The following is a 288,358-nucleotide window of genomic DNA, read 5'->3' as shown; positions in this document are numbered from 1 at the left end:
TGGTCCCTCTGCCAGGTATAAGCCTGTGCTGCCACGGCAACACTGTCTGGGCTATGACCCTCCCCATGCATGGCAACAAATATTTCCGAATAGAGTTTGTCATCAGAATTGATCACAGAGATAGGCCTGTAGGAGCCTGATTTGTCCAATTGCTTATCCTTTTTCCTGAAGATTACTATATCAGTGGCCCTCCACCCAAAGAGGCTGGTGGGATTCCCTTCCGCTGAACCTCCAAAAACATATCTAGCAGGACAGTAGCCAACTCTGTAGAGAATATCTTATAAAACCGTAAGGGCATTTTATCCGGGCCTGCCACTTAATCAGAAGCCAGAGATTTTAAAGCATTAGTGACCTCTTCCAACGTTATATCAGATTCTTATACCTTGATCTCATCAGCATCTACAGAAGCACTCACCACTTCTTCCAGTAAGCCTTCTACATGAGCTAGTGTAGGCACACTATCCTCCCAACATAGATCCCTATATTAATGCTCAAACACTGTAATAATACAAGCTGGCTCTGTGACACTAAAGTGCCACCCCCCTTTTCAGTGCTTTTGATGTTTCTATCTACATCCCTTTGCCTAGTTCGAAGGTCCAATAATCTACCTACCATATTCATAGCTTTCTGCCAGATTCCGAGCATAATAACTATTGATCATAGCTTATACCACAGCTATTTTTGTTGGATCTTTGACGCATCGTAGCCTAGTTTAATCCCATTGATATGTTGTATTTCCAGAGCAGTTAACTGCTCAAACAATCCATTAACCTCTTTAGCCATTTGTTGTTTACGAGCATATGAAACAAAGCTGATGGTCTCACTTCTTACTCCCGCTTTTAATGAATCCCAAATGGCCCCTGTTGAAGCATTATGCCTATTGATTTCCAAAAAATCTGTTATCCACGTTCTCAAGTGGCCAACATACTGGATGTAAAGAAGCAGCTTCTTATCAAATGTCCATTTGCCCTGGCGTCTGATTATCCCCATAGCAGATAGTTCTACAATTAAGAGATTGCAGTCTGAAAAAAGGTTTGGGGGAGTGTCCTAATGTCAGAACTGCTCAGTAACCCAGAAAATATAAAACAAATAGCCCAGTCAGACATTCTTTCTATATGGACACGAAAAATAAGTATACCTGGGGTTTGGAGTTTTAATTCTGTCTCATACACTCACCAACCCATAGCTCCTCATAGCCCTGTACACCTGAGGTATTCGCCCTTGGTACTTCATTTCTTGTTTTCTACTGACATCAAGGTGCAGGTTTAAGTCCCTGCAGAAAATCAGCGGGTTAGGCCAGGTAGCCAGCTCCACCTCCAGATCCTCCGGAAGAGTTGTTTCTTCCAAGTTGGACCCATATTTGGAGCAGATAGTAAATCCAGCCCCCGCTACCTGACATTCAACAATCACCCATTTGCCTACTTCGTCAACTAGCTAATGCTTCCCAAACATGACACTCCCTTTTGCCAGTATAGCCACCCCCTAGTGGAGGTTCTCTGAGCTTGAGCTGTACAGGCAAGGAAGTTATCCCCTGACACCTTCAACAGTTCCCTGTTCCCCCAGTGGATATGAATCTCCTGTTCACAAATACCTGGTTCCAGGGTTCTACGTACCTCTGCCAACCTTTGTCGCTTAGAATTATCATTTAGGCCACTGACATCCACTGAGCTGATACTGATTTCATCCACATGCATCATATTCCATTAAGATATTTGCCACCACAAAACCTCTCCCACCAACTAAATCCTTATGCCACTCAGGGAAAGTCAATCCCTGCCTTAAACTCATTTGGGTCACCTCTTGGTCCACGTTGTTCCTATATTGACCTTTGCCATTGTTTTTACTAACTATTTTGTTTTGTTTTTTGTAGTGCTCCCTACCCTGTCCCGCCAACCACCCTGACCCCTACCTGACTTGCCCCTCCCCCCAATGCATAGGTCTGTTGGGATGATTGCACACTCTCTGTCCAACCACCAGAGCATGTAATACCACTGTGAACTTTCCACTTTAGTGAGTAGATCAGCATAATCACAACTAAAACAATTACATCACATTCCTTGATTAAGCAACCATTTCTAGCACTTGGATCAAGCACATCTAGATAAGATAAACAAAATACACAATACAACTAAATTCACAGTAACCCAGACCTGTCAGGTTTAGACACTCTTCCCCTCAGAAAAATCCTTTGCTTCAATTTTGGATGTAAACATCCATTATCTTATTGTTCCAGACCACCGTAAGCCTCACAGAATTCAGCAAGAATGCCTGAGCCCCCTTGTCCTGGAAGGGTTTGATTCGTTGACAAAGCATCCAGTGTCTTTCAATGGTTATGTGACAAAAGTCAGGTAGAACAATTCCCCATCATGTGCTTAGCTTTTGGCCTTGCTTTTCATAAATTGCTTGTCTCAGGAGGAAATTCCCAATGTTGACCAAGATTGCCTGCAGCTTTCCCACTTTCCTGCTTAGTTTGCTTCAATACCAATGTAGTTCTGTGAATTCTTTGGATCTCTTTACCCCAGTTCCACCCCTCCAGTTCAGGAAAGGCCTTTTGAAACAGGTCCACAACAAATAATCACGCATCAGGTCCCTATTTGTCTTCTGCCACCCCTAACACATGTATGTTATTTTGTCGCTGGTGATTTTCCTGGTCTTCCTGAATATCAATCAGCTGGGCCTCGTGTGCCTCTGCCTGCCCTTGAGCACCTGCAACATGAGACGCAAGGGGCGAGGCCCTGGTTTCCAAGACAGCCATTCGTTCTACAATGGCCGCACATGTCTTGGCTACCTTACAGACTACTCATTGCAGTTTACATGCCACTGCTTGGACCCTGCAGCTGTCCATACGGATATCCTCCCTATGTGTCATAGTCTTGAGGGCCCTGTGCTGTGCCTCCAACTAATTACACAGTCAGAGAGTAGTCCTATTTTAGGGCCTTCTCTGCAGCTGCTTGCCACCCACCCTATCTGACAACCTTACATGCTGTTATTGATGCAGTGCCATCCAAGGTATCACTAAGCACACTCTGTGCACTGTCACTGAATTTACTGGTTGACTGCGATTCCTCCTTGTAGGAGGCTGGACTGGCTTGTAGTGAGTACCAAGGGGTACTTACACCTTGCACCAGGCCCAGGTATCCCTTATTAGTGTATAGGGTGTCTAGCAGCTCAGGCTGATAAATAATGGTAGCTTAGCAGAGCAGCTTAGGCTGAACTAGGAGACGAGTGAAGCTCCTACAGTACCACTAGTGTCATATGCACAATATCATAAGAAAACACAATACACAGATATACTAAAAATAAAGGTACTTTATTTTTATGACAATATGCCACAAGTATCTCAGTGAGTACCCTCAGTATGAGGATAGCAAATATACACAAGATATATGTACACAATACCAAAAATATGCAGTATAGTATTAGAAAACAGTGCAAACAATGTATAGTTACAATAGGATGCAATGGGGACACATAGGGATTGGGGCAACACAAACCATATACTCCAAAAGTGGAATGCGAATCACGAATGGACCCCAGACCTATGTGACCTTGTAGAGGGTCGCTGGGACTGTAAGAAAACAGTGAGGGTTAGAAAAATAGCCCACCCCAAGACCCTGAAAAGTGAGTGCAAAGTGCACTAAAGTTCCCCAAAGAGCACAGAAGTCGTGATAGGGGAATTCTGCAGGAAAGACCAACACCAGCAATGCAACAACAATGGATTTCCAGACGAGAGTACCTGTGGAACAAGGGGACCAAGTCCAAAAGTCACGATCAAGTCGAGAGTAGGCATATGCCCAGGAAATGCCAACTGTGGGTGCAAAGAAGCTGCTACTAGGAAGTAGAAGCTGAGGATTCTGCAGGAACGACAAGGGCTAGAGACTTCCTCTTTGGAGGATGGATGTCCCACGTTGTGAAGAGTCGTGCAGAAGTGTTTTCCTGAAGGAAGACCGCAAACAAGCCTTGCTAGCTGCAAGTCGTGCGGTTAGGGTTTTTGGATGCTGCTGTGGCCCAGGAGGGATCAGGATGTCGCCAATTGCGTCAGGGGACAGAGGGGGCGCCCAGCAAGACAAGGAGCCCTCTCAGAAGCAGGCAGCACCCGCAGAAGTGCCGGAACAGGCACTACGAAGTGGAGTGAAACGGTGCTCACCCGAAGTTGCACAAAGGAGTCCCACGCCGCCGGAGGACAACTTAGGAGGTCGTGCAATGCAGGTTAGAGTGCCGTGGACCCAAGCTTGGCTGTGCACAAAGGATTCCCTCGGAAAGTGCACAGGAGCTGGAGTAGCTGCAAAAGACGCGGTTCCCAGCAATGCAGTCAGGCGTGGGGAGGCAAGGACTTACCTCCACCAAATTTGGACTGAAGAGTCACTGGACTGTGGGAGTCACTTGGACAGAGTTGCTGGATTCAAGGGACCTCGCTCGTCGTGCTGAGAGGAGACCCAGGGGACCGGTGATGCAGTTCTTTGGTGCCTGCGGTTGCAGGGGGACGATTCCGTCGACCCACGGGAGATTTCTTCAGAGCTTCTAGTGCAGAGAGGAGGCAGACTACCCCCACAGCATGCACCACCAGGAAAACAGTCGAGAAGGCGGCAGGATCAGCGTTACAGAGTTGCAGTAGTCGTCTTCGCTACTTTGTTGCAGTTTTGCAGGCTTCCAGCGCGGTCAGCAGTCGATTCCTTGGCAGAAGGTGAAGAGAGAGATGCAGAGGAACTCGGATGAGCTCTTGCATTCGTTATCTAAGGAATTCCCCAAAGCAGAGTCCCTAAATAGCCGGAAAAAAGGGTTTGGCTACTTAGGAGAGAAGATAGGCTAGCAACACCTGAAGGAGCCTATCAGAAGGAGTCTCTGACGTCACCTGCTTGCCCTGGCCACTCAGAGCAGTCCAGTGTGACAGCAGCACCTCTGTTTCCAAGATGGCAGAGGTCTGGAGCACACTGGAGGAGCTCTGGGCACCTCCCAGGGGAGGTGCAGGTCTGGGGAGTGGTCACTCCCCTTTCCTTTGTCCAGTTTCGCGCCAGAGCAGGGCTGAGGGGTCCCTGAACCGGTGTAGACTGGCTTATGCAGAAATGGGCACCATCTGTGACCATGAAAGCATTTCCAGAGGCTGGGGAGGCTACTCCTCCCCAGCCCTGACACCTTTTTCCAAAGGGAAAGGGTGTAACACCCTCTCTCTGAGGAAGTCCTTTGTTCTGCCATCCTGGGCCAAGCCTGGCTGGACCCCAGGAGGGCAGAAACCTGTCTGAGAGGTTGGCAGCAGCAGCAGCTGCAGTGAAACCCCGGGAAAGGCAGTTTGGCAGTACCCGGGTCTGTGCTAGAGACCCGTGGGATCATGGGATTGTGCCAACTATGCCAGGATGGCATAGAGGGGGCAATTCCATGATCATAGACATGTTACATGGCCATATTCAGAGTTACCATTGTGAAGCTACACATAGGTAGTGACCTATATGTAGTGCACGCGTGTAATGGTGTCCCCGCACTCACAAAGTCCGGGGAATTGGCCCTGAACAATGTGGGGGCACCTTGGCTAGTGCCAGAGTGCCCACACACTAAGTAACTTAGCACCCAACCTTTACCAGGTAAAGGTTAGACATATAGGTGACTTATAAGTTACTTAAGTGCAGTGTAAAATGGCTGTGAAATAACGTGGACGTTATTTCACTCAGGCTGCAGTGGCAGGCCTGTGTAAGAATTGTCAGAGCTCCCTATGGGTGGCAAAAGAAATGCTGCAGCCCATAGGGATCTCCTGGAACCCCAATACCCTGGGTACCTCAGTACCATATTCTAGGGAATTATAAGGGTGTTCCAGTATGCCAATGTAAATTGGTAAAATTGGTCACTAGCCTGTTAGTGACAATTTGAAAGAAATGAGAGAGCATAACCACTGAGGTTCTGAATAGAAGAGCCTCAGTGAGACAGTTAGTCATAACACAGGTAACACATACAGGGCACACTTATGAGCACTGGTGCCCTGGCTGGCAGGGTCCCAGTGACACATACAACTAAAACAACATATATACAGTGAAATATGGGGGTAACATGCCAGGCAAGATGGTACTTTCCTACACCCCCCCCCCCCTCAAACGAAGGACAATAAGACTAGCCATGACCTGATGAGTCTTCATTGTCTAAGTGGAAATATCTGGAGAGTCCATCTGCATTGGAGTGGGTACTCCCAGGTCTATGTTCCACTGTATAGTCCATTCCCTGTAGGGATATGGACCACCTCAACAATTTAGGATTTTCACCTTTCATTTGTTTTAGCCAAAGTAGAGGTTTGTGGTCTGTCTGAACAATGAAGTGAGTGCCAAACAGGTATGGCCTCAACTTCTTAAGTGCCCAGACCACAGCGAAGGCCTCCCTCTCTATGGCATACCAACGCTTTTCTCCAGGGGTCAACCTCCTGCTGATAAAAGCAACAGGTTGATCCTGGCCCTCAGAATTAAGTTGTGAAAGGACTGCCCCTACCCCTAATTCAGATGCATCAGTTTGGACAATGAATTTCTTGGAGTAACAGGGGCTTTTCAGGACAGGTGCAGAGCACATGGCCTGCATCAGCTCCTCAAAAGCTTTCTGACAGCTAGCTGTCCACAATACCTTTTTAGGCATTGTCTTGGAGGTGAGGTCATTAAGAGGGGCTGCAATGGAGCCATAGTTCTTTATGAACCTCCTGTAATACCCAGTGAGGCCTAAGAAGGCTCTCACCTGGGTCTGAGTAGTAGGGGGAACCCAATCTATAATAGTTTGGATTTTCCCCTGTAGTGGAGCAATCTGTTCTCCACTAACCAGATGTCCCAGATAAACCACCTTCCCCTGCCCTATCTGGCACTTTGAAGCCTTGATAGTGAGGCCTGCCTTTTGCAGGGCCTCCAAAACTTTCCATAGGTGGACCAGGTGATCATCCCAGCTGGAGCTAAAGACAGCTATATCATCTAGATATGCTGCACTAAAAGCTTCCAGCCCTTGCAGGACTGTATTCACCAACCTCTGAAAAGTGGCAGGTGCATTTTTCAATCCAAAAGGCATTACTGTGAATTGGTAATGGCCTCCAATGGTTGAAAATGCAGTTTTTGCTTTTGCATCTTCTGATAATTTGATCTGCAAATACCCTGCAGTCAAGTCAAAAGTGCTTAGATACTTGGCAGATGCCAGTGTATCTATGAGCTCATCTGCCCTGGGTAGAGGGTGAGCATCAGTTTTGGTTACCTGGTTGAGACCTCTGTAGTCTACACAAAACCGCATTTCCTTCTTTCCATCCTTGGAATGAGGTTTTGGTACAAGTACCACAGGAGAGGCCCATGGACTTTCAGAGTGCTCAACCACTCCCAGTTCTAACATTTTCTGCACCTCTTGCTTTATGCAGTCTCTGACATGGTCAGGCTGCCTATAGATCTTACTTTTGACAGGAAAGCTGTCTCCAGTATCTATAGTGTGCTCACACCAATAAGTGGTACCTGGCACAGTAGAGAAGAGTTCAGAAAAATGACCCAGGAGATTTATGCAGTGGTCTTTCTGCTCAGCAGTGAGACAATCTGCCAAAACTACACCTTCCACTAGAGCATCTTGTTCTGTGGAAGAGAAGAGATCAGGGAGAGGGTCACTCTCTTCTTCCTGTCCTTCATCAGTTGCCATGAGCAGGGTGAGATCAGCCCTGTCATAGTAGGGTTTCAGGCGATTGACATGGAGCACCCTAAGGGGACTCCTGGCAGTGCCTAAGTCAACTAAGTAGGTGACTTCACCCTTCTTTTCAACAATTATGTGGGGTCTACTCCATTTATCTTGGAGTGCTCTTGGGGCCACAGGCTCCAAGACCCACACTTTCTGCCCTGGTTGGTACTGAACCAAAACAGCCTTCTGGTCATGCCATTGCTTTTGGAGCTCTTGGCTGGCCTGAAGGTTTTTACTGGCCTTTTCATGTACTCAGCGATCCTTGATCTGAGGCCAAGTACATAGTCCACTATGTCTTGCTTTGGAGCTTTTAAAGGTTGTTCCCAACCCTCCTTAACAAGTGTTAGAGGACCTCTCACAGGGTGACCAAATAGGAGTTCAAAGGGGCTGAAGCCCACTCCTTTCTGGGGTACCTCCCTGTAAGCAAAAAGGAGGCATGGTAAAAGGATATTCCATCTCCTGCGGAGTTTTTCAGGGAGTCCCATAATCATGCCTTTGAGAGTTTTGTTAAATCTCTCCACCAGTCCATTTGTTTGTGGATGATAGGGTGTAGTGAACTTGTATGTAACACCACACTCCTTCCACATGGCCTTTAAGTAAGCAGACATGAAATTGCTTCCCCTGTCTGATACCACCTCTTTTGGGAAGCCCACCGTGGAAAATATTCCCAGGAGGGCCTTTGCCACTGCAGGAGCTGTAGTGGTCCTTAGAGGAATTGCTTCAGGATATCAGGTGGCATGGTCCACTACCACCAAGATAAACCTATTGCCTGAAGCAGTAGGAGGGTCAAGGGGGCCAACTATGTCAACCCCTACCCTTTCAAAGGGAACCCCAACCACAGGCAGTGGAATAAGGGGTGCCTTTGGGGTGCCACCTGTTTTGCCACTGGCTTGACAGGTTTTACAGGACTTACAAAATTCCTTTGTGTCCTCTGACATTCTAGGCCAATGAAACAAGGGAACAAGCCTGTCCCAAGTTTTCATTTGCCCTAAATGTCCAGCTAAGGGAATGTCGTGGGCTAGAGTTAGGAGGAACTTTCTGTACTCCTGAGGAATCACCAATCTCCTGGCAGTTCCAGGTTTTGGATCCCTTGCTTCAGTGTACAAGAGGTTGTCCTCCCAGTAAACTCTGTGAGAGTCACTGACATCCCCATTTGCTTGTTTGACAGCTTGCTGCCTTAGACCCCCTAGTGTGGGACAGGTATGCTATGCCACACTCAGCTCCTCCCTGGCAGGCCCCCTTTCACCCAAAAGCTCAGCAGTGTCTGCTTCCAGCTCCTCTGGTGTAGGTTCTGCACAGGGTGGAAATTCTTCTTCCTCAGAAGTACAATCCACTGTAGAGGGAGGGATAGTAGGTAGTGCTTTACTTCTACTAGCCCTAGCTTTAGGGAGCACTTGGTCCATTGTTCCAGGATCCAAGTCACCCTGTCCTTTTTGCTTTTTGGCCTGAGCCCTGGTTAAAGCAAAAATATGCCCTGGAATGCCCAGCATTGCTGCATGGGCCTCCAACTCCACATCTGACCAAGCTGATGTCTCTAAATCATTTCCAAGTAGACAGTCTACAGGTAAATCTGAGGCAACCACAACTTTCTTTGGACCAGTAACCCCCCCCCAGTTGAGATTTACAACAGCCATGGGGTGGCTAAGTGTGTTGTTGTGAGCATCGGTTACTTGGTACTGGTGACCAAGTAGGTGTTGTTCAGGGTGGACCAGTTTCTCTATTACCATTGTAACACTGGCACCTGTGTCCCTGTAGGCCTGAACCTCAACACCATTTATTAGGGGTAGTTGCTTGTACTTATCCATGTTAAGGGGACAAGCAACTAAGGTGGCTAAATCAATAGCCCCCTCAGAGACTAACACAGCCTCTGTGGTCTCCCTAATCAGACCAACCCCAACTAAGTTACCAAAAGTGAGCCCAGCTACTCCCTTGGATTGGCTATTAGTAGGTTTGCTCCCACCACCACTGCTATTAGTAGGGACACTAGGTGTAGCAGTAGGGGTTGTAGTGGTAGGAGGCTTGGTGCTTTTCTTTGGACAACTGGGATCTGTTGTCCAATGGCCTTTTATTTTACATAAATAGCACCATGGTTTCTTTTCTTTGTTTTGATTTGAAGAGGATTTGGACCCACCACCCCCACCAGAGTGTTTTTGTGGGCCTGATGAAGACTCATTTTTAGATTTGTCCCCACCCTTGTCAGAAGACTTACTATCCTTCTTCTTGCCATCTTTGTCACCCCCTGTATGAACATTTCTGTTCACCCTTGTTCTGACCCATTTGTCTGCCTTCTTTCCCAATTATTGGGGAGAGGTCAGATCAGAGTCCACAAGGTACTGGTGCAACAAATCAGACACACAATTATTAAGAATATGCTCTCTCAGGATTAAGTTATACAGGCTTTCATAATCAGTAACTTTACTGCCATGTAACCACCCCTCCAAGGCCTTCACTGAATGGTCAACAAAGTCTACCCAGTCTTGTGAAGACTCCTTTTTGGTTTCTCTGAACTTCATCCTGTACTGTTCAGTGGTTAAGCCATAACCATCTAGGAGTGCATTCTTAAGAACTTTGAAATCATTGGCTTCACTTTCTTTCACAGTAAGGAGCCTATCCCTACCCTTTCCACTAAATGATAGCCATAGGATAGCAGCCCACTGCCTTTGAGGGACATCCTGTACAACACAGGCCCTCTCAAGTGCAGCAAACCACTTGTTAATGTCATCCCCCCCTTATAAGGGGGAACTATCTTGTGCAGATTCCTAGAATCATGCTCTTTTGCAGGATAACTATGGGGAATACTGCTGCTGCCACCATGGGTTTCTAAACCCAATTTCTGTCTTTCTCTTTCCACTTCTAAGGACTGTCTATCCAAATCCAGCTGTTGCTTTTTGACCTTCAGTCTGGTTTGTTCCACTCTCAATCTATTGAGCTCCCTTTCTAACACTCTGTCATCAGGGTGGGTGGGTGGGACATGCCTTGAAACAGAAGTATGGTGAGAATGAACAGAAGGAGACCTGTCCCTAACAGAAGGCACTCTAACAGCTTGGCTAACAGAAACATCAGTTCTACTATGGTGAGAAGGAATACTCTTACTGTGATGTGAGACAACACTATCAGTATGGTGTGACTCTACCTCAGTACCAACTATGCTAGGTTGTCTGATAATGGGCAGGCTAGGAAGTTTCCTTTCTAAATCTTTTGCTAGGGGTGCCCCAGGATCAGATTGGGAACTATCAGCTAACTTTTCAACAGAAGTGCCACCTCTGGCCTTATCCTGTTCAACAAGCATATTTACCAATAGTTCTCTAGAGGGATTCCTCCCCACACTTAAACCTCTTTCTATGCAGAGACTCCTTGCTCCTTTCCAGCTAAGGTGATCATAAGCAAGTTTGGACAGATCAACAGTTTGGCCTGTGCCAGACATTTTAGAAAGTGTTTAAGTGATAGAAAAAGTGAGAAAAAAGTTTTTAGAACTTTTTAAAGAACAGGAAAAAAAATAACTTTTAAAACTTTTTAACAACTTTTTAGAAAGTTTAGAGGTACTTTTCAGCACTTTAGAACAGGAGTGAGAAAAGAAAAGCAAAACTTTTTGGTTAGGTGTACATACACTGAACTTGTTTTGTATATTTTTCTCTTATGAAAAGTACAATGACAAAAGTGGTAAGTAGTTGCAAGTACTTATCCCACCGCTGCACAACCAATGTAGGAGGCTGGACTGGCTTGTAGTGAGTACCAAGGGGTACTTACACCTTGCACCAGGCCCAGGTATCCCTTATTAGTGTATAGGGTGTCTAGCAGCTCAGGCTGATAGATAATGGTAGCTTAGCAGAGCAGCTTAGGGTGAACTAGGAGACGAGTGAAGCTCCTACAGTACCACTAGTGTCATATGCACAATATCATAAGAAAACACAATACACAGATATACTAAAAATAAAGGTACTTTATTTTTATGACAATATGCCAAAAGTATCTCAGTGAGTACCCTCAGTATGAGGATAGCAAATATACACAAGATATATGTACACAATACCAAAAATATGCAGTATAGTATTAGAAAACAGTGCAAACAATGTATAGTTACAATAGGATGCAATGGGGACACATAGGGATAGGGGCAACACAAACCATATACTCCAAAAGTGGAATGCGAATCACGAATGGACCCCAAACCTATGTGACCTTGTAGAGGGTTGCTGGGACTGTAAGAAAACAGTGAGGGTTAGAAAAATAGCCCGCCCCAAGACCCTGAAAAATGAGTGCAAAGTGCACTAAAGTTCCCCAAAGAGCACAGAAGTCGTGATAGGGGAATTCTGCAGGAAAGACCAACACCAGCAATGCAACAACGATGGATTTCCAGACGAGAGTACCTGTGGAACAAGGGGACCAAGTCCAAAAGTCACGATCAAGTCGAGAGTGGGCAGATGCCCAGGAAATGCCAGCTGTGGGTGCAAAGAAGCTGCTACAAGGAAGTAGAAGCTGAGGATTCTGCAGGAACGACAAGGGCTAGAGACTTCTCCTTTGGAGGATGGATGTCCCACGTTGTGAAGAGTCGTGCAGAAGTGCTTTCCTGAAGGAATACCGCAAACAAGCCTTGCTAGCTGCAAATCGTGTGGTTAGGGTTTTTGGATGCTGCTGTGGCCCAGGAGGGACCAGGATGTCGCCAATTGCGTCAGGGGACAGAGGGGGCACCCAGCAAGACAAGGAGCCCTCTCAGAAGCAGGCAGCACCCGCAGAAGTGCCGGAACAGGCACTACGAAGTGGAGTGAAACGGTGCTCACCCGAAGTTGCACAAAGGAGTCCCACGCCGCCGGAGGACAACTTAGGAGGTCGTGCAATGCAGGTTAGAGTGCCGTGGACCCAGGCTTGGCTGTCCACAAAGGATTCCCTCGGAAAGTGCACAGGAGCCGGAGTAGCTGCAAAAGACACGGTTCCCAGCAATGCAGTCTGGCGGGGGGAGGCAAGGACTTACCTCCACCAAACTTGGACTGAAGAGTCACTGGACTGTGGGAGTCACTTGGACAGAGTTGCTGGATTCAAGGGACCTCGCTCGTCGTGCTGAGAGGAGACCCAGGGGACCGGTGATGCAGTTCTTTGGTGCCTGCGGTTGCAGGGGGACGATTCCATCGACCCACGGGAGATTTCTTCGGAGTCGAGAAGGTGGCAGGATCAGCGTTACAGAGTTGTAGTAGTCGTCTTCGCTACTTTGTTGCAGTTTTGCAGGCTTCCAGCTCGGTCAGCAGTCGATTCCTTGGCAGAAGGTGAAGAGAGAGATGCAGAGGAACTCGGATGAGCTCTTGCATTCGTTATCTAAGGAATTCCCCAAAGCAGAGACCCTAAATAGCCAGAAAAGAGGGTTTGGCTACTTAGGAGAGAAGATAGGCTAGCAACACCTGAAGGAGCCTATCAGAAGGAGTCTCTGACGTCACCTGCTGGCCCTGGCCACTCAGAGCAGTCCAGTGTGCCAGCAGCACCTCTGTTTCCAAGATGGCAGAGGTCTTGTCCAGTTTCGCGCCAGAGCAGGGCTGAGGGGTCCCTGAACCGGTGTAGACTGGCTTATGCAGAAATGGGCACCATCTGTGCCCATGAAAGCATTTCCAGAGGCTGGGGGAGGCTACTCCTCCCCAGCCCTGACACCTTTTTCCAAAGGGAGAGGGTGTAACACCCTCTCTCTGAGGAAGTCCTTTGTTCTGCCATCCTGGGCCAAGCCTGGCTGGACCCCAGGAGGGCAGAAACCTGTCTGAGGGGTTGGCAGCAGCAGCAGCTGCAGTGAAACCCCGGGAAAGGCAGTTTGGCAGTACCCAGGTCTGTGCTAGAGACCCGTGGGATCATGGGATTGTGCCAACTATGCCAGGATGGCATAGAGGGGGCAATTCCATGATCATAGACATGTTACATGGCCATATTCGGAGTTACCATTGTGAAGCTACAAATAGGTAGTGCCCTATATGTAGTGCACGCGTGTAATGGTGTCCCGCACTCACAAAGTCCGGGGAATTGGCCCTGAACAATGTGGGGGCACCTTAGCTAGTGCCAGAGTGCCCACACACTAAGTAACTTAGCACCCAACCTTTACCAGGTAAAGGTTAGACATATAGGTGATTTATAAGTTACTTAAGTGCAGTGTAAAATGGCTGTGAAATAACGTGGACGTTATTTCACTCAGGCTGCAGTGGCAGGCCTATGTAAGAATTGTCAGAGCTCCCTATGGGTGGCAAAAGAAATGCTGCAGCCCATAGGGATCTCCTGGAACCCCAATACCCTGGGTACCTCAGTACCATATACTAGAGAATTATAAGGGTGTTCCATTATGCCAATGTAAATTGGTAAAATTGGTCACTAGCCTGTTAGTGACAATTTGAAAGAAATGAGAGAGCATAACCACTGAGGTTCTGAATAGCAGAGCCTCAGTGAGACAGTTAGTCATAACACAGGTAACGCATACAGGGCACACTTATGAGCACTGGGGCCCTGGCTGGCAGGGTCCCAGTGACACATACAAGTAAAACAACATATATACAATGAAATATGGGGGTAACATGCCAGGCAAAATGGTACTTTCCTACACTCCTCAGACCACTCCGTTGTCCCACCAGATAATGAAAAAAGCACTTATTCCCATCCAAATCTGAGCCAACTTCTCTGGCCCCAATATACATCTTTTTATCATGCCTGCTTATCTTGTGGGGTTGGGATATTCTAAGGGGCTCTCCCTCACTAGACCCTGACCTGAGGGACTCCCAATCCCTCATAGGGTCCACTCTACTTAAGTCAATCTGGGGGCCCCCCTCTCCTTCAGCTGGTACCTCCCCCACCTTCAGTGTCTATGTCTGTGCATAACAAAGTGTCTGAGATCAAATGAGAAACTGTTGCCGTGTCATGACGGGCTACATCGTGCGATAGAGAAGGAGTGGGATGGTTTACCTCTGGCTCTGTAGCCTGTTGTCCTTGAGGGTGGCCCTCATTCACCAAGCCACCTCCTTCCTCTTTAGCACTAGCTAGCTCCATTGCTACCTGCCGCATTAGCTCCACTTGATATACCACACCACTTTCTTCAGATCTAGCCCCAGCCATTTGCCAGGAGTCCCCCACCAGTTTGCACAGCAATCCAATTATCATGATCCCAGACATTTGTGGGGCAGATGGGTCTCCTCTACCTCTTTTTTCTGACAGGTCTGTCTTCCCACCAGGAGGGGGCAGATGGCCACTCTAGCGACCCACGCTGCTCCTAAGATTATCACCAGTTCCTGGATCAGTCTGGATCCACGGTCCTCCTTATGTTGTTGGCACCCGCTCCAGCCCCATTCAGCCCTATTATGTTTGTTGTTCAAGTCCTGCAGCAACTGCAGCAACTATGGCACACTCCAGCCACGACAATGAATTGCTACCAAGCAGAGAGGAGCTTTTTTTCAAGAATCGTGTGGTCATACTTCCTACCACTGCACACCTCCAACTGGGTCACAGCACACCAAATACCAATCACAACCCCAGTGAGCATACTCTCTTGCCCAGCACCTATGGTATGTTAGTGGCTCTGGAAGCTAGACAGAGAACTGCGTTACAGCCGCCTCACACGTCTGTCATCTTGTTGCCCCTCACAACAATATCCAAAGTATTGTCTTTTTCAAAGGTGGGAGACATTTTTGGTGCAATTATCCCACCCGTAGGAGTGAGTTTAAAAGATAAAAAGACAAAAAGATTAAAAAGCTGTCAACAATATTAGACAAATTAGCAACTAGTACTTCTGGAGCTTTATTAGTGGTTAACAGAATTAGAAGCTGTTAGCCTTAGACATTTTACTTGAGGAAAAAGCGTGGAGTCTGCAAGATGATAAAAGATAAACATTGTTGTATTTATATATCCGAAGGGAGTAAGGAAACTCTAAAATACACCAAGAACATTTCAGATCTGAAACTTGAAATAGAATCATTAGAAACAACTAGTGTATCAGAAAGTTTTGGTAAAGTAGCTTCTGCAATTGGCAATAGGTTTACAACAGCAGGAGGAGGAATTCTCAAAGCAATACTAGTACCATATCAGTTTTTGTGTTTGTTTCTTGGCCTTACTAGGATTTTACAAAGGTAGCAAATGTTATCTTGAGAAGAAAAAGAACAGAGAGAGAAACAGACAAAGAGACCATATCAATAGAGAACATAAAAGGCAGAAGGAATCTGAGAGTTTGAAAAGAAAGAGAAAAGACCCAAGTGAAGATGAAAGTTATCTCTAATGATTAAATTGTGAATAATTTATGATGGTTAAAAACGTCAGAGGGGGAGGTAGATAGAGTGTGTTTAAAATATTGAAAATTAATGCAATAATGTATAGAATTAACATGTAGGCTTTAGAAGAAAGATAATGCTTTTAAATTCAACAAGATGCAGTAGACTGCCACGGTTACATATATTAGGCTTGTATAGCTAAAGCAACATTTTCAGGAAAGCTGACTTAGGTTAAGAATGTGAAATGTTTAATGTCTGACAAGATGACATGCTTGTAAAGTGATGATCTAAAGCAAGAAGTCTAGTTTTTGACCTTTCTATATGCATATCTTTCGTAGTATACAATAGTTGTATTAAAATGTTTTAGTTTAACTCTGAAAATGTTTCTAATAACACAAAGATCCTGTAGAACTAATGAATAAGTAGCTTGTGTTTTAGTGATGTAATGTAGAAGCTTGAATTTAAAATTGCAGTTCTTTAAAGAAAGTGAATGATGAGAACCCTTGTGGGTTTATACAAAGTAGTTGATAGAAATGCTTCACTTAAACATTGCTGACTGAGGACTTGTGTATTCCTGGTGAAAAGATGAGGAAGTGTTCCTGTTCCCATGAAGACATCGAAAGCTGATTGGCTGACTGCAGAAACAAGTAGAAACATGTTGTAAAGCTTAGATTTCTATGTCTATAAAAATGAGTGTCCCTTGAGTAGGTTACCTCAATGCTTTTCAATGCACTTTCTCTGCCCAAATCTATGCTGCTCTAAGACTCTACAGAATTTCTTGAACATCTCTTTCTGGGAGGTTCAGCTTGGTTGACAAATTATATTTGACTCTAAAGCATTATGCTTTGACCTCTCTATTTAGAGCTCTTTATGGGTTCTGACTGGTACCTTTTTCTCGCTCTCCCCAAAATCATACTTAATGTTAGAATAGAGGCTCTTTCCTGGAACACAATTAATGCACTTATTCTCATTTATTGTTTGCTTGTTTTTACTATTAACTAATGATTGAGATTGATGACATCATATGCTGATTTCAATAAAGATGTGCTAATAAAATGACTGCTAAATAGAGCGTTTGAACTTACATCAACTCTCAATATTCACTGAGAAATGATCATTACAATTGTGGTGATTATTTAATTGATGTATAACTTCTGGTTAATCTCATCTAAAGATAAAGATGCATACGGCCTAGAAACCGGGGATTTTTCCCTGATGAGTTGGTAAGCTTTACCTCGTAAACCGATATTTAACTGAGATCCCTGTTCCAGCATTGCCCCTGCGCAGAGACTGGGTGAGCATGCACCAACAGATTGAGGTGGCCCTGAGGGTAACTGGCAAAAGCCCTGATTCCCACTGAGAAGTGCTATGCTGATGGTGCCTACCTAACAAACACTGCTGCAAATTAAGCACTAACTACTTTATTTCTATAGTGTTGCTTCACCTAGTGGCTTTCCATGCAGCACACAATATCTGGCTTGTGCTCCTGTCAGCTGTGTTCCGTTACCCTTCACACATTTGTTTCTTTAAACATCTCTATTCCTCTGCTGTACATTGTGTTACATGGTACTTACAGCTTTCATACAGTATATTTTGTGACTCCAAAGTCGATATCCTCCTGCTGTACACCCTTTTGGTGCTCTGTCCCACCTAAGTTGCCATGGCAACAAAATAGCACCACAACAGTTGAATGCATGATGTTCTCTAGATTATTTTAGTCCAGTCACTGTACTTTTTACCAATTAAAAGATCAGGGTGATGTTCTGTGAAGCAGTATCTTCAGCAAATGCCATAGCACAGATTTCTGTACTCAACCATAACACTGTATATTAATTCCCAAAGAAGCAGTCGTGGTTACACACGCTGCACAGGTCAAGTTCCTCAAAATCAATAAATCTCAATGCCCACTCTTACGGTTGTGACTGCCTACAACCACTCAATACATAAGTGACAATAATGAAGGAGGGCGAATTGTATAAATAAGTCCAACCAAAATCCAAGTTACAAGTTCTGTTTTAAAATCACAACCAACCTGATGGCATAGAAGAAGCTGCTCAGTCAAAAAAATCTCTGATTCTCCAAGTCTGTTTTTCTTTCTTTTTATTTGGAAAACGTGTTTTTCTTTCTTTGTTTCTAACTCAGACAGACCCAGCCAACTTGTTTCATCAGGCCCTGTCTTCTAATAAATGAAGACATATACAACTGTTTTTCCTGCTCTTTCAACAAATCATTGTCCACGTCATTGAACGTTGGAAAAATGAAAATTCGTAATCCTCTAGGTATTCTCTTATTAGACAGATAACTTTTCTGTGCTATCCCATCCCAACATTTTGAAAGTTCATTCTTTTTAAATTTTTCCAAACAAATAGATGTATTCTTTAGACTGTCCTTTGATGTTTCCACAGTCTTGTATATCGCTTCCTCCATTTTTTGCACATCTGAATAAGTCTTTCGCACATTTTTCTTGATCGTCCTCCATTGTTACCATATCTTACAGTCTAGGGTGACAATGCTGGCAAACAACACATTATCAATAATTCCCAAAGAAGCATTCGTGGCTATACATGCTGTACATGTCAAGTTCCTCAAAATCAATAAATCTCAATGCCCACTCCTACGGTTGTGACTGCCTACAACCACTCAATACATAAGTGACTACCAATGAAGGACGGCAAATTGTATAAATAAGTCCAACCAAAATCCAAGTTCCAATTTCGGTTTTGAATCACATCCACTCTGATGGCATAGAAGAAGCTGCACAGTCAACAAATCTCCTACTCTCCAAGTCTGCTTTTCTTTCTTTTCATTTGCAAATAGTTTTTTTCTTTCTTTATTTCCAATTCAGATGGGCCCAGCCAACATGTTTCATTCCCTACAAAGGAACTTCATCAGGCCTGTCTTCTTTCTAGGGGAGGTGGCATGAGATGCTCAAAGTGGTGGAGAAACCTGTCCTTACATTTTATGCCTTCTAGGTCAACGTTTATTCAAACATTGGAAATTTGAATACATTAGACTGAGAAGGCATATAATGTAATGACTAATGTACACTGCCACAGATTCTTGGAAAAACACCATAGTACTTCCTGCAGGGTCACATGCAGAATGAGAAAAAACTATCAGTAAAACAAAAAACGTACCTGAAAGAAATCATTAATGTTAAAAGTGGGGCTCTGGCCTTTCACTTCTCCTAATAGAGAGTTAGAAGCAAGCACCATCACATTCACTGACATGTTCAATCATTTGTTGGTCTTCAAATATTAAATAATTATTTGAATTTGCTGTTAAAAGGGAACAGCTGTTTTCCAGTAGTGACAGACATTACTCACATACCCATTTGGATAGACTGAGTTTCCATTGTTTTTTTGTGATGGCATATTCAGGCAAATGAATACATCATACTATTTTCATAATAACTTGTGTTTAGCTATTCTTCTAAATCAATAATCAGATAGGTTTCTTTAAGTACTGTATTTTACCTGACTCTAGGATTTATTGCCATTGCCAACCCTTGGGAGAAAACAAGGGCACAAACACAAAGAATCAAGAAAAATACTTGACACAGGGCAAAAGTATACTATATTTCAAGTAATATACTGAAAAGCACACCCCAGCAGTACTTAATTGGTGGAGGTGGCTGCATGGAGGAAACAGCCATTACAACGCGGTCATAACCAAGCACGACTGTTACCACGAAGCCATTACCATTTCTATGGTTTTGTGTGTGTAAAATCTAATCCTAACTATAACGTTCCTGTAATCTTTAGTTTTTTTGTATTTCTAAGGTTTTTTTTAGTTCTATAATGCATGGTGGTGAGGTGAGTTGGACGCAGGGCCTGGCCTGGCATTTTACTACCCCCTCCCAAGCTTGCTGCTCCTTCCTCCACTTCTGCTTGCCATTCATTGTCCAAGTCCATGCCCCTGCTCCCTCATTGCAGCACTGTGTGGCCGTTTATCTGCCACTGCCCTTTCCACTTGCCCTGAATAGTAAGCTCACTACTCCATCCACCTCCTCCCTACCCTCTGTTGTCCAAGTCCATGCACCAGCCCCCTCGCTCCTGCCCTGCATGGTCCAATGTGCTGCACTACCCTCCATTTAGCTTGATGTCCCTGCCCACTCCTCCTGCCCTCTGTTGCCCAATTATATGCCACATCATTGCCCTTCTGCTTAGCCTCTGTGCTTAGCTTGCTGCCCCTTCCCTCCTCCCCCATCCTCTGATGTCTCTGTGCTTGCCCCCGCTCCCTTTTTGCTGACCGTGTTCCATGAACTTGCCACCGTTCTCCTATCTATTCTGATTGTTCTGTTTAGCTGCCACTGCCACTCCAACCTGCCTAGCATGGTCAGATGACGGTCGCCTGTCCCTGCCACCTCCACCCTGCCTGTATGAGTTCCATGCCTCTATCCCCTCCCTCCTGTCCTCTATGGTCCATTTTGCTGCCACTCCCTTCTGCCCTCCATGCACTGTTGTGCTGCAATTGCTCCTCCTGGTTACCCCATATGGTCTCTTGTGAAGCCCTTTCCCCTGCACTCTTATGCCTGTGTTCAGCCCCTACTCATCCCTTCCATCCTCCATGGTCCTTTGTGCATGTCCCAGCCCCTTCCCTGTTGCCCACCATGGCCAATCTGCAGCCACTAACCCCCTGCTTGTCATGCATGGCCTTCTTTGCTGCCACAGCCCCTCACACCTGCCCTGTCTGGTCAGCTTGCTGCTTCTGACTCCCCCCCCACCTTCCCCCCATTGTCTGTGTGTATGCCATTATAGTCTCACTGTTGCCCTCCATGGTGTGATGTGCTTCCAGTGCCCATCCTGCCTGCCCTCCATGGTCAGTGTGCTGCTCCAGCCCTGCCCCTTGCCCCCTGCTCCCTGTTTCCATTGGGAAGGCCCCTTTCCCATCCCTCCTGCCTTGTCTGGTCTTTTGTCATACTTCTGCCCTTCATGGTCCGTTATACTGCTACTGTCCCTCCTGTCTGTCCGGTATGATCAGCTTGCTGCCCTTGCCTCTTTAACCTCTGCTCTCTGTTGTCCATGTGCACGACCCTGGCTCCTCCCTATTGCTTTCTATGGTCCGTTGAGCTGCACTGTTGTCCCTCTTGCACTGTGTGGTGTATTGTGCTGATGCAACCCTTGATTCCTGCCCTGTAAGGTCTGTTTGGTGCCCCTTCTCATCTCCCTCCTGCCCTCTGTTATCTGAGTCCATGTCCCTACCCCATTCTTCCTGCCCTCAGTGATCTATTGTACCATAATTGCCAATATTTTTAACTTGGTAGGAGAAAGATTTTCAAAAACAAACCTGGTGAATTGATTTTCTCACATTGACTTACGCTGAAAAAGAAGCAGGTGACAGATAAAATAAGGCTTAAAAACATTGGGAGTCTCTTGCCTGAATCTGGTCTGTTGGCATGTATGGTTGTACTGATACTGCCTTTTCCTTCTGCCCTTAGTGGTCTGTTATATTGTCACAGTCTCTTTTCCCTGTCCTGCATGGTTGGTTTGTTGCCTCTGCCCCCTTTCCACTGCACTCCATGCTGCCACTGCCTCTCCCGCCTGCCCATTGTGGTCAACTAGTTGCCTCTGCACCCTCTTTTCTGCCCTCAATTATCTGAGTTTGTGCCCCTGACATCTGCCGGCCCACAGTACTCTAATGAACAACTAGATTGCTAACATTCAATATTTATTACAAAAGTGTGGAACACCTGACGTCATCTTGATGTAATCAAAACTGCAATACCTCAAGCATTTCCTTTGGAAATTATAAAAATGAGAGGGTCTTATTCCCATAGAAATTATGGTTAGAGCTCTAAAAAACTAAAATTAGGACACATTTTCTGACTTCTCAAATAGCATCAAGGCAGTTTTAAATTATTTGCTGTTGATTTTTTTTATCCAGTTGATAACTTGATTATATGTTGCACTTAAGAGAGAGAAAGTGGGTTTATGGCCAAAGCTGCAGAATTTGCAACTGGGAAACCAGGTTCAAGTTTCAGCGTCAGCTCAAAATCCTGGGATAAAGCCCAAAAAGAATGTGTCCTTCTGTAATATACCTGATCCACATGTAAAGCACTCCAATACCTTCGAATCAATTCTGCGCTACATAAAACTGCAAAACAACACTTCTGTCGTTGGGCTATTCTTGAGCTACATGTGGGTGATATTTGTACTACACTTGGGCTCTTTTCTTCTCTGGTGGACATCTTGGGATACTCCTTTGTTAACTTCTTCGCTACCAAGCCTTTTCACCCTCCTGTGTTAAGCCTTTTTTTGGCTATTTGGGATAGTTTACAGTTAGGCCCCTATAACTTTTTGTCCCCATAAGCTATCCACACCAAATTTGCGTCCCTTTTTTCCAAAATCCTGGGGATTCTAAAGGTACCAAGGGTTTGTGGATTTCCTTGGAGTGGACTGGGAAATTAGCCAAAATACAGGTATAATGTGCTTTTTCGGGAAAAAAGTACTGCAGAATAAAGCATCTGTTTTTTCCCTGCAAATGGCATCAACAAAGGGTTTGCGGTGCTAAAATCACAATCTTCCTAGCTTTTAGGAAAAGGCAGACTTGAATCAGAAAAACACATTTTTCAACACCGTTTTGCCATTTTACTGGACATGGCCCATTTTTCCTATTTTTTGTGCTTTCAACCTCCTTCCAGTTAGTGGTAGAAATGGGTGTGAAACCAATGGTGGGCCTTGGAAAGCTACACATTTCTGATTTCAGCAGAGGGTCATTTGTGTAGATCCTTAAAGGTTTTCCTATAGAAAGTAACACTTGAAATAAAAACAATACAGAAATTGAGTTGAAAAAAACAGCTATTTGTGTCTACGTTTTCATCTGTAACTTTTTTTAACTATGGAAGATTTTCAAAAGCAATATACAGTTGCGTCTGCTGTACCCTTCTGGTTGCGGGGATATATATGGCTTGTAGGTTCACCAAGAACCCTATGTTCCCAGAGCCAATAACTGAGCTGCACCTTGCAATGTTTTTTCATTGTGTATCAGGTATACATCACTTCATTTGGTATAATAGCAAGAGTGAAAAATAGGTATCAATGAAACCTATGTATTTCCGAAATGGGCACAAATTATCGAGTTTAGAGGCAGTGGTTATTTGCACATCTCTGAATTCTGGGGTACCCATACCAGCATGTGAATTAAAGGGCATTTCTAAAATTACTTCCTTCTTACACACTGGCTTACATTTGGAAGGCACAAATGCAGACAAAGACAATTGGCAATTACACTTGTTCTGCTGTTTTGTGTTCCGCCAAGTCTTCTGATAAAAATCATACCTTACTTGTGTGGGTATGCCTAGTGCCCATGACAGGAAAGACTCCAAAACGCAACATGGACACATCACATTTTTCCAAGGAAAACTGACTTGTTTTTTGCAAAGTGCCTAGCTATGGATTTTGGACTGTAGCTCAGCCAGCACATAGGAAAACCTAGCAAACCTGCATTTTTGAGAACTAGACACCTAGGGGTTTCCAGGATGGGGTGACTTGAGGGGCTCTCACCACATTCTGTCACCCAGAGTCCATTGCAAACCTCAACATTTGTCTAAAAAAACACTTTTCCTCACATTTCTGTGTTACAAAGTTATGGAATCTGAGGGGAGCCACAAACTTTCTTCTACACAGTATTTCCCCACGTGTCCCATTAAAAATGGTACCTCACTTGTGTGGGTAGGCCTAGTGCCAACGACAGGAAACGCCCCAAAACACAACGTGGATGCATGACATTTCTCCACTGAAAACAGACATGTTTTTTGCAAAGTGCCTAGCTACGGATTTTGAGCTCTAGCTCAGCCAGCACCTAGGGAAACCTAGCAAACCTATACATTGTTCAAAACTAGACACCTATGGGGGATCCTGTATGGGGTGAGTTATGGGGCTCTCATCAGGTTCTGTCACCAAGAATCCTTTGCAAACCTCAACATTTGTATAAAAACACATTTTCCTCAGATTTCTGTGATGCAAGTTCTGAAATCTGAGGGGAGCCACAAACGTTCTTCTACGTAGCATTTCCCCACGTGTCCCCATAAAAATGGTACCTTGTGTGGGTAGGCCTAGTGCCCACAACAGGAAACACCCCAAAACGCAATGTGGACACATCACAATTTTCAACTGAAAACTGACTTGTTTTTTGCAATGTGCCTAGCTGTAGATTTTGGGTTCTAGATCAGCCAGCACCTAGCGCAACCGAGCCAATTTGTACATTTTTCAAAACTAGATACGTAGGGGTATCCAGGGTGGGCTGACTTGCATGGCTCTACTCACATTTTTGTTTACCCAGAATCCCTTGTAAACCTCAAACAGTGAGAAAAAAATCAAATTTTCCTCACACTTCTGTGAAGAAAAGTTCTTGAAACTGTTGGGAGCCACAAAATTCCTTCCACCCGGCGTTTTCCCAAGTCTCCTGATAAAAATGGTGCCTCACTTGCATGGGTAGACCTAGAAACATTCCAAAACACAACATATATGCAGCACATTTTTCCACCAAAAACTGACCCTATTTTTCCAATGTGGGTAGCTCTAGATTTTGGACACTACCTCAGCCGGCATCTAGGGAAACCTGTCCAACCGGTGCATTTTTTAAAACTAGACACCTAGGGGAATCCAGGATGGTGTGGTCTGCATGGATCTCATTAAGTTTTCTTACCCACAATGCCCTGCAAACCTCACACTTTTCCAGAAATCACCCATCTTTCTTACATTTCTATGAAGGAGCCATCCAGAATCTGCAGGAATCAACAACATTTCTACCACCCAGCATTGCCCCACCTGTGCCAATAAAAACACTGCCCCAGTGGTGTGGCTGGGCCTAGTGTAGCAACAGGAACGGATCAAACCAAGGACAATAGGAGTGCTTGTGTGGAGACACCTGTCGACCTTGTTGGATCTGTTCCTGTCACTAGGCCCAGCCACACAAGTGGGCCAGAGTTTTTATCAACACAGGTGGGGCAATGCTGAGTGGTAGGAATTTTGGGGATTCTTTCACATTCCAGGACTTTCTATCATAGAAATTTAGGGAAAATGTAAGAGCTCAGGCAAAGTTGGAGTTTTGCAGGGCATTGTGGGTAAGAAAATGGTGTGTGGTACATTCAAAGGACACCACCCTGGACTCCCCCAGATGCCTAGTTTTTAGAACTGTCCGGGTCTGGTAGGTGTTTCCAGGTAGCTTCCTACCCAAGCCCAAAAAGTGCAGCTGCTCACCATTGCAAGTGGGATGATACTAGGAGTTAGACAAGCTCTGCCGCCCCATATGTGAAATCAACACCCAAAAGAGTTCAATCTCCCTTTCCTTGCCTTGGGATGAGATGCATTAGTCAGCAGGGTGGGCAGAAAGGCTACACCCAATATAGGGGGTTGGGGGCATTGCCATGCCCATTCTGGGCAGACCCCACGCCTAATAGTCCCTGGTGCCTAGTATGCTTTCTGACCCCTTGAGGGGGTGGGGGTGGCAGATCAGGGGCTATTGGCCCATCTGCCTCCCAAGGGGGGCTGAAAGACTGTGCCCCTTATTTTTTAGTAGAGGCATTGCCATACCCATACTGGGCAACCCCCACCCCTACACTAATTAAAAACAAATAATCCCTGGTACCTAGTTAGCTTTCTGCCCCTCTCCCCTGGGGGCAGATCAGAGGCTATAGTTTACAGTGGGGCCCCAATGTGGGGCACGAAGACTGTGCCCATTTTATCTTGTTGGGGGCATTGACAGGGCCATCATGGCCAGTCCCCACCACTACACAAATAATAACAAATAATTCCCTGGTGTGCTATTGGGCTTTCTTCCCCCGGGGGGGTCAGATCAGGGTCTATTGCCCTCATCTGCCAACCAGGGTGGGGCAGAAAGTCTGCACCCATTTTTTTTGGGGTGGAGGCATTGACAGGGCCAACATGGCCCACCCCCACCCCTATACTAATTTAATTTAAAAATCCCTGGTGTGCTAGTGGGCTTTCTGCCCCCAAGTGGGGGGGCAAAAAGTCTGTGCCCACTTGTTTTGGGGCGGGGCATTGACAAGGTCATCATGACCAGCCCCCACCCCTACACTAATAATCAAAAACAATATTCCCTGGTGTGCTAGTAGGGTTTCCACCCACCGCCCCCACCCCGCTGGGGCAGATCAGACACTATTGCCCCAACGGTCCCCCAAGGGCGGACAGAAAGACTGTGCCCATTTTTATTTGAGGTGGGGCCTTTGATAGAGCCATCACGTCCAGCCCCACCCCTACACTAATAATAAAAATAATTCCCTGGTGTGCTATTGGGCTTTCTTCCCCCGGGGGGGGCGGATCAGGGTCTATTGCCCCCATCTGCCAACCAGGGTGGGGCAGAAAGTCTGCACCCATTTTTTTTGGGGTGGGGGCATTGACACGGCCAACATGGCCCACCCCCACCCCTATACTAATTTAATTTAAAAATCCCTGGTGTGCTAGTGGGCTTTCTGCCCCCTAAGTGGGGGGGGCAAAAAGTCTGTGCCCACTTGTTTTGGGGTGGGGCATTGACAAGGTCATCATGACCAGCCCCCACCCCTACACTAATAATCAAAAACAATATTCCCTGGTGTGCTAGTAGGGTTTCCACCCACCGCCCCCACCCCGCTGGGGCAGATCAGACACTATTGCCCCAACGGTCCCCCAAGGGCGGACAGAAAGACTGTGCCCATTTTTATTTGAGGTGGGGCCTTTGATAGAGCCATCACGTCCAGCCCCCACCCCTACACTAATAATAAAAATTCCCTGATGTACTAGTGGGCTTTCTGCCCCCCCAAGGGACAGATCGGGGGCTATTGCCCCATCTTTCCCCTGAGGGGCAGAAAGAATGTACCCATTTGTTTGGAGGGTGGGTGATTTACAGGTCAATCATGGCCCACCCCTACACTAATTAAATAAAAAAATCCCTGGTGTCCTAGTGGGTTTTCTGATCCCCTGGGGGAGCAGATCAGGGGCCATTGCCTCCATCTTCCATCCAATGGGGGCAGAAAGACTGTGGCAACTTTATTTGGAGTGGGGGCATTGACAAGACCATCATGGCCAGCCACCACCCCTACACTAATAATAAAAATAAATTCCCTGGTGTGTTAGTGAACTTTCTGCCTCACAGTGGGGGTAGATTGGGGGCTGTTGCCCCCATCTGCCCCCCAGGGGAATAAAAAGACTGTAATAATTTATTTTGGGGTGGGAGCATTGATAGGGCCATCATGGCCCGCCTCCACCCTTACCCTAACTAGACAAAAAAAATCCTAGTGCTCTAGTGGGCTTTCTGTCCCCCCAGGGAGCAAAGTGGGGACTGAATATGCTCAAAATTATGAGGGGAGCAAACGCCTTTACCCCAGGGGCTGCTCCCCCCTCCCTGGTGCCTAGTGGGTGGATCTGTGCATTGGGATCACCCTCTTTGGGCGATCACCAAGTAGGGTTCCACTCAGGAGGGGTATCATTGGAAAGGGGAGATTCTCCCCTTTCCAGCTACACCACTCCTGCCTGCTTCGGTGCTCGGGGCTGAGATAGCCTTCTGAGTACCAAGGCAGGGAAAGTGAAATGAGCTGGCTTATTCACTTTCATTTTAATTGAACTGAAGTCAGCGTGCTGTGCACGCTGACCGTCATTTCAATGGAAACCAAGAACAGCCTTTGGAGGTAGGGAACTTGTTCCCCACCTCCTGAGGCTGTTTTTTGAAGCAGGGAATCCCTCTTGTGCCCGTACCAGAGAGATTTCCTGGCTAGTGTGAGAGGACGACAGAGGGCTGTCCTCAGCACATAAGCACCGTGGCTGAAGATGGCCACCGCCCATCTTCAAAATGGAAGGTGTTAAGAAGCTCCCTAATCTTCTCATTTACTGCAGAATCCTCAGCAGAAAATGCTTTCAGTTTTCCACTTCGATTCCATCAAGATGGCAGTCAGATGTGCCACACGTCTGCCATAAATTCAGAATGTTAGCATTCTAGTTGCTCATTAGAACACTGTAGTAAACTGCTGATCACAAGGGAGTTAAATGGCAGTCTGCTGCTGGTGTTGAAAGTGCATGTTTCAGATTACAGGTCAGAATGTTTTTGTTAGAAATGGCGCCTCTAGTTGGCAGCAGTCTGTACCCTGTCCAAGTAGGGACACTCACTCCACACAGCTAAGATAACCTCTGCTCAGCTTGGTACGAGCAGTCAGGCTTATCTCAGAGGCAATGTGATTCAAATAAGACCTAAACAACAAAAATCCAAGGTAGACAAGTAAAGATATCACTTTTTTAAGGTTTCAATGAGTTTTAATCCATAGGAATCAATGGTTGTATTTTTTTAGCACAAAGTACCTGTGATGCGTCAAAAATAAAGACGATGCGGATTGCAGGGGAGGTGAGGTAAGGTGATGTTCTGAAAAGCAAAGCAATGTGTTGGTTCCTTTCTGTGCCAGGGAGGTGATGTGTCGATTCTTTCCTCACAGAAGAGGCGATGAGTTGATTTCGGGATATATAGCCTCTGTTCCTTACTACGGTGAGGGGTCAATGAGGAATTGACGCCCCGGGGATGATGCGTGGAAAATCCAGATGCACTGTTTTGGTGGAGCCACAAGGAAACAGGTGCTGTGTTGATTCCAAACCGTCCAGAAAGGTGCTGCATCGATTCTCCAGCCGGGGGACAGGCAGTGCATTGATTTTTTTCTGCCACTGCATGTCAGTCCATGGATTTTCTCCTACAGGCCACCAGCTGACACTTCCAAGGGAACAAGACTGGAGTTGGCACCCCTTGGCTAGTCTGAGATTTCAGCAGAAGAGCCCAGGCACTGGCAGGTGAAGTCTTTGATGTCCATGAGACTTCTTAACAGGAGACAAGATCAGTTGAAGCCCTTGTAGAACCTTGGAAACCAGGATGTAGAAAAAAGTCCACACTTTTCACTCCCAGTACAGAAGCAGAAAGCAGCAGGCTAGCACAACAAAGCAACAGGAAGAGTGGGAGTCCCTCCTACAGCATCCAACTTTTCTTCCTGGCAGAATGTCCTCAGTCTAGAAGTGTTCTAACTTTGTGGGGTAAGAGGTCCAGTACTTACACCTATTCCTGCCTTTGAAGCAGGCAAACTTCAAAGAAAAGACCATGTAGTGCACAAGACTCTGCCTTCCCTGCCCTGACTCCAGACACACTCCAAGGGTTTGGAGACTTCTTTGTGTAAGGACAGGCAGAGCCCTATTCATGTGCAAGTGTTAGCTCCTCTCACCACTCTAGCTCAAGAAGACCCATCAGGATATGAAGGGAATAACTCTGCTCCCTTTGTGTGAATTCACAAACAGCCCAACTGTTATCCTGACCAAGACTTGTATTCCATAGACAGGCAGAGGCACAGAATGGTTAAGCAACCAAGGGGGTCATTCTGACCCTGGCGGTCATGGACCGCCAGGGCCAACGACCGCGGGAGCACCGCCAACAGGCTGGCGGTGCTCCCATGGGCATTCTGACCGCGGCGGTACAGCCGCGGTCAGAAACGGGAAACCGGCGGTGTCCCGCCGGTTTCCCGCTGCCCAAGGGAATCCTCCATGGATGGGGATTCCGACCCCCTTACCGCCAGCCTGGTTCTGGCGGTTTTGACCGCCAGAACCTGGCTGGCGGTAACGGGTGTCGTGGGGCCCCACCAACATTTTCAGTGTCTGCAACTGCACCCGTCGCACCCCTTCCACTCCGACGGCTCCATTCGGAGCCGGCATCCTCATGGAAGGGGGTTTCCCGCTGGGCTGGCGGGCGGCCTTCTGGCGGTCGCCCGCCAGCCCAGCGGGAAACTCAGAATTACCGCGGCGGTCTTTTGACCGCGCAGCGGTATTCTGCCGGTGGGACTTTGGCGGGCGGCCTCCGCCACCCGTCAAAGTCAGAATGACCCCCCAAATACCTACATTCTAAAAGTGGCATTTTCAAACTTACACTTTAAAAACCAACATCACCAAAAGATGTATTTTTAAATTGTGAGTTCTGAGATCCCAAACTCCACATCTCTATCTGATAAAAGATATTTCAAGGCAATCCCCTGTTGGAGTATGGGAGCGGTAGGTCTTGCAATAGTGAAAAACGAATTTAGCAGTATTTCACCATCACGGCTTGTAAACCACATCAGTATATGTCTGTGACCGGGGATGCGCGGAGGGATTAATCAGAACTCGCTTGTCCTATGTACAAGAGTTTTATTGTTTCAGTTTGGCAATTGGTGAGTTAAAGTACAGGTATGTTTTAAGCTTTTCTTCGTGGGTGGTGGGCAGGATGGCTGTTTCTCTGGTGGTTCGTTCTTCACTCTTCTCTCTCTTTGTCTCCTTTTCTCACAGGTTTCCCCGGGAAGAACATGTGGAGAGAACAGAAGAAATACGGTAAGTGGTCAGGGTCTCCTCTGTTTTAGTCTTATTTTGTTTCTCTTCCGTTCTTTCTCCTTTCTCTCTCTCAGAGTTTCGCTATCTGTTCCTTTTCTGTTTTTATATTTTTCTAGGTGCTGTCCTCTTTTATTCCGTTTTGCCTTGTTCTATTGTTTCATGCCTCTTTTCTTTATTTGGTGCCTGTACCGATCCTGTGTGCGGTGCCTTTGGTGTGAGATACGCTCAATATGGTGCTTTATTGTGCTTGATGGTGAATTTTTCCCCCCCTTCCTCCCTCTCAGTTCCCGTGCCGTTCCTTTTCAACCCCCTCCCCCTTTCTCTCTTTCAGTTCTCTCTCACTCGTTTCTCACAGGGACGTGGTCCCACGCACCTGGAACTGCCACGCTTCTCCATAAGCGTGGCGGGCTGTAACATTCCATCCTCCTGGTTGCCTGTCTCCGCCGATCATGTCAGGCGACTCCGGATGTCTTCTTGAGTGGGAGACCGGATTCGCTGTCCCCCTGTTCTTCTGCTGACACCGCTCTCCTTCTCCCTCGTCCGTCTGGTGTTCACTGTCTCCTCCTCCTGTAGTCGCTCGTCTTCCTCCTCCTGTGGTCATTCGTCTTCCTCCTCCTGTGGTCGTTCGTCTTCTTCCTCCGAACCTCCGACAACTGTATGTTCTGCCAGTGGCAGTTTTGACCTCCCGGCGGCCTGCCACCATCGACCGTCCCACCAATCACGGGAGGCTCGCAAGGTCGAGAGCGCCAGAGGCAGAGGCAGCACAAGACAGGGCCATGTGCGGGCGAGCAGGATCCAGCCCGTCACATACACTCCCCCTAGAAAGCGGCCAGTCGGGACGCTCAGAGGCCGGATACCGGGATAGAAAATCCACAGCCACCATCTGTTTTCCCGGGAGATGTTGAATCTGAAATGAAAAAGGCTGTAAGGAAAGGAACCAGAGAAGAACCCGGGAATTAGTGTCCTTATTGTGGGCTAGCCAGGTGAGAGGAGCGTGATCAGTAACCAGGGTAAAGGTCCTGCCAGACAGATAGTACCTGAGAGATTCAATAGCCCAATTAATTGCCAAACATTCCTTCCCTATAGCCGCATAATGCCTTTCACGTGGTAGAAGTTTCCGGCTGATGTACAATAGGGGGTGTAGGGTTCCATCCTCCTGCAGTTGGGATAGAACAGCCCCAAGGCCCACCTCAGAGGTGTCAGTCAGTAACACAAAGGGTTTACGGAAATCAGGGCAACACAACACTGGTTCAGAAGTGAGAGCGGTCTTTAGACTGTCAAAACTACATAATTCAGATATTGAAGGAGGACCAAGGGTATTGGGATACGTCTTCTGTAGCAAGTTAGAAAGGGGTTCTGCCATCGTGGAGAAATTGGGAATAAAGCGTCTATAATAGCCAACTAACCCCAAGAAAGCCCTGATATATTTTTTCTTCTTTGGGAATGTCATTTGGGAAATGGCTTCTAGTTTTTCCACTTGGGGGCTAATCTTACCACCCCCTACAATGTATCCCAGGTATTTAATACTAGTTTGCCCCAGTCGACATCTCTCGGGATTGGCGGTTAGCTGGGCCTTCCTCAGTGCACTTAAAATGGCCTCTAGGTGCGTCATATGTTCTGCCCATGTTTTGCTATATATAACAATGTCATCGAGATAGGCCTCAGCATACTGCCTGTACGGTCATAAGATCTCATCCATGAGTCTCTGGAAGGCGGGAGGGGCCCCGTGGAGCCCAAATGGCAGGATGGTGAAGTGGTACAATCCCGAAGGGGTGGCAAATGCTGTTTTTTCTTTATCCTCCCTTTTCAAGGGTATTTGCCAATAACCCTTCGTGAGATTCAGCATGGATAAGTATCTGGCTTGGCCCAATCTCTCAACCAGCTTGTCAATCCTAGGCATGGGATAGGCATCAAAGTAGGTTAAGTTATTGACCCCCCTATAGTCTACACAAAACCTGGTACTGCCGTCCGGCTTGGGAACCAATACAACTGGCGAGCACCATGGACTTGCTGATGGTTCTATAATACCGGCTGCTAACATGGCTTGGACTTCTTTTTCTATAATCTTCTGTTTGGCTTTTGGATGCGGTATGGCCTCTGTCGGGATACTGTATTTACTTTGAGTCGGATGGGATGCTGGACTAAGGTGGTTCTTCCCGGATATTTAGAAAACACGTCTTGGTTTAAGGTTACCAAGTGGGTTAACTGGCTAAGATGCGACCCGGTAAGAGCGGGGTTGATCCATGGTTTTGCCGGGTTGGATAACTCTTGGTTAGGGAGGAAAGGATAAGGGATGTCTTCATTAACTTCGGAGTTAATGTAGTGGATGGATTGCCCACCGGTGGGATCTAACCATTTTTTTAGAAGGTTGATATGGTATATCTGTTCCCGTCCGCCGCTGTGGGGTATGGCCAGTCTATAAGTGGTGGGGTTCATCTGGGCAATCACGTCAAATGGACCCTGCCATCAAGCCAATAATTTGTTCCCAGTGCTAGGGAGTAAGACCAGTGCTTTATCCCCTACAGCTAACGACCGAACAGCGCTTCTGGTGTCATATATTTGTTTCTGCTTGTTCTGAGCTTCACGTAAAGCAGTGTGGGCTTCCTCCCATACCGTATGAAGATTCTCTCTCCAATCTCGGGTATAAGTTAACAAGTCTTTTATCTCTTCCTCAGTGTCCTCCCACTGTTCTGCTAACATGTCCAGCAATGTACGAAGTTGTCGGCCAAACAACATCTCAAAGGGGCTATGACCTAAAGAGGCACAATAGGTACGGATATCGTATAGAACCAAAGGGAGTTTCTTTACCCAATCCTTACCCGCCTCAGATATGCTTTTTCTTAGGAGAGATTTAATGGTCTTATTGTATCTTTCCACTAGCCCATCTGTTTGGGGGTGATATACTGAGGTACGGATTTGTTTCACACCTAGCAATCGACATACTTCAGTCATCAGTCTGGACATGAAAGGAGTCCCTTGGTCAGTCAATATTTCTTTCGGGAAGCCCACCCTCGAAAAAAACTCTATCATTGCCTGTGAAATGGCTTTAGTATGCATACTAGGGAGGGCAATGGCTTCCGGATACGGTGTGGCATAATCCACCAGTACTAAGACATATTGTCTACCCCGAGTAGAAGGGGTGAGAGGACCAATGATATCCATCCCAACTCTGGTAAAGGGAATATCGATAACCGGAAGAGGTTGGAGGGGAACGGGTCTTTGTGGGGAGGGGTTGTATAGTTAGCATTTGGGACACTCAGAACAATGTTTGCGAATCTCTCCATAAACCCCAGGCCAGTAGAACCGTCTAAGCACTGCTTCCTCGGTTTTCTCCCTTCCCAAGTGTCCTTCCCCGTTATCCCCATGTGCTAACTGTAACACCTGTTGGCGGTGACTTCTAGGCACAACTAATTGTAGTTCATTTCCCCTTGAGGTGGTGGGTTTCCGGTACAATCGATTATTACGTATCAGGAATCTGGGTCCTACCCCTTGTGCTGCCCCGGATACTGCCTGTTGCCATGCGTGTTTCAGTGAGGGGTCCTCATTCTGACTCCGACGGAAATCACCTGTGACCGTGCAAACCTTCCTGGTGACTATAGGTTCATCTTGGGGGGGGTTATTCTGGGCATAAAAATGCTGTTGCTCCCTTTTTTGTCTCCTACTGAGGGCATTCCGTACTGGTCTGTGCTCCTCCATAACCACCCTACTGGGTGCCTCCTTCCACCAGTCCCTCAAAAGGTGCTCTTGCCCAGCTTTCTCTAATAATGAGGGAAAACCCTCATAATCTGTCCCTAGAATAATGTCCTCATCTAATTTGGAGAGTACCCCGACCTGTAGGCTCTCGGTTCGGTCTCTCCACTTCAACCTTATAGTGGCAAGGGGGTAATATCGTTGATCGCCATGTACACAGGCGATGAGAACTTGGGTTTCCGTATCTTTCTGGCCTGGCAGTACTAGATCCCCCCGATCACGCTCTGGCTACAACCTGAATCAATTAGAGCTATTCTTTCTACGTCATTGATGATGATTGGGAGGGTATATTTTGGTTTTTCTCCTCCGGTCCAGAACAATCTCCCCCTTGTCAGACCTATCTCCATGGGTTCTTCTGCGTCTTTCTTTTGAGGACAATACCTGGCAATATGTCCCCACTCTGAGCAGTTACAGCACTGTGGTCCGGTGCCTGGGTGCCCGGAAGCCACCGGGCCCATGGGTTGGGCACAGTCAGGGCCATGGATCACTACTGGCCGATTGGTGACATTCCTAGTTATGACCGGTCGGACAGGAGGGGGAGGGTCTTGCCTCACGGTAGCACTGAAGTCCGGACCCCTATGATAAGCACAGGCTAGACCACAGCCGTTTCATTAGTGAGACCGGGATGTTGACGTACCCAGTTGCGGGTGGTAGACGGTAAGGCATCCATGTATTGCTCTAAGACTATGACGTCAAACATTTCTTCCCTGGATTTTTCCGAGGGATGTAACCATCTTCCAGCTGCGTGTTGGACTCTGTATTATAAGGTGCGGGGGTTCTCCTGGTGCTGCCATTTCATTTGTCGGAATCTGGAGCGATAGCTTTCGCTATCTAAACCCACTCGTTCTAAAATGGTTTTCTTGATTTCTATGTAAGGAAGGGTACCACTTGGATTGATGGCTTGGTAAGTAGACTGCAGGTGACCAGTGAGAAGGGGGGCAATATATTGGCCCCATTTATCCTCAGGCCAATTAGCTGTACTTGCTACCCTCTCAAAGTTTGTGAAGAAAGAGCCGGGATCTTCCTGCTCCTGATAACGTAGCAACAAACTACTCGCTACATTGGGGTGTATTTTGGTATGGGCGATGGTGTCGGTAAGTTTTCCCAATGCTGTTTCATGTACCAACTGATTGTTGGCAATAATTGTTGCTTGGCTCTTAAGAGCAGTCTGCAACGCCTCACGTTCCTCTTTAGCTTCTTTCATTTGTTGTTCCCATATCAACTGGAGATGCCGTTGTCCTTCAGCTAATTGGGCTATTACGTCGGCCATGGTTGCCTTCTCTTCCATGGTGGCGGGTTTCCACAAGATCCCACTTCTGACTCCACTTGTGACCGGGGACGCGCAGAGGGATTACTCAGAACTCGCTTGTCCTATGTACAAGAGTTTTATTGTTTCAGTTTGGCAATTGGTGAGTTAAAGTGCAGGTATGTTTTAAGCTTTTCTTCGTGGGTGGTGGGCAGGATGGCTGTTTCTCTTGTGGTTGATTCTTCACTCTTCTCTCTCTTTGTCTCCTTTTCTCACAGGTTTCCCCGGGAAGAACATGTGGAGAGAACAGAAGAAATACGGTAAGTGGTCAGGGTCTCCTTTGTTTTAGTCTTATTTTGTTTCTCTTCCTGTCTTTCTCCTTTCTCTCTCTCAGAGTTTCGCTATCTGTCCCTTTTCTCTTTTTATATTTTTCTAGGTGCTGTCCTCTTTTATTCCGTTTTGCCTTGTTCTATTGTTTCATGCCTCTTTTCTTTATTTGGTGCCTGTACCGATCCTGTGCACGGTGCCTTTGGTGTGAGATACGCTCAATATGGTGCTTTATTGTGCTTGATGGTGAATTCCCCCCCTTCCTCCCTCTCAGTGCCCGTGCCCTTCCTTTTCAACCCCCTCCCCCTTCTCTCTTTCAGTTCTCTCTCACTCTCTCACTCGTTTCTCACAGGGACGTGGTCCCACGCACCTGGAACTGCCACGCTTCTCCAGAAGCGTGGCGGGCTGTAACGTTCTGTCCTCCAGGTTGCCTGTCTCCGCTGATCTCGTCAGGCGTCTCCGGATGTCTTCTTGAGTGGGAGACCGGATTCGCAGTCCCCCTGTTCTTCTGCTGACACCACTCTCCTTCTCCCTCGTCCGTCTGGTGTTCACTGTCTCCCTCCTCCTGTGGTAGTTCGTCTTCCTCCTCCTGTAGTCATTTGTCTTCCTCCTCCTGTGGTCGTTCGTCTTCCTCCTCCGAACCTCCAACAACTGTATGTTCTGCCAGTGGCAGTTTTGACCTCCCGGCGGCCCGCCACCATCGACCGTCCCACCAATCACAGGATGGGAGGCTCGCAAGGTCGAGAGCGCCAGAGGCAGAGTCAGCACAAGACAGGGCCATGTGCGGGCGAGCAGGATCCAGCCCGTCACAATGTCCTACCTTTTAAATGTACTACATCTTGCCCATGGGATTGTCTTTGGCCTACTTTAGGGGTGATTTACATGTAGTAAAAGGGAAGGTTTGGGCCTGGCAAGTGGGTGCACTTCCCGGGTGGTCGAAATGGCAGTTTAAAAACTGCACACAGCAGCACTGCAATAGCACCCCTGAGACATGTTTGCAGGGCTACTCTTGTGGGTGGCACAATCAGTGCTGCAGGCCCACTAGTAGCATTTGGTTTGCGGGGCCCTAGGCACACCTGGTGCACTATACTAGGGTCTTACTGGTAAATTAAATATGCCAATCATGGATAAACCAATCACCAATACCAGTTAGACAGGGAACACTTGCACTTTAGCACTGGTCAGCAGTGGTAAAGTGCCCAGAGTCCTAGAGCCAACAAAAACAAAATGCAGCACAGTCAACAATAGGAGGTCAGAGGCAAAACATTTGGGAAAAACCCTGTAAAAAGGGCAATTTCCAACAGTTTTAATGAAATAGAAGAGGAAGATATTTGAGATCTCATTTAAAACGTGTCCTAATTTTTCTTTCTAGAGCACTAACCTAATTTCTGTGACAAAATGAAACCCCTCATTTTGTTCCTTTCTAAAGTAAATGTTTTTAAGTACTACCAGTTTTATTCAATCAAGATGGCTTCAGGTGTGCCACACGTTTGCCATAAGTAAGACTGTTAGCACTCTAGTTGTTCATTAGAACACTTTGGGAGGCTGTAGTACAACACAAGGGAATAAACTGACAGGCTGGTCCTATTGAAGCACAAAAGGCAAATATTTGAGAACTCACTTAAAATATGTCCTATTTTTTCTTTCTACAGCACTAACCATAATTTCTATAACAAAATGTCCCTCCTCATTTTTTTCCTTTCTCAAGTAAATGTTTTATGTATTACCAGTTTGATTCAATTAAGACGGCTTCAGGTGTGCCACACTTTTGTCATAAGAAAGACTGTTACCGCTCTAGTTGTTCTTTAGAACTCTGTGGGAGGCTGCAGTAGAACACAAGGAAATCAATTGACAGGCTGCTCCTGTTCGAAGTACATGTTTTACTAAATATGTTAGACTTCATTTTTATATGGCTGAGAAAGATAGAATGAATTTACAGAAAATAAGCTCTCATTTTAGCTTCTGGAGCACCCTCCATAGCCTATATGGAAAAATCATGAGAAAATAGTTTTCTCTTAAACAAGAATAATGAAATCCCAGCAGAAGTCTTTTTCGCAGGGTAAAATCACCTTAGCAACAAATGATTTATAGGGGAACTAAAATCTGTTGTCATCCTTTATATGTTCATCCTTTTGTGACCCTCAAAACCTGCCATTCACTACAATGCATTACAATGGGGTGCTACCATGTATGTTCTTCCCAAGATGGCTGCCATCACTTTCTGGTTGAAGTGCTGACAGCCAATCAAATCTCCCCATGAGATCTGTGCTTAGGCTCCGCCTAGATATACAAATTTGGATCTACTTCAATATCTCGAAAACTACTGAATGTGAACGGATTTACACCAAATAACAAAAAGTGTGCTTTCTGGACCAAGAGCTACCTTCCTGCCAAATTTGATGTAATTCTGTTCAGCGGTTCGGGTTCAATTGTGTCTAAAATCTCTATGGGAATTATCACAGGAAACACATTTTTTTGACTCCACCTTTTCCTCTGCCCCTGCTTGACGGATCACCCCAAAAAGTTCAATGCACAACAAGACCCAACAAGACACTTTTTTTGGAAAATTTCATGACATTTCATCAAGATATAGCCAAGTCAAAAAAAGCTTTTCCTATGGAAACTAGGTCCTAGCTATAACTACCTACTGGCGACACCAAGTAGATAATATATGTATATATACATATATATATACATATATATGTACATAAACATATACTTACTATACTTTTGTTGTAAATGCATGTGTGGTAATTGCATTTGTGGTTCCGTCATACAACCATTGCATGGGCTGGGCACCAGCACTTATTTTTGTGGACCAGGTCTTATTTTTCTCCATCAGACTTTAACTCTGACCAAAAAAGAGAAAGGCAGTGAAGGAAGAAAGTAGGAGGAATATAACGATACAAAAACAGTGAGATAGCGAATAAACCTGAATGAAAAAGAGACTGCAAGCATGAGATAAATAGTCAGGAAGTGTAGTACAGTAGAAGAATGAGGCTTGAGGTTGAATCAAGGCTCGGCTGATCAGAGCACCAGCAGAGTCGGCAGCAGACTCCTATGAAAAACCTTTGGTCCCTGTACTTAATTTCTTTCCTTTTTTACAAATGGAGTACTGCAGAAAAAATGCTGCATTTCTGCATTTTTGTCATCTCAGTGTTCACTTTCAAGAGCTAAAAATGTGAATATAAAAGCATCATTTTAGAATCATTCCTTAACCTGCAACACAAAACCGAGCAACTAGAAGACTGTAATTGCATAAGGTTCAGTCATTCTCGGTTCCTGCAGGTGTTGAAGTATAGTCCATGATTATTAAACTACATAAAAACTATCAGGCTGAAATGGCTATCTGTTCTTATCTGTTATCTATTCTTATCTGACCAGGTAATGTAGAATCACTGAGGAACGTCGAGGGGTGACGTTTGGGTCAAGGGTAGTGCTCCTTGAGGAAGCCAAGCTCACTCCCAAGGCCCACTCAAGATCTAGTCTGCAAACATGCTTGAGACTTGTGGGCTCCGAGGTATTACCTGCAGTGCATTCGCATTTATTACAAGCTGCGCTTGTCTCTAGTAGGACGTTAGTGCTCCAGTCCCGCCTAGTTATGATAGGCCTGAAAATTACTCCTCTTCTAAATTTGGCCTGTGATGTAAATGTCTTCTTCTTCCCAGAATACTTTGACAGGAAGTGACAGCAGAGTCTCTCTTTTCTATAACTGTTGGAAAGGAAAAGTCCCTCACACGGTGACAGATGTGTACCGATGCCCTGAGTGCCCCAGCTGCAACGATATCTAGATCTCTGGTGAAGACTTTTATTGTCATGGGTGAATATAAATCATGCACTGTAACATAGGTCTGTGTCATGGATTGTGGTCTCATTGGACTGGAAAGGGCAAGATCCTGGAGAGTGGATCCCCATCACAGGGTGTGAGGAAGCTGCTACTGCACCTATCGGGCCATCCCGTGTGCAGATTCAAGTCGGCGACCTTGTATGCCAGATGGGGCCAGAGGGTGCCATCATGACCATTTCTGAACTGAGTGGGCTATCACCTGTGTGCAGATTAAAGTCAGTGACCCTTTATGACAGAGGCAGCTGCCTTGCAGATTGAATTATTGCTATGCCGATCAGGCCTTTACCCATGTGCTGAGTAAAATCGGCAACCTTGTATGCCTGAAGGGGCCACTGTGAAGAGCAAAGATCGTTGCCGGGTTTTGCCATGTCGAGAGGAAAGGACACTGTGGAGACCTGTGCGTGCCCGAGCCTCAACTAAAGTATTGGAACTCAAGCGAGCGTTCCCCTTCCAGTGAGAAGGATCAGAGGAACTTAGGGCCTGATTTAAGAAAAGTGGCAGCGCCACTTTTCTTCCGCCCCTTAGTGCCCCCTAATGCCACCATGTGTGCACCCTATCTAGGATGCGGCGCACCATGGCGGTAGTTAGGGGAACTAGCATCAAAAATGTTGACGCTAATCCTGCAAAGCCCATTGAGGCCCATTGTAATCAATGGTGTGCCTCCATTTAATGCCTGCTCCTAGCCGAAATCTCTAAGATTTCTTTGAGCCAGTTTTTCGGCCCCCATAATGGGGGAACGCCCCCTTTGCATACATTATGCCTGGCGCAGGCATAATGTAGCCCAAAGGGTTACAAACCGGTGCAACGCCACTTTGTAAATTTGGTGCAGCGATTTTGGCCTCGTTGGGCCACATCAGCATCAATAAAGATTACACTAATGTGGCGCAAGGAGGCGGTAGGGGCTCTTAAATCAGCCCCTTACTGTGTCATCAGAGAGCCCAGGGGAACTTGTTCTGCTTAAGATTGTTTTAGGAGTTGGAACACTTTTGACTTTGAAAGAGTCAGATTGGGACTCCTGAGACTCGGACTACTAGTGGGGCCTAACTTGAATGACGCTTATAGTGAATGGGGAATAACCACCACCATTGGAGAGAGGGAAGGGGAACTCAGGGATCTGCCTATTGAACACTAGAGCACTGGCTTCGGGGGACTGTGTGCATTATTTGTGTATGTCATATTTTACTTTGTGTTCGTACATGAACACTTCTTTTTCATAAAAAGAAGTATTTAACTGGGCAGGTAATTATTACTGCTATTAAATGTATTGTTAATTGTAAGCATGTATTAACCCAATGCATTTATCTCCCCCCAAAGAAGCAAAAGAAGTCTTGAACTGCTCAACCACACAACCACACAACCCCACATGCTTTGGACCCATAGTAAGTCGGGCCACGAGAAATCAGAAGTAAAAGTCCTCAAACCCACGCTTAGGCCCAATAGCTCCTGCTTGCCAAGTGGCCCTCCGAAAGGCAGTTCTAACAATAACCTATCCAAGATGGCCTATTAGTTCTTCCCAATCCAAAATGGCGATGGAGAGGATTCCTGGGGTAGCTCTCTTTCTGAGGAGTATTTAAGAAGCAGTGTCCAGGTAGGAAGTGCAACACAATTATTTCAGAGTATTATTCACCATGTTCATTGTCCATTCAGTTCTTTTTTTACCCGGACAATTTTTTGATTTTTTTTCTTCCAATATTCTTGTTTAGACCACCTCCCAGCCATTTCAGCTTGATGTCATTCACTAGCTCTAATTCCATCTGGAAGATTGTTTCTGCACATGTGGCTTTTTACTTCTTTGGAGGCTCATTCTTGAAGGCAATAGTGGTCAAGTGCAGTACACATACTGGATGGCACTGTGGCTATTGGAAACGATCATTCATATCTGAGACAGATGCACTGGAAAATGGAGGCTTTGAGAATCCAGCATCCCATCCAGCCATTGGCAGGAGGTGTGTCTTCATGTGTTTTTTTTTCAATTGCAGGAAAGTAGGTGCTGAAATGATGATAATTGAGGTGCTGTTAAAGATCCTAAGAACATGAACTGAGAAGTCTTGCCTTCTAAGTTTCGTTTAAGGGAGTTTCATGTCTGCAGATGACACACACATTCTCTTCAGCCTGAAAGGAAATCCCTGAACCCCAGTGTCAAATACTACATGAGCTCAGTAGACCACGCAGTTGCAAATGAGTGCTAAGTATTTAGAACTGAATCCTGAAAATCCTAGATCTTCTTGACTCAGACAAACAATGTTAACTAATACCCTAGAGTGTATTCCCCCTCTGTTGGTGTCGGCACCAAACCAATGACTCTTGTGAGCTAAGTTCCAGTTTTATCTGTAGGACCTTAAATTGCATCAGCACCTAGAACTTTCTTTTAACATCTTAAACTCATAAGAGTTGTGGAAATAAATACACTTTGTTCTAGATTTGACTTTTTGAATGGGGTTTACCTGGGATTACATATACTTTAAGTTCAAGGGATACAAAATATTAATATTCAAAATATAGCAGTCAAGAATGAAGACTTTTAAAAAATATGTCTGGCCAATTGTACACTGGATCCCTGTACTCAAAAGAATCTGATTCAAATCGTTGTTTTGCATAGGATCTATTACAACCAGGCGTCAAAGTATATGAGTGAATTATACCAGTTGTATACACTGTCCTATTGTTTGCAGTCATCTGAATAACATAAAAAGAGAATTATTCAATTCAGCTACGAGGTGTTTGTGGGATATATCTTTCACAGGACAATGTGCCAGCCCCTGGAACTCTACTAACCATGCTTAAAACTACAGCATTTCAAATCCTGCAAATAACTGTAGATCTGTTTTTGTGCCCATCCAGCCTTGTACAAAGAGGTCAGATTTGTTTTTGACCTTCTGAATGCTATCTCGATTCTCCTAAAGTGACAGGAAACTGTATCGAGGGTGCCAGTGTACTTCACAAATCTTTTGCAACATAACATATAAAATTAGATTTTTCTCATCCAGTATCACAGGAAGATATTTGCTTTCAGCGGCAGACAGAGGCTACTGGGCCCCAACTGTGGTGACTGAGATTGTTGGCGACCAGTGTCTTATGGTCAGCCCTACCATGACTCAGCATACTGGGCCAAGTAGACCCCTTCTGCAGTTGACTCTCTGCTTACCGAAGTCAAGCAATCAAAGGCTTCTCTGGGAGGTAGTGTGGTGGGGCAAAAGCTCAGAACTCATCAATCAGCCAACAGACACAATACGATACTGTTTGGCACAGTGCTTTTCTTGTAAAAAGAGAAATACTTCAATAACATGACAAAACATAATACTGCACATAGTAAGGATTTTCAAATACAGAGTCCCTTTACTCACTATGAGTGAGGTGTTGGTGCCTGCACCTGCCTGGGACTCTGATCAGGTGTAGATATCCCGAGCTGCAACATTCCATTATAGCTATAGCTGCCATTTGTCTATACGCAATATCTCCTAAAAAGAAATACCAGGCAAAATTCAGCTCAGGTGTAGTACTCTAGTTGGACTATGAAATCAATGGCCCAAGCCAGGGCCCATAGCTCCACTCAATCTTGCATCATCCTAAGAGTCTAGGTGGCCTACTGGTCAGGTTAAACTATTCAGTCTTATGCTAAGATAGGGCGTCACAGTTTTTAATGATGGCTCCTGTTACCTCTCTGGGTGAAGCGTATGGCGGTTGTCAGTGCTCCACACTACATGGCAAAGTCCTCTGGCAGCTGCAGCATGGTTGCAGAGGTGGTCCCACCTTTAGGCTCACGTCAGAGTTGCAATGCTGCAGGCTGGGACCAACAATCACCCCTTGCTCTTCATGGTCACTCAATCTTAATAAACCAGTGGGCGCAGGGTTGTAGAAATGGCCGTGCCTCTTGTGTCGTGTCAGAGTTGCGGCATGAAGGGCGTTAATAAGCAGTCATCATCTTGTGGGTAGTCACAATCTCTGGGACATCGGGGAAGTCTTGGGCTGCAGAGGCGGCGTGTGAGATCACACTATTCACAGTGAAGGCAGGTTGCCCTTCAGGTCATGGAGGAGATGCTGGATGGCTTACTGATAATGTCAACTGGTTGTCGCTCTACATAGTTTGTCAACTGAACCACACAGAGAGGTCGGAGCACCCTCATTTAGCTCAGGTCAGCACCAGGGCACTTCCACCACAACTCAACATTTTCTGGGTGTCCCACAGACGTGCATCACAGCTGGGTTTCTCCTCCTGGAAACTGTCTCTTCCTGTAGGGTCAGTCTCTCTGTTTCCCTCTCCGAGCAGGCAGGCAGGCCTCTAGGCCCTGGGTAGACACCCTTTATCCCTGGGAAATTCGTTTAGACTTCAGGCAATATCTCCTCACCGCTGGAAGACTGACTGTCAGGCAGATAATAGCCAGTTTGCACAATAGCTTTCTGGGTACTCTGAAGAATACTCACATCTTTGGTTTGGGCCCTACTTTCTTAGTAATTTCCAGACAGGAAATGTCAAATCCCTTTCTCATTTTCTGGAATAGGTTTGGGGTGGTCCCTTTCCAGTGCTATTTTCTGGCTGCCGTACAGACATAGCCATTGTGCAAGGTGAGATAATGCTGGCTCCAAGCAAAAGTATCCAGAAAAGGGCACCAAAACTGTGAGATCTGTACACCCGTCTGCCATCAGCCATTCTGAGGTGGCAATCATGGATGGACAACAAAACAGGCCAACTCCACAAACTTCCTCACCTTCTACAACGGAATCTGTTAACTCACCTTCTCTTCATTATCTCACACCAAATGGCTGTGGTCCGGAAAGTAATAGCAACCCCGTGCTAAAAGAACCTCGTGGAATTTCTAATATTAGCCCTACCTCCATCCTTCCTCAATTCACTGTCGGAGTCTCCGGTCACAGAAAAACAGGCAATACACTTCCACTCTCTGGAGAAGCTGCATCCATCCTCCATCTAGTGCAACGGCTAATTAAAATTAGTCTCACTAGTCTCACTGATTATATTCTCACTAAATACGGAGTCTTGCTATAATATTTGTGTCATACAATCCTTCCCCTACGCACACACACCCTCAGCACACACTTTCGTCACCATGTATGTCATTAACCTAAAACATGAACAGTAGGCCCATGTCGCTATAGAGAGTATGCTTGGTGCACCTTTCTAGGTCACAAAATAGGTTCCGGACACTGGCCTTGCCATAGACAGGTTTAGGCCTAGGCCTCAGCACACAATAGTTTAGCACGCTGGTGGGGCTAAGCAAAAAGTCAGGATACCAGATTCATAAACAGTCGGGTGCTCAGGGTAGCATACACATCTGTATACCATGAAGGGGATATTCCCGTCCCAACACATATTCAGTAGATGTATTGCTTATCAGTTTTTCACACGGGTAATAGCGTTATTAATAAAAATATTCTAGCCCATATGACTATAATTAAAAAAAAGTCGAGCAAATTAATATTGAAGTGTTTTAGCTATGTCCAACGGAAAAAAAAACTAAAAAAGTGAATTTGTGTTTTCTTAATTTCTTATGTTTGCTCGGCATTTTGCACTATTGCACAGTTTTGGTGGACAGCAAATACTACTTTCATGTTTCCTTACTACACATGCAGTAAAAAAAGAAGTGCAAATGTATATGTCCTTGTTGTTGTTTTTTTTGCATCAGTGCAAAGTTTCTGGACAAGGGCCCAATAAATGAACACAACAGTTATACCTTATTTCGAGTGCCTTGGAAATACCGATATGAGGGGAAACAGAAATTCTGAGAAAAGAGGTATTACCGCATTCGTTACTGCTGCATCCAATTTTCTCTGCAGACATGTTTCGCCTTGTGAAATCCGGCAGAATATATCCACAATCATCATGGAATGTGGTAATTACGGACGACATTCGGCCCTTTTCCTTGGTAATTCGCCACATCATATGGGACATTTCATAATGGTATTCCTGCATCTGAAAATTACCGCACCCCACAGAATCAGGGTAGTCAGATGCAGTATAACCTTATTAGGAAAAGCCCTGGGAGGGCTGTAGTGATAGCCAAAGTGGAAACACTTAATGTTTTTACTAGAGTGCTGCCCAAGATCATTTTCCATATTGGAAAGGTTAGTGTGGCCAAACACGGATATATAAGGTAACCCTGAAATACCGATTACTTTTTTCATGAGTCTTTATTAGTTCATTCTAGGTAATTCAGTTTTTTAAACAGAAACATCCCATGAATAGCACTGGACATTTTTTCAGTTTTGCAGCCCTCGCTGATCTCTTTTTGTACCCTGTCTCTGGTAAAAAGAAAAGAACAATTTTAGATCAATTTTAATACTTTTAAATCTTCCATAAACGATGAATGAGAAGATAATGAACAGGTGTTTAGCATCTCCCTACCCCTACAAAACATGTTTACGTGTTGGAACATCTGACAAGCACGGTAGCACAGCGTTGTGCCTTCTCAGTAATAAACCACAGCCCGGATTCCCAGAGTCCTAAAAATAAACGGGACTGTCATACGATTTCAAATGTGATTCGGTCTGCTGCCACGGCTCTACTGTACTCTTCCACATCGTGATCTTTCGTGGATCGAGTTAATCGAGGCACACCACGAGCATGAAACCCCACCTCATCTACAGATAAGTGATCCTCAAATTCGCAGGCAATCAGAACAAGTATTGATAAAGACAAGTTTTCACAATGTATGCAAACGGAGGCAAACAACATGAGGGCGCCGATGCACACAAATGCGTATCTACACCCATTCTCACAGTCCTACGGGCATCAGTGAGCTCAGGCCAAGTCATACGCAAAATTGTACACCGGGGGAACAGAATGATCTACATTATAGGAGTATCGTGTTCAGCAGGATGACATGACTACGTTATTTCACGCTTGTAAGAGCGCCTTCTACTATTAGAAACGTACCCAGTGTGTATATTTTTAATCTGATGCCACTTTGTTACAGTTGTGGGATTTTCATTGATCTTTTTTATGGTTTCTGGGTGTCTACTGACAGTACAGGTTTGTTAACGTTCTAGTTTAAGGATGGTTTCTGATGGTTATTGTGAAAGTATGCGCATGAATGGGTGTGCTAATGGAGTTTGCTGTTCTTTATTAAGATGGAGGTCGGTTGTCCATAGACTGGGCTAATCAGGTCGTTTTCTAGACAGCATCGTTAACCAGTTAAATAGTTACGGTGCAATGTTGTGCGAAATGTGCGACTTGAGATTGTTGTATGCTTAAAATTACTATTTCTGGCTTGCCCTACTAATGTGTGTTGGGTGGAGGAGAAGCGATGTTAAATTGACCAAGATTGTCAGCTTCATGGCTTTGGTGCCATGTTGTGTACATGAACTGTCAGGCTGGGGCGTAGCTATCATTACTGCAGCAAGTGCAATAAGAACAGGACCTGGGACGTTGAGGGGCTACGTGCACCCCAATTAGGACTGTCTTTGCTACCTAGCCGAGAGGCAGGTAAACCCAGTTTCTTTGCTTACATTAGGGCCCGTGGTATCTTTGCTACATCACTGGTGTCTGGGGGTTCTAGTAGGTTCTGTTTGAGTCAACTTATAAGTGTAATTGTGTCATGGGTATTTCCAGTGCTTTAAATGGGCCGGTACTCTCCGGTACTGAGTACCGGCACTTTTTTATTTTGAGAGGGAGAGTACCGGCATATCTCAGGAAAAACGTAATACTTTTAATTGGAGAGTACCAGCACTTCTCAGAAACAAGCAGGTACTCTATTACAGAGTACCTGCACTTCTATTTTTCCATTTAAAGCACTGGGTATTTCTTTGTTGAAGATACTGAAAATGTATTGTAAGTATCTGGAGAGCTCTGTCTATTGTGTACAGAGTGATTGACTGTGTGGTGCTTCTTTGATTTGAGTGATATTTGTAGCATGGTGAAAGCCATCCATATGTCAAAGTGATGTGCATGTGGCGAATACTAATTGCTCTGCAGCATTGTAATGCACAGTCAAGAGCATCACTGTTGCTTCTCTGTACAGCACTGTGTAAAGGACTAGAGAAGAAGCTGTGCCTCATGGAAGCACTGGACATCAGTGGCAGCCCGTAATTCAAGCAGGGGGCGGATGGGTGGTTCACACACGCACACACATACACTCACCCATCTACATGCTACATGGTGGGGGAGGGGGGCTGCAAGCGCTTTGCTGGACTGAAGAGGTCATGCCAACTGGGCTGTGAAAATTTCAGCCCAGATAAGTTCAGCTCAGGCACCTGACCTTTGCTCAGCCTGGCAGGCACCCTTCATATTTGCTAAACGGTGGGAAGGGGCGGGGGCCCTCTGGCTTTAAGGACAGGCCACTACTGCTGGGCATTTTGTCTTAGAGCAATGACTACTGTGCATCTGGAGAACAAGGGGTGTTGGACAAGCAAGATGGTCCACTAGGTGAAGTATAGGTTAGGGTTATAGGACTGTGTGCTTCATGTGGGCACAGAGTGATGTGCAGCAGAGGGCACAGGAGCGCAAGATTAATGTATGTATGAGGAGAACAGTCATATGAACCAGAAGAGCACTTCTTATGCACCCTAAAAAAGCAAATGATGATGCGCCTTAAAATAACACTTAGGGCCTGATTTGAGATAAAATGGGATTTAGATTTTGCGTACGGGATATCCATCACAATTGTCCATCACCCATCCGCGAAGATCGAAATCAGGCCGTTAGTGCTGTGGTTCTGTGGAATAATGGCTGCCATGCATCATAGAAGCACCAGAAGATAAACACTTTACAGTCTGTGTGCCTTCTAAGCCAAAGAGCGATAGGCATATTCTGGGATCTGTAGTATTTTTCCACTATAAATACTGTTGGACAAGTAAGAGAACATGAAGAGAAATGTGAAGAGACAAATACTGAGACTGGCCTGATATTTTGGAAACCAAAGAACAAGGTTTCCACTTTTCCTTCAAATGCATACAAGAGATTTGCTTAAATGAAGAGTGAGCAGGTAAGTGCTGTATTTAAAAAGGCTTGTTTTGTACAAGGGCGCACACAGATGCACACAATTCACTTACAGGCACACAGGCACAACCACGTAGCTGCAGGAGGCCCCATATCATCTGTAACTTGACATAACCATTATATGGTTTTTTTGTCAATAAGCATTTTTATGCGCCAGGATTTGTTAGCTAATAAACATAACAATGAAAACAATTAAAGCAAAACAAAAAGTCCTAGAACGCAATCTTTGGTTGGCTAGAAATTCAGAATTGGCTAAAGGTGCCCCGCATGACAAATGCCACTTGGCAGCCATCCACATGGAAATAAAAATACTTATACTTTCTATGAAAATATAACTTGTTTTGGTCTTCTGCTTTAAAGTGTTTTCTTATTTTGTTATGTCCCACATTCTGACTAACCAGTGTCTTACGTAATAACTCTATAATTCTGATTTACTGTGCTCCTCATAATCTTGGTAATGGAATGAGCAAAATATAAGAGAATCGCTTAATCTTTTTTACATTAGACAATACATTGCCTTACCGGAATGGTTTCTGTGAAAACTGAATTTGTTTCTAACACTGCATCACTTAAAACATCAGATGCAATATTAGAATGGCAAAAGAGGACTACCATATTCCTTAAGCATGATGCTTGCATACCTCTCTCCCACAACCGATGGCAAGGCCATCAATTCCGTGGTGGGCACCTGTGCTCTAGTTATGAAATGGATGAAATGCTTAACGTGAATGAGACATGAATTATAACCAGCTTTTGTCAATGCATATCTGAAACAGACTTGCTATGGGGTGGGTGTTCCTGTCTTCTGCTTTCTTATTCAAGTCGGTCAATAAAGGTTCCCACATAGTGGCGGGTCATGTGTTGCTAAGAGAAACACTGCACGCTATGTCCAGAAGCAACAATCTCTCATCTAACCAGGCACACGCGGATTGTGACAATTTCAACATCAAGGAGACCCTATATTTGCGCAACTCCCATAACAGGACTAGAAATGTGGATGTTTGGTTTTTCTTGCCAGTGAGAGTAAGCCCAATAATCAAACTTCAGGTGTACGCTGTACGTATTTCACATGTCAATTCAAGTTAGCGTGGTAGTGATTCTGGTTTAGAAACTTTGGAGTACCATGTGCATACAAATATGTGGAAAAGCCCTGGCTGAGCGCAGTGCCATATAGCGCATGAGTCTGAAGTGAAATTCTAAATCTCATGGTCTTTCTTGGCTTCCGATGGGTGAGGTGCAGGCAATTACAGTGCATTTATTTAAAATGAGCACTGCTAGTGAATTTCATTGGGTAGTTCATAACTCTTCTAAACGTCTCCGCCACAGGTTTTTTGCCAATGTTCCTCACTCACGTAGGTATTCAGCAGGCGCGGCTGGCAACTGGTAAAAGTGGCAGGACGGGGAAACAAAAATAATATATATATATATAAATATATATATATACATATATATATATATATATTTTTTAAACGTACCTTCTATGCAGGGCCGCACCTCCGCTCTGCCGCGCTGCAGCTCCCAGCCTGCCCAGCAGACAATCATGATGTTAGCGCGTCGGACCTTAATAAGTAAACTTACAAGGAGACGCGAATAGGTCGATGAACCTTTTGACTCGTTACGAGGTTTTCCCACCACATATCCCGTACATGCACATCAATAATCAATAACAATCAATAACATTAGTAATCAAATAGGAGTCAGTAATTGTCACACACCATGACCTTGCAGTCATGAATAACCACACTTTTATGTAAAAGTTAGAATGTTTATTTCCCTATTTTAACAATGCTAATGTCACGTAGGTTAGTCTCAAGATCAAATGAGAAACATACAAAACAACACTGGCTGACCAAAGCGGCGAAAGAATCGCAATCTAATCAAGGTTTGAGCTACTACACATTCTAAAGTTACAGTACAAATTAATAGCAAGAATAACTGTGCAAACGTATTAACATACATTTAGATTCAACAAAGAAAAGACATCAAATGTTATTCTAAATATTGAACTTCATTAGTGAGGACCCTAACTAACATCAGATTAAAATAGCATGTTTGGGCTTCATGCAAAACAATTTAGTAAACATCTAACTATGGCTCTATCAAAATAGCGGTTGGGTACCTAGAAACAAAAGCAAATAGACATGGCAAACACTATCATAGTCAATATACCTATCCTCAGTTTGGATCAGCAAACTGTGACAGTCTTCATCCTTAGGACATCAGTCTGGTCAGCAAGGCATCAGGACTCAGCATGAAAGTTCAGAAAAAGCAAAATCTCTTTAAAAAAATAAAGTTAAGCATGTCTCTTCTCAAGATGGTCAAGAAAATAATGGTCTTTCTGCAAGATAGAAAATGGGCAAATGCGCTGTCTTCCCCCAGTGCAGTCTGGCTAATTTAGATTCCCTAAAACTACTTCCCACATCCTAATTGGTCAGGGGATCGCATGTTCACACTTTGTCCAATAAAACTAAAACTTTAAATCTACATTTCTACTAGTACATGGTTCACTTGTCGATGATTGACTCCTCTTGTCCCACTCCCGTCATTCAGCTCATCAGGTAACAATATTGTTGCAGCTTATACTCCAGTCAGTATGGTCTTTGTCTTTTTCTGGGAAAGTTAGTCTCACACTCATTATATTAAACATTATTGCGCTAGCAAATACAGCATCTTCTAGCAAGCAGTTCTTATGAGAAAGACTTTTAGCTATGAGCACTTGGTGAGCACAGTGGAAAATCACAATTTAATTATCTAAGCAACCATTTTATAAAACGCCTAAGTAATGCAGCTTGACATAAGGCCGTGCAACTAGGCCAACACCTCGCTAAGTTAAGGCCTACGATTAATAAAGCTAAAACATAATCTTTAATATGACATATTACTACCATTAATCAAACATAAGCTCATCATTTCATATTAATAAGCCATTAATAAGTACACTTTGTGAATATTGGTGGCCACTCAGGTAGTCGCACCTTCAAATCCGTGCATTATTTTTCCCTACGTTATTACATTTTCTACGCAAATTCAACACTCAGGCTACATGAATAATCACTAGTAATATCATTAAAACTTCTGTGTTAACAATCCCTCCTCTGATGAATAAATGTGCCATCACAATGAACTTTTACTCAAATTTTTGCATCAGCCAAAATTCTGTCATCTCAATTCCTTCATAATTACGTTCCCTTCTCAAATTTTCCCTAAACAAATTTTCCCTTTTCTTTTCTTCCCTCCTCAGATTATTCTTTGTCTTCTTTAATTTGATCATTTTACACAATTTACATATTCCCCATGTTCCAATTTTGCAAATTACAATAATCAATATCCCTTGTATTATTTTCAATACTATCCCTTTCCCAATGTTGCTGAGCCAATTTCCCACTGAAACAATCCTTTGCCAACTTTCTCCGAAACAACTGGTTCTTTCAGATCAGCACTTTCATTAGTCAGATTAATAAGTAAGCTTCTAATTTTTTTACTATTATCAGGAATAAATGAGCAACAATGCCTAGAATTAAGCATTTTACAAACTCCACCATCTTTTGCTAAAAGAATATCAAATGCAAGGCGGTTCTGAAGAGTCATAGCTCTTTCAGCAGCTAATTCAGTATCTATCAGGAGTATGGCTCCTGAAAAATTTGTCAGCATGTTATCCACAATAGTAGACAACTTTCGAATCTTTATCAAATTCAAAACAACTCCCTCTGAAGGAATCATTGCTCCAAATATATCTTCCACTATACCAGAAGGAGAAGATTTAGGTCCATACACACAAAGCTTCCCTACATGTTACGCATCTAAAGCTAATTTCCCTTGTGTTTTTATTGCACTACAAGCATAATCATTCGTGTAAGTCCTTTTCTCTAAACCCTTTTCTAATTTCGCCTTCAACGCCTTTCTCCTGTCATCTATGTGATCTAAGAAGCTCTTCTCTAAAGGTGTAAGCAAGCATGTCAAGTTGTTACGGTGTGCATAAGCTGTGCCAAAAGTTAATGTAGGCTCAAAGAAACCGTCCACTAATAATATGTGATTGTCCTTAGCTATTCTACTTAGGTATCTAATTATGGGGACAAACGAAAACACCATGTCATGGTTGGAATAGAAATACTGGATATACTCCTGGTTATAGAATCGTTAGTAACAGACTACAACTTATCCAAAAAGTAAGAGGCAAACTATGATAGGTAACTCTTTCTTTGACTGATGAAGGAATTTCCGTACACACAGAACAATTCTTTGCATCCATCATCTCAACATACTCACTCAATAAGCTATAAAAGACATTAGAAGAAAGTTCCTTTTGTGCATTACTACCTATGTGCAGATACTTCTCATCTAACCTAAACTTCTCTATTGCTGTCAATGTAGTAGTTGTCTCTAAAGCGGAAGTATGGTTCGCTTTACTCTTCTCGAGAACAGTCAGACCCACAATCAATATCACAAACAATATCATACACACAATTGCCAAACCAATACTCATGTATTTACAGCACCTGTTCTTACTATCCTGCTGGCTAATGTTACTCATGATCTGTAAAGAATCAGAAAGCAGAAGAGAAAAATTTAGAAACTATGCAGCTAAATTTTTTACAAAAATCTTTCAGCAGTTCATTTCAGCTTTCAGTCTCCCTTCCAGGATCCTTTGTCAAAAATCAGTTTAGCAGCTTGTCAAATCAGGTTATTTTGTCAAAGTCAGGTTATCAAAGTATTTTGCGGTTACTTTCAACAGTCTCTTTTCTCTTTGCATTTTCACAGATTTGTCTCAACAGTTCAGTTCATTAGTTTCCTTCAAGTGCCAAAATATTGGCCTGGAATGCAGCAATCAAAACACAATGACAAAAACTCTTTCTGCCACTGACGTCTTGTTGCACATGCCCACTAAGGACCTGCATACCTTCGACTTGCTATTCTCTTTCTTTTCAACTTTCAATCTCCATTCAATTCTCCTTCACTTAGATCCTCTCTCCTTGTTGTATCTACTTCTTCCTTTATTGTTGTCACAACAATTGCTTCCTTTCTCTTTGCTTGTGACTTCGGCCACTAATCTCCTTTCAGTGGACCCTGGGTCAATGCTCTTTTCAATGTTGAACTTGAAAATTATTTTTGTTCTGCAGGATTTTCTCTTGACGGACCTGCAACTGGTTCAGGAGGAGTTAGATCACATTGGCTTTGATCCACCTCATCTCCTTCCCCCTCGGGGTCTGGCAATTGCTCTGTTTGCCTCTCAAAATCATCTACTTCTGGGAGAACCCTCCTCTTACTAGACTCTCCTGCTGACTCAATTGAGATTGGCTCACTGTCACCCTCCTGGAGGTCTTCTTCATCTCTCACAGGAGTGACTGAACTGTCCTCATCTTGCTCAGATCTGGCCTCAGTTCCCCTTTCTTCTCCTTCCGGTTCTGAGGCCTGTCTTGTTGGTACTCTCAACAACTCTTCTTCAGTGTCCAAAGGACATGCCACCTTTTTCATGTGGCTGGTGTGGATCCAGTTTGGACCTTCAACACACTTCACAGCTGTGGTAGTAACCAGAACTACCTGGAATGGGCCTTTCCAGCGACGCTCCAAACACGACTTCTGCACGTGTTCCCAGACCACAACCCAGTCACCAGCTCTCAGGTTGTGCCCTGGTTCATGGATCGGTGGCAGTGTGGTGACTTCCACCTGCTGAGAAAAAGAGCGAACCACATCAGCTAGACCTTTGCAGTAGTCCAACACCATATCATCTGTTATGTTCACAAGCTCAGTCGCAGGCACCGCCGGCAACCTCATTGCTCTGTCCATGAGGATTTTGTGTGGCAACAATCCTGTCTTCCTGTCGGGTGTGTTTCTCATTGTCATCAGAACTAAGGGCAGTGCGTCAGGCCATTTCAGATTCGTGGACGCACACATCTTTGCCACTCTTGATTTCAAAGTACCATTCATCTGTTTCACTAGTCCTGATGCTTCAGGGCGGTAACTAAAATGCAACTTCTGCTCAATGTTCAATGCTGCACACAGTAATGTAATTATTTCATTGTTGAAGTGAGTTCCCCTATCTGATTCTAAAGAGATTGGAAGCCCAAAATGAGGTATCACTTCCCTAAGCAGAAGTTTCACTACTTTGAGGCTGTCATTTCTTCGTGTAGGGTATGCTTCAATCCAATGACTAAAGATGCAAACAATCATCAACACTTATCTCAAACCTCCACACACAGGCATCTAAATGAAATACATTTGCATTCTGCTGAATGGACCTTCTGCTCTTCCTTTGTGGCTCAAATTAACCACTGTCCCTTTTCCCACGTTCATCTGCTGGCAAATGACGCAACAATGGCAAACTGCTTCAGCAACTTGTCTAATCCTTGGGTTGAATCAATTATGCTTAAAAAGACGAATCATGGCATCCCTCCCAACATGCACTTGACCATGATAGTATCTAGCCATTTGCGACAACAGACTATTTGGCAAAACCAATTGTCCCTCTTCTGAAACCCAAGGTTCATCCTGTCTCTGTACACATTTCATTTTGCTACATGAATGTTTTTCCTCCCTGTCAACATTATTCTGCAGTGTTTTCAGTTCTTCCAATATATCTATTACATGCAATGCAAAATTTGGACATGTTTCCTCTTCGTCAGATAACAATTCCCACTTATCCTTGAACGATATACAGTTCAATGCGCAAAACCTTGTAACTTGATCCACATGTTCATTTCCCATTGACGCAAAACTTTATGATTTCAGATGTTCACTGCATTTCACCACAGCAATCTTTTCAGGCATCTGGATAGCATGCAAAAATTATTTAATTCTCTCACCATTTCTCACTGGTGAACCAGAGGAGGTCATAAAACCTCTCTGTGACCACAACTGGCCAAAATCATGGACTATTCCAAATCCATACTGGCTATCCGTATAGATGGTAACTTTAGCTGAGCAGAAACATGGCACGCTCTAGTAAGGTCTACCAATTCCGCTACTTGTGCAGAGTATACTCCTCAAAGCCAATACGCTTCCAGTATACCAGAAATTGTTCACACAGCGTATCCTGCCCTCAGTGTCCCTGTATTGTCTCTTAGACAAGAACCATCAACAAAGATAATTTGGTCATTTTCTTCCAATCGGGTGTCTCTAATATTGGGTCTCAGTTTTGTGCACAAATCAGTTACTTCAAGACAATCATGCTCCATGTCTTCCAGTTTTTCAATTTCAACATTTTCATTTGGAATTAAGGTTGTCGGGTTCAGCACTGTACATCTTTTCAAAGGTACATTTGATGACCTGAGAATACTCGTCTCGTAGCGAGTCAATCTGGCACCCGTCAGGTATTGGGTCTTTGTAAGTAGTATTTAAATAGAATGGAGGACCATGATAGTTAGGGGTGTACCATCACAATGCCTTCACACTGTGTGAGGCTCTGTCCAGCCGCTGCAACTGCATGCAGACAACCTGGTAAAGCTGCTGCAACTGGGTCCAAAGTAGCTGAAAAATATGCTACTGGGTGGTTTACACCTCCATGGACCTGCGTCAAGACACACAAAGAACATGCATTCACACTCATGACAAAACAATGTGAAAGACTTTGTGTAATCAGGCATACCCAAAGCTGGAGCTTTGCACAGGCTCTCTCTCAATTAAAAAAATGCCTTCATACCAGCATGTTCTAACATTATGGGACTGGTGACCTCCTTGTGAGTCAGCTTTTGTAAGGGCTTGGAAATGACTGAAAAATTGGGAATCCATTGGCGAAAATAGCCTACCTTCCCTAAGAACATCCTGACATCTATCTGGGTGGCTGGGAGATTCATCTGCAATATAGTCGTGACTCTTTCTCTGGATATTTTCCTTGATCCTTTCTCAATCTGGTGATCCAAACATTTCACTTCTTTCTGACAGTATTGCAATTTCCAGATTCTTTTTCAAGATCTGATTGAATATGGAAGGTGACTCTGAAAACCCTTCAGGAATTCGATCTAAAAATTTGAAAGAAAAGAGAAATTGACTGTGCTCATGAAGAGGCACAGAAAAGAAGGCTTGTAACAAGGCTATGATGGTGAACCACTCAGCATCATATGGAATCTGAAACATTATCACAGCTGGATTTGACACCACGGGGCAACATGTGATCACTGTGTCATTTATTTTTCTCAAGTCCTGGACAATTCGAACTTTCCCACAGGGCTTTTTCAGTCCCATTATCAGTGAATTACATGGGCTGCTCAACACTTCTTTCAAAAACCATTGCTTAACAAATTCTGCAATTATCTGGGCAATCTTTATAAGGCTAGTCTGTGGCATGTGATTCTGGGGAATTTGAGGAAAAATTGCATTCGGCTTTACAGGAAATTCACTGGCTCAATTCCCTTTGTCAGACCTATTTCTTTTCCTGTCAGATCCCACACTTTCTCTTTAACTGTTCCCTGTAAATCAGGAGGAAGCTCCTTCACAGTGAACACTGGAAAGAAATCAATCAGGGGATATTCCTCATTCGTGGTCTCACATTCTCTCTCTGGAGTTGGGTCATCTTCATCATCACTATTCGTCTGTATCTCGATTCTGTCATTTGAACAAGTAATCGAGCACCTGTTTTTACACAGCTAGTCTCTTCCCAGTAGAGATACCGAACTTGAATCACAGACTACGAATTTGTGCAATCCCTGAAAGTAGCCAATTTTAACCTGAACTGGTTTGGTAATTGGGTTGGTCAAATACTGATTCACTACTCCTACAATCTGTGCTGTCTTTCCTGAAAGGGGCAAACTCTGAACTTCTGCTGTTCTTACTGTAGAGCGTGTAGCTCCCGTGCCAACCAAGAATGAAACCTTGTGACCCATTACCTTTCCCTTCATATAGGCCTTTCTGATCTACTTCTAAAGAAGCTGTAAGCACACATTCCTCTTCATTCAACCTCTTACTCACATAATCATCGTTTATTCCATTCTCACTGTGTAACAGGAAGTGATGAACTGTGTTATTACTTTGGTTGGGCCTTTGACCTGTTGAGGAAGCATCACCTGCTGCTGTTCCATTGGGGCTTGAGGTATTTGAATTTGCTGTCTAGGTTCGTTGGGAACCTGCTGTTGCATTGGCTGCAACTGTGTCATTTGTACACGTGGCATTTGTACCTGCTGCATGGGCTGAAAAATTTGCATTTGATTCATAATATTTCGAAAATTCGGATTATGACCTCTCATTCTCGGTCCTTTCATGTTTTGAAACAAATTGATGTCACCTGTTTGCTGAACGACACCTTCCTGCACACACATCGGACACTCCCGCTTCCAATGTCCGACCGCTCCATTAGCGTGACAAGGCAACAATTTCTTCATTCCCTGCACCTCATTCTGAACCACTACAGTACCCAAGTCTGGACCACGGTTTACATTAAATCTTCGACCTCTCGTCTGATTTTAAAATACCACATTTCCCTGCTGCTGCTGCGGTATGTTGGAAAATGGGTTATTGGTAAGGGCAGGTAAGTACCTACACTTAGCAATAGGCCACCAACCTCCACTTAGGTCCAGTTAGGTCTCAGTAAATTAAACCCAGCTCAACCCTTGGTAGCTTGGCAACGAGCGACAAGGCTTAACTTAGGAGACAGAGTGTAAAGCATTCAAATATCACAAAACAGCAATTAAATAAAACACAGGAAACAGTTTAAAAATCCAAAATCAATTTATGAAGATAGATTATATTTTTATCTTTAAAATGACACAAAAACGAATAAAATCAGATAAGGGGAACCGGAGATATGAATTTTTAAAGAATTATTGTTTTCTAGCGCCTAGAAACAAAAAGCGCCAATCTGGTCGCACCTCGACCGGGGCAAACTCAAAGTTTAATGCCGACCACGATGGAGCCCAGCTCGGCTACAGCCCGCAGGAGGCCTCGGTCAAATGTTTACCTTAGGACTTAGCCGTTTTTCTGAAGATTTTCTTTAGCACGACGAACCTGCCAGTCCAATCCAACCTCCTGGAACTCTTCCTCCGATACACGTCGGGGGAGCCCTCAGTAGAGATTTTTACCTTCGGACTTAGTTGTTTTTTTTAGGTGAAAATCCTTCGACCGGGACAAACCTGGATCTTGATCCGACGTCCTTGGAGCCCTCCTCGGATACGCTGGCTGGGGAGATCCCAGTCAACTTCCTACATTTGGACTTAGTCTCTTTTTTGGAGATTTTCTTCCCCGAGACAGACCTGCAAGTCAGGCCCTGTCGCGGTTGAGGCAAGCCGGCTTGAGTTGCCGCGGCGGGTCGGTCCCTCTATGGAGCTTTTTTTCAAAAGTTCTCCAAAGTTCTCCAAACTTCTGGATCTTCTTCCAGATGTTCCTTTAAGGTTCTTTTGGGGTCCACAGCTCACCCCAAGGTTCCAGAAGCTCTGAGATGCTCATTGAGGATGTGATCTACAACTCCCAAAATGCACCTGGCGCAAACTCCTTTTTGGCCACTGGACAGTAGTCAGCTGGTTGGTTTCTTCAGGAGTTGGTGCAGGGGACTCTGGTTAGCAAGTTTTCACCTGTAGCAAACAGGGAGTCCCTCCTTGAACCAGTTGAAGCCAGGCAAAGTACTTCTTGTGATGAAGCCCAAGTGTGCAGCTGATGCAGTCCTTCAGAGTGCAGGGTCCAGGTTCAGGCCAGGGGTCCAGCAGGGCAGTCCTTCTTCTCCTGTAGTTCTTCCTTTTTGGAATCTGTTGGGGATCTGAGGTGTGAGTGCAGGTCTGCCAGTTTTATCCCTGCTCCTGGGTGAAAAACAGGGGAGGATGGTTCTCCAATCAGGTGCAGGGTCCTTCCCCCTGTGATGACCACTTCCTGGGAAGTGTGGCAAAAATCAATCCCAGGGAGCAACATTCCTCAAAAATCCATCACGGCTGAAAGTGATTTTTGGAGGTTACATCTGGCTGAGCCCATCCACTGGTGTGGCAAAAAATCCTAAGCACACCCCTCTCCTGCCCTCTACTAATCTAATCAAGGGGGCACCTAATTGTCTGCGTTTGCTGGATGTGAGGGTGTTGCTGGGTTGCTCGAAATGTCCTTCTCTGCCTTTGAAGACCAGTTTGGCAGCCCTCCCCCTTCCTGCTTCACCATCTGCTGAGGAGAGATCTCCTCCAACAGGCACATCTCTTTGTGTGGAGCCAGGCCACTTCACACCTCATCAAGGCAGCCTGGCCAGGCTGACAGAGGCTGGCCAATCAGAGCACAGCAGCAAAAACACTGCAGGGATGAAGTTGGCAACTTTTCAGGTAAAGTTTAAAAATCTTTACCTGAACAAGTTATATTAAATCCAACAACTGGAAGCTGTGGGATTTATTATAACAATTAATTTGATACCAAACTTCTGGTATCTGTTACTTAAGGGGGACTTTTTAAAATTAAAATAAAGTCTCCCCATTCTAGCCTATGGAGGCCATTCACTACAATGAGGGGAAACAATTATGGCTATTTTACCTCACCAGAGCTTATAAAACTATTTGTATAAGGTCCCTGCTTATAGTTACATGGCACCCAGCCCTAGGGGCACATAGGGCACACCTTAGGGGTGACTTATATGTAAAAATAAGGTAGTTTAAAACTTTGGAACTACTTTTAATTCCAAAGTAGAATTTGCATGTAACTTTAATTTAAAAGCCTTTAAAATGACACCGGGCACCTCAGCAGTGCACCTATGGGGGCACTACCTATGCTGGGGTCCCTAAACCTCCATGCCCTACCATATACTAGGGACTTATAGGTAAGTTAACTTTGCCAGTTATCATTAGCCTAATTTGCATATCCACTTTACACAGAGCACTGGCCCTAGGACTGGTAAGCAGTACCCAGGGCACTGCCAAGAGCCAGTAACCACCAGTATCTGTCCAATAAGTTTGGGGTTGACCAGCGCAAAAAGGAAGACTTTCCTATACGGTAGCTGTTGTGGAAAATTCCCTGAATCCCTATTTTGTGCAGCTTTAATCTGCATCACCATTATCTTTTTTTCAGCTTTCTCTGCTTCAACTCAGTCTCGTCACTACAGTACTTTGCATATTGCAACACCTCATCGATCGGCTTTGCTTGCCAGCAAATCAAATGACGCTTAATCATCTGGCTAATTCCAGGTCTCAATCCTTCCACAAATCTGAACACAAAATGAATCATGTCTTTAGGCTCAATTGTCTCTGTACCACTGTAATGCTTAAACGCCTGCAACAATCTCTTGTAAAATGCATGTATTGACTCTTTGGTTTTCTGAGCTGTCCTGTCTATCCTCTACCAATCAATGTTCTTGGGCGAAATTCTCGTATTCAGGAATTCAATTACCTTGTAATAATATTTATTTACCTCAGGAGATGGCGCCCCATAACCTGATCTCTTTGCGGTTCTTTGTCGACCAATATACCCCTTTTGCACTCCATCCACAGGTCAGCTAGAACTACTATCTCTAATAGAGTGTTCAAGACTTTCCAAAGGCACTTTGCAAGTTTCATGACTCTGTCTGTCTGCTGATAACATTCTACTGGTTTCTCTCTCATCCTAGGATAATCATTTGTAAAAGATAGAATGTCACCTCTGCTCCAAGGGACATGAACAAAATTCCCTCCTAGAATCTTTGTCATTGGTAACATTTTCACCAGATCCTTACCCTGCTGCATATTTGCAGTCAGCTCAGCAGAATCCCTTTTCCTTTTATCTCTCTTCTTTACCCCTCTGCCTAAGGCTCCCTAGGTCTGGACATTCTGAAGTAACTCCTTAAGGTGTGCCTTCATCTCTGCAGATCTCATGTGTTCAAAATCTTTGGTCTCAAAATCTGACCTGTAACTCCTTTTCAAATGTTTTATTTTCTCTATTTCTATGCTGTACTTATCTGCCAGGTCTGCTAGCTTTTGATGCACATTGCTCACTTCCCTCGTAGTCTTCGGGCACAGATATCTCAACTCTGCTTCTGTGTAGGACTCTAAACTGTTCCTTCAAGGAGCTCACTCGCTTCTATTCCTAGTCTCATATTGTTCAAGTTCTCCTCTCCCTTCGGAGCACTATGCAGGGTATTCAGCTTGTCTAACTATTCGGTCAGTGGCTGGGCAGTCAAACCCTGCAATGAAATGTTGCTAGCCTGTGCATGTGGTGCCCGTTGCACTACTGTATTTGGAGTCTGCGGCGTCAGTAATTTCAGGCTCTGACTAACGGTCGACCCTATGACAGTATCCGGAGGAACGCCGAATGGGCTAAGGTCTAACAAAGATCTAGATCTGTCAAAATCTGTCCCACCTGGTGTAGTGCTTTCCTCTTATCTAGTTTCTAAGCACTAACATAACACAACAGAAATGCACTTCTGAGGTCAAAGAAGACTTTTATTGTTGTTAATTCTTCCCCAACCACAATATTTATGAATGACGAATTAGTAGCTTTCAAGTCCGCGTTAATCAAACAAAATATATCAGTTTGCAATATACACAGCAGGTTATATTTATAAGATATTGAATGCAAAGCAAAACAAATACTTCACCGTGTGGGAACTATCTACAGCTTCATCTTTCTAAGGTCTGCAAGCTGATGACCCCTGTCAGCCGCGAGAAAGAGAGATTCATCTACCCACACGGGATTGCTGGCAGCCTGCGCCAAGCTCCAGCACGAGGTCCGGCAGATTCGAATCTGACCCTCTGCAGCCTGTTACATTTGTTACAAAGGTGTGCCCCCTCCTCTCAGACCTGGGAAACTGAGCAAGCCTTTTGGAGACTGGCCAGGTCTCCAAGACTACTCCTGTTCCCAAGCTCAAGCGAAGAAAAAACAACACCCATGTACTCTCTCTTATCATGTCTAGTCTACTGTGAGAAAAACATCTTGGTTCTCTGGTGCAAAAACACAGCTTGGAAAAATACAGCTTGGATTCTCAACTGCAATGTCTAACTCCACGTTAAAGGCAATGGGCAGCTAACCTAAATATCAAATGCAATGTCATGTTAAAGGCAATAGGCAGCTAACCTAAATATCAAATGCAATGTCTAGTGTCATGTCAAAGCCAATAAGCATCTAAGCTGAATACAAAATGCAATGTCTTATATCATGTCAAAGCCCATAGGCAGCTGAGCTGAATACAAAATGCAATGTATAATATCATGTCAAAGCCAATAGGCAGCTGAGCTGAATATAAAATGCAATGTATAATACCATGTCAAAGCCAATAGGTAGCGGAGCTGAATACAAAATGTAATATATGGTATCATGTCAAAGCCAATAGGCAGCGGAGCTGAATACAAAATGTAATATATGATATCATGTCAAAGCCAATAGGCCGAATATCTAATAGCATGTCAAAGTCAATAGGCAGCTAAACTGAATACATCATGTCAAAGCCAATAGGAATGCAATGTCAAAGCCAATAGGCGGCTAGACTGGATATAGCATGTCAAAGCCAATAGGCAGAATACAGAATGTAATGACTAATGCAATGTCAAAGCCCATAGGCGGCTCAACTGAATACAGAAAGTAATGGCTAATGCCATGTCAAAGCCAATAGGCAGAATACAGAATGTAATGACTAATGCAATGTCAAAGCCCATAGGCGGCTAAACTGAACAAAACATACCATGTGCTACTGGTGAACATTGAGCAACTAATATGCGCAGTGGTGAAACACAAAGTCATTGGTCAAAACAAAATTTAACAAATGGCAGTACATTCCGCCCTTTGACCAATGAATTTTTGTTTCACATATCTCCTGTTTCAAACAAAAAACATCAGCACAAACAAAAAAAACATTATGATCAAAGCAATCCCTGTAAAGCAATAGAAGTGAATTAACACATTGATTTCATAACCTTTCACATCAGATACATCTACATAGAGAAGACTGGGCAATTTTTATACTCTGAATGAGTCTCTAATTCAACAGTGTTAGCAATTTGATGTGGCATGAGTTCTGCTCATGTAAAGGTGCACGGTCCACCTGAAAGGTTTGCTGGAAGGTAAGCAAAAGTCAGAGTTCCATACGAGAAGGGAAAAAAAAAACACAGCTTAGTTCCAGTGGAAGAATGCAATCAAACAAGTTGAACTTGAACTGAAGGCGCAGTTTGCGCAAAATGGATCCATGGTGCTGGCACTTTACTCAGCCAGGTTCAGGTTGGGGATTCGGTCCCTTCCCCGACCCCACACGCACACACCGGAAGGGGGACCACACAGCACACTCAGGGACAGTGGCGAAACGTGGTAGGATCTGCAAAAGAAACAAGTATGACTTTTCTTGCAAATAACATTTTTGATTTAAACTGCACCCTTCCTCTTTCTTTCCCTGTTTTATAATCAGCAGGACGTTTTTGAGGCCCTTTGTTATATTTTCTGCAGGTTCTGGAGGATCACTTGGGGCTTCAGCCCACACATCAGCACTGAGGTTTTTATCTGCTGCACCACAGCTTCCCTTTTCTTGCACTGTCAGAAGGGCTGGGGCAGACTCCTTCTTTACTAAACCTCCATTCACTGCACTTTTGTCAAGTTGGGCCATTCTGTCTCCAATTTGTATGAATGAATCAGATTCTTTTCTAGGTATCAGCATAATTTCGATTTTTCCTTGGTAATTTGCAGCAATCACTTTCCCTAAAACCTGATCAATTTGCCATTTCTGTCCTGGTAACTTTCCTCTCCCCAACTGCTCTGTGACTGCTTGCATGACAGATTGCCTTTGTGCGTGCTGCACAGTTTTTATCAAATCTAGGGGAATGTGCATCTCTCTCATCTCTGCCCACCTGTAAGTGGCTTTTTCTCTCAGCTGTTCACATTTCTGGGGCACCCACTTAGCCATCCCCACTAAGGCAGAATTCTGGGTGTACACTTCTCTCTCTGAATTTTTCTCATTAACATCTGCAAGGTAATTGAACCAGTTAGGTGCTAAAACATTAGCAATGAACCAAAAATCAGCGTAAAAATGACACATCTCACGTAGCTCTTGCTTTAAAATCTGACACACATTATACAACGCTGTTCCTTCTACTGTGCCAGAAAACAACATTTCAGTCAATGAATCATTAGTAAAACAAACATGCTTTTTATCTTCAGTAGACACGAATTCAAATGGTGCACACAATTTCATTGATAACTCTTTTACCTGTGGTACTCTAGCCCTGTCTTGCAAGTACCAGATCCATTGTATGATTCTAGCTAGGGGCACTATTTTCTTTCCTTGTTCTTGATTTACATGTACATAAGTATTTCCTTCTTGCACTGCGCAGAAACCTAAAGTCTGCATTATTTCATTTGCCAAATCACAAGCGCGCAACTGCATATTATTTTTCACAGTGACCATATACAAAAGTGTTAGGATTTCTCTCAAATGAGGGCTATTCGTTTTCCAAAAATCAAACAAGCTAATGAAACTCGGTGTCTCTTTCGTTTTACTTGTGCATTTTGCAACGGTAACTCGTAAATCACATTCTGGTCTCTCTCCGTGTTATCAGTTAAGGAATGCATTTTGTCTGCCAAAAACCCTGGCTCACACGAAAACTCAGTGCAGCTCGGAGCTGTCTTAACCCCCTCATTACTGGAATGGGAAAAGAAAGATTCTTCATAAACAGCCTTTTTATAACTTTCAGTTGGGCTAATTTGCTCACGTAAATTCCTATTTTCATGTTCCAACTTCCTACATTTCTCCTGCATTTCTCTGTAAGCAGATAAAGGTATCCAGACCTTTCTGTCATCATTACTTCCAAAACACACGTTTTCTACACATGCATTTTCTTCTGTAATTCCCCAAACAGAAAACAATTCACAGTTTTTCTTAGCACCATCAGGCAGTTCATTAACACATGTATTCTCAGACATGGTCTGCCGTGCTACTGTGATTCTCCAAACAGAACAATTTCTGTAATTCTCCAAACAACAAAAACAATTACACTTTTAAAGTGCGCACTTAGAAATCTACCAACTCGTCAAACCCCTTCTTAATCACCTCTTAATGACCGGCCCCACTTCTGGTACCAATTGTAGTGCTTTCCTCTTATCTAGTTTCTAAGCACTAACATAACACAACAGAAATGCACTTCTGAGGTCAAAGAAGACTTTTATTGTTGTTAATTCTTCCCCAACCACAATATTTATGAATGACGAATTAGTAGCTTTCAAGTCCGCGTTAATCAAACAAAATATATCAGTTTGCAATATACACAGCAGGTTATATTTATAAGATATTGAATGCAAAGCAAAACAAATACTTCACCGTGTGGGAACTATCTACAGCTTCATCTTTCTAAGGTCTGCAAGCTGATGACCCCTGTCAGCCGCGAGAAAGAGAGATTCATCTACCCACACGGGATTGCTGGCAGCCTGCGCCAAGCTCCACCACGAGGTCCGGCAGATTCGAATCTGACCCTCTGCAGCCTGTTACATTCGTTACAAAGGTGTGCCCCCTCCTCTCAGACCTGGGAAACTGAGCAAGCCTTTTGGAGACTGGCCAGGTCTCCAAGACTACTCCTGTTCCCAAGCTCAAGCGAAGAAAAAACAACACCCATGTACTCTCTCTTATCACGTCTAGTCTACTGTGAGAAAAACATCTTGGTTCTCTGGTGCAAAAACACAGCTTGGAAAAATACAGCTTGGATTCTCAACTGCAATGTCTAACTCCACGTTAAAGGCAATGGGCAGCTAACCTAAATATCAAATGCAATGTCATGTTAAAGGCAATAGGCAGCTAACCTAAATATCAAATGCAATGTCTAGTGTCATGTCAAAGCCAATAAGCATCTAAGCTGAATACAAAATGCAATGTCTTATATCATGTCAAAGCCCATAGGCAGCTGAGCTGAATACAAAATGCAATGTATAATATCATGTCAAAGCCAATAGGCAGCTGAGCTGAATATAAAATGCAATGTATAATACCATGTCAAAGCCAATAGGTAGCGGAGCTGAATACAAAATGTAATATATGGTATCATGTCAAAGCCAATAGGCAGCGGAGCTGAATACAAAATGTAATATATGATATCATGTCAAAGCCAATAGGCAGAATATCTAATAGCATGTCAAAGTCAATAGGCAGCTAAACTGAATACATCATGTCAAAGCCAATAGGAATGCAATGTCAAAGCCAATAGGCGGCTAGACTGGATACAGCATGTCAAAGCCAATAGGCAGAATACAGAATGTAATGACTAATGCAATGTCAAAGCCCATAGGCGGCTCAACTGAATACAGAAAGTAATGGCTAATGCCATGTCAAAGCCAATAGGCAGAATACAGAATGTAATGACTAATGCAATGTCAAAGCCCATAGGCGGCTAAACTGAACAAAACATACCATGTGCTACTGGTGAACATTGAGCAACTAATATGCGCAGTGGTGAAACACAAAGTCATTGGTCAAAACAAAATTTTACAAATGGCAGTACACCTGGGGGGATTACTCGATATATTCTCATTAAGTCATCCCCTCATTGCATTCTGACTCAGGACTCCCTGTTCATCTGCACTGAGTTTCTCTTGTGCAAACAAGAGCACAATCAGACCAATGGTGACAGGTACAGATACAGCATCTGGGCTTGGTCTAACATTCAGGTTCTGTTGGAGTGTAATTCCTGCATTCTGGTTCATCAGTATATACATATCTGACTGTGTCCCTGTTATCAGAGTGTATTTCGGCATTGTTTGAGACTGCGCTTGAGGCAGTAAAAGTGGAGTTGGCTCTGTCTGAACCAAGGTCGGTCTCGGGAAACCGTGTCCTGTAGTCACTATTTGGTTTGTGGCTATTTCCACAATGGGCACATCAGGGTAAATTCTCTGGATATTTGGCTGTGGCACCTCATTTTGGACTACTGTAGTAATAGGTGCATTAAGACTGCTCTGCATTGTGCTCTGTGTCGGGTTAGGATTAACCTGCACCGGACTCATTGTCACATTAACCTGTGTGGGAGCTGAAGGATTTACACTAGTGCTCAGACCACTCTCTTGGGCTGTATATGGTGGAGGACGATTTCTCAATAACTGCAAAATAAAGTCATCATCGTCTGACTCTTCCTCCAATGTCAAAGATTTTCTAGCCTCCCCACTCTCGGAAGGGCATCCGTTAGTCTTTCTAGTAGCTTTCCTTTCTTCTCTCTCGTTGTCTTGTGTAATCGCAGGAAACAACTTAATCCCCTGTAAGGTCTTGGTTCTCCAAAACTTCTGATCACTGTCCCATCTAGCCTCCGCTAGTGTCTTTTCTACCTTTTTCATTCACCTCTCAAATTTCTGTTGCTGTCTGGCTACTAACTCCCAGATCGCTAATGCCTCAAACTGTGCTGGTCTTGGAGGGGGTTTAAGATCACACAGCACTCTCCTCAGATTCGCTTAACTCCTTAAATTAAATGTTCCGTTGATAGGAAACGCTAAACTCCCATCCTTCTCTGTCACTTTGCACCATTGCTTTAGCCAAAGACATGGCGGAGTGCCTTTTTCTTCAATTACAATGTAAGCTGGTGTACCTTCTGGTATTGCAATATCCCCTATACTCGTTGTGATGTACGTATCTCCCCTTAAAGCACTCTTTAAAGCTTTTATTTCTGTGACCTTTATTGTGGAAAATCACAATTTGATTCTCTAAGCATCCATTTTATAAGACACCTAAGCAATGCAACTTGACATTAAGCAGTGCAACTAGGCCAAGACCTTGCTAAGTTAAGGCCTACGATTAATAAAGCTAATACATAATAGATAACCTCTAATTAGACATATTACTACATTAATCAAACATAAGCTCATCATTTCATATTATTAAGCTCTTAATAAGTACACTTCGTGAACACTGGTGGCCACTCAGGAAGTCGCACCTTCAAATGCGTGCAGTATTTTTCCCTACGTTACTACATTTTCTACGCAAATTCAACACTCAGGATACATAAATAATCATTAGTAATATCATTAAAACTTCTGCGTTAACAATGACGCTGCTCAGAGCAGTGCTATGTTTTGCTGTAGCGCCCTGGCTGGGTGCTCCAATGCACACTGGGAGCCTGGGCTTGCTCTCTCCAACTTGGCAATACAATGCCGGGTTGAAGAGAGCCCTTGTGCGCATGTGTGTTTAGCAGGCCCGAGACAGCCGGCCAAACATACATACGCACTGAGGGGAGTGCTCTGTGCACTCCCCTCACTGCTCGTCAACCCCATGGCCCTGCCCCTTTGAAAATAAAACGATAATAAACATAGTTTATTATCAACTTATTTTTAAAGAATTTGCTGCTCCTGCTGCTGGGTGGGGTTCCGCCCCTGTATTCAAGTTTGGTGCCTTCCACTGTTCTTAATGCCTGGTATAAGTATGTGATCATCTTACAATTTTGTAAATCAAATAGCGTTTGCAGAATTACATGTGTGCCTGCTTTCCTGGTGTCAGGTTCCCAGGAAAGTCTAGCAGCAAACATCACACACCCAGTATGCCCACACCGTAAAAGCTGCCCTGCTGTTTGCCAAAGCTCTTCCCCCTGTCTGACAAAACCCTTAACAAGTTCAAATTATATGGGTCACTCATGAGTGTACAACTAACATTCACTGGCAATGGGGACCCCACCATAATGATACCAATTTGTAAACTGACTCAACAGCTTCCTTTTAATACGTTGTCCCTCAGTGTGGTGTGTAGCTATAGTTAGGAGGGAAACATCCTGTACCATGCATCATTTACAATGCATGCCTTTACCATGCAAGGTAAATATATATTTCATATATATATATATATATATATATATATATATATATATATATATATATATATACATACACATATACATATATTACCCAGTGGTGGTGCCCACTGGGTACTTATAGTTAGGTCAGCATTTCCATAGGGAATGCCTTTTTTGTTTTGCTAATAACTTTGCCACTGTTTGACATATCTTCACAAAACTTTCCAAAACTGTGCACTATTGTATCTACTTTGTGCATGGAAGATTTTGGAGTAATGCATCAAATGAGGGGCTGAGAAAAAAGGGAGGTCCCAAAATACAAAATACCCATGTATTTTCCATAGGAATTGCACCAAATTTGGCAGGCAGCTAGATCTTGGTCCAGAAGTTGTGCTTTTTGTGACTTGGTGTAAATCTGGTCAGTAGTTTCTGAGAAATTAAGTTGCAAAAATATGGTTGCGTTCCCAATTTTAACAAATAGAGACCCATATTCATACTTCAAATGCGCCGGACTTGCGTCATTTTTGTACGCAAATTTGGCACAAACTTAACACCATATTTATATTTTGAGGAGTTTGCACCATTTCTTGGATGCATGCACCTATCTTGCGTCAATGAGATGCAAGGCAGGTGTTCCCGTCTAAAAAATGGTGCTATCTCCTTAGCCCTATATTTATTCCCCCGTGCTAAAATGACACACGGGTGGGAGGAGGGGCTAAATAATGGTGCAAAGCTTGCTTTGCACCACTATTTAACGCCTGGGTCAGACCAGGCGTTAGGGGACCTGTGGACCATTTCCATGGTTAAACACCATGGAATGGGTCCACAGATGCCTTCCCTAAGACCCAGAAACACACCCACCCTCACCAGAAGGACACTGCAGGATGGGGAACCGCATCCCGGGTAAGTCTGGTAAGTAGTCTTTAAAGTTTTTTTTTGCCATCGGGGGCCCTAAATTGGGGCCCCTGCATGGCGCAGGGTGCAATGGTCATTGGGTTGGTGGGCACGATTCCTGTCTTTCGTAAACAGGAGTCATGTTTTTGGTGGTTGTGTGCCAGGAAATGGCACTAGTCTGGTTAGAGGCATTTTTCTTTGCCTCTAACCAGGCTAACGTTATTTTCTGACGCACATCCCCCTCCTTCCCTACTGCCACACCCATCCAGCTAGCATCTTCTTATAAGATGCTAGCCCAAGTTTAGCGCTGCCTTGTGCCTTTCATTATAAATGGAGCCCGGCTGCTGTTGTTAAATGACGCAAACCGGCGCTAAACGTTTTGCCTCAAAACTGTGTTAGTGCAATTTTGTGGCAAAAAGCATAAATATGGCCCAGAGTGTTCTGATTGGCAGGGCCAGGATTCTTAATTAAGGGGGAGGGGCGTGTGGCCCCATTCCCCGAGGCGTATTAGGCTCCAGACAGCCCACACCGGATGCCAAATTCAAATAAAGGGGAGCAGAGCAGTGCGTCCCATCCCCATGGCTGAATTCAACAAAAAAGGGGAAACAGTCCCTCACCTGAGCCATTATAGGCCCAGGCACCCAATACCCTGAGCCCAACAAAAAAGAGGAAGGGGGGTACACGGGTCCCCTCCCTGAGCCTTCACAGGCCTCGTGACCACATACTGTGACCACATACCCCAGGACCATGTGTTATTTAAAAAGGGGAGAGGGTGCACAGGATCCCCTTTACCGAGCCTGAAAAGGCCCTGCGGACCCCATCTTCCAGGGCCGGCCCAATTACTCTGTGGTCAGGAAAATGTGTGGTTTAGGGTTTAGGGATGGGTAAGAGTATAGGGTGGTATGAATAATTTTAGAGTTTAGAGCAGGGGCGGCTCCTCCATGAGGGCGGAGGAGCGTCACCCCTCCCCCCGCCAGCCGCAGCAGCTGCAAACCTTTTCAAGAAAACAATAAAGGCTGTGACGAGCACTCGAGGGGAGTGCACAGAGCACTTCTCTCAGAGCGCATGTGTGTTTGGCCAGCCGTCTCGGGCCGGCCAAACACACATGCGCAGTGGGCTCTCTTCACCCCAGCAACAAAGTTGCTGGGCTGGAGAGAGCCTGCACAGGCTCCCAGTCTACCTGGGAGCACCCTGGCTGGGCATTCCCAGCCAATCCTGACGCTGATTTGAGCTGCGTCAGAATTAGCGCAGGGCAGGCTGGGAGCCTGTGCCTGCAGATGAGCGGATGGAGAGGCGGTGCGGTGTTTTTTTATTATTATTTTGTATTTAATTATTACATTTTTATTCCTGACCCCACCCTCCTCCTCCCCTGTTCACCGCCCCTTCAGCTGGTCGCGAGACGCTACTGGTTGAGGGGTGGGTAGGGGTACAGGGTGTTCAGGGTAATTGTAGGGTTTATGGGTGGGTAGGGTTATAGGGTGGTAAGGGTAATTTTATGGCTTAGGGGTGGGTAAGGATATAGGGTGGGAAAGGTATTTTTAGGGTTATGGGGTGGGTAGGGATATATGGTGGTACGGGTATTTTTGGAGTTTGGGGTGTGTAATGGGCCGCCAGGATCTGGGCCGACCTGAAGGTACCCGGGGGTACTTATCAACATGCCGGCATAGAGGTCAAATCTCTATGTCCGGCCGGCTCTGAAAAGCAGGGGGCAGGCCACAACAGGAAGAAAAACACAGGCAAGAAAACCGAACGGGAGATGTGGAGTAGGAGGAAAACGGAGACGCACAGCAGGAGGAAAACGGAGACGCAGAGCAGGAGGAAAGCAGGGACGCACAAGGGGAGGAAAGTGGAGGCACAGAGGAGGAGGACAGAGACGCGACCAAGAGGAAACTGGAGTTGGGCAGCCGGGAACAACGAATTGGAACCCGCACCCAGAAGACTGAGGGGGAGACTACGCGAAGGAGCGGAACGTGGCCTCACCAGGTACGGGGCATGAACTGGGGAAGGGGAGGGAAGGTCACAAAAGGGGCACAAAAAGGGGAGCACTACTTTTCTTTATATTTACGAAAAGGCTCATGAAAAATCACTGAAACAAACCAAAACATAAATAAGGAAAGGCACTGGGTGAGAGGAAACACAGTATTTTAGACGACAGTAAGATAGAAAGAAAGCACATCAACAACAGGAATAGTGGAGAACCCTCTAGAAACCAACAGCGACACAGAGATAAGGGCACATGAAAGAAGATAGAAAGAGGGAAAGAAAGCCAGAGAGGAAAAAGCAAATACCTACCATATAGACCAATGTACCTTCTAAAACGGGCTTCTTGTTTTTCTCTCCCTCTGGATGATCTTCTGGATCCTTGAGGCGCCAACCTGCAACTGGAAAGAAAAGAACATAAAGAAACCGGAAAGAACGAGAAGAAGAATTCCCGACAGACTTACAAATCAGTAGAGAGAAAACTAAGAAAAAAAGAAGAGACTAAATAAAAAGTAAAATCCGTACACCCAAACTGCGTACTCACGTATCCATTTGTACTTACCTGTCACAGGGTGAGTAGGGGTATTGGGTGGCAAGGGTATTTTTAGAGTCATGGGGTTGGTAGGGGCATAGGGTGGTAAGTGTAATTTAAAGGCTTAAGAGAGTGTCAGTGTATTGGGCGGTTATGGTATTTTTAATGTTTCGAAGTAGGTAGGGGCATAGAATGGTAAAGGTATTCTTAGGGTTTAGAGATGAGTAAGGGTGTAGGGTGGTAAGGGTAATTTTACAGTTTAGGGGTGGATAGGAGTATAGGGTGGTAAGGGTAATTTGAGATTGATAGCTGGATAGGGATATAGGGTGGCAAGGCTATTTTTAGGGTTTGGAGAGGGTAGCAATACAGGGCGGTGAGAATATTTTGCAGGTTTAGGGGTGGGTCGGTGTATTTTTAGGGTTTAGAAGTGTGTAGGGATATAGAGCAGCAGGGGTATTTTGGGATTTAGGGTTGGTTAGGGGTATAGGGTGGTAATGGTATTTTTAGAGTTTAGGGGTGGGTCAGTGTATTGGGTGGGAAGTGTATTTTTAGGGTTTGGTGTAGGTAGGGATTTAGGGTCATTAGGACATTTTAGAGTTTAGGGATATGTAAGGGTATAGGTTGGTAAGGGTAATTTCAGGGTTTATGATTGGGTAGGAAAATTGGGTAATAAGAATAATTTTAAAGTTGAGGGGTAGGTAGAGGCATAATGTGGTAAGGATATTTTTGTGTTTAAGGGTATGTAGGGATATACGATGGTAAGTGTAGTTTTAGGGTTTAGGTTTGGGTAGGGGTATAGGGTGGTAATTTTAGGGTTTAGGGGTAGAGGGGGTAAGGGCAATTTTAAGTTTATGGGTCGGTAGGGGTATCAGTGGTAAGGGTCATTTTAGTGATGAGGGGTAGGTAAGGGTATAGGGTGGTAAAGGTATTTTTAGAGTTTGGAGTGGATAAGGGTATAGGGTGGTAAGGGTACTTTTAGGGTTTAAAGGTGAGATGGGGTATTAGATGTAAGGGTATTTTTTAAGTTACAATCATTGTAATGAAACTCAACAGTTGGCGAATACAAACGCCAATAAAACAGTTTATTACACACAGCACACAACATGTCATTTATGTGCTTGAATGTCCATGACCAATGCACTATGTGGGGAGTACTGCATGTGCTTTAAAAAAACGGGTGTTAGAACACATGCGCACCATTGAGCATAGAGATCACACATACCCAGTAGCAAGGCATTTTAAAGAGTTTCATTACAATGATTGTTCAAAATTGTCTTTTAATGGCATCGAACAAATGAGTATAAATCCCAGAGGTGGAAATCAAGTTGCCTAACTAAGAAAAAGGAATGGTGAACTTATTTTAGATCTCCAGACTCTTACACCTAGTGGACTTAACCAGGTGAAGAGCTGAGTGTACATTTATGAAGGGATCGAGGGAAAACAGTAATACAGGTGCTTGATCTGCTAATCGAAAAAACAACAGTGGAGGGGCAGGAAAATGGGATATTCGGAGTCTAACTCCTGGTCCCGTGTGTAAAGTTCCCACTAGACAGTCATTCAGATAAAGATCACACACGGTTCCATATAGAAAAATGGGTTTCTTTCAGATAGAACGCTTGGTCCGTAGATGAGAATCAGAGCTGTTCGAAGCAAGAGCCCTCACTCACCATCCGGTGACATGCTTCATCATAGGGCCAGCTCCTCGTCAGGCCTGCGCTGCAATGCCAGACGGGCCCCACAAGGGGGCTCTTTGCCGGAGATCTTTTGTGAATCAAGTATAGCCGGTCAAAAACAGGTAAATGAAGGATTGGTAAATAAAGAGATTAAAAATGCCTAGAGGTAACTGCTAATAATTTTAATACTCGTGCTTATACCTCTGACAAGATTAAAAACCAGAATAGGGGGATAATGACCACAAACCCCATAAAAATACGCATCGGTATAGTACAAATAATGTCTCTTAGAGAACAATGGCATATAAGAGACGGAGCACACAGAGTCCCCTGTGTTACTCTATGTAATGGGTCAACATGTTTCTCGCTAGTGTCTGGAAAATTAACTTATGCGATTCATCAGGACCTAGTAACATACCTAATCCTATGGATGGTGGGAATTTCCACAGATATAAATCAAAACCCTCCAAAAATTAATGGTAGGGCCACATCGGGGGAGTCCAGGCTAAAAAATCAACTCTGATTTGGGGTCCAGACGGTCACTGCTGATAAACCTACGCCAAGACGATCACCCGGCAGTGACCGTCTGGACCCCAAATCAGAGTTGATTTTTTAGCCTGGACTCCCCCGATGTGGCCCTACCATTAATTTAATTAAGTTAAAATCGCTCACCCTCAATCCTACTACCCTTCCATATCACAAACAAATCATCATTATGGTGGTCATTCTGACCTCGGCGGTAAAAGGCGCTTACCGCTGGTCAGAAGACCACCATAACACTGCGGCGGTAAACCGCCACGGTCATTCTGACCCGCAACTGGCAAACCGCCAAAAACCCGACATCAACAAAAGTCCGCCACAGCAACGGCCAGCGAAAAACTGGCAATGACCAAACCTCCACCGTCACGCCAACAGAAATACGCCCATGCCATTCCGACCCACAAATCCCCACAGCGGTCTTTCAACCGCGGTATTCCATTGGCGGTACACACCGCCGCGGTCAAAATACACACACCTTTACAAAATACTACCACATTGGACAATTCAAAATACACACACCTGAGACACATACACACACCACTCCCACACACCCAATTAAATATAAAACACACACCCACATCACGCACAAACCCTTACGACCACAATTGCGACTGAAGGACAGAGAGAGACAGCACAGCATAGAGTAGACCATCACACAGAGGCAAATCACAACATCACCCACACATTTTCCACGCACAAAACACCATACACCACCATGGCCTCCCAACGTAGGAGGGGTGGCTCCCGTCAATTGACCCCCCTGATGTCCCGGATCCTGGCGGTGGCCTACCCCGATTTGGATGGGCGCGTGAGGACATCACAGCAGACACAAGGGGGTGAGTACCAGCACATTCTGCTATGTTAGCGCACAGTGGAGGTGTCTGGGTGGGGGAGGAGGGCTGTGGGTATCTCTAGGCCAGGGCGACTTCTGTAGGCTGGTCCCCTCCGTAAGGCATGGCCCTGTGCCCCTGCCCCCCACCTCTGTAGGGTGCTAAGTACAGCTATCCATGGCCCTGGGTCACCTATGTGTGCAGTTGTCGTCCATAGGCTTGTAGGCCTAAGTCACAATAATAGAGTAGTGTACACCGAGTGCGCGGCGTAGTGCAGGGGGCTTCTGTGTCTGTCCTCTCCGCCAACGGTGTCGCCAATGCATGCACTCAACATGTCATTTTTTCTCCCCCCCCCCCTTTTTTGTGGTCTTCCTGTTCATGTGTGTATTAGCATCATCAGGCGGAGGAGAAGTGGCATCGGAGCACGAGGGAGCTGCATCTCACATGGCCCCGGAGGGCCAGGCAACCGACTCCGAGTTCACCAGTGAGACGGAGGGCGAGGGGAGCTCCACAACGGGGACCCGTGGAGACGTCAGCGACACAGACACGTCCTCGGAAGGGAGCTCCCTTGTGGTGGCGGCAACATCCGTGCCCACCGCTACAACAGGTACAGCCGCCACCCCGCGCACCAGCTCCGCCCTCCAAGCAGCCCCTCAGCGTTCGCCCCGTGCCCGCTCGGCCAGGAAGGGGGGCATCTCCTTTGCCCCAGGCACCTCAGGCCCTGCCCCAGTTACCCCTGCTGCCCTCAGTGAGGAGATCATTGACCTCCTCCAGACGCTCATTGTTGGGCAGTCTACCCTTTTGAATGCCATCCAGAGTGTAGAAAGGGAGGTGCACCGTAGCAATGCATACCTGGAGGGCATTCATTCGGGTCAGGCTGCCCATCAGCGATCGTTCAACGCTCTGGCCTCAGCACTGACGGCAGCCATTGTCCCTGTCTCCTGCCTCCCCCCTCCAATTTCCTCATCCCAGTCCCACTCCCCTGTTCCTCTGCCTATCCCAGCCACACCTACAGACCAGCCTGCACACACATCAACACCCAAGGGCAGTTCATCCAGACATAAGCACCACAGATCACACAAGCATTCACACATGCAACATCCACGTGCAGACATGCCAACAGCCACTGCCTCCTCTGTGTCCCCCTCCTCCTCGTCTCCCTCCTCCCTCCCTGTGACGTCTCCACTCACACCTGCATGCACACCACCATCAGCCAGTACGTCCATCACCAGCACACCCACCAGAACACTCCGCACACATGCAGTCACCACCCCCACTGCCATTTACACGTCCCCTGTGTCCTCTCCCAGTGTGTCTGTCACCCCCTCTTCCAAACCACACAAACGCAGGCAGCCACCCACCCAACAGCCATCCACCTCAGGACAGCCTCCGTCACAAGCACCTGCACCCAAAGACAGCACACTTGATTCTCCTACAACCACATCCTCTTCCTCCACTCCCATACCCACTGCACCTACCCTTCCCACTGCTCCTAAAACGTTTTTCCTCTCCAAAATTAACCTCTTTGCATCACCTGACCCACCCCCTCCATCTTGTAAGAGTCCAAACGGCACCTCAGCCACCAAAAGCCCTGCACCTACAAGGACCATAGTCCAGGGCTATTGGAGTCCACCAGCTTCTAGGGCAGCAACATCGGCCAGCAGCAAGGGGACAGCCAGCCCACCCCCTGGGAAAAAAACTAAAAAAGGGAAGGGCCGGCGCGAGAGGCCAGAGACGGCAGCCCCCAAAGGCAATACCCTGGCACCGTCACCTGGCACATCCACAAAGGGAGGCAAGGGCCCCAGAGAATTGGCGAAGGAGGGCAAGGGCAGCAGGGCGGACATTTCCGGCAGCAGGCGAGCTGCCCAGGAATGCCCCACCAGCCCCATTTCGGGTGTGAAGGAGGACACCCACTGGCCCAGGACTCCAGCACAGGAGGGCCCCGCAAGCGAAAGGTCGGATGGCGACTGAGCGGAAAATATTGGCCCGATCTGGTTCCCTGGGAACACATGTCAAGCACCGCTGAACAGGGCCCCACCGTGGCAAGCACCGCCGAACTGGGCCCCGCCGTGACAAGCACCGCTGAACAGGGCCCCTCCATGGCAAGCACCGCTGAACAGGGCCCCGCCGTGGCAAGCACCGCCGAACTGGGCCCCGCCGTGACAAGCACCGCTGAACAGGGCCCCGCCGTGACAAGCACCGCTGAACAGGGCCCCGCCGTGGCAAGCACCGCCGAACTGGGCCCCGCCGTGACAAGCACTGCCGAACAGGGCCCCGCTGTGACAAGCACCGCTGAACAGGGCCCCGCCGTGACAAGCACCGCTGAACAGTGCCCCGCCGTGATAAGCACCGCTCCGCTGTACCCTTCCTGTCAAGCACCGCTCTGCTGGGCCCTTCCTGTCAAGCACCGCTCCGCTGGGCCCTTCCTGTCAAGCACCGCTCCGCTGGGCCCTTCATCTCAAGCACCGCTCCGCTGGGCCCTTCATCTCAAGCACCCCTCCGCTGGGCCCTTCCTGTCAAGCACCGCTCCGCTGCGCCCTTCATCTCAAGCACCGCTCCGCTGGGCCCTTCCTGTCAAGCACCGCTCCGCTGGGCCCTTCCTGTCAAGCACCGCTCCGCTGGGCCCATCCTGTCAAGCACCGCTCCGCTGGGCCCTTCCTGTCAAGCACCGCTGAACAGGGCCCCGCCGTGACAAGCACCGCTCCGCTGTGCCCTTCCTGTCAAGCACCGCTCCGCTGTGCCCTTCCTGTCAAGCACCGCTCCGCTGGGCCCTTCCTGTCAAGCACCGCTCCGCGGGGCCCTTCCTGTCAAGCACCGCTCCGCTGGGCCCTTCATCTCAAGCACCGCTCCGCTGGGCCCTTCCTGTCAAGCACCGCTCCGCTGGGCCCTTCCTGTCAAGCACCGCTCCGCTGGGCCCTTCCTGTCAAGCACCGCTCCGCTGGGCCCTTCATCTCAAGCACCGCTGGCCCATTGGCAGGGCCGGATCTGTGTCGGCCAGGGCTTCACGAAGCACTCTGGGCACCATGCCTCCTCCAGAACCAGTGGAGTCTGTAATCCACTTGATGGACTGTGGCTTTGCACTCCCCAGGATGGTACAGTGGGCAACCCACCCACTGTAGAGACTTGTGAGACTGTGGCTTTGCACTCCCCAGGATGGTACAGTGGCCATGGAGGCCCCTCGTGGATCTGGCGTCGTGGACTGAACTGGCTGAGGTGCCCCGCTTCCCTTCCCCCTGAGGTGCCTGTAGTTTTACTATCTGATGCCCCTGCAGTGTTCTCTCCAATGGAATCGGGTCTCGTGTGTGGGCTTTGCCCATGTGTTTAGGCCCATTGATGATAGCCAATATGGGCCGGACTTTTGACCTATGTATATATTGTTCATGATGTAATATATTTTATTTATATTTTCATATTTCACTTAACTTTAATTATGCTATAATATACTTCATTTTTAATGATCATTTTATTTTGTCTTTGCATTCTTCCGGGGGGTTTGGAGGGTGTCACTCTGACTTGTTGCTCTGCATTGATGTGTGTGTTGTAGTGGGTGAGGGTGGGGGTGGGTGTGTGGCGTATGTGTGTCCCCGTAATTTTTTGCCTCCCCCCTCCCCTGTGTTGTAGGTGCAGTACTCACCGTTGTCTTCTGCGCCGGCGTTCGTGCTCCTGGTAGAGGAGCAGGTAGACAATAGCTGGTAGGATGTGTAGTTCGGGTTCCATGCTGTCCAGATTCCTCGTGGGGTGTATGGAGGTGAGCGTTTTCCCGTTCGAAGTCTGTTTCCGCCGTGTTTTTATCGGCGGGGCTCCCGCCCCGGAAAAGGTGGCGGATTGGTGAGTTGTGATAGGGTGGGCGGTACATTGTCTGCCGCCTGTCTGTTGGCGGTGACCGCTGCGCTGCTTGTCTGTACCGCCGTGGCGGTCGGAGTGGTAAAGTGGCGGGCTGTGTTGGCGGTTCCCGCCAGGGTCGTAATTCCATTTTTTGGGCCGCCTGCCTGTTTGCGGGTTGGCCGCCGCTTTTACACCGACCGCCAGGGTTGGAATGACCCCCTATATCTCAAACACATGATCACATTAAAATTGAAAGTGGTGAATGTGTCAGCGACCTATTGCTCCCAGTGAGTGTAAAATCATGTTCCAAAGATTGAAACATTGAGGGGCTGATTTAAGAGCCCCTAGCACCTCCTTGCGCCACATTAGCGTAATTGTTTTTTACGCTAATATGGCTCAAAGAGCCCAAAATCAATGTGCCAAATACACAAAGTGGCGCAATGCATGCATTGCGCCACTTTGTAATCCTTTGCGCTACATTATGCCTGTGCTAGGCATAATGTATGCAATGGGCGTTCCCCTGTTAGTGGGACCGAAAAAATGGCGTAAAGAAATCTAAGAGATTTCTTTGCATATTTTTTGGGGGAAATTTCAATGCCTGCACTGAGCTGGTGTTAAAAGGAGGCACACCATTGTTTTCAATGGGCTTTGCATAATTAGCGTCAACATTTTTGACACTAGGTCTGCAAAGCTCCATACTAGCGTCAAAAATGTTGACACTAGTTTCCCTAACTACTGTCATGATGCGCTGTATCTTAAGATACGGCGCACACATGGTGGCGTTAGTGGGGGGATCAGAGGCGCAAGAAAAGTGACTCTGCACTGGGTACATCAGCACTTTTCTCAAATCAGCCCCTGATTGTTACTGGTGTACACTGTACTGACATAGGGTGGAATGGCATATAGTGGAATAGCATACAGTAGAGTGGCACAGAATGGAGTGTTGTACAGTGGAATGGTGTAGAGTGGGGTGGTGTTTAGTGGACTGGCATACAGTGCAGTGGCGTAGAGTGGACTGGCACAGAGTGGAGTGGAATAGAGGGAACTGGGATAGAGTAGAGTGGCAACCCATGGTGTAGCATATAGGGCAATAGCATATATTAACAGTGGTGTAGAGTGGAGTGACATAGAGTGGAATAGCATACAGTAGAGTACTGTACAGTGGTGCTGCATAAGTGGAACAGTGTAGAGTGTACTGGCGTATTTTGTAGTAGCGTGCAGCAAAGTAGAATAGACTGGAGTGTTGTACAGTGGAGCAGTATACAGTGGACTGGTGTACACTGGAATAGCATAGAGTGGAATGGCATAGAGTGGAGTGGCATACAGTGAAGTATCGTACAGTGGAGTGGTGTAGGGTGGAATAACGTTGAGTGTTATTGGTGTACAGTGTAGTGAAGTAGAGTGGAGTGTCACATGGTGGAATAGCGTACAGTGCAGTACAGTAGAGTGGACTGGCATAGATTAGAGTGGCATAGAGTATAGTGTCACAGAATGAAGGGATGTACAGTGTAATAGCATACAGTGGATTGCCATTGAGTGTAGTGGCATATAGTGAAATGGTGTACAGTGGCGTAAATTTTAATAATGTAGGGCAGGTGTCTCCAATGAGTAGCTTGTGAGCTACTAGTAACTCTCAAGCTACCAATAAGTAGCTCTCCTATGTGCAGTCCAGCCTACAAAAACTGAAAAGTGTACATTCAAAACAAAACTGTACACTTGTCTGATGTGATCAGTATTAAAATTCTAATATTCACAGCTCTGAATGATTTCCATTGAACATAAGTAGTTTTTACTACAGAAAAGGTTGGAGACACCTGATTGGAGCTGCATATAATTGAATAACATACAGTGGGGTAGTATGGAATTGAATGGCGTACAGTGTATTGGTATACATTGGCGTGTCAAAAAATGGAGCGGCGTAGAGTATAATAGCATACAGTGTAGTGGTGTAGAGTGCAATGGTGTAGAGTGTATTAGCATAGAGTGGAGTGGCTAAAGTGTAGTGAGAATGGAAACAGATTTAGCGTGAAAGTGTGTTAAGGATGTAGATATAATGTGACAGGAAAACAGACTATTTGGTGTAAGTGGTAATTTTTAGGGGGGATGTGTGATTAGTGTAAGTAGCATTAAAGTTATAATTTTGAATATTCTTAGTTGTATAATGTGCCACAGCATACTGTGGTAAGTTTGTGAAATACCAAGGTACGTGCGCCTGTTAAGGAAGTATGTGATTGGCTAATGGCTGTGGTTACCATAGGTAGAAGGCAGCCATATCGTTTTCAGCAGTTGTGCGTTTCGATACATTCTGTGTAAGGGTCTTAGATCTAAATAAGTAGTAGGTTTTATTTTAGTTCCCTACATATTATCACTTTATTAAAGTATTAAAAGGTAGAGATATGTATTTATAGTTGTTAACAGCAAATTAGGGAGAACTGCATGCTTATTTCACTTTCTTAAGTAGCACTTTTATTTATAGGTATTACCATGGCACCTCGTAGAATTTTTACTGAAGATTTAAATATGTTAAAAATTGAAACTTTACTTTAGCACACTAAGGCCCTCATTACAACCCTGGCGGTCGGTGTTTAAGCAGCGGTAATACAGAAACAGGCTGGTGCAAAAAATAATGGGATTACAACGTGGCGGAAACCGCCAACATGGACAGCCACTTTAACACTCCGACCGCCACAGCAGTAGAAACAAACAGCGTGGCGGTCACCGCCAACAGACAGGCGGGAGACAAAGTACCACCCACCCTATTACAAGAAGGCCTATCCACCATCTTTTCCGGGGCGGAACCAACACTATCAAAAGCACGACCGAAACAGTACACAGAAGGGAAAATAATCACCTCTTGACACCCAACGAGGAACCAGGACGCCATGGAGCCCAAACTCCACATACTGCCCATGCTGGTTTACCTCCTCTTCTATGAGGAATACGAATGGCGGCGGTGACCACGGTGATTACTGCGCCTACAACACAGGGGAAGGGGGGAGGAAACAGAGTGGCACACACAGGCAACACCCCACCCTCACCACCACACACAACAACAGACACACAAATACATGCAGCAACATTACATATACACCCCCCCACCCCATGGAAGAATGCAAGGACAAAAGGAAATTATTGTAACCATTGTAACCAAGACAAATCTAGTATTCAAAAGTCAAAATTCAGTATATACAAATATGTACACCAACTACACAAGTCCGGATAGTGTACTAATCATTGTCCATGGACCATTGGGCCCAAAATGCAGGGGCAACGCCCACGCATGATGCCTGACTCGAAACGGAGAGAACATTGCAGGAGCATCAGATAGAAAATATACAGGCACCTCACGGGGAGGGGGATGAGGGCACCTCAGCCTGATGAACGCACAGCGCCACTGCTGCACGAGGGGGCTCCATGCCCATTGATGTATACTGGGGAGTGCAAAGCCACAGTCTCTCAACTCTCTGCAGTGGGAGGGTTTCCCACTGCTGCATCCTGGGGAGTGCAAAGCCACAGTCTCTCAATTCTCTCCAGTGGGTGGTTTGCCCACTGCTGCATCCTGGGGAGTGCAAAGCCACAGTCTCTCAAGTGGATGTCATTCTCCACTGGTTCTGGAGGGGGCCTGGTGCCCAGAGTGCTTCATCCTGCCAAGGACAGAGGAAGTCGATGTATCTCTCCACTGGTTCTGGAGGGGGCCTGGTGCCCAGAGTGCTTCATCCTGCCAAGGACAGAGGTAGTGGATGTCAAGCTCCACTGGTTCTGGAGGGGGCCTGGTGCCCAGAGTGCTTCATCCTGCCAAGGACAGAGGTAGTGGATGTATCTTTCCACTGGTTCTGGAGGGAGCCTGGTGCCCAGAGTTCTTCATCCTGCCAAGGACAGAGGTAGTGGATGTCAATCTCCACTGGTTCTGGAGGGGGCCTGGTGCCCAGAGTGCTTCATCCTGCCAAGGACAGAGGTAGTGGATGTATCTCTCCACTGGTTCTGGAGGGGGCCTGGTGCCCAGAGTGCTCCATGTGCAGTGTGGCCGGTACAATTCCCTCACATGGGTGTGCGTGCCACGAGATTTGCGAGGTTCAGGTAGCATGATACGCCATGGAGGCAGTGACATACCCCACACTGCTGCGTCTGCGCCTTCCACCTGCAGGTGCAAACAGTGATGGAAGAAATGCCTCAAGGAAGCTGCCCAGGGTCCAGGAACTCTCCTCCAACCTCAGACGACTGACCACTGGAGATGGTAGCCATGTCAGTGGTGGTGCCTGTGTCCGAGGACGCCACGGGGCTGGTGGCGGTGCTTGCGGCGGTGTCTGTCGCTGCGGTGCTGGCAGCGGTGCATGGGTCAGCACCTGCACAGGGACACAGCAGGACGTTTCCTGCAGCCTCGGACGGCTGCCCACTGGGGAAGATGCTGGGGACTGTCGCTGAGGCTGTAGACGTGCCAGAGGCGGTGCAGGTGGCGGTGCTTGCGGCGGTACTTGCGGCGGTGCTTGCGGCAGTGCATGTGTCAGCACCTGCAGAGGGACACAGCAGGACGTTTCCTGCAGCCTCGGATGGCTGCCCACTGGTGAAGATGCTGGGGACTGTCACTGAGGCTGTAGACGTTCCGGGGACGGTGCAGGTGACATTGCAGGTGGCGGTTGTGGTGGCGGGGCAGCTAGTGGTGTTTGCTGCCGTACAGGTTGGTGTGGTTATGGACAGAGTGCACTAGTCCCTCAGTCGGTGCCACCATGCCCTCTCCTGACCTGCTCTTCAGCTTTTGGCCCTTCCCCAGATTTGATGGTGCCACAGTTGTCTTGCCACTATCCCCTTTGGTTTTTGCTGAGCCCTTGGTGGCTGGTACTTTAGGCTTCTCCCTCTGGGATGTGGGCACCTTTTTCACCTTGGCAGGTGGTGGAATGTCTGTGCCCTCGCTACGTGGCACACTGGCAGCCCTGATGGGTGGCGCACTCGATGACCCTGCAGCTGGGGATTTGGTGGCTGAGGTGCTGGGCTGGGACCTGGAAAGCCTGGCCCTAGGGGAAGGACGGGGTGAGGTGTAGGGAAGAGGTCAATGTTAGCCAGGAAGAGTTTCTTAGACACACTGGGACAGGAAGATGGAGGGTTTTGGGGGTGGAGGTAGAGATAGTGGTTGTAGGAGGTGTACATCTGCTGAATTTGGGTGAAGGTGCATGGGCCTGAGGCTGTTGTGAGGTGGATGGCTGTTGGGTGGGTGTGTGCCTGCGTTTGTGTACTTTGGGAGAAGGGCTCACATACAAACTGGGAGAGGACACTGGGGATGTGTGCATGGTAGTGGGGGTGGTGAGTGCACGTGAGCGGTGTGTGGTGATGGGCATGCTGGTGATGGAGGCAGTGGCTGAGGATATTGTGCATGCAGGTGTGAGTGGAGACGAGACTGGGAGGGAGGAGGAGGACGTGGAGGAGGGGGACACAGTGGAGGCTGTGGATGTTGCTGTGTCTGCATGGGGATGGTGCTTGTGTGAGTGCCTGTGGGATGTGTGGTGCTTATGTTTGCCATGTCCACTCTTGTGTGTTGATGAGTGTGCATGCTGGTCTGATGGTGTGCTTGGGATAGGCTGAGGTACAGGGGATTGGGTCTGGGTGGAGGAAGTTGGAGGGGGGTAGCTGGACACAGGGACAATGGCTGCCATCAGTGCTGAAATGCTCTCTGTTGGGCTGCCTGCCCAGAATGAATGCTCTCCAGGTATGCATTTGTTTGTTGCAAATGCCTCTCAACACCCTGGATGGCGTTCACAATGGTAGATTGCCCAACAGTGAGGGATCTCAGGAGGTCAATAGCCTCCTCACTGAGGGCAGCAGGGCTGACTGGGGCAGGGCCTGAGGTGCCTGGGGCAAAGGAGATGCCCACCCTCCTGGGTGAGTGGGCACGGGACACACGCTGAGGGGCTGCTGGGAGGGTGGTGCTGATAGTGGTGGGTGGTGGCTGTACTTGTTGATGAGGTGGGCACAGAGCTGCCCGCCACCGCAAGGGAGCTCCCATCAGAGGAGGAGTCACTGTCACTGCTGCCTGCTCCTGTCCCTGCCGTGGAGCTCCCCTCGCCCTCCGTCCCACTGGTGGCTTCAGACTCCGTTGTTTTGCTCTCCAGGGCCAAGTGGGTTGCAGCTCCCTCCTGCTCCGGTGCCAATGCTCCTCTGCCTGATGATGCTATTGCACACAAGAACAGAAAGACCACAAAAAGGGGGGGGGAGACAGAAGAAAGACATGTTCGGTGCATGCAACACCACTACCGTTGGCGGACACAACACACATGGAGCAGCCCTTGCACTACGCCATGCACTAACAGTTCCTAGAAATTTCACCTGACCATGGGGTACGAGGCCTAACACCAATTGCTGCACACCTGGAAGTCACGGGAGCCTGACTAGATGTAGATGGCTCTTACCACTGTTGGGGTTGTTGTGCCATATAGCCTGCCTCACAAGGGACCTTGCCTACAAACTACGCCCTGGCCTAGGGGAACCCACTGCCCACCGCCCCCACCCAGACACATCGTAATGCACACAGAGTCAGCTGAATGAGAGTGTACTCACCCCCTTGTGGCTGCTGTGATGCCCTCAAGTGCCCATCCAACTCCGGATACGCCACCGCCAGGATCCGGAACATCAGTGGGGTCATGGTGCGACAGGCACCCCTCCTACTTTGGGAGGCCATCCCCAGCTGGGCCTCCGCCGTCTTCTTGCTCCAGCGGTGCAGGTCCTCCCATCTTTTAACAGCAGTGGGTGCTCCGTCTGTGGTAGAACCCCAAGGTTCGGATGTCCTTAGTGATGGAACGCCAAATACCCTTCCTCTAGTGGGCGCTGACCTAGAGGAATGGTACAGGGGGAAATGGAAATTACTTACCCGTCCGGACGTCATACTCATTGCCCCCCAGTTCCCACCCTTGCCCTAATGCACATACACTCCCCATCCACATGCAGGCCTCAGCCCCCCCCATGTATCTTCCATCCACACTACTCAAAACAGGCATTGCCCATGCAGAATGCTCACAGTGTAATCACCTGTTTGCCTGGAGGACCGTACAGTTGCATGTACTGGGGGAGGACCCCATCCACTAGTTTCTCCAACTCCTCCGAAGCCAGGCAGGGGCCCTTTCCCCAGACACATGAGCCATCGTCGCTTCCAGACTGAGGTCACAGCAGAACTTGTAGTGTAGGGCCTCTCCTGTAGAAAGGTCAGGTATCAAGTGAGTGAACAGACAGAAAATGGCAGTCACGTCCGCGGCGGTCTGTGCCGTCACCGCAGGCGTACATCGTTATTGGCTTCTGGGACCCATAGGGCCAAATGTTAACCAATGCTGAATTGCGCTGCGGTCTTCGACTGCCCACCGCGACGGTGTAGAACGCCAGCGCAGTTACCTCATATCCCCTTGTCCCACCTTACAGGTCAGGCAGCCGCCATTTCAGGAGGCCACGTGGGATGGATGTTAACTGCGTCACACCTATCTAGGCCGGGAATATAGACAACTACCGGCACATTGCGGATTAATTACGTTTCTGAAAGTAAAACATTGTGATACCTCAGTGTTGGATGACTCTTTGCTCGCTATTCTCCTCCATAGGGCACGTCCGCTGGGGCAGGTGATGAGATGGCGGCATCCTCCGGTGCAAAGACCCCTGGTGGACCTGTCGACAATGAAAGAGAGACACATCCTGGTCACAGACGGACTTGATTGTGCAACAATCCAGGAACTGTGTGCCCAGTTGGAGCTGGACCTGATGTCAGCTATCCGCCATCCTACAGGAATCCCCCCTGTAGTGCAGGTCCTGTCAGTACTCCATTTCCTGGCCAGTGGGTCTTTTCAAACAGCAGTGGCCATGGCATCAGGGATGTCCCAGCCAATTTTCTCTAACGTGTTGTCCAGAGTGTTATCTGCCCCGCTGAAACACATGCGCAGCTACTTCATTTTCCCTCAGGTGGAGGATTTGCCCACAGTGAAAGGTGACTTCTATGCCCTGGGACATATCCCCAACATCACTGGTGCCATTGATGGGACACATGTGGCGTTTGTTCCCCCCCCTGCAGAAATGAACAGGTGTACAGAAACCAGAAGAGCTATCATTCAATGAATGTGAAGATTGTGTGTTTGGCAGACCAGTACATCTCCCATATCAATGCCAAGTATCCTGGCTCTGTGCATGACGCTTACATTTTGAGGAATAGCAGCATCCCTTATGTGATGGGCCAACTCCAGAGGCACCGTTTGTGGCTAATAGGTGAGGTCAAGGTCCCAATACAGTTGACATAGGTGTCTGGGTATGGGGTTGTCCCTAAGGGTTAGTGTGTGTCTAACAGTTGTCCCTCGACATTTGCAGGTGACTCTGGTTACCTCAACCTGTCATGGCAACTGACCCCAGTGAGGAATCCCAGGACAAGGGCAGAGGAACGCTGCAATAAGGCACATGGGCGAACTAGGAGGGTGATCGAGCGTACCTTCGGCCTCCTGAAGGCCAGATTCCGGTGCCTCCATCTAACAGGTGGATCCCTCTACTACTCACAGAAGAAGGTGTGCCAAATAATCGTAGCCTGCTGTATGCTGCACAACCTGGCTTTGCGACGCCAGGTGCCTTTTCTGCAGGAGGACGGGCCAGATGGTGGTCTTGTGGCAGCTGTGGAGCCTGTGGACAGTGAAGAAGAGGAGGCAGAAGAAGAGGATATTGACAACCAAAACAACATCATCAGGCAATACTTCCAGTGAGACACAGGTAGGAAAATGCCACTGCTTCCCACATCTCATTCTATTGTTGGAACTAGCATAAGTGTGTCATTTTCATTTAGTGTATGGACCCTGACTTGTCACTTTGACTTTCCATTTCACAGATTTGGGTCCCACTTTGTGCCCTCTGCTACGTTTACTGCTGGCCTACAGCTGTGTTACATTGGTATGTGAACAAGTAAATTGACATTGCTATATTCCATAGTTTTTGCAATTACACACTTGTGAAAGCACAGACTGACTCCAGATTGTTTTGTGATTGAAGTGTGTTTATTCCTGTGCAAATAAGTGGAGGGGGTTGTAAAATGGGCTGGGAGGATGGTGGAGGAATGTCCATGGCAGAGTCCAGTCTATTTGTTTCACAAGTGCATTGTCCAAAGGGGCATAGGAAGTGGAGCAATGGCAGTTTAAGGATGGACAGGGTGACATATTGGGACAGAAGGGTGACATTCAGGGGGGTCTCATTTCCTGGCGGGGGTCTTGGCATTGTTCTCTGTCTTGTTCCTGGATCTCAGGGACCGTTTGCGGGATGGTTCTCCATCTGCAGGGGGTAGGGTGCTGGTGTCCTGTTGTTCCTGTGGCGGTGCCTCCTGTCCACTAGCACCAGCGGAGGTGGAGGGCTGTTCATCGTCCAGGCTAGTGTCAGGGGCCCCTTGTTGTGCCACTGTGTCCCTCCTGGTGTTGGTGAGGTCTGCCAGCACCCCTCCAATGGTGACCATGGTGGTGTTAATGGACTTCAAGTCCTCCCTGATCCCAAGGTAGTGTCCCTCCTGCAGCCGCTGGGTCTCCTGAAACTTGGCCAGTACCATTGCCATCGTCTCCTGGGAATGATGGTAAGCTCCCATGATGTTGGAGAGTGCCTTGTGGAGAGTGGGTTCCCGGGGCCTGTCCTCCCCCTGTTGCACAGCAGTCCTCCCAGTTTCCCTGTTATCCTGTGTCTCTGTCCCCTGAACCGTGTGTCCACTGCCACTGACCCCAGGTCCCTGATTGTCTTGGGTTGGTGGGTTTGCCTGGGTTCCCTGTAGTGGTGGACACACTGCTGATTGAAGTGTCCTGGGGACAGAGGGATGGGCCCCCTGGGTGGGTGCTGTGCTGGTGTTTCCTGAGAGGGGAGGCTCTGTGGTGGCTTGAGACAGTGTCAGGGGAACCGACTGTCCCGAGGTCCCAGATGGGCTGGGCTGGTCATCTTGATCCAGGTGTTCAGAGCTGCTCCCATCACTGTGTGCCTCTTCTGTGGGGGGAGATGATATGTCTGACACCTCCTATCCAGTGACGTTGGGTAGAGGTCCGGTTGGGGTGTAAATGCATAATTATTATATGTCTGTCATTGTTTGCAATGGGTGGTTGACACTGTACTCCAGTGCTTGCATTATTGGCTTGGTCCTTGTGTGATTGGTGATTTTGGTGCATGAGTGAGTCTCTGTAGTGGACATCCTTGGGTGATGGGTGTCCATGCATTGGTGTTACATGCAGGGCTTGGTTTTGGGATGTGTGTGTTGTGTTGGTGGTGTCTCTGTGGGTTGTTGGGGTGATGGGTGGGAGGGTAAGGGTGGGAGTATGTGATGGCATGCAGGTAGGGTGGGGGGGATATAGTAGTAAAGATTTGCCTTACCAGAGTCCAGTCCTCCTGCTACTCCTGCGAGGCCCTCAGGATGCAGTATAGCCAAGACTTGCTCCTCCCATATTGTTAGTTGTGGGGGAGGAGGTGAGGGTCCACTGCCAGTCCGCTGTACAGCAATCTGGTGCCTGGAGACCACGGAACGCACCTTCCCCCGTAAGTCGTTCCACCACTTTCTGATGTCATCCCTAGTTCTTGGATGCTGTCCCACTGCGTTGACCCTGTCGACGATTCTGCGCCATAGCTCCATCTTCCTTGCAATGGATGTCTGCTGCACCTGTGATCCGAATAGCTGTGGCTCTACCCGGACGATTTCCTCCACCATGACCCTGAGCTCCTCCTCAGAGAACCTGGGGTGTCGTTGCGGTGCCATGATGTGGTGTGGGTGATGTGTGAAGTGGTGTGTGTTGTGATGTGTGAGGGGGTGTCTTGGTGTGTGTTGTTTGAGGTGCCTGGATGTTGTGTAAGTGATGGTGTTGTGTATCTGTGGATGCTGGTGTTGTTTTTGGTAGTGTATCTCTCTGCCGTGGTTTCAAAATTCTGGTAGTAAAGGTTTGTGGGTGATGTGGGTGTGTGCTTTATATTGGATTGGGTATGTGGGTGTGGTGTGTGTATGTGTATCAGGTGTGTGTATTTCGAACTGTCCAATGTGGATGCGTTTTGTAAATGTGTGTGTATTTTGAGCATGGCAGTGTGTACCACTAATGGTTTTCCGCGGTTGAAAGACAGCCGCGTTGATTCGTGGGTCGTGATAGTGTGGGCGTATTCCTGTTGGCGTGACAGTGTCAGTTTTGTTATCGCCAGTTTATCACTGACCTTTGGTGTGGCAGACTTGTGTGGGTGTCTGTATCGTGGTGGATTCCGAGCTGTAGTTCGTAATACCTGTAGCGGAATTCCACGGCCGCAGCGGTATGTTGGCGGTCTTCTGCACGGCGGTAAGCGGGATTTACCGCCAGATTTGTAATGAGGGCCTATATTTGTAAAATATAGAATACTACAATTATTTTTAATTTTTAAACATATTTAGCTTTTAAAATGTATTTTTTGGTACTGCAGTACACTCAAGGCAGTCCCGCAGTCCTCTGTACATTTTTTTAAAAAGTATTTACAAATTGATAAACATTTTTCCTTACCTATTACCACTTTAACAAAGTGGTAATAGGTAGGGCAAAAATATCAAACCTATTCTTACCTACATTTTCGGGCAAAACGCAAGACACAGGGAAAGTGTACATAAAAACAAGATGTCTGCCTTTAACTTTTGTAAAGGCAGTCCTTAGCCAATCACATAATGACTTGTCATCGCTATGTTCTGTTGTATTTCCTGAAATGCAGCAACATTTTGAGTAAATACTGCAGCCACAGATATCACTAAGTTGAATGCTTTATAACTTGCCACAGAGTAAAATCTGAACTTAACTAAAACGTCCCTGTAACCTTTTTTTTTTTTTTTGTGTGAATGTCTAAGTGTTTTTAATTCTATTTCTTAACTAAAACATCCCTGTAACCTTTATTTTTTCAGTGAATTTCTAGGTTTTTTTTAACGTTAAGTAAGATGTCCACCGCAATGCACAGAGGGGGGCAAGGGGGTTAGACACAGGCCCTGGCCTGGGATTTAGCTGCCCTCACAGAAACTTGCTTCTCCTCACCCTCTTTCATGAAATAAATTGTCCAAGTCCATAAACCCTGCTCCCCTATTACAACCCTTTCTGGCTATTGTTCTGCTACTGCCCTTCCTGACTGCCATGAACAGTTAGCTTGCTGCCGCATCCACCTCCTCCATACCTTCTGTTGTTCAAGTTCATGCACCAGTCCCCTCCCTCCTGCATGGTCCTATGTGCTGTAACTGGCCTCCATTTAGCTTGATTTCCCTGCCCACTGCTCCTGCCCTTGTTGCCCAATTCTATGCCCCATCATTGCCCTCCTGCTTAGCCTCTGTGCTTAGCTTGCTGCCCCCCACCCTCCTTCCCCTGTCCTCTGATATCTGTGTGCATACCCCTGCTTCATCCTTTTTACCCACCATGTTCCAGGCACCTGCAACTGCCCATCATATCTACTCTGATTGTTCTGTTGAACTGCCATTGCCCCTCCTGCCTGCCTAGCATGGTCAGATGGCTACCACCTGTCCCTGCCACCTCCACCCTCCTGTCCATTTTGCTGCCATTCCCTTCTGACCTCCATGCCCTGTTGTGCTGCAACTGCTCCTCCTGACTGCCCTGTGTGGTTTGTTGTCAATCCCTTACCCTGTCCTCTCTTGTCTGTCTTGCCCCTACCACTACTTTATGTCCTCCATAGTCCTTTGTGCATGCCCCTGACACCTCCCTCCTGTCCACCATGTGCTGCCACTAACCCTCCTGCTTGCCATGCATGGTCTTCTGTGCTGCCCTAGATCCTCAATCTGCCCACAATGGTGAGCTTGCTGCCCCTGACCCCCTCCCACTTTCGCTCCGTTGTCTGTGTGTATGTCATTATAGTCTCACCATGCCCTCCATGGTGTGTTGTGCTTCCAGTGCCCATCCTGCCTGCCCTACATGGTAAACTTGCTGCTCCTGCCCTGCCCCCTTGCTCTGCATTTTCTATGTGCAGGCCCCTATCCCCTCCTTCCTGCCTTGTCTGGTCCACTGTCGTGCCCCTGCCCTCTCCCTCCTGCCCTTAATGGTCTTTTATGCTGCAACTGTCCCTTCTGTCTGTCCAGTATGGACAGCATGCTGCCCTTGCCTCTTTACCCTCTGATCACTGTTATCCATATGCATTTCCCTGTCCCCTTCCTATTGCTTTCCATGGTCCATTGTGCTGCACTGCTGTCCTGCTTGACCTGTGTGTATATTGTGCTGCTGCAACCCCTGACACTTGCCCTGTGAGGTTAGTTTGGTTCCCCTGTGTATCTCCCTCCTGTCCTCTATTATCCAAGTCCATGTCTCTACACCATTCCTCCTGCCCTCAATGATCCCATGTACCATACTTGCCAACATTGTGAACTTGGTAAGAGGGGAATTTAGAAAAAAACCTGGGGAATAGATTTTCCCCATTGGCTTATATTGAAAAAGAGGAGGTTTTAGGCAGGAGACAGATAAAATAAAGCTCTTTTGGGCTTAAAAACATTGGGAGTCTCCTGCTTGAATCAGGTCTGTGGGTATGTATGGTTGTACTGCTGTTGCCTCTTCCTTCTGCCCTCAATGGTTTGTCATATTGCCACAGCCTCTCTTGCCTGTCCTGCGAGATTGTTTTTTGCCCCTGCCACTCTTTCACTGCCCTCCATGGTAAGCTGTGCTGTCATTACCCCTCCCACCTGCCCAATGTGGTCAACTTGTTCCCTCTGCACCCTCCTCCCTGTTCTCGATTATCCGAGTCTGTGCCCATGACATCTGCCTCCCCTCAGTAGGGTCAAGTCTGTACTATATAAAACTGCAAAGAAACTAAAAGAATTATGTGTTTTGCACATTTCTGTCATTTGGCTATACTTGGGCTACATTTGGGTGATATTTGTGTTACATTTGTGCCCTTTTTCCTCTGGTGGCCATCTTGGGAGACTTATTTCCTCTTTTACTGCAGTGTCCTCAGTAGAAAATACTTTCACTTTTACATTCTAATTCCATCAAGATGGCAATCAAATGTGCTACACCATTGCCATAAATTCAGAATGTTAGCACTCTAGTTGCTCATTAGAACTCTGTACTAAAGCTGCTGATCACCAGGAAGTTAACAGGCAGTCTGCTGCTGGTGCTGAAAGTCCATGTTTCAGTCTGCATGTCTGAATGTTTTAATGAAATAGAAGAGGAAGATATTTAAGAATTCACACTTAAAACATGTCAAAATTTTTCTTTCTACAGCACTAACCATAAATTCACACATTTTCGTAGCTACGCGTACGAAAAGAATTGTTGCAATCGGCTGACCGCAACCTGACTAGAAAGTTGTGACCGTCATTTTATTTCACGGGACACGGCCCTCAGGGGTGAAAATTAAAATTGAAAGTGGAATAAGGGGATCAGGAACATTGCACCCTGACCGCAGGGGTGTGATTTTAGGGGCAAAATATACGTTTATTATAATTCTGCATCACAGCATGCGATATTCACAAACAATCATGAATTTTTGTGAGTTTCCATTAATTATTCACAAAAAATGTGTGATTATGGAAACATTTGTAAGAAAAACCACAGACTCATTCATAAACTAATTCATTGACTCATTCACGCACTCAGAGGCTCAGGCACCCATTTACACACTCACTCAGACACTCATGCACCCACTCATAGACTCACACAACCACTTTCAGACTCACCCAGACACTATGAAAGCTGAATTACTTATTAATGATTTTAATTTATTATGTTTTTTTTGCATAGAATATGGCAAATATAGAACTAATGTGCGACTTTGAAAATGTGCTCACTTGTGTGGCCGTCATGAAATACGTAATACTTTCAGTAAATACGTAATATTATTAGTTGAAGTGCACATGTTTAGAAAATTGTAGTAGTATGTCATACTTATGATTCTATATTATGACCTTAGCTTTTATTAATTATAAGCCTTAACTTAACGAGGTTTGGGCCTAGTCTGCACAGCCTCATATTAAGCTGCAATGTCAAATGAAATAGTGGTTATTGTATGATTCGAGATTTAATGCATCTACTGTTCACACTGAGCTCACAAAAACGTTTAGCAGATGTCTTTAACTTTCTCATGAGAACTGACTGCTAGAAAGTCTTGTATTAGAAATTGCAACTTTTTAAAGTTTGATGCGTGAGACAGCGATTTTCCCAGGAACTAACAATAGATGCACTGACTGGAGTATGGATGGCAACAAGAAATTTACCTGATGAGTCTGACGATGGGAACAGGAGAAGAGGAGCCACTCATCAACATGTGAAAGACAGTTTAGTTATATCTTAGATTTGGATTTTAGTTTCAATTAAACTAACTGTAAACGTACGATTTTCTGACCAACGAAAAGGTGGAAAGTTCTTTAGGACATTCTAACTTAGCCCGACTGCACAGAGGAGAGGGACGCTCTTTTCCATTTGATTTCCCCATAGTGGTTCTGTTTTGAGGAGCTGAAACAGTTCATGGTGACTTTATTTTTAACTTTGACTTTATTGCTAAAGTTCTTATGCTGAATGCTGATCTCTTAGATATTGTACTTAAATGGTTCAGATAGCTTAGAGTCCCTGTGTCTGAACCATGAAGGGAATTGCACCTTGCTGACCCATATTGAGGAGAGGTATGACAAAATGCTATAGTCCTTGTTTTACATTTTGTTCTTTGTTTCTAGGTACCAACTGCTATTTTGATAGAGCGATAGTTTAGATGTTTTCAAATTAACTTTAACTAAATTGTTTTGCATGAAGTCCAAACATGGTATTCTAATCAGAAGGTTAGTTAGGAAATGTTAACAAATTGCAATTAACAAAGAATTTATGTTTTTCACCTGTTGAATCTAGATGTATGTCATTTCTGTTGTGCAGTTATTTTTGCTGTTAATTTGTACTGTGACTCTCGAATGCTTAATTGTTAATGCTTTAGTTAAACTGAGATCCTTTAGAAGATTTGGTCAACCTGTGTTATTCATGTATGTTTATCGTTTGGTTCTGAGATTAATTTACGTGACATTAGCATTGTTAATATAGGGAAATAAATGTTCTAACTTTTACCTAAAGGTGTGGTTATTCATGGCCAAATGGGTCATGATGTGTAAAGATTATTGACTTCAGAAATAAAGGTTTGTTTATTGATTTTCTGGAAAAGGATTGATGTTTAGATGTGGAGCTTCTAGTGGAATCACTCCAAGCGTAGTCAAAAGGTCCATCGAACCTCTAACGCGTCCCCTTATAAATTAACATTATAAAAGACCAAATGAGGTCAGACGCGCCCACAGTTTTTGGTAGCAGAGTAGGATGGTTAGTCTCCTTGTGAGGCCTCTAGAGATGGGTGGTTAGTCCCACTAGAGTCGGATGGTTAGTCTGCTTGTGAGGCCACTAGAAATGGTTGGTTAGTCCCACTAGAGTATAGTCTCCTTAAGAGATCACTATAGATCACAGATTGGGTAGCAACGTTGAATGATTAGTCTCCTTAAGAGGCCACCATAAGGTCCTTTTTCTCCTCAGTTCTAGGTAACAGAATTGGATGGTGCGTTTCCTTAACAGACCACTATGATCCCCCAGGTATAAAGGCTATAATTTTGTAGAATTTGGTAGTGCAAACAAAGGATTATGTCTCCCTGAGAACATATCATGACTTTCCCAAAACCTTGGAGTCTGCCAATGCTTGTTTGAGGAAGTTCTCAGCATTTCTAGTGACAGTGTGAATGGAATAGGTTTTGCGCTTGCACAGCTTAAGCAAATCGCAGGTGAATCGTGATGTTTGAGAGAGTTTAGGGAGTTTGCGTACTCCAGATGAAGTTGCTAAGGGAGTTTGCGTACTGCAAAGCGTGAGAGTAGGGAAGTCGTCAAACTTCACATGTGTGTGGCGCTTTATCCTCAAATATTGTCCACGTGGTTGTTGGTATACCGATCCTGCATGGTCTAAGTCTCCGGAGTATTGAGTAAGTGTATGAGACACTTGGTTTATGTTGTAATTTATCTGTTTAATAGCTCCATCTGGCGTAGTTGACAAACTCAAGAGTGCGTGTTAAAGGAGTGATAGTTTTCCACTGAGATTTGATGAGTCCTATGTACTCCAAGAGGATCCAATGATCAGTTGAGAGTAAAATTTGCTGGTTGAAGTTTGCTTGCAAGTCAGGGAAACTGAGATAGAAGAAGTATCTGTCAGAGTGTAATGCCACAGTGAAAAATCAGTAAGGGTTCTGAAGCAAGTTGGGTGTTAGTTTTATTTAGTGCTCGCAATATTTGCATTTAGTTTTACGAGGATCTGAGTTCGGGAGGGCAAGCCACAAGGCTTTGTCAGTTGCAGTATGTGTGAATGTGACATCATTAGAGCTGCGCTGGGATAGGTCGGTTAGTGTGAAAAGCCGTGAATGGATTGGTGGACAACCGTGAAGCATAATTGGTTGAGAAGGTAGGCGAAAAGGATTTTCGGATTGAAATTCACTTCCTGATTCAATTAAAAGTAGCGTAAATTGCAGAAATTAAATTTTTCAAAGCTTTAAAGAGTGCCCTAAGTGGAGATACGTTCATTCCCACAAGAATAGGAGAAATTACACCGCCAAAAGGTACACCCGCCTATATTGTATTTGAAGAACAAGGTGCTGCGCCATGTCTGAAAAAATAGTGCAAAGAAACAGAGAGAGATGGAAGCTTAGCATTCCCTGCCCATGGAACATTTCATTTGAGGATTTTAGAGAATTTGAGGAGAGTACTTTATGATTTGAAACCTCCTCCGAGACCAGCACAGTTTAAAGCTTTAGCTATTTGGGAATTAGTGGCTAGACAGCAAGACCAACTGAAATTCGAGAGAAGAATGAGAAAGGCTGAGAAAACTTTAGCAGAGGCTAGATGGGATAGGGAGCAGAACATTTTGAGAACTGAGACTTTACAGGGAATAGAATTGTTTCCTGCAATTACCCAAGAGAACGGGAACGAGGCTAAAAAGAGTACTAAGAGGAGGGATTCCTACCCTTCAGACGACAGAGAGCAGAAATCCACATAGTCTAGGAAGTCTTTAACACACGATGAAGAGTCAGATGATGATGAGTTTATTTTGCAGTTATTGAGATATTGTCCTTGTAGGAAAATGGCTCCCTGTTGCAGTTACCCCCCCACTTTTTGCCTGATATTGATGCTGACTTGACTGAGAAGTGTGCTGGGACCCTGCTAACCAGGCCCCAGCACCAGTGTTCTTTCACTAAAAATGTACCATTGTTTCCACAATTGGCACACCCCTGGCACACAGTTAAGTCCCTTGTAAAAGTTACCAGTGGTACCAAGGGCCCTGTGACCAGGGAAGGTCTCTAAGGGCTGCAGCATGTGTTGTACCAGCCTAAGGGACCCCTCACCTAACACATGCACACTGCCATTGCAGATTGTGTGTGTTGGTGGGAGAAAAAGGCAAAGTCGACATGGCATCCCCCTCAGGATGCCATGCACACAAAATACTGCCATGAGACAGGTTTATCAGAAGCCAACGCTGATCCAGATAGCGTCAACCCTGAATTTGATGTCCCTGATACAGAGGATCCCCAGATACACCACCATGACAGCATCACTGACAGGAATGTATGCCTTTACAAGTCTGAATACAGGAATAATGTACCCGAGAGATCCAAATTCCCGACCAAGTCCAGATGCAGTGTCAGAACCGGTTACCATAGGTCCAGGCATACCATTGTTTGCCCAAGGAAATAATAAGAGCAGTGAACAGAAAATTCTGAATCCAAGCATAGAGAGGGAGAGATTCACTGAGAATGCAAGAATGATGACTCCCATGAAACAGATATTTGATGAAACAGGTCCATTAATCAAATTGGGTTCTTTTAGGACTCCTCCAAATAATCAGGGTCAACATAGGCCCCAATCAAAGCATGGTAAAACCAGAGACCCTGAGTTTAACATTATAGCAAGTGCCCTGCATGAGTAACAACATTTCACTACAAGCTTTGACAGCTCAGCAGTCAACTGAATGGTTGGAGAAGTTGAGCAGCACCCAAGGAGATCACAGTGGAGGAAGTGCACTAAATTTGACCAGGCTTAGACTAGACTTAGAAGACTTACTTGACTCATACCGAGAAGATGAGTTACGTTATTTGTGGAAACTGATTACCAACAAATCAGGAATAGTACATCAGAAATTAGCAGACCTGGCAGAAAACTATGACATAGAAATTGAGAAAACAAAATATTTAAAGAGAAGTTACAGATTAGAGTTTGAATCAAAGAACTTTGAGAACATGAGGGTACCAGGAATGAAAATTCACATTAGGGAAGTAATACAGAACATTCAAACATAGGAAACATTAGATAAGTGGGAAGGCAGATGGGTGAAGAAAAGAGACAAGAAGAAAGGGGATTCTGCAAATCTTACTGCGAATGTGCAGCAGGTTGAGGATCCAGTGAAAATCTTATCAATGAGTGAGATTCCTAAAGGGAACTTCGTCCATGTCCCTTGGAGCAGAATTGACATTTTGTCATTTACCAACGATTATTCCAGGTTGAGAAAGAAGCCAGTGGAATGGTACCAGCAAACAGATAGGTTTCTGAAACGTGCAAAATGCCTGTGGGAAGATTTGAACACCCTGTTAGAAATAGTAGTTCCAGCAGACTTATAGGTCGAGTGCAGAAGTAGTGTAGACTGGCTGACGAGAGAACCTCAGAGAGATCCAGCAACAGGTGCACCGTCTCTTTATGTGATGAAATACTACTATAAGCTGATTGAATTTTTGAAAATGAGAATTTCACCCAAGAACATCGACTGGCAGAGAATAGACAGGACAGTCCAGGAAGGGAAGGAGTCAGTACATGCATACTATGCAAGATTGTTGCAGGCATTCAAGCATTACAGTGGGACAGAAACAATTGAGTCAAAAGACATGATTCATTTAGTGTTCAGATTTGTTGAAGGATTGAGACCTGAAATTAGCCAGATGAATAAGCGTCATTTGATTTGTTGGCAAGCAAAACCGATTGATAAAGTATTGCAGTATGCAAAGTACTGTAGCGATGACACTGAATTGAAACAGAGAATGTTGAAAGAAAAGGCAATGGTGATGCAGATTAAAGCAGCACAAACAGGAATGTAAGAAAGTTTTCCACAGCACCAGGGGAACATGTGGTTACAGAACCAGGAGAAATGTAGAGGTCGTGGAGGAATTGGAAATGTGAACCGTGGTCTTGATTTGAATACTGCGGTTCTTCAGAATGATGTGCAAGGGATGAAAAGAATTTTACCATGCCACGCTTGCAGAGGCCTCGGATATTGAGAATGGGAGTGTCCAATGTTAATAAAGGATGGTGTTGTTCAGCAGACAAACATAATAAGTTTTTTCCCAAATATGAGAGGACCAAGCATGAGAGGTCAAAATCCAAATTTTAAAAGTAATGTGAACCTGATGCAGCCTATGCAACAATTGCAAATGCCACATTTGCAGAGGCCCCAGTCGCAGCAAATGCAACCTCAAGTTCAATCAGTACCTAGGCAGAAATTTCAAATACCTCAAGCCCCAATGGAGCAGCACCATGTGATGCTTCCTCAGGAGGTCACAGGTCAAAGGCTTAACCAGAGTAATAACACAATACACCAATACCCATTACATAGTGAGGATGGAATAAAAGATGATTGGGTGAGTGAGAGTTCGGATGAAGAAGAATGCGTGACAGCAGCTTCATTAGAAGTAGATCAGGAAGGTCAATACGTGAAGAGAAAAGTGATGGGTCACAAAGTCTCATTTTTAGTTGACATAGGAGCTCCACGCTCTACAGTAAGAACTGAAGAAGTCCCAAACCTACCCTTTTCAGGGAAAACAGTACACATTTTGGGAGTTGCAAACCAATATTTGACAAACCCAATTACAGAACCAGTTCAGGATAAAATTGGCAATTTTTAAGAATTACACAAATTCGTAATCTGTGACTCGAGTCTGGTATCCTTACTAGGAAGGGATTTGTTTTGCAAAACAAGACAAAATACGTGCTCAAATGATGGAACTGCCATTCAGCTAAACAGTGATGATGAAGATGACTTGTCCACAGGAACAAATTGTGACACAGTGAATGAGGAGTACCATTCGATCAGTTTCTTTCCAGTTTTCACAATGCGAGATCTTCCTTCTGACTTATAGGGAACAGTTCAAATGAAGGTGTGGGATTTTACAGGAACAGACATTGGTCTAATTTAAGGAGTTGAGCCAGTTAAGCTCCCAGTCGAGCCAAATGCAATGTTTCCCCAGATTCCAATACGGCATGACACAGGACACAAATGAAGGGATTGCACCCATAATTGCAGAATTTGTAAACCAATGTGTTTTAAAAGAAGTGTTGAGCAGCCCATGTAATTCACCAATAATGGGATTGCGAAAGCCATGTGGGAAATTTTGAATTGTTCAGGATTTGAGGAAAGTGAATGATACTGTGATTGAAATTTTTGGATTGAGTTTATTGTTGGTGTAGAATTCCTCAAGGGTTTTCAGAGTCACTGTCCATTTTCAACCAGATCCTGAAAAAGAACCTAGATTAATTGGAAATGCCTTTCCAATCAACATTAGTCCAGTACATAGATGAATTGTTAGGCACTTCAAAGACAAGTATTGCTTTATTGAATCACTTGGGAAAGAATGGACATAATGTGTCCCCAGCAAAGTTACAGTTCTGTCAGAAAGAAGTGAAATACTTGGGACATCTGACTGAGAAGGGAACTAGAAAGATTTCTAGAGAAAGAGTGACAGACATATTTCAGGGGAATCCCCCAGCTACACAGAGAGATGTCAGAATGTTTTTGGGAAGAGGTATTGTCATCAGTGGATTCCCAACTTTTCAATCATTTCAAAGTCATTGCAAAAACTGACTCACAAAGAAGTTACTGATCCCTTATTGTTAGACCAAGCATGTATGAAAGCCTTTATTGAATTGAGAGAGAGTTTGTGCAAAGCTTTCGGTATGCCTTACTACACAAAACCCTTCATGTTGTTTTGTCATGAGCGTGATGCATGTTCTTTGCCCGTTTTGACACAAGTCCATGGTGGTGTGCCCAGTAGCATATTTTTCAGCCACTTTGGACCCAGTTGCAGCAGCTTTACCTGGCTGTTTACACACAGTAGCCGTAGTTGGACTGAGTCTCCCTCAGAATGAGAGCATCGTGACGGGACATCCTTTACCTGTTATGGTCCCTCACTCCATTGAAGTTTTGCTTACCCGAACCAAGACTCAATGCTTGACTAATGGTAGGTTGACCTGCTACGAAACTGTAATTCTGGGGTTGCCAAATTTATCGCTAAAAAGGTGTAAAGTGCTTAACCCAGCAACTTTGCTTCCAAAAGAGAATATTGAGGTTGACAAATTGAAAGAAATTGAACATGTCTGCCTGAGGTTACTACTTGTGCACAAAACCGAGACCTGCTATCCGAGATACTTAATTGGAAGAAAATTACCAAATTATTTTTGTTGATGGTTCCTGTTTATGGGATAACATGGGAACCTTGAGAGTAGGATATGCTGTGTGCACAATTTCTGGTATACTCGAAGCTTCCTGACTACGAGGAGTGTACTCTGCACAAGTGGCTGAGTTGGTAGTCCTTACGAGAGCATGCCATGTTTGGGTGTCTGGAGAGGGACAAGTGGTTTTTCCAAACAGTTTGTTGACTCAAGTGGCTAGATATTATCATGGACAGGCACATGTAGGAAGTGATGCCATGATTCAAACATTTGAGCAGTTTTAGTTCAATCCAAAGTTTAGACAGGTTGCCAAAGCTATTTACCACTGTTGCATCATCTGTCAACAGATAGACGTGGAAAAAGGGGCTGTGGTCAACATGAGGCACTTTGGAAGAGATGGAGGTCCATTTCGCAGAATGCAGATGGATTTTATTGAGATGCCTGTGTGTGGTGGATTGAGATATGTGCTGATGATTGTTTGTATCTTTGTCAGTGGATTGAAGCTTACCCTACCAGAAGAAATGACAACCTTACAGTAGCAACGTTATCGCTTACAGAACTGATGCCTCGCTTTGGTTTTCAGGTCTCTCTAGAATCAGATAGAGAAAGTCACTCCAACAAAGAAGTAATTAAATTGCTATGTTCAGCTTTAAACATTGAGCAGAAGTTGCATTGTAGCTACCACCCTGAAGCCTCAGGACTTGTTGAGCAAATGAATGGTACCTAGAAGTCAAGAATTGCAAAGATGTGTGCATCCACGAATCTGAAATGGGCAGATGAACTGCCGTTGGTTCTAATGAGTATGAGAAACACACCTGACAGGAAGAATGGACTCTCGCCACTTGAGACCTTAATGGGCTGAACAATGAGATTGCCAGTGGTTCATGCCAATGCTCTTGTGAATATAACAGATGATATGGTGTTGAATTACTGCAAGGGTCTGGCCAATGTGGTTCACTCTTTCTCTCATCATCGGGTGAAGCCACCACACTGCAACCCTCTGAAGATCAAAGCCACAACCTGAGAGCGGGAGATTGAGTTGTGATCAGAAAACACGTGAGGAAGACTTGCCTTGGTGGAAAGGCCCATACCAAGTAGTACTGGTTACTACTACAGCTGTGAAGTGCGCTGGGGATCCAAACTGGATTCATGCCAGCCATACTCAGAAAGTACCCTGTCCTTTGGACAATGAAGAAGAGTTGTTGTAAAGAAATGGCTCCCTGTTGCAGTTACCCCCCCACTTTTAGCCTGATACTGAGGCTGACTTGACTAAGAAGTGTGCTGGGACCCTGCTAACCAGGCCCCAGCACCAGTGTTCCTTCACCTAAAATGTACCATTGTATCCACAATTGGCACACCCTGGCATTCAGATAAGTCCCTTGTAAACTGGTACTTCTAGTACCAAGGGCCCTGATGCCAAGGAAAGGTCTCTAAGGGCTGCAGCATGTCTTATGCCACCCTAGAGACCCCTCACTCAGCACAGACACACTGCTTACAAGCCTGTGTGTGCTAGTGAGAACAAAATGAGTAAGTCGACATGGCACTCCCCTCAGGGTGCCATGCCAGCCTCTCACTGCCTATGCAGTATAGGTAAGACACCCCTCTAGCAGGCCTTACAGCCCTAAGGCAGGGTGCACTATACCATAGGTGAGGGTACCAGTGCATGAGCATGGTACCCCTACAGTGTCTAAACAAAACCTTAGACATTGTAAGTGCAGGGTAGCCAGAAGAGTATATGGTCTGGGAGCCTGTCAAACACGAACTCCACAGCACCATAATGGCTACACTGAAAACTGGGAAGTTTGGTATCAAACTTCTCAGCACAATAAATGCACACTGATGCCAGTGTACATTTTATTGTAAAATACACCACAGAGGGCACCTTAGAGGTGCCCCCTGAAACTTAACCGACTATCTGTGTAGGCTGACTAGTTTTAGCAGCCTGCCACAAACCGAGACATGTTGCTGGCCCCATGGGGAGAGTGCCTTTGTCACTCTGAGGCCAGTAACAAAGCCTGCACTGGGTGGAGATGCTAACACCTCCCCCAGGCAGGAATTGTCACACCTGGCGGTGAGCCTCAAAGGCTCACCTCCTTTGTGCCAACCCAGCAGGACACTCCAGCTAGTGGAGTTGCCCGCCCCCTCCGGCCAGGCCCCACTTTTGGCGGCAAGGCCGGAGAAAATAATGAGAAAAACAAGGAGGAGTCACTGGCCAGTCAGGACAGCCCCTAAGGTGTCCTGAGCTGAAGTGACTCTAACTTTTAGAAATCCTCCATCTTGCAGATGGAGGATTCCCCCAATAGGGTTAGGATTGTGACCCCCTCCCCTTGGGAGGAGGCACAAAGAGGGTGTACCCACCCTCAGGGCTAGTAGCCATTGGCTACTAACCCCCCAGACCTAAACACGCCCTTAAATTTAGTATTTAAGGGCTACCCTGAACCCTAGAAAATTAGATTCCTGCAACTACAAGAAGAAGGACTGCCCAGCTGAAAACCCCTGCAGCGGAAGACCAGAAGACGACAACTGCCTTGGCTCCAGAAACTCACCGGCCTGTCTCCTGCCTTCCAAAGATCCTGCTCCAGCGACGCCTTCCAAAGGGACCAGCGACCTCGACATCCTCTGAGGACTGCCCCTGCTTCGAAAAGACAAGAAACTCCCGAGGACAGCGGACCTGCTCCAAGAAAAGCTGCAACTTTGTTTCCAGCAGCTTTAAAGAACCCTGCAAGCTCCCCGCAAGAAGCGTGAGACTTGCAACACTGCACCCGGCGACCCCGACTCGGCTGGTGGCGATCCAACACCTCAGGAGGGACCCCAGGACTACTCTGATACTGTGAGTACCAAAACCTGTCCCCCCTGAGCCCCCACAGCGCCGCCTGCAGAGGGAATCCCGAGGCTTCCCCTGACCGCGACTCCTTGAACCTAAAGTCCCGACGCCTGGGAGAGACCCTGCATCCGCAGCCCCCAGGACCCGAAGGACCGGACTTTCACCGGAGAAGTGACCCCCAGGAGTCCCTCTCCCTTACCCAAGTGGAGGTTTCCCCGAGGAATCCCCCCCTTGCCTGCCTGCAGCGCTGAAGAGATCCCGAGGTCTCTCATAGACTAACATTGAAAACCCGACGCTTGCTTCTACACTGCACCCGGCCGCCCCCGCGCTGCTGAGGGTGAAATTTCTGTGTGGACGTGTGTCCCCCCCGGTGCCCTACAAAACCCCCCTGGTCTGCCCTCCGAAGACGCGGGTACTTACCTGCAAGCAGACCGGAACCGGGGCACCCCCTTCTCTCCATTCTAGCCTATGTGTTTTGGGCACCACTTGGAACTCTGCACCTGACCGGCCCTGAGCTGCTGGTGTGGTGACTTTGGGGTTGCTCTGAACCCCCAACGGTGGGCTACCTTGGACCAAGAACTAAGCCCTGTAAGTGTCTTACTTACCTGGTTAACCTAACAAATACTTACCTCCCCCAGGAACTGTGAAAATTGCACTAAGTGTCCACTTTTAAAACAGCTATTTGTCAATAACTTGAAAAGTATACATGCAATTTTGATGATTTGAAGTTCCTAAAGTACTTACCTGCAATACCTTTCGAATGAGATATTACATGTAGAATTTGAACCTGTGGTTCTTAAAATAAACTAAGAAAAGATATTTTTCTATATAAAAACCTATTGGCTGGATTTGTCTCTGAGTGTGTGTACCTCATTTATTGTCTTGTGTATGTGCAACAAGTGCTTAACACTACTCCTTGGATAAGCTTACTGCTCGACCACACTACCACAAAATAGAGCATTAGTATTATCTATTTCTACCACTATTTTACCTCTAAGGGGAACCCTTGGACTCTGTGCATGCTATTCCTTACTTTGAAATAGCACATACAGAGCCAACTTCCTACAGTTGTTGAGAGTACCATCAACTTCCGGACTAACCGCAGAGACAGAGAAGGGAACAGGAGACTCAGAGACTAAATCTGAGCAAACCGAAAACAGTTTAAACACTCCTGTGAGAGACGAAGTGGAAGACATACAGGGGAGTGACAGTGAACCAACCTCAACTGAGGAAGCAGGAGAGTCTAGTCAGAGGAGGGTTCTCCCAGAAGCAGACGGTCTTGAAAGACAAACAGAGCAAACTACAGACCCCGACGTGGAAGGAATTGAGGCAGATCAAAGTCAAAACAATCTGACTCCGCCTGAACCAGTCACAGGTACATCGAGAGAAAATCTTAAAGAACAAAGAGAAGGTACAAGGCCAGCACTAAAAAGAGTATTAACAAAGGGTCCACTGAAAGGAGATAAGTGGCCGAAATCACAAGCCTAGAGGAAAGAAGCAATTACAGTGACAACAACTGAAGAAGAAATAGACATAACAAGAAGAGAAGACTTGAGTGATCGAGAGTTAAATGGAGATCAAAGATTGAAAAGAAAAAGAATTGCAAACAGAAGGTACTCAGGTCCTGAATGGGCGTATGCAGAGACAAGTGAATGGCAGAGTGAATTTTTGTCTTTTTGTTTTGATCGTAAAATTCCAGGTCAATACTTTGGTAAGTTAAGTGAGATAAATGAACTGAACTTTGTGAAACTATGAAATTAAGTAAAGTGCAAAAGGAACAACTGAAAGTAACAGGAATAGACTTTTTGAAATAACCTGATTTGACAAGCTGCTAAACCGATTTTGACCTATTGCCGATTTTGACAGGCTACCGATTTTTTACAAGGTCCTGGAAGAAAGACTGCAAGCTGTAAATAACTGCTAAAGAAGATTGAAGATTTGCGTTTTGTTTTGCTGCAGAGTAATACATTTTCCTTCTACTTTCTGATTTTTTACATATCATGAGTAACCATAGCCAACAGGTTAGGAACAATAGGTGCTGTAAATACATAGGCACTGGTTTGATGACTGTATGCATGATATTGTGTTTGGTGTTGATTGTGAGTATGACTCTTCTTGACAAGATTGGAGCCAACCATATCTCAGCTTCAGAGACAACTACTACACTCACAGAATTAGACAGGTTTAGAATAGATGAGAAGTATTTGCATGGAGACAGCTCCCAAGGAGAACTTTCTTTGAATGTTTTCTATTGCTTATTGCATGAGTATATTGAGGTAATGAATGCGACAGAATGTTATGTCTGTATGCAGATTCCTTCATCAGTGGAGGAAGAAATTACTTACTATAGTTTATGCCTTACTTAAGCAATAAGATGTAGTCGTTAATTAACAAGATTCTATAACCAGGAGTACATTCAGTACTTCTATTCAAACCAAGACGTAGTGTTTTTGTTTGTTCCTATAATTAAGTACCTGAGTAGAATAGCTGAGGAAAATAATACAGAGGTAGAGAGAGGATTCTTTGAACCTACGTTGACATTTGGGACAGCTTACGCTCACAGAAACAACCGCACATGCTTGCTTACACCTATAGAGAAGAGTTTCTTAGATCAGACTGATGACAGACGAAATGCATTAAAGGAGAGGTTAGAAAAGGGCATAGGGAAAAGGACATTTAGAAATGATCATGCATCTAGTGAAATAAAGACGCAAGGAAAATTAGCTTTAGATGCAAGTGATGGTTATATAGGCCTAAATCTAAAACTGACACATTGTTTGTTGGAACAAGTGAATGCAGATGTGTTTTTGTTTCAGAGTAAATGGACGTTCATGTTAAATGGACAAGGCCCAGCAATTCCAGGAGTTAAGTACATCTGTGGACCAAATGCAAAATACTGCCTTAGAAGAGGATGGTATAGCACGTTACATGGGGATAGTTTTCCCAAAAATGTATCAACTTGAGAACCTGAATAAGGTACCTAAAATGACTGAATTACATCATGATAGACAAAAGCAAGAATCATATTCTGGCATAGTTGGAGACATTTTTAGAGAAATAATTCCTTCAGTGGGAGTTAATCTGAATTCTTTGAAAGTTCAAAATTTGTCTACTATTGTGGATAACATGCTGACTAATTTTTCAGGAGCCATAATCCTAATGGATACAGAAATGGCTGTGGTAAGATCTTTGACTCTTCAAAATCACCTTGTATTAGACATCCTTTTAGCAAAGGAGGGCGGGGTTTGTAAAATGCTGAACTTGCAACATTGGTGCACATATATACCTAAGAATAGAAAAGAAATTAGAAGCCTTATTAACCATTTGTCTAAGGATAGCGCTGATTTGAAAGAGTTGAAAGAAGCAGGAGATTGGGAAATGGTTGGAAAAGGTTTTGCTTCTATGGGAAATTGGCTGGGCAAACTAGGGAAAGGGATACTTTTGAAGTTAATACAAAACTTTCTAACTTTTACTTAGAGGTGTAGTTATTCAAGGCCAAATGGGTCATGGTATCTGAAGATTACTGATTCCAAATGAAAGGTTTGTTTATTGACTATGTTGAAAGGCTTGATGTTTAGATGTGAAGCTTCTAGTGGAATCACTCTAAGTGTAGTCGAAAGGTCCATCGAACCTCTAACGCGTCACCTTATAAATTAAATTATAAAAGATCAAATAAGGTCAGACACGCTCACACTTTTTACCCCATTTTTGTGTGCTTTTGACTTGCTTTTCCCACATTCTCACTGCTTTCTCTTTGCTTTTTCCACCATTTTTTCTGTGCCTTCTCCTTGCTTTTCCCTCGCTTTCTCCTCGCTTTTTCCACCTGCTTTTTGGGTGCTTTTTCCTTGTTTTCCCTCATTCTCATAGCTTTCTCCTTGCTTGTTCTGCTGTTTTTTGAGTGCCTTCCCCTTGCTTTTCCCTTGTTCTCACTGCTTTCTCCTTACTATTCCCCCATTTTTTGTGTGATTTCTCCTTGCTTTTTGTCCATCCTCACTCCTTTCTCCTTGCTTTCCCACCATTTTATGTGTGCCTTCTCTATGCTTTTCCCTCGTTTTCCCTGCTTTCGCCTTGCTTTTCCCACTGTTTTTTGTGTGCCTTTTTCTTGCTTTTCCCCATTCTCACTCCTTTCTTCTTGCTTTGTCCCCCCATTTTTTGTGTGCCTTCTCCAAGCTTTTTCCCCATTTTCACTGCTTTCACCTAGATTTTTTCATCATTATCGCTTCTGCATGGCACCCATTATTTCCTGCCTAGCCCAGTCGAGCCCCGCCCACCAACTACCAGTACCCTTCCCTCGTCCCAGGACCTATATTGGGGCTGCCTCCAACAATGAGAAAATCAACTCCCTGGATGGGGCCAGGGCACCCAACAATTTAAGGTGAGGCCCCAGGGGTGGGGTCCCCAGGGCCAATGCTGGCCCAGAGAGGGGGGTCTGTGTGCCCCTTCCCCCCTTTAAATGCTGGGCAGGCCATGGGGGATGGCATCTCTGGGGCCAATATTGGCCCGGGTTACAGGGGCAGCGTGCTCCCCTTTAAAAAGGTGGCAAGTCAATGTGGATGGGGTCCCCCAGGCTGAAACTGGTGTGGGAGGGGCTGCGTGCCCCCAGCCATGTTGACAAGCTGTGCACGGCATGGGTTTGGCTGCATGTGGGCTTGCGGGGGGGCTGACTGCAGAGCCTGCAGCAACTTCAGCTGTGTGCAGCGGTGGTAACTGAATGTTACTTTGCAGTAAAAAAAACATAGAAATGCAATGAGAAAACCAAAGGTTACAGGAACATTATGGTTAGGAAATAAAATTTAAAAAACATTAGAAATTTGCTAAAAAAACAAAGGTTCACATTTTACACACACAAAACCATAGAAAGTCACACCCTTGCCAGCACTGCTAATTACCCTCATATTGCAATACTCATAACATCTTATATGGCATCATTGATAACATCTTGGCAACATTTGATGTAAAAGTATTGATGAGAACACTGTGCATGTCGGTGCGCACCTTATAAGTCCTGTATGGCGCGATTTATAATTGCTTGAGATAACTATAACTATAATTGCTGAATTTCTATGGTTTTGTGTGTGTAAAATGTAAACCCAACAATAACATCCTTGTTACCTTTGATTTTTTAGGGAAAATATATTTAAAAAAAAAAAAAAATATATATATATATATATATATATATATATATATATATATATATATTATTACTAAGCGTCCAGACTCCTTCAGGTTTGAGGGAGTATGTGTACACGTATGCACACACCCACACATATACAGACACACACATATACAGACACACACATCTATACACACACCCACACACACATACACACATTCTCTTTCTCTCTGTCTCTGTCTCTCTTTCTCTCTCACCTGGAAGAGTCAAGGCTCAAAGCAATGGGGACAGGTCCATCTCTTCTAATTCTGCATCTAGACTTTCGCCAGAGAGTAATCAGAAGTTCTCAACAGCCTGTGACTCGTGAGGGACATTTGCTGCTGGGCTCGTTACATAAACTAGAACTTCATCCGCATGCAAAAATATTAAGGGGTGTTCCCCTTTACTGGTCAGCCACCTCTCAAAACTAAATATAACAGCCCAATGCTCCCTTGTGACATAAAGGAATACAGGGGATAGGAGGCAACCCTGCCTGTTATCTTTCTATCCACCACCGATTTGAAAAAACCCTCCCTTTTGTGTATTCAGGCCAGTAGTTCTATGTTTAGATTTCTGGTGTGGAGTTAATCTCCCGGAGAACCTCTAATAAATATTCCCACCCAGTGTAAATAAATTAGACTTCATGGCAGCACAACAGCAAAAGAAAGTGATGAAATTGCAAGCCTGTGTGACCTGAATAAAAGAGGTAACATTTAGCTGGTAAAGCGTTAGATACTGCTATGAAAGAAAGTTGTTAACTGGGGAAGCTTTGTATGTAAACACAAGTGTAGTATGTTAAAACATGTGTAGTGACCACATCGATGCCCTTCCTTTTTACTGTTTTGGGTTGCTGTGACTGTTTACATTGATGAAACAAACAAAAATGAAATTTTATCAGTTTTAATTAATATATTTCTTGCAACACATGGATCATGAAAGTTTCTAACCTGCAAATGTGATTTAGAAAATGTAATAACTTTGATTCCTCGTTCATGCTTTTTCTCACTCACTTTTCTTTTAGCACTTCTTCCCCATTAATTCTCACACTCTCTCTCTTTTCATGTTCATTTTTAACTTTCTTCAGTTACCTCATTTTCATGTTTTTCCTCATCTCTGTTTGCTTCCTTGCCTTTTCTTACTTTTCAGTTAAGTCTGGGAGACGTTACACAATCTATAAATAGAGAGCGAGGCAAAAGGTAAGTCTTCGGCAATCACTGGTTGCTGTAAGTGGCATATTCATAAGTCAACAATCATTAACCACTGCTGACTGTAGCCATCATTCGTGAAATAAGGAGTGCTGCCTCCACAATGGGTTACAGAGTGTCCATTAGTACATGAGGGCTATGGGTGGAGGGTGAGACATTTTTTTGTTTTGTGAGGCTGGGGTGACCACCTGTCCATCACCTTCCTAGAATGTCTTCAATTACAGAGTGAAAACCACTCCCCGTTTTTACTTGCTAAATGCACTTGTCCTAAAATTACTGTAAGTAGATGGTCTCAGATGCTTTGGGCTCACTTTTACATGAGCTTCAATGGCAATTTCCAGCACTGTGTTTCACCCAATGTGTTCTGTTTAATGAGCCCATGCCACCCCACTCTCACAACCTGTTCTCCTGTCACAAGCATGTCCAAGGATGTCCGGTCTCTATGGAACTGCCTGTCGAGTTCCACAGTAGCTGGTGGCCAGTGAAGAAGAGCTGATGGGAGAGGACTGGGACATCTGGATGTAGGGTGAATTTGGAATATAGGAAATCTGCCTATCTAGGAAAACTGCCTTTTCTCCATGGTCATCAAGGAATTGTTCACTTTTTTTAGGACCCTACTTTAGCTGGTATTAGAGCTGTGACATTGCCAGTCGGTACCAGTGTGTGTTCTTCCTCTAAAAAAGGTACAGTGAAATTGTTTTCCCCCAATTTGTGTATTTGACTTTCTTGTAAAGTCAGTGTAAGTTGGTGCAGAAATTGCACCAATGGTGTGGTAGTTAAATGTCATATGTGGGCTGCAGTGCATATTTATACCATCCACTTATATGACAAAAATCTATGGCTGCTAGGCGGACCCTTGTTTTCTCAAATGATTGCAGTTCAAAAGCACTGCAGTGACACTTTGAAGTGGTACGTGTCTTTGTCATGTAGGAAAACTCATGTTTATCTTAATACTGTGCATTGTAAGCCCATAGGGCTGGGTACTTGATAAATAAAAAAGCTGGTACACTATATGTGTGTACCTTCACGGTGAATAAATTACCAAAGGCTGTTTTCCCTCTTTAGGTAAGGCTAACTGTTCCAGGAACAAGCCTAGGAGTAATTAAAAACGTTCTGCTTTTTTGACAGGGAAGAGCTAGAAACCTGAATGAAAGGTTATTTTCCACATAGTTTAAAAAATCAAGCATACATATGAAAATAGATTGTTGATCATTTTAGTGGACAAGTAACTTTATACAACTGTACTTTTTACAGCCTTAGCCAAGACTATTTAGAACCAGTTTGTCAGTGAACACTACTTGAGACGTTAAGTACACATAGATGACTGAGAGTGAACAACCATGCTCACAAAGACACGGCCTCTAAGCCCAAGTAGGCAGAGGTATTGCAACATCTAGCATTTTAACAGAGATTAGCCATCTGAGAAGGGAACAGGAACAGTTGTCAGATCACAAGACAGCTTTAACACCTCATCGTTTGACTTGGAGATGCCAAAAGAGGTTGGCAGGACCTGCTCCCATTAATTTCTCAGGGCCCTCACAAACATTTTGGCTCCAATCCAGCAAGAAGTAGAGCCAGGCTTTGACCACAGCTCTTCCAGATTAAAGAAGGGTTAGATATTTCCAATGTAGGGCTTCGGTAAGCTTTTACAGTAAAGAGAAGAGGAAGTTCTGCAACAGGAGGTGAGCACAGGGTGATAAAGTAGACAGGGTTTGGGACAACAACCAAAGCAAGACAAGAAGGCCCTGTTGTAAGAAAAGGACTCAAAGGCTTAATAACCCTGCTTTCAACAAGGGACTGGAACGACTCTTTAAAGATTAAGGGGGTTATTACAACTTTGGAGGAGGTGTTAATCCGTCCCAAAAGTGACAGTAAAGTGACGGATATACCACCAGCCGTATTATGAGTCCATTATATCCTATGGAACTCGTAATTCGGCTGGTGGTATATCCGTCACTTTACCGTCACTTTTGGGACGGATTAACACCTCCTCCAAAGTTGTAATAACCCCCTAAGTGATTAACCTCCACAAAGCACAAAAAGCAAAATATCTCCTGACTCCACCTCAGAGGAGTGGATCCTATGGGAACCTTGGCTGGAGAAAGACCTAGGATCTAGACATCTGCCTTGGGGATCCTTGAGCTTCAGGTGTGGCCAGAAGGAGCCTTTGCAGCAATTGAAGAAAAGTGGGACTTAGTATTTTTTTCACCTCTAGATGACCAGGACACAGTGGTAAGGCTAAGATACGTAGGTCGTACCCTAGAAAGGCTAGAAAACCAAGTCTGTCTCATTTAAAGCTTTTTGATGTGCGAAAAAACAGGTTGAGTGGGACCTCCCGGTAAAGGATTCTGGCCTTCTGGAGTAATGCCCAGCAAAAGTCTGTCAGCCTTGCCTCAGTGGCAAAACATAAGAGCCAATAAAGTAATTCAGTCCAAAGGTAAAATCTTGCACTGGGTGAGGTGGCAAATCTGTCTCAGGGATGAATCAACCCTAGGGGCTCTGAAATCCAGCTTTGAACCACTCTGATCATCTAGTGTCAATATCAGTGACGTCAGTTGGCATTTGAATATGATGTAACTGACTTCAAAGAACCGTTGCCAGTTGCAGCCTTAAACAGTGGCCCACTACAAGACACTGAGTATCAAAAAAGTTAACAGGGCGACCTGCTTGATAAATGCGACCTCTGCTCCGTCACTGTTGGTCTGAGATCACACCTAATTTTTGGTCAGCTGCGAACTAATATTTTTCATTGGTGCTTTACTTGGACTAAAAATCGGCTTCTCTCTTGTATAAGTCTATTATGCATCTCCTGCTGTCCAGAGCAAAAATGAGGAAACTGTCTTACTCCAGTAACTGCACATTATATGTAGAAAAAACACAAGTTATAAATTGAGTTACGGGTCTGGCTCACATACAACAAACCACTAAAATTCGACAGTTATGGATTGGTATTTGACTGTGGTAAGACATTTGATCAAATGTTTGCCTTTGCTCTTGTTTTTTTTATGAGTATGAAACTCTTGAGTCAGAGGTGATTCTACAATCACGACACTCGTGAGTCAGAAGTGATTTGACCGTCAACCTCCACTCCATTGCGCTTGGCCTGAAATCATGACTAGGTTTCGATCATCCACTAACTCTATCTAACTGATATTTTTCAATGGCAATTTTTCTAGGTGCCTTTTGCCTTAAAAGTTAAGCCTATTGCTTTTAGAAGCCTAGTGTTCATCTCCTTTGAGCCAAACATAGCATTAATGATTACAACCTGTCTGATTCCAATGCATACCTAAATCAGTGAAAAATACAAATATATATACTGTGTAGTTATAGTTATGTCAGACTTTACATAGAAAGAACATTTAAGGGGTCATTATGATCCCGGCGGGTGGCGATAATATGGCAGTAGTACCGCCGACAGGCTGGCGGTAATTACCGCCACTTTATGACCGTGGCGGACCCGTGACGGAGTGCTGCCCTGGGGATTACGAGTCCTCATCTGCCAGCTTGTTCATGGCGGTAAACACCGACATGGAAAGGTTGGCAGTATGGGAGACTCAGGGGGCTCCTGGGGGCCCCTGCAATGTCCATGCACTTGGCATAGGCACTGCAGGAGCCCCCATGCACAGTCCCATCGCGCATTCCACTGCGCCCGAATTACGGGCTGTGGAATGCGCAAAAGGTGCTGCTGCACCCAACGCACCTCAACATTGCAGCAGGCTCGATTACGAGCCGGCTTCAACGTTGTGGTGACTTTTCCGCTGGGCGAGCGGGCAGAAACGCTGTTTCCGTCCGCTGGCCCAGCGGAAATGTCATAATAGGGCGCCAAACATACCACCAGCACTGGCCGTATGTTCGCACCCACAGCTTTGGCGGTCTTTTAAAAAGACCGCCTAAGTCGTAATGATGGCCTTAATGTTTTGCTGATATATTTGGTGTCATTTGACAAATCTACGCAAAGCTTTACCCTACAAAAAAATTTGCCACCTCAGCTCCTTTCTTGAAAGTCATCCTTTATGTGGGGCTAAGAAAAAGGAGGGTCCAAAAACTCGTTTCTCCATGTAACTTCACAGAGGATTTTAGATAATATAGATTAACGGATTTGCAGACAGAGGGCTAGATTTTTGTCCAGAAAGCATGCTGCTTTGTGATTAGGTGTAAATCTGGTCAGTAGCTTTGGAGAAATGGTTCAAAAGTCATAAATAACTAGCACCACAGGGTTCCGGAGGAGCCTGTAGATCAAAAGATAAGATCTGATTGGCTGCCATCAACACCAATGGAGATGTTGGGCAGCAAATTTAGGACTTGAGACTTGGGCTCTATGTCCTGCAAAGTAAGAGTAAAAAATATATAAGGAGGAAGGGTAAGGACACTCTGACCCCAAATCCTGTGTTGCTGGGGAGAGACTCATTCAGGGGACAAATGTTTTTTATTTTTTGCATGTCGTGGGTCCCACAGTACTCCTGCAGGACAAAGCGTTGCCCTTGTAGATCTGCTGTAGAGCTGCAAGACTGGCGAAATTTTTTTTAGAAAAATGTGGGTCACTGTGATTTTTCAAAGTTCTCCCAGGACGGCCATTGTCTGGGGTTAGGCACCTGTTTATTTATTCCATTATTCTCAGGAGGAGGAGTGTGTTGGATCCCTTCCACGTGCCAAACTTCAGCCCCCGGGACCCCATCCTCTGTGGCCCAATGCAAGCATGTCCAAGGGACCCCATCCCCACAGGACAACGATGCAGAAGTGGAAGCCCAGAGCTGAAGAATTACTTGCTCCCACCTTGCAGGAGCAAAAGGAGAAAATGCCAGCTCCCCCAAGAGGGCTGCACACGAGCAGGGAGCTGGCTAAGGCAGCTAGGACCTTGGGACTCCTCCCCCGAAAGCCTCTTACAAACCATTAAGTGCTCAAGTGTGCTCTTTGTGGGTCCTGGGTACCCACAAGAGATTTTAAAAAGAGGAACTATCCACAACAGTCCACAGAGAAGGAATAAAGCAGAGCATGCCACTTGTAAACTACTGACTCCTTGGGCCTGGCGTGCCCCATAATGCCCTGCGAGGGCTGTATTTCCTAAGCGCCTTTCTTTTGGTACCCCAAGGGGGAGGGCACCACCAATAAACAATAATAAATGTGTGGGGCTGTAAGGAGTGCAAATGCCCCCAAAAAGGTTTATTTTAAAAATCAATCCTGAATCTCATGGGGTCTTACGGCAATTTCCTCAGAGAGGTATTCAGTTTATTTCAAGCACTCAGCTGCAACTTTAGGCACTTCAGCGCTGGAGCACTGGGGCTACTAGTGGTTGGCCCTATGGAAGCATTATGTGGCCTGAAGGGGTTAATGAAAGACTATAACGCATTTGGTTTAAAATTGCAAATGCTTTATTGGGAATGTTTGTGTTAAAAGTGAATGCACCTAACTATAGCTAAAAAATGAAAGATTAAGGAGATGTTATAGTTAGGTGACAAAGTCAGTGACAGTGTTATGTTTTAACTATAAATAACACTAACATTCAGCAGTTTTAGTTTGGTGAGCTAAATATACCTTGCACTACTGCCATGCACTGATTATGACCTCACATATTACATCATTCACGGCATGTTCAATGACATCATTGATATGTATACACTGTTAAGTATTAGGCACTGTGAAGATCATCCTAGTTTTCTGATTGAATTTTCAAGCAAAAAGAGACTCCTCCCAGGAGCCACTGTGCCAACCTGCACTTAAAATGCACATGAAGGGCTTGAAGTGTCTTTTCAGAGAGGGTCCCAGATAGGAGAAAAAACTGCTGCAAAAGAAAGAAAAAGTGTCCTTGGCAATATTGGTATTTCTTGTTTGTAGATAGAGGATGCTTTAAGAGTTTCTAAGGGAAGTTCCTAAACCACCCTGAATTCAGGGCAGAAAAAAGTGTCCAGTGTACAGTATTCCTACTAAAAACAAAGGGCAGAATCTGGGACAAAAATGCCTCAAAAAGGGAAATGAACATGATGAAAAATAGGGGAGGGAATGTGTACAGCACATTCTTTACTGGCCAAAAACTCCTTCTCTATGAACTAAGCAAGAATGACATCACAGGATAATGCAGAAACACCATATTGGTTTGGGAATTCTGATCATAAAATCACTGGGAAGGCAACCATCTTAGACCACAGTAGATTTAAGGTTAGTCAAAGTCATTGTTTCAGGAGAATGGTGGTTTCCATAATTGCACTGAAAAACCCTATGTTGGACATCATTCCTCTCTTACATGCTTCCACAGTTCTCCAATTGTTTTCCTGGGTCAGCTTGTCACATGATACGAAAAAACACCCTATGGCCATTGCAGCAACGAGAACACCAACACTGAATAGGTGAAGTGAAAGAAGACTTCTCATCAAACGTGAGACGTGACAACTCAAAATGCGCTGTCTTCTTCCTACTGGATTCAAGGCCAAGTGAACACAACATACCATCTTTATATATGGTGGTGATCAATAAACACACTAGACACATAATAAACACTTAAGGTTGAGGAAAAAGCCATTTTGAAAAGAGGGGTTTGCAAAATGCCTCCTACAATCACTGTCAGTACATAGGACCATAATGAAGATAATACTTTCCACACATCATCATCTTTAGCACCTAAGCAGTTTATGGTGGTCATTTCGACCCCCGCGGCGGAAGCGCCGCGGTCGCACCGCCGGGGCTGGCGGTTTCCCGCCATTTTAGCCCCGGCGGTGATAATCCGCCAGGGCAGCGCTGCAAGCAGCGCTGTACTGGGGATTATGACACCCCTACCGCCAGCCTGTTTCTGGCGGTTTGCACTGCCAGGAAGAGGCTGGCGGTAAGGGGTGTCCTGGGGCCCCTGCACTGCCCATGCCACTGGCATGGGCAGTGCAGGGGCCCCCTAACAGGGACTCGGCCAGCTTTTCACTGTCTGCATAGCAGACAGTGAAAAGCACGATGGGTGCAACTGCACCCGTCGCACGGCCGCATCATCCCCGGCTCCATTAGGAGCCGGCTCCTATGTTGCGGCCTCATCCCCGCTGGGCCGGCGGGCGCAAACTTGGTTTGCGCCCGCCGGCCCAGCGGGAATGTCATAATGGGGGCTGCGTGGGGGCGGCCGCATTGGCGACCGCGCGGCGGTTACCGCCTGGCGGGCGGCAGTAGCCGCCCGCCAAGGTCGTAATGACCCCCTATATCTCGACATATGATGTCAACCACAGCTGTTGCTGGGCATAGAAGACTCTCTACCCAAGTCCTCCATCTGTGCAGTTGCACTAGGGAGCTGCAACAGAAGTGGAAGGTCTAGCACCATCCTCTTCCTCCACAGTATGCTGCAGGTTAAGAAAACCAACCTCGCCACTTAAATACGTATGCACATTTCGGACACAATTGTGCTAACACTGAATATTCAGAATGTATAGAATGCACTCTTAATACTTTGATTCCATTTGTCACAGAATATTTGCTGTGCATAAATGGTATTTAGACACACTATCATGCTTTAACACTTGATCACATGTATTCTGAGCTACATATTGCACCAGTCAACATTCAGCATTTGTGCATGGCATGAAATACAATCACATCCAGCATTTTTGGGGTGCTCTTCCTTCTAAAAGGATGAGGATCCAGAATCCCTCAATGGAATCACAAGAGCATTGGGTCCACCTTCATCCCCACTCCTGGTTGCAGCAGCAATGTGTCATTTGGGCTCCAAAAGAGTGTAAGGCATATAGAAACTAATACTAAGCCTCCACTCTGCACTTGCACCTTCTCCTTGTTTTGACAAGCCAACAATGATGCCTACAACGGCAATGCAGAACCAGTATTACACTAGCTAATGTTGCTGTTGGAATCCATTCCAGAGGCCCACATGGCACTGGGCCCAACCGTGGTGGTTGAGGCCTTTTACTCCTGATGTCCCGGGGCCTGACATACTATATAGGTCCTGAGCAACTGGGTTAAGAACCCCTTCTGCACTTGACTCAGTGGTAGCTGGGGTTGTGAAATCAAGGTTCCCTTCTCAAGGGGAGATGTAGATACAGGTCATTGAACATGACTCATAACTCAAAGTGCAAACAATACGAACAATAAATCAATATCCAGTGAAATATATTTATTTTCTAAGAAAAAGTAATATTTTATTTCTTAATCTACACATGCAAAGAAATACGATATTCAGAAGCAGCAACACAATCCTCATGAGGTATGGGCTCTACTAGCTGTCAGGCAAATCCCTGCCCACCCTCCTTCTTATAACATGTTCAAAAGATTCCCATGCACTGGTAGAAATCCAGGAAATACTCACTTTTAGGTCGTACTCAAGAGTTCCTGTTTGAGGCTTCAGGATTTAGTCCAAAGTGTCTGGTGGCACAGCACCAATAGCAGAGAGTCAACTGGGGCCCAACCTGGCCAGTACCATCTTACCCGTCTTTCCTTGCAGTGCGGGTCCAACCCACCAAACGTAGCATCAGTCTCTCCTTCGGAAAGCAGTGCAAATCATTTAGCAACATTGGTACCGGCAGCCCCTCATGGCATATGGGGTGCTGAGATTTGGGATAATAGAGGCACAGGCTACTCTGGCACAAGTGTCTCTGTCAAAACGGTTGCAAGTCTCAGAATTTCTCACAGTACTAACTTCACCAGTAGCCCACTTTGGCATACAGAGCCACTGCAGCATGGCGGTATAGGCCTAGCAAGACCAACAAACTGCTCAACACTCAGCTCAGCCCATGGAGGCCCTCTCCTGGCATACAGGGTCACAGAGCCTACACTTCTGCACATGGGCAATGACCAGTTTGGTGTGCAGCTGAATCCTCACATCTCCAAGAGGGAGGTCTAACGGTAGGGCTCCCAACTGGACCTCACTCCCTCCAATGCTCTGCTCTTCTTCACAGGGTACACTTGCTTTGCCAAGTTGGCAGGTGCTGGTGCTCTAGGCTCCAGGGCAGGTGGTCTTGGTTTTCCTGGGTTTTGTTCCTTACTCAGATGGGAGCAGTCCTTTGCCTCCAGTTCTGGTCCCTGGCAGAGGTCTGGCAGAGCTTTCCCCTTCTCGCTCAGCCAGTCTGGCTGCTTGGCAGATGACAAAGCTTCCAGTCTCAACCTCCCCTTCTTATAGTCAATTTCCGGACACCAAAATGTAATTTATAGTCTAAGGTCCTCAATATAAACATGGCGGTAATGACCGCCCCGCAGGCGGTGGCGGTCATTACCACAAACAGCATGGCGGCTCAGACCGCCATATGATGAACACAGTAGTGAACTGGCTCAAAAGCAGCCGGTTTACTACTACCCACCGCCAGGCCAGATTCGACCGCCGGGCCGACAGTAGGCACTTTCAACCCGTCGGTGGAGGCCAGACGGGCGGTGTGATAATGATAGCATTTCCACCAGGGATTTCCTGGCAGGAAAGCCCGCCAGGTAGTCCCTGGCAGAAAGCATACGGGTGACAGGATTTCTCATTCCTGTCACCTGTATGTGTCATTAGTAGCCCTACTGCCATGGTTTTCGTGGCGGTGCTACCCCCTGCCGAAACTATGGCGGTAGCCTAACTCCTAATACCGGAGGCAGTCCTCTGTGAACCGCCGGGTCGGAGATGAACATCTCCAGCCCGGTGGTTTTTACAGCCTTTCCAGTATGGGTGGAGATGTGGCGGGTTGGCAGCGGCCAACCCACCACACTCATAATGTGGTGGTCTTAACCGCCAGCCTGTTGGCGTGATACCGCCACATTAACCCTGGCGGTCGGAAGACCACCAGGGTCATAATGACCACCATAGTCCCAGCACATGCTTTCATTGAGCATGCACATCACTAAATCTCTCAAGTCATGCATACCTCACACACATGCATACACTCCGCACATGCCCAAATCTCACATATACTACACCCTGTAATGTACCCTTCCCTGGGACACATACATCCAGTGCAGTCTAGTGACTCCTGCACAGCAATCCACTTCTACCTAACATAGGGCAAGGGGGAGTTAAGCAAAGAGCAACTGAACTTTTCCAAAGTGAGTGAGCCCGTAGACCTCACTCTATTGACAAAGGGTAAAAAGAACCTGTTCACTACTATTGATCACAACATGGTATGCTTCCACCACTGTGCTTGTGCTGCTTAACTCTTGGTGAAGGCAGAAGCATTCTGCCACTCTGAGGGTAGTGCTTTGAGTGCCTCTCCCCAGTCAACAATACCGCAATCCATAAGACAGGCCTATGTCATGGCGCACACACATGATTTGTGTTTACCTACGATAAAAAATCAACGTTAGCAATCCAGACAACAGTATAATTGGGTACTCAGGGCAGAGGAACCCATCATTAACCATGCAGAGGACATTTCCGTTCCAACAGTTGCAACTATGCTGCATTTTTATAGGCACTGAAAAGGAAAGGGCGGGAGCTGAATTTGAACATTTACTTCAGGGTGATGTTGAAAACAAATAAATTCAAGGTCTTTGTTAAAAAGTGCTTAAAAATCATGTCTGTATTTCTTCTACGGGGGAACACCCATGTTTAGTAAATAGGGCTCCTTGAGGAACAAGTACTACAGAGAACAGCACTTAAGGATTTTGGTGGACTGGTCCCTCCAAGAGACAGACCTGATGTGGACTCATGGAGAAAGAACAATATTTGAGGGAACACTTTGGGGTTTACCATGAAAGTTGAAACTGGACAGACCTGCTAACACCCATCTAAAAACAACTACTACCGCCACAGCAGATCTTATAATGTGGTATTTGATAAATAAACAGCTAGGATAAACCACATTCCCTTCGCTCTACAGAAATAGGGGGTCATTACAACATTGGCGGTAAAAGCCACTTACCGCCGTGCAGAAGACTGCCAACACACCGCCGCGGCAGCGGAATTCCGCCACGGTCATTATGACCCACTGCTCGGAATCCGCCAAAATTCAGACACCCACACAAGTCTGCCACACCAAAGGTCAGTGATAAACTGGCGAAAACAAAACCTCCACCGTCACACCAACAGAAATACGCCCACACTCTCACGACACACGTATCCACGCGGCGGTCTTTCAACCGCGGTATTCCATTGGCGGTACACACCGCAGCGCTCAAAATACACACACATTTACAAAATACAACTACATTGGACAATTCAAATTACACATACCTGATACACATACACACACCACTCCCACACACCCATTACAATATAAAACACACACCCACATCACCCACAAACCCTTACGTCATCAATTGCGACTGGAGGCCAGAGAGAGACACTACAAACAACTACCAAGCATCCACAGGCACACAATACCATCACCCACATAACTTCCACACACCTCACACAACACACCACTAAATATCACCCCACTTATCACTACACACACCACCCCACACATCACCCACACCACCCCATGGCACGGCAAAGACACCCCAAGTTCTCTGAGGAAGAGCTCAGGGTCATGGTGGAGGAAATCGTCCGGGTAGAGCCACAGCTATTCGGATCACAGGTGCAGCACACCTCCATAGCTGGAAGATGGAGCTATGGTGCAGAATAGTGGACAGGGTTAACGCAGTGGGACAGCACCCAAGAAATAGGGATGACATCAGGAAGAGGTGGAACGACCTACAGGGGAAGGTGCGTTCTGTGGTTTTAAGACACCACCTTGCGGTTCAGCTGACTGGCGGCAGACCCCCACAACTAACAACATGGGAGGAGCAAGTCTTGGCGATTCTGCATCCTGAGGGCCTCGAAGGAGTAGATGGAGGAATGGACTCTGGTAAGTCAAATCTTAACTATTACATCCCCCACCCTACTTGCATGCTATCACATATCCCTACCCTCACCACCATCACTCCAACTCCTCACAAATGTCCCAACATCACAAACCACACATCCTAACACCAAGCCCTGCATGCAACAACAAAGCATGGGCACCCATCACCAAAGCATGGCCACTGCACATACCCATACACCCCCCTAAACCACCATCACACTAGGACCCACACAGGAATGCAAGCACTGGGGTACACAATCACCCACCAATTGCACACCATGGCACACACAGATGTAATAAACTTCCTTTTATACCCCTCCAGGACCCCTACCCAACGTCACCGGACAGCAGGGTCCACACATTTCCACACCACCAACAGAAGAGGCCCACATGGATGACAGCAGCTCTCTCCAACTGGATCTAGATGACCAGTCCGGTCCATCGGGGACCTCTGGACAGTCGGTTCCCCTGACACAGTCAAAGGCCACCACAGAGCTTCCCCCCTCTGGAAACACCAGCACAACACCCACCCAGCGGGCCCATACCTCTGTTCCCAGGACACGTCAATCAGTAGTGTGTCCACCACTACAGGGAACCCAGGCTAACCCACCACCCCAACAACAGGGACCTGGGAGCAGTGGCAGTGGGCACACCGTCCAGGGGACGGAGGCCCAGGAACACAGGGGAACTGGGAGGGCTGCTGTGCGACAGGGGGAGGACAGGCCAAGAGAACCCACTCTCCACGAGGCCCTCTCCAACATCATGGGAGCCTACCACCATTCCCAGGAGACAATGGCAACGGGATCTGGCCAAGTTTCAGGAGACCCAGCGCCTGCAGGAGGAACAGTATTTGGGCTTCAGGGAGGAACTCAGATCCATCAATTCCACCCTGGGTACCATCGTAGGGGTGCTGAAGGAAGTCCTCAACACCAGTAGGGACACTGTGGCACAACAAGGGGCCCATGACACTAGCCTGGACGATGAACTGCCCACCACCTCCGCCGGCGCTAGTGGACAGGAGGCCCGGCCACAGGACCACCACACCAGCACCCCACCCCCTGAGGAGGGAGAACCACCCCGCAAACGGTCCCTGAGATCCAGGACAAAGACAGAGAACGATGCCAAGACCCACACCAAGAAATGAGACCACCCTGAATGTCATCCTACTGTCCCACTTTGTCACCCTGTCCATCCTCAAACTGCCCCAGCTCCACTTCCTATGTCCATTTGGGCAATGCACCTGTGAGACTAATAGACTGGACTCTGCCATGGACATTCCTCCAGCATCAGCCATCACCATTTCACAACCCCCTCCAATCTTGAGCACATAAATAAACACCATTAAAGCACAAAACAATCTGTGATTTTGAAATAGTGTATTAGCAATTACAGTGACAAAATGATCTTTCAAATATAATGTCAACATACCTATGTCACACAGCTCTAGTCCATGAGGAAACAAAGCAGATGTCACACAGTGGGACCCACATCTGTGAAATCGTAAGGGAAAGTGAAAACTCAGTGACCATACACTGGGTGGAAATGACAGACAGTAGAGAGGTAGTAGTGTTAAAGTACATGTAGTAGGCAGGTTTGTATTCTTACCTGGGTCTCACTGGAAATATTGCAGGATAACCAAGTTCCTCTTCTTCTGCTTCCTTGTCTTCACTGTCCACAGGCTACACAGCTGCCACAACACCGCCATCTGGACCATCCTCCTGCAGAAAAGGCACCTGTCGTTGCAAAGCTAAGTTGTGAAGCATACAGCAGGCCACGATGATCTGGCACACCTTCTTTGGTGAGTAGAATAGGGATCCACCTGTCATATGGAGGCACCTGAACCTGGCCTTCAGGAGGCCGAAGGTCCGCTCTATAATCTGCCGAGTTCGCCCATGGGCCTCATTGTAGCGTTCCTCTGCCCTTGTCCTGGGATTCCTCACTGGGGTCAGTAGCCATGACAGGTTGGGGTAACCAGAGTCACCTGCAAATGGCGAGGGCAACTGTTACTAACCTGTAGGGATATCCCCAGACCCAGACAACCATTCCCACTGACTTGCTTCCAGGTGCTCACCTAATAGCCACACACGGTGCCTCTGGAGTTGACCCATCACATAAGGGATGCTGCTATTCCGCAGGATGTAAGCGTCATGCACTGAGCCAGGGAATTTGGCATTCACATGGGAGATGTACTGGTCTGCCAAACACAGCATCTGCACATTCATGGAATGATAACTCTTCCGGTTTCTGTACACCTGTTCACTCCTGCGGGGCGGTACCAAAGCCACATGTGTCCCATCAATGGCACCTATTATGTTGGGGATATGTCCCAGGGCATAGAAGTCACCTTTCACTGTAGGCAAATCCTCCACGTGAGGTAAAACGATGTAGCTCTGCATGTGTTTCAGCAGGGCAGACAACACTCTGGACAACACGTTGGAAAACATAGGCTGGGATATCCCTGATGCTATGGCCACTGTTGTTTGAAATTACCCACTTGCAAGGAAATGGAGTACTGACAGCACCTGCACTAGAGGGGAGATTCCTGTGGGATGGCGGATAGCTGACATCAGGTCTGGCTGCAGCTGGGCACACAGCTCCAGGATTGTGGCACGATCAAGCCTGTAGGTGATGATCACATGTCTCTCCCAGTACACGCTACTCTACGGTCCTCCAGACAAACAGGTAAGTACACTGGGAGCATGCTGTATGGGCTATGCCTGTGTGGAGTGGGGTGGATGAAAGATGGCGGGGGAGATTGAGGCGTGCATGAAACAACGGTGAGTGCATGTGCCACATGGCAAGGGTAGGGAAGGGGGCCAATGACTGTGACGGTGTGGACGGTTATATCTTCTCCTTTTCCCCTGTACTATTCCTGTAGGTCAGAGCCCACCAGCAGAAGGATATTTGGCATGCCATCGCCAAGGAAGTCCGGACCCTAGGGGTCTACCTCAGACGGAGCACCCACTGCCGTAAAAGATGGGAGGACATTCGCCGCTGGAGCAAGAAGACGGCGGAAGCCCAGCTGGGGAGGGCCTCCCAATGTGGGAGGGGTGCCCGTCGCACCATGACCCCCTGATGTTCAGGATCCTGGCGGAGGCATACCTGGAGTTGGATGGGCGCTTGAGGGCATCACAGCAGCCACAAGGGGGTGAGTACACTCTCATTCTGCTGATTTTGCGCGCAGTGGAGGTGTCTGGGTGGGGGAGGTGGGCTGTGGGTTTCCCTAGGCCAGGGCAAGTGTGCTAGTTAGGTCCTCTTGTTCTGGCAGACCCTGTGGCACCCTACCCCACCTGTGTACAGTGCCAACTACACCTAGTCAGGCTCCTGTGACATCCATGTGTGCAGATGTCAGCCATAGCCTTGTAGGCCATTTCCCAGGGATTGAATGGTGGACCCCAAGTGCGCGGCGTAGTGCAGGGGCTTCTGTGTCTGTCGTGTCCGCCAATGGTAGCAGTAATGCATGCACTCAACATGTCTTATTCTGTCGTTCCCCCCCTTTTTGTGGTCTCCCTGTTCTTGTGTGCTTTAGCATCATCAGGCGGAGGAGCAGTGGCACCGGAGCAGGAGGGAGCTGCATCCCACATGGCCCTGGAGGGCGAGACTACAGACTCGGAATTCACCAGTGGCACAGAGGGCGAGGGGAGCTCCAGGGCGGGGACAGGAGCTGACACCAGTGATACGGACTCGTCCTCTGATGGGAGCTCCCTTGTGGTGGCGGCCACATCTGTGCCCCCCGCATCTACAGGTACAGCCGCCACCCCCCTACCAGCACTGCCCTCCCAGCAGCCCCTCAGCCTTTGCCCCGTGCCCGCTCACCCAGGAGGGTGGGCATCACCTTCGCCCCAGGCACCTCAGGCCCTGCCCTAGTCACCCCTGCTGCCCTCAGTGAGGAGGCCATTGACCTCCTCAGGTCCCTCACTGTTGGGCAGTCTACCATTTTGAATGCCATCCAGGGTGTAGAAAGGCAGTTGCAACAAACAAATGCATTCCTGGAGGGCATTGATTCTGGTCAGGCGGCCCTTCAGCGAGCTTTTCAGACTCTGGCCTCAGCAATGATGGCAGCCATTGCCCCTGTCTCTAGCCTCTCCCCTCCAACTTCCTCCACCCAGAGCCAATCCCCTGTACCTCAGCCTATCCCAAGCACACCTTCAGACCAGCATGCACACACGTCAACACACAAGGGAAGCTCTGGCAAACATAAGCACCACACATCCCACTAGCACTCACGCAAGCATCACACACATGCAGACGCACCAACATCCACTGCCTCCGCTGTGTCCCCCTCCTCCTCGCCTCCCTCCTCCCTCCCAGTCTCGTCTACACTCACACCTGCATGCACTACATCTACAGCCACTACTTCCATCATCAGCACACCCACCACCACACCCCGCTCACGTGCAATCACCACCCCCACTACCATTCACACGTCCTTGTGTCCTCTCCCAGTGTGTCTGTGACGCCATCTCCCAAGATACACAAACACAGCCACACACCCACCCAACAGCCATCCACCTCACGACAGCCTACAGCGCATGCACCTTCACCCAAAGTCACCAAACGAACACCTCCTACAACCACAACCTCTTCCTCCACTCCCAAACCCCCTCCAGCTACCCGTCCCAGAGTTCCCAAGAAACTTTTCCTGTCCACTCTTGACCTCTTTCCCTCACCTCCCCCACCCCGTCAGTCTCCTAGGGCCCGACTCTCCATGTCCCAACCTAGCAACTCAGCCACAACATCTCCGGGACCAGTGGTGCCTGTAGTCACCGGAATCTGGAGTGCACCGGGCAGCAGGGCAGCCAGTGTGGCAAGGAGCCACAGCATGGACAGTCCCCCACATGTCAAGCATCAAAAGTTGGCCAGTGCCCGGTGGGAGAGGGGGAAGACTCAAGCCACCAAATCCGCTCCCAGGGGTACAGGTGGGAGTGTGGAGTCAGCTGCAACACCTTCCAAGGTGGGGAAGGGGCACAAGAAACTCAGCAAGTCTGGGAAGAGCAGCACGGCGGACAAAACCGCCATCATCCCTGCTGCCCAGGAGGCCACCGCCATCATCCCCGCTGCCCAGGATGCCACCGCCAGCACTGCTGCCCAGGAGGCCACCGCCATCATCCGCCCTGCCCAGGAGGCCACCGCCATCATCCCTGCTGCCCAGGAGGCCACCGCCAGCACCAGCCCCGCTGGGCCATAAAGGACCACCAGCCCGCTGGGCCAGACAGGACCGCCAGCAGCTGAGTCACTGCCAAGGACCCCGCCGCCACAAGCACCGCTGAACAGGACACTGCCGCCACAAGCACCACTGCCAAGGACACCGCCGCCACAAGCACCGCTGAACAGGACACTGCCGCCACAAGCACCGCTGCCAAGGACACCGCCGCCACAAGCCCCGCTGAACAGGACACTGCCGCCACAAGCACCGCTGGCCCATGAGCGCCAAGGGCACTGACGCTACTGAGTCCGTCACGAGCAGGATGAAGCACTCTGGGCACAAGGCCCCCTCCAGAACCAGTGGAGAGGTACATCCACTACCTCAGTCCTTGGCAGGATGAAGCACTCTGGGCACAAGGCCCCCTCCAGAACCAGTGGAGAGATACATCCACTACCTCAGTCCTTGGCAGGATGAAGCACTCTGGGCACAAGGCCCCCTCCAGAACCAGTGGAGTATCTCATCCACTACCTCAGTCCTTGGCAGGATGAAGCACTCTGGGCACAAGGCCCCCTCCAGAACCAGTGGAGAGATACATCCACTACCTCTGTCCTTGGCAGGATGAAGCACTCTGGGCACAAGGCCACCTCCAGCACCAGTGGAGAGATACATCCACTACCTCAGTCCTTGGCAGGATGAAGCACTCTGGGCACCAGGCCCCCACCAGAACCAGTGGATACTGTTATCCACTTGAGAGACTGTGGCTTTGCACTCCCCAGGATGGAACAGTAGGCAACCCACCCACTGTAGAGACTTGTGAGACTGTGGCTTTGCACTCCCCAGGATGGAATAGTGGGCAACCCACCCAATGTAGAGACTTGAGAGACTGTGGCTTTGCACTCCCCAGGATTGAACAGTGGGCAACCCACCCACTGTAGAGACTTGAGAGACTGTGGCTTTGCACTCCCCAGGATTGAACAGTGGGCAACCCACCCACAGTAGAGACTTGTGAGACTGTGGCTTTGCACTCCCCAGGATGGAACAGTGGGCAACCCACCCACTGTAGAGACTTGGGAGACTGGGGCTTTGCACTCCCCAGGATTGAACAGTGTGCATGTGGCCCCCTCGTGGATTTGGCCTTGTGCACTCAACCGGCTGAGGTGCCCCCCCTTTCCCTTCCCCATGAGGTGCCTGTTTTATTGCTATCTGATGCCCCTGCAGTGTTCTCTCCGTCATTTTCGGGGATTGAGTGTGGGCCTCGCCCATGCCGTGTGGGCCCAGTGTTCCACAGACTTCAATGGAGCACTACCTGGACTACTATTCTTGGTGTATATATTTGTTTATGGTGTATATATATTTTTTGCGTACTGGATTTTAATATATTACAATGGTTACACTCATTTCCTTTTGTCTTTGCATTCTTCTGGGGGGTGTAACTGTAATGTATCATGCTGTATTAGTGAGGGTGTTGTAGTGGGTGAGGGTGGGGGTGGGGGTGTTGCGTGTGTGTGGCCCTGTTTTTTCGCTCCCCCTCTCCTGTGTCGTAGGTGCAGTACTCACCGTGGTCTTTGCCGCCGGCGTTCGTGCTCCTGGTAGAGGAGCAAGAAGATAAGGGCTGGCAGGATCTGGAGCTCGGGTTCCATGGCGTCCTGATTCCTCGTGGGGTGTGTAGAGGTGAGCGTTTTCCCTTCGAAGTCCTGTTTCCGCCGTGTTTTTGTTCGCGGTGAATCCGCCCAGGAAAAGGGTGCGGATTGGTAGGTTGTGATACTGTGGGCGGTACATTGTCCTCCGCCTGTCTGTTGGCTGTGACCGCCATGCTGTTTCTTTGTACCGCCGTGGCGGTCGGAGTGTTAAAGTGGCTGTCTATGTTGGTGGTTTCCGCCACGGTCGTGATTCAATTTTTTTTGCCACCAGCCTGTTGGCGGTCTTACCGCCACGTTAACACCGACCGCCAGGGTTGTAATGACCCCCATAGTCATTTTAGCTTCTCCTTCTAACCAACACTAGCACCGGGGCCTTTTCATAAATGGAGAGAAGCGTGATGCATTTTCAGAAAGGGTAATATTAAATCATGTGTATAGAGTGGCAAGGGTTACAAACTCCAAACACTACATTCAATTAAGATACTTGGTGATTCACCTTGAAGTTAAAGAGTCAACTGTAAGAGACAGGAGTTATTTTTGAGTCGTTTATTACCAGGGGTGAAAACTCACAACTTACCATTTTTAGCAGCTATAAAATTCTGATGGATGTAACCCCAAACTCCAGCTAATTCTATATGGCTAGATCAGATAATACAACAGGAAGCCAAATAGCGGGCGAACCATGTAAGCATTTATTGTGTGACATGGAAAAGGGCTCTTCCGGCAGCCTGGGAAACAAGCCCATTAGAAGGTCATGTTCAATTGGTATCTCTCCCCTTGTGAAAATCCACCAACTTTACCCAAACATTAGTCTAATATGCTAGCATGGGTGCGGGCTTCTATGTGACTTCCATTACATTTGATGGGACTGTCCCCATATTAAGCACTACTGGAAAAAAAGCTTAGCTTCAATTAGGAAAGTCCTAGAATATACCATAGCAACTGGTATGACATTTGTAATATTAGGCCTTGTTTGCCCAGTCCTAAAACACCAACAAAGAAGGACACATTCTTGGCGTGAAAATGTTTGGGGTCTGCAAAATTGACCTGGGGTATTCAATTGTAGTAATACAGCAGACCTTCTTTGGCACAGTGGCACCTACGTCTCTGGAACATTATACCTATAAGGTGTCTATCACATGTATTAAGCGGATCACTGACATAACAGTGAAGTAAAAATATAGATTTGCAATAGTATCTGAAAATAAATATTGTTTACAAACATGTTGTCTTTCTATACATAACTAACAAAACCACAAATATCGATATAACCAAAATATCTATTTTCACATATATCAATAACAAAAATATGGGAAACTAAATTTTGCCACATTTAAATAAACATATAAATAGTAACAAACATAATAAATAATTTAAAAAAACATATAACACCATTCCACTTAAAAAAATAAAACTAACCATTTATAAATGTTAAAATATTCTAATTACATTATAAGAATTTTACATGACTAAAATAAACATAAATATCCCAAATAGGGCATTTCACGTATTAAACTATAAATACATATATATTTACAAGTGTTAACATTTAAACAGTAAACAAAAACAATTTGCAATATTTAAATAAATAACACATCTAACTTAAACAAATACACCAAAATATATCGGCAAAATGATAAACTAAACACTAATTTGCATTCACAATTGAAGGCAATAACTGGAAACATTCAAACTAGATGAACACTAACCAATTAAATCACACCTCAAACAAAATAGATCAATCACATTATACAATCAATTAAACTAACAATATAAAAGGTACGCAAAATACAACTATCTATTGCCTCATTATGAATTTGGTGATCCCTCCGAAGGACCACCAAACTAGCTGGAGGATGCCACCGCCATGGCGTGACACCCCCTGAGCGTATTACAAGGTTCCTGCCGGGCAACCTGCGGGAACATTGTAATACACGGTTCCCGCCAGGCAACAGTGCTACGATATTGGTGTCAGCTCCCTTATGGGAGCCGAGGCCACTATCATACCACTCCAGCACCCTTGGTATGTGCACTGTCTGTTCCATGTTCCCAACGGAGACGGCAGTCCCCTGGAGGGTCCACCCACCAGAGTTGTAATGTGGCAGTCAGTGCACATTCTGACGGTGCTGGGCAGGGGGCAGCGCAGTGGCTCCCCTGCTGCCCCCCCCCCCAGCACTAGCTTTCCACCAGCCTTTCCATGGGAGGCTCCCCGTCAAGGAAAGGCTGGCAGAAAGCTGAGTTGTGTTGCCTGCAATACTTTATCGAAAAGTAAGTTATTTAAAACAATTAATAAACATGAAGTAACCCTAAAACAGTAATAATCTCAGTAAACTCCCTCAGCTACCCTAACTATCAACAAACACTTAAAATAAAAATAAATGGTTTTTTTCATTCCAACAGAGAAGGATGCACCTGAGGTACATCACAAAAACCCAAAAGGAAAAACATTTTCTAGGAGGTATAAAACAGAAAACAAAAAACTAAGGGCCTCATTATGAGACTGGCGGACCTACCGTCGGCCCCCGGCCCCGTAGAAAAGAGACCATCCGGTGTTGGCGGTCTCTCACCCCAACCCATTAAGAGGTTTCCAATGGGCTGACTGGTGGAAATCTCAGAAATCTGAGGTTTCCGTCGGTCAGTCTAGTGGAAACTGTGCAGCAGCAATGGCCTCAGCTTCTCATGGAGCCAGGGCCAATGTTGTCACACAAAGAGTGCCCCTAGCACCCTCAGAATGCGCATTGTCTGCAACAGTGCACACTCCAAGGGTTCTGGGCGGGGGGGCCCTGCTCTGCCCAGGGTCCCTGCACTATGCTTCCATCAGCCTTTCCATGATGGGGGTCTCCGCCATGGAAAGGCTGGTTGAAACAGGAGTCATGTGCAGCACTGCTGCGCTGAGTTCAGCGCCGCTGTGGCTGACCATGAGTCTGCCCGCCGTCTGCTCATCGGGAACCTTGCTCTCACGGTGATGGCAGTCCCCGGGCTGTCTGACCCCCAGGGTTGTAATGTGGTAGTCGGACCACCTGGAGTGCGGCGGTTCAACTGTCACTACATGGTTGACGGTCTCCACACTGCCAGCCTCATAATGAGGGCCTAAATGTTGCATGTTCATACGAAATGTATTATACGTTTGTAAATATTTAATACCTAATATTATTGCACTATTTTCAGACATTAATGACAGAGCAAATATATCATATCAACGAAAGGAAAACAATTACTCTCAAACATGAGCCACACTCACAGTGGAGAAAGAACAAACATGGAAACTACCAATTGATAATTGTAAGAAATTGGCTTACTAGTTGAGAGGCATGAATCCCTTCTCAAGCAGAAACCAAAATCTTTATCAGGGTGAGGTCACATGCAAACCTCAAAATAATCTGTGCTCAACCCTCTGGTAGCTTGGCACAGAGAAGTCAGGCTTAACTTAGAGGCAATGTTTAAAAGTGTTTATCCAGCACTTCAAACAGTAATAAAGTGAAAGCACAACACAAAGAAAATCCCACATTAATGAGCAAAATAGAGTAAATGTTAATAACTAATTCAAGACCGAAACAACACTGTTGGACCTGGCCCTTTTTGCAGGGTTATCCACAAACGTTTTGCCTCCTTCCTCCTATTTTTCTGACCTCTTGCTGTTGGCTCTAGGACTCTGAGCACTTGCTGATCAGTGCTAAAAAGCAGGATTTAAGATGGATGATAGGCTTACACCTAAATGGCACATTTAACTGGAAGTCCCTTGTATAATGGTATCCCTATGCCCAGGGAGTGTAAATGAAATGCTACTAGAGGGACTGCAGCACTGCTTGCGCCACCCATTGAAGTAGCCTTTCAAACCTGTCTCAGACCTGCTAGCACAGGGCCTGGGTGCACAGTTTACTGCCATGGGGGGCTTGGCATCTAAATTTACTTGCCAGGCCCATAACTCCCCTTTTAGTACATGTAAGTCACCCCTAAGGTAGGCCCTAGCTAGCCCCGTGGGCAGGGTGCTATGTATGTACGAGGCAGGATATGTGCCTGGTTGTGTGGCCTGTCCTGATAGTGACAAACAGCCTATTTGGTTTCTCACTACTGTGAGTACTGCCTTGCTCATAGGACTGCCTTAGAAATGTCCTGCCTTATGTCTAGGGGTTATTGTCTGATTTATGAGGGGTAGCATAGGCATGTTTGGTATGGTTGTAATGGTAGTGAGAAATACTGCTTACTGGTGTAGGTGGATTTTTTATTACCATTATAGAAATGCCACTTCTAGAAAGTGAGCATTTCTCTGTGCTTATGACTCTGGTGTTTTGCAGCTTGGCTCCAATCCACGTCTGGGGCAGAGTGACAGCTGGGTTTTGTGCATATTTTTCAGACAGCCTGTACACAGGGAGGGTGGAGGTGTCACAGAGGTGCATCTGCATTTTGAATGGTCTTTCTGGGCTTAGAGAAGGGGAGGCGGGGCACACCTGCATTTGCAAAGGCTTTGCTCTGGCCCGACACAAAGGGCTTGTTTACCCACAACTAATGTCTGGAGACCGTGCTAGAGGAGAGAGGGGACACTCCTGGAACTGGTTGTAACTGGTTGGAACCTCTTCTCCCCCTCTTTGAAACTGCTCTGCAAAACTGAGTATAAGTACAGGGAATTATCGCCATGTAGGGTGCACAAGAAGCATACTTGGAACTGGACACAGAATGCTGCTGAGGGGCCCACTAGGAACCTCCTTGGACTCCTGCTGCTGTGCTGACCTGTGACCTGGTGGATCACCAGAAGGAACTGCCACTAACTGCATACCGCTTGTGGTGGCCTGTTGCTGGGCCCTGCCGCTCTGTGCCCCCTTGTGTCCCCAGAGGCTGGGAGCTGTGGCCCCCGCCATCTGCAACCCTTAGCTTACTAGGACGAAGACAGCGCTGTGTTGGAAGCCCTCCTGTGTTGGATTTAAGCACCTGGGAGCAATTTTCTTTAGTTGCCACATCACCTAGACAGCGACTTTCTTTATTTGTTAAAGCGCCTGGAGAGCCCTTTCTTTTATAAACATTGCGTCTTAACAGCGTGTTGCTGTGTTGCCGCTGGGGGAAAAAATCACTGCTGCGGCTCAGGCGGGCTGCACCGTTTTGTGTGTTGTAACGTGCTTCCCTGGGTGCCCATGGGGCGCAGAACAGCGAAGGATGGAGCGAGCACGCTCCTAACGGTGCCCCGGGGTGAAGCACGTGGCAAGGAAAGCCCCCGGGGCACCAGCCGTCATCCACTTTGGGCCTGGGATCACCACCGCGGCCCGAAGGAACTCGCACACCAGGATCGGGTACGGGCGTGCTGGGGGAAGTGAGGGGCCAAGCTCAGGAAAGCTCACGGTGCACCCCCTCCCTTCCCCTCTAGTGGGGGTTAGTTCTCAGGAGGCCTCCCCTCCCTTGAGAAGCCGTCCGCCTGTCTCCTGCCCCCGACCACAATAGAAGTACCTGCGGCCGGGTGGGAGCGCAGGAGCATATCAACAGAATCCACAGGCTCGGTGAAGTCTGTGGCCCCTGTCCCCAGAACCAAGAGGTCCTTGCGGAGAGGTGGCCCCTGTGTGGGGAATGGACCACCTCCCACTCTGGGTGTGGGCTCTTCTTACCTCTCCCTCGTGTCTGAGGCATGTTTTGGGGATTGCGGGGGCCTTGAATTGTGGGGCCTTTATTCGGCAGGCCGGATGGAGGCCTCAATGGAGGTCCTGTCTCACTGAGAGCTGGTCTGTTCCCCCCCCATCCTGTTGATCAGAGCGCAGGAGCTCCTATGCGAAACCGGGTGTGTGAGATACCATCTGCCCCGGAAGAGCAGCACAGGTGTGTTCTGCCCTGCATACAGACAACATGTCCCATAGATCTGTGAAGCTAGGGTGATATGTTTTCTTTTAGGACTTGCCATGTTTTTGCTAATGTTGCTGTTATGGGTATTTATGATGGTGTGTTTACGAGGGCAAGTGTATTTTTAATGACATGTTTACTATGACCCATGCATGTATGGTAATGTTCCTTTTATGAGCATGTATGATTATTTTATAATGTGCATTATTCTAGTAATGTCTTGCTGACTACTGATTATGTTGCGGAATAATCAGTAACCTATGTGTTTTATGTGACTGCTGCTGGCTTTCTCAGAGTAATAATACTGTGTAATGTTCTGACAACTGCTGGGTAGCAGGGTATTACTGACATGTTGTGTTTGATCTAATTATGTTGTGTATAATACAGTTTATTTTTATATAACTTGGTGTTGTGTTTCATTTGCTGTGGGGATAGTGTGTCACGTGTGTTGTGAGTGTTGTGCAAACGCTTTACACATTGCCTCTGGGATAGGCCTGACTGCTTGTGCCAAGCTACCAAGGGAGTGAGCAGGGGTTATCTTGGGTGTGTAACTCCCTCCACCCTGACTAGAGTGGGTAGGTTCTGCCTGGCTTAGGTACATACCCTAGCCAACCAGAAACCCCATTTCTAACAAATATAAATCCAATTAGTAGAATCAAAGGTATGCAATTTTTAAGATTTAAATGGAAATAGAGGCAGAAAGCATAAAACACCAACTGTAATTATCTGGTCGCGCCGGACTGAGACAAAGTCACAAGTTCAGGTCAACAGCTATGGAGCGTGGGCTGGCTACAGTGTAGTGTGGTTAGTTTTACGTAGTCATTGCGCTTTAGCTTCAGGCTTTAGGCCTTTGTGCATTTTGCCCTGAATATATTTTATTCATTTGCTGACAGCTTAGAGCCTCTGTGCACTCTGCTCTACATGCTTTTTATTAGGCTCCGTACTGTTATTTTTCAAATAGCCAGTTCTACGGTGTTGTTTTTTATTCATATCACACTGTTTTGCATACTTCAGCACTGGAGTTCTCCATAACATATTTACTCTGTGCTTCAGTCAAGGATACAGTCTGGTACATTGCCGATAGACGTGGTAAGAGTTTAGACTTGGCATTCCTGCGTAGGGACATTTTGTGATCACGGTGACATGTTAGTTATAAAATCACTTCCTTGTCCCAATACACGCAAGAGGGAGATTCCGACCAGGGAACCACAACTTGACGCTGACTGCCTCGTTGCAGATGCTGAACCAAGATCACAGGTCTTTGCTCAGGTATGAGGGCTGATATCTCCACAGTGATTCTAATAGGCAAGCTAGAAGCTTAACATGCTGTGCTCTAGATAGAACAAGCAGAGGGAGAGTAGAAACTGTTTGACAATATGATAGCATTGTTTTTATGTTTTACTCTCCTGGTAACTATTACAATCCTACTGTGTTGTATCGTTCTGGTTATTGCGGCTCACGCCTTAATATCTAAAATACAGTCGTTTTATTAAAACATTATATAAAACTTATACTGTCTTTGTCATTTGTATATGAGATCATATTGGAAATGAGAGAGTTGGTTTGGATCTGAGTAACCACGACTTCCCTGAGAAGTTCCAAAGATGTCATGCGCTCGGCTGCCAAATCATTCCTTCCACATGGGAGAAATGAGGCACTGCTAGTTAGCCGGAGCAAAAACCGGATTTAGGGTGACAGAGTTCTTTACACGTGGGTCAGACTCAGTCCCCCACACCGTTATCGATCCTGCTACCTAGAAATCCAGTAGTCTCATTTAGAATAATGAGAGCCCACGCGACAACAGGGACCACGTTAGGCCCACTGAACTAGAGTACCTTAAATCCTTGCACCGAAGGGATCCAGAATCCCGTGTTGAGGATCCATCCTGCAACAGAGGTGATGCAAGGTCACACAGTGTGGGAGCAATAAACAAAGACCACTGCTGCTACACCTAGTTGTGTGACCGAGGATCAGGCTCCAGGCACCAAATGGTTAGGACATGAAAATGCTAAGGGCCTCATTATGAGTTTATTGGTTGGGACCCCCCCTGAACCGTATTGCAATGTTCCAGCTGGGCTGACCGTCGAGAACATTGTATTGCGAGGATCCCGCCAGTCTCCCTGGAGGGAACAGTGCTACATTATTGGCCTCTGCACCCTTTAGGGAGCCGAGGTCAATGCCGTAGCACCCCAGCACCGTCGGAATGTACACTGTCTGCACCAATGGTGCAGGTGGTGCTGGGCAGGGGGGCCCCAGCACTGGCTTTCCGCCAACCTTTCCATGAGAGGAGTCCCCACCATGGAAAGGCTGGTGGAAATCTGGGTAGTAATCAGCACAGCTTTGCTGAGTTCAGTGCCATCATCACTGAGTACAACTCAAGCAACTGTCTACCTGTCGGGAACCACGTTCCTAGCGGAGACGGCAGTCCCCTGGGGCCGCCCCAACCGTATTACAATGTTCACACCTGGCTGACCGGTGGGAACATTGTATTACGAAGTTCCCGCCGGGCTGCCCAGAGGGAACAGTGCTTCCGTATTGGCCTTGGCTACCTTAAGGGAGGTGAGGCCACTACCATAGCACCACCAGTACCCTCAGAATGCGCACTGTTTGCAAAGTTACTAAACCATATTAAAAGTAAAACAAACAACTACTCCCCACATAAAATGATAGCAGATTTTGAACAAGCCATAAATCAAACTATCCTAAAACTTTACCCACACTCAGCCATACAAGGCTGTTATTACCAATTTAAACAAAGTATTTGGCAAAACCTCCAACAATCTACAAAACATTTGTTAGCGGTAAAAAAAACATGGGTGCTAAATAAACATAACAAATACTATCTCCCTATAGAAAATAATGGTGGTTGAATGTAAAAATGTTTTTTTTAAAATTTGAAAAATGTGCAAAACAACTAAAACATGTAAATAAAAGTGGTATTAAAATATGAAACACTTTTGTAAAGTATAAAATAAATAATACTGTAAAGAAACAGCATTATCTAAAATGTACTTAAAGAATAATAGGTAAATTGTTTAATAACACTGTATGTGAACGAAGTTTATTAAAAGACACAACAATAAATGTACAACAATGGAAAATATATATAACAAAAACGAACTGTACAAAAACGTCTAAATATTATTTAAGTCTTTTATTTAAAATGGAAAATGTACTAATATATAGTTTAAATATAACTTAAACATTGTTTCTGTGTGTAAAAATATGTATGCAGTTAAACAATTATACATATACATTCAATACAAATTTAAATAAAAATTACAAACTGTTTTATGTACCTTTGTTAACCCCTTCGCTGCTAGGCCTTTTCCCCCTCAGGTGCCAAGCCTTTTTTTGGCTATTTGGAGCAGTTCGCGCTTAGGCCCTCATAACTTTTTGTCCACAAAAAAAAGGGCTGCAGGAGGCGGCTTGTGGTTTTTCTCCTGAAAATGGCATCAGCAAGGGTTTGCGGTGCTAAAATCACCATCTTCCCAGCTTTCAGGAACAGGCAGACTTGAATCAGAAAACCCCATTTTTCAACACAATGTTGGCATTTTACTGGGACATACCCAATTTTTAAAAATGTTTGTTCAGTCTTCTTCCAGTTAGTGACAGAAATGGGTGTGAAACCAATGCTGGATCCCAGAAAGCTAAACACTTCTGAAAAGTAGACAACATTCTAAATACAGCAAGGGGTAATTTGTGTAGATTCTAGAAGTGCTTCCTACAGAAAATAACAGCTGCAATAAAAAACAAAATTGAAATTGAAGTGAAAAAAACAGCAATTTTTCTCCACGGTTTACTCTGTAACTTTTTCCTGCGATGTCAGATCTTTTAAAGCAATATACCTTTACATCTGCTGGACTCTTCTGGTTGTGGGGACATATAGGGCTTGTAGGTTCATCAAGAACTCTAGGTACCCAGAGCCAAGAAAGGAGATGCACCTTGCAACGGGTTTTCATTGTATACCGAGCATACAGCAATTAATTTGATGAAATATAAAAAGTGAAAATTAGGTATTAAGAAAACCTTTGTATTTCCAAAATGGGCACAAGATAAGGTGTTGAGAAGCAGTGGTTATTTGCACATCTCTGAATTCTGGGGTGCCCATGCTAGCATGTGAATTACAGGGCATTTCTCAAATAGAGGTCTTTTTTACATTTGGAAGGAACAAATGTAGAGAAAGACAAGGGGCAATAACGCTTGTTTTGCTATTCTGTGTCCCCCCAAGTCTCCCGATAAAAATGGTACCTCACTAGCGTGGGTAGGCCTAATGCTCGCGACAGGAAACACAACATGGACACATCACATTTTTACATTGAAATCTGACATGTTTTTTGCAAAGTGCCTAGCTGTAGATTTTGGCCTCTAGCTCAGCCGGCACCCATGGAAACCTACCAAACCTGTGCATTTATCCAGGATGGGGTGACTTGTGGGGCACTGACCAGGTTCTGTTACCCAGAATCCTTTGCAAACCTCAAAATGTGGCAAAAAAAACACGTTTTCCTCTCATTTCGGTGACAGAAAGATCTGGAATCTGAGAGGAGTCACGAATTTCCTTCCACCCAGCGTTCCCCGAAGTCTCCCGATAAAAATTTTACCTCACTTGTGTGGTTAGGCCTAGCACCCCTGACAGGAAATGCCCCAAAACACAATGTGGACATATCACATTTTCCCAAAGAAAACAGAGCTGTTTTTTTAGCAAAGTGCCTAGCTCTGGATTTTGGCCTCTAGCTCAGCCAGCACCTAGGGAAACCTAGCAAACCTGCACATTTATGAAAACTAGACACCTAGGGGAATCAAAGATGGGGTGACTTGTGGGGAACTGACCAGGTTCTGTTACAGAGAATCCTTTGCAAACATCAAAATTTGGCTAAAAAAACACTTTTTCCTCACATTTCGGTGACAGAAAGTTCTGGAATCTGAGAGGAGCCGCAAATTTCCTTCCACCCAGCGTTCCCCGAAGTCTCCCGATAAAAATGGTACCTCACTTGTGTGGTTAGGCCTAGCACCCCTGACAGGAAATGCCCCAAAACACAATGTGGACACCTCACATTTTCCCAAAGAAAACAGAGGTGTTTTTAGCAAAGTGCCTAGCTGTGGATTTTGGCCTCTAGCTCAGCCGGCACCTAGGGAAACCTAGCAAACCTGCACATTTTTGAAAACTAGATACCTAGGGGAATCAATGATGGGGTGACTTGTGGGGATCTGACCAGGTTCTGTTACATAGAATCCTTTGCAAACCTCAAAATTTGGCTAAAAAACACTTTTTCCTCATATTTCGGTGACAGAAAGTTCTGGAATCTGAGAGGAGCCGCAAATTTCCTTCCACCCAGCGTTCCCCAAAGTCTCCCGATAAAAATGGTACCTCACTTTTGTGGGTAGGCCTACTGCCTGTGAAAGGAAATGCCCCAAAACACTATCTGGACACATCAAAATGATCAAATACAAAACTACCTGTTTTTGCGGGGGCACCTGCGTTTTTGGTCCTGGGCTTAGCAGCCATCTAGGGAAACCTACCATACCTAGAACTTTCTGAAAACTGGACCCCCGAGGGAGTCCAGAGAGGTGTGACTTGCATGGATCACCCAATGTTTTTTTACCCAGAATCCTCAGTAATCCTCAAATTTAGCTAAATAATCACATTTTCCCCACATTTCTGTGTGGGATCACCACACAGGGACAAATTTCCTACCACCCAATTTTCCCCTCATTCTCCCAGTAAAAATACCTCACTTGTGTAGGTGGGCCAAGTGCTTGTGACAGGGAATAGCCAAAAAACATGTCGAAATTGAGGGGAACCAAAGCGGGTCAAAAAGGGCAGTTTGGAAAAAAACATTTTTAGGCTGGCAAGTGCAGCAATATTTTTATCAGTATAGATGAGACAATGCTGGGTGGTAGGAATTTTGTGGATTCCTGCAGTTTCCGGAAGGTTCCATCACAAAAATGTGGGAAAAATGTGTGATTTCTAGCAAAGTTGGAGGTTTGCAGGGCATTGTGGGTAAGAAAATGGTGCGGGGTGCATGTGAAGCACACCACCCTGGAATGACCCAGATGTTTAGTTTTCAGATGTGTCTAGGTCTTGAGGATTTTTCTACATGGCAGCGTCCCAAAGTCCAAAAAGTGCAGCCCTCCCCATTCCAAGCGGGACGATTTTGAGAGTTAGCCAAGCTCTCATGGCCCAAATGTAAAACCAAAACACAAAATAATCAAATGTCTTCTTGCTTGCCATGGGATAAGATGTTTTAGTGTGCGGGGGAGAGCTGAAAGACTGTTACCCCCTTTCAGTTGGGGTGGGGGCATAACCAGGCCTATACTGGTTGGTAGCCACCACCCCCCTTTTTTTTTCCTTTTTTTTATTCCCTGGCATCTAGTAGACTTTCTGCCCCCCAGGGTGTGGATCAGGGGTAATTGCCCCATCTGCCCACTGGTGGGCAGAACTACTTTGGCCCCATTTATTTGGGGTGGTGGTATGGCCATACCCCCACCCTCTTATTTTGGAAAAAAAAATCTTCTTTGGTCTCTGGTGGGTTTTCTGCCCTTCTTTGGGGCAGATGGGCCTTCCAAAAATAGGCCAATGGCAGATATGGCCAACAGTAATGTGCCCCCATGCGAGCGACCTTTACCAAAGGGGTTGCCCCGCCCAAACAAAACACACATATACAAACACACCAATCCCTGGTGCCTAAGTGTTTTCTGGCCCCCGGGGGCAGATCGGCCCAATAGAAATAGGCCGATCTGCCCCCAAGGGGAGCAGAAATGCCCTAAAATAAATTTGTCCCCCTGAGGGGAGCGACCCTTGCCTAAGGGGGCGCTCTCCTTGCGTGAAATTGGCGCAATTTTTTTTTATCCCTGGTGCCTAGTGGTTTTTGCCCCCCCTGGGGGCAGATCGGCCTAATAAAAATAGACCGATCTGCCCCCAAGGGGGGGCAAAAATGGTCTAAATACAATTTGCCTCCCAGGGAAGCGACCTTTGCCTTAGGGGTCGCTCCCCATTTATAAAAAACAAAAATAAACATAAACAAAAATAGATCCCTGGTGTCTAGGGGTTCCTGCCCCCCCGGAGGCAGATGGGCCTAATTATAACAGGCCGTTCTGTCCCTATGGGGGCAGAAAAGGCCTATAAATATTTTGTCCCCCTGGGAAGCGGCCCTTATGCGCAGTATAAAAAAAAATCCTGGTGTCTAGTGATTCTTGCCCTCCTTGGGGGCAGATTGGCCTAATAAAAATAGGCTGATCTGCCCCCAAGTGGGGCAGAAATGTCCTAAATACAATTTGCCCCCTGTGGAGAGACCCTTGCCTAAGGAGTTGCTCCCCACCTCTAAAAAAAAGAGGCGCCTAGAGGTTTCTTCCCCTCCTGGGGGCAGATCGGCCTAATAACAATAGGCCGATCATCCCCCGGGGGGGACAGAAAAGGCCTTGAAAACAATTGCCCCCCTGGGGAGTGACCCATGCCCAAGGGGCCGCTCCCCTTATGTCAATTTCTATTTAGAGAAAAATCCCTGGCGTCAAGTGGTGTCACGCCACGCATCCTGGTGACGCGGTCGGTTTGCAGCAGGGGCGCAGTCTATTTTACATGCTGCGGGGGCCTGCCGCGCTCCTTTTTTCCAGCCGCATGTCATCTTTGCCGCTGCGGCGGAGACGGGAGCCCGGAATTGGGCTTCTGTTCTCACCGCGCATTTTGCGCAGCATGAAAATTATAGTTAGGTCCTTGGGCGCCCCTCCAGCCTCTTTCTTATGTGGAGTTTTTCTTGGTTTTTCTTTCTTCTTTTTTCTATCTTTTCCTGGGGGAAGCCATCTTATGGCTACCCCATCATACTTTTCTCTCCTCTGGTTCCCTGCATGCATCTGTTCCCTTCTTCCTGTGGCGTCTTTCCTATCGGTTCTATTACTTTTTTCCCAGTCGAAGATGGCGGTCTTTCCTTTTCCAGTTTCTTACTTCCTGTTTAGGGGTATATAAGGGCCTTAATTTCCTTTCTCCTTGCATTGCAACACTGCTCTGTGGTGATTACGCTCCTGCTGTTTTTTTCTCAGATATCCAGTTTTTTCTCTGTTTTTTTCCTGCGTTTGACCTGGTTCAAGACTTTGATTTTTCTTTGTGTCCTCCTTTCTTCCAGGGAGTCCCCATCTGGAGGGCTTTTACCCTTTGGGGTTTTTCCTCAGGGACACCTTCTGGGAGGCACGGATACACTGTCAACAGCACAGTGGCTACCGGAAAGGGTCGCACCTACCTCGGCCAGATCCGGACCTGTAAGAACCAAGGTCGCACACCATCTCCCCCTGGTCTGGACGGTAAACCTAAACCGAAGCTTGACAAGTGGGCATTTCAGAAGCCGGATTGCTTCAAGATCTGGCTTCTGAAATGCTCTGAGAGACTTCAAAGGGAAGGAAATTCCTTTCCTTCCCTTTGAAGCCTCTCAGGCCCCATCACATGATCGGAAGAGAAATGCATTTCTCTTCCGATCGCGCTGGAAGCTCAGAGAGCCCTCAAAGAAAGTACACACCGTTGGTGTCAACTCCTAAGATAAGCCACTCGTACATTTCTTCACTGTTACAATAGCTGTGGATCTGTGCTGTTAGACATGGTATGTTTTCTATAAGTGAAATTCATGTGTGTATTTTCAGACTTCTTTTGTGTACATAACATATGTATTAGCACTGTGGAACAAAGGGCCTCATTATGAGTTTCGCGGTCATATGAGCCGACCACAAAACTCGAGGGGAGGACGCTGCTGTCATGCCGGCAGCGTCCCCCCCAGTCGTACTACAATGTTCCCGCCGGGCTGACCATAAGGGAGCCAAGACCAATACCGTAGCACACCAGCAGCCTCGAAAAGCAGACTGCGCACTCCAAGGGTGCTGGGGGCCACCCGCACAGCCCATGGGCTTGGGCAGTGCGGGGGCCCCTCTGTGGCACCCAGCACTGGCTTTCCGCCAGACTGGCAGAAAGTTGAGTTGTAATCAACACTGTGGCGCTGAGTGCAGCGCGGCTGTGGCTGACCACCATCAGCCCATCGGGAACAATGTTCCTGGTGGGGAGAGCAGACTTTAGACGCTACCATCTGCCTGTGTTGTAATGTGGCAGCTGAACCGCCTGGAGTGAGGCAATCAGACCGTCACTGCGGGGCTGGCGGTCTCATGACTGCCAGCCTTGTAATCAGGCCCAAAATCTACAAAAAATGAGGTTCCTTTTATGGCGGTCCACCTTCATCGAAAGACCACCACCCCAAGACCGCCAGCACAACAGAAACATTGTAATACAGGTTCATGATTTCAAAGGAATTGTTGTTGCTGGGTTACATGTCAAAACAATCTACTGTTCTGCTTATTTACTGAGTGTCAGACATCTTGTATCGCATGTGGAAAAGTCAACAAAAAAGGAATGTATAAAGCTAATCCTGAAACAAGATTTAGGGCGTGAATATGACTTTGGCGGTCAAACCACCAGACTCCCCTGTTGGCGTTCTGGAAAGGACGCCATAATGGCTGTATTCCAGACCGTCCTATTATGAGTTACACAGGCAGGCCAGCTGACAGCCAAGCAAAAAAAGCAGATTGCTAGTAGCGCGGCGGCCTGGAAACAGGTGATCAGACCTCCACACTTTTGTCCATTCACACCCTATTGCACTTTCCCTTTTTTAGTAAGTCCCTGTCACTCATAGTTTTGGCCCACTATGTCACGTTCTAAAAATCCCCATTTTTACGAAGATGAGTTAAGAGTCATGGTGGATGAAATCATAGGAGTGGAGCCACAATTGTTGGAGCACAAGTCCAGCATACTCCTATAAGCAGGAAAATGGAAATGTGGGACAGGATCGTCAACAGGAGTAAGGTCTGTATCCTGGTCTTCAGGCACCAGTTGGAGGCCATGAAGACTCGAGGAGGCCCTCCCAGTACTCCATTAAGACTCTTTACCTGGGAGGAGAAGGTGTTGGCCATCCTGCATACTAAGGGCTTGACAGGAATGCCTGAGGGAGTAGAGACTGGTAAGTTGCAAAGCAAAAACTTTCACCAAAATGCAATGTTATGGATGCTCACGGCTCACCTTCACCTGCTGTCTTGTTAATGTACCCCAACATTCAATACCAAGAGTATCTGAAATTTAAAACTGTCAATGTGTATTGTTGTACCAAACATCACAGCTACCAAGGCCCATCACATGACATCTGTCCAAATGGTGCCCGTAAGTCTTTAAATATCAAAAAAGTATCCCAGGACTCAAGGCATGTTTCAACATGTAAATGGAGTCTGCATACAGATACATAATACCCAATGTAAATTTAGTGTGAGTAGTGCAGGGAGTGACCCCACTGCAACTCCCAGGAGACCTTGTATCTGTAACTCCAAACACCTCAAACATCAGCACAGTGGTCACATGCCCCAATACATCTGTTAGCAAACTCTCAAATGACGTTTACTCACATGGGGAGGTTACATTTGTCAAGTGTGTGTAGTACAGGGAACGCCTTGACTGCAACTCCCAGCAGGTTTTTGAAACTCAAAACACCAGCACAGTAGTCACTTGCTCCAATATCCCTGTTTGTCAACTCTCTAAAAAAGTTCACTCACCTGGTGGACTGTATAGTGGGCGTAGTAGAGAGAGTGACCTGACTGCCACTCCCAGAAGGCCCTGTTTCTGTAACTCCAAACATCATCCAAACATCATCGCAGTGGTCACATGCACTAACACATCTGTTAGTGAACTCACCTTGAGGGGTTACATACCCACTGGATGAAGAACTCAGTGACAACAACACTCCTGGAGGCCTGGACGTGGAGGATGGTTCTGGCCCATCTGGGCAACTTGGTCAGACGGTAACAGTGAGTCTCACGGTCTCACGGTGGCCACAATTTCACCTCCCAGCCCTGTTGCTTCCACCATACAGGAATCCATTCACCTCCCAACCTGTGTCCCGAGCACCGTGTGTACCATCTTGTGCCACCCATTCCTGGATCCTGAGGTGCAGCTCCACACTACGTACACTGAGGGTCCATGAACATGTTGGAGGGGCCACCCTGTGGCAAGGGCACAGGCTTGAGGGGGTAGAGTGCATGGCAGAGATGATATGAGCCAATGGGGTGAGGCCACTGGGGCTGTTCTTGGCCAAGACAACATCAGCCATGTCTTCAGGGTCTATCAGGCGTTCCAAGGCGTGATGGGCCATGTGTTGACCCAACTCCGGGAAATCAAGCAGCTACAGAGGGACATGAATCTGGACATGCAGGAACAGATAGATGCCCACAAAATCAACACAGCCTCCCTAACAAGGGTTTTGAGGGAAACACATACAAGCCTGAGCAGGGCTTTTTGAACACCAGTCTACCCCTTCCATGGGCCAATCAACAGCAGGGCTCAGCAACATTGATGCCAGCCACTGGAAGGGAGTCCTTGCCAGAGGAACACCAATGCCCAGACATCCCTGCTTCTGTAGCAGCAGATCCCCCCACCCCTGCAAGCGGGGACATCCAGCAAAGAATCCAGGAGGTGTGGATGGCAAGACACCCACCACTGCCAATAATAACCCTGTTCCTTAAGGACCTCCTTTGTGTTTTACACATTCACTCTGGACTGATCCTGAACCACCTAACATTTCCAATAGGAGGAGTACTCTGGACTTTGGATTCCCAATGGTGTGGCATCTACTCCAATGATTTAATTCACCATGACTGATCCCTTCACATATGATTTTTTGTTGAGTATTGTCACCTATATCTTCTGTTAGTCATCTCAGCACAAAAAAAATAATAATCACCATTCAGTGACTCTTTGTCTGCTGATTTCGCCATGCAGCTATGTCAGACCACGTGAACCATACAATAATGAGCCTAGCTGCTTGTTCAAGACGGGATATGTGGCAAGTATACAGTGTCCATTTCAGGATTAAAACCCTCCCACACAAACACATACATGCATGTGTCTGCTCAAACTAAGGGGGTCATGACCGCCAGGGTCGACGACCACGGAAGCACCGCCAACAGGCTGGCGGTGCTTCCTTTTGTATTCCAGCCGCGGTCGCCCAGCCGGGTCCGGCGGTTTCCCGCCGGATTACCCCCGGCTGGGAGAATCCTCCATGGCGGCGCTGCTTGCAGCGCCGCCATGGGAATTCCGACCCCCTTCCCGCCAGCCTGTTTCTGGCGGTTTTCACCGCCAGAACCAGGATGGCGGGAACAGGTGTCGTGGGGCCCCCTAACAGGGCCCCAGAAAGATTTTCACTGTCTGCATTGCAGACAGTGAAAATCGCGACGGGTGCAACTGCACCCGTCGCACCCCTGCAACTCCGCCGGCTCCATTCGGAGCCGGCTTCATTGTTGCAGGGCCTTTCCCGCTAGGTCGGTGGGCGCTCCTTTGGCAGGGCGCCCGCCGGCCCAGCGGGAAAGCCAGAATGGCCTCCGCGGTCAAAGCGGCCAAGTGGCGGTTCCCGTTTGGCTGGCGGCTACTGCCGCCAGCCAAACTCGGAATGAGGGCCTAAATGTTTTATTACAGTATTCAGCACATAGGCAGTCAATCTGTCAGGACTACTGTAAATCAAAAATGATGGGCTCATACTGAGTAAATGAATATGTTGACAGGTATAGACCTCCAGGCCACAGAAGGAAGGGATATATCAGACACTGTGCTGTAGAATAGGCAAATATTGATGTGGCTGGTTCACCAGCTTGAGCCTTAACACATACCACACCACAGTAAGTCAGCTTCACATAATCCAAGATACAGACAAATGGCAGTACAACAGTCCCTGATCACAGGGTCATCATAATCCAATGTCCATGCCAGTGGTGGTATTGCACAAACATATGTCAGTGGCCTACAATGATAAAATACATCTACAGATACAATGTGAATGAAAAATGACTTGGTCATAAACTAGCACTACATATGTCATGCCCACATCAGGCCTCTACTCACCCACTCACTATGGCAAGTCATATTTTATCAGGTCGAACTACTTTTGGGACCTACTTGCCCTTTCTGGTGAGCTGACAAAGAGCAGGTGTTCTGTTCAGTGAGAAAGTGCAGGAGCAATAAAGATGCCTTTAACTGCTGTGACTTTGTCACATTAGCTCTGTGTTCAGAGACAGAGGTCAAAAGTCAGTTTGTCTTTTAATTAATTTTTCTTCTTACTGCAAACTCTCTGACCTTCTGTACAAAGAGTTATTTAAATGTTGTGTGTGCAAACATTTCAAAGTATACTTCAGTATAGTCCATTTTAGTACTTCTGTGTGATAAAATATTTTAAAAGGATGAAAACAAATCACAACACTTTGCTTGGTGATTTGCAAATGATAAATATGTTTTCTGAAACCGAATTTTCACAGATTATTGTTAATACACTATATAGTATTATCAGTAAAGTTGCAAGTTAGTGGAATGGTTTTAGGCTATTTCCTGGAAATGTATTGTCTGTAAATGACAGTGTGCTGCCACATCATGCTTTAGTAATATATTTATCAAAAGTGAGTGTTTAAACCTAAACTGAGAAACACTCCCACCCTGATGGCAACGTTATTAGTAAATTAAGAGGCAAGTCATGGATCATATGTCTCCTATATGTGGGCTAGATTCTTATTATATATATGCCCACTATATGTGGTCTACATTCCTATTATACATTTAGGGCCTAATTACTACCTTGGCGAAGGGGGTTACTCCGCCTCAAATATGACAGATATCCTGCTTGCTGTATTACAAGTTCCATTATATCCTATGGAACTTGTAATACGGCGGACAGGATATCCGTCACGTCTGGGACAGAGTAATCTCCTCGGCCAAGGTCACAACTCTGAAATACCCACATGAAGATGTCACAGTGGAAGTAACTGTACCACAGACAAAACAAGGAGTATAGACTTGAAACCATACATATGAGACAAATCACATAGCAACCACCTGGAAAACAAAGTACATTACAAGGAAACTGACAGAAATAAAGCAACATCATCAAGGTGGGGATGTGTCAAAAGCTGTCTCATCAAGCAGCCCTTAGCTGATTATTGCAAAGCATTAGCTCCCTTGCTGTATCCAAAACCTTCAACTCAAACCATTATCCCAACTACAGTTCATCATACAGTCAGTCGTGACATCACAAGACATACTTACACTCATTAGAAGTAGCTCTGGATGAGATGTTCTGGCAAGTCAGCTCCTTCCTTTTCACCACTGTCATTCTCAGTTGGCATTTCAGGATTCTCACCCGCTGGCACTGCAGGCTTCCACTCCTCTGGGATGCATGGGATATTCCTCTGCAGGGCGATGCTGTGGAGCATGCAGCATGCCACAGTGATCTGACACACTTTTCCAGGTGAGTAGAGGATGGCTCCACCAGTCCTGTCCGGCACCTAAGTCTGGCCTTCAGGAACCCAAAAGCCTGATTCACTGCCCGCCTTTTTCTTCCATGGGTAGCATTGAAGTAAACTCCCCCTGGCATAGCTGGATTCCTCAGAGGTGTCAATAACCAAGGGCGATTTGGATATGCTGAGTCTCCTGTTAAGGAATGGGACATAAGTGAACCAATGAGTCCCTCACTTAATGATTGTAGCAACTGACATTGCTCTCACACAATCAGGACAGATGCGACTTACCAATCAGCCAGGCCCTCTCTGGGTGCAGGTGTGACATCCACTGGGGTATGGTGCTGTTCCACTTTATGAGGGAATTGTGTGCTGATCCTAGATAATGGGGACAGATGTTTGAGATGTAGCGATCAGCCAGACAGACAACTTGCACGTTGATGGAATGGAAGGTCTTTCTGTTGTGATAGACTGGTTCAGTGGGCTGCGGGGCACCAAGCCAACATGTTTGACATCAATGGCCCCACCACCTGTGGGAGGTGGGCAAAACCATAAATGTCAGCTTTCACATTAGCTAAATCCTCATGTTGGGGGAACGTGATATATCTGTCTATGTGTTTCATCACTGCTGAGAAGAAATACACCAGACTGAACTTCAACTGCCGACATAAGTGCACTATTGTCTGCATATCCAGGCAGTACAGTTTAATATTATGCCATTGCTCCAGGGTCTGAAGGTCTGGCAGTGGACGGTAGACTGCAGGTTGTTGCGTCCCCCCTCTCCCAGGGTACCTATGTGTGATAAGACATGATTTTTGTAACATTAGTCTGAGCGTTCACAGCAACATACATGATGCATGCCAATAATATAATGTACAAAGCATTTCTGACTGGGTACACATGAGACACAGTACACATCCCAGTTGGCAACTACACAAGGGTCACATGTAACCCCCATGGTTGTCAACACATGTGTTCATAACATGGATTTGAACGAAAATAACTATCTGCTACACAACTGCCCCTCAAAATGCGGCAGTATTTTCTGACCGCCGCAGTGGTGGGACTTGCCCCACCATCAAACAACATCTGTGCCTTGCAAAACAGTACACTAGTGGTTGTGTAGAAGGACCTACATGACAAGACAGAATAAGGATGATTTTTATGCTACAACACATATAGTGTAGGTGAGACACAGTTTATAAAGCCAAATTAAGTATTTCAGGCTTCCAAAATGGCGGATGCCTGACCTACTCCACTGGCCATTAGGAACTGCCCGCGGCCGCCGGAGAAGGTAGTCTTAGCGGTAGGCGGTTTCAACCATGGCGGGCACTGCCATAGGCTAACATTGTTGCCTGTGGCAGTTGCGGCCTAATAGCTGTGTCTGTCGGCGGTGATGACCGCGTACGTGGCGGACGTAATCGCTATGTTGCGCAAATTCAGTCACTTGACTCCTGACACTGCTGCCAGCAACTCCACCACTACTAGAGGTGCTGTGTGGCACCTCTGGGAGAAATCATGCCATGTCCTGCAGGTGAAAGGGTCCCTGCCTTCTCTCCAGAGGAGCTGGAGAGGCTTGTTAATAAGGTCCTTCACCTGTATGGATAGCTCTCTGGCTCACCAGAGGAGCAGGTCAGTACCTCCTGCACAATTGACTCTGTTTAACAGCATAATTTCCCTCCTCACAGGCTTAAATGTGCCAGTTAGACTTCTTGTGTGCCTGCTGTTGCAGTCTGTGTGGCATCAATGGAAAGTACATTGCAAAGGTATTCGTGGTCAGTACTATATGTTGTGTTCATTCACATTGTATTATGTGATGTTTTTTGGGGTCCTAGATCCTCCTAGTGTTGGATGCACATAACTAGGAAAGGAGAGTTTGGGGATTGTGTAAGCAATGTTTATAGTACCACAGGTTGCTCAACTCACATCTGGCCTTGCAAATCAGTTGTCTGGAAGACATATCATGACTCACTGGGTCCTTCAGGTTGCACACAAACCACATTGCTGATGGCCACATGATGTACCGTCATGCATGGAAGTGATGGAAATGTGAGTGACATGAAGGTTCTGTATGCCCAGCCTGCAGAAATCAGGGCCTGTCACACGTCTCTCCCTTTATGAGACCTAGGCCAGGCTGTGGGAGAGTCACTGTAGCTATGCAACTGTTGCACTGTGTCAATGTGTGTCTTTGACTCATGACAGGTCCCTTATTCTGTTGTCACCTTCACATATGTCATAATCATACAGAACAGGCTTTTTGCATGAATGACAGTATCACGGTGCAGACAGTGTGTAGATTCCTGGGAGGCCATGACATGTGAGTCAGTAGTTTGGTCACATAGCAGAAATTGTACAGTGCGTACCTTTGTATGTTGGATGCCATCTCTGTAGGATAGACACATATGTTTGAAGGAGTGTTCTGTGGTACATGTACATTCCACAGAACCTCCTCGAAGTGGCATGTGTCTGCATTTGAAAGGCTACAGGTCCACACAAGTGCAGGGAAGACATTTTCTGTACCCACCATGAATGCTCCTTCATTGTCACTTAAGCGTAAGGACGAAGTCTATAACAAGGAAGTTGCCTGTAGCGACTTTATGCAATGAGATAATCTTGCAGAGTGTGAATGTGTTGGTCCATTCAGGCCTAAGGAGTTTACCCTTCAGAAGCCACATATGTGTGTAGTATTTCATTGTGTTCACATCCAATTACATGTGCTGGAGCATGGGCTACCTGATTTCAGTAGACTTGCTTAGTCACTGTAGGCCATGAGCAGGGTGGTAGGTGAGTCTGCAGATGGATACAAACATCTGTAGGCATGTCCCTGTACTTATTGGCTTGTGTGCTTTACACTTCTGGTGTGTTGCCAAATTGAACATTTTTAGCTTGGAGTGTCTGAAATGTGTGAGACACAACTATGTGTGCCAAAAATTGTGAATGTAATCGCTTGATTTGTCTAGTGCATCCATACAGGTAACTCCCATCAGAAGGAGATATGGATCCTGGGTGTCCACAGTCGGCAGAGTGCCCACTGTCGAAAGAGATGGGAGGACCTGAGACGCTGGGCCCAGAAGATCGTGGATGTCCAGCTGGGGCTGCCGTCCCAGCATGGGCAGGGCGCACGTCGGACCACGAGCCCCCTAATGTCACGCACCCTGGCGGTGGCATATTGAGACCTTGATGAGTGTTTGAGGGGAGCACAACAGCCACAAGGGGGTGAGTGCAGGGCATATTGCTGCCTGTCACCTTGCCGTGTTAATGTGTTAGGTTCTGACATCTCCCCCTGACGATAAGGGATGAGCCATGTGTGAAACAATAGATGAGTGACTGTTTGTGTAGCTTTATCATGTGTTGCATACTGATGTGCCTTGCCTATTGGCCCTGGGACCTAGGACACAACTGGGCACAATTCACAAAAAATTGCTCTCCAGGAACAACACATGACTGTGTACATTGATCAATCAAGTAATGTTTGTTGTTGTTGTGATTGTAAAATTCTATGCTACAGACCACTACTCCTCAGTGTTACATGCCAAAGGAAAGGAAGTGGTGGATCACTGTCCTCATCCATGAGTCTGGTCAAATGGGTATTCTGGCATCTGCCATCCAGAGGCTACTTGTCTTCAGCGTGTGATGGGTGGTAGTGACTCACTACTATCTGTAATGTGGCAATGGCCATCATACATGTAACAGAGCATACATAGTTTGTTGGGTCAGCTACAGATAATGGGGAATGTCCTTTGACCTTATTTGTGTGCCATTACTGTTGCCAATATTCCTTGTGCCTACATGTTATCATGTGTTCCTTTCTCTTTTGACAAAATGTGTACACCTGTGTTGATGGGATGATTTCTGTATTCCCTCACATATATGTGCATGCCAACCTCTGTTTGGAACAGAACATTTGCCAGGGGGGGTACATTTCATGTAGTGCCACAGACAGAAGTGTGTCACCATTGATTGTTGGTTGACACATACATTTAACCACCACAGCATGTAATTTGGCACAAACAACTGCAGTAGCAATGAGGGACATGATGTGTATGACTAGTTTTTAGCCACAATGTGCATTTCCATGCCACTGATGTGGCCCCTTGTGGGAAAGTGCACTGCACATGTGTAATGGGGAGGTTTTGTAACATGACTGTTGGCATGCATCATGGAGTGTCTTGTAGTTATTTTGGAATTATATGTGTTTTGCTACACCCTTTCATCCACAGATATCTGGGTTTTCAGGACCAAAATAGGGACAGTGATGTAGCTTCCCATTGGCAATACATGTTGAGGGCCGTCTACAAGTACTTGCAAATATCTGTGCCTTTCTAACATACAAAGGACTAATTGTAAGGGGTGCCAGACATTAGTGGCGATTTCCCTGGGGCTTGCTGATTCATTGTGTTGTGGATTTTAGAGATATATCTCCCTGTCAATTTGCATATTTTGTCTACAGTGTACATTTCCATGACAAATGTGTGGCATATCTGAGCAATGTTAGTACTACCTCCATGACTCCATTTCACTTAGTGAAGTGTGCATTGTTGATATGTTCCCAGTGTGACATGAGTATTTCCATGTCACCTTCTCCAGGCTACTGTACTGTTGGCAGCAACCTGGCATTTTCTGGAAGCATTGCTTCTTATTGTTGAGTTATTGTGTATTTGACAAATAGTTGTCTGCATGACCTTATGCAGAATCTGTGGCAATGAACTTGGCATTGGGCTACTATTGTATGACAACAGGTAACTGAGGTATGCTTCATGAGGCAAAGCACTGAACGTGATGTGGTCTCCAACTTGTTCAATGATTACTGTGATTGCTCAACTTCAGCCGTGCAATTGTAGTTGTCTGCGATTCTGATTTTCCTGTGGGCAACTGTTTTTTTCAGATGGCATGCATGCATGTTGTATGGTACATGTAGGAGGCACTTTGATGAAGTTTGTTGCTGGGGCATACTTCACGTCATGGTAATGTTTGCCAATCACAGTTATTGATCAAGTGTGATCAGGAACATGTGGTGACCCTTTTTCTCTTTGTATTAGCAGCATCATCCCAGGCAAGCGAAGGAGAAAGGGCACAACCAAGTGAGGAAGCATCTGGCCATGATACTTTCAGTCAAGACACCGCCCAGAGGTTGAGGGGAGTGCCACGGAGGAGACCAGATTTACATCCTCATCAGATTCAACCTCTGTGACCACTCCCCAGTTGAGGTGGAACCATCAGGACCTACTCCTGTACCACCTTTGTCCATCATCCCCAGTTTTATCGCCACCCTCCCTGGTGCTCCCCAACCAGTTGGCCATGCCCGCTCACCCAAGAGAGTGGGTGTCTCTTTTATCACAGGACCTTCCGCCCCAGCCCCTGTTACCCCTGCTTCCCTGAATGAGAAGGCTTCTGCCCTCCTGAGGAGCATCTCTGTGGGTCAGACTGCCAATGTGAATGCTATCCAGGAGTTGGCCAGTCAACCTTAGCAGATTAATGCTTTCCTGAAAGGCATTCATAGTGCCATGTATGGCCTGCAAAGATCTTTTCAGTTTCTGGCCTCCTCACTGAAGCCAGTTACCCCTACATTCCTCCCCCTCCACCTCCCTCTTCCCATTCCGAATTCCCCATTCCCCTACCTATCCAACGCACCCACCAGAACACACACAAGCAGCACACATAAACACCACAAGACACACAGGCACTCAACATACACCCACAAACACAACATCAGCCACCTCTTCTCCAGACACCGTCAACACCCCCACCGACCCACACACCATATTGAGCATACCCACACGCAACACAACAGCCAATGACACATCCAGCACACCCACCATACCGGCAAACACCACCCCAACAGACACACAGCCCCCAAGACATGCAAGTGCCCACACTCACACACGCAACAGACACCACTCAAACAAAGGCATGCCTCACACATGCACACATCCAAGACATCTACAACGACACAGCAGACAACCACTCCCTCAACCTCCAAATCCCCAACCCCTTCTGGTGACTGTCCCTGTGTTCCGAAGAAGAGTTTCCTTTTCGACCTTGCCCTTTTCCCTGTTACCTTCAACCCCAAGAAGAAGTCCACCGCTCCTAAGAAATGATCCCCTCCAAAACTCACCGATTCTAAATCCCACTCCCCCCAAGTATGATCCCTGAGGTGCCTGCCTGCCCACTTGATGCCCTTTCCTGTGGAGAAAACCGGATAGTAATAGGAGTCAAGTGTGGGTACAGTACTGTTCAGAGAATTTAAAATAGACTGGGAAATGGCCTTTACTATTATGCATTTTCACTTCAATAAAGCCAAGCTGTTTTTTGGGAACAGATTTGTCCTGCAATTCCTTTTCTACCTTTATGCTGTTCCTGAGTAACTTGTGTTGTATGCCTGCAGTTGTATATGTTTCAGCCTGCTTGCTCATCCATTTGCTGTTGTTTGCAATATCTGACTTTGTGGGTAGTGCTGGTGTCACCTAAGACAAAGGTAGATGTTGAATGTATGGATATGTGGGTGGTACTACAAATGGGGTGTCATAGCATTGTGTTAAGTTTGGTATGGTAAGTATTTCATCTTGTGTGGTCTAATGTCAGCATGTATGGTGCTAGACTTGGCCCCCTGGTATAGACCGTAGATTCATCTCACATGTAGCAGCTTGAGTTTTGTTTGCCCAGACATGGAGGGTTTTCAATTGTGCTCGCTTCCTTTGCATATGGCTATGCATGTGTCCATTTTGCGGCGTGTACCTTAAATCTTGTTCATCTAGATGTATAGCCCATGCTGTTGATGTTGTATGTGCTTTATTTACTTGCACTTCCACATTACGTAGATAGGCATTTTACTTGGCTCTTGTATTTTTTGTCCCTTAGATAGCTGAAGGGCCTGTTCCTGAGCAAATGTTGTTTTAAGGGTGTGTGAAAAGTGATATGTATTCCAGGTCAGTGTCTTAACATGAGTGCTACTGACGCTGCCATCTCTATTGTGCAGGTATTATTTGGATTCTGAGCTTTGGATATTTGTCTCTCTGACTATTGTGCATCCCATTGTGTTGCAATGTGTATGATGTGTGGGTCCATTACAGGGATATTTAATGGCAGGGGTGTTCGTGTTCTATTACACATCCATACATATCGGTGTTGAATCTGAAGACAGTCCATGGCATGTGTGCAATGTCAAGGTGTCAGTTGTATTGGCAGATGTGATGCCGCTGTGGTGTTGCTGTTGTGTGACACAATGTTGTGTACACTTCACCGTCCCTGTGTAGGAGCGCAGTGTGAGTGACCTTCCCAAAGGGGGCACTGATGGCTGTGAATGTGTCCTTCTGTGTTAATGACTCCGACTGTGGACACATGGACACGTGTAGTTGGTGACCGTAGCGTGAGCTCCATAATATGTGGACTGACAATCTGTTGTTAAGTTGATGGCACTAGTGTGTGTACTTACCATCCGTTGCGTTCATGGTGGTGTGGATTTTGGGCTCTATCGATGAGCAGCAGAAGCAGCAGAAGTAGCAGGATGTGTGTGATTAGCTCCATGGCAGCACAGGACGTGTAACGCTGCCTTCAGGTGAGTTGCTTCCTCTATACGCTCTGTTTCCGCCTGCTGGGACGCATGATGGTTGGACCGCCATGGTCACATTGGCGGTGTGCAATATCATAATGCGTATGGCGGAAACACTGGCTCTGCCAACCTGCTTGTCCTGCCTCATGGCCACAGTGGTCTGCTCTGCTTGGTGGTGCTGGCAGGATTGCTGCAGCCTTTGCTCCATACTCCCATCAGGATCATAATACAGTGGTTCGACTTCCAATCCAAGGGCGGCCCGACCGCCGCTATTGCAATGCATGGACCACCAAACTCATAATCGGGCCCTTAATATATACAAAGAAAATTATTAAATGGATGGACAAAAAGTAAAAGCAACCTTCTTTGAAGTTAAGGAAACCCTTGTTTCAACATGCACTTTGAAAAACATTTTGCACTCCACTTTCTGAACCACATAACAATTCCTAAGGCACACAGCGCCTTGGCAACAGGACCTATCAAAAAACAAATCCCCCTCTTTTTAGCATTTTTACATTAACATTTAAGGATGTAAACATTTATGTTTACAACACTTTTGGTGCTCCTCTCATAGCGCAATAGCAAGGCATCAGTCATAAATTGTTGTGAAAGTTGAAAAGCTAATTTTCATTTAGAATTGAGTCTGACATGTTTGGCTAATGCCGGTGAAGGTACACAAGACAGGCAACTAGAAGAGGATAATACTGCAGAATCTGCACCTTTGTACCTAGTTCACACAAAAATACAGTACTCATGCAAGTATTCGCCGTTGGTTGCTCGTGTCTAGTCTTGGGTGTGTCAGATTTTTTAACTTTTGGAAGGGTTAGGCCATAAGCATACACATGGGGGAACTGTCAACAATGCGGTGATGTCCTTAAACACAATAAACTTCATTGTTGTTACACTGTAGTCACAATGATGTCAATGATGAGGCATCTGCAAATATTACTTAATAACAGCATTCCGTCTGAAATGCATCTTCAGCCTAACCATATATAATAGCATACTGACCATACTGAAGCAATAGCTGATTCTATAACTGCAAGTGCTGGAAGAGAATCAGAGTGTTTAACTTTTAGACTCTGGTGAATTTACTTCACAAAGATTAGTAGACCAATACTCAAAGGCAGATGTTTCTACTACAGTTCCAGTACAAATTAGGAGCAAGGCTTATTGGCACTCTTGTGATCCCTCTGGCAAATATACTTATCGTGGTGGACATAGCAGGTTTCCTAATTCATGAATATCAAGCTGATCATCGATAAACAGGAGTAAGGTTGGATTTTCTGTTATGTTTCATTCTCTTGTATGCTGACATACACTGTAAATGTTTGTTTACGACTTTTTTGTATAGAAACGGAACTGGAGGTGATTAAACAGTATGCATGGCAGCACTTTGCAAATTACGCAGAAAAACAGCAACCATCTTACCAACAATAGTAAGATGGACACCAATACAGTAAAACAGATCTGGACTGTCATATTTAGCCTGTCACAGTAAATACTGACAAATTGGTGCTCTCCAAATCTGCAGACATTGTATTGTGCACGGTCCATCTTCGGATTGTTGCCAGTAGTGAAGAACCACTTTTGACATTAGGAAACATATGAAAAAATAAAATTTAAGTGCTGGAATATATGACATGTAAAGAGGTAAAATAGGAATATGCCCAAGTTCATTACCTCCTAGGAGTAAAATAGTTATATTAGGATAATGCTCACTGGACTTATTCTCTAGTGTTGGCAGCACTGCAATCTATTTCATTCCATGAAAATCCAACTCAGTCTACCTTAGCAGCTGCACAACTCGGATCTGCAACTAAATTAAAGTCAGCAGCATAATGCTCTGCAGGGCGATGCATAATCTCCAAGGATCCAGACTTCAGGAAACCTGTGATAAGTATCCTCACAGGTTAACAATGAAATGGAAACAATACAAGATAAACACTTGATAGCAACATACACTGATTTGCTAAAATCAGTTTTTTTATTGAAAAATATCAAGTTACTGATCTTGTAACTTAGTTATCAAAATTAATTTATTTTGGATAACCTTAATTGTGTTTAATGACATAATTGAAAGGTTCATGTACATTAACAGACATACATTATCAACAAATTTAAAAAGCATCCACTTTAATTGGATAATGTTGGTAAACATTGACAAATGTTAAACAAAAATAGTATGTTTATTCTTACATAGGTGTGTACATAATTGTTTCAGGTATGCTCATGCGTGTGTGAGAAAGCCAGTATCCCTCAGCTTGGAACTATCCCACAGAAATGCCAGTGCTCTGACCCTTTCACCAGCTGACATGTGCATGAGAGAAAGACTGTGGGTGGTTGACTGAATCTCTCTCGGCCAGGTTAATATGCCTAAGAACAGCCACTGACTTGACCCCTACATATCATACCTATATGTTGGATTCTGGGGACCCCTCTTTTATCAGCATATTGGGCCATCTATGATATGATTGGGATTATCTCTAGCATAATGGTGATGATTTCGGGCATAATAGTTGTAATTCTTATCATAATATGGGTATCCAAGTCATGATGTACTCCTTGCCTAGGACAATGCTGGCCATGGCACAATGGTAGGTACTTTGGGCATATGGTGGACAAATTCTGCGTGATGGCATCCACTTCTAACATAATGCTTGTTAGATCTGGCATCCTTGGCGTGGTCTCCTCTGTATTTTCTGCCTCTGCTTCCCATGTTTTGACTGTGTGCTGGATTCTGTTTTTTTTGCTGTTTTGGTACTCTGGGCACTTTACCACTGCTGACCAGTGCTAAAGTGCAGATGCTCCTTGTGTAAAATGTATGTGTAATTGGCATTCCCATGATTGGCACATTTGGTTTACTAGTAAGTCTCTAGTAAAGTGCGCCAGAGGTGCCCAGGACCTGTAAATCAAATGCTACTAGTGGGCCTGCAGCACTGGTTGTGCCAGCCACATGAGTAGCCCTGTAAACATGATTCAGGCCTGCCACTGCAGTGTCTGTGTGTTCAGTCTTGCACTATCAGTTCAACCTGGCCCAAACCTTCCCTGTTCATACATGCAAGGCATACCTAAAGTAGGCCCTACGTAGCCCCATGGGCAGGGTGCAGTGTATGTTAAAGGTGGGACATTTACTGAAGTGTTTTACATGTTCTATCATTGTAATACTGCCAAATTTGGTTTTCATTGTTGCAAGACCTATCTCTCTCATAGGTTAACATGGGGGCTGCCTTTAAATATCTTTCAAGTGTAGTTTCCCTTTGGGAGAAGACTGAAATATGGTGGTTGGTGTCTCTGAACTCACAATTTAAAAATACATCTTCTGGTAAAGTTGGTTTTTGATTTGTCAGTATGAAAATGCTCCTTTTAGAATGTGGATTTTTTTTTGCTTAAACCATTCTGTGACTGCCTGTTTGTGGATTCCCTGGCTGGGTCGGACTGACAGCTGGGCTGTTTTTGAATCCCCTCTAGACAGTGAGACAAAGAGAGCTGGGGTATAGCCTGCATATCATGATGAGCCATCTGAGCTAGAGTGGAGGGGGAGTGGTCACTTACACCTTACTGGGCTGCGCCTGCCTCACGCAGTGCAGTCTCCAGCCCCCCTGGTGTGTGCCTGGGCAAGGCCTGGGCAAGGCAGGATCCTGTGAACAACAGAGACTGTCCTTTGAAGTTTGCCTACTTGAAAGGCAGAAAGGAGTATAAGTAGTGGACTTAAAATCCCAGATTTTTAGATTACTTCTGTAACCAAGAGGAACCTCTGCCAAGGAGAAGAGCTGGAGGAGTATTGCCCTTTGCCTGTGACCATGCTTTGCAGGGCTAGCCTGCAGTTGCTGCTTCTGCCTGAAAGAGGACAAAGACTGGACTTTGTTGTGCATTCCTGCTTGAGAAGAATCTTTAAGGGCTTGAACTCAGCTTGCCTCATGTTACAAGTCTCATGGCCATCAAAGACTTCCTCTGCCAGCAGCTGGACTCTCTGCTAAGATTCCTGCCCTGCCACTTGGTGCCCTGTCTAGTCTCTGGGCCCTTGAGAGGTGAAGATGGCAGAACAAGGACCGATATCCACGCACAGAATGCCGTGGGGGGACGTTTTTGATGCACCACCTGCAACGTGGCTGAAAAACGACACGCCACCCACTTTGCGGCTAAAATCTATGCTCCACCTGCATCGCAGCTGAGAGATCGGTACATTGTGGCTGGAGAAACAACGTAACACCCGCTTGTAGTTGCTGATGATGACATAAACCCCATGTAACGAGGTTTTCCAACACCGTGCAGCTGGATTTCTCACGCATCATCGCTGAACGTCAACGTCATAGTGAACCTGCACGGATCTGAGGTGGCCTGTCCGGAAATCGACGCATCGCTCTTTTGCAGGAGAGGAGAACGACGCATTGCATACCCGACCGGAGAAGACACGACGCACAGCCTCACTTGCGAGTAAGGAATCGACACATCACTGACTTTTCTGACACATGCTCGGCGTGCAGCTTTATTTTTTATGCAAACCAGGTAGTGTGTGTGAAATCAACGTTTCCATTGTTTTCTATGGAGTAAGACTCTTATTTTTTTGAAAATTCATATCTCGACTAGTGTATGTGTATTTTTGTCATTTGGTCTTGTTTGTTTAGATAAATATTGCCTTTTTTTCTAAACTGGTGAGGGGTCCATTTTGTAGTGTTTTCACTGCGTTGGTACAAATACTTGACACATTGCTTCTGGGATAAGCCTTCCTGCTCATGCCAAGCTACCAAGGGGGTGAGTGGGGGTTAACCAGGCATGTTTCTCCTTTGTCCTGACTAGAGTGAGGGTCCTTGCTTCTACAGGGGGTAACTTGACTGCCAATCGAAGACCCTGTGACAGGAAAATGTTTAATGGATACCAGAAGGTGTAATAGATTGATAAATAATCTTTTATTTTAATTCTTCCATGTTTTCCTTATTTATTAAGATCTCTCTGTTTGTCTCTTTTGCCGCGGGTCTTGTCTTTATTTTCTCTGGTTAGTCTTTCTCTTGCAGGTCCTTCGTAACTTGGTCATCTTTCTCTTCAGGTACTCGTCATGAAATTCCAGCAGTGGTGACACCAGAGGGGAGAGAAAAAGAAGGCGATTTAGAAGGTATGCTGGTAGGTAGCTTATAGCCCTATTCTCCTGTTTATCTCCTTCTTCTCCTGTCTTCTTCCCATATTGTTAGTGCGGTTCTTACTTCTCTCGTTCTTATTTAAATTTTCTCTTTCCTTTTTCTCGTGGCTCAATACTGTCCTCTACGTTATCTATGTTTTATTTTTATTTTCCTTTGTCTTGGGTTTCTTTTGGTTAGTAACATGCTGCCCTTTTCACCCTGTGTCACCCTGTGTCTTGTGCGTCCTCTTTTCTATTTTCCTGTCTTGGTTTTCCCCGTTTATTTATTTATTTGGTGCGTGTAGACATGCTGTGTGACTTTCCCCTTCGTTTCATCTCAACCCCCAGTATACCCCCGTACCTGCTCTGGCCACGTTCTTCCTGGAACATGGCCGGCTCCAGCGTTTTCTCTCCCTCCTTCTTCTCCTGTTAGTTCTTCTCTTTGGGGTTGTCGCGTCTCACCACGACCGAGCTGCAACTCTCTGCCTCGATCCCAAAGCTCTGCGTCTCCTGGTAATGCTGCTTCAGCTGGCCTCTGTCTTTCTCCATCTCCTCCGGTTGCTGGTGGCGATCTCCTCTCGCGTTCGTGGCCTCTTTTTTCCTTTGCGTCCCCATCCTCCTCTTTGGTACCGCCGATGACTAACTTTTCCCGGTACTGTGCCCTTGAAATATGCACCGCCTCTTCCTCTTCAGCTCTGGGCCATCGTCCAGTTCCCCCGGGGCACTTCTTATGCGGCCCGGGTCCCGGCGCCCTATCACAGACCACATTTCTAATGATGCTTTGCCTGGCATAACACGATTGTTCTTAACATACTGTGAGTAACCATGCCTGACATAATGCTGGCCCAAGCACGTGGCTGTTAATTTTTGGCATACTTTGGGCACTTGTAGCATTACCAACTGCTGGTTAAATCTGGCTACTGTATAATGTTGGTAATTCTTAGCATATTGTGGGCATCTTTGGCATTACAGTACATGGTCTGGCCATAATGATGCCCTGGAATCTATGGCATACTACTACCAACACTTGGCATAAAGGTGACTTGTATTATGGTAGCAATTCTTGCTATATATTGTGTATCTATTTATATTTACTATCCATGACGGAAAGAGCTTTGTACTGCAATAATTTAAAGGCTCCGGCTCAAACTAAGGCAACAGACCATGTCAAAGGCAGAATAGGTTTGATGAAAGCAGTTTTCAATTCATTCTGAAACAGACATGATTCCAGAGGGTTGTTTATGACAGCTCAGGCTGCTGTACTGTTAATGAGGATGTCCTTGAAGATGTGTCTGTTATTGATCCAAATATGCCACAAGTTGCTTTAAGATTGCCAAAATCATCTACAAATAAAGGCTTAAAGAAGAGTAGTTTTTGTCACAGGGTGGGTGGAGAGGTTTCGCTTAGATCTGAGTTGAGGTGAACTTGTGTTTTTTACAACTACACATATCTGGATCTTCGTCTTTGAGATGAACTGGTCTGCTAGACAGTCACACAGATCTTGGAGCTGATTATGGAATTTACCAATTATCTTGTGAAGCAGCTTCGTGTGAAGGATATTTTGTGTTGCTTAAGTTGCCCTCCGTGGCCAGGGTATGCCCAGACATGGGGTCCTTGCTCACTGTGCTATTCGATTCAAGCTAGCCTGGCTGATGAGGGGTGATACCCCAAAACTGGTCTCAGGATGCTTGTTTCTAGTCCAGGGAGGACCTGGCCTGGCAGTTCAGGCTGGACTGTTCCCATGGGGAGCAGGGTCAAGACTGATTTGCATATGGCTGGGTCCAAACTGAGGTGGCATGGTGAGCAAAAGGAGAAAGGATTTAACCCAGATCTGTGACTGGGGTGAGTGTTTGAAAAGTTTCAGCACACCGTCATCCTTCTTTTATGTTGCTTAAGTTGCCCAAAGGGGCCAGGGTATGCCCAGGCGTGGGTCCCTTGTTCACTGTGCCACTGGAATCAAGCTAACCTGGCTGATGAGGGGTGATACCCCGAAACTGGTCCCAAGATGCTTGTTTCTAGTCCAGGGAGGACCTGGCCTGGCAGTTCGGGATGGACTGTTCCCATGGGGAGCAGAGTCAAGACTGATTTGCATATGGCTGGGTCCATACTGGGGTGGCGTGGTGAGCAAAAGAACAATGGATTTAATCCAGATCTGTGACTAGAGGTGAGTGTTTGAAAAGTGTCAACACTCTGTCTATCATCATTTTGTGTAGCTTTGGTGATGTGCCAAGAAAAACAAAGAATATTTATATTTCTTAATATGAATATGAATATTCTGCAATGATATCGTAGTGTCCATTTGTCATGACATCTGTATGTTTTTTGTCACTGTCTTTCCAAATTTGTTTTGTCTGGTTTTCAAGAATTTAGATGTATTTTTTTTGCCTGTTTTCTTACATTCATGGACAGTTGTGGAGGTAGGGGGTGAGACAAGGTTATAAGGGGGTGCCTTCCTGTGGTGGAAATGCTAAACTGTTAGATTGTTAAGTAAGAAAGAAGCCAGATGAGCTTAGAAGGTGGAGAGGTTAATTTGTTTCAACGCTCTAACATTTGATTGAGGGTTTTTGATAATAGACTTCATATGTGGCGCACAGATGTAGCAGTTGAACTGAAATATAACACGATCAGTCCGGTAAGCATAATATTTGTAAGTTACTGTTATGGTGCTACGAGGGGCAAATATTTCAGGAGACATATGTCTAGCCAGGTGGGTAGGTGCAGAGATCCATGGAACAAGATTCAGTGATTCCAAGTTGGACAGCAGGCATTTGGTCATCGATAATTCTGTTTTGTCAAACCAAGTATTGAGGCCTCCAAGTGTGTATACGCTAAGATGCTTTGAAGTGATTTACGAGATGAGGACTAGGAACAGGTCAACAAATGCTGGATTCTATGGTGGATGTCTCTGAAGAGAAGGTCAGAGGATGTGTAGCATGGAGACAATACACTAGGGGAGCAGAGATTTAGGCTCTGGAGATAAATAATCTACAATGAATTTTGTAGGTAGAACATTGTTGTCTATGACAGATGAATATCTTTCAGTCACCTTCATGGAACAATTTCTCATAAGAATGTTATAGCCATCAGGTGGCTTCATGAAGGACTGGTACAGCATCATCACTTTACCAAGTTTCAGTGATAAAGAGAAGGCCAGAGTAAAACTCTGAGATCATATCACAGATGTTCAAACATACCTTGTTCAAGCATCTTGATGATACAGAAAAGTAGGTGAATGGAACAGGAACGGAAGGTGGAGGTGAGGCCAGATAATAGGGGTTAATGTGATATGATAGGATGCCACTGAGGAGCAAATGTGTGGGATAATCAAGAAGGAGGTGAAGATAATAGGGACAAAGAGAGGATTTAGAGGTATGAAAATGATGAATTCAAAACGATGTGAAGCAGTATAAAAACAGGAGAGAGAGAAGTGAGGAAATGGAAGGTAAGAGTGGATGGTGAAGGAGTGTGACAGTGTAAAGGCAGTGAACTGGCAACAGCAACATCAATGGTTATGAAAAGGGGTGGAGAGTATGGGGTGCAAAGGGCGATGCAAGTGAGCAAGCAGGAGTGGATGGAGATTACAGAAGGACAAGTAGTGTGAATATGTGTAAAGGAGAAGAGGAAGTGTTAGGTAGAGCAAGTGGAAAAGGGGGCTAAAAATTGAAAATAGGGAAGCGCAAATAATGTACGCCTTCCCACTAGCATGCCCTAGAAAGAAAGAACAGTGGGTATTTTAGTATATTTTTGTCTGGAGGATGATACTATAGGAGGTATAGTACGAGGTGATGGGAGCTCAAGTTATCCGACTAGAAGTGTTATTGTTTATATTTGTTTTCAGAGGCTACCCATTCAATATTAGATAAAATTTGAATCATTGGACCCTGCGTGGATGGAAACAATCTGCATGCGTATAAGTGTAATTAGTATTAGGAGTCTTTAGGGATGGTTCCCCTACTTCGACATACTCATGTTCCTTGGTATGAGTCTTTTTTTATTATTTTTATTATTTCTATTAAAGAGTAGAATTTTGCTCTGTAGCAGTGGGAGCTCAGTTCCCAGAACCAAGTGGATACCTGATCAAGTTGGAGTCTGTTGTAAGTTGTGGTTTTGAAGATGTGGTGATTGTATCTGGGGCAACTGAGGCTCAGATGCCACAGCCATCTGAATACTTTGTTAGGTTATGGGTTGTTACAGGTTTTGAGATGAGGTGATTATATCTGGAGCAGCGGAAGCTCTGCCACCGAGGGCCTACCTGGATACTAGTAATGTTATAGTCTGTTGTAGATTCTAGATATTAAGATGAGGTGACTAAATCTGGAGCATTTGAAGCTTAGCTACCAAGACTACTTGGTTATTTCATATCTGGAAGTCAGACAGGTTTCAGTTTAATTTAAGAAGAGCTAATTCATTGTGGCACAGCTGAAGTAGCAGGATGGTCTTGGCTCAACTCCAGATGTGGATATGAGTATGGTGTTTAACTATGTGGAAAATCAAACTCAACTGACAGGGAGAATTGAATGCTATGTTATGCTGAAACCAAATGAAGGCTCTGTTTTTTGAATTGGCAGTGATGAATTAGATCTACAGGAGCTCAGCTACATGAAGTAGTATAGCTGTTGCCTCATAGCTATATTCACGCTGTGCAAATTAAAAAACATGCAAACATACATAAGGAATTACACTTGAAAGATGTACCAGAGGTACACCACCGTTGTTATGACCCAAATTAACAGGCTTGTCCAATGGGAATGCCTATGGACTGACTGGGAAATGTATTCCATTAAATGTCAGAGATTCCCTGGACAGGCAAAGTGCATAGGTGTCTGATTTAGAGAGGGTGGGCTGTAGGAACCAATGCAACTGGTGCAGTGTCCTAAACCTACTCACTATTTAAGCATTCTTGCAGAGCCGGGCAGTTTTCTGATACAAAAGACCAAGGTTACATGTCTCTTTACCAGTACTCCATGAAAGTATAGCATGTTGCTCACTGACTGCTCAAGATGGTACTTATCTTAGAAAGGGCAACAACTATCCCCAGGCTTAGGCTATTATACAACTAATGGTTGGTGGTAGCTGATTCTAGTGGTGTGGTGCACACTTTCTGCTGAACCCTGCTGGGGGATCAACTGCACTCTCTAGTAAATATGTGCAGTATAACCGGACCCTAAGAAACTCCCTGAGTATGTGTTTCATGTACATTTGAGTAAAAAGGTGCATGTAATGTGGGAAACCCAAGTTGGGGAGACTGCTTTATGCATGATGCCACTCCAGTTATAGGTAAGAGTAGTGATAGTCAGCGCTAGCGCTCTCCCCTGGGCTAAATCTTTAGATTCCCTATCCCCAATTCTAGCAGGTCATAGTGTGGCCTGACAGAGAGGAACACCGAGACAAAGATGTTGACCTGGTGGCATGGCCAACTGGTACACACCTCACAGAAAAGACTGAGCTGATAACCCACATTGGCATCCACTTCTTTCAGACCTGTCTACCTTGAATTCACAAGTGGCAAGGTGGACCCTTCACTACAAATGGTTGCTAAGTAGATTAGACAAATCAAAAGACATTAAACATTCAAAACTAATTATTGCACACTTATTTACAATCATTACATTGTTAACTTGAAAACATAATAATGAATAAAAGTATGTCCCTTACACTGATGCCCCCTGCTAAAGTATTCAACAGTGGTTGTAGAAGTTCCTGCAGTAGCCCCATGTGTGTCTTAAATTTCTATTTTGGGCTTACCGCCACATGTCCAGTGCCCATCCTTGTACTATTTAACGAGGGATGCTCTTTGTTAGGAACGATAATCTACTGAAAATTTTGAGTGTTCACTGTGACTGGTCACTGATCCAGTGTCTCTCCAGGCTTGTAAAGTGTAAGGTGCTAATAACTTGCCCGGTTTATTCATTCTACCAGTGGTGCTCCCCGTTAGGGCCCAATAGAACTAAAAGTCTGAGTGATCAGTGGGGTTGATCATTTATCCAGGGTCACTCTAAGTTTGCAAAGTGCAAAGTATTGGTAGTTCACCATTATTCGCTCAGCCAACTTGTGCATAGAGCCCAGATTGTGCATACAGTCAACTACTGATGCATGTAGTTACTATGTGCTCTCATCTTGTATCGTGTGTGTTTCTTTCAATAAACCAAGCTAAAAAAAAACTTGTTTCTGTGTGGTTACAGTGTTTAGTCCAAGTGTGTTGTGCTGCTGACTTACAATGTTTATTCACTAAGCAATGCTTGACTGCTGTCTGTCTCCGTTACCATAGGTTGTATCTTGATTTTGTTCTGTGACTGCTAGCAGTATTAGAGTCGCTATCCTGAAAAAATTCAGGAAGAGTGCTGACAGTTGAGTGGATTCCTCCTTCAAGCAACAAAGCATTGCTGCATTACAAGTGCGAATGCCTAGTGCTTGGAGGAGAGAGCGCAGCCAATATCTTCTAATTGAAAGAAGCGTTTTGCAGATGCAAGTTATATGCACCCGGATGGTTGCCTACATGCCCTCTGCTGGAGGTGAGGGCTGCTGCGTCTCAGCTGGAGGTGAGGGCTCTGTGACCACTGGTGGTGGTACCCTGGCAGCCTCTGCTGGAGGTGAGGGCTGCTGTGTCTCAGCTGGGGAAGGTGCCTCCTGGCCAGCCACTGCTGGAGGTGAGGGCTGCTGTGTCTCAGCTGGGGAAGGTGCCTCCTGGGCAGCCTCTGCTGGAGGTGAGAGCTTCATCGTTTCTGCTGGGGGAGGTGTCTCCTGGGCAGCCTCTGCTGGAGGTGAGGGCTGCTGTGTCCCAGCTGGAGGTGAGGGCTTCTTGCCTGTCATTGGTGGTTGAGTGGGAACCTTTTCTTGCATTGGTGGTTGAGTGGGAACCTTTTTTTACATTGGTGGTTGAGTAGGAACCTTACCCCCTCCTGGCTGGTGGAGTGGGATCTTTCACTTTCCTGGCTGGTGGAGTGGGATCCTTCACTTTCCTGGCTGGTGGAGTGGGATCCTTCCCTTTTCTGGCTGGTGGAGCGGGATCCTTCCCTTTCCTGGCTGGTGGAGAGGGATCCTTCACTTTCCTGGCTGGTGGAGTGGGATCCTTCCCTTTCCTGGGTGGTGGATCGGGATCCTTCACTTTCCTGGCTGGGGGAGTAGGATCCTTCACTGTCTTGCCTCCATGACTAGGAGGTGCCTCCACTGTCCCTGTGGACTCTATTTGGCTGAGGTGCTGGGCTGGGTCGTTGGGACCCTGCTCTTACGGGCAGGATGGGGGGAGAAAAGAGGTCAAGTTGGGCAAGGAAACACTTCTTAGGGACGGTGGGGCGGGATTAGGGAGGAGGATGGGAGTGGAGGTTGAGGGAGTGGTTGTGGATGTGTGTGCAAGTGTCTGTTGTTTGTCTGAGTGCTTGTGGACTGAAGTGTGGTGCCTGTGTTTGACTGTGCCACTCATGTGTGATGTGTGCATGCCCGCTGTATGTGTGCATTGGATGGGTTGGGGTTGAGGAGACTGGGACTAGGAAGTGGTAGTTGGAGGGGGGATGGTAAAAACAGGGACAATGGCTGCCATCAGAGAGGAGGCCAGAGCCTGAATCGATCTCTGATGGGCTGCCAATCCAGTGTGCATTGCATTGCTGCATCTGGGATGCCAGTCCCCTGGATGGCATTCACAATGGTTGACTGCCCTACAGAAATGGATCTCATGAGGTCAATTGCCTCCTCACTCAGGGCAGCAGGGCTCACTAGGGCAGGGCCTGAGGTGCCTGGGGCAAAGGAGATGCTCACCTTCCTGGGTGAGCGGGCACGGGCACCTCGCTGAGGGGCTACTGGGAGGGCGGAGCTGGTACGGGGTGCCGGCTGTACCTCAGGCTGGGGTGGTCACAGATGTGTCCGCCACCACCAGGGAGCTTCCATCGTAGGAGGAATCAGAGTCAGTGTTGTCACCCTCTGTCTCCGCCATGGTGCTCCCCTCGCCCTTCGTCCCACTGGTTCCCTCGGCGTCCGTGGACTCAGCCTCCTGGGCCCTGTGGGATGCAGCTCCCTCTGTCGCTGGTGCCCCTGCTCCTCCGCCAGATGATGCTAATGCACACATGAACAGGATGACTGAAGGAGAAAGGGGGGAGGGAGAGAAAGGGAGAATTGGGTCAATTACAGCACCAACACCACAGTTGGCATACACAGTACTGTCACACACAGGGATCAGGAATGAGCACTATGTATTGCACTGTCATTCAATTGGCTAGATGCCACAGCAAGATGGGGGCCAACCACCGCCAACTACACCCCTCCTGGGACCCACAAAGCCGTGACGGACATGGAATGCAACCGAGCTAGGTTACCTGAATTTGCTAGACAGCCATTACCCTTGAGCTGTATCACGCTGCAAACTCTGACCTGGCATTAAGGGGCACCCACTAACTCACACCCACCACCCGGATCCCATGCCACCTACCAACTGATGTAGTAACACCCACTGTACTCACTACCTTGTGGCAGCTGTGATGCCCTCAAACACCTATCCAGCTCTGGGTAGGCCACCACCAGTATGCGGGCCATCGGAGGTGTCAGGTTCCGACGGGCACCTCTTCCTAGTTGGGAGGCCATCCCCAGCTGGGCCTCCACAGTCTTCCATGCCCAGCATCTCAGGTCCCCCCACTGTTTCCTGCAGAGGGTGCACCACCTGCTGTAGACCCCCAGGGTCCACACGTCCTTGGTGATGGCATGCCACAATCCCTTCTTTTGATGGGTGCTGACCTGCATGCAACCTTCCCGCATGCATCCTGCCCAAGGTGTACTCACCTGCTGAGTTTGGAGGCCCATACAGCTGTCCTTACTAGGGTAGGACCCCATCCGCCAAGCGCTCCAACTCCTACGAAATGAAGGCAGCGGACCTTTCCCTGGTCACACGGGCTATGGTAGGTTCCAGACACAGGTCACAGCAGCACACGTAGTATAGGTGTTCTCCTGTGAAAAGTCAGGAATCAAGTGAGGTTATAGACAGAAAATGGTGGACACGTCCGCGGCGGTGTACACCGTCACTGTTGATCCCCATTGGCCACTTTACTCCACAGAGCCCCAAATTAGCCAATGAGGAATTGCATGGCGGTGCAAGACCGCCTTCCTCCACGATGCTCAAAGTCGGCGGAGTTGCCTCACTTCCACCAGTCCCTAGATACAGGACAGACGGTCGGCATTTCATGGTGGTGGACTACATACAGATCTTCCATAACTGCGTCATTGCCAGAAATTGCACATACATTGCCATACACACTGTCCCATCAAATTAATGCTTATGCACACTGAGGTGGTGGTTCCACTGTTCAAATTGTGACGGCCTACTCACTCTTGTGCCCCTTAGATACCTACCACTGCGGATGAATTGGAGGAGGAGTACAGACCTCTTGTGGACTTGGCTACACTGGAAGACAGGCACATTATACTCACCTATAGAATGGACAGGGCCACATTCACAGAGCTGTGTGCACAATTGGAGCCTGACCTGATATCAGCTATCTGTCATCCCACTGGGATCCCCCCTCTTGTGCAGGTTCTATCAGTGCTCCATTTCCTGGCAACTGGTTCTTTCCAAGTGACAGTGGTTTTAGCAGCAGGAATGTCACAGCCAATGTTCTCAATCGTGCTGGCAAGGGTATTGTCTGCCTCGGTGAAACACATATGCAGCTACATTTCTTTCCCCCAGTTGGAAGATTTGGCCACTTTGAAGGCCGGATTCTAGGCAATGGGACATATACCCAATATTATTGGGGCCATTGATGGTACACATATTGCGTTTGTCCCCCCCCTGCCAAAATGAACAGGTGTTCAGGAATCGGAAGAGTTTCCACTCACTGAATGTGCAAATGGTGTGCCTGGCGGACCAGTACATCTCCCACGTCACTGCAAAGTATCCTGGGTTGGTGCATTATGCCTTTGTTCTGAGGAATAGCAGCATCCCAAATCTGATGGCCCAACAACAGAGGCACAGGGTGTGGCTAATGGGTGAGCCAGAATCCCCACCCACTGTATGTCAGTGTATGACTTCAAAGTGTTATCCTCATAGGATTGTGTAAGGCTAAATTTTGTCTCTCAATATTTGCAGGTGACTCCTATTGCGGCTCCTGACCCCTGTGAAGAATGCCAGGACAGAGTCTGAGAACCATTATAATGATGCACATGGGCGAACCAGGAGAATAATCGAGAGAACCTTTGGTTTCCTGAAGGCCAGGTTCAGATGCCTGCATCTGACAGGTGGATCCCTGTGCTACTCGCCTGAGAAGGTCTGGCAGATAGTAGTGGAATGCTGCATGTTGCACAACCTGGCTCTCAGACAACATGTGCCTTTTCTGCAGGAGAAGGGGACTGGAGATGACCCTGTGGCAGCAGTGGACCCTGAGGACGGGGAGGATGAGGAGGCAGAGGATGAGGATGTGGACAACAGAACATCAGTTATACGTCAATACTTCCAATGACACACATGTGAGACAGTACAACTGATCATTACTCCGACTATTGATGTGTTCTGTGTGGCAGTAGCATGAAGGCATTCACGTCCTTTGCATCTCAACTTACTATCACCTATGGCTTGTCCTTTTACAGATGTTGGTGATATGACAACAGTGTCCTGATGTGTTTACTGCAGACAGCTACAGGTCATTATTTGTATGCTATCACAGTGTTCAGATCATTTACACTAGATGTGACTGTTCCCATAAATGCACATTTTCAACACATAAAACAGTGTCACTCAAATTGCGTTCAAGGGTGTTTATTGTAATACAAATAATTGACTGAAAAGTGCAATGGAATGGGGTGATGGTAGAGGAAAGTCCAGGGTATTATTCCAGTCTGTTTGTAGCACAGGTCCAGTGCCCAAGGGACCAAAGGAAGGGGAGCAAATGCAGTTCAAAGTGGACTAGCTGACAGGGTGGGACACAAGGGGGACAATCAGGACAGTCTAATTTCCTGGCAGTGATCTTGGTCTTGGCAAGTGTCTTTGGCTTCAGTATGGGTTGCAGGGAATGATTGCGGGGTGGGTCATCTTCTGCAGGGGAGGGGTGCTGGTGGCCTGTGGGTCCTGTGGCGGGGCCTCCTGCCCACTAGCTGCAGCGGAAGTGGACGGCTGGTCAATGGACTAGCTAGTGGTAGGGGCCCGCTGGTGTGCTGCCCATTCTCTCATGATGTTGGCCCTGCCTGCCAGCATCCCCTGCTATGGAGATCATGGTGTTGAGAGCCTGCAAGTCCTCCCTGCTCTCCTGATGGTGTTCCTCCTGCAGCCGCTTGTTCTCCTGCATGTTGTTAAGGATCTGGTCCATCGTGTCCTGGGATTGTTAGTACGCCCCCAGGACATTGGTGAGTGCTTCCTGGAGGGTCGGTTCCCTGAGCCTGTCCTCCCCCTGGCGCATGGCAGTCCTCCCAGTGTCCCTGTTGCCTTGTGCCTGTGTCCCATGAATGGGGTGGCCACTGCCACTGACCCCAGGATCCCAATTGTCTTGAGTGTGAGGTGTGGACTGGGGTCCCTGTACAGGTGTGCACACTGCTTATTGACGTGTCCTGGGGACAGAGGTGTGGGGACGCTGGGTGGGTGCTGTGGTGTTAGATACTGATGGGGAGGCTCTGTGGTTGACTGGGAGTGGGATGGGGTGACTGACTGAGAAGTGGCCCCTGATGGGCCAGGCAGTTCATCCAGATCCTGAAGTCCAGAGTTACTGTCATCACTGGGGGCATGTTCTGTTGGGGGACTGGTTAGTCGTGGCACCTCCTCTCCGCTGACACTGGCTGGGGCACCTGTGGGGATGTAAGTGATGCATTATGCTTCATGTCTGTGACATATTGTACATCCCTAGCTTCTCCTCTATCTTTGCTGTTGCCCTGCCACTTTTGTTTGTGTATGGTGATGTATTGTGGGATTGTTAGTTCTCCATGCTGTGCATGCTTTTGTGATGGGTGTCTATGCAGGGCTGGGAGGGCTGTCCATGCAATGGGATGGGTTAGTCATGTGTTTAGGTGCAGTGTGTGGGATGGGGTGGAGTGATGGGAGTGAGGGTGAGAGTGTGAGATAGCATGCAGGTATGGGGGGTGATAAGTAGTAAATGTTGACTCACCAGTGTCCAGTCCTCCAGAAACTCGGGTGAGTCCCTCAGGATGCAGTAATGCCAAGACTTGCTTCTCCCATGCTGTGAGCTGTGGGGGAGGAGGTGGGGGTCCACCGTCAGTCCTCTGGATGGCGAGCTGGTGCCTTGCTGCCACGGAACGTACCTTCCCCCGTAGGTTGTTCCACCTCTTCCTGATGTCACCCATGTTCTTGGATTCTGTCCCATGGCATTCACCCTGTCCACGATTCTCCACCATAGCTCCATCTTCCTCGCAATGGATATTTGCTGTACCTGTGTTCCAAACAGCTGTGACTCTACCCTGACTATTTCCTCCACCATGAACTGCAACTCCTCATCTGTGAAACGGGGGTGCCTTTATGGGGACATGGGTGTTGTGTGTAAGTGTGTGGGTGTTGGTTACTGTGGTTGGGTGTGTGAAGTGGGGTGCGTGAGAGATGTATGGGTGTTTATGTGGTGTGTGTGTCTAGTGGTCGCAGTGGTCTTAGTGCCAATCTGGTGGCAATAATTTGTATTATTAAAGGGTTGTGGGTAATGTGGGTGGGTGGGTGTGGTGTGTGTATCAGTATGAGGTGTGTGTATTTGGTATTGGCCAATGTTGTGTAGTTTAGTATTTGGGTGGCCATTCTGAGTGCGCCGGTGTGTACCGCCAATGAATGTCCGCCGTGGTGATTCGTGGGTCATGATATGGTGGGCGCTGTTCTGTTAGCGCAACGGTATGGGTGTTGGTACCAACACTTTAAGACTGACCTTTGGGTGGGTGGATTTGTGTATGTGGTAGTATTCTGTCAGATTGGTGCGTGTGTGTCATAATATGGAGAACAGATATTCGCCACTGCGGCGGTATGTTGGGGGCCGTCACCGCGGCAGTAAGCGCCATTTACTGCCAATGTCATAATGACCACCTATATGCGAAAGAGTTGATGAATGATGACAGTGATCGAATCTGAGGACAGGCTATAACCAATTGCCTTTACCCTATTTTTCTACCGGCTGCGGCCTGTCTTGGGTGCTTTTGGTGCTTTGTGTGGATGATTCTTCCCCTACTGTGGTCTTACTATTTTCTCTTGGCTATTTCTTGACGTGGCTGATGGGGCTGAAGGGGGAATCACTGTATTCACTGGCTTGTTGTTCTTGGTCTGATGTATCCTTAATTTAAGACTAGTTGATGAAGTACCTGTTGGCTCCTTCTTGTCATTATTGTTTTCTGGCCCCCTACCATCTGTGAGGTCTGATTTGCTATTCCTTACTTGGGGAAATTAACTGCAAATTTTCTTCTTTGTATTGTTGGGTTCCTTTCGCCTCTTCTTATCTTATTCTTCCTCGAGAAGCTGGGCACCTCTGGGGGTGGAGATTCCGAGGCAGACTTGGTCCCCTGAGCATCGCTAGTCTCTTTCCTAGTTTTACATGCTGGATCTGACAACTCGTTATTAGCTTCAGAGTATCTCTGCTCATGGATCATACTAGCCATCATGGATTGGTCTTGTTTGTCATCTGTCAGGCTTAGAATTTTGCATGGTGTCCAAGAGGGCCAAGTGTTGCCCTGCTGGTCCTGAATCAACTTTACACCCCTACCCCCCTTTTTTAAATTCTTCTTGGGCAGACAATCATTGTTCCCATTGCCTCTAGGAGAGATAAATGTTTCTCTATAACCAGACAGCAGAAGCATGAATACCCCTCCCTCTATACAACAGATCCTTGGGCTTTCAGTATTAGTTGATTTAATTGGTTGAGTTTCCCATCAGTCTTATTATGATGGAGGCTATTGTTTGCAGAATGGTTACTTGAATATTCAGTTTATCTGCATGAAGTGTGGCAGCTCTTGCCATGGCTACCATTATGCCACTAATTTTGCACATCGTTTGACTTTCCAGTTGTTCATCCAAGACTGTCAGTGCTAGACTTTGCCTTGCAGGGGCCTCAGGGGCAAAAGCATTGTCTTTTGCCCTGGCTTCAAGGAGGGTGGTATTTATAACCTGCTCTGAAAACAGTGGCTTATCGTTCATGTGCCCCTTACAGGGAGCTGGGAGTGGTGTACTTTTCCTGTTGTCGTCATTATCTGGCCCTCTATCTGTCACCGCCCCTAATGGTTGCCCCCCCTCAATTTTATCTTATGATTCCATAGCAGGCTTAGTGAACTCTGTTGTGGAGGTAGTTTCTCAAACTTCTCAAAGCTGTGCCTCACATTGTGTTTTTTTAATTTACCTATAGAATTTTAGTGCTATGCTAGCCTGGAGAACATTCAACTAATTCTTCCATGCTGCCCCATTGCTCTATCCTCATGTTGTTTTTCAACTGAGGTTCTAGGGCTCCCTCATGTTATGACTCAATTGGTGTACTAGTGCAAGACTAGAGATGACATACCAATCTCTGTGAGCCGCCATCAACCTTCTTGCAGTTGGCATGTCATTTTTGCTCCTTGATCATAGTTTAACATAACTCCCTGTGTTTTTCTTGTCTACTAAAGTTTTGTTTGAATGCTTAGGTTGCCATCGGAAATATCCTGTGACATGCCCTTTAAGTAGGGGGTGTTTGAGATTGTGGAGCATCATTTTGAGAATGAACTCGCTCAAGAGCACCTGACTGGTTAGTCCCATAGTGGGTGCTTGTAGATGTACTTTTTTCCCAACGTTATTTTATCCAATATGTGCACTCTCCCTACATTGCTAATATAGGCCTGTTACATGTTTGTTTCTTTACTGTCCTATTGAGGCAGCTTCAGCTGTGGACGTAACCTCATGTTAGTTGTCCAGTTCTCAAAATTGCTAATATTCTCCTAGTAGGCTCTCAATAGGCACTCAGTGGGTGCCAGTTCCGGCCCCACAGATTCAACAGTGAGAAATGATTTAAGAAGGTAAATTGTTGTGTATCTATTATAGTTTTAAGAGATGAATGAGTGAGATTTAATGCTGGGTCTATTTCAACGTAGAAGACGGCAAAGGCCACAAACAGCTTTGTTGACTTGGCACAACTGATCACCTGTAGACTCATTGCCATGCACTGAAGGCTTTGACTCTGCCTGGCATAGCACACTGGTGCGCCACGATGCTTAGATGGGGGCAGTGGCACTGAGACAGGAAGAAGCACATGGACTACGCTAATACCCAATAGAGGCGGAGTGGGTGGTGTTGCTCCTAGATCTACTAATGTATCTAGTTGGGGAGGAGGGTTGACATCACACTTAGGCCCTTCTGACCACATGGCACTGCCCACCAGAAACTGTCCCATACCGGCTCTAAGCAATGATTCGGAGACAGGGTGCACCATATTAAGGTTCATGTGGCCCCTAAGTGGAAGGGAAGTCTCATATCAATGACGACTCATTCTCATTGGCAATACGCATCGCAAGATTAATTACTTGCAGTTAACTTATTTTACAGTTCACTTAAAACTGAACCTCGAGGCCCTGTGTCTAAAATGATGATTTCACAATCCTAATTTATGAACTGCTGAATTATTGTATTGTAATTAATATGTCGTGCATAATTGTCCTACTACTTAAAAATGCTAATAAAAATGGTTCAAATAAAAAGTGAATGAGACTTAAAATGAGCTTAACTCAGCTTTTCTCTCGCAGTACTCTAGTTACTTGTACCTAATATTTCATTTGCTTCATTGTGCCTCTTGAGCTGGGATATAACTTGTGGCTGGGCTTACGAATTATGGATTACAGTTAGGCTCCTCTTTCCTGTTAATTTGCTCCATCTCTGGCTATTAAATTTGCTCTCGCTGTTCTAGACTATATTTCACTGAGCTGCTCCTTAGGCAGCATCTAGAGCCCTAAGCCACACATGTACTGTGCCCTAAGCCGCATAGAAACAATGATCGAGTAAGTGACAGGCAGCTGGGCAATAATATAACCACTGTAGATGAGAGCAGGAATGTATTGTTGTGGCAGAAATCAAGCATGCTCACAGGCAAGTGCTTCCACTAACTGGTAAGAGTGGAGGGAGCGGCGCACCAGTGGTCATGCAGGTCTTCAAGCTAGCACATGCCACACCAGCCTAATACTGCATGCTTACGCACTTTCCTGGAGGCCTGCTGCCTAATGCTTTCACCACTCACCACTGAAAGTGAAATGCGCTCTGCAAGGACTGGTTTCTCCCAAAGGTTAGAGGAGAACTTTGAATTTGATTGGGCTGTAAATGCCTGCCTTTCCAATGACAATGATGATATTTGTTACAAGGATTGTAACAAGGACTATCTAACAATGCTGAGCAGGATAGCTACACTAAAGGTTAGACCCAATTCCCAGTTGATTCAGGTCCACTTCATTTCAGGTGTTCACCTTCATACTTGTTAGCATCACTAGCCATTATAACGGGTGACAGGTTTAACAAGTCAGCGGCGGGCCCATCCCTGGTTCTATGAGCTGCTCCTCTGAGGGGCTATGTTGAGAATAGGTGCTGCCTGTTGTCTGTGGAATGTATACAATGACCCTGATGACCTATGAAAAAGACCTGAACACACGTGCCACCATAACACAATAAAACATTTCATCAGATTCTTGGACAAACATAAACTACTCATATAGTACTGACAAACCAGTGGCAGAAGCTCCTGAACCCAGGAAAGTAGGGAAAAAGCACTAAAAAACATAGCTGAAGGAATAGTTAGCATAGACAATGTTCAATCATGTCACTTCGATATAGGAAGAGATATTGTTCCTACCATAGGTTTTACCCTGATGAGAATTTATCTATTTTCCATTCAAGATGCATACTACACGGATATATAAATATATAGTTAGTATACAATTTACCTAGCACATACAAATCACAAATTCATGACTACCAACTTTTTGCCATGGGAAAGGCACAGTGAATACTTGAAGCGAAGCATGAACCTTCATTTGAAAAATAATGGTAGCGTTTACACATATTTATTCAAACTTACTAGGCAGAAAACAGATATTAACAAATGTAAACGACTACTCTAACGTGCCATGTACTGTTATACTATCATCCTTCCCATTTGGACCTCATCATGTTCATAAAAACTATGACTATAAAGTCAAATGTACATGTGATAACAAAAATTAAAAAGTGTAACATAAAGGGAAGTTTTTTCAACTTTGGATCTAAGGTCAGTGAGGGTGTTCTGCTGTAATTAACATTCAGAGCAGCATGCTGTGAGTTAAAAAAAACGAATAAACTAGGTGTCAAAATATAAATGCGAAAAATATAGTAAATCTAGGTAGATCTTTTCTACATAATAGGAGACAGTTAAAGGTTTTAGGTGATACAAAGTGACTAGGATTTAAAACAAAAAAAACAAAGGAGAAGTACGCTTTATTGGAACTTTTAGATGGCTGTTTTCAATGGGTAACACAAAATCTGACTGTGTTTAAAGTAATAATTCTTTGGCGTCAGCGCTCTGAATTGTAGTCAAGAGTATTTTAAGCAAGGGAAAGCAAAAATAACAATTTATGCATAAAACATGAGTGTCTCCTACCTAAATCAGGAGCGTTGGTATGTATATAAGAAAGGTTTCCTTTTTGTTCTTTGCTAACAATTTCTCAACAGGTGCTGGGAGCCACATTTGTGCCCTTCTGTATAAGGGTGGACAACCAAGAGAATTCTTGGGATGAAAGGAGCTAATAAAAAAAGACAACAATTTCCTAGAGGGAGGCGACCCACTGAAAGCTTGAACCATGCCCAAGCCAGTTGCCTCACCCTGACTCAGCTCGAGTTCCTCTCAGAAACTTGAGCCCAAACAAGCTGTGCTTTCACAGGAGGCTATGAGTTATAGTGGCTAAAGCTGTTGACAATGTAACATGGGGAACCAGGCCTTCCGAGTTGGCATCCCAGCAAATCTCCCTGTCCCGAAAAAAGACGTGTAAATTGTGTCTGTTGTGAAGCACTTTCAAGATTTAAAATTGCCAAAAATAAAATATGGATTCTGCCCATCAATGACGCTCAAACCTCCAAAATCTAAGGACAGAGTACTAACCTTTGGTGTCAGAAAGAGACACTTAAAAAATGGCTAAATATCACGGTGTGAAACTGGAGGATATGGAATCACTCTTGATTTCCCTGATTGACCATACTGTCTGATCCCAGGCAAATATTTTATGTTGCTGAGCCTCCTTTTTGTCATTTTTATCACATAGGAGAGCACTTTCAACTATGTGCGGTCAGAATGTTTGTTGTACCAAAACCTATTTTAACATAATGTTTGTTGCATGATTTGTATTCCAATTATTTTGAAGGCTCAGCTTGAGCACAGGTTCTTAGCTCGGCTCTGGCTCAGCTCCCTGTTTATTTTTTGTCTCGCCCACCTCTACATTTTTCACAGGGTATTACTATTATCACCACTCATGCTCTATGATAGCCTCGTTCTCTGCCTTTTACTAAAACTTTCATTGCTTTGATTTCCTTACTCACACATTGTCTCTATTTCGTTATTTAAATGTGTCTCTACTCCATCCCTGCTCTGTCACCTTCATACTCTGTCACTCTAGGTCACTCTCTTGCTTTCTCTCTCTCTATCATGCGCTTTCTATCCCTCTATCGTGCTCCCATCCCTTTCTCTCTCTCTCTCTCTCTCTCTCTGTCTTCAAAATCAGTGACATTCCATAGCTATGATATGTACAAAAAACATTCAGAGGCTCTAGACGTTATCAGAGCAACACTAAAAAAGATGGGTTGCAAGAAAAGCAATGCAGGTCCTACATTGTGTTTTGCTGTGTTAGACATGCATTCAAAGTATTGAAATAGGCTAATAGTGCTGGAAGGCCTCAGGGTTCCACACATGAGGTTTTGCATTTTAGTTACCCTACACTCAATATGCTCGCCACCTCCTACTCTGCTGCACCCAGGCAGCCTGATGAATAATGTGATAACTTGTTAGAAGGAGAATAGGCATGGTAGGCAGATGCTGCAAGAAGGATTGTCTCGTTTGTGGCCTGAAAGTCTTAAAATACCTTGGGCTAAGCCAGAACAACAGACATTGGATGCAAGTATTTAGTGGTTCAGCCACCTCTACTCCTGAGCCACCTACATGTCAGATTGAATAAGTCTCCTTACACAAATTATTGGTGAGATCTTGGGCATGGCTCAATGCACCTTGAAAACCTAAGGATCCCAAAGGGTCTGATGTAGACAAGGCTGGCATTGCTCACTACACTGTCTACACTAAAGGTATCTCACTGCCAGTCACTGTGTAATTAGATGTTGGCACACATGCCAGCATTTTAGAACATGAAAGTGCAACTCTGCCAAGTGTCACACATCGTGGGGTAAGATAACGCATTTCAGTGCAAGTTCCTGCATTTCAGCACTGACAAGATATGTCACTCAATTTAAAGTCCTCAATGCTTGTGGTATTGCTTATGCTTAAGGCACTCTCATTGCGGAATTATGCAGCCAATTCGAGCTGTCAGCCCATAGTGAGCCTGTGCGTTCAGGCAGTGAAAGAACTGAACTCCGGGATCAGAGTGAAGCTGCCATAGATACGGCAAGACAAGGGCGTGCTATGATCATGTGCTTACGGTGTTATCAGCTCCCCGTCATCAGTTGCTTAGATTGAGGTGCTGCTTCAGGATTTAATAGGCATTTTCCCATCACCAGACTAAGACGGAGAGTCTAGCTATTTTGCAGTCTGACTCTCAGGTTTCGAAAGGGAGCTTCAGCTGGTGGTTGAAAGATCCCTGGTCAGGCCAGATTTGTATTTTCTCACTCTTCAGGGCTCTTATTTGCGCATTCCATTCACTTAGATGAACAATAACAACCTCTAGGCCGAATTTAGTTTGAGCAGCATATAAAGACTACAGTGTTTGCATGCCTGAAAGATGTTTTAAACCCAAGGCCTTAAGCAGTGAGCTACTCCTGGGTGCAAATGTCGTATCATGTATCCCTTTTTGTCTAATCTACAGGGGCATATTTTGACTTTATCTGCGTGAGCCCGAATGTTGCCATTTAAGTAAGCACACCTATAAAAGCCATCACGCAAATCACAAGCTTCCTTGCTTTCTCTTCATGTGTGATTTAGCATTATTTCGTCAATGACATGCACGTTTAGAAAGAGCAGCATATCTGTTTTCAAAGAGCATTGATTCCAGCTATAGACAGAGTCCTGCCCGTCTGCCACAGTTAACAGAGGGTTTCTTTGATCCTACATCCCCAACTGGTATAGAAAAATCAATGTAAGGTCTGTCAAGTGACATTTATGGGAGGCATGAAACATTACTGGTATCTTTAATGCAACGCTCTTTAGCTAGCTAGATATGCCATTACTCTCGTAGGCGCATGCCTTTTCGCTTGCTACTAAACACGTTTTAAGTGTGTTTTAAATAACACTCAACAAAGGATAGGACTGTGCGAGGATTGTGCGACTTACTGCATGTGCACAAGAGTTATGTAGTGCAAGGTGCTATGCACAATGGTGTTCACTGTATTTGAGGTTGAACTGAGATTGAAATGAATTCTTCTGCGAAATATTCTGAGTGATATTTGTAACCAGCTGGTGGTGCAACATAATTATTTTGTTCTTTTTTGCTTGCTGTTGCTGAAAAATATTATCTTCTTTTTTGTCTGGCTGGTTGTTAGGTGTAGTTGTAACTTTAAACTTACATTTTTAATCTTTCCAAGCTCAGGATGAGGATGCACATGTATTAAGTATAAAGCAAAGGCAGTGTTATTCCTTCCTTATTGTTAAGGTAATACACTCGGTAAATCTAAGATGTTTATGTTTGATGGTGCTTTCAACATTGATTCTCTGAATGTGTACCTACGTTACTCTGTAACTTGCCGTGTTTTAGACACATGTTCACTATAAAAGACAGATAACCTCCCTCCACCACAGAAAATAAACCTTGTATACTTCTATGCTTGTATACTTAAAGGTCTTTGCTGAGTTTTTAAGCCTTTTATTGCGCACAAAAGGGATTTTTTGTAAATTGATTGCATTACATATTCATTCCAGCTGTGTTTTACTTGTGCTGTGTCACTCAAAGTGTCACACACGCTGTTTAAATGTCAGACATAACTACATTGAGAGTATGGAAATGTTACACATAGACAAATCAAAACATTTTCAGCTATGAAAGTAGGAGGTTCATACTTGCGAACAGACTGATTTTATTACAAGACCGGAGGCTCCTATTATGCATTTCTTTTCTTACCTTAATAAACAGCAGCCAAGAACTACAAATCCCAGAAACCGTGGGAGAAAAACTGCCAGATAGCATCACAATGGGGTGACCAATCCGACATCGATTACACACATTAACATCTTGACTGAGATCAACAAGCCCTCTTTTCTTGCTGCTCGCAGTCAAGATAATTACACTGCTCGCATTACTTTTATAACGTTATTTGGTTATTGTATCTTCTGTATAATATTGGTTGTTGTAATTCTACTATGGTTTATTATATTTATATGCGCACATTTCTCACGGTAATTTTTTGGTGTTAACCTCGCGCTCGCGATTCTCCGAACGTTCTATAACGTTCATTATTCTGTTCTGAGGCATTCCTGCCTCTTGAATTGCGTCGCGTGTTGCTCCGGTGAAGTGCTGCCGCCTCTCAACCGAAGCTGCCCTCCTCTAGCGAGTTTCTCCGCTCGTTCTCAAAAGGATGGTGAGGGCTTTCCTTATCATTGCAGGGACCGCCTCTGGGCACGCCCCCTCCCTCCTCCTTTTATTAAGGCCCTCCCCATGGGTTTTTTCCTCAGAATTAACCCATTTCTGTCAGGTGTTTTCTGCTATTCAGACGCTTTTCTGGGTTTCCTTTAGTTTTGGTTAACCCTTTCACTTTTTATAAGTTTTTCAGGGTTTTTTCTTTAATAAAGCATCATTGTTTTTTTGTCACTATGTCAGGTGATGAAGAAACTCAGTCTATGAAAGAACATTTGAAATCCTTCATTAGAGACTCTGTTCAGCATGCGGTCTCTGTGTCCATGCTGGACATTTTGAAAAATGTGGAAGCCTCACTTTCAAAAATGTTACAGAACCCCAAAGATGCTCCTCCTAAAAGAGGGACAAAACCAGCAACACCCCACTATGTGCCTTCCAAAGGCGTTTCCATTAAATTTGAGCCTCCCACCCGAAAGACGAATTCTTTGGGGCTCCCTTCCTCTCCCCGTAATATACTCAATCTTAGAGACACTGACAAAGATGGGGATGACAATTTTGATGCCACCCAAGCAAATGATGATGCTTATGATGGTGGATCTTTGGAGAAAAGGTATAAAATTTCTCCCTTGGGCTCTTCCCTCATCTAGTGTCTGACGATCTAGTTGATCCTTTTGGTGAACCCATGTTGGATTCTATGTCAATCCATCACCCAAATTCTTCTGAGTGGTTCTGGTCCGATCATGTTTCTGATTATGTATCCTTTTATTTAAGGTATGCGCTGGATAAGTCGTCTACGAATAACTTGAAGTCTGAGTGTCCTAGACCTTCCCTTCCCTTTAAGGTGTCTGATACCCCCATGGTTGATCTCAACATGCTATTATGTTTTCTTAAATTTGGGAAGGACCCCAAGTAAGGGGTCGATACGGCCTGGTCTAACTGCCAGGATAGACTTTTGGATCTAGTTGGACCTTTAACTAGGATTCTTGATTTAGCCGAAAAGGCAAAGATGGAGGGCAATCATTTGGACCCTGAGGTGCTCTCAAACTGGGCTCAGAAAGCTATATGTATGCTGGGCAATGCCAATGCCTATATCTCCCAGGAGTGTCGAAAAAGCCTGTTGTTAAAAGCTTGACTCTCTCCCACCCCCCCCAAGCTGGGCCTCACTCCCACCCCCCCCAAGCTTAGTTCATTGGCAACCAAAGAGGAAGGCCCCAATGTGGATGGCCTTTTTGTTGACTCAGGTTTTGCGAATTTTTATCGAAGCTTCATCCATCACTTCTCCCAAAAGGTGGCACCAATCGCCAAATTGCTAAGGAAAAAGGCCGTATTCAACTGGTCCCAAGAGACAGGGGAAGCATTTCAAGATTTACTACTGCTCCCATTCTAGCTCACCCTAATGTGGAGGAACCATTCATCGTGAAAGCCGATGCATCTGATGTTGCTGTTGGGGCCATCCTTTCTCAACGTCATCGAGAAACTGGACAATTACACCCAATAGCATATGCCGAGAAATTATTTGATCTCATTCGTAATCATTTTCACATTACTAAGTGGCAAGAGTGGTTACAACAAGACACCAAGAGGTCTATTCAACAAGGCTTACCTCTACATGAATCTCGAGTATTCCTGCCTACTGAGGAGTTAAGAGAGACAGCTTTTCATTGGTTACACAGTCATCCTCTGACAGGTCACCAAGGTCCTCAAAAAACAATAGAACTCATGAAAAGGTATTTTTGGTGGCCTACATTCGTTCATGACCTTAAGCAAATGCTACAATCATGTGAAGGATGTGCAAGATGCAAAAGCGAACATAGCAAGCCCAAAGGTCTACTGATACCTCTACCCGTTCCCAATCATCCATGGGAACATATCTCTATGGATTGTATTACTGGTCTTCCCCAAATAAAACAATTTACAACCATTCTAGTGGTAGTAGACAGCCTTACCAAGTACGCTCAATTCATTGCCTGTAATGGGCTCCCAACTTCCGACACCTTAGCGACTATCAGCTTAGAAAATATAGTTTGTCTTCACGGACTTCCAAGAGTTATCCCCTCTGATAGAGGAACACAATTTTCTGCACGTTTTTGGCAACAATGGTGCAAAGCTTTACGAATTGATTTGACTTTATCTACTAGTTTTCATCCACAAACGGATGGTCAAACAGAGAGACTAAACCAAACTCTGAAACAATGTTACGCAACAAAGTCTCCTAAAACCTGGCTGGATCTTTTGTGGCTTGCAGAACTGGCTTATAATAACTCTCACCACTCTTCAATAAACTCAACTCCTTTCTATGGTTTATATGGGTGTCATCCGCACATTTTGCCAGTTACGTTACCTGCCTCTACCCAAACCACTCCAGCAGTCATGGACATGCTAACACACATGAAAAAGGTACATTCACAATTGCAAACAAATCTTCATCAAGCAAAGAAAAAATATAAAATGCAATATGACAAAAAACACCAGCCTGGCCCGTAGTATACAAACAAAGACAGAGTTTGGTTATCCACGAAAAACTTTGTAATCAAAAATAAAAATATGTTTCATCCAAAATTCATAGGGCCCTATGAAGTACTACAACAAGTAAACCGAGTAACATATAAGCTAAAATTACCACCGTCTTTGAAAATTCATCCGGTGTTTCACACTTCGCTTCTTAAACCTGCTTCGCCCTCAAGCGTCACACAACCTGCTCCTCTATTAGTCCAAGGTTATTGGATGAGGTGCGATCTATTTTAGACTCTAAATATAGGGGGTCTTCCCCTTGGTACTTGGTGTCCCGGAAAGGATACGGACCGGAAAATTACTCTTGGGAACCTGCAAGACATGTTCATGCACCACGTTTGGTGCGACGATTTCACCTCCCCCATCCTGGTAAACTGGGCCCTGGACCGCGCTTGGGAGAGGGGTGTAATGTCAGGAATAAGGCCATGCGTGGTCCAGGTCCCACCTGAAACTCCGCTGCGCGGCTCTGCAGCACTTTATGCGCACCACTTGTCATCCCCTCTTGTTCCAAAGGTGGCCATCAGCGTCGTCTGCCCTGTGGCAAAGCTCATAGAGCTGCAGGTTCAGGACATTGGTGGACAAGATGCACTTAGCAGTGCTATTCTATGAAGGGACTACAATTCCCATGTTTTTAGAGGCAGCAGCCATCTTGGGGTGTGGCAGGCCTATAAAGCACAGCCACACCCAAGCACGTTAATCACTATTTTGAAGATTTCGATGCAGTCAGACCTCGTTTGGGGTTCTCTGAAGAAGAGCAGAGTTCCTACATGGCAGAGTGACATCCAATCGATGTTTCCATGGTGAATTAAAAAACGAGTAGGTTGTACTCGTACCGGTAAGGCCTCGATGAATCCAATTTTGGAGGAAGTCATTACTTCCAGAAGTAAACCGCCCCTTAGCACAACGAGCAAAGCGTTTTCAGTTTCCAGAGCACAGCTGCCTTGGCGCGACTATCAAAGGCGTTTCAGAGCACAGGTGTAAAGCGCTCTTGGCACCACAATTCAAGCGCTTCAGTCCACAGAGGTAGAGCGCTCTTGGCATGGCAATTCAAGCGCTTCAATCCACAGATGTAAAGCGCTCTTGGCATGACAATTCAAGCGCTTCAGTCCAAAGGTGTAAAGAGCTCTTGGCACGGCAATCAAAGCGCTTCAATCCACAGGAGTAAAAGGCTGTTAACACAACAATCAAAGTGATTCAGGCCACACAAGAAAAGCGCCCCCTTAGCATAACGAGCATAGTGCTTCAGGCAAGATAAGTAAAAGCGCTTCCTGGTATTATAAGTAAAGCGCTTCAAGTTCAATGAGTAAAAACTTTTCGGCCTTTATAGTTGTGAATGTGAAAGTATAGTTGGAGATAAGCAAATCAAAGTTTTCATTGTTTTTTTGGAAAGCATATTTAATTCTTTGAGATTTTCTAGGTCATGATCAAAGGTTTATGTTATGAATGCATAGATGTTACAGGATTGATATTCTGAGTATGATCATAGTCCAAAGCTCTTGCCATCTCTTGGTTCTGAGGTCGTAGTTTATTCTTGTTTCATGATTCAAAGAAGGGGCTTTGCCCCCATTTCAAAAGGGGTCTCCATCTGATACGGGAGACACATTTAGTCAAGAGTCTATTGATGAGTTATATTTCTATGAATGAGTAAGTGCATATTTGTTCTAACCTTTTCTTTTCAGATCTCTCTCCCTGCTGTTCCCTACTCTAATTCCCTTCCCCCGACTGGCTTCACCATAACTCTGTGCTATAACCGCTTTCTGAGTTGGTGACGCCGGAAGGTGGGCCTTTTGTTCAGAAACCTGCAAATCCAGAGGAAAGGACACTGTGACAAAATCCACGCCAAAATGTGCATCCTTTTTTCCCAACATCCTAGGGATTCTAAAGGTACCCAGAGTTTGTGCGTTCCCCCGGAGGAGACCAAGAAATTAGCCAAAATACAGCTAAAATTCTGTTTTTTTTTCAGAAAAATTGGAAAAAAGGGCTGCAGAAGAAAGCATGTGTTTTTGTTCCCTGAAAATGGCGTCAAAAAGGGTTTGCGGTGCTGAAAAATCACCATCTTCCCAACTTTAAGGAACAGCAAGACTTGAATGAGAAAACCCCATTTTTCAACACATTTTTTACATTTTACTGGGACATACCCTATTTTTACTATTTTGTGCTTTTAGTCTCCTTCCAGTTAGTGACAGAAATGGGTGTGAAACCAATGCTGGATCCAGGACAGCTAAACATTTCTAAAAAAGTAGACAAAGTTTCGAATTCAGCAAGGGGTCATTTGTGTAAATCCTACAAGGCTTTCTTACAGACAATAACAGCTGAAATAAAGAAATATTGAAATTGAGGTGAAAAAACAGCAATTTTTCTCCATGTTTTACTCTGTAACTTTTTCCTACAATGTCATATTTTCAAAGGTAATATACCATTACGTCTGCTGGACTCTTCTGGTTGCGGGGATATATAGAGCTTGTAGGTTCATCCAGAACCCTAGGTACCCAGAGCCAATAAAGAGCTGCACCTTGCAATGGGTTTTCATTGTATACCAGGGGTACAGCAATTTATTTGGTGAAATATAAAGAGTGAAAAATAGGTATTAAGGAAACATTTGTATTTCCAAAATGGGCACAAGATAAGGTGTTGAGAAGCAGTGGTTATTTGCACATCTCTGAATTCTGGGGTGCCCATACTAGCATGTGGATTACAGGGCATTTCTCAAATAGGGGTCTTTTTTACACACTGTCTTACATTTGGAAGGATACAATGGAGAGAAAGACAAGGGGTAATAACACTTGTTCTGCTATTCTGTGTTCCCCCAAGCCTTCCGATAAAAATGGTACCTTACTTGCGTGGGTAGGCTTAATGCCTGCGACAGGAAACGCAACATGGACACATCACATTTTATGGATCAAATCTGTTTATTGATTTAAATGTATAAACATATAAAATACAGCACATTGCAGCTCAGCAGATAAAATGCACCACCGCGGCAGAGAAGCTCCAGATCTGCAGACAGGAGTCCCCCTGTTAAATCCCTGATCCATGCCCAAAGGGACCTCGCAGCCAGCCTCCTCCTTGCGATCCAATGAGCAGGTGGCTGATGCACAAAAGTCTTTCTAACTGCGAGTCCCGCACATGATAAACCAAGCAAACATATAACTAAAAACACATCAACAGTGCTTCCCTTCAAGAGTCCATGTCGTCCTCCTGTCTCTCCGCTCCCCCGCCCCTCCCACATAGCCCCAGCTGTAAATTCTGTGGATAAAATCTGAAGGAATGGCCTCCATAATTGCCCAAGTCACCCACCCGCTGCTGAGAGGCCAAGGTAAGCTTTTCCATTGCCAGGATAAACCACAGCTTCTGGAGCCAGGAGGCATATGTTGGTACCCTATCCGTACCCCACACGGCTAGAATCAGCTGCAGCACTGCAATGAGTGCCAAGGCCATCTGCCGCCCCTTTAGCGATCTCAGGGGAAAGGTGAGGGGATTGGGCAAACCCAGCAGGATGTATGATGGAAATCTAGGGATCGTAGTATGGAACGCTGTATCAATATCATCTATAATGCTCTCCCAATAATGATGGAGCTTGGGACAATGCCAGAGTAAATGCACAAGGGTGCCCGTGCCTCCACACCCTCTCCAGCAGAGGCTAGACCTGATGGGGTCCCATGCGTGTATCCTTGCTGGAATATAATACCAGTAGGAGGCCACTTGATATGCTGTCTCCGTCCCCGCTGCATTATAGGCCGTGTGATGTATTCTATAAAATATACTGTCCCACTCCTCATCCGAAAATTCCCTCTCCAGCTCCCTCTCCCATCTCAACTGCCCCTTAGACTTAGGCGGGCGCTCCTCCCCCTGCAGAAGCCTGTAAAGTTCTGAAATTACTCTTTTATCATCCTTCTTCATCAACAGCCATTTCTCGAACGGCGTAAGAGGCCTATCTATTAATGCTCTGTTAGCCGGCAACAGGGCCCAGTGCCGTATCTGATAATACGTCAGCCTATCCGCCTCTGACAAGCCATACGCCTCTTTCATCTGATCAAAGGACAACACTCCTTGCTCATCAAAGAGGCTTCCCACCCTCTTGCAGCCTCCCTCGTACGACCGTCTCAAGCCTTCCACACGGAGCCCAGGCTCAAAGTCAGGATTCAAGCCTATGGGGGTCATCGGAGACGGAAAAGACGTAAGCCCCATCGACAGGCCACGCGTCCCAAATACGTAACGTTGCTCCCGGGGAAGAATAAAGTCCCCCTGCCCTGTGTCGACGCCGGAGCGAAGGCTTTTTCCATATATGAGAGCCCGCCACCGCCTGATCCATGAAGCACCAATGTTTCTCAGTAAGTGGGCGACTCCACTCTAAAAGAAAACGCAACTGCGTTGCCTGAAAATATCGCAAAAGGCAGGGAATCGCCAGCCCCCCCACGACCTTGGGCGATATAAAACCCGTTGCGGGAGACGCGCCGGACGACCCTCCCATACAAATCTCAGAACCGCTGATTGAAGAGTTCCTATCGTCCGAGGGGGTGGAGTCAGAGGAAGCGCCTGGAACATATAAAGTATACGCGGCAAGACTGTCATCTTCACCGCCGCCACCCTACCCAGCCAGGACAGTTTGTGTCTCCCCCAAGACTCCAGGTCTCGCTGTACTTCACGAACTAACTTTGTGTAATTCAAGCTCGCCGTCTTTGTAGCAGAAGTCGCCAACTCAACCCCTAGATAGGAAAGACGCGAAGACGACCAAAGAAAGGGGTATCTAGCTCTCACGTCTTCCTCATGGTCCGAGCTTACCAACAAACTAAGGACCTGGGACTTCTGCATATTCACCCGGAATCCAGAAACCTGGCCAAACTCAGCGATTATCTCCATAAGCGCAGGCAGCAAAGTCGCGGGCTCCGCCAGGGTAAGGATCACATCATCTGCATACAAGGTAATGAGATGGTGGTCACCTCCGAATTTCACACCGGAGACCAAGGGGCTGTCCCGCAAACGCTGCACCAGGGGCTCCATATATAGCGCAAACAAGAGGGGAGAGAGCGGGCATCCCTGTTGCATCCCGCGCCTGACAGGAAACGGCAAAGAAAGCACACCATTAAACCGGACCGCCGCCCTAGGAGACCGATAGACACATCGGATCCAAGACCTAAAACCGGGGCCCAGTCCGTAACGCTCCAGTACCCAGAAAAGATACGGCCAATGAACCCTAACGAATGCCTTCTCTGCGTCAATAGAGAGGAAAAGCACCTCCCTACGGGATCGATCTATTTTGTCTAACAGATGCGGAAGCTGTTCGTATTGTCGCTACATTGTCGGTTTGGTATAAAACCTGACTGATCCGGATCGATAAAACCCGGCATATAGAGATTAAGGCGATAGGTGAGAATTCTAGTGAATAGCTTAGCATCTATATTCAGGAGCGAAATCGGCCTATATGAAGCGCACTCCTCTGGGTCTTTCCCCGGTTTATGTATAACTGCAATGGTAGCGTCTAACATACTAGGAGCCAGGGCCCCCGATGTCCGAAAATAATTGAAAAGCCGCACCAAAAGCGGCGCGAGTTCCACGCAAAAGGTCTTATAGAATAGTGCCATGAAACCATCAGGGCCGGGGGACTTCCCCACCTTTAGGCGTGAAATTGCAGATATGACCTCTTCCGACCTTATCGGTTGGTCCAGAAAAGACACCTCCTTCTCACCGAGAGGAGTGATTGCTAGGCCCTCCAGAAAAGAATCCAGAGCCACACTGTCCTGCTCATCCGCCGCGCATAGCCCCCAGTAAAACTCTGCAAACGCCTCTGCAATCTGATCACTCGTGCACGCCTCTTTTCCGGAAGGAGAACGGACCAGTTTTATCGTCGACGCTGCGCTCGCAACCGGTGCGCCAAGTGCTTCCCGCACCTATTGCTCCCAATGTAATATTTATGCTTAAGTCGCACTACCGCATACTCCGCCCTGTCCCAATCTAGCCGTTTCAGCTGCTGCCTCACCTTCTCCAATTCCCACCAGATTCTGGGTGCGCCAGTAGATTTATGGGAACGCTCCAGTACAGCCACCCTCCGCTCCAGCTCCTCCCTTATCTCCCTCCTTGCCTTATTATCTCTCGCGGACAGCGCCATCACCTCGCCCCGCACCACCGCCTTCAGAGCCTCCCACACAGTCTCCAAAGAAGTGCTCCCATCGTCATTAAAGCTAAGATAGTCTGTGATCGCACGCCCGAGCGACTCCACCGTTGCCCCTCTCTGGAGCAAGGAATCCCTAAAGCGCCAGCCCGGAGTACCCACCCAGCCCACAGCCATGGTAACCTCTACAGTAATAGGAGCATGACCAGTCAAGGCTCGAGGCTCAATCGTGGCCTCCCTAACCCGGGAAATGAACTCCTGCGAGGCCAGAAAAAGATCGAGCCGTGCATACGTCTTGGTCGCCGCTGAGTAAAAGGAATAATCCCGAAGCATGGGATGCGCCTTCCTCACACATCCTCCAAACCACATTCAGCCAGCCACTGACGCCCTGCCGCCGACAACGCCCCAGCCTGCCCAAAGCGGTGACCCGAGCGATTGAGGTCATTATCCATCACCAAGTATGGCGCCATCTGGCGAGTTAAGCATTGGGGAAACAGCCTGTCTCAGAAAGGCTTCCTGCTGGGCATTAGGAGCATACAGGGAAGCAATAGTAAAGGAGAAGGCCCCAACTCTTATTCTAATAGCCAGAAACCTGCCTTGCACCTCATGTATTTTCCCCACTACTTCCCCAGAAAAGGTCCTCGAGAGCAGTATTGCTACCCCAGCGTGTTTTGTAGTTGCTGAAGACCAGAATTGTCTAGGGAACCACTTTGAACGCATGCGAAAAGTGTCTTTATGCAATAAGTGTGTCTCCTGTAACAAACAGATATGGCTCCCCGATTTCTCAAGACCCGACAGGATCGCCAACCGCTTGGTCGGACTGTTAAGCCTGCGGACATTCAAGCTTAGACACTTAACTGTCATGCATCGCAAAGGGAAGATCGCTCAGGAGGGGAGGAGCTCCGCGGAGGGACCAAGACCCAGAACAGCACCTCCAGCCGCTCCAAACCACATGGCCAAGCCGCTAAGACACCCAATGACCAGACTCCCAGGGAAGCATACCAACATACAACCATAGCGCACAACGGGTGCTCACAACATAAAAGTCCTCTCACACACATCCCCAAAGAGGAAAAAGTCTCAGCAGGGCCATAGAACCACACAAGTTCGTCAACCAAGTCCAGCGACTCCGCCGCCCAGGCCCCTCTCAAACGGCCATAGGCCTGCAATAAAGCGACCCATAGCTGTCCAGCCGTCCCCGGCCGCCCATCGCTTAGGCACTTGTCCCAGCTGCCACTCTGCTCACTGCCGATTGTTGCTCCGTCATCTGCTCCAATGCAGTAGGTCGCTGCTGTTTCCTTCTCCTCTCCTTTCTCCACCAGCGCGGACGATCCCCGCTGACCGGGCCCAGCTTCGCAGCCAGATCCTGGTTATCCCCCTCCAAGCCCAGGATCCGGTTCGCCTCCGATATTGACTTCACTTAGCGAAGCTGATCCTCCCATCGGAAGACAAGACGGAACGGGTGGCCCCAAGAGTAAGACACATCATGTGCACACAGATGCTCTGTAATAGGCTTAAATTCACGCCGCCGCTGCAAAGTCTGAACCGAGAGGTCCTGAAATAATTGGAGCTGATGCCCTCTAAAGAGGACCTGCGGAAGATTGCGTGCCCGTTGCAATATTCTTTCTTTAAGCCTGTAGTTGTGGACACATGCCAGAATATCCGGCGGACGGTCCCCGGCTCCGCCTGCGCGTCCCACACGATGGACTCTATCCAGGGTAATCTCCCGGGCCTCCTCTAGGCCAAGGACCGAGTGGAACAGCGCCACCACAAAATATCCAATGTCCTCCTTCTAAGCACCGGTCGGCACCCCACTAATGCGGATATTATGTCTGCGCGACCGATTCTCCAGGTCCTCCACCGCCATCTAAAGGAGATCCTGTTGCTCCCGCAAGCGTATGAACTCCTGTTGCAGGTCTGAGACCTCCTCACCACGGGCGATTTCACCATTCTCAACCTGTGCCACCCGCTCACCCAGGGATGTGAGCTCAACTCGCAACTTCTTCACCTCTTAAGAAATGTCTCTACGGAGTTCCTGCAGATCACTCCGGAGTGAGTCGAACAAGGAGGTAAGGAAGCCCTTCGTGAAAGGACCCCCCTCGTCCTCTTCCATCTCCCCTCTTGCCTCTGGGGACCTCGTAGCCGGCGGCCCCTAAGGCGCTCCGCCCGGCACCGGGCGTGCTCCGGTCAGCATGTCTCTTACTGTCTGATCCCGCTTGGGCTTGGAGGCCGCCATCACTCCTGACCTCTTACTGCGATTGTACAAGCAACTCAGCCGGGGCCTCTTCACGTAGTCACCAGGGGACCAAGTCCCCCCTGGCCTCACACTCCCACCAGCAGCCACTGACCTCTCCACTCCAAGGCAATCTGTGGCCCTCCTCCACGTCGCTGCTTGCCTCAGCTCTAATTAGGGCCAGTGCAGGCTGCCTGCACTGCCGACTGGTGGCCCAGCCCCACCGTGTCGCTGAAGGCTGCACCGCTCCAGCGCCAGGCAGCCCAAAAGCACCCCGGCCCGCTCGCCGTCCCGTCCGGGTCTCCTCTCCAGGGGGCCAAGCAAGGCGGGCACAACAGTCTCCAGGGCCCCGGCACTTGGCTCAGCACTGGGCCCCTGTCGTGGGCCCCACCGCACTTCGGAAGCACAGCACCCTGCCGGGCTGCCGCCGCGCCTCTGCGCACAGCCAACAGGCCGCCGGGCCCAAGGCCCACCACACGGCCCGAACCGTCGCTCACCGCGCCTGCCGACAACAGGGCTGAATCAGGCCTCGCGGCTCCGCGCCTCTGTCCGTCTTGGCCGCGGGTGCCCCCGACTCCCTCTGGGCTCCCCGCACCCCACAGTACCAGGCGCTACAGCAGGGTACCACCGGCCAGCAAATTCCGGGGTCCCAAGGCGATCTCGGAGGCCTGGGTGGCAGAGCTCGGACCAACGCGTCTGCTCACGCCGCCATCTTGGCCACGCCCCACACATCACATTTTAACATTGACATTTTGACTCGTTTTTTGGAAAGTGCCTAGCTGTAGATTTTGGCCTCTAGCTTAGCCGGCACTTACAGAAACCTAGCAAACCTGTGCATTTTTGAAAACTAGACATCTAGGGGAATTCAGAATGGGGTGACTTGTGTGGCTCTCACCAGGTTCTGTTACCCAGAATCCTTTGCAAACCTCAAAATTTGACAAAAAAATAACACTTTTCCCTCAGATTTCGGTGCTGCAAAGTTCTGGAATCTGAGAGAAGCCACGAACTTCCTTCCACCCAGCATTCCCCTAAGTCTCCCGATAAAAATTGTACCTCACTTGTGTGGGTAAGCCTAGTGCCCGCGACAGGAAATGCCCCAAAACACAACATGGACACATCACATTTTCCCAAAGAAAACTAACCTGTTTTTTGCAAAGTGCCTAGCTGTGGTCTTTGGCGTCTAGCTCAGCCGCTACCTATTGAAACCTAGGAAACCTGTGCATTTTTTAAAACTAGACATCTAGGGGAATTCAGAATGGGGTGACTTGTGGGTCTCTCACCAGGTTCTGTTACCCAGAATCTTTTGCAAACCTCAAAATTTGGCCAAAAAAAACACTTTTCCCTCAGATTTCGATGCTGCAAAGTTCTGGAATCTGAGAGAAGGCACAAACTTCCTTCCACCCAACATTCCCCCAGGTCTCCCGATAAAAATGGTACCACACTTGTGTGGGTAAGCCATATGCCTGTGAAATAAAATGCCCCAAACCACAACATGGACGCATCACATTTTCCCAAAGAAAACTAACCTGTTTTTTGCAAAGTGCCTATCTGTGGTCTTTGGCGTCTAGTTCAGCCGGCACCTATGGAAACCTAGCAAATCTGTGCATTTTTGAAAACTAGACATCTAGGGGAATTCAGAATGGAGTGACTTGTGGGGTGTCACCAGGTTCTGTTACCCGGAATCCTTTGCAAACCTCAAACTTAGGGAAAAAAACACTTTTCCCTCACATTTCAGTGATGAAAAGTTCTGGAATCTGAGAGAAGCCACAAACTTCCTTCCACCTAGCATTCCCCCAAGGCTCCCTATAAAAATGGTACCTCACTTGTGTGGGGAGGCCTAGTGCTCGCAACAGGAAACGCCCCAAAATGCAACATGGACACATCAAATTTTTACATTGAAAACTGACGTGTTCTTTTGGTAAGTGCCTGGCTGTGGATTTTGGTCTGTAGCTCAGTCAGTACCTAAGAAAACTTACCATACCTGTGCATTTTTTTAAACTAGTCACCTAGGTGAACCCAGGATGGGGTAACTTGTGGTGCTCTCATCAGGTTCTGTTACCCAGAATCCTTTTCAAACCTCAATATTTGGCGGAAAAACACTCTTCCTCACAATTTGGTGATAGAAAGTTCAGGAATTTGAAAGGAGCCACAAATTTCCTTCCACCCAGCATTCCCCCAAGTCTCCCAATAAAAATGGTAACTCACTTGTGTGGGTAGGCCAAGCGCCCGGGACAGGAATAGATCACACAACGGTCAATGTTGGTCCTTACATGAGGGCAACTGTAGACCCTGGGGTGATCCATTCCTGATGCAGGCACTAGGTAGAGGCACTCAAGTAGGGTAGCGTTTTTATCAGGACAGGTGGGGAAACACAGGGTGGTACGAATTTTGTTTATCCCAGGATATTCATGTAGTTTGTGTAACAGAAATGCAAGAAAAAAATTGAGTTTTTATTCAACATTCCACCTTTGCAGGATATTCCGGGTAAGAAAACTTTAGGGAATCCATACAAGTCCCACCTTTGTGGACTCCACCGGATGTCTAGTTTCCAGAAATGTCTGGGCTTGGTAGGTTTCCCTATACGGCCGCCGAGCCCAGGACCAAAAAGACAGGTGTCTGTCTTACAAAACCAGGTTGTTTGGTGATAGATAATTTGGATGTCTCCACAATACGATTTGGGTGGTGGAATTTGGGGCAGAACAGCTCCCAAGAGAGCACTCTCTCTGTGCTTGCCACTGCATGCATCTGCTCTCTGGGTTGGGCTAACCAGTTATTGTCCCGCTACATAGACTGTGCTTGTGAAGGGACAGCAGGACTGTCCTCATCACCTCCCTCATAATCAATGGAAGAGGAGTTATTGAATGGGACTCCTCTGACTGAAAAATCACTTAGAGTCTGCGCCATTGTCTTATCCCTCAGATGCTGTCTCAGTATCTGCTGTCTCAATCTCTGATCCTACGTCAGAACTGTCCTCTATAACCTGAGTGAGGGCTTGAGCAGCAGTCATCCAACGAGATGCAATCTCTGCTACTGCCTTAATTGTTGCTCTAAAACACTGGCCTACGTAGACAGTCAAAAAATTGCTGGTGGGTGTGTGTGTGTGATACGTGCAACAATAGAGGTCACCTTACCTTTGCTTCTTCCCTCAATCAGCACGTTCTTTCAAGACACTCAAAAAAAGACACACTATTACTTCACCTTGTCACATACCAATCGTCACAGTCTTTAGCACCCCTAGCGCCCAGTCAACAATCATTATTGGTGCTTCCACTCTCATGACCTACTCCTCTGATTCCCTCACTACCACCAAGCAAAAGTGCCCTTCAGCTCTCTATAGCCCCCTCCCGCACATACATTTAATTTGTATTATAGCGCAGGTAATCGCTGACTTTACTAATCTACTCAGCTATTTACATAAAATACAGATTTGATCTTTGTAGTAGGCATATAAATCTTCTGTGCTACTTTATGGCATCAAGACTGCCACTAGACAAAAGTCCTTTTGTAGCAGAAACATAATCACAAGACTTACTTGACTTTTTTATTGCTGCCTAAAAGCTACAGTTGAAACGCATCAGTTGAGTATGTGCATTGCTTTGAAGATGCAAGCTGCAACTGCAAGAAAACTGGTGGTGAATATATATATATATATATATATATATATATATATATATACACACACACAGAGATCACTTTTATTTGTCGGTGCGGTTTTCCTGGGGGCTGTTCGCAGTCCCCAGGGAAACCACACACGCGTTGACAAAACTGATTGCTATATATATATATATATATATATACATATTGATATAGATATATCTACATAGATATCTACATAGATATGCAATGCACCCGAGTATTTTTTAACTCCCTCCCTGGTGTCGGCCACTGGTTGTGACCTGCACCAGGGACGTTGTTTGGGTGCCGGCCAGTGGCCGACGCCCACACTGTAGGGGTTAGGATAAGAAAAGAAATGCATAATACTCACCTCCATGTCTTAAATTAAATCTAGCCTTTCAGACACCAACGCTGGGAAAACCTCGATTTTTAAGCCACAAGTGGCTTTGTTTTTGGCTGTTTCCGGCCTAATATTGTGTCTGCTTCATTATAAATCAATAGGGCAAATATATATTCCGATTTTAAAAATATATATATTCCACCTTCCTCGTGTAAAGTAGAGACTTTGAAAAAATATAGGAGAACGCATTTTTCCCATTGACTTCTCTTCTGGCGAAGCAATTTGGGACAGGAGACAACTAAAATTAAGCATTTAAAAAAATCGTGAGTCTCACACCTGAATCGGTTCTGTTAGTATGTGTGCGTCGGTCCCTCTGAAGATTCTACACAGCTCATTCTCAGTCTGCGCAATTCATATTTCACCAATTGGAGGCACCTTACACGGTCACTGAATACCCTCCAATTCACACCGTAGTTTACTTTCTAATTCTAAGTAAATCGCTCGTTCCAACATGGACGCCGCCTTAACACTCACCGAATGCGAAGTCATGCCTGTATTTAGCGTGCGATGCTCGGTACTTCTTCTATGTTTTCCCTTGTTGGCCGTACAGCTGTCTGGCGTCCCGGCTGCGCGCTGACGTCAGGCGCAAGCTTCGTGGAAGTTGACTGTCCTGTTGAGAAGGAGAAGGAGTCAGGGAGAGTCCCGCTGGGGAGTGGTAGTGTAGGGGCTGATTATCTGGTAGGAGAGACTCCCAGACACTGGCCGCTGAAATCAGGAGACTGCGGTGGGTAGACGGGGAATGAACAGAACCCCTGTGACGGTGAGTGAGTGCGCGCTGTTGGCTTGGGGTGCTCTAGGACTGATGTTGTTTGTCCCTGTTGCCGGCCTGAGGCCCTTGTCCACCTCTGGCTGTAAGGGCCAAAGCAAGCTCCCCCCTCCTTCTCTCAAGCTGTCATTGTTTCTTTGAGGAGGAACTTTAACTTCCTTTGACTTTTACGGAAGGAGGTGAAAATGTGATGGGTCAGTGCTCCACGGTGAATCTTTTTCAGCTAAAAATAAGATTTTAGGTCTCGTCCTGAGTGAGTGTTTAGTACTTTTATTCATATAGCACAGTGGCCTTTTTCTTCTCTTTCTTCCTGGGAGTAAATCGGAAACAAACCATTCCATCGATAAATTCTCTCAGTTAACTTTATAAAAAAAGAATTGATTTAGGTTTTCCAGCACAGTGAAGAAGCCCTTAACTTCAAAGCAAGTTTTTTCAAGGTTAATTTCGTAACTATTTAAATGCTCATCAGTTTTTTAGTGGAATTTAGGGTTTTGTTTTTCGTACATCAATCTAATAATGTAGCCATTGCAACGAGGGAGATCAAACGGCGAAGTTTTTATTTTTTATTTTTATATTTATAAACGAGGTGATTAGTACTTTACATTGTGACTTGTTTACTAAAGCTCGTACATCTCAAAAATACTTCTCTGAAATGTCTGTTGCTCTTGGGTTGCCAATAATACCGATGCCAAGTTCTCGCAGTCTGCAGAGTACCGTGTTCACGTTCTCTCAAGAATATTGTTCTCCTACTCCCATATTCCTCACCATCGGAAGATACACTCAAAACTGCAATTTATTCGGAAAGCCCCCGAATCGCGTACCAAAAAAATCCCCCATACTTGACTTTTCTCTGGTGACCGCTCTTAAGTGTTTAGGTACGCTGGAGGGGAGGAGGGCGTCTTGCAGCACGAGCAAATGTAGGCTTCCAAACAGGGAATGCTTTGAGGGTGGAGGGCGACGTCTCTACCTGTAAAACTGAAGGTTCTAGGGTAATGGTGTATTATAGACAGCGTCCCTTGTCAGAGTTTTTTACGGCTGTGCCCCATTTGCTGCAGAGCCAGTAGTTTGACTTCCTGCTGCAATCATGTTAAAAACATTCATACTGAGGGGACCCGATTTGCCACCAGAACGATAAATGTAAGGTGGACTGGAAAAGAGTGAAACTGAAAGTTAATAGTCCCTCTGCCTCCCTTTCTGTAAATTAGCATCCTATTACATGCAGGTTTGATTTCAGTATAAAATATGTTCTGCTCTTTGTGTGCTTATGTCACAGACTAAAAAATTAACAAAGGCCTCCTTTGCCTTGTTCAAGCCTCTAATGTTTAATTTGTAGAGTGCGATGATACATATTGCGTTTTGAAGATTGTGGTGTTCTCTAATTTTCCTCTTGTGCTCAGCGCTTGCTCATCGCTCTCATATCTAGCCACGTTTCTACGAACATTGTTGTTTGCTTGGCGTTCTTCACTTATGTTTTGCCCATAAGTGGTGATAGTAAATTATGCGCTGCAGTACTTTAACAAATGTAAATATGACAAGGAAGAAAAGTGGCATATTTGCCAGTAAAATAATGTCACACGTCAACTTGTGCTATACATGGTCTTATTGCAGGCTTACAGATATGTTTAAAGTTACTTTAGTTCTCCCATTCTATTTACTCATAGTACAGCATCCGTATCACATAGACGTGTGGTTTCTCTCTTACCTGATTACAAATTGCACAGTTAGGCGTTGTGATGCATGCAATTTTAATCCCTACAAAGGCAATTTTAAACTGTCTTGCAACTTTAGAGTGTTACTTCGTGCACCTAAATATATATTTTTTGGCCTGTATAAATAATGCTGTGTCTTGATGCTCAAGGTTTGAGATTGAGATAGTTGGGACTGGTCTTCACAGAAAAATGCCCCATTCAAATATTTAATATGAAAGGGTTTCAGATACACTGGCTTCCTTCCTCGCTGATTGAGCAGGGATATTTTAATTTGTCTATCCCTTCAAACCGCACACCCGTATTTTGTTTCTGTCACTTGATGATTTTTCCACGATTTGTTTTTTACATATGGGTGCAATAGGACAATACTCTAGAACACAGCACTTTAACAAATACAAGGAAGAAGATCTAGTTTAAAAAATAGAGGTAAGCGAGCCACTGGAAGCTCGAGCTACATACCTAGCTCAGCTGAAGGTCATCTTGGAACCTCGAGCCCCAAACGAGTTGAGCTTTCATGTGGTTTTTGCTACCTCCCTCAGTCTACCCTCTTGCTCAAAGAGTTTACAAAAAAAAAAAAAGGTATTAGTGTTGTTTTTTAATTTTTTTTAAATTTATTTATTTATTTATAAAAAGACAAATAAGCACCCTTTTTATGAATAGTTTGTGTGAAGTGAAACCAGAAAACCTAGGATTTATCCCAGCTTCCCCACTCAATCAAATTGTGTGATCTTAGGCAAATATTTTATTTAATGAGCCTCATTTTTCCTCCCTTACTGCAAATGAAAAAAATATTTATTGTGTTTAATTTAATACACTATGATGTCAGATCATCCACATGTTAAAGAAATAACGCTTGTTAGAATTTTAAAGAGACGGTATCATATTTTTCCTGAGGTTTATTTGTATTATTTACGTAGAAACATTTTTGGGTCTCGACTCTTAACTCGGCTCACTCTCTTAACTTGTTTTCCCTCGCCCACCTTCGTTTAAACAAAAAAAAAAAACATCCTAGTTACAGGCAAGCATTGGCAAAGCCAGTAGCCCCTGCCTGTGCAAGACCTGTTGACTTTGGCAATGTTGTTTTAGCTATGTTGCAAATGGCTGAAAGTAGAGACAAAAAGCTTTATGACAGTCAGTGTTGTCTGCATTATAGTGTTTTTTTTTTTATTATTTGCAGCTATGCTGCACTGAAGCCAGCATAGCTGTATAATCTATACAATAACGTCTCTATAGAGCTATAGTCTTGGGGGCTGCAAATACACTCCTGAATTTTGCATGCTGCCCCCTGTGTAAAGATAATTGCACACTGAGAGTTTAGTAGTAAAATGTAGGTAGAGTTGTAGATGGAATACATATTTATTGTGTAGATAAACATAAACACAAAGTCTTTTAAAAAATTGCCTTTAAAGTTACCCAGCTCTACAAAACCAGTTGCCACAGATGTCATACACAAAGCATATGCTTTTCATATCAAATTGAAAACCAAGCATTGTTAAAATGTTACTATGTGGCTGGCTCTTTCTTGCGAAAAGATCTTATCCTATGCTTGACTGTGAATGGGCTTTAAACAGCGTAAATTGCCTGATAGTTTTCAATCATGATTTTAGAAGCATGAATGCTTCCACCCACTTTGACAATGCCAATAGTAAACTTCGTGCCCCATGAATAAAAGGCAAATGTTTCGTGCAACTGAAGACCGAGATACCTTTTGAGATGGCTATATCTAAAATGAAATTTTAAAAAAGATACAGGTAGTCTCCATAGAGAAAGTACATTATATTCCTTTTTCCTGTAAACACTCTCTCACTTTGAAGTCAGCCGAAAGCAAAATGAACACCAGGCTCCCTAGAAGTCACAGCTTGACATTTGACTTTGGTCTTTGAATGCCCAGCAAATGTGATGTGATAAGATGTAAAGTCTTGTTTATTACAGAAAATAAGTTTGTGGAAGTATACTGTAAATATGGCTTTAGCACGGGCAGGTACAAACTAGAGCTGGGGAGACTTAAGCAAATAAAGCCAGCAAATATAAACCCAGAAAATGTGAGTTACAAACCACAAAGCCAGTGGTAAGTAACTGTCGGAATGCATTTCCAGGTCAACCCTCTGAATCGCCTCAAGATGTCTTTCACAAACCAGACAGCTGCGTTGCCTGGTAAGCTGCGACTTTAAAAAGGAAGTCCTCTTCTTCCACCTCTTCTCCTGATGAAGCGTCCATTACTTGTGAAATCTAAATGCATTTTGTAACAATGGTTGTAAAATGGACTTGAATTTTAATATATGGATTCAGAATGCTGTAAATACAGGAAAGTATTTTACCTTAATTACAGGAGTAATTTGCACATATATTAAACTTTGTTAAATTCTTGAAGAAAATAGTTAGTCTTCAAGACTGGAGAAATGTTTTCTAAAGTCAGTGGCAGGTAGTGCACAGTCGAATGTGAGGACTTTCTTAGAATGTCACCCTGTATGATTGTGGCTTTTCCCCCACACACTGTGAGTAACAGTAGCCACTGTGCATGATTATATGTAATGTTGGAAATATCTGTTGTGGAGGCATTGCTGACAGTTCTTTCATGGTGCAAAAGATTTGCAGCTGGCTTGTGTCCCAGGTTTAATACGTTTCAGTTTGAAAGTGTTAACTGTTGTTAGTTTTTAAAGCATACAGCACATGCTAGGTCAGGGATCTCCTAACTTTTTCTGTAGTAAGTTACTTCTGATCAGTGACTATTATTGTGAGCTACTAAAGGCTAAGCAGCTTGTGCATTGTTTCCAGAAACCCTCATGACCAGCTTAATTGACTTTTTAAGCCTAATTTCAATAGAACCAGATACTATGGTTTGAACAAAATACTCTGACAAGGGGCACTATGACATGGCAGCCATGTGTGTCAGTAAGAGCGTGGTCTTTGGGGATGTATAAACGTGTGCATATGTATGGGATATATGTGTATGGATGACAGTTTGTCATATGTACCTGTGGCACAGAGCATACCTTTTGCCATACTGTTACTTGTATAGCAAAAATATATACAACCATTTGTTTTAAAAATGGGGAAACATTTGAAGGGCAGAGAAATGTTCATAACTTGGAACATTTTTCTGCACTTTAAATTTCTCCCACTTAAAATAATGGCTTTATTTTTTATTTATAAATATGCCACGGTGTTTACCAGCCACTGGGAGCAAGAGGCCTGCTGTGTGTAAAGGCCGGACTTTGAAATGCGAGAAAATTAAACAGAAGTCAACTTTGTTCATATGGGGTTCCTAAAGGTAAACCTTTAAATTTTCTCCTTTTTCCAAGTGTCACATTTACAAACAGCAGGCATGTTGTTCCCAGTGGCCTGTAGACATAGTGCCATATTTATAAGAGAAAACACAGACATTTATTTAAATGGGAGGGATTTAAAGTGAAGAAACGTGCTTCATAAAACATTAAGATATACTTTGCATAATTGAAAGTGGAGACAAATATTAAAACCTGATATTTCATATAAATATTTGTCTTCACTTTCAATTTCTCCCATTAAAAAAAAAAAAGATTATATTTTTTGATTTATAAATATGGCAACGTCTACTGGCCGCTCTGAATTAGAGACCCGTTTATTTGTAAAAGCAAAACTTTAAAATGGGTGAACATTGAAATGAAGAGTTAACATATTCATTAAGGCAACTTTTCATTTGATTTGTTTTCCCATTTAAAAGCAATCCAAAACATCATTTTGTTCTTATACTCCAATATCTAGTTAAATACTCAGTGATCCTTCACCTCTGTGACCCAGCCTGGGTTATAAATCTGACTGACCACTGCTCTCTATCAGGCCCTGCTATCTGCAGCCTGTTGATAACAAAGTAAAATAAAAACACTGAAAGGAGAATGTTATCCTGTGTTTATTTTAAAAATAAACTCAAGACTGCAAGCTACTCTGAAGGTGTCTGAGCTACAAGGTAGTTCGCTATCAACTGGTTGGAGATTCCTAGATTGTCATTCATGTGATGCCCAAGCAGTTCTACTTTTAACCCATGTACATTTCTCACTGTTTATAGAGACAATACGTAATTTGCATGCTAGTATATTCAATTTTAAATGTGGGATTTAATGAATTGGGTTTGTCAAACTGCAATACAAATACATTTGGTAGTATCGCTCCCTCAAGTAAATTATTCTCTGCATACATCAAGTACTAGACATGAATGCAGCGCTTTGAAAAAATGCTGCACATTTTGTACATGATTTTCACAAGCAGATGGGAGCAGATCTTAAAAGATAGCTGTGACTAGATATACTGTTGTTGTACATCCAATAAAAATGTTAAAGTGCAATCTTTACTCTGGGTAGGACCCCACCCACACCCGAATCCACCACAGGTTTATCTGTGACCCTTAGCTTTCAAGAAGCTTCTGTGTTAGACTTGCAACAGTGATAATTCAAGAATAACCTGAACACAATTTGTGGAACAAAAGCAGTAACCCTGTCTATTGTGAAGGACAAAGCCACCATGCCGAAACTCAAGGACTAGAAAAAAGATAAAGAGGGTTTGCAACATAAGCAGTGGTACTGTTGGTGCCGATACATTAACCATTATGACTGTGTATGGTCCCATTTTGCAGCAGAAGACATTAGTGGCCTTCCTATTTATGTTTGCAGAATTTGGAAAGGCGCATTTTAGTTGGTGTCTTTAAGATGGTTTGGTATTGTACTGTCTATAGTTCATTATAGAGAACAACCCTACTAGGGAGGCTTCTAAAATCAGTATTTGAAGATTAAACTAAAAAGATTAAAGGGCGAGCGGGCTACTCTGTCACAGACATGATAGATATCCGGTCTTCTTTATTACAAATGCATCATATCTTATGGCTCCTGTAATAAGGCAGATAGGCTGTCTGTCACGTTTTTGATGGAGTAACCCTCTTCAAAACTCGGAAAGAGATCCCCAGTCTTCAGGGTTGACGTGCCGAGCATATTAATGAATATTTAAATTTTTATAATCCTGAAGAGCCCAAAAACATACTGGCGTATTTAATCAGATAATTGTGGTAAAATTAAGTCTCCATGACCAACGTAACATGACTACATACCCTTAAAGAAAAAAGTTAGAGAAGAGTATTATTACAACAATCGCCCAGCCCACTCAAAACATTAGAAAATCAGCTGTTTATGTGATGGAATAGTTCAACAACTTTCTTACCAATAGTGCAAAGCTAGGTGTACTACGGAGTAATAGTGTGGATAAAATACTAGCCCATGAACTAAAAGTCCGAATAATTCACTCAAGTGTACAGGAGTAGACTTCACCTACAGGACGTATACTCAGTGGAGAGGAAGAAAAGTTAAAGCCCTTAAAGGATTTTTATCAGTTACTTTACAGTACTGAAGAATCGCATCAATGTTTTATTTATGTGATAGAAAGCTTCCATCCAGGTAGCTTTAGAAAATCAACTGTGGTTTTGGAGGCTAAAAAATAGCTCAAAACAACAGTTATTGGGTGCTTATGGATTCAGTGGCAGCTTGTTTGCTAGTTGATAGGTCCCATCTCTGCCTTCTTAATCATAATCTTTTACGTTTTGGTAACAAACCTTTACTTCTCCTCCAGTGTACCTACTGTCTAGTAAAACTCCCAGCTTTCCCATGCTAATAGTGGCCTGACCCACCTTGTTGGTGCAGTTGTTTGTCTTTTTGCTGGTCTGCTTATCCAGGTTTGTAGTGAATGAATAGGTTTGTTGATCTTTCCAACTGGTCGTTGTAGGCTGTGAGCCACTAGGCTTCCGTTAGTAAGTGCAGCCCTTGCCTATGGGAGTGGTTAACAGTCTGCAGTATGCTTTGCTGCTTGATCACGGTCTCCATGAAGAGCCAGGCTCGACTTCTTGAAAAGGAAAAAATGAAACAAAAAGAAATTGGCTTGCTTGTTGTGTTTGGTCTGTGTAAGTAATTTAATGAAATGTTCTTTCTACCCTGGTGACGTTGCCTTTGTGTGTATTCTTTCCTGTAGAATTTAATAATGATAATTTAAAGGATTGGTTTCCAGTATTAATAATCTGTACTGTTTTTTTCTGTAGTAACCTTTCATAATATTAATCACCAGGCTTATAACTTCTAAACTCAAAATGAATAAGTCTTTATTTGCAAAGTATTGCAGCATTAAACAACGTGATGTTTGTTTATACGAAATTCAAATGTGGGATTGTTGAAGCAAAGGTAATTATCCCTGGCATGCGTATGAAGGTTGGAAATATGGCTAGAGCTGTAGGTTGGGTTGGGTTTGGCAGCAGGTAATGTTTTTATTAAAGCTCTGTGTTGTTTCTTTTTTACGCCAATAATGAGCCTGCTAAATTCATTTTGGTCATTTTGTAAACTACTTAAGTTTGTGCTCAGAGGGGTCAGCATAGAGTGCATTGATGTTGTTGACTTTCATTTATGTGGGTTCTGACTGTACCAGGAGCGCAGCCATTCAGACACTGTGGTGAAACCGTTGGGGAGAGAGGTTTCTGCTTCCGGTTCAGCCCCGTTGCAATCTGAGACGCGCACGCAGCCGTTGAAGGGGGTCCGTCCGAGGTCTCTGTCAGTGTCAGTGTGCTGCCCTGCTACGTACAGGAGCGGGCCGTGCTCTCTGAGCGGCGCCCCTGGTCTGTTCGAGGTGCCCATTTGTGTCATGCGGGCCGTTGAAGGGGCCTGTCCGAGGGCTCTGTCTGTGTACTGTGGCCACCGTCTACTGGAGCAGCAGCGCGCTCCGAGAGGTACCCTCGGCAGCGTTTGCGGCCTGAAGAAAGTTCTGTTACGGCTGCCGGCTGCAAGAGACTCTGCCCCCACCCCATTCTCAAGCCCCTGCATCGGAGGAGACGGCTCCAACGCTGGCTTGTGTGGGAGTGAGCTGGTGTGTTGGCCGGCGTCTGCAGCTCTGAGCCTGGAGCCGAGCTGTGCCGACACGTTGAGGGGACAAAGCTGTGACTGAAGCCTGGGCCGTGAAACGGTGGAGACGCCGGCAAGTAGCGGTGAAGAGGCAGAGAGGGAAATCGGCGCTGGAGTAAGAGGCCTGAAAGAGCAGGAGGAGGTGGAGGAGGAGATCACACAAGTGTGGGGGCAAGTCTGACCTTGACCTTTGATTGAGGTAAAGGTGGTAAAAGGGGAGAGTGGGGGGGATTGTCTCCCTCACCCCCTGTCACTTGCCCGCCTGACCGCCTCATAGCGCTCCAAGTGCTCAACTGCCCATACTCCTACCATCCCCTATTAACTCCTAGTGACTCCTATTGAAGCCCAGGAGTCATTGAAGGCGCTATCCCCTCTCTGCCGGCCTCCAGTACCTCCCATTGACTTTCTTGGTCTTGATTTGATCCACAAAGGCACCATAGCTACCGTGACTAGTGTTGGGCTGGATCCGGCTTGGCTGCAAAAAACTGGTGCTGCATTGAAAGCCCTTATTTGAAGTTTACTGCAGGGGAGAGGATCAGGAGTGTTGGAAGGGTCGGGAGTTTTGGTGGCCTTTCCGCTCCTGCCCACCTTGTCCCTGTCTTCTCCTCCCATTTCTGAGGCAACTAACTGCAACTGGGTTTTGGTGGTGCCTTGGTGGTACTTCACTGATACTGCCCCATTTTCCCTGACCTCGCTGATATTTGAGTCGGTCGCGTACCTGAGCCACTTCGTAGAAAGAGGGTGGGCAAGAACAGTTTCAACAGAATGACGTCTAAACGCACAAGAAGGAGTAGGTCATTCCTTAATCTTGCATGTAAAAAAACTAAATTAACCCCCCCTGAGAAACAAAGGGATACAACAACTAAATATTAAAAGTCTGAATTCTATTCTCCCATTTCTTTCGAAGGATCCTAGTGAGAAAATAATGGGTAGGGCAGAAAACACCTCGTTGTTGCTAATAAATCTTCCTTAGGCCCCTCTCAGAACAATGATCTGAATGCTTTGATAGGTGAAGGCACCATTGCAAAGGAGGGGACTGCAGGGGTTATGACAGGGGGGATAAGTCAGGTTAGAGCCACAGATTTTACTCTCCCTGATCTAGACCTGGACGAGTTGCTTAGCTGCAGATTAGCACCCTCAACTATTCCAGCGACACCTGCAGAAGCACAATCTAGTATAGTCTCCATCATGTTAAATCTATTCAGTAGTACCCCCTCGGATCATTTTCTGTCTGATTTAACTCAATCTGATACACCAGATCTCGGTTGCCCCCCTGCACAACATGCAGTTTTCTCTGATTCCATCAGATGTCTTGAGAGAATTTTATCATCCATCCTGGAACTTTTGGAGAAAAACGTAAAAAATTCAGATCATACTCAAAATATCTTGGTCTCTATTTTAAAAGTCTTACTAGTAAACCAAAATATGAGCCAGTCCCCGACAGAGTGGATCATGACCTCTAAAAGAGAAGCATCGAAGAGCTTGGGCCTGAAGTTAAATGGTATTAGCCCGCAGTCCCCAAGTACTGAGGATTTGAAGACTAAGGGTGATAAACCCTCCCTCCTTGATAGAGGAACTCAAGCGGGGAAATCTCAGGTTGACAAAAGAAACATTAATATAGTGGTTCATCCCGCGGAAGAAAATGAGGTATACTCTCTGGACAATCTGTTTACTAATTCACTCTTAATGTTTAATACAACTACATTGGCTCATATCGCCCAGTCAAAGGAATCGGACCCTATTCACAGTGTTGCATCATATCCTATCTTTCTTCCTAAAGATTTGCCACCTATAAAGCAGGTGGATCTAGTAGAGCAAAATAAACAAACTGAAATCGATTTAGGGCATACAAGTAGAACAACCAATATAAGAGGTAAAAAGTCTGCAAAGAAAAGAAACCGGAGAATCATAAAAAAAAAAAAACGGAAGGATAAGTTCGAAGAGAGAGAGAACAGGTGGAAAATATGGACACTGTGAAACAGGGCTCCCTTCCGAAGATTTCTAAGAACAAGTCTGAGGGTGCGTCTGCAGTTGGATATGCACAAGTCCCGGTTCAGTCGGATGACCCAGTGATTCCAGTGACCCCACATGCAAGATCTGACTCTACCATCATGCTTCCACCCGATCTGGCCCACTGCGTGCAAAGGGGTCTCATCCGAGACCTAGTTTCCAGAGTGTGGGAGGGAAAACTCAGAGGGGATAAAGCCCCTGATGGGCAGACTGACTTGCCTGATTATCTGGAATTCCTGGCCATATTTGATCCAAGTGTATGTATGCCTAAATCGATCATTTTTGTTGTCCTGTTTCTTGGAAATAGATAAGCTCAATTTAATTGAAAGAACCGATATTGTGAGGGTCTTTCCTGACCACAGTAAAGGTAGAAGTCAGGCAAAGGTATGTTTTTTTTCCAAAATTACTGTGAAATTAATATTGGCTAATTGTGCCCAGTTACAACGCAGGGGAATAGATGTGATCCCTGTCCTTGCTCTGGTTGGGCCACCCAAAACCAAAACCTACGGATCAGATTCTATAAATACAGTTATGAATTGGGGGGGGGGGGTGGCTCTTTTACCTTAGGAGAATTGTCCAAGTTTCTTTACACCACGGTATACGAGTAGTTAATGTGGTAGAAGGGCCCAAACCACAGGATTACGGTGATACTCAAGAAAACTGGAATTGGCTTCCGGGGGTACTGAATAGACCTAAGCCAAGGGAGATGCTGATTCAGCCCTATTACTAGCTCTGGTCCTACCCTGGCCTCCTGGAATATTGCAGGACCAGGGAAGGATCAGTGTAAATTACAAGTCTTGTGTTCCATGATGTTTGACTTGATTTGTATTCAAGAAACTTGGAGTCTAAACGAGTTCATCTGTCTGGGCTATACGGTTTTAAGCAAAAAAGCACTCCCTTAAAACAAAAGGGCATGCTAAAAGGGGTATCGCTGTTCTTTAAAGTAACGGGTATAATTGGGAATACGTCTGTCTCCCCGTTTCTACAAACTCATGCCAAATAGTACAAGTACAATTTAGAGGGGAAAGGGTGAGAAAATTCCCCTAACCATTGTAAATGTGTATATCCCCCCTCGGAAACGAATGGGATGCTATACTCCAACAACTCTTTGAACATGTTGGCGCTATAAGAAACCCGTCAACTTAATGGTTATGGGGGACCTAAGTTGCAAGGTGTCTAACACTACACTTTACGCCTTTAGTAACCTGGACAGAGAGAAATCGCTTAATATCCCTGCTATTAAGTTCCCTCCTAGAATTAGAACAGATAAGAGGCATATCCTTGCTGAAAGGCCTAAGGACTTAAATGGGCGCTACAGTATGGATTCACCCGCAGCCCCCACCCATAAATCATTTAAGAAGAACTCCATAATAGACTACATCTGTGCTTCGTATAATCTGGCTCATAAAGTTGGGGACATGGGGGTATTAGACACCACATATAGTGACCACAAAATCCTAAGGCTCTTTCTATACATGAAGCAAGAGGCAACAGTTTGTGGGAGAGGAGCCACTGGGTAGGTAGTGTGGCTAGATTGGTCCCTTAGTGTAAAGTGCTTGGAATTCACTCTTACAAGTTGGCTATCTAAAATTAGTGTAAGAAAACAAAGTATTTTCATTTTTGAAAGAAAAGCACTGGGCTGAATGCTTACTGGTTGCATTTTATGGTGTAGTGTTGAGTACTGAACAGAGGTCCTTCTTGCCAACTTCCCCCCCCCCCCCCCCCCCCCCACACACACACACACACACACCTGCACAAGCCTCCCTGTGATTACTTGCCATCACTACCACAGAGTCCAGTGCTGAAAGGGTTATACTTGGATCAGTTTGCAGAGCCATAGGAGGATGGGTCCCAGGACTGTAGCGTCAAATGACCCCAGCCCCCATGGCTGTATCCCAGTAGCTCCACCCTTCCCTTTTGGGCTCCTGTACGAGGTCTGACAATTTGTGTTATTGTAGTAAATTCAGTGAAGTACCTGTTGAAATCTGGAAGTAGGAGAGTCACTAAGATTCCAGCTCTTGGCATGCAGGTTTCATGCACATTGCTCACCTGATACATTAACCCATTAATCTGTACATACATTTCACTCTGCAAACATTTTACTGCTCAGTTTTCTGTTTCATTTTATTTTCCAAAGCTGACACCATACATTTGGCCATTAACATTGCCTGGTGACTATGATTTTGCTGCTTTTCACATGTCTAACTCTGATGATAATAAAACATTTATACTAATTTGCATATCTAAAATGCTAATTGCCATTCTAGGGTGTTCCCCATTGAATTTGCAAAAGAGCATTCAAAATCTGTTTAGAAATAGTTGACCAGTGTAACTTATCCTTTTGTTCACACCATACCGCTCTATTCCATGCCTGCTTGTAATGTGATGGATACATGCAGTGCCTTATTTTTAGCTGTTTTTCATGTGTGTGTGTATATAGAGACTGATGTTGCATTGTGGCTGACATTCTACTGAAATTTACATGCGTTCTGTTTGTTAATGATTAGAATTGTCTTCTATACATATGTACCTTCATAAATTCTTCAGACCTTGAGTGCTCCAGTGTATAAAGGTGATGCTTGCTTTCCCTTGTTCATGGCTGACAGTTCCACCACAAGTACACACCTGTACACTTTGTTTCCTATTGCATGGTGACACTTGGTGCCAGTATTCAGTTAATTTGCCTCTTGTGAATATTTGTTTCACGTTGGGTGGATAATAGATTAAAGGTTGACACATTAAGTTGAGCACTTATGTTCCTAGCTGCATCTTTTTTTAGGTTCAACCTACAATCTTGTTAAGTCCTCTTGTGTACAACACCAGTACTTAAAGTGGCCTTTTAGATCGACCTATTGCTTAGCTTTGGTTTGCTTTCTTGTATATTGTATTTGCTTTCTTCGTGTACAGTGACTTTCCTGCTGCTTTTTGTCTGTCCCTCCCTTTGAGCATAGCTTCTTTATCATCTTTTTGATTGGATAACTCGTGTCCTTCCGTGGCTGACATCAGGAGACAACTTTTTTTCTTTTTATTCCGGTACTCTTTGGGAGAGCACCTGTTTTCTTGCTCTCTCTGCAACTTCCATCTTCATATTTTTCCTCTTCCCTCATCTGTTACCTCTGCACCCTAACCACCTCTGATTTGCTTCAGCATTTGAAACAATTAGCTTTTTTGTCCCCATGTTTTCAGTGTTGTTCAGCATTGTCAAAAAAACATAGGGAAAGCCAAAAGGCTGGCTAATGCCTTTGAAAGGCGAGACCAGTTGGCTTTGATAATATTTGTTGAGGTAGTGATATTGCTCAAAAGACAGCTAGCATTTAGATATGAAACATCACATTTTGCAGCTACTTTTAAAGAGGGCACTGTGACACTTTGCATAAGTAGGCTAGCAATTAGATCTACCTGATCTTCACATATGCTGATCAGTGTTGTTTCCCTCCGTGAAATGCCCTTCCGAAATGATGCATTTCATTTACCGACCACGTAAGTAGTCGTCCTCCGGTAAGAACAAACATTAAAAGTGTCAAATGGTCTGGTTTATGAATAAAAGTGCCTATGTGTCACTAATGGGTTTAGGTACTCAAGTCATCATGGATGCACTCTGTCACTCATCTTGACACTCCTGCATCCATTTGCCCACTCTTATTCCTGCATTCACCCTTTGGTACAACCACAACAACACACGGTCAACAACATAGACTATTAATTTATCCTGCTTAGAAGTAGAACAGGCATTGACAAAACAAATTGGTCTCGACTTGGGACCTGTAGGCTTTGACAATGGTTTTAGCTATGCTGTAAAGTATCCCCAATGCTGTAAGGCATGGCTGAAGAAAAATACACATTTTAACAGGTGCTATAATGTAGCATTTGTGCAGAATTGTAGACATACGCACCCACATGCCTACAAAATGACAAGGTTTTTTTTTTTTTTTTTGTTAACTGATGTGTCGGTGGAAGCGAGCAACACCGAGGGCTCAGTTGGTGGGTGGAGCCGCGGCAGAGAGAGGTGGGAGAAGGTGGGTGGAAGCAACACACAGGGCAGTGGTGGGAGGAAAAGCAATAGTTTAGATTGGCACAGACCTCTCCACGTTCCTAAGCGCACAAATGAAAAAAGCAACTAAGGAAGTTTAGAATTCTGGAGGAGAAGCAGCAGGAGGGAGAGAAGGGTATGGGTGAGAAGCAACACATGGGTGGGGGGAGAAGGAGAGGCAATTTGTGATGAATTAACATGTTGTGAATGAGGAAGAAGTACAAGAGGGAGAGAAAGAGAGCGAGGAAAAAAAAAAAGAAACACAGAGCTCTGAGAAGGGAAGAGAAGCACAAAAGGGCACCAGCTAGAAAATACATGTACTCTTGTGGAGTTCTTAAGTAAAGACAAAACAAAAACGTAGATTTCTAAAAGTGAGCAGTTGAAGGGCACAAGTAACATGGCTATACTCCAGGGGTGGGACAGACAGAAGATGGATAAATCAAGTCATCAAATAGCTAGAAAAAACAAATGAGCCTAATAGGAAAAGTTCCCAATGGTAAGTAATGGGGGATCTCTTAAGCCAGGCTTTTGCTTTTGGTAAGTCCACAGTTTGTCTCTCAACAGACAGGGCAGGCACTGTTTAGTAAGCTTGATCTAAAACGTATTCCCCTATATATGGAAAGTACTTGTGATCTAAAATGCACATCCCTGTTTTATTCAGTTAAGAAGCATGCCCAATATATGCCACTGATTTGTTGGGCAAAACTATTTGACGTATTTCAGTCCATTCTGTTGCTTTAGGGATGTGTATGGGGCACAAACATCCAAGGTGATTAGTAAGCAATTGTAGGAAGTTGGCTCTGCATGTACTATTTCAAAGTAAGAAATAGTCCAAGAGTTCCCCTTAGAGGTAAGATAGTGGCAAAAAGAGATAATTCTAACGCTCTATTTTGTGGTAGTGTGGTCGAGCAGTAGGCTTATCAGAGGGTAGTGTTAAGCATTTGTTGTACACACACAGGCAATAAATGAGGAACACACACTCAAAGACAATTCCAGGCCTATAGGTTTTTATATAGAAAAATATATTTTCTTAGTTTATTTTAAGAACCACAGGTTCAAGATTTACAAACAGTACATTAAATGAAAGGCATTTCACTCCGCTATCTTAGGAACTTTGAATCAACACAATAGCATGTACAGTTTTGGCAAAAATGGCAATAAGCTATTTTAAAACTAGACATCGTGCAATTTTCAACAGTTCCTGGGGGAGGTAAGTATTGGTTAGTTTTGCAGGTAAGTAAACCACCTACAGGGTTCAAAGTTGGGTCCAAGGTAGCCCACCGTTGGGGGTTCAGGGCAACCCCAAAGTTACCACACCAGCAACTCAGGGCCGGTCAGGTGCAGAGGTCAAGGTGGTGCCCAAAACGCATAGGCTTCAATGGAGAAGGGGGTGCCCCGGTTCCAGTCTGCCAGCAGGTAAGTACCCGTGACTTCGGAAGGCAGACCAGGGGGGTTTTGTAGGGCACCGGGGGGGACACAAGTCAGCACAAAAAGTACACCCTCAGCGGGGCACAGGGGCGGCCGGGTGCAGAGTGCAAACGGGCGTCGGGTTTGCAATTGGTTTCAATGGGAGACCCAGGGGTCTCTTCAGCGAAGCAGGCAGGCAAGGGGGGGGGGGCTCCTCGGGGTAGCCACCACCTGGGCAAGGGAGGGGGCCACCTGGGGGTCACTTCTGCACTGGAGATCGGATCCTTCAGGTCCTGGGGGCTGCGGGTGCAGTGTCTTTACCAGGCGTCGGGTTCTTTGAAGCAGGCAGTCGCGGTCAGGGGGAGCCTCTGGATTCCCTCTGCTGGTGTCGCTGGGGGAGCTCAGGGGGGTCAACTCTGGCTACTCACAGGGTCGCAGTCGCCGGGTAGTCCTCCCTGTAGTGTTGTTTCTCCACAGGTCGAGCCAGGGGCGTCGGGTGCAGAGTGGAAAGTCTCACGCTTCCAGCGGGAAACGTGCAGTCCTTTTGAAAGTTGTTTCTTTGTTGCAAGTTTCAGTCTTTGTGGAACAGGGCCGCTGTCCTCTGGAGTTCTTGGTCCTTTTAGATGCAGGGTAGTCCTCTGAGGCTTCAGAGGTCGCTGGACCCTGGGGGACACGTCGCTGTTGCAGTTTTTCCTGAAGTGGGGAGACAGGCCGGTAGGGCTGGGGCCAAAGCAGTTGGTATCTCCGTCTTCTCTGCAGGGCATCTGGTCAGCAGTCCTTCGTCTTCAGGTTGCAGGAATCTATCTTCCTAGGTTCTGGGGGCCCTAAATACTCAATTTAGGGGTGTGTTTAGGTCTGGGAGGTTAGTAGCCAATGGCTACTAGCCCTGAGGGTGGCTACACCCTCTTTGTGCCTCCTCCCTGAGGGGAGGGGGGCACATCCCTAATCCTATTGGGGGAATCCTCCCTCTGCAAGATGGAGGATTTCTAAAAGTCAGTCACCTCAGCTCAGGACACCTTAGGGGTTGTCCTGACTGGCCAGTGACTCCCCCTTGTTTTTCTCATTATCTCCTCCGGCCTTGCCGCCAAAAGTGGGGCCGTGGCCGGAGGGGGCGGGCATCTCCACTAGCTGGGATGCCCTGTGGCGCTGTAACAAAGGGGGTGAGCCTTTGAGGCTCACTGCCAGGTGTTACAGTTCCTGCAGGGGGAGGTGAGAAGTACCTCCACACAGTACAGGTTTTGTTACTACCCACAGACTGACAAAGGCACTCTCCCCATGTGGCCAGCAACATGTCTGGTGTGTGGCAGGCTGGCAAAACTAGTCAGCCCACACTGGAAGTCGGGTGTGTTTTCAGGGGGCATCTCTAAGATGCCCTCTGGGGTGTATTTCACAATAAAATGTACACTGGCATCAATGTGCATTTATTGTGCTGAGAAGTTTGATACCAAACTTCCCAGTTTTCAGTGTAGCCATTATGGTGCTGTGGAGTTCGTGTATGACAGACTCCCAGACTATATATAATCTTATGGCTACCCTGCACTTACAATGTCTAAGGTTTTGCTTAGACACTGTAGGGGCATAGTGCTCATGCACCTATACCCTCACCTATGGTATAGTGCACCCTGCCATAGGACTGTAAGGCCTGCTAGAGGGGTGACTTATCTATGCCGTGGGCAGTGTGAGGTTGGCATGGCACTCTGAGGGGAGTGCCATGTCGACTTAGTCATTTTCTCCCCACCAGCACACACAAGCTGGCAAGCATTGTGTATGTGCTGAGTGCGGGGTTCCCATGGTGGCATAAGACATGCTGCAGCCCTTAGAGACCTCCCCTGGCATCAGGACCCTTGGTACCAGGGGTACCAGTTACAAGGGACCAACCTGGATGCCAGGGTGTGCCAATTGTGGAGACAAAGGTACAGTTTAGGGAAAGAACACTGGTGCTGGGGCCTGGTTAGCAGGCCTCAGCACACTTTCAAATCATAACTTGGCATCAGCAAAGGCAAAACGTCAGGGGGTAACCATGCCAAGGAGGCATTTCCTTACAGCAATACATCCACTAGCAAATCCTTCAACCTCGTAATACCATCACCTGATTTTTTTTTTTTTTTTTTTTATTTTTTTCTTCTTCAGTATGTGAGGATAGCGAAGTGGCATAAGGCATCAGAAACCCATTGAGGCAGATAGACCTATTTTCTGCAATCCCCTGTTTTCACTCAGTATAGGCCTGCCTACTAGTTTCATCTTATTCTTGTATATGTTAGGTATGAAATCTATGGATAGAGTACTAGTTCTTCTGAAGTTAGCCCCTCAAGTAATGAAGAACCTAATGTATCAAACAGGAAACATGGATATAAAAGTTGTTTTTCCCCAGACTTCAGTGTGAATTAGTGCAATCACAAATATTACCTTTTACCTACACCTTTACTCTGTGGTGAAATGTTTTTATACCAGTCTGCAAGTGGCGGTTTTGTTTGGAGATTTTAAATAGGGAGTGGATTTTTACTAATGAACAAATGCATGAGCAGTGTAGGCTTTCTCATTAGAGAACATGTAGTTGCGCTGCTTTCTTATTAGATGCCTTATTTATATTTTTAACTCCAAAAATCCAAACACTGAAAAACACATTCTACAAGTCCTACATGAAATCAAATTACTTTGGTCAGAAAGTATTCCAATGCAAGTATCATGCTCAGAACAGTACTGCACTGCAGAGCACTGTCCGAGCATAATTAGTTCATGCACAAAAGTGGTACACCACAGCAAACGTGCAAGCACGCCTCTCATGCAGATGCATCAAGGCATTTGGAGTGCAGGACCCAGAAAACACCCAGGGCAACACTAATATGCGGAGCACCGCATCCCTGCCGCATAAAGGAGATACAACCATGCAGTGTCAGTTCAGGCTCCTGACACACCAGCTGGCAACTTTTGCCCATAGACATATAGTAAATAATAACCCCTGTGCCTGACCCAAGCAGATCTCAATTATTTGATAACATATGCAGCCTGGAAAAGCAAATCACTTTATTAGGAAACACAAAAGCAGAACTATTGACTTTCCAAATGTTAGTGTTTGTTTAGAAGTGCAATGCAGTAGGAACCCCCTAGATGTGTGTTAGGCAGTCATGGATGTGTATGGATGGATTGGGATAACTGGATGGATGGATGGATGGATGGATGGATGGATGGGCGAGTGAGGATTGAAGGACGGATGCCTGCCTTGGTTGGTGGTGGGAGAATTTAACGAATGGTTGGGTTTATGAATAGGCTGACTGGCTCCTCCCTGTGCAAGACCCGCCAGGTAAACTTTGTCGCCTCCACAGGCTTCCGGTGGAGAAGCGAATCACCTTCAAGCTTCTCACCCACACATACAAGGCCATACACAACGCAGGACCAGCCTACCTGAACCACTGTCTCCTTCCACATCCCCGTACGATCCCTCCGCTGTGCCCAGTTGGCCCTGGCCACCACCCCTTGCATCTGCAAAACCACCACCACCGCTGGAGGACGATCCTACACTGTAGCAGAGTTGGAACATCCTCCCCCTGCGCCTCAGAAAAAGGACGTAGCCTACCATCTTCAGGAAGAACCTTAAAATGTGGCTCTTCGAATGAGCCCTTCCCCCCCCCCCCCCCCCCCCCGCCCAGCACCTTGAGACCCTCACGAGTGAGTAGCTGCACTTTACAAATACTGATTGATTGATGGAAAGGCAGACAAAGACAGAAAGACACAGAGACAAGTAGGCATGTGAGAGCAAATAGGAAGACACACTAACTGGGGACAATGCACACAGATAAGTCGATAAGCACCCAAGCAGACAGGCACCTATTGTTTGGTATTGAATTAAAATATGAAAATCTTGTGGTGTGCACCTTTCAAACACTGCAGACATGCGACAATGTGCATACATGCACTTGAAAACATTGGTATTCTGTGAGCAGGTGGGTGTTGGGAATGAGATGTCAGTAGTAGTTTGGGGGGGGGGAGGGATCCTTGCCCAGGCTCACAACTAGCACGTGTTGACATAAAAATACTAAGCACTCTGCTTCAAAGCAAGGCAAAGCACTCCGTTACCCAGTACCTGAAATAGAGCCATAAAGAAGTAGGGGGATGATGATTTGTAGAGTGGGAAAAGCTCACTACTGAGGTCACAGTGAGGATGATTAGGAAGCCTGGTAAAAGCACAAGGTCCTAAATGGTGACCACTGTATTTCTTTATAAAGTACTTAGTCCATGCTTTCGGGGTGGACCAGACCAAACGGAGGAAGAAGCCTGACTTGTGCAAATGCAGAGAAAGAATATGAGACAGACAATGGAGCCAGGAAACCTATGGGTGGGCTGAAGTCCCCAGATTGAATACAACATGTCTCTTCAATACTGCGCATGCACTGTCTAGCTAAGACCTAAAAAGGAAAACGTGAAGTATAAAGATGGTAGACGTATGTCAATATTGGCAATCTAAACATAGCAGTGGGTGTCCGTCTTGCAATTGTATTGTACATAGTCTGTTGTTTTAAGGTTCTAAGGCGGCTGACATGTTTAGAACTAACATGTTATCCTTCAATGAATGCTAAAGCACTACAACCTTTTTGCTCCCCTCCCTCCCCCAGCTGAGATTAACAACTGCCATGGGGTGGCTCACAGTATAGTTGTGGGCGTGAGTCACTTGGTACTGGTGACCAAGTAGGTGTTGCTCAGGGGACACCAGTTTTTCAGACACCATTGTGACACTGGCACCTGTGTCCCTGTAGTCCTCAACCTGAACACCGTTGATTAAGGGTTGTTGCTTGTACTTATCCATGTTAAGGAGACCAGCAACAAGGGTGGCAAGGTCAATGCCACAGTCGGAGACTAAAACAGCCTCAGTGGTTACCCTAACTAAACTAGCCCCCACTACACTTCCCAGAGTTAGCCCTGCTACACCCTTGGACTGACTATTAGTAGTATTCCCACCATTATTGCTAGGGGCACTAGTTGTAGGAGTGGGGGTTGTGGTGGGAGGTTTAGTGCTTTTCTTAGAACAGGAGCTGACTCCTGCCCTATGGCCTTTTGTTTCTACAAATATAGCACCTTTTGATCCGATTGTAGGTGGTTATAGGTAGGACCTAGTTTCCATGGAAAAAGTGTTTTTTTTTTTTGGCTTGCCTATATCTTTGGTGGTGATTGACAAATGTTCAGGAAATTTTCCCCAAAAGTGTCCAGCTCGATCTTGTTGTGCATTGTAAGTTTCAGGACGATTCGTCAAGCATGGGCTGAAAAAGTGGGGTAAAAAAATGCTTTTCTCATTTCACTGCCCACAGACTCTTTAGAGACGCCTGCAGCCTGAACCGCTGGATAGAATTTCACCAAATTTGCCTGAAAGTTAGCTTTTGTCCGCAAATCACCCTTCTAATGATTAAGCCTGCACATGCCCACGCTAGCAGATATGTCTCGCTTGCGAGACCCTGTTGAGTATTGTAAAGAGCTTGAAGACCGCCTCTTTCTTGCTCAGTATTTGTTGGTCTGCATGCCACTCTTCTTTACAGCCTCGTAATTCGTTATTGCAGGCCTGGCAATATATCCGTTCCTCTGTGTGAAGCAGTGACTAAGCATTTTGCATAGTCGTCGTCTCCCATTTTCCACTCCAGTTTTCTTTTGTTTTTGCTCGTGGGCACCCTTCTCAAAAGATAACTATTAACTTGTTTATAACATTGCAAAGTGACATTGTTTCTTTATAATGTGTAACTTCTGATATGGTGTTTTAACACATAATCATGCATTACACCCCACTCACCCCAGTTCAATGCACTCCAACCCACCCCACTCAAATCTTTCCAATCCACCCCAGTATAATTTCGCACCACTCCAAAACAATCTGCCACAATCCAGTCCAATACAATTGGCCCCTCTTCAGTCTAAAGCAATATGCTCCGGCTTAATGTGCCCCACACCAATCCAGAATAATCTGCCCCACTCCAATCCAAAACAATCTGGCCCTATCCAAAACAGTCTGCCCCACTGCAATCAGCTGCACTCCAATCAGCTGCACTCCATACTCGCCCCACTGCAGTCCAGAACAGTCTGTCCAATCCAGTCCACCTCTCTCCAATCTGCCCACTTGAATTCGCAACAATCAGTCCCACTCAAATCCACCTTACTCCAATGTCCCCCACTCCAGTCCAAACCACTCTGCCCCACTCCAGTCAAAAAACATCTGTCCCACACTAATCTAAAACAATGTGCCCCAATCCAATCCACCTCACCCAAATCCAATCCACCCCACTCCCATCCAGTCCACCCCACTTCTGTCCAATCCACCCCACACCAACCTATTCCACCCTACTCCAATCCACCTTAATACAGTCTGCCCCACTTTAAACCAAAAGTCTGCCCCCTCCTATCCACCCCACTCCATTTGCCCCAGTCCAATCCAAAACAAGCTGCCCCACTCAAATCCTCTTCTCCAGTCTGCTCCACTCAATACAAAACAATCTGTCCACTCCAATCCGCCCCACAGCAATCCTAAACAACCCACTCCAATCCAAAACAATCAGCCCCACTCCCATCCAGTCCACCTCACCTCAGTCCAATCAAATCCACCACACTTCACCCCAATTCACCTCAATTCACCTCACTGCAATCCACCCCACTACAATCCTGTTTACCCAATCCAGCAAAGTTCAGTCTACCCCACTCCTTCCCATCTCATCCCACCCCAGTCCAACACACCCTACTCCAACCCAGCCCACCACACTTCTGTCAAGCCCATCACTATCCAGTCCACCTCACTTCAATACAGACTACGTTAATCCACCCACTTCAGTCCAGTCCATTTCACATTAATCCACCCTACTCAAGTCCAATCTACCTTATTCTACCACACTTCAATCCAGTGCACGCCTCTCCCATCAACACAATCCACCCACACCAAACCAGTCCTCTCCAATCAGGCCCACCCTACTCCACTCCAATCCACCCACTCCAGTTTAACCCACCCTACTCCAATCAAGTCCACCGCTATCCACACACCACACCAATCCACCTCATCCCAATCCAATCCAGCCCATCCCATCCCACCCCACACCTATCCACTACACCTCACCCCAATCCAGTCCAATCTACCCCACTCCAGTCCAATCAACTCCCACTACACTCCAACCCCATCCCAATCCAACCCACCCCAGTTCAGTTCCCCCACTCCAGTCCAACCCATCCACCCCACAATACTCATTCCACTCGAATCTAATCCAGCACATTTTTATGTTGAGCATTGGTGCCCATGAGCTCGCTTTGCTTGTTCAAAATTGCTTCTTGCTCTAAAGGGCCAGGATCCCCTAAAAAGATCGCACCCAATAAAAAAAAACAGGTTTATCATACTGAGTGGACGAGAGGGATTTTCGAACCTGCCTATAGACCTTAGCATGGTATAAAAACAATCCACTCTTTAAAGTCTATTGCCTTAACATGTGCTTGTCACAATAAGGAAGCTAGGACTGCTTACTTTGTCAGAACTTCATTATAAACAGATCAGACCTAAGGAATCTGACATAACTTTCCCCAGTAAACTTACAAAGCCTGTAACTTTTACCATTGGCTTGTCATCCGAACCAGCAGAGGCCTACTGAAACATAAATAAACTCATCCATCATGCCTCCAATTATAAAATTACAAGTGTATATACACAATTACAGTTGGCAAATGAATATACAGTCACACTGCATAGGGTCTAAGTCGAATCATCACAGTGAAAATCTTTTATTCCCAGGATTTTTCAGAGTGGGTGTCAACACCAAAATCCTTCCCTACTATAATTTGTAAGATTGCTTGTAACAAAAAAACTGTCTGATAACAATCCAATGTTGGAGGACTGTAGGGTTTAACAAATGCTTTTCACAATAAACATGCGAGGCCTTCTGCCTTTGTCATAACCTTTCATAATAAATGAACCAGATGTATGATGTCTGCCATAGGTTTCTGAGTACACGTGTCAGGCCCATGGCCTTTGATTGGCTTGTCTCCTTACTCAACTCAAGCCTGCTGTACTGATGGTAAGCTTTCCCACAATGCAAACTCCAAACATACATTCATAAAATTAAAATTGGGGGCTGTGGAATTCGTATATCCTGTTTCCCATGGCATATTATTTGGGGTCAAGGAAAACAAGTTTCCATGTTTATTTGGCTCTAGGACAAGTAGGCCCACCCCCTTCAGCACAAACCCTTTAGCTGCCAGTTTACAGTACCACATTATGGATCAGGAAGGGCAATGTCTGCTGTTAAAGTAATATTTGTGTCCGTTTGTTAATGCTGTTCAAACTCGTATTTATGGTTCATTAACGTGAAGCCTTTATGATTAGGATGAGCGCTCCACGGAAATGTATGCTTGGACTGCACTACTGACAGAGGGTCCAGCATAAATATGTGTTCACACCTATGCAAAGTTTGCCACTATGAGGCTACGTATAATGCTTTCAGAATGTGCTCTGATAAGATGCAAATATTTGCAGAAACTTGAAGGCAAGGTTGCTGTTTCTTTGCTTTCAAAATAAAATTAACACAAAAAATGCAAATAGGAAAAAAAAAAAAATCCTAAAGAAACTTCTACATTTTACATACAGTTTCTAGTAAAGGGTGTTATTGCATGGTAGTATTTCCCAAAAATAATTCATAATGGAAAAGCAGTGTAACCAGTTTCAAAAAGATTATTCGAAACATGAAAAATAAATACATATTGACAAAGCCAATAGGTCTAATGGTGGTGGTCAGCCTTTTGGTTTTGTCAATCCCTGTCCTAATTTTACACCATTTTTGTAAAACTTTGTTGTGGGAGCTGTTGGGCCCTTGCCCTTATAAGAAACATTGGCAAAAGCAAAAACATTTTTTAGGATCAAAAAAAGCATACATTGCCACAGTAGTCTCTGGCACTGAACAAAACTTTGTGTGTTGATATGTGCCTTGTGAAAGAACAGAATGTTGCTACTTATAGTCAAGCCGATCAATCAATACAGAGAGAGAGAATTTTAATAAAAGTAAAAGGTCTTTTTTTAAACCATAGACCTAATTATGGGCCCTTTTTTTTTTCCTTTTTTTTTTTTTTTTTTTTTTTCTTTTCTTAGTCACGAAAGAGCACCCATGGTATATATCCTTGCATTAGTGCAGTTTTACACCTTTCATTGATTTACAGAAGTAGGCCAGGAAATTGTACTCCTAGGAAATATTTTTGCATTTCAGCACAACCAAATATGCATGTGTAGATTTGCTCAGGCAAAATCTGTTGAGCGTTTGTAAGTTCACTTTCCTTCAAACCACTTTCTTCCCCAACTCTAGAAGAATCTTACTTGTGCCGTTGTCAGGTGTACATTTCCAACTTTTCTCATTTGGGAAAATATGAGATGAACTGGTGAAAACCCCGAAAACATGCAAGTTAGTAGATTTGCACGGACTAAAAAAGGCATTCTTACCCGGGAACTATTGCTTACCGCTGTCTCCAGCCCCAGTATGTAGATCTGTGGAGAGTTGGCAAAATAAAGGAATTGATAGCATTCAAATCCTATCATAATAAGAAAGGCTATTATCAGAGCTCTTATATCATGTGAATGCTGCCATAATTTGTTGAAGTACTACATGGCACCTAGGAGACAAATGGATTCTTTTACAGGAGAAGTAGATTTATGAAGCAACCTGTCCCATGGACAAGTAGATATTTTATTTAATTCTACACCCCTGTATTCGTAGGCTTTGGTACTGAGTAATAACAATCCACCTTTAAGTGCCAATTGCTTATGTTTTTTTACGATAAATATGTGAAGGCTGCTTCCTTTTATTGTAAATTTTCATAACAAACTGTCGGCCTGTAACCTTTATCACTGGCTTGTCGCCATACTGAACTTGAGCCTACTGTGTTGGTTATAAGCTTTCCCACAAGGAAGCCAACAGGTATACCATAGTAAAATTCCAATTATGTACACAACTACAGTTGTCAAAATATTATAAAATCCCTCTTTATAGAACCGAGTAATGATTACTTATCGTAGTGCCCACCTTCTGTCCCCATGGTTTGTTTAGGTGGGCCACCAGCCTAAAAATACCTTACCTGCTGTCGTAATCTATGAGATTCCATGTTACAAAATAACTGCACACAGCCTTTTGCATAGTGTAGTAAACAATCATTGAAAGCATTTTGCCTCTGTAGGAAGCTGGCTATCTATGCAGTGTACCGAATGTAGGGGTACACTATGCAGATTGTACAGGCAACCCTTATTAGTTTAGAGGGGTAAAAGTAATAATCCCAAAACTCAATTTTTTGGTAGTGTGGGTCATCAATCAAGATTATCAGAGGGTAATGCTAAGCATTTCTTGGACACGGACTGAATAAATGAGACACACCTCAAGGGACTCAAGACCAATGTTGAGAATAGCAGTTACCATGTAATGTTTTAACCCCAGAAAACTGCAAAGAAGGTAAATACTGTGCAATGTACCAACATTGTTGCAAGTAAGTAACGCTCTTACTCAAATGCGCTTTTATGCGATAAAGTTTAAAGTAATTTTACTGCAAGAGGGTGCCTACAGGCCGTTCTCAAGGGTCTAGTAATCAAACTTTACATCACAGGGGCATATCTGCTCCTGCAGATATGTCATCACATCAAATATAATGCAAGCTACCTTAGGGCTCTGAGGCCTGCTGTAGGGCTGACTTGCAGATATTTAGATACAGTGAGGGGAGCATGGCACATATTGTGTGTTCCATGTCATGTTTTTGCCTGGCTTGCATCAGCACATGCAATGCAATGGCAACTTTGTGAAACTTTTTTTTTTAGGGGTGGGTCGCTGAGGGTGGCACAGTGCATTCAGCATCCCTTGGGGGCCCTCTCCAGCACCCATGCCTTGGGTACCGGGTGCACCATTTACTAGGGACTTACAAAGGTACTGAAGTGTGTGTGTGTGTGTGTGTGTGTGTGTTCATTGTCCACATTTTACCTTGTTTTCGGGGAAAGAACACTGGCACTGTACACCTGTTTGGCAGGGACCCAGTGCAGCTCAGTCAAAAAAACGTAAAATGTAGGGGTGACCACATCCAAAAGAGGAACTTTCCTACAGCCTATTTTACATACTAATGAAGTCCATCCTGCTGGCTTTGTCATAACGTTTCCTATGAAACAGATAAAGCCCATGGAATCCATCATACATTTTGACAGTGAGCTGATAAGGCCTCTAGCCTTTACCATTGGCTTGACACCAACACAAGTTGAAGTGCACATAAACTTGCAACCATCATGTATACAGTTATAAAAATACAAATGTAACTCTTCTTATTAGTGCCTAATATAAATCATCAGTGAAAACCTTCAAGGTTTGTTAGTGGAATTCAATACCAAAGCCATTGACTATTACGGTGGTTGGCTAAGCAAATCACTACATCTGGTAAGAGGACCCAACACAGATTTTTAGATAGCAGATCTTGTATATCCACAGTTTGACGTAAGGGGGATAAACACTAACATTCTGGCCTACAGTTATCTGTGAGATTCCATGTAACAAAATCCTTCTCTTTGGGCTGTCGTACACAATATTAACAGCCCACTCTTAAGTAGATTGGTGTGAACAAATGATTTTCACAATAAATATGTCAGGCCAATGGCATTTACTGTAATATTTCATAAGAAACTGATCAGACCTATAATCATGACCAATGGCCTGCCTTTATAACCAAATCAGTCCTGCTGTAATTAGTATACACTTTCCACAAGCCTAAATGTGCAATCCAGGCACAGGTTTCTGTGTAAGCGCACAACTTTGGCTCAGTCAGATTCTATCCTCATAGGAACCGACGTGGGTGAGGTTTAAGCCCTTCTCTCAGTAGTACTCCAAAAGCTCTGTGTTTTTGTTGCTCACAAATGTTCTGGCAAAGGCCCCGCTGTCAGGCCAGACTTAAAAACAGGTCACTCGTGAGGAGAGGGCCAGTCAATCCACATTTCTCCAATGTATAAACGTGGGATGTTGTTAAACTGATACTCAAAATTTTGCTTCACCTAAATGTTCATTTGTTTACTTCTAAGCAGCAATTAGATTATTATTAGGGCTCCCAGTTTTATGGTATACATTTTTTGACAGTTTTGTCTGTATTCATCCATATTTATTTTTTCAGCCACTTAATAGGGCTTTGTGATGCAGTTTGGTCAGAATGGACTCCATTTGCAATAGCAGCTTTTGTGAACCAACCTGTGCTGAAAGCAATCACCTTTCTCATTCTGCAAAACAGGCAATAAGGGCCAGATGTAGCAAAGGTTTTTACCCATTCTGTGTCTATGGGAAAAAGTGTTCATACATATGGCCCTTCTTCACTTGTATGAAGATGAGGTGGGACGTGGCTGAAATCCAAAAGCGAGAAGTCCTGGCCATCTCAATTGAAAAGGCTATAGACCATAGCGGGCCTCCAAATCTGATACATAGTTATATATATGATTGTAAGCTGGCAAGGAATAATGTGAGAGAATGCTGTCTGTCCAAAATAACCAGTAGCTATGCTGTAATGTTCTAAATGTGTTTAGACTCACCAGGAGTTAAAGCAGCATGTCTCCATATAGTGTGCCTTTTTGGTAAAGGCTAACAAGACAGTTTCATATAAGTAAACTAGAATAGCTTTTTATATTGCAGGATATGTAGACTGTTTACTTTTTTAGATCAGGTATAAGCTATTGTCCAAGAAAAATCAGACGTCCTGAATTATTTGTTGTGGGAATGTAATAGGCCTGTGATGTAATGCCAGAGATGTTGGCACCAGTGGCTTCTAGATTGCCATCAAGCTTTCCTAGGATTTATCTACATGCCAGCTATCAGAGTAGTACTGTAGAAGAGCTAAAACAAACAAAAACACCATATGTGACACTTTGGCTTTGTCCTTTCAGTCCAGCAGCATTTTTTGCGTACGACTGCCTAGTATTTGTACTTTTACTGTGGGCGAGTCTCCCTACCTATGTCTAACAGTAGTTGGACTGAATATGGTTACTGGCAGTATCTGCCTTTTAAGGTAAGACCGCTCCTGGGCAGCTGGGGTAAAAGGCACTTGGCCAGTTACAAATAAAAATGTGCGCAAACTGCACGTCTGAGGTCGGTACAGAAGGAAGCCTGCAAGGATTGGTGCTGACCTGTGGTTGACCTTATAATGGTAGTGGGCATTCATAGGTCAGTAAGGATTACTGGAAGATCTGAATGCTTTCACTGTTTAATACCTATAGGTGAAATCTGCTCTAAAGTGCAGTTTCTCTCCACTTAGCCACACAGTCCAGCGAGATGTTAAATTGGGGGTAAAAGGTGCACACCAAGTTTGAATTTGCCGTGCACAACACACAAAATCAACATCTTATGAGACTTCAAGATTTGTTGTATTATTAAGGCTTCACTTATATTCAGATTCCAGGCTTTTGATTCCTTCTACTGGGCCAGGTTAATTACTCTGCTCCACAGCAGAGGGAACAAAGGCCTCCACACCCAAAAGGAGCAATTATCAGTGATTTAAACCAGTTCCTGGGAGAGGAATGGGTGTAGGGGAATATACATTTGATAATTAGATTGTCCCACTACACCCGAGCTGGGACCACCTAGGCCCATCAGAACAAAGAAGGGAGTCCAGACCTCTGAAGCCAACACAGTAGAGGCTGGCCTTTGGCGATTTAGGCCCATATTTATACTTTTTTAGCGCCACATTTGCATAATTTTTTGACGCAAAAGCGGCGCAAATTTACAAAATACTGTTGTGTTTTGTAAGTTAGCACCGCTTTTGCATCAAAAAGTGACGCAAATGCGGTGCAAAATAAAAAAAAATGTATAAATATGGAACTTGGTGAGAAGGATTAAGGCAGGGATGGCAAGTAGGGGCAGAGCTGAGGCCCACCTAGGAGCTCTTTCCAGAGAAAACCTGACAGAGCAATGTTGGTACATCCCAGAATGCTTTTCATGAGGGTTGGGACAGGGATGATGTGGCATCCCAGGATTGGTCAGGTGTGCCGGTCATCTAGAAATGTCCACCCCTACTTAAAAAACACCTGCATATGGATAGACCACTGAGGAGACTGGAAGGTGACAATGGTGTAAAGCAGCGGTTCCCAACCTGTGGGCTGCGGACCCCTAGGGATCCGTGACACATTCCCAGGAGGTCTGCTGGCCTGGGCTGGGAGAAAGGCACTTCTCCAGCTGGGGCCTCTAACAGTAACACATGTGTGTTTTTATTTGTGCAGCAGTGTAAAAGCCCTCAAAGTTCAGTGTACAACCAGCAGCTTTCCAGAGAACATAAAAGCGTCAAGATAACTCTGGTGATTAATGTACCTGCTGGAGCAAGATGGGAGTTTTGTCTAGTGGCAGTTTTGACTCCTCTAAGTTATCGCAGATGGTTAATAGGCCTGCTGCAAAGAACAGTATTTTATATGCATAGCACAGTGGGTTACTGTTTTTGTTACAGAGATTCTTTTGTTACTATGCAGTTTATAAATTACAGTCATAACATAGCAGAGTAGCTATGAACTGCCATCAAAAAGCTGCGTGCAAATTGCATGGCACAAATTAGACCGTCTGGTTTTTCCCAGTCTCTCATTATCCTTATGCTGCTAAAAAAAAAAGGGGTTGCTTTCGTAGAAATACATTCTTATTATTAAAGTCCACGCTAACCACTGTTATGTTCTGAAACCTGAGTTTGTGCTTTTCCAGACCAAGCCCTCTTAGAAAATGCCTACCAGTGTTGATGACATGTAAATCCTGCACCTTGTAGTCCCCTGTAAAGTGCACCAACACCCTACAGTGGTATGAGAGGTGCTATATAATAAATTAATTACATGTGGCAGGAAGGCTATGGCGATATGAGAGGCTCTTGTGGTTTTACTTCCATTCCCCACCACATTTATGTGAAAAAAGCTTTCTCTGGTCTTATATACCTAAAAAATAAAAGCAGAATCGCCTGGGAGATGTAGAATCTGACCTGAGGATTAAGCTTTCCTAAACAAAACCAAATATTGAAAGGTTAGTTGCCAAGATGCAGCACCAACCTTCCCATTAAAATGTTTAGATTTTTTTATATTTTTTCAATATAAGATAATTATATCATTAGCAATTCAAGTATTTGTTTGGTGTGTACTTGTTTATGTATTTTGTGCGAATTACTGTTTTAATGTTTGAAATTTAAATTGTACAAATTGCTTGGGGGTCCCCGGCTTTTAGTAGTGATTAAGTAGGGGTCCTCAGGAGTCAAAAGGTTGGGAACCACTGGTGTAAAGGATGATTGGCTGGAAAGAGAGACCATCTGATGCCCTGCCAAAATGGACTAAGGACTTTGATTCCCAACTTAAGACCCCTTAGGGCCAGTTTGATGGAAGAGCTGGACCCCAATGCCCCTCCCTCCTGGGTGCTCTGCAAGTCAGCCAGGAGGCTGTGGGGCCTGCAGAGTTTGGACACTAGCATGCTCTGCTGGCTGGTAGCGGAAAAGCTGTGCAAGATGATACACCAGGAGGAGAAGAGCACCATAAGCCAGGCAGAGAAGACATCTGGAGCCGGAAAAAACAAGCTTACTGAAAAATGTGCTGCCATTAGAAGCCTGTTGACCAAGCTCCTGGTATCTTGGCCTGCCTACCAGGAGCAAGTCCAGCAGGACGAAAATTGGCCCAAAGGGGCTTGAGATACACTGTTTAGAAGATTTGCTCTTTTAACAACTGAACATGAAGAAAAACAAATGTGGGTTGCTCTGCCATATCTTCAGTACACCCCCCCCCCCCAACCACAAAATGTGTTAATTAGCTGTGGGGGTGCAGGCTCCCTGAGACTCCCCTCCCTGATTGCGAATTGTCCATGGGGGCTAGCACGAGCCAGCATGATGACAAAAGAAGGGGTCTTGCCCAGGCCTGTGCATTTATGATGGTCCCGGGACCCCATTTGTGGGGCTCAGGATAACAAAAGAAGATGGGGCATGTTGCTGCTCCTATGTTTTGAGTCGGGGTGCACAGACTTCTTACCTTTCTGCCCCCTGGCGATGGTTCAGGTTGCCTGCCTCAACAGGAGCCGTGAAGAGAATGCTCCTGCCCAGTGAGAGTAGAAAGACATGTGGCTGGCTCCTGCACTGCACCAGGACAGAGGTGCTGTGCAAAGAGAGCAATCTCTCCTTCCCTTCCACCGACCACAGCCCCCAGCATGCTTGGACCAGTCATGGGTACCCTGGGTGGGACCAGGCACCCACCAACCAAAACAAAATTAAAGGAATGAGGCCACTGATTAGTTATTCATTTTCCCCACCTGGAGCGCTCCATAATAACGCCCAAGGGGATTGAATATACACATGCCTCTTTGATGGTGCCCTAAGAAGGGGCAGTGGCACCACCAACTAATTCTGTGTGTGTTGCGTGGGAGATGCAGATGTCACAGCCCCCTTAAAGTAAAGTGACACGTTTGTGGTTGTAAACGCTTTATTGGTAGCTTTGTGACTGGACATTGCAAGGCTTCTAATGGGTCCATATAAGCAGGGCCATTGGAATTATCCTATTCAGTGGCTGTAGTGCTTTTCACATAATTATGGAGTTGCCGCATTTGCCACATAATCCGTCTGATGTTTAATCTGCAGATTCTAACCAAAAAAGTTTGTTCTAGCTGAAAAAATCAAAAGTTATTAAAAACTGTCACAACACATATGCCTGCACAGTGAAAGACCTTTCTCAGAAGTTGACTGGTCACCTGTTATTTGGATATTGCTGTATATTGTTGTTTAACTGGTACTACTGAGGTGATGTGATATTGCCCAAACAGTGTTAACAGGAGTAAAAAGGAGGGGGGTGGGGCTTGGCAGCCGAAGACGGAAGGGCCTGCTAGCCGAGCTCATGCTTTGAGGCTGTGCTGTCCTCCACAAACCTGCCTTCAGGTGTGGCACAGTGTATCAGCGAGCAGCTGAAGGCAACTATAATTGCAGCAGTCATCGGGGCAGCTGATAAGAACCTCCAACACACACCATGGAGCATAACAGTACCAGGTGAGCCCACTCCCCCAGAACCGCTCGGCGTGCCCTAGTGGCATACCACCTTAGGTACAGAGTCTGCAGAGACTGGGATAGACTGGTGCCCAACACACAGAAGGGAATGCTACTAAACCCCCACGCCAAATGGTAAGGCCATCATGTGGCTGGAAGAAAAGGTAGATGGGTGACGTTCACTGCCACTTTCGTTGACTGGGCACATAGCTATAACAAAGATGATTATTCTGACAAAGTTTATATACCTTTTTATTAACTTACCCCTGGTTCTCACTTGTGGTTTTTTAAACGGCTTTGCTCCGCCCTTGTAACTTTGGTCTGGGCTGGCTGACAACCTAGACTTTCCTGGGAACAACTGACACTTCCGTTTGACTGAGGTGGGCTGGCGGCCCCTGATCTTACATTATACTTACTACCAGTCCGTTCAGGCACATTTTGCACATTTTTGGCTTCACCCTATTCGTTACTTACCCCACTTAGTGCCTAAGAGTGAGGCTGTGTGGCATGACAGGCTACTTCGGCTGTTGGTTGGGCTGCCCAGGCCCAGACTGCGCGGGGTTGACACCATGATGTGCACGGTGAGAGCCTGGATGGCGCTGCTGAAGTCGCAGATAGGGGGTCTCTTCGCCCCTTCCATACCGATCTTAGACGTGGGTGACATGCAGTTGACGGACGATGCACGGGTGCGTGAGTTCATTTGTGAGTCTGGCTTGCTTACCATAGGGTCTTGGTTTCCTGAGGAGTGATTTATTACACCCAAAGCTGCACTTGGTGATACGCGTGATATGGCGCCACATCGACTATTCTTTCTGAGCTTGCATGCCATGCTGCGCGCATTACCCTTGCTTCACAGAGATGCCTGCGACGTGCAGAGCTCTGGCGCTCATGTGCCAGGTGCAGGCCTCGCGCAGGCTTATAACTAAGTTGTATGTATGTATGCATGCATGCAACTCGAAGCAGGTGGGATGGTGGCTATGGCCAAGGCCCACTGGGAGGTGGACTTGGGGGAGCCCATTTAAGATGAAAAGTGGCAACGCTATTGCACGCACATGCGGGTGTTGTTTCCCAACTACAGACTGTGTTTAATTCACTTCAATTTTCTGCATCGATTATATTATACGCCTCCTCGGTTGAAGAAAATGGGCCTCTGGAATGAGGAGTGTTGAGAGATGCATGACCCTGGACGCAGACTTCATGCATCTTGCATGGAGCTGCCCATTGCTATGCGCATACTGGTCAGTGGTGTTGCGGGTGATTGAGGTGATGACTGAGACCAAGCTACCACAGTACCCCAAGCTCACCCTCCTGGGGGATGTTGAGGGACTCCCCGCTGCCCACAGGAGACTGATCGGACTGCTGCTGCTGCGGGCTGAGGGTAGGGTGGTAATGTGTGGGGGGTGGAGGACTCCTCGTTCGGAGTGGTTGCAGGATGTTTCATATTGTCAGGACCAATTGATGATTTACTGGGACCTGATGCTGGAGGGTTCTCTGGCTCCTCTGCGCTCCTTTTTAGAGACCTCTTTGCTGCTGATTTCCTACCCTTAGCGCCCTCTGACTTGTGCAATGGCTTTGCCCTCCTGCTGCATTACCTCCTTGCTGGTTTCCTATGTATGTCAGATCTGTAGGCTATGTGATAACTATCTTCTCCCACCTCTTCTGCTCTATTGTCTTCCTCTCTTCTCTCTCTGTCTCTGCTTTTTACTCTGTGCTGTGGAGGTCGTTTGTATGTTGTTTCTTTTATACGTTGGGGGGTCATATTATTGCGTTTTTAGATTATAACAGTGATTTATGGTGTTGGTTGATTGCCTCTTGAGTGCCCACAAAGCTGTTGGCTGGGAAACTTTCATGCTATTTACTTTACTATTTGGACATGATTGATGTTTATGACCTCCTCGAGGTGTTTTTGATGTTGCTCTTTATAAAGGCCAAAAGAAATTATAATAAATCCAAAAGAAGAAGAAAAAAACCCACGCCAACATCACCGTGGACCCGACAGACGCACCAGGACTCGAGAGGCGAGGGAGCACAGACAAACCAGCTTGGTTCTTTCACTCGGACTCTGCCGGGGGTTCCACTGGGACCGATTGTTTGCGCCACACAGTCCCTGTGTTGCACATCCCCAGTCAAGACTCGGACCCCAATCTTTATAAGAGAGCCGCACTAAGGTTGGGGGGCAGCCCTGTCTGGAGATTAGCTAACACCCAGCAGCGGACTGCCGGCTCAGCCAGCTGGAGACCTGACCTAGAGCCTTCACTTTCTTTTGGGGGTTTACAGACAAACAGGCCTGCCCCTGCCCTATGCAGTGTCACTCAGACCCCTGTAGTCCCAATGCACCATATGGACTGAAATCTGGCTCTACCCACTGCTAGAGATGGCGTGTTGCATAAGGGGAAAGAAGAAATTCCCATTCCCTAGAGGAAGGCCTAAGTCAGCGTGAGGGCGGGCGGCCTCATCTTGGGGGCATAATCACCCCAGCCCAGCCCAGCCTAGCCGATGTGCCACAAGTTATTCCAGACACAACCCGGCAGTGGGAACTCTGCATGAGCCATGGCGGGCTTGACTCGGCATGCAATTGGTATATAGCGGAGCAGCCACGGGGAAGAGTGGCAAGACAAAAGCGATCATTTGGGGTCCCCATTTATCACCCCACAAGCTCACCCCATAACCCCTGCCCTGGAACACTGCTGGGGGGCCCATCTCCAGAGCAGGCGCTGCGGGGGGCATGGGCCTGCGACCCTCCCCCCTAATGGACTACAGACACGCAACCCTCTCAGCCCCTGATGTTTGGGCACAAAGGACCCATATCAAAGTCCAAAAATGCATGCCAAGAAGATCCATTGTGGTGGAGTGAAAAGGGGTTCCCCCAGTTCACCCACCTCAACTCCACAGCAGCTACATCCCACAAACCATTTGGCTCGTGTAGCATCCATCATCTAGCTGGATACTTGGAAATGCGGAACCGGGCTGATCTCCAACAATAACTAGATCTAGGGTGAAAAGGGACTCCCACTTGGACTGCCCTTGCCACCTCCAGGACTGACCAGAACGAGCCAACAGCCACCTGGTATATTCCCCAGCTGGAAGAGAGGCTATACCAGCCTAATACAGCCCGAAGGACTACGGGTGTCCACTACATCAGATGTTATGGGCAGACAGAAAATGACAAAGGGTCCATCCCGCCATCCATCATCAACACCTAGATCACCGGATCTGCTTGACAGAGGAAACCCAACATCTTCACAATCCCTGGACTGCACTGCTAAACTGAATGCCATTTTACATGTCATTGACACCAGGCACCCCTATTGAATCTGGCATAGAAAAAGGTTGGGTGGAATTTGGGCTCCTCCACGAAGATTAGTGGAAAATCGCCTCCAAGGTCATCTATACAGAGTGCAATATTTGACATGAAACCACAACTGGCGGACCAGGAAAGGACTATGCAGGACCTTCTTGGACTGGTGTGAGCACACAGTACCCGCCAGTAGGCCTCACCGAGGATATCTCCCAACCAGTGGTAGCAAAGATGCTCCAGTACAAAGACACACCATCGTGCAAGCAGCCAGACATGCAGCCACGCTTGAGTACGAAAACTGTCACATATCAGTCTTCCCAGACTGCACAGTGTTGACTCAACGCCAACGTTCCTCCTTTCTAGCAGGTTAACGCCCCCTCCGGGACTTGAATATTCAATACTCTTTATTGTTCCCAATGAAGCTAAAGATAATCTGCGACCAACCAGCCCACGTCTTTACAAAAACTGACTCTGCTTGGGACAGTGTGGAAACTACTTTTGAGGGAAGCTGCAGACCTCCAGCAGCCAACACTACCATGTCCCACTGGGAAAACAAAGGGAGCGGAAAAACAAACCACGAAACAGAGCCGGTGTGGCTCCCAGGGTGCTGTCCCTGCACAAACTGCTCCAAAGCCAACAATCTGCCATATATGCAGCATTTGCTCTCAGTCAGTCCTTAACTACTCAACACACAGACTCCAGCACCACTGTGAACGGCATCCCCCTTAAAAGCCTCCCACTCCCCTCCGACATCTTCCCCTCCCACTCCTAGTATTGACCACCAACCCCTAGCAGCCTGTGAATGGTCTACTTGCCCACAGGCAACATGACTTGGATTGCATGTCGGAGGCATCTCACCTACTAAATTCTTCATTCTGAGCAGTGATTTGCCACCGCCCCTGTTCCATGTGCTGGCTCTTTAAGCAACAGTTTGGGCGTGCAGCTACAGGCTCCAGTTCCTGTTATCATATTGTTTATCTGTTGTCTTTCCTCCCACAGCATGAGCGACGCATGACTCTTCCCTGCCCAAACCAGCCCACCAACCCCATGGACCGGCATGGGCAATTCGATTGGCGTTCACACACCGGCCCCCACCTCCCCAAACTCACTTGATATCACCAAATGGCCACTAAACACACCACAAGATTTATCACAGTAAATGTGCGGGGGATACATTCAGCATGCCGTAGCTGTTCAGTATAAGCTTACACCAAAAGACAGCAAGCACACATTCATTTCTGGCAGGGGACCCATCTCACTAGCAGTGAACTCCAATGTCTCAGTAGATGGAGAGGCACGGTCTACAGCCTGGCATAATCCACATATTCACAGGGTGCTCTGCTCTTGATACTCCCTGGCACTCCCTTCCAAACTCAAAGCACTGTTATTGATATGGAGAGACGATAAGTCTTTGAGGGCGGGGTAGACAGTGATCCTGTCCTCCCAGATTATCTATCTATCTAATCTATCTATCTATCTATCTAATCTATCTATCTAATCTATCTATCTAATCTATCTATCTAATCTATCTATCTAATCTGTCTATCTATCTAATCTATCTATCTAATCTATCTATCTAATAACAGAAGACGTTCTGCACCACTTTACCAGGAATCCTAGCCCAGTGGGTAGGCATCTCCCACCCACTCCCATGGTCACTAGAGGCTTCTGCATAGAAAACATAGCTGGTGTTCATAGGGAACTGGTTAGAGTCCTCTGGGATGCCGAGGAGGCAGGGACCATATTGGATAATCGGCCCCCTCTCAAATGTCACAGAGCGCTTCGCCCTTACAGCTGCTAAGAAACATCAAGCTTCTCTGGTGGAGAGCCTCCTCTGTTATGACTTAACGGAATACACAGCCTGGCTGCACGCTAAAGGGGACAAACCCAGTTGCATACTAGCTTGGTGTATCATATCATGAAACACATAACCCCCTTTACTAAAATAGCCCCAGATACAGGCCCAATCCTGAGGTACCACTCATCTTTACTACAAGCATTCAGATCTTATTACACCGAGTTGTACAAGGCCCCTCTTACTCTACCTTCTGGAGCAATCAGACGCTTCTTGACCAATAACCCCCCCCTACCCCCCCCCCCCCCACACACACACAACCCATGGTCTATCACTTTCTTGGAACGAGAAGAACTAGACAGGCTACATTCGGTGGCTAGGGTGAAGAACGCAATACATGATCTGGCATGTCAAAATACCCCAGGATTGGACGAGCTCCAAATAGAATATTATGATCAGTTCTCGACTTTCCTCGCCCCTAGATTAGTCAAGGTATATTTTGAGGCACTCACCACAGGCGAGCTTCTTGCCTCTCTCCAGGGATCTCTTCTGGTGTCCCTGCTGAAACCAGACAGGAATCCCCCTTGTCTCTCCTATTTCCCAGTAGCCATACTGGGTGCCGACTGCAAGATCCATAGCAAGATCCTCTCGGAATGATACGTGCAGGTACCACCTGCCCTAGTCCACCCTATTCAGACCTGATCAGGCCACGCTACGTTATCCGCAGGCAGCATGTCTCATTCTGGACCTTGAAAAGGCCTTTGATTCCCTGTCCTGGAATTACCTCTTTGAAGTCCTACAGGCGATGGTCTTAGGGAAGCGTCTTCTAACATATATAAAATTGTTGTACACAAACCCATTATCCAGGGTACGCATTGGCTGCTTGATCTCACCACCCTTTTTCCATAGGCAGAGGAATACATCAGGGATGCCCTCTTTCCCCTCTTCTCAGTTGCTATGGAGCTGTTGGCCCACCGCTTTTGCCTGGAGTGTAAAAAATTGGAAAATCTCCCTAGACAGACTCGCACACGCCATGATGCTTTACACTTAGGACCTACTATTATAACCTGGAACGCATCTGAGGCCACAGCCTTGATAACCGTGACCTTTCAGGACTTTGAAGAAGTAGCAGGCCTTCGTGTTAACTGGGGCAAACCGTGCCCCTTTCCATTTCGCAATGATGCCTCCTCACAGATAATCTGTATGAGAGATACTCCACCAACCTGGAAGACCGCAGTGGTCCTGTACCTGGGGGTTAGATTATATCATTCCCAAAGGGACCTCTTCGAGGGCAACCTGAAACATGTTTTCACAGTCCTCGAATCCCAAATGTGATTTTAGCAGTGGCTACCCCAAGCCTTGCCAGTCAGGATATCACTCTCCAAAATGATTGCCCCGCCTCCTATATTACTTCATAAATGTACTGTTGTCCCAGCCCCCACTCACGACTCTGATTTCCTCCCTAGGTCCTTTTACTGCTGACGGCGAACTATTTCAAGACTCCTAGCTCCTTACATCCAATGAAATAAGTGACAACTATATCACCTCACCCCCACAGGTCAGTTCCTAACACATGCGCAGCTCCAGGTGGCACTCCACTCTTTATGGGGAGTGTTGGATGTAGTATCGCCTACCTATGCAGTGAGCATACCTTGTACCTTATGAGAGGAGGGCAACACCACATCACATGGCTATATATAGCTATTGGAGAGCGTACACAGACTCCACTTGCCCACCTCTAGAACCTTTGGGAAGAGTATGTAGTGAGTCCTACACAATACCAAGTGGAGCAAAACCCTGGAGTCACCCCAGACTGTCTCCACTTTTACAGAACTGATCACACTAAACTCCTGTGAGGAGAACAAAGGAGCACAGGCAAATGGCAGCCTGTTGAGCTGCGGATGCCATGGGCTCCTGCAGCGGAATCACCGGGCTGTGTGGTTGTTTCCTCCTCCCCTGCTGCACATCTGAATTTTGGCAACATTAGACTACACGTTGGTAAGCGGCGGGAAGGGAGGGCACCTCTGGAGCATGTTGGACCTAGCTGCCTGCCCCCTCACTACTCAGTAATGAAGACAGGGTGCCTTTGCATAAAGGAATGCGGAGTCTGTGTAGGTGCTGAGATTTAATGCCCTGTGCACCATCGACCTGACTAATGCTGAAATGGCACTCTTCCCTCCCCAAAACGCCTTGAATTCTTAGCAGAAAGTGGAGTCAATAACCAGTCTGTGGGCCAGATCTTTAATATTGGTGCATGCCAGGAGATTGCATGGGTGCACAGGCCACTGGTGAGGAAGTGGCATGAGTCTGAATCGTCTGGAGTGCCAACGCTTTGGGCCAGTGTCTGCCAGCTGCCTGCTGAGGGGGCAGTGGCTTCACAATTTGGGGGAACAGCAGCTTTGGGGCAGTGCCGCTGGAGGTGGAGGGACGCTGGAGGAGGGTTGAGGAATTCGGGCCACCCTCATATCCTATCTTTATCCTGGGAATACTGTGATTGGGTGGAAGTGAGTGCATGATTGAACCTGTAAGTGACTCCGAAGCAAGTATGGTTAAACCACGAACAGTCAGGGGATCCCACGGAGGTGGTGACTGTTTAAAGCCCCCAGGACAAGGAGGAGAAACCTTTGGCCTTGGCGGTGCATGCAGCCACAATTGTGGATGCATTAGAGGATATTAAAAGGTCCCTGGAAATGCAGATTGCCGTGCATGCGGTGGGGCTCTTGCAAGAGGATTGAAGGAAGCTTCCTGACCGAGTGAAGGAGACTGAAGGTACTTTGGAGGCAACATTACCACAGGTGAAAGACCTTAACCAAAGGGTTTTGGTAATGGAAAAAGAAATGTGATAGCTGGCTACTAAACTTGAAGGTGCTGAGGGTAGGTGCCGTAGTCATAATATGCGCCTGGTTGGGATGCAAGAGAGTGGAATGTCCATCAGTGGAACTCTGTCTGGAGGATAGTTGGTGAGGACAGTTCTGCGAGGTGCACCCTCAAAATGTTTCTCCATGGAGCATGCACACAGAATCCTGGCAACCAATGCCGAACCCCCACAATTCCCCCCCCCCCCCCCTTACACACACACACACTCCCAGGCTCCCTATCGCCCGGCACGAATCTGCGTTCTGTAATAGCATGCTTGATGAACTTCCAGGACAGAGACGTAGTTCTTCAGGTGGTGAGAAAGCGCAAACTTTGGAATATTGATGGCCATGAGTTTAATCTATATATAGCCTATACTATTCTAATTCAAAAACAAAGAGGGGCATATGTTCTGGTTTAAAAATAAAAATAAAAATAAAAAAGGTAATGAGTCGCTTGAGGTATGCGCTCCTCTACCAAACGAAACTCAGGGTAGAATATGAAGGGAAGGCATGCTTTATGACTACGCTTCGACGCCTAGTCAGTGGTAGTAAGCGCTATATAAATACTATTACAATTACACAGCAAGAGGCCTGGGCCGATTGCTGGATGCCGAGGTAGGAGGTGGCTGGGAAAAACTGGTGTAAACACAGCAACAGGAGGAGGAACAAGGCCTCTTTAACCCCAGAACAAATGAAAGTTGCACAAGTCAAAACGGTGCTAGAAATCAAACACAGTAGAGATATCTAGAGCAATAACCAGTGGAGATCACTGGCACCGGAGAGTGGCGATAGTGGATCGGATCACACTGAAACGGAACATGGCTTTGAGGAAGAACTGTTGCCAGTTGTGATGCCTTTGACAGCAGATCAAATGGGCGGGAGGGCGCCTTATATATTAATATGCCCAACACTAGGGACTTTGGCTTCAAGATGGGGGCTATAACTGATGGAGGCTCCATTTGGGAACCTGAGTCCCTTGATGAACGGTTCAATGATAGTGACTGTTGGCCGTGACCTGTAGACAGATTCACACACTTGTTTGTTTATTAGGTTTGGGGGACTATGTATTCAGCATGTTTGAGGGTTAGTTAGTTTTACGATCATGGCACTGTAAAGTAGGGTTGAGGGCTTGTCATTGGTTATTATCATCATCAATGTTTTTTTGCATGTTTTCGCACCATAGTATACGGATGCGCTCCAATCAGTCGCTCACTGGGCCCAGCAAGGAAGAAAGAAAGGTACACACAATGGTACAGACCAAACAATTCTCATAAGTGACATAGGATGTTAACCGGTTGGGCAACATGGCAAAAAGAGGACAAGTTCAAAAAGCTATCTCTATATACCAACCTGACATTATATAGCTACAGGATACCCATCTTGTGGATGCATAACTTTGACCAGTTTGTATTTGCCCCTTCCTAAACTTCAGTCATGCACAACACACATCCGGATCCACGGGTCTGTAGATTCTTATGTGTGAATCACTTGTGTTCATGCACCGATTCACAAGGTAGCTATTTAGTGTTTTTCTTTTTTTGTGTTAATATGCCGGTTTACCTTTGTTACCCCCCTCCCCAACAAGTGTGTGTGTGGGGGGGGTGGGGGGGAGCTGTACTAACTAAGGTATAACATACATACATACATAATAGTGTGAGAGGATTTCATCTTGGTATTAGATACACACCTGGACAGGACCTGTGCCAAAGAGGAAGGGTGGGGGGAATGACAAGAAGCAGACTGGATGGTTTTGCTCAGGTGCTGGAGTTGTGTGACATATGGAGGGCTCTACATGGGCAGGAACGGGGCTGCTCCTTCTGCTCTGGGGCTCACGGGTTCCGCTGTCGTCTGGATTACTTTTTCACTACGGCCGACGTATTGCCCAGTGTTGGGGACTCAGAATATTTGCCTCAAGGCATTAGTAATCATTCACCTCTGAGAGTAAGAATGGAAATTGGGGGGAGGAGGGTGGTGTACACATCCCAGGCTGAATGGACAATGGAGGCATGATGCCTTACCAATGAGGTGGTTGTTAGTAGCCTGGAACAGGCTTTCATGCACTACTTTGTGGAAAGCTTAGTTGGTGCAAAGCTGCATGGTCATATGGGAGGCTTTGAAGGCCACTATTGGAGGGAATTTCATCACTAGGGGTGTCTGAGACCGTAGGAAACGTCAGCAGCGGTTGGTCACGTTAGCAAGTCAACCATATGATGAGATTATGATGCTTTGCTGACGCCCAAGTGTGGGGTGGGGTGTGTCAGGGTAGTAAACCAAAATAAAGGCAGAGTAACGGCTACTGGCCAACAATGAGATCTGGACAGTTTTTCTTGTTAAACAAGTCTGAAACTCATCCCCAACCTCAGCCTTTTGCACCAGCTGATGGAGGCTCCCGTTCACAACTTTCCATTATGTCCCCCCATCTCCTAACAGTACACACTGGGAAACACTGCGGCAGCGTCTTGTATGGAAGCAGGCAGCTCACTGATTCATCCTATACGAATAACGAGCCAGTACACATCTTTATTGGTCTTGATAGCAACACACAAGCTAAATAAGGCATCCCTATAATAAATGCTAAGTCCTTTTCACACGGCCTGCAAAGCTACCGAACCATGTAACGTTCTGCTTCTTCTAGTGAAATTATAATGTACCGGATGGATGTGGTTTGTCTAAAAAAAAGTTAAAATGACAAACTAATGAAGTAATTGTAGAGAAGAATCACACCGGAATTGGGTTCTCCACGGTTTATTAATAAATAACTCCTGGTAAACACGACATGTGTAGGAGACGGGATGTCTCCTGGCTCTCGCCTCGTCCTTCTCAACCACCTCCCACCAACACTCTCACTCAAGAACACTGTTCTCGTGCAGCGTGATGGGCTGAACGCGCACATCGCGCTGCACAAGTGAGTTCCATCACAACAGTAATACTGGGGCAAAATGTGCTACATAATCTGGCTTTTCTTGCCACTTTACTTAGTTAACCCTGCCTCATAATATGGTCCTACCCTGCTACACAATTCTGGTGGCCCTGCATCTAAGTATCATTATTTTAATGATGATATTGCTAAAGTATACCAAGTGGTTATTGTTATTAATATGGTGTCCCTGACATCCAATAGGCCTGCCTCGTATATTAAGATGGCAATCTGACAAAGCCAGTAAGCCTGCCTTACACGTACTGAGGCTATGATACTTAGCAAAGCCAGTAGGCCTTACTTATAACTAATGATGTTGATGTTGCAACTGGAATAGTTGGAGGTGGGGGGTGTACTGTGTTAGGGAGGTTTAGGATTTACTAGGGTGTTATATTTTATGAGGGTGCCACCTAAGATACTTCCATCTACCTGAATGTATATATCTAATGTAATGAATGTGGTAGTGTACTTAATAAAAGTACTTTTCCTTTTTAACAGAAAAGTCAATGGCTGGACCGTAATTTGAGTGTTGTGTGCCAATAAATTGGGAGTGCTGCCTAGCACCACCTCCCTGAGGAGGCCTTGGATTTCTCTGCTTCGCTACCCTGATAGAGGCAAATGCTAAAGTGGGTACTTGGTCCCTAGTGAAAAGACAATTGCACAATTATTACTTGTGCAATACCCACATACTTCACAATTAATAACCCAATTTCTTACAGCTTATCTGCCAAACCTTTGGATTTAAGTATATGTGCCATTTCCATGTCTTCACTGTGCTTAAGATTGACACTTTAATGCTTTTTGGGACTCGTTGGTTGACACTTTTTTTTAATGAGTAGAATAAGTTTTTCTGTTTATATATTCGGTTGTATTTCACATATTCCCTCCTTAATGCAATGTAGTTATATGGAAGGTCCACTAGAGCAGCTGCAACACAAGCAGTCGTCGTGGGAGGGAGCTAGCTTATTTCAATTTTTTTAAAAGGCTCGTCCTGGAAATGTGTGTGGCAGCATAACAAATGGTACACTTTTAATTTCAGTCCCTTATTACCTAGTACATGGAATCCCACTAGCGGTCAGGGCATTGGGCTACCTAAGCAGCTATGAGATACTGTGAACATGAGCTATGGGGAAGTGGCTAGCATTTAATTACAGAAGAGACATAAGAGTTGCTTTCGGGACATGCTTATCTTTAGTGAGGACAATAAATACAAATGGGAACCTTCTAAATAAAGTGTCCCAAAACAGCAAATGACCGCCCAGGTTGTCATACATTTAATTCACTTGGCCAACTAGGCATTAGACTAGTAAGGCCAGCCTGCCTCCGGCTGAAGTGGTGCTATGTATCCTAGTATGAAAAGTGTGCACAATATATTGCTTTTTTGATGTTGATAGTATTTTCGTTTTTACGTTCCCCATGATCGGTTTGGAAAAATTATGCTCTATCTGAGATTAGAGGACAGAAGAACATCTATGTGAGCATGGTTTGAAATGGCAAGCCCTCTAGTTAGGCATTTCGAAACATTTGTTTAAACATCAACAGGAAATCCAAAATGCAGCAGCGAGAACCGCACAAAGATCATTTTAATTTTGCCACGATATTCTCCTAAAAAAAATTGTTCTGAAGACGCTGTTGATTAGGTACCATGGCCGCCTTTGTCCTCTATCCTTCACTGTGGAGCTCTGGTGAACTCCCATTGAGGAGTATCACTGGCATAATCTTTTTTAGAAAACGCCAGAAGGCATATCTCTTCTACAGTGGCTTCACTGTCCTAGATCTTTCTCTGTGAGGAGATCTGGCTTTGTCTTGGTGCCACGTAACCTTTTGGGGTAAACGAGAGCTTTAAAAATGACAAAATACCGCTACGTTCTCGTAGTTTCAAATCACTTCATGTTTCTAAAGTACTAGTTTTTTTCCTAGCCGCTGCTCCAGTTTCACTGAGTAGTCCCGTGGTGTTCGAGTAAATGCATCTCCTTAGGTGCACTGAAAGGAATTCTGAGGACATTGTAAACCTCAGTTCGGTTTTTATCTCAACTTCAAAATGGTACTTTCATACTCCTAAATTTTAGGTTATTTACTCAGAGGAACGATTATAGAAAAATCACATGTACTGTACTGAGCTCTCTGTTCCCTTTAGCTGTCATCCTGCTTAAATCCCTCCACGTTATTTTTGGTCTAGTGATGTTTGAAGAGAGCTGGTGCTTGTCATTTCGGAGAAGCCTTATTTAATTTCACTTTGTGAATTCTAATACCTATTATCATATAAATAAGGAACAGTGATGTACAAACCGACAAATGAAATATCTTTATATGAGTTTAGCGGTGCTTTATGGATCTGCTGTGATTGGATTCCGAGTGCTTTCTGCCGTAGCTGTATGTTTATAGGACACACTCTGTGAATCTCATAAACATCCTGTTTCTTCTGAGTCATTGCTCTGTCATCCGTTCATGAAAAACGGACGTTCACCGGCCTAGCCTTGTATTGGAGTATAATATAGCTCGGTTGTATGCCCGCTGGCCTTTCAGAGAGCCTAGTTCTCTAATTGAAACTGATTGCACTGCGAGTTTGAAGTGCAGAGCTTTTATAAAATAAGCCACCTTTTCCCCTAATGCCCACGATTTTTTATATTGGAAGCGTTTTTTCATCCAGCCTTTCTGGATATGTAGTAGGTTTGTATTTGACCTTTTTTGTTTAGTTACAAACCTTTTTTTAAATTTGGGATCAAATAAGAATGTGTTTTTTAATGTTTTTATTACCTTATTTTAGCCTCTTCTGTTTAAGAACTCTAAAGCGATTACAGAATCACTGATTTTCCAAATGTTACAGCCATAGCTTCACTTACTCAAAAAAGTAGTACCACAATTGGCAAGGCCAGTAAGTTTGGCTTTTGAGGAGTGTCATTTTCACTGATTGATAGTCATTATGCATTCAGTCTCACTCATCCTTACCCTCGTGCATCCATTCGTCCATCTGCTGGTTCATTCATCCACTGACACAACCAGAATAAAATACACATGTAAGCTCCTTTACAAATGCACGATAACTCAAAAGAATACCAGCAGGAAAAAGTAAACCTGCTGCTGCCTAAACATGGCAGGCATATGCTTGTAATAAAATGAAACCTAGCAGTGAGTGGCCATCTTTCAGCGATGTTGTACATAGTATATTTGTTTTAAAGTCACAGCATGGCCACCGTATTTAGAAACAACGTCTTGACCATCTTGAAATGGTAATAAAATGGGATACATATGGACAGTGCAGTTCCATGATGTTGCCTGGTTTAGATTCAGTGTTCAGAATGCAGCATACCACAGAGGAAATGAGCGGAAAGCAAGCAGCCAATAAACAACGTCTGGGGAAACTGCGAAATGTTCTAAACATTAAAATAAAAAGAGAACAAGGAGAGAAACACAAGGGATCCTCAAAAAGAAGAACATTGAAAACTAAAGAACAGGCCTACCAGTCCTGGCACTAAAGCGCACACATTTTCAGGTGGTGTGAACATATGATCCTACAAATATCATGACTCACAGCAGTAGAGCCAATGATCGCAAGACAAATACTGCAATATAATGTCACTTTAGGTATTTAGTTCCTCAGTATTGTTCACAGTTGCAAAGGCAGTATGTTTTTTTACATAATCATTTTTAATTTTATTTGTCCAGTGTTTGTTAGAACTGTGTCTTTACCATGACGATTTATAGAGACAAACTACAATCAGGAAGGGCAGAACCCATTAAAAGGGTGACATAAAGAATAACAGCAACTGATGAACATTCTACTAGGATACATCATCTGAGCGTAGCAAACCCTTTTTGACAGTAACACCCCTGCCCCAACCAACTAGTGACTTGAATTATTTAATAATAAAAGGGGTATAACATTATTTTAACTGACAGTACCATTATATATCCTGTTTTGGACGTAAGCACACACAAATGCAGATCTCCCTACAGTTTTGCTATATATCATATCCCTATTATTCCAGAATATTCTTTGCAGGCCACCTGTACTTTTTTTTTTCTTCCAGAGCTTCTCTAATCTTTGATTTGAACAGTCACATTGAAGTCTCAAATAGAAGTTTGGTCCTTGTCTTGCTAACACTAGCCTTGCCTGCCATATGTGTATTGAAAGATAAGTGACTGATTTTTGATGGACGGACTACTTAAATGTGTCCTAGCTTTGATTGTGACTCGTTTGCTTTCACCACCAGATGATTTGTATAAATGTTAATGATTGACAAGTATACAAGCCATGCATGGCCTAGAACTATTAGACCTCCAAGGTCAAAGTCAAGGATAAAAAAGATGCCACCTGTTTGTCAGCAAAAAAGAAACCCAATAAAGCTTGGCCTATAATGAGGAAATGCCCAAACAACTGAGCAACTTAACATGCGCTACATAAATATACTATTACAATACAATACAATAAATAAATAGGATAGAAAATTGCTGTAGAGGGAAAGAACAACAAAGACGCAGAAGGCCTTCTGGGCTGTGATTCTATTTCTCAGTGAAAAATCGAATTCAAAGGAGTTCCTGAGGTTGGTGAATGTTTTAAACAGAGCCCCTAATTCTGTAAATAATTCCTCCGTTTCTGAAGTTTGTTGAGCAGACAACTTAACTATATAGTTCAGCATATCCCCTAAAAGTCACATTGTCTCAAGCAACACAGGAAATAAAATCATCTTAAGTGAGGATACTTGTACAACATCGGAACCAACGTTGTTAAATACGACGACTTGCCAACTCGTATCAATCTACTGTTGCCCTAATGTCACAGATGACACAAACAGTACCTCCTCCTCACATACCACCTGGGAATAGAAACTCCACTAATTATGAAGTCCCACCTCTCGTCTTGCAGTCACAAATAGCTAAATAGTTACATTTGAGATGACAAGATGGTTCACCTGAACCCAACGGTATCCAGCAGACTTTTTTTTATTTTTTTTATTACAATATCAATTATGCATACTGGGTGGCCAAAGTGGCAACAGTATTTAATAATGTCCTACAAACAAAAAGCATTTGGGACTCCTGGAGAGGATCAATAGTTAACCCAATTTACAAAAATGGTGACCATGTGCAACCTGGACGCTATCAGTTTATCCCTCCTTGATCACGAAGCCAATTATTTCGAGGGGCTCCGATTAAAGCAATGAATTAATTGGGTAGAGAACAAACAAAATCATACATTTGAACCAAAGAGATTTTACATGAAGAACCGATACAATGACCAACATTCTGGTACTTTCTCTTTTATCTGACCATATGCTAAAAAAAAAAAAAACACTGAATCCATGTCATATGTATATAGATTTTAAGTCCGGTTTTGACTGTGTCCAAGATAATATCCTTTGAGGCAAACTAACACAATCAGATGTTCCGTCACACCTCCTAAAGGCTATACACTTACTATATACCAACACCTGGCTAAGAATCAAACTAGGAGATGGTACTTGTCTGTTAGTGAAAATCCTAACCCAGCAGGGTCTGAAACGGGCGTTGTGGTGATGTTGCTAGGTAATGTTGATGGGAGCCGCATGGAACTTCATGACATTGAGTGTTTGATGTCATGGTGTTCCATGTGTCTTCGTTGTCAGTTATTCTCTGTACCCCTTTACAATGGAAGCTGTTGTCTACATCTCATAATAAATATTCAGTGGAAAATCTCTGTGTACTTGTCTTTTCAAAGTGACGATGAGTATCAAAAAACAAGAACAAGGAGGATCAAAAAACAAGAACAAGGAAGATTGTTTTTGGATAGAAAGGGAGTTCGGCAGACTTTGATCACATTGTTCTTGGCTCGAGAGGAGGCTTGGCGGACTTCGGTTAGCACAGAGCACTGATCACAAAGCTCACAGCTGCGTTGGTCTACCGTGATCGTGAGTTTTTGGATTGAGTTGGTGGTGCAGATCAGTGCATTTACTTTATGGGGGCACAGAGTTTTCGAGCGCATCTCTTTAACGTGCAGGTCGGTTGCCGTTTCCCTCTCGCACAGCACTCTACACGCACGAACCATAGCGTGTGCAGCATGCATACATGCAGTCACATAGACCGCACAGGATACATCACATTTGTTGATCTTAATCAATGCATATAGACCGCGCATAGCGAAGGAGGTGAAAGCTGCTTACCGAGGTGTTGGCTTTCAGTTTTTCCTCTCATCTTCATTTCACATGTTGTTCCGGTAATAGATCAACAACATAGAAAGTGGACTTCAGACTCTTCAATGTTTCTTCCTGCAGTTCGGCCAACTTACATTGGGACTTTTCGTACAAGTGAAACAAGTGGTGCAATCTTTCCTGCTATGTTAATTTTAAAAGGAAAAAACATAGGCCTTGTAGATTGGATGCTTCTCCAGCAAGGTTGGATATCCAGCACTTAAAAGCAGAACTATAAATATAACTATTGGTAAAACTATTGTACACACTTCTTATAATGCAGAACGTTTTACCTCCAGCACCTTTTATACAAGATCTTGGTGGATCCCCCCTTGAATGGAAACTATTGCTACGATCTTTCAAAGCTTATCTAGGAGCCATTGGCAGACATAAGTTCAGACCTGAAAGGAAGAAAAGTTTAATGTATTACTATTTGGGAGTTGAAGGACAGAACATTTTTTATCACTTGCCTGCTTATGAAATGGCCAAAGAAGTAGAGTTGGATGAATTTGAAATTGCAGTTGCACAATTGGACAAGTATTTTATTAAAACAAAGAATATTGTAGTACACAGATATAAGTTCTTCATTAGGTCACAAAATCCCAATGAAAGTGTTCATACGTTTATTACAGCACTGAAAGTTCTAGCTGCTAAGTGTGAATTTGAGAATTGCACATCTCATCTTATCAGAGATCAACTAGTAGCTAGATGTCATTCTAAAAAGTCAGGAAAAATTACTGACATGTAAAGACCCTTCATTAGACAAAGGTATTGACATAGCAAAAAGCATTTATTGTTCTTTGGAAGATGCAAAACAGTTAGGAGTATCATTGTCTAGTACTACAATTTCAGTGGCAGTGGCCAGTGTGCAGAGAAGTGATAACAGAAAACATTTGCGTCCTGAGAAAAAAAACAGGACAGTTCTTCTAGTTTGAGAAGCAATACTCAACTCGAGTACAATCAGAGGATTATTTGTTATAGGTGTGGTTCTTCGGCTCATGTATCTTCCTTTAAGAACTGTCCAGCAGTAAATCAACAGTATAGGAACTGTGGTTAATGGGACATTTTTCAAGGGTTTGTAGGAGTGCTAAGAAAAAAAAAAGGCCGTTGTGTGCTCAGTGAGGATGTGGAGAGCATTCATGTAAATCATGATGACAATGAATGTTAGTGGTCGAAGATACTGCAACACAGAAACACAAAGTAGTGGTAGATCCTGATTTTGATGTGTCAATAGAAGGGGTAATGGTAAAACGTTTGGTGGATACAGGAGCTCGCATCCCTATTGTGTCACAAGAAAAATTCAATGAATTTTGGGCTTCCAAAACTCTTCTTCCTCCGGATGTTTCAACTGTTGCTTTTGAAGGAAGCAACATTGATTTAATTGGTTATTTTTGGGCTTCATTGGGTATTCTCGATTAAACTATTCAGGGAAAAGTTTATGTAGCAAAAAGGGGAATCCATGTTTTGGGTCTAGTTCAACAAGCCAAATTTAATTTGAGCATCAAACCTGGATGGGATAAACCAGTTTCCATTGAAAAGAAAAATTGAAATTCTGTTTAAAACTGTCCCAGCAATATGCAATTGGCAACAGAAATTTTAAAAGTTATTTCAAGAACGATTAGGAACGGTAACTAATTTTACACACACTATAAAGCTGAAACAAAGTGCTGTTCCTGTGAAACACAAATTAAGCAATGCACCTTTAGGTATAAGAACAGACTTATCCAAACTGTTGATGGATATGTGTGAGCATGGCGTAATTGAGAAGTTGGAAGCGACTTTATGGTTTTCTCCCATTGTTCTAGCTAAGAAAAGAACAGGAGATCTAAGAATGTGTGTGGATTTAAGAAGTTCAAATGAGGCAGTTTGGGTGAACAGTTTTCCTTTATCAAGAATTTAATACTTAATCACGAAAGTTGGTTCATCCAGCTGGTTTTTAAAACTCAACTTAGTCTGCTTACCATCAAGTAGAATTGGATGGTGATTCTAGAAACTTAACGGCTTTTGTCACTTCTGATGGAACTTTTCAGTTTTGCAGGTTACCCTTCGGCCTAGCATCAGCTGCTGCAGTTTTTCAAAGATTGATGTCTGACATGTTTATTGACAATCCTAATATGGTAGTTTTTCAGGATGACATTTTGTTTTTTTCAGATAGTGAAGAAGCACATGACAAGATTCTGGAAGGTGTATTAAGCACATTAGAAAATTGAGGTGTGGCTTTAAGAAAAGATAAATGTACCTTCAAATCTAGGGAAATCGAGTATCTAGGACATGTTTTATCAGAACAGGGTATTAAACAGAGAGCAGATTTGGTAAAAAGCATTTTGGAAACTCCATCAATTGTCTTTTCTTGGTTTATGTGAGTTCTATGCCACATTTAAAAAAAGACTTTGCAAAGAATACTGAATGTTTCATATGAGTATTTGTAAAAAAAAAACGACATTTTTATGGTCTGAGGAGTGTAACAAGATGTTTGAACTAATCAAACGAGAAATTGTCAAAGCTCCAGCTTTTCAGCCCTTCCCAGAGGAGATGAGCACTGTTGTGAAAGTGGATGCATGCAAGCATGGTTTAGGTGGTGTGTTGTCAACTGTCAGATGAAGGAAGCAAGAGCACTATACGGTTTGCCTCAAGAACTTTACGGCAGGTTGAACGTAAGTACTCAGTGATTGAAAAAGAACTTTTGGCTTGTGTGTGAAGCGTAGAAAAGTTTCAACATTATCTATGGGGTAGACATTTGTTTTGAAAACCGATCATCGACCTCTTGTGGAAATTTTATCGGGTAAGAAAAAATAAAACAGTCAACGGCTCGTATTGCAAGATTGTTAGCTAAGCTTTTGGAATTTAGTTTTTCAGTTGAGTACATTCCTGGTGGGCAAAACTGTAGAGCAGATTGCTTATCTAGATTGCCCATTGAAGATAATGAAGAAGAAGAATTGGAAACTGAGATTGAAGAATGTTTTGTGGCGTGTATTTCAGAGAGTGACATGTTTGTGGATGAAAAGGAATGGATTGATTCGGTACAAAAAGATCATTTGTCATGTGAAGTGATGTGTTTGGTTAAGTCTGGTTGGCCGAAAGAGAAGAATTTGTAATAAGGGTGGCAGTCGTTTTGGAAAGTGTCTAATGAGTTATCCATTGAAGGAGACAAATTAGTTAGGGGTAACAAGCTCATTCCTCCAGAGTGTTTCAATAGAGATTTAATTGTTAAGGCTCATTCTGGGTATTTGGGTGCCACTATTACCAAAAGGAAGTTGAGATCCGATTTTTGGTGGCCTAGAATGGACAAAGAGATTGATGATTATGTCAGGAGTTGCACAAGATGCAGTAGGAGTGATAAAGTATTGGTCACGGAGGGTGTCACGGACTTGTTTGAACCAACACCAGCTAGAGCTTGGCAAAAAAATTGGTCTTGATTTTCTTGGTCCATATCATATATTACCACCTAACATGAGATAATTTGTAGTGATCATTGATAATTTGTCGAGATGGGTTGAGGTAGAACCTGTAAGGTTTCCAACCAATTCAAGTGTAATTGATTGCTTGAAAAGGATTTTCATCCGTGAAGGGTTCCCGGAACAGAAATTAACCGACAATGGAGTACAATTTGTTTCAGCAGACATGCTTCCGTTTTTGGGCAAGTGTGGTATTAAACATATTAGAACACCTCTTTATCATGCCACAAAGTAATGGGATAGTGGACCGATTTAATTGTGTGCTAGTAGATTGTATTCAAGCCACGTATAGAAGTATTCGAGCCACGCATAGAAGTAATAAGTCTGTGGATCAAGCAGTCTCAAAAACTTATTTGGTCTTATTGTACCACACCACATGTTGCTACAGGCAAAAGTCCTTTTGAACTTATGAGAGGAAGAATAGCGTCTACTGAGTTATGTCCTTATTGGATGGTTAAATTAATTCATGAAGGGAGTGATCTAAAATGAATTTGGCAAGTGTCAGAAAACAATTCCAATAATGTGGGCAAGAGGAAGCTAAGTGGGGTTTGTGACGAGGGTGGAAGGTTGCAGATGGGTGATTGGGTGAGAGTGAAGAATCCTGTGTTGGTTTGAAAAGTCTTGTCAAAAGTTCAAGGATTCTCAACAAAGTTGTGAGCTACGTAGGAATAATGTAAAACTTTCAGATGGAAGTTGGTGGAGTACTTCCCGTATAGCATTGGATCCAAGTGCACAGGTTCAGTCAGGTAACACTCGGCATGTCAAGAAAAATGTCAGTGTTTCAGATGAAAATGAAAAGTACAAAAATAGGAGAAGCACAAGAGTATGGCATAAACCAAAAACGTTTCAAGACGTCTTGTCTTAAATATGTCTGCATTTAATTGTATTCTTTAATGTGTGACCATGGTATTTCTTACAAGGAGTTGTAATTGTTTTTTTGTATACATTTTTCATTTACATAGGGGTAGTATATTTTGTCAGTTTCAATGTTAATGCACTATGCAATGTTTTTGTTTGTTTGTTTTTTTGTTGTTTTTTTTTCCCAATTTATTGTCTTGTTTTAAGGATCGGAGAATTGTGGTGATGTTGCTAGGTAATATTGATGGGAGTCGCATGGAACATAATGACTGAGTGTTTATGATGTCATAGTGTTCCATGTGTCTTCGTTGTCAGTTATTCTCTGTGCCCCGTTACCATGGAAGCTGTTGTCTACATCTTGTAATAAATATTCAGTGGAAAATCTCTGTGTACTCGTCTTTTCAGATGTGCATCCTGGCACCGTATTTGTTCAATACATTTTTGCCCGACATAAGAATTACAGGGGTGTGGAATGCCTACAGCCCATCGCCCAGGACATATTTTTTGGGGTTGAGGACAACAAGTTTTTATGTTGATTTTTGTCCTTGGGACAAGTAGGCCCAACCCCCTGCAGCAAAAATCCTTTGTCTGCCAGTTTACAGGGAAGGAAACTGTCTGAATGAGGTGATATTTGTGTCCGTGTTAATACTGTTCGAACCTGTATTTATGGTTCATTAATGCAAAGCCTTTATTATTAAGGTGAACACTCTAAATAAACATTGTAAGATCACACTGCACTACTGACAGTGGTTCCAGTAAAAAACAAAGTATGTACACACGTTTGAAAAGTTTAACAGTATGAGGCTATGTACAATGCTCCAAGAATGCTGTCTGATTCGATGCAAATGTTTGCAGAAGCCTATAAGCAAGATTGATGATTCTTTGCTTTAAAAAAAAAAAGGTTCAGAAAAAAAATGTTTTGACAAATTACTATGAAATGTTTAGGTACTAGTGTTTTAAAGCATCATTTCGTAAAATGTTTTTATGCATGCTAGTATTTGCAAAAGGTATTCATGATGGAAATTCAGCGTAACCATTTTCAACATTATGGCAAACATGAAAATAAGCTCTGGCAAAACCAACCGATCCAACATTGGCGAACAGTCTTTTTAGTTTTGTCAATGCGTGTCTTGTTGGCATGGCTTTTGTAACACGTTTTTACAGTTGTGAGGGCCTGGCAGCTCCCACAACAATAAACATTGGCAAAAAATGTGGGTTCAAAAAGCATAGTAGTTCCTGGCACTTCACAAAATTACTTTGTGTGCCAGTATGCTTGTTGTGGAAGAGCACAATGCTATCACTCACAGTAAAGCCAGCCAATAGTTGGATAGAGAGAGAAATAGAATTGTAATAAAAACATGTGTAGGTCTCCAGACCTAATTAGGTACCCAATTCTTAGTCACAAAAGTACACCAATTGTGTGTATCTTTCCATTAGTGGCTTTCATGAATTCACAAGAATTTACAGAAGTAGATCGGGAAATCTTTCTCCTAGAAAATATTTGCACACCCTATTTTAGCACAAGCAAATATGCATGTTTAGATTTGCTCATGCGAAAATCGATTGTGTGCTTACAAGTTGTTTCCCTCCAGCCACTTTTTCCCCAACCCTGGTAGAACATCTACTTCTTCCCTCATCAGAGGTAAATTTCCAACCTCTCTCAGTATGGAAAAGGACTAGAGAATTGCTGGTGAAAATCCTTAAAACATGCAGGTTGGTAGGTTTGCACAGACGAAGGGCATTCAGACCCTGAAACTACTGCTTATTACTTCCTCCAGCCCAAGTATGTAGATCTGTGGAATGGGGGCAAAATAAAGAAATTGCTATAGTAGGACTTGAAATTGCTAGTATTCACGCACTACGATAATATTAACCCTGACATAATCAGCGAGGCTACTATTGGAGCTCTTACATAATGAGATTGCTGCTATAATCTGTCACTGCACTACATGGCACAAAAGGGACAAGTAGTTTTTTTTTTTTTTTTTTTTTTTTTTTTACAGGACATGTAGATTTATGAAGCCACCTGTCCCATGGACAAGTACGTATTTTGTTAAATTCCAAACGTGATACAAGTTCGAACAGCATTAACATGCTGAAACAAATATCTGCAGACAATGCTCTTCCCTCCCCTATAATGTGTTACAGCAAACAGGCAGCCAAAGAGTTTGTGCTGGAGGGAGTTGGGCCTACTTGTCCCAAGGGCAAAATAAACAATAACTCTTGCTTCCCTTGACTTCCCCAAACAATATATGGTTGGCTTTGGGCTACAGAAATTCCACACCCCGCAGACATGAGCTAAGTCTCCTACCACAAGCAGAAACATAAATTGCACCAAACCAGGATCACTTAGCAAGTACTGTGTAGAAAGTTGACTGCAATGCCTGACCAGCTTTTTTCTCAAAACCAGCAAATTCCAAACTAGGTTAGGAAATGCCAACATTATACAGTATTCATTTAGATTCCTCCAGTATACATCAGGTTTCTGTACCTTATCAACATGTCCAACACACAGCAAAATAAACTATTCGGTTTTATGGCATGTGTGGCTATAGATACAGATGCTTTGTATACTTCTGCCATCTAGTGTTGGGTCTGGAAGGTTACAAGTTGTTTTATTCCAAAGTCTTTTGAGTCACGAAGTGTAGCGGCGACATGGATGCAGCACCTTTTTCCACCCAAAACTGCCCCTCTTTTCCCTATGTGGGTAGCTCTAGATTTTCGACTCTATCTCACTGCCACCTAGGGGAACCTAGCGAACCTGTAAATTGTTTTTAAAACTCAACACATAGGAGTATCCAGGGTGGGCTGACTTGCGTGACTCAACATGTTTTGTTACCCAGAATCCCCTGCAAACTTTGACCAAAAAACACATTTTCGTCATATTTCTGTGAAGGAAAGTTATAGAATCCATGGGGCACCACAATCTTCCTTCCACCCGGCATTCCCCCAAGTCTTCAAATAAAAATGTTACCTCATGTGTGGGTAGACATAGTGCCTACGACAGGAAACGGCCCAAAACACAACATGGACGCTGCACGTTTTTCCACCCCAAACTGACCCGGTTTTCCAAATATGGATAGCTCTAGATTTTGGACTCTAGCTCAGCTGCCAACTAGAGGAACCTATCCAGCCTGTTCATTTTTGAAAACTAGACACCTAGAGTCATCTCAGGTGGGCTGACTTGCGTGGCTCTCGACACGTTTTGTTATCCCAATTCCCTTGCGAACATGAAACTTTGCCAATCCGTGGGGAGCCACAAACGTCCTTCCAGCCGACGTGCCCTCAGGTCTCTCAATATAAATGATACCTTGCTTGCGTGGCTGGGCCTAGTGCCTGCACCAGAACAAATCAAACTAAGGTCACGGAGGCTCCTTTTGTGAGGACTTCCGTTGATGTTAGTTTGATCAGTTCCTGTCGCGGGCACTAGACCCATCCACACAAGAGGGGCAGCATTTTTATTGGGACAAGTGGGGAAATACTAGGTGGTAGGAATTGTGTGGTCTCCTAATTCTGAAAGACTGGCACAACAATTAAAGGAATATGTGTGATTTTAGCCACATTTTGAGGTTTGCAGGACATTGTGGGTAAGAAAACCTGTTGGGATCCACAAGAGACACCCCACCCTGTACTCCCTTAGGTGTCTAGTTTGTAAAAAAAAAAAATATATATATCTAGTGTTTAATTATTTTTTTTTCCTTTTTTTCTAGAGAGAATGTACATCCTGGCAGACAAAAACAGAAAAGACAAATATTACTGCACAATCATCTATTCCTGAAGTAAACCCACATACTGGTTGCATTTGGCACTAGGGTTAGTGATGGTTCAAAATGTAAAATTTTATTAACAAAATTTCAAAAAAATGAAACACACTGTTAGTAATCTATAGGTTGAAATCGGAACCCATGAATTGCAGCTTTTTAGCTGTAAAGCAGTGTCAAGGCTTTACAGGCTATTCAAACACCTTTCATGATTGACGCACACAAGACCATTCACACTGTGGGCCCAACGCATTGCAACACTCCCATCAACAGACAATGTAGAGGCCATGTACCCCCTGCGAGAGAGACAGAAAAGACTAATATTACTGCATAACCATCTATTCATCAAGTACAAATGCATAGTGGTTGGATTTGGCGCAAGGGTGAGTGATGGGGCTATATGTAAACTTTTATTAACAAGCGATTCACAAAAATGAAATACCCTGTTAATAATTGAAAGGTTAAAAAAACGAACCAATGACCCAGCTAGTGGGATTTAAAGCTGTGTCAAGGCACCAGCCACTTTACAGTCCATTCACACACTTTTCATACATGACACACAAGACCAGCCGTGGGCCCAACACATTACAACACTCACATTGACAGCGCAATTCAAGGGCCCATCACTTTTATATACCTAAATGACCGACGCAGCAATCACACTGGCTTGTGGCTGACGCAGTGTGTGGACTAACATTTGAATAGCAGTGTGTGTAATGACCAGCAGCAAGTCACTACTCGCACACCTCCAGCCAAGCGCCAGCTTACACACACACCGCCAGTCTGCACACACCACCATCAATTTTTTTTTTTTTAACAGAAAGAAACAAAAACAAGCATATGTGAAATAAGAAGAAAACTACAAACACAAGAGCTCTAACTAAATACATCACACATATGCCAACCTTGAAACTGAACCAAAAATAGAAAGTGAATGTAAAAGTGAACTGACTTGTCTGAATCAGAGTTGCTCCCAAAAAACTCCATTGCATGTGGAACAATATAAAACATGCAGGTACTCACAGCCCAGGTTTGGAAGGACATTTGGGGCAGTGCATACAACTATTCTTCCGCACACCTCTTTGCATACCGACTCCACATCTCTTGCATGGATTTTTTTTTGTTTTTGGGTCGTCTGAGGAATGTAATCTGCAAAGTGGTGATCTTTCAGTCTAGCCACATTCTCTCCCACTCCATGTCTGGGAATACTTGCCTGTTCCACTACAACATGGATGCCTATCACAGACTGCTGAAACTGAACAAATGCCATCTTTGACTCTGGAGAACAATCATTGAATACAACAAAAGCATTGAAGGTTGAAAGATTAAACAAATGGCTAGCCAACTTTTTCTAGCAAATATATGCCTTACAGCAGTGTAAGGTTCCAACCTCTGATCTACTCTATCTGCACCACCAATGTGCATATTGTAGACTAAAATGCACACAGATTTGCACACTTAACCTGACCCCAAACAGTCACAGGGGAAATACTTTAAATGAGCTTGGTAGTCAACATGTAGACATCTCTCCTGTCTGCAAATTCTTTTTTTAAATTTATTTATATTTTTTACAAACAAGCCCCTTTGGAAAACCTTAATGGTTAGAGCAGAAGCAACAGTGCCCACTTTGAAGTATTCCCTGAACAATTGCACACCAGTGTAGAAGTTATCTATGTATACATGGTGACCTTTGTTAAAAAGCTCTCTACCAGGTTCCTACACAACTTTCTCACTAACTCCAAAAAGTGGACGGGCAACCAGAGGTGTCAGTAGTGGACCCTCTACCAGTGTACACACTGAAATTATAGACGTATCTTGTAGTACTCTCAAACAGCATATACATCTTAATTTTATAACATGCCCTCTTGCTAGGAATGTACTGCCTAACACCCAAACAGCCCTTGAACAGGACCAAAGACTCATCTACAGCTGTTTCTTTCCCTGGAACATAGAACTCTGAAAATCCATGTACAAAGTGATGAAGAACAGGCCGAATCTTAAAAAGCTGGTCGCAATCAGGGTGATCTTGTGGCAACACTGAAGTTATCAACAAATTGCAGCATCCAAAGCAGAAGCAAATACTGCTCACGACTTATGATTGCTTGAAATATGGCTGTTGCCACAAGGGGACTGGCAGAACAATATGAAAACGGTAATGGCTTCCTTATCAAGCCCATCAACAAAGTTAAAACCAAACGCTACTTCAACTCATCCTGATTTGTGGGAGTACACATGGGAGCTCCTGAGCGAGGCTTAAGTCTAGCACTGTTATCACTCAAATACTGTGCAGCACAGATTAGTCTGTTCAACAATCTCATTCAAAAATACATCGTCCAAAAACAACTGAAAGAAATTGACAGAAGCTAAATATGCTGCATTATTACACCATTTACAAAAAACTCATTCATGCATGGCAATGATACTCATTTGGAGTACACAGTACAAAAAGGTTTTTCTTACCAAATACATGCAACTACACAAAATGCAGATCTACTAGTGCCGACACTCCAGATAGAAATCACAGCAAAGGAAATCAAAGCTTTGCACTAAAATAAAAAGGAGAAATAAAACATTACGATTGCGATGATGACCAGAAATACAACAGTTAACATGATACCTACTGGCTGATCTGGAACACCGTGATTCTTTTGGTTCTGGCAAATAACACTGGTTGGCGATAGGGTATGCATATTTTAGGTGATTTAACAGACTTTAATTTAGAATCATTAGCGATATGCACATCTAATGTTTCCTCTTAAAATTTGATTTGCGTCCTGTTAGCAAGAGCCAAAAAGGCAAGCGTATTTGCATCTCTCTATAAAGATTTACACCTGCTGACATGCACTGATTTCTTGTATTACAGCCTACAAAACTGTTGTCCCTTCTGGATCACGAAGATCTTGATCCAGGCCAGAGTTTCAGGATATACACAAGATAAATTTACATACAGAGAATCCAAATAGAACTCATTTACTTTGGCAGTGGTCCACCTGAAAATCTGGAATGGTTCTGACTCTTCTGGACCACCCTTATTTCTTGCACATTTTTTGTCGCCAACATGCTGATCACTTGTGCAGTCCTAGGAGAGTTCAGTGTGACTGATTTCTGTCCCTTTTGTCACTTGCCAGAGACTATTCTTAAGTCAGAGGATTTAGTATTAAGGGCAACTTAGATATTTCGTGCACATAAGGTAATTGTTACCTGTTGAGTAATTATATGTAGCAGTAAATCTATATTTCACTCTGACCATGTCTTTATCTGTAGATTATCAACATTGTGTGATGTTACGCTTAATTGTTCTTATCACTTTGCTGTTATATTGATTTATGCCCCAGTGAAGAATAAAATAATGAAAGGAAAAAGGAAGGCTTTAATGTTGCTTAATAGTCTTTTTCAACACCTTCCTCTTTGGCAATGCAATATTTATTTTTCTCCTCCATGTTTCTTCTTGATAAGAGGCAGTACTTATACACTGACAACAGCCTCTTTGTCATAAGGATAAGTGAATAAGTGAGACAGTTAATCAAAGAATCACTCTGCAGACTTACGGCTTGTTTGCTGTTTACTTATGTTCTTCTCGTTTACTTTCTCCTCTACCGTCCTCAGCATACTATGTTGATTTGTAAATCTTTGCTGCTAGGATTCCAGATCAGTTTATAGTTTCTTGAATGTCTTCAATGCAATGTGATATCACTACAAATGTCACACATTTTTGGGAAAAGCGGCAGTGGTAGTTTTTGCGTCCGATGCAGTTAGCATTGTATCTGCCCGTTAACTTTCAATGGAATAGGCAGTATTTTGAGGATGGACAGATTATTAAAAGTAGGGCGACGTAGCAGTTTGTTTGGCAAAATATTTACATCCCACTATATGGTGAGAGATGACATGATCTCTCTTTCTGTTGGCACACGCTTTTCAGGAGATGTGCGTTTTGCAAAAGAGCCAGAGCATTATTCTTTACATGTAGATTGGCCTCAATGTAAAGTTGAGATGTGTATAACTGATGTGGCCCTCATTGGGATCCATGACTGACATGCTCATATCTGAGACCCTAACTGAGACAGAATTGTTTTCTTAAGAGTTGCATTTGATTTGAATGTTACCAATTTATTGTAGTTAGATACATTAGATAATTGTACTCATACAAATTGCAAATGTGCTCATGTCTTGTATTTTAATTTTAGTGGTGGACTCGTAATGGCCGAAGAAAAGCAACACCCACATTGTGTCAACTGCATCAGCAGGCGCTGCATGACCAGACCAGAGATGGGGATTTCATGTGATTTAATTGGGTGCCCTTTGGTATGCGGAGCAGTTTTTCATTCATGCAAAGGTGATGAGCATCGTATTTTGTGTCCTCTAGAGAGAGTCCCTTGCTTAAACCAAGGCTTTGGGTGTCCTTTCACTTTAGCCAGGAACAAAATTGCTGAACACCTAAATATGTGTCCTGCAAGTGTTGTTTGCTGTACTATGGAATGGAACAGATGGCCATTGAGCTTTGCAGATCGAAAATCCTACGAAAGTTTAAGTAAAGACGTTGATGAAGTGGAGCAGCTAGATATGGCGTTGGCGCTTCAAGATCAGCGCATGCTGCTAGAGTCTCTCAAAGTAGCAACTCATATGTCCAAAAAAATTGTGAAAACGCCCGAATCTAGTCAGCACTCTCCTGTCAAAACCTGCACTTCTGATGCAACACTTACCAACGGTTTGATCCCTGCTGATGAAGACTCTTATAATGCACTTTATCAAGCCACTGTAGAAACAACAAAGAGTCTAACTGCAGCACTGGATATCCTAAATAGTGCTTCGAGGGACATTGCTATGTTCAATGGGAGGTTACATGAAGGTGCAAATGGTGAAACTGAAGAGTTCAATAAAAGTAAAAGCTTGTCTATGGAAAGTTTGGAGAGCCTGACAACGAGGAATCCTGCTGTTTTGGAGGATGATTGTACAGGAGCAGTTGGTGGAATAGACTTAAAAGATCCAAGACAAAAATGTCAGCTGCAGCAAAATGGTTCAAACGATTTTGTCTGCAATGGAAATGCGAATTATGACTTGGGCAGCCTAAAAGCAAGAGCTACCACTGTCTTGTACAACGGATTCCATGACGACAGTACATACACTGACCATTTGGACGGGGATGAAGCGCATTTGGGCACGAGCCACTCTAAGCAAGTGAATCTAACAAATGGTGAATGTTTGTTTTTAGAAGACGAGAATAAATTAAAAACTTTAAAACCTTATTTATTACCAATGTCCACTCAGCACGTTCCAGAAGAAATACCTTTCAGTTCCCTTCAGAATGGCACATCTCATCCTCTGTTGTCTGAGAACGTTGGAAGTGAGCACGTTTTAGATCAAAAATTCGAAGAACAAACTTTAAGGGAAGTATTTGTATTTGGTCGGAGAACATTCTTTCTCGAAAATGGTGGGTTTAAAGCAAAAATGGAGGACAAGTCTGTTGACACATCAGATTTAGAGATAAAAGAGGACCCCATGGGTCTGCAAGGAATTGATCTTATCACAGCTGCTCTTCTGTTTTGTCTTGGAGATTCTCCCAGTGGCAGAGGCATTTCAGACAGTCGATACATTGATGGCTATCACGTAGATTTTGGGACTCAGACATTTTCATTTCCATCTGCCATATTGGCCTCTAACACCATGGTTGGGGAAATAGCTTCTGCTTCTGCCTGTGATCATGCCAATCCACAGCTTTCCAATCCAAGCCCCTTTCAGACACTTGGATTGGACCTTGTACTTGAATGTGTGGCTCGATACCAATCCAAACAACGCTCAATGTTTACTTTTGTTTGTGGACAATTGTTTAGAAGAAATGAGTTTTCATCACATTTTAAAAATGTACATGGTGACATTCATGCTGGCCTTAATGGCTGGATGGAACAGCGATGTCCTTTAGCATTCTATGGATGTACATATTCCCAGCGTAGATTTTGCCCTTCAGCACAAGGATCAAAAATCATTCACGACCGCCATTTAAAGTCATTTGGAGTCCAGCCTTGTACATCCATACCGCTAGACTCTTGTTTGAATATTTTTATCTCCTCAAGCGATCACTTAAGTGGTCTGCCTTTTGAGATTCTGCAGCACATTGCTGGCTTTCTAGATGGCTTTAGTTTGTGCCAGTTATCAAGAGTGTCACGATTAATGAGAGATGTTTGTGGCAGCTTGCTTCAAAGACGTGGAATGATCGTCCTGTTGTGGGAAAAACGACATTATTCAAATCGAAATTCATCATGGCAAATAAAAGATAAGGTGAGGCTTTGATTTGATCTTTTGTCACTAAAATGCAGTAGCTCTCAGGTGATCTAATTCTTTAGTCCACTTGTGATTAACTTCCCCTAGATGTATTCTTGTGCTGGTACTTACGCTATGACCTTTGCTTGATGACTTTTGAATGCAAACTGATCACCTTGGCCCTTCCCCGTTATTTCCCTGTGTAAGCCATACTGATTTATTTAAAAATACATGTTTTATACAAATCTTGTAGTACACACTCACCTGGTATTCATTTTTCAAACTCTTTCAACTCATGCAAGTTTTTTTTAAAGACTTCTCTTCACATGATCCCAACATTTGTACATTTTCAACTTGCACTTTGTTCTACACACTCTACTCATCTGGTCATTGATACTGCCCTAGTAACACCGATCCATTCTATACCATGTCTTACATTGAAGTATTATGTCATCCCTTCTCCTTCAGCAACCAAGGGTTTTGTGCAGGGGGCATGGAGCTATCTGGGGTGGGTAAATCCAGAGTTTTCGAACATTCAATCAGCAGATCCCAACTTTGGCTATGTCAGGATTATAATGCCCTTTCTCCGCTTTTAGATATAATACTTGCCCTTCTATTTCTGCCCATGTCAATAATGTTCTTCCCCAGCGGTCTACATTTGGGCCCTTGGGTGACTTCCAATGCATTGATATCTCTTTTCGCTAAGATGAGGGCAAAGTCTAAAATGTTGTAGTTAGTTTACGGAACGTGGCACTGGAAGCCCCCAAGGAAGTCATTCATAGGAGTAGTCGCACCCCCGTCTTTCTGTCACTTTATTTATTCAGTGGAATACTCCCTCTCAGAAATCCTTCATCTCTGAGCAGATCACATCATATGAAAAAAAAAAACAGCTTTCGGTTCAGAGCATCGGGGGCAACAGGTGTTATCAATATTAAACATACAAGCTATTTTATCCAGAATGAGGTAAGCTCTGTGTAGTATATAGAAGTTTATCAATTTAAAACAAGTGTTTCTAGATAGTCTATTGGTGTGTGATAAGATGGAGGCCCATTTCCTTTTGTCTATTGTGAGTACGAGGTCATCCTCCCATTTAAGGCGCAGGGCATCCAGTGGGGTTAGTTATCTGTTTGCAATGCTTTGTATAGTTGTGTGAATGCTCTGATCTTGCCGCTTATAGTACATAATGTCTGTCTGCCTAAATGAGCTTTGGGCTCTAATGGTCCTGTTCCCCAGTGCTGTTTGATTTTAGTGGCTATCATTCTGTGCACCATAAATTGACCTTGCTGTAACCCATAATTCTCTGTTAGGTATCCAAAGGGCATAAGCTGTCCATCTTTGTATAAATCTCCCAAGGTGGTGATATCCAGTTCCTCTCATCTCAACACCCCTCTCCGGTTCTGCCCACCTGTTAAAGTTACTAACTATTTCAACGGGAGTTCAGGTGTGTAAGGAGATTTCGACCGAGTGTGCTGCAGACTACGTAGCCAAAGGTGTTGTATCACTTGTAATTCTGCTGTGTGGCTGGGGCGAGCTAATTTGGGCACCAACAGGATATGAAGCAGTGTGAGGTAGGGAGGGGTTCTACAGTGTATCGTCTTGTCTGCCTGCTGCGATGCGTCCAGCCACTGTGCAAGCCTTTAGAGTTGACCTGCTAGGTAATATAGTTCCATGTCTGGGGCAGCTCGTTCCCCCACTGTTGACAGGCATTGCAGCCTGTTCAAAATTACTCTTCGTCTACCCTCCCCCAGATGTGGTCTATTATTATTGTGTCCAGTTCCTGAGAAAAGGATTTTGGTAGAAAGATTGGTAGTGTTGTAAATAAAGCTGCCTCGGCAAAGCCACCATTTTACCTACCGCAATGTGGCTTGCCACGGACAGCCGGAGTGTCACCACAAGGGCACACCTCCTCTGAGTTTCGTGATCGCTACACTCATGTTCCCTTCTTGTAGGTCACTTAGGTCATGATAGATTTGTACTTCGACACCAAAATGTGTTTTCCTACCACATTAAAGCCTATAAGTTTTGTGGTGGGGGTGTATGACGTTGTAATGGGAAGAGGAGAGATTTTGACAATTTATGTGGAGGTCTGATATCGTCCCAAAGCCTTTGAGTAGTGAGATAGCACCCTGTAGGTCTGAGTCTGCATTTCTAAGGAAAAGAATCATGTCATCTGTATATAGTGCTATTTTTATGTGATTGCCCATGTACTGATAATCAGTCATAGTGATTTCCCACTCTGGCTGTGAATGCTAATGGTTCCACTTCTATTGCTAATAGAAGGGGAAAGAGGGGGGGGCAACCCTGTCTTGTGCCTCTTCCCTCTGCATATGACTCTGAAATTGTTTTATTTGGCTCGACACGGGCAGTGGGCTCAGCATACAGTAGTTTAGTCCATCTAATGAAACCTTGTCCTAATCCCATCTTTTTCATAGCTCCATATAAATAGTCCCATCGCAGACTATTGAATGCCTTTTCTATATCGATTGCTATTAACACTGCTCTGTCTGTCTCTGGGTGCTCGGGGTATAGGAGGGATGCAAGGTGTCTAATGTTGGTGGCCATGTTACAGTTTGGTATAAAGCCTGTTTCGTTTGGTCCGGATGGATCAATTGTGATGCGTGGGAGGAGGGGTGCAGCAGGAAACTTACTTAGGATTTTGTAATCCATATTCAACGTGGACAAGGGGCGATATGACTGTACCACTGTAGTTGGTTTGCCCGGTTTCAGTAAAGGTATCACTAAGGCCTCTCATGTCGTAGGGGGTAGGCAACCTCTTTCTAGTGCCTCAGTATAGAGCTCCACCAAACGTGGAGGCCATCTACCCAAGGTACCTTACACCTGGCCATTGCTTTGATAGCTCTTCTAATGTTGGAAATGGTGATCAGCCCTACAAGATCCTGCACATTTTCCCCCTTGGAGAGGTTTCCCATTTCAAGGAACTGCTGGTGCATGGAAGGAAGGTCGGCTATCATGAATATGAATTTGGTGAACCGTCGTTCACCATTCACGGCGTCTAGCTCTAGTGTCAGGGAGTTGCTGGGGTGGTCAGGTTCACAAACCATGCTAACAAAGTTCCAGCTCTGTCAGTTTCGGCGTGTGCTTGTGTTCTGTAAGATTTATAGTCAGAACAACTCAGAAACAAAAGAGGAGGTTGTGATAGCAACAGAGAAACTAACACTTTCGGTGCCAGGGTAGGGTCAGCTGGTCTCACATTCCAGCGTACAAAGAGTCCTTTTCTTGTCCTCCAGCTCCCATACCAGAGTACGCCTCACCCCTACTACTTCTGCTATACACCTGCCTCTGAATACGGTTTTAAAGCCTTCCCATTCTGTTGCCCTAGAGGAAGTGGATACCACATTCTCTGAAAAATAGCCCTTTATGGCCTCGCCTATAGCCTGGTGAAATACTGTGTCATCTAGATTTTCTACTGTTAATTGCCAAGTTAGTATATGAGGGTGCTCTCTGTGCCATGCTAACAATAAAATCAGAGGGTTGTGGTCCGACAACGTCCTGCATAACTTCTCCGACGACTGAGCAGTGCTATGAAGGGGTATGGCCAGGAAGGCATCCATCCTAATATGAAGGTCATATACCCCTGAGAAAAAGGTGTAGTCCCTCTTCCCGGGGTAGATTTGTCTCCAGGATTCCACTAAGCCCCAATTATTTTGCTAGTTTCTGAAAGAATTGGCTGACCATGTTACTGGGGAGTTACTCAGAGGAGGGTGTGATCTGTCGAGAACAGTGTCTGATACACAATTGTAGTCTCCCCCTAGTAGTATTGTTTGTGTCAGGAATGGGGCCATAATCCCGGATAGTTAGTTGAGGAAGGTGCTTTGATCATGGTTAGGTGCGTAAATTCCAGCTATTGCAAGGTCTTGGACTGCTAACTGTCCTGACACTATGACATGTTGCCCATCTGGGTCATTCAATTCTGTCATAGCATTAAAATGTATTCCTGGGAGTACCCATATCAACCTCCCCCCCCCCCCCCCCCCCCCCCTTACAATATGCAGAATAAGCTGTAGCATATAGTTGGCCCCACCATCGTCTCTTGAGCGCATCACGCTCTTGGGCTGTAATGAGTCTCCTGAATCAATGGTATGTGTATCTCTCTCCTCTATAGATATGAGTATACTTAATATCTTTTTGCCATGCCATTAAGTCCCTTTACATTCCAACTTATAAAATTATAAGTTAGAGAGGATGCCATGAGGTTAGTGGAATGTAGGGCCAGTGATACCCAGGGCAACCTGAAGAATACCACCATCTTGGTCTAGATGGTTGGGTCTCTTGGAAGCAGCAGTGAGTGAAGCATGCTTCATCATAGGTTTCCTCTTCACACCATAAGCAGTAGCTAATGGTGTGGGCTGTAACTTACTCTCAGGGGAAAGCTCTTTGCAGCATGGCCTTTAGGGATCCCTGTGGGAGAACTGGTGTGAGAGTGGTGCAGAATGCAGATAGAAAAATATAAACTGCCTCATGGTGAACTAAAAAATAATTTTATTCTGTGTCCCCAGGGGGCACAGTTAAATTTAAAAAGAAAAAACAGAAAATTTGATTTTTAACCAAATCTTGAGGCATGGCTTGACATGTTTCTACCCTATTTCAAGCCTCTAAGGAGGTGCAAGACATTCATGGGGACCAGAATAGTATAGTCCCTGTGCTCTAGATCAATCGGGTACAATATCTAATGTGGGGGAAAAAAAAAAAAAAAAGAGTACAATCACTGATCTGAAGAAGCTGTAAGGGTCTCCACCCCTGTCTCCATCATCAGTAGATTCGGTTTTACATCTCTACTCCTTCCATTTCAGAAAACTCAGAGCTACAATTGTATAGTCCGCTGACTGAGAAAAACCTGTCATAGATAAATACAAGACCGATATTTCAACGATTCTCGCAATGTGGATGAGATGGCAGAAATGAACCACATTCATTAATCTGCTACTGTGCCACTAGTAGAAAACAGTTGAGCAGTGCAAGTGAAAGCATCCTGGACACCTTATTCCCTTTTTTGAAATAAAGTTAACTGGTCTATTGTTAGTACCAGGAACAGTTGGGTGCTTTCTTAAACTGGAATCATATTAGAGATTACAGTAATCATAAACAGAGGCTGTTTGTTATTCTGAAAATACCTCTCAGATTACTGCAGTACTTTGATAATCAAGCATTCCCCTTTCAAGAGCTGTGTACCCAAAGTTACCTTACACTTTCACTAATAATTTTAGAGATTCTCAGATGCGTCTACAATACATTTGCCTAGACTATTACCACTGAAGATTTTGTTATGTCCTAAACTTCCAAATGTACCTCAAGGCATCATTTATGCTTCTATGTTGTTGGTAGACTAATGAGCAGATGATGTCTTTCCCAGCATGCAGTTTTTTTAAAAGTTGGATTAACAGATAAAAGTACTTCAGACAGGATGTCACACCCTCCAAAGATAGAAAGATTCAGTTTAAATAGAAATCCGAATATCTAGCCTCCATCTGCTTGTCTCTTTCAAGCATTTCTCTTCTTCTCCGACTCTTCCCCTCTCTCCATCACACAAGGATAAACTTTCTCTTGAAATGTGCTTTCATTTTGCAGTGCGGCTTCCCTGATCCATCAATTACCTTTTTCTTTTTTTCAATGAGAATGCCTACTGGATTCGCATGGTGTGCATTATTCTGCTCTCTGTTAGTTGGCTGTGGAATTGTCTATTTTTATTTTTTTTTCCAATAAAATAATTTGTTACCATGTCCATTGCACTGGATGTCAGACATATGTCTTAAAAAGTTCTGTCTGGATGTTAAGTGCATATCGCCTGGTGAAATATTGTTAAATCCAGGATAAACAAAAAGTCAAGCAGAGGAGGAGGAACACCAAAGATTTTGCTGCCGGATGTTGAGAAAGAACAGAAAACACTGGCATACTACAAAAGACCAACTTTTTTTTTTATAAAGGAACGTTGACCCCCAGGTCAGAGAAGGACTCTCAGAGGGATGAAGGCATGCCCAGAAGACCAGAAAGGCCAGCGAGTATGGGAAACGCACTGTTTAGGTTCTGTCCCAAGTGCCCCACACAAGATTGCACAAAAGGACCTGCACAAGGTATGCAACTTGTGCCTACTCAAGGAACAGAAGTTGGATAACTGGAGAGTGTGAGAGGAGTTCCTTCAAAAGACACTCTGGGTATGGGAGATGCAGAGGAGGGAACATTCGGCATTGCTGTTGAAGCAGGGATCCCTAAAAGACATGGGACTGTCCAGTGATTAAGAGATAGTCTTGGAAGAAGAGATCCAAGCTGATTATGACCTTTGAGTCGAAGCAACCACATACTACCAATCGCAAAGGGAAGAAGAGGTGTTGAAAAGGTGTCACTGAGACTCTTTCACACGCACATACAGGAGGAAGTCTACTTAAACGAAAAGGCAGCCCAACCACAATGTTCTATCTGAACAAGCAAGGATGAACAAAAAAGAACACAGTGTCCAACATAGCACAGGAAATACAGAGTTGTGAATTGGTAAGGGTCATATCAATAACAGTGAAACGAAACACAGGCCAAGAAGCTAAGCATACAGGGAATCTCTTTCCACGAATAGCACTCGGCATATTGCGCAAACTATTCCAGCAGTGAAGGCCCCACAGATAGACATGTTTGAGAATGCAAAATGCCAAGGGTTAGCATCTAGGTATCCATGCCACTGATCAGAAGGGTTTTCCCTATAGATAGTTCAGGCACAGATGTTTGTTTATGCTTTCTCATCAATCCCATTAATTTCTCTAGTAATAAGCAAAGTCAGTTAGACAACCAGGATCATCATGAGACTAGTAGCCCCACTGTGGCACATGGTAAGATAATAAAACTGCCCTCCATTTAGGACCTAACAATACAATGTGGATCAGTATGCCGCCCTGAAGCATCTAGCCTCAGTCTGGTGGCCTGAATCGTCAATACCTACAACTAAGACTCCTGGGACTGCCAGAGAGATGCATAAAAATTCTCAAGAAAGCTGGAAAGGGAATAAAACGTAAATGTTACTATAAATAAACCTGATTTACCAGTTGGTGTGAGGAACGTCATACAGAACAACCCTGTAACTACAGTTGTCAGGTACTTAGCACATCAGATAGTGAGTCATATGAATCAGTCAAGGTACACCTAGCAGCAATAGTCTCATACACCAAAGATGCAAGGGGAAAGAACATCTGTTCTTAGCATGGGTGCCTGGAGATACACATGCTCTACATACTCTTGCCCTGTAGAGTTTGGGTCAGATATTTGCAACCTGCCTTTCCTTGAAGAAGGCTTTTAATTCACGAGGTATAATGGCTCCTTCCATAGTTGGCGATGGTCATGTGTTCTGTTTTAGATAGTTTTTCTCCACCTTCGGTTTCAGAAGGGTTTTGATGCGCTTACCAGATTTGACTCCTTCAGCGTTAGCTGTTCCCAGAGCTCAAATCTTCTGCTATCCGATCATCAAAAAGACCAATGCCAGTCATTCTTTCAGCTTTTCCCTCGATGCACTTCATAGTTCTGGTCCCCTATTTCTCAGGCCCCTTCCCTTTCATACAGACTCTGGAGCATTAGGAGGCATCTCAACAAAACTTAGCACCAAAACCTCATTCTATCTACAAACTAGCCTCGACAGAAGTCTGAAAAGCTTCCTAGAAGAAGTCAGAAGACTTGCAGCAACCAAGTCAGCACGGTGGAACCTTAACCTGGTGTTAATACAGCTAATGAAGGCCTAATTCAAACCCAAGTGCAGAGCAAGCTTAAAAATTCTTACAATAAAACAGCCATTCTAATTGCGATGACATCACTATGAAGGAGCAGGGAGCTGCAGTCTCTTACAGTACAGGAACCATACCTGCCAACAGAGAGATGGTGGCGATAAACCCACAATACCTGGCCAAAATTACTTCACATTTCCATATCAATCGGACAGTACAGGGGCTATGAGAAATTGGGTCCACTCTCCTATTCAGGGCAAGTACAACATAGCCTGTGCTCACCCTCTGGTAGCTTTGTGCAGAGCAGGCAGTCACAACTTAGAAGGCAATGTGTAAAGTACTTGTGCAACACACACATAATAACCATAGGAGGTACACCACAAAAATACTTTGTATGGATGTAGAAAACTAAAGCTTGTTTATTTGGTTAATTTAAGATCAGCACAATACAGATCCAATTCGTAAATGGTTAAATATTTGCTTTACAAACTCAAAATATGATGATCAAGGGGTGGTGCTGGGGACTCCTCTGCACAAGTGTGCTAATTCTATAGACTATGGTAATGTCCTGGCTGCATTTAATTTGGGGAGCAGATGGGTGATTTCCGGGCGTGGTCACCAGTGAAGCAGGTATGGACTGCAGGGGAACCGTTTCAGCAGGGCCGCTCCAGGTGCATGGAGAACATGGGCGGCAACGACTACCTGGGCCATTCCAGGTGATCGAAGCTGCATGGGGCAAAGTTGGACAAGGCCGCTTGGGTTAATTGAAGCAGGAAGTGGCAAAGGTTCCACAGAGCCACTCCGGGCAACAAAAAGCAAAAAAATGCTCAGATTCACACTGGGTTTGGTGAATGAGACTTGGGCAGGGATCAGCAGGCAGCAGGGTGGCACAGCAAAGCAGGGCAGCAGTCAGTCCTAGCACACAGCAATCTTTACTCCATCAGCTTTTCCTTGAGTCAAGTGTACTGATTTTAGTGGGTCAGGGACCCAGTACTTATAGAAGAAGCTTTATTCGGTATGAAAAAAAATCATACATTACAACACATAATCACCAAAACATTGTAAAAATACCAATAAAAACCATGTATAATAAAAGCACCCATCATAAAAACAAGTACATATAATTATATATATATATATATATATAAAAATCAGAAGATAAGAACCTCATTCATAAAACACTGGCCAACAAAAAAAAAAGTTAAATCATTCTAAAAATTCTACATTTTTGCACCAAGTAGTTGCTCCCTTCAGGAATGATCCCAGGCCCTTCCATACCAGTACATCTGAGGCCATTTGCAGCCACATGAAAGCAGGACGGTATTGCACAAAACCCTTGGGCCTAAGAAGCGGTAGTAGAAATCGGGTTCTAAATGGGGCATAAAAGATACAGAATAGTGTAAAATGGATCAGTACTTATACTAGAAAGTGCCTTTAATGTAGGGGGGGACTGTAAAGAGTTCTTGTGGGTGACTACAAAGCAGTTCTTGTGAAATACACAGGTCAGTTGGCTCCAGACTATCAGTGGGCGGTAATCAGCCCCTTTGTGTGGACTCTGGTCACTATCCTTTGAGGTGTAAGTGTGAGCCCTTCCGTACCACCTCCCCAGGAAGACCCATGGGTATGCAGATGCAGCTGAGTATCCTGTGTTGTGAATGTCTGAAGGGAATGCACAAGTGTAGCTGGAACCTAGCCCAAAGCCATACATGTTTTGGGCACACAAGGTAGTAAGTGCAGAGAAATGCCCACTTTCTAAACGTGCCATTTCTAACATAGTAATGTTAAATCTGACTTTAACAGTAATAAGGATTTAATACTACCATTCCAATTATACTAAACATGATGCAGCTACTCCTCTCAGATCGGAAACTGCAGCTGCAATGTATTCTAAGGAATTCCCAGTGCTGGCCTATGAGAGGGACAGGCGTCATAGTAATGAAAAATGACTTTAGGAGTTTTTAATCACCAGGGCTTGAAAAATTAAAAGTAAATGTCCTGCATTTTACTTACTTGGCACCCTGCCATATGGGCTGGTTAGGGCCTACTTTATGGGTAGCTTATATGTAAGAAAAGAGGAGTGTAAAGCTTGGCAAGAGGTTTTAAATGCCAAGTCAACGTGGCATTGAGACAACACACAGGCTCTGCAGTGGCAGGCCTGAGCCATGTTTACAGAACTAAAGTGGGTGGTACCTTCAGTGCTGCAGGCCCACAAAGAGCACTTCATTTACAGGCCCTACATCTATGGTATACCACTTGACAAGGGACTTACAGGTAAATTAAATATGCCATTTGTGGTTACACCAATGTTACCATATTTTAGGGGAGAAGAACATTGTCACTTTGAGCATTTTACAACTGATGAACAGTGCTAGTCGCAAGGCCAACAAAATGATGGTCAGAAAAATAGAAGGAGAAAGGCAAAAAGTCTGGAGTAAGACCACCCTAAGGATGCTGGGTTTAACAGTGGCTCACATTTTTTTCAGCTATCCAAGACTCCCAAAGGAAGGGCCCTACACAGTAGACATGAGAAGAGGAAGCATGTACTTACACACAAGACACAAAACGGAGCAAAAAGAGATACAGTTCTTTGTGTCCTTTTGCTTGCCAGAGAACTGTTTTGTAATCGGACCCCAGCATGTGAATCCAGAAAACATTTGAACTGCAAAACTGAAAGGTTCATTTAACGACAGAAGTAGTTTTGGAACTTGAAGCCGTTTCTGGATTAACATTTGACCCTCCCACCTTCCCTAGAATAGGTACAGATGAGGTAGACAAAAAATAGTCACCAAGCCCTTGTGCAACTTCGCCATCAAGGAGAAAACGAATCTAAATATGGCGACCACCCACTGGAATTTCTAATATTTGTAAGCAGTTACATAGGAAATCCGTTGAGATATGAGAGAAGGAGGGAGTTGGTGTGCCACCTGCAATACTGTTTCATCTCCCAGCAGTTCAGCAGGGTATGTCTTCCCAGACATGTTTAAAAGGAGGGGAGGACTGATCCACCAACTGGTTTAAAGAATGTATATGCCAGCGAGAAGCCCATTAAAGTCCACAAATAGATTATTTCCTAATTCCAGAAGGTTTTCAGCTCAGCACAAAGGAAAATTCCTGTGATGACCACCAGGAGATGTATATGACCCCATACAGTGCGGATAAACTAAATATGTATTCGCTTTCTACAGGTAAATCTGGGATGAGGTTTACCCAGTTTGTAAAATCAGTTTAGATTACTCTGTTGTAAGGTAGTGCTATGGCTTGGAGGTAGATTGCAACCAGAAACCTTATAAGGGAGAAACTACTGCAGGGTATCTGAAAGGCACTTCCTTTTGTTGATCCATGGAACTGAATTCAGTATTCATCCAGACAAAAGCTTTCTGTATTGCATGTAATGTATTTCTGTGTGCCATATATACATAGTCACACAACACACGAATTGGAAAGTAAGGCATTTCACTTATAAAAGACTGCACACGTTTGAGTGTCAACAGATGTCTTTCACAGGTAAAAAGCATCTACTTTTACATATCAGTCAGTTGCTGCTGTTAGTCTCTCCAAAGCCTATTGAGGGGGCTGAGGTTGAGTCCCCTATGGGTAGTGGTACACTATGCTGTACCTCGCCGTCCAGTAGTTTTGCTGTCTTCTATTGGAGCAGCAAAATCAACCTGTGACCATCAGAGATTGAAAGATTCAAAGCCATTAGCTCTAAGAGAACTACAGTAGGCTAGAAGGCACGAAATGGAGGGAAGTTAATGTTACACTTACCTTTCTATCACAGACTTCATCTCTGTACTCACTTTTAGGAAGAAGATTCTTAAATGGGCTGAGGTCAAGCAAATGTTTTAGAATGCACCCACTTTGCTATTTAATGAGGCATGGCTGGAGAGTGCCCTTTATTTTTAGGAGATACACTTCTGACTGTGTTTCTGTATTTCTTTAGGAGGGGAGAATGTCCTATTGGAAAGTACTCATGAAGACAGTTTTGTTTAAAACTTTAGGTGTCCGACTCAAATTGTTTTTTTTTTGCCAGTTGTGGGACATTTTCTGTGTTGTTTAGACCACTTGCGCTAGAAATTGAGGGAGAAATAAAAGCCTGCACTGGCCAGCCATAACCATGTGGCTGACACCTGCTGAGAGACTGTTATCCAGCCTACAAGATGTACATACTGCTGTAAGAAAACTGCTCTTTTTGTATGGTCACCCCCAAGTTTTTAACTGATGCTACTGTTTTTTTTTCTTCCAACTCAGTGAATGTACTGAGACCTGCTAACCAGATCTCAGTACCCTGACCCTAAAACTGTATGTTGGATTGGCCATACCAAATTAGAAATAACTAATTTACTTAAAAAGACCCTATTAATTAGTACCCTGGCAACGAGGGTGTGAAAGTTAGATGGGTACCCTAGGGCTTGCAGCACTGATTGTGCCACCCTGGAGGTCCCCAAGTAAAGCAAGACCCTCAGTCCCAAACTGCAGACTGGGTGAGCAGTGTTGCACTGCTAGCCCAACCTTGTCTTTGGAAGAAATGGTAAATCCACCACTTCCCCTGGGCATGTGTGCAAATCTACCCCTCTGGCAGGCCTACTGAGCCCTAAAGGCAGGGTGCAACATAAGACACAGGCAGGACATGTACTTTATATGTCTTCACAGTAAAACATGCACAAAACAATTGTTTCACTGTGGAAAGGCTTGATCACCCAGTTGGCGAGTACAGGGTTACACACTGAATCCCGCATCTGTGCTAACTCCGGTACAGTGTGACCAAAGTGGACCCGCAAAGGTATCAACCAACTCATTATTAAGCCCGACTTGTATCTAAAGTTGAAATGAATGTTACCTGTTGCAGTGTGCTGAATTAGCGAAGAGCTGCCACTTTGTTGCCTTTAAAACTCCTGTGCCTTCACGGGCACACATGGAGCCTGCTCCACGAGACAGCTTTCTGCCCTACTGGAGAGACGTGCCACTGGCTCTCAGGAAGGAGAGCAGTGAGGGTTTGCAGGCCAGGGAGGCATCACCTCTCACCTGCAGGAAGCCACTTAGATGTTAACCCCAAATGCAGGCTTCAAATGTGAAGCCATCTTTGAAGAGCAGGTGTGGGCCACCAGTTTTGGAGGGTGGGGGGGTGGGAGGGCAGGAAACAGGGAGAGATCAGGGGGCTGTCCTATTAAGGAGGTAGACAGGCTGGCACGGGGAGCAGACACCAGAAACAGACACGGGAAACCAGTTGCCAAAGTCGTTACCCAAGGGGCATGTAATCCTGAGGTAGCCACACCCTAGGAGTTGACTAGGGTGGTCTGTACACCAGGAGAGGGGTCTCGCCATCTTGGGAGTGGGGAGAATGGTGCATTATGGAATAGCCAGATGCCACACTCCACAGGATGTGGCCACTAGGTGGGAGGGAAGCTGGTAGCCCATTGGCTACCAACCGCATCCTGCACTGAGGGCACTTTTAGAGCATAAAGGGGGCTCCCCTGGCACCCAGACCTCAGAGCTCAACTGATCGCAAGGAGGATCTCCATATTGCAATAAGGGACCAGCAAAGAGTGGCTGCACCAGCAAGGACTGCACCTGCAGGCTAGCGAACAGAGGGACTGTGCCTGCTACATCCTACTCTTGAAGAAGCTGTCTCCTGAGCCCAGGCAAGCCAAGAGACTACAGGGGTCAGCCTGTTCGTAGCACAGGAACACAACAGCTGAAGAAGCCTGCTCGGGTAAGATGGTAGTCCATAGTCTTGAAGCCGCTACCACTGCTGCCGTACAGCACTGACGACCAAGACCTGAAGCATATTAGTTGGCTGAGCCCGAAGTTGCTGTCTGAGTTTTGCTGGGACCTTCCGAAGAGGAGTTATCGATCCACCCATGAAGGAATTGCCGGTGTCCTTGACAACAGTTAGCTAGTTGTCCGGTGGAGACTAGCTGTCGGCCAGATCGGAGTATATTTTGGGGGATATCAGCCCTGCAACCAGGGCCCCTTCACCATCTTTGTGGACCGAGGAATTCCCCTATCGATTTTTGTCAGTCTCAGCCACAGCATCCTTGGAGCAGCTTCTGCATTTTTCATCGCTTGTATCAGGATCTGCTGAAGGACTGCTTCCCCTGTGAAAGTAACTGTTCTTGAGGACCCTGCTTTGTCCCCTTGACCAGCCCCCTACCAGAGTTGGTCACCCAAGTATTTCTAACAAACCGCATTGATCCCTACATGTTCTTTAAAAAAAGTTACCTACATGTTCTTTAAAAAAGTTTTTAAGTGTCCAAGGGCCAGATGTACCAAGGGGTTTTACCCATTCTGGAAAAATGCTTCAGTACATATGGCCCCAATTCGTTAACTTTGCCAATTCTTGTTCGTGGTTGTGAAAAATTGCACTATTTTATAATTTCTTGTAAAATATATATCTTCAGATCCCTACGTTGGATCTTTTTAATTCTAGTGCTTGAAGTTGTATAAAAGTACAACCTATTTGTATAAATTGGTGTTGGATATCTTGAGTGTCAATTTCTTCTTCAATTGTTCTGTTGCTGTTCAAATGCTTTGCACTTGTTCCTCTGTGTAAGCCTTGCAGCTCAGTGCCACAGCTACCCAGGATTGAGCTGAGGGTTTGACAAGGGTTCTAAAGGGGTTGATAAATGTTTTACACATCAGGTTGCACTACCACACCGTTTAATGCACCCCATTTCTTCTCAACTGCTATGAGAAATCAACATAAAATGGTGTCCTTGATGAAGTACTTTTTCCAAAAACTTGGTTAAACTAAACCTTTTTACTTATTTTGACAAAGGTCTGATTAGATCTGAAGTTATTTGTTTCCTGTACCAAGTTATTTAGGAAGCTATTAACACACTTTAATAGCTTCATTGTCACTCTCATTCTTCTTCAATACTTGTGGTCTTTGGTTTGTCCCTCCCCTTGAACATTGCTTCCCTGCAACATTGCCTTATTACCATATTTTTGTTTGGCTGACTTTCATTCTTCTCTTTCCACTTTCTCTTTTTCATTTAGCACACCACAAGAGTGCACATATTTACTTGACCTCGCCTTAGCTTGCTTCCCCTCCCCTCAAAAATCCACCCCTTCCCCCTCCATTGCTTCCCCTGTCACATGCACACACCCGCGTTCTACCCCTTGTGGTCCTTAAAAAAGGTTTCCTTTTAATTTTTGGATGGCCTGGCAGCTGTCATTTGCTGCCAGGCCGCTCAGTAGTAAAAAATAGCTATTTTGTGCACCTCCTATGCTCCCTTGCCTGCACCCACTTCCCATTGCTTCCCCTCAGCTGCCCTTCAACCACTTCTTTCTCCACCTCAACAAATCTTTACATTTTTATTTATTTCGTTTTATTTTCTGGACCCCTAGGTGCTGTTTGCTGCCAGCCCGCTTCACATTGCCAAAACTACTTTTATGGCAGGTTTTTTCCTTGCTATAGGTTGATTTACTCTAGGAAACTGCCTATAGGTGGAAGATACTTTAGTATCCTGGCAATAGCTGGAGTTCTTTTGGGATCCTAGACAGGAGTAGAGGTACTGGGTAGAGATAATCAGTGTTGATATATTTAATAAAGATGTCTCTGGTGAAGAACTCTACCAGAGTGGAAGGCAACAGGGATGGAAGGTGAGGGTGGCAAGCAACATGAAGTAGGCAGAAGTACACAAGGGAAGTCGCTGAAAAACACACTCTTGTAGAGTACTTAAATACAAATAAAAAGTAGTGCCTAAAGAAAGAGGTGGAAGGAATCCAGTTATACGTTCATGTTCCAGGAGTACGTTCATGTTCCAGGAGAGGGACAAGTACATGAAGACAAAGGAAGCCTACAGCAGCTGACCAACCAAAAACGAGCAAATGAGTGACAACAAAGCAACCAATGGAAAGCAGTGCTTGTTCTTTAAACCCACTGTTCACAAACAAAAGATCTTGCAATCATGAGCTGTCTTAGGCAAGACATAATAATCAAGAGCCATATTTTGTTCTAAATTGCATCTAGCGCAGTATTCAGAAATGATGCTGTTTTCCATCAGACAAATGAAACCAAACAAACAGTACTACTACCAAGAGGACAACGGTAGAAGCAAGCAGAGCACTAGACAAATGGAGGAAAGATAATTAAAAAGTGACAATATTTTGCCTTTTATGTAAAAAAAAAAAAAATCCTGAATTGTGCTTCCATTTACCATAAGCATTCTCCCTACTTCCTTTTGCCTACCACCCCCATCTCTTCCCTCCCTGTTGCCAAACCTTTGTGATAGTGCTTTTTTTTTAGTTTAAACATTCAGCTATGCAGCACGGCAGCTGCACTGTTGTACATCAGGCCTAAAAACATTGTCGAAGCCAATTCCACTCTCCTAAAGTATCTTCCCAAATTCAGCATTCACTTGCAGTGTGACTGCAGACTCTGAATAGCCTTGTGTTTGTTAAAATCTCATTATTTCTTTATTGTAGATGTACGTTTTGACTCCTACTGTTGTGAGGTGTGACCAATTTAAAGATCAGACCCCTGCACACTGCATAGTCCGTTTTTCATTTGCATATAAATTGATAAAGGAATGTATTTGCCATGTTTTGTCGTATGCCTTTTTGTATTAGGTGGCATATTGGTGAGGGGCCGGGCAACGTATAAAGATAATCTGAAATGCTCTAAAGTAAACCAGGTAGTTTAAGAGATTCAGAAATTATAATTTTTCAGGTGAAGTGTACCAGGGCCGTATTACAAATGGAGTGCACTGCCCAGGTGTGTGCCACGGCGCACTTTGAACTGGGCATGCCAGACGCGGGCTGCGACAGTGCACCTTATTACAGTGAATGCTCTGTTCCCAGACCCTGGGTAAACTCATGATGGAACTGGGAACTGTCAGCTATAGAAAGCTAATCTGTTGTTTGACGCCATTCGGTCCAGCTTCCACTTTGTGTGTGGCAGCCCGGCTTGAGTTTTAAACGGGCCAGAGATGCTCTTGTGGGTGGATGCAATGAGTGGCTGGACCTGCCTCATTGGGGACTCAAGGGTAGGGTATAAGGGGCAAGGTTCGTGGTGCACTAGAGGTGCCACATCTGAGAGATAGTTTGTTTGCCTCTTTGCCCGTCTGTGTAATAGCTGCACAGGCACAAATTCCCTGTCTAAATGAGCGCATTTCCCCCTTGGGTAAGCGCGGACGCACATTTAGCCCCTTTTTGATGCCCATTACGGAAGGGAGCCACAGAATTGCCTGCGGTCCCTCTATAATACCAGTGTGGCCAGGGGCACAGAAATCAGACGCATGCACCTACTGCTCCTCAAGGCTCTTTCTGTGATACGGACCGCGGTGTGTTTAAAGTGTTAAATTAATAATTTTGGTTTATAATGTACAGGGTGTTCTATGGTGTTACTGTTATCGATTCCAGCCTCACCTCTTAATCACGTTGGTAGTAACATTTCGTTTCAGGTAGCTTAAAACGATCAGTCGTAATCGCAATTAAAATTGAACATGGCACTCAAAAAATCACGGAGTGTAAACTTCAATTGCTATTGAAAGAAAATATAAAACGCACAGCTTAAGCAATATTCTGACAGTTTCAATTTGACAAATTATGTTTATAAGTCTTCCTAATTTACTAAAATGATTGACTTTGTTTTGTTTCTAGGTCTGGCGATTCAGTACTGCATTTTGCTCAATCAATGAGTGGAAGTTTGCTAACATCACCAGCATGTCTGACCATTTAAAGAAATGCAGTTACAATACTGTAGAGAAAAGGGAGGAAGCGATTCCTCTCCCGTGCATGTGCGTGACAAGGGAACTGACTAAGGAAGGACGGTCCCTGCGATCAGTTTTGAAACCTGTTCTTTAAACCCGGGGAATTCACTCCACTTGCACAGACACTTAAGCAACTTGAGCACCTGCTAAGACCTCCATGTAATATTCAATGCTTGACACTTTATTCATTTACTAAAGGTTGGTTCTAGTTCGAGCCACACTCACTGTGCTTTTAATATATATTTTGAAGTGATGGATTTTTTTTTTTTTTATATATAAGTATTGTTAAGAGGTGAGAAAAGGCCTTAATGTTTTAAAAACGTGGAATGTCTTTGGGAGATGGGGGGGGAGGTTTCCTGTTTTATTTACTTTAAATTCCTTGCAGTGTTTCTTTTACCATTTCCCCTCCGAGTGCCCATATTCATCTTCAAAGTTATATAAATAAATACTCCAAATGGTATGTATTTTGAAAATGCAAGTTAGAATGCCATTTTAACAGGACTTATTCTTTATCAGGAAAAAATATCGATACTTTCGGATACTGTTCACGTCTTTCATGTATAGTATCTACCAAGGTTGTTAACTATGAGTTTCTATGGCTGTACATGTTTGTTTACTTCGAAATACCACTGGCCAAGGTTGTGCACTTTAAAAACATTAGTGAAATTCATTAACGTGGTTAATTGTAGCACATTTAACACTATTTTTAAACTGATATACTACTAAATACTCTACATCGTGTTAGCACTTTACATTTTAAAGTGTCAGCAAAGGCTTATTTTTGATTGTATTTTTGTAACTGTTTTTTTTCTTTTTGGGGAGCAAAGTATCAGTATTCCTAATCAGAAGTTTTTCCTCATTTGTGCACATTTCCGAACTTTCTGTAGATGTCTACTCGAGATGAAATAACTTTTAAAGACAACTATTAAATATTGTCCAGACCTACCAGAACTGAAGAGTTAATAAACTAAACTTTTCAAATACTGCACTTTACAATAGAAACACTTCAATAAAGATGTAATGCACCGTTTTACATAACCGTAAGCCTGCAGCCCTCAGATAGGGTCCACTCGCTTTGCAATTTGGCAAATACTTGTTCTTTTGTTTAATAATCCATGAATTTATCATTTAGAAGCTTCTTGGTTTTATCCTGTCTTTAATGGCGTTTAATCTTTCAGCAATATCATTTGTTATGATTGGAAGTACACTACACTGCATTGCATAATAGTGCTTTTCAGTATACTTAATATACCACACACAAACTCTTCGCATCACCACACGTGTACGAATTCTCTTCATTAAAGGAATAGTTTCTGTAATGATTCCTTACTTCAAGGGTTTAATACATCAACTTTTCAAAGGGTAATAGCAACGTAGCTGTGTAGATTCTCCACTTTCAAATTTCCTGCAGGACTCTGCGATTGGTAACTCTCAAGCAAAATCATTTGGGCGCTTTATTTAAATAGAAATTTTAAGGATGGAGAGGCTTGACTGCGAAATGCCTCACTATAGTGTTAATTTTTACCGAAATACCAGACTTCGTGGCCTGGTATTTGGACTTGTACAGCTGTGATCATAGTACCATATTTCAGCATGGCTGCGCTTGTGCTTAAGTGCTTACAGTCTACCACTTTGTTTACTTACATGTAAAAACAATAGTGACATAGCAACATAACAAAATAAACATTGACAAAGCCAATAGGCCTGTTTTAAAAAAAAAAAAAAAAAAGCACGCGTCTTAAGATATTATTTGTGACTTTGGCAGTGCTGCTTCACATTGCAAAATTAGGTCCACTAATTACTGTTTTAGTACTCTACCCCTACCAAAGACAAAATATTTAAATCGACACAAAAGTATCCTCATTTTGAAGTGGCACTCGCATGCCCTCTGTGTTTTGAAAAGATTCAATTGGCATTTTCCTGATACAGGCTTTAGCACCGTAGGCTGGTTGAGTCAGGCTTAAATCCTTGGTGTAGCACGCTGCAGTACACTAGGACATTATTAGGGGACCCTCAACTTGGACAAGACTATAGAACCTTAGGGTGTTTCTACAAATGAATGTACCAGTTCTGGATTTTGATAGTGGCAACTATTATCAAGGCTCTGAGTGCAACTCCTACATGTTCTGAAAAAAGTCACTCTATCATTGATGTGTATTACCAATTATTTCAATATAGAAAATACCTCTGCTAAATATTTAACATAGTTCTTTAGCTGTTTTCTCAACAGTGTTTTGTACACGGTGTATGATCAGTGCAGCCACCAGTGTGTAGGGCCAAGAAGAGAAAGACAGTGAGAACTAACTAGACAGTGATGATTGGATGATGTGATGAGCAAGGTAAGCGAGGGCGGAAGGGTGAGGGCTGGAAGTGATGCAAAAAGTTGGTAGGGATGTATATGACCATGGGATGAGGATGACATGATGGGTGGGGGTGAAAGGGAGTGATGCAGAGAGAAAAAGTGAAAGCAATGATGGGGGAAGACAGGGATCTGAGGCAAGACTGAGGCAGTGCCAAAGCAACAAAAGGATGCCTGGAACAGGGGCAACACGATGAGGCAAGAATGTAAAGGAGCTGAGATGCCAGGATGGGAAGTGAAGAAGATGAGGTGTAGGACTACTTTTTTTGTCCTTCGCCCTCCTTTCCCATTGTACATCATTACTTTTTCGGTTGTCCCTGTAGTGTGTAGCTTCTTCAATCAAAAAGAAGATAGAAACTGATTACACTTTTAATTGCAAAATATCTTCTCTTGTAATGTTTCTCTGGGGTTTTTTTCTTCACAAAAATAAGCTTTTGGCAAAATTGCTTTCATGGATGCAGGCAGTTGATATCATTGCCTGTCTCTTTGAGCCAATCAAATGTCATTTAGCAGGCATCAGTATTCAAAGTTTGACTTTTTTTTTTTTTTGCGAACCCGGCCTCTCTTGTCTCTTGATTATGCACTTCCCTGAGTAGGAACATTTCATGGCATTGCTCTTATTGACTTTTGTCCCTCAAAAAGAATTTGGAACTTGATTTAAGAGGCATAACTCTTATCCCTTGCATACCTGACTTAGTCATGCAGGCACAACCTTTGCTCGGTCACTGCCGAAGAATCCAACAGGTAACAAGAGTGGTCAATTCTGAGCTCAGATAAGTTGTAGAATTTGTCAAGACACAACAGTTCTAAAATAATGCAGAAAATGGTACTGATTTAACTTCTTGTAGAAACAAGTTTTATCACATAAATCCTCTGTTTAAAAGAAATAACCGTAAGAAATCTAAAGGCTATCCCTCAGCCCTCCCGCTCCTCAAAGAAAGAAAAAAATAAAAATAAAGGCACACACACAAAACTACCTAACCCCCCTGCCCCCAACCCCTATAAGCATGACTTATCATAGCTTCATAGCTGCATGCCTTGTATACCTACATCCAGTTTCTGTTTTCCAGACTTTGAGGACTGTATCCTGATCCATTGTGCCAAAGAGTGAATCACATTTTTAATCTAGCAGCCAGGGACATGCTCACTCCCTAATCCCCACCTCTTATTGGCCATCAGTTTCTATACCTTTGTATATCTATCGCTTTCTGTGCGCGCGGGCATGTTTGAATACGATATAAACTAGTTTTATTCTAGTAGTTACATAGAAAGTTCAAGTAGTAGACTGGTAATAAAAGCATACCCACAGCTAGATTGTGATAGCTCAGTCTCTAGATCCTCATTTGCGCTATTAAGTCAGTGGCTGAATCAGTAGAGTGGAATATTTTCTGCACACTACATCACACGCACTAGAAAACCCATGCAGGGTATAAAGAAACCTAGGATGCCACAGCGAGGTCAGTTTCCAGATCAGCAGGCGTCAGTTTTCAGGAGACTTCATTGGTTGTGCTTGGAGTATTTCTGTGCCCTGAATTCCATGGCCTGTTGTGATCACTTTTTTAGTGTGAACTACAAGTAATCTCCAGCAGCAGCAGTCAGAAATCTTTGATTTTGTGGTGCATGGTAGTTCTGGGACTTTATTCAGAGGAAGCAACACACTGACTGTTTGTAAATCTATCCTTTCTGGGCCACAAAGAGACTTTTCTCTGGCTGTGCTTCCCTCGTTGTGTAACCTTAAGCAGCACTTGAAATCATACTGGCATTTGCCCTCAGTGGTGGCGGTCCGTCCTCCTTGCAAGCCATTTTCTACTTGTTTTCATCCCCTGCTTAGCTGTTTTGTATATGTCAAAATGCTACAGATACTATGATATTTTTCCTCCAGAGGTTTGGATTTGTTCATGCTTATTCAGTAACTGGCAAAGTTAGTGCAGATGTATTTTTTTTCTTTTCAGCAGCATGTTTTTATGTGATAACAGTTAATGTATATTTTGATTTGTGAACATACACTCAGAAGTCAGGCCATTTGCATTTGTAAATTGAGATTACAAAACAATCGGGGAGACTTGCCTTTTATTCAGACTGTCATTCTGCTTTCTCCCATCATCGGATGTGGGAATTGGTACACGTTCTTTACCCCCCGCAGTGTTTGTTTCCCTAAATCCGTGTTAGTTTTTTGGACAACATCAAACCCCTCTTTCTAACCAGTTTATGAACAGAGAAGAGGGACAGCATATGGAAGGAGGCTGGTATTCAGTGAAGAGTTGTGCATGTCACCTGGTTACAATAATTGTCTATTTTGTGCTCAACTAAAATGCGCTTAGCTGTACAGGTCACCCAAGAGCGTAGGCGAAAGGCAACTAGGAGCACCAGGGTCGCTAGGTAGATTACTTTTATCAATATAAATTACCGTGTCCCGGAAGATCGTTTTGCCTTGCCAGTTTAGAATCCCTCATAGCAATGTGGTATTACATTATCTTTATTCGCTGTACAATTTTCATGCAAATAATTTCCATGTCCAGCAATAAACGTTTTTTGGGTCAGATCATGAATGCTACTGGCAGTTTGGTGGCATACTTGAGTCAAATGCCTTTTTGTTTGACAGAGAGAGGAGAGAGATTGTGAGTTGGGCAGGGGTATGAGGGTGAGGGATAGAGAGGCACATTGAGAAACTTAGTTTGTGAGTGCTCTCTTCCACAAGTATATTTTTGAGACAACGGGGAGTTACCAAATTCTGCATTTCTAAATTCAAATACATGTTTTTTAAATCGAAAGTTTTTTTTTTAATACTTTTGGAGTGGACCACAATGTTTTCTGGTCCACAGTCCTCGCAGGACAGGTCAAGAGTAAGTGAGACAAATATTGCACAAGACACTATTTTGATTCATTTTTATCAACATGCATACTTAGAGTTCATGTGGTGGTAGTGCTGCAGGAGCGTTTTGCCTTACCAATTAAGAACTATTCATATTGGCATGCAATACCATTACACTATCTGTAGTACTCCGTATAGTTATGCATTTTCTTTAAAATTATTGACGTATGAACCAGCAATAAAAGCTTTACTTTTTTACTTTTCATGGCATAATTGAGTCAAATGCCCTTTTCTCTATTTTTACAGCTCAACAGGTTTGTGTATTTTTTTCCTCCTTTTTTTTTTTTTTTTTTTACAGGTTTTCACCTCTGTCTGTGTATCATCTGCGGGTGTAAATCTTGTTATATCCTGCAGTATTTTTTATGACACTAACAGTTCACTGTATCACTTATTTTTTTACTTCTGAAACAATTGTAAATTTTACTTGTTTTCTGCACATTTTAATATCCTGGTCTGTTGTGTTAATTAAATTCACATGTGTGCTTGCGTTTTTCAATTTTACTTTTTTGTACAGTACTCAAACTGCTTCTTTATCGTTTCATCCTCCCTGCCCCTTTCTATAAAGGGTGTCGACATGTGATCAGTGCCAAAGGTGTAAATATAAAAAGTTGTGAATAAATTATATATATTGAAGAGGGAGAGTCCTTTCTAGTTGCCGTGACAGACTGCTGGGGAATTTTCACACTGAAGTTATTTTACCTTTTTATGTTCTTTTTAAATTTGTCTCCTTTGTTTTTGATGCATCATGCTGGCTTGGATGTGTTGCTCATGGAGTCTGTTTGTTCCATTACTGACTTACCCTAAGCAGTATTACCTGTGCCATTAGCAGTTTCCAAAACATGTCCTCTGGCCTGACTGTGTATTCAGCTGCTTTGCTTTCTCTTCAGTTCCTTAACAAAATTCTCCTTCTAGTTGTCTTTTTCAGGTTGTGAGTGCGGGGCTGTTGTATTCTTCGTCGACAATATTTTACCAAGGATGATTTGGATTCAGATTATATTTAAATTCGTATTTAGATTTAAATTGTGATTTAAATTTACATTCAGATTTAGATAAACTGTTTGATATAAAATAATTGATTACATCCTTAGCCAAATTAAGGTATAGAAGAATGAAATCCTCACTAAATGCAAGAAATGAAACTCCAAGCAGCGACAACAAGAGAGAGCAAGCATTGGCCAAACCAATAGGTCTCATGTATACAAGAGGTATTGGCTTTGACAATATGTGTTAGCCATGTTGTACACCAGTGTGCCTGTGGTTCTGCATGGCTAAAAGTTAATGTGGTACATTGGAGTCGGGTAGATTGGGTTAGATTGTAGTTTAGTAAAGTGTGGTAGACTGAAGTGAGGTAGATTGAAGTGAAATAGCTTGGAGTGAAGTCTGGTAGATTGGGGTGGGGTAGATTGAAACAAATTGGAGCAGAATGTGGTAGATTGGAGTAAAGTGGGGGTAGATTGAAGTACAGTGGAGCGGGGTAGATTGGAGTTGGGTGGAGTGGTAGTTTGGGTGGATTGTAGTGGGGCAGGCTGGTTTGGAGTGAGATAATTTTGGGGTAGAGTGGAGTTGGGTAGATTGAGGCAGAGTAGTGTGTGGTAGAGTGGAGTAGAGGAGGTAGTTTGAAATTGGTAGATTGGAGTTTAGTGGGGAAGATTGTGGTAGACTGTTGTGGGACAGCTTGTGATAGATTGGAATGGTGTAGATAGGGGTGGAGTGGTGTAGATTGGGTGGAGCAGAGTGGAGTCTGGTAGATTGGGGTAGCGGGAGTGAGGTGGATTGGAGTGGGGTAGACTGGAATGCAATGCGATAGACTGAGTTGAGTGGGCAGTGGGCTACAGTTGAGTACAGTATGGTAGATTTGGGTAGAGTGGGGGTAGATTGGGGGGGTAGAGCTGAGTGGAGGGGCGTAGAGTGGCAAGTCATGCAGTGTCTTGGCCAAGAGTGTTGTAGAATGTAATGGTGTG

General features: G+C 45.1%; 1 protein-coding gene and 1 long non-coding RNA gene across 3 annotated transcripts; one reads left to right on the top strand and one right to left on the bottom strand.

Moving 5' to 3' along the window:
• Positions 1-61,606: 61,606 nt before the first annotated feature.
• LOC138296273 (uncharacterized) lies at positions 61,607-199,182 on the bottom strand. Its single transcript, XR_011203802.1, has 4 exons — positions 199,045-199,182; positions 110,643-110,725; positions 72,100-72,188; positions 61,607-63,485 (listed from the first exon to the last, which is right to left on the bottom strand). It is a non-coding gene; the product is annotated as an uncharacterized lncRNA (long non-coding RNA).
• On the top strand, positions 199,165-282,196 carry FBXO30 (F-box protein 30). Of its 2 annotated transcripts, XM_069235242.1 has the most exons (4): positions 199,165-199,330; positions 257,433-257,535; positions 261,668-263,756; positions 281,057-282,196. In XM_069235242.1, exons 3-4 carry the CDS (start codon positions 261,681-261,683, stop codon positions 281,258-281,260), a joined length of 2,280 nt encoding a protein of 759 aa, XP_069091343.1. In that variant the 5' UTR covers positions 199,165-199,330; positions 257,433-257,535; positions 261,668-261,680; the 3' UTR covers positions 281,261-282,196. The 2 variants fall into 2 exon arrangements, with proteins under 2 accessions (XP_069091343.1, XP_069091342.1); XM_069235241.1 differs by lacking the exon at positions 257,433-257,535 and having other exon boundaries at positions 199,167-199,330.
• The last annotated feature ends 6,162 nt before the right edge of the window (positions 282,197-288,358 follow it).

Source organism: Pleurodeles waltl, chromosome 5 (genome assembly GCF_031143425.1).
Source record: "Pleurodeles waltl isolate 20211129_DDA chromosome 5, aPleWal1.hap1.20221129, whole genome shotgun sequence".
NCBI classification, from domain to species: Eukaryota; Metazoa; Chordata; class Amphibia; order Caudata; family Salamandridae; genus Pleurodeles; species Pleurodeles waltl.
Note: the sequence above shows the minus strand (reverse complement) of the source record. Positions and strands in the feature narration are given on the sequence as shown.

What these genes read in the sequence shown, in the direction of transcription:
- FBXO30 (XM_069235242.1), top strand. Translation starts at nt 261,681, where the DNA reads ATGGCCGAAGAAAAGCAACACCCACATTGTGTCAACTGCATCAGCAGG. An exon ending in CATGGCAAATAAAAGATAAG is followed by an intron (nt 263,757 to 281,056) that starts GTGAGGCTTTGA and finishes TTTTGTTTCTAG; the next exon opens with GTCTGGCGATTCAGTACTGC.